Source organism: Phocoena sinus, chromosome 13 (genome assembly GCF_008692025.1).
Source record: "Phocoena sinus isolate mPhoSin1 chromosome 13, mPhoSin1.pri, whole genome shotgun sequence".
NCBI classification, from domain to species: Eukaryota; Metazoa; Chordata; class Mammalia; order Artiodactyla; family Phocoenidae; genus Phocoena; species Phocoena sinus.
Window position 1 is genome coordinate 2,156,326 of NC_045775.1, and position 288,358 is coordinate 2,444,683.

Here is a 288,358-nt window from a genome sequence, read left to right on the forward strand (position 1 = left end):
AGTTTTAAAATTACAAGTGCAATCCCCTTAATTGCTATAGGGCTGTTAAATTCTCTGTTTCATATTGGGTCCACTGTGGTAGTTTGTGTTTTCCAGGAAGTGGTCTGTTTTCATCTAAGTTGTCAAATTTTCTTATGCTATCAGGTGGTTTTAATAAAGAATCCATTCTTTTTCATGGATTTTGTGGTGTGTGTGGAATCTGTCAGTTCTAAAATTTGTAATTTGTTATGACTTCTCTTGTCAGTCTTAATATTCACTTTTGGACCTCACTTTTTTTTTTTTTTTTTGGACCTCACTTTTTTTTTTTTTTTTTGGACCTCACTTTTTATGATCATAATTTGATATGTCTTTTTCTTAAAGGACCCCCATCTGCCCCTTCGTGTATATGTCAGGCCACACAGAAGCTGGACCTGCCCAGCCCCCTCCAAAGACATGGATTTGGCATGTGTTTGTTACCTTAAATGACACTCCTGTGAGCCGAGGGAGTTTGGGGCCTCACCACCGGTTAGGTCTCGACATGCAGCAGACGAGTACTTTATGCTTTTGGAGTGAAACCTATGTGGAAAAACTGCAAAATATGCCAGCCTGTATTTAGTCCTGTCCGTGTGATACCAGGTGACAGTTGTTGCTCTTCTTTCTACTTTCCTAAATTTCCACAATACACATGCTTATTTTTTCAAAAAATGACAGGAACAGAAAAGGTGGATAAAAAGAGACTGACTGGGGAGTTCGGGGTGCAGAGTTAGGGAGGCGTCTCCAGGAGGGGCCCCAAGACCCCGACATCTCATGTGTTTCCAAGTTCCCACACTCCCTTCTCCGCCTCATGCATTTCAAACAGGAAGCTGTTTGCAGATAATACCTCAGCCCCAGCCTGAGTTGCCGGGCAGTCTGACAGCCAGGCCTCTTGCCCGACGTGTGGGACCGCGGCCCGAAAACAGCAGCCTGGCCTGGCACACGCCTCAGGTAGGGACGCTCTGCTGGCCACTCTGCAGCCTTGGGAGCGGGACGGGGGTGGGGAACCCGCGGCAGATGCTCAGGCGGGAAGGCGAGGCTCCTGACGGGCACAGGTAGGAACTGGGTGCAGGGCCGAGGGATTTGCTCTCAGATCGGGTGTGTCGCAGGGATCAGGCCAGAATTCTGAGGCTTGATTGATTTGGTAGCTCACGGTGGAAACTTCCTGGAGCCGAGCGCCGGGCACCAAGAGCTACCAGTTACTAGGAGATGATCAGGTTTCCATAGGTTCAAAGGGGTGACGCAGTTTTTCCTGCAACCCAGCCGGGGTACAAGCGGCCACAGAACCCCCGTCCCAGCCCCTGGCACACACCTTCCTGAGCAGCCAGCTCAGGCTCCTGGGGCCTGGTGGACCCCCCAGTGGGGGCGACGGGGCGACCAGCTCCTCTCTGCTTAGTGGCCAGCCTCTCTGTTTCGGGCTCAGTGGTGGGAGTCCCAGATGTGGGGCGAAAGGCGGGGCTGGAGAAGGCAACTTTCAAGGGCACATAGGGTCACCCTGTACGGGGTGGCGCCCTCCTGCCTTGGCCCTGGCTGTCCGGCCGAAGTTAGGCAGTGGTTCTGAAGTTAAGAGGTAAAGTTTGGAAGCCACTGAGCGTGCATAACTGGATTTTCTGTTTGATGGGAAGCACGTTGCCTGGGTAGCAAGCAGAGTGGCGCCCCAAACGTTCACAGCTGTTCAGTTCTATTTACGAATTTGAAAAATCTATATGCCAAATAAAAGAACAGACAGATGATTTGCATAGGGCTCGGGGAGGCAATAGGGAAAAGGCCTCTTCTTGCTTCATGGTCTTGGTAAAAAGATAGGAAAAATGTGTGCCCTTGGGGTGAAACTCTGTCAGTGCCATAGTCGCTGGGGAAGGCCCAGTGTCACTGTAGGGGTGGGGGTGGGGGGTCTGCCTGCCAGTGAGACCTGCGACCCTTTTAGGGACGTGCTTCTGCAGGCATTCACGGTGCCCGTAAGACGGTGGGCCCTGCTGTAGACATTTAATGAAAATGTACAGTTGCACGTTTGGCCCATTAAGCCGCACTTTTTTCCCTGTCTATTTCATTGTTACATCGTGTTTCTACCAAGAATTCCAAATTGAATTTCCTTTCTTCTCGGCCAAGCTGGCCTCCTTCACGGAGGGGCGGGCCCCGGCTGGGAGATAAGGATGTTTTTCTTGAAGAGACCCAGGAGGAGCTGCAGCCTCCCCGTTTATAAAACAAAATTCCTCTTGTAAGAGGGCAGGAAGGAGCCCGAAGTCTGGGAAAGAGGCTCCCACCAGGGCCGCCCGCACTGATTCCTGCTGCAGGACCCGAGGTGGGCCCAGACGCGTGAGCGGGCCGAGGGCCGAGGGCCAGTGGGAGGGCAGCCCCGGCTTCCCTGCACTCCGGACCCTCTGCCCCTCGCTGCCCCTCCTTGGGAGGTGGCATCTGATCTTCTCGAGGCCGCTCCTGAGGCTTCTGCAGTGTGAGAGCAGCGAGTCTTACTGAACAAGGTGGCTGTCTTCTGACCCAGTTGTCTCTAGCTAGAGAGGAAATTCCCATGCAGTTCCCGAGACATTTAAAACAATCTAAACACAGCTGGCCTCCCACACATACCAAGAGGCAAGCATCCATTGGCCTGAGCACAAAAGTCAGGGGAGCAAGTGTTTATCGGGGCTTTTTAAAAACCGCCAGCTAGTTGACACGTAACGTTCTATTATCATCGCCTTCAAGAAGTACCTCCTTGAAAGGAACAAACGACTTGCCGCTAAAGCAGCAGCTACGCTCTTTATGATCATCCGGGCTGGCTGCACACTTGGCGGTGCTGCTTTGTTCAAAGACCATTAGGAATTCCAGGCCACAATCCCCTTGTGCGGCACTCTACGTGGGTCCGCACAGGTCGCGTGTCCGAGGCGCTGGCCCTGGGAGCACCATGGGAACGTGGAAAGCCATCAGCAGGAGAAGAGTGTCACGTTCTATGTGAGTTGCCGCTGGGAACCTCTGGGCGTTCATTCATTCATGTGCCCATCCTTCCATTCACTCACTCAGCTTAGCGCCTGCAAACCCCAGGCCTGCGTGCTCCAAGCTCTTCCAGTTACGGCTGCAGGTGCTCACGGCGGCCGATGTCCGGGATGAGCTGCTCGCTCAGGGGTCAAGGCTTAGCTGACAAAGGAGACGGAGAGAGCCAGCTCACCGGGGCCCGCACGCCTGAAGGGCCCTGCAGCCTCTCACTGCCTCCTATTCATTGTCTTTAAGACCAGGGGCCATATACGTCACCAGGGGGTCCAGGGACTAAATAAGACGTGTGTGTCCACGTTTGGTGTGCAGTAAACGTTAGCTCCTTTTCTCTCCACCAAACGTGAATATTAGAAAATTAAATAAAAGCCCACTACTGCTGTGACTGAGGGGGGAGGATGGGCCCTTACTTTGATTCGGGGAAGCTGACAGTCGGGCCGAGTGAGCAACGGTGCTGACAGGACAGCGTTAGGAAGTCCCAGGCCAGCCCATCGTCACCACTTCTTAGTTGTCCCTGAGGTCTCTCTGCCTCTGGCCTCCTGGCCCGTGAGGCTGGAATGACGTGCCCATCCCTGTGCAGGGTTACATGAGCACCATGTTGTCCCCGAGCTGGTGAGCAGTCCTCCCCTACAGGATCAGATCTGTGACCACACGTGGGGAGCCGGGGCCTCACTGCAGGACGGCACGGATGACTGTCACCTCTGTCCCCTTCGTGGAAGATCTGGCTAACGCACAGGCTCTTCACGGGGGGCACAGAACGCTGTCACTCAACAGCTCTGCTTCCAGCCCTTCATTTGTCTGGAAGCCAGGGCCGGCTGTGGGACTCCTTCCCAGGGTGTGGTGGCCAGGATGTCAAAAGCTGCTGTCCAGTGGGGCCGGCCTGGTGTTGAGCTGCGTGCACCACTGCCTGTTCTTAGGGTGACCCCAGGACGCTTGCCTCGCTGTAAGGTGAGGGAACAAGCTGACAGGAGATGCAGTCTAGCCAGGGCGCTGGTCCGGGTGCAGCCGGATGCACAGCTGTCTCCCAGCACTGTGGCATCCAGACACCAAGGTCCCGGGGGGCAGACCTCAAAGTCTGCGTGCTTCCTCACTGGCCCATGGCGGGGGGACCGGCACAGGGACGGGGGGGCAGCTGTGTCCTTCCAACCTCTGTCCCTGTCCCACCCCCTTTGGTGACGGGGGCTTCCTCATTGACGTGAGAACATAGTAAGCTACAGGATGAATCCTGGAGCACGATGTTGAGTCACGTAGGTAAGACGACACACAGCGTGACCCAGTATCTCACGCCTCTGTGTGTATCAGGTATCAGTTATAAGGAATCAGAAGAAGAATCTGGAGTAACGCATCCGGAGTGGTGACTGTTGTCACTGCTGGGCGAAGGGGATGTCTCGGTGGAGGTTTCAGTCGGCACCCGAGTGAGAGAGACAGAGTGACAGAGAGGGAGACAGACAGAGCGACAGGGAGAGAAAGAGGCACCAAAGCACTGACAGCCGCTCCAGGGCAGCTGCCACCGCGGCCCCTGAGCGGGGCGAGTGTGGTGGCCGGCGCGCCTGCACACTGTCACTTGCTGTCCCGGTTCCCGGAATTCCCGTCACTGTTTACTGCTTCTCCCTCCCTTCAGGAGTCAACGTGCTGCGAGGCTCACCATGAAGCGGGCTCTGGCTCTGATTGGCCTGGCCTTCCTGTCGGTGCTCTGGGCTGGGGGCGCTCAGCAGACGGTGGACGACACCTGCTCCGTGCAGATTCTCGTCCCCGGCCTCAAAGGTAACTTCCGCCGGGGCTCCCGGAGGTCAGGGCCTCCCGGGCAGCCGCCGGAGTGCAGGCGGGAGCTGCGTGCAAGCCGCGGATGCAGAGCTCATCCCGCGTCCCCTGGCCGGCTCGGGGCCCGGCCGTGGGAAAATCTGCCCCGTCAATGGCCCTGGTCCCCCCTTCTGTAAAGTCCAGGGTCAGACTGTACGTGGTGTCCACACTGTCTTCGGGCGAGGGATCCTGTAATTCTGAAACCAGACGTTCGTGTGCAGCTCGGTCCTCCTGCAGGGAGGGACCCTGGAAGGTGTCCGAGGTGTGTTCCAGGCACTGCACACGTCACCTGCAGCGCCTCTCAGGGTGAGATGCTCTCATTGAGCAGATGAGGCCGGTCCAGGCTCAGGGAAACTTAGCAGTTTGTCTAAGTGGGTTGCGTAGCTCTGAAGCCTGGGCTCCTGTTACGGTTCCTGAGAGCTCTTTATTCCTTCTTCGAAAAATCAAGAAAACTTCTCCTGCGCTTTGTCTGTAATTCACCTCCAGGGGGAGCTTCCTCTGCAAACCAGGGATGGGTGGGCACCAGCACAGGGGGAGGACCTTCACTCAAAAAGTCACTGGGTTCTACCATGCACAGGCAGGAGATCCCAAACCTTGTGGCTCCCAAGCAGGACCAGCTCCGTAATTCGAGGGGCCCAATGCAGATGAAAATGTGGGATCTGTTGTTCAAAAGTTAGAAAGAATTTCAAGATGGGGACAGGGCACCTCCACCACATGGGGCGAGCTTGCCCCTTGGGCCTTGTGCTCCTAGGAGCAGCGGGCAGGGGCCCGCATCCCCAGATTCCACTCTGCCCCTCCTGCCCCTCTAGGGCTGCGTGTGCTCTTAGTAATGAAGTTACACGGCCGTTTGCTTTCTGCTCTAAAATTGCTCGGGGCCTCTGAAGCACACAGCTCCTGACTCGAGTGAATCTCCGATCACCTGGGAAACATACACTGGGAGGAGGCCCTAAAGAATGGTTTAAGCGTATATTTATTGTTATAGAAAGAGTCAGTCATTTTTATTTATTTATTTATTATTATTGTTACTTTTTTGGCTGCACCGCAGCTTGTGGGATCTTAGTTCCCTGACCAGGGATTGAACCAGGGCCCCCTGCATTGGGAATGTGGAGTCTTAACCACTGGACTGCCAGGGAAGTCCCAGAGTCAGTGACTTTAAACAGTCTCTTCCTAACCCCATTAAAAATATACAAATACACAGAAATAGGAAAAAATCTAGACGGAGATATGCTGGCATGCTAGCAGCAGTGCTTCTCTCTGAGCATGGAGTTGTGGGTATCTGGGAAAGCTCGGTCCAGATATTCTACTGTTTAGCCACATTCGTAATTTAAATATAAAACCGGGACACTATCAATATTCAGATGTCTCTGGGTTTTCAAGCACATCTTGAGGGTACTCTGAGACAGATGCTTTTTGACATCTGCGTCAGTGACCATTTCTGCTGCATCCATGTTAAGGGCGTTCCAACCCGCGTGCTCGGCGGGTCCCCTGCAGTGCTTCCTTCTCCGAGGGTGGCCCGCTCCAGGGACACCTCACCTCCTCTAAGCAATGATTTCTCACCACCCAACACCATGCTGTGGTCAGTGATGAGCCACTGTATTGCCAGGTGGAGGCATGGTCCACAGAGAGCCGACTTGCTGTCACTCTCCTGCTCCTACCCCGTTCGCAGACTGAGTGTCTGCAGCGAGCAGACACGGTGTGGGCCCTCCAGCGGAGGGGTCTGCCAGGGAATCTGCGGGGCCCCTGCTCTCCAAGGCTCATCTTCTGGCAGGTGGTCAGACAGGCTCCCAAGTGGTGCTGAAGCTGTGTGGGATGTTTGGGGCCATGGGCAACACACAGACCACGTGCTACCCACAGTGTGTGTTCCGGATCCAGCATTTCAGTGGCAGCGTCGTTTCACACGTCCGGTTTCACACTAGTCAGCACCAAAGTAGCGATTTTAGTGGAGAAACTTAGTATATTTATGAAAGCCTCTAGAAACTGGATATCTTGTTCTTTTTTAAATTTCCGGCTTTGCTGGGGGTGGAACTGACAAACAGAAGCTCTGTCTATTCAGGGTGTGCATCGTGACGCTCGAATAGGCAGGTGCCTTGTGAACGGATCGCGGTCACGCTGATGACCACACCCACCTCACCTCGTTACCCTCTGTGCGTGTCTTGTGACGCAGAGCGTGGGTCAGCGAGAGTTCCTTCTTTGTGATGCGAGGGTGCCGAGCCGAAACAGAGGACAGGATTCATGCTCTGATTTTCACGTTGGGCAGCAGGGGTGAGAGTGGAGGAGAGAAATCTACGGCAGCAAAGCAAGTCTGGGGCTTCTAAGCAGCGAACGTTCAGGCCCACGTAGATGTGCGTCCCCTGCAAAGTGAAGATTGGCATCACGGCAGAGCTCCTTCCCTGGATCCGCGTCTTGTGCAGCGTGGGGCAGCGGCGGGCCGGCCGCCTTCTGCCCGGTGCCTGGTCCCGCCCAGCGCCTCCTCAGACCAAGCTCCGACCTTGAGGACGTTCTATGCTGCTCTCAGGGCACAGAGAGCGGGATGCGTCCGAGAGCCAGGGCAGTCTGTGAAAGGTCTGATTACAGCACACGTGCCAGGACCTGCCTTGGTCAGTGGAGATAAACACAATACAGGCCCCGCCCTTAAGATGAAAGAGGCAGGTGAGGGGTCTCCATTCGTTCATCAGCGGTGTCTGTGTTACAGGCCCCACCAGGCCAGGCTTAGCCTGCGAGGGTGGAGCCAGTGCCCGTTTCCTTGGAGACGGAGCCTGGAGGTGGCAGGAGGTCTCTGGGGACATGGCGCCCGGCTGCTTCCGGCCCGTCCCGGTGCTTCCTCCTGCGAATCCACACTGGGCTTCAGAATCCTTCTCAAGGACTCCAGGCGGCCTTCTCCTTGAGAAGAAAGTCATGTGCTATTACAGACCTAAACGTACCACGTTATCTTTGTATCTGGAGAGAGTAACAACTCATTCTGATGGGAGAGCAGTCTTTCCTTGATGGCTGGAAAAATGGGTTGTAGGTAGGAAAACACTGGTGTGTATTAGCAAGCCTGCTGCTCAGAGATTTAAAAAAGGCATCATTATTCTTACAGGTTTTATCAAATTAATTGAAAGAAGGCTGATAAAGCCAATAATGTGACTAACACATGCACGTGGGGATTTCATGCTTCTGAAATGCTGCTCTGGGCCAGTTGCCTCCTCAGCTCTGGTCTCCCTGCCTCTTTCCTGTCCTGACTGCTTTCTCTCCCAGAGGAGGGTCCAGTCGGGGACGTGGCCTGCTTGTTCTCTGATTAGGGTTTTGCTGCCCGGAGCTGGAGAGCTGGCTTGTCGCCTGTCTCTGGACTGGCTCTTCATCGTAAAGTGGACGTGATCCCTGCCTCACGGGGCAGGGCGGGGGCAGGTTAAATTAATGGAACTAAGCGAATGGCTGTGTGTGAACCCTAGGAGTTCATCTTAATCTATAGAAGAAGCTGGTGGGTTTGCTTGGTGTTAATTTTCCACGATTAGCCACAGAGCCGCTGTGCGGCCCAGGGCTCTCCCGGCTGCTCCAGGAGACGCAGGCGGGCATGATGTTGACCCTCCGTCCACGGGGGGCAGTGGGACGTGGGCACTGACAATGCTCGCGTCTGGCCTGGACCCTGGAAACATTAATCTCACTGTCCTCCCCTGACGCAGGCATGGGACCACGGTATTTTCCTCCTTAAAGCCTGGCGGGGGCGTCCGGTGGGCCGTACGTGTGAGGTCTGAGCGCTGTCTGTGCCCGGCCTTCCCAGCTCGTCCCACCTCACCTGTGCAGGTGTCTCCTTGTCTCCTCAGTCTCTGCCTGGCTGCATCTTCCTGGTTCAGCAGGTCTCCATTAAAAGCCACTTCATCAGAGAGGCCTCTTCTGATCTCAGCCTAAATTACAGCCCTTCTGTTCAAGTTACTGCTTCGTTTTATTCTCGTACCCTGTGTTGCTAATGACAGTTCTGTGTCAATCTAATTCTCATGCGCGTGCGTGGCGTCTTTAAACATTCCTTCTCCCCGTGGCGCTCATAGAATTTTCTCTTGATTCTTGGTGTTCTGCATGTCACTCTGACACATCTGAGTTCTTTTCCCCTCATTTCTTTCCTGCTGGCACTCTGTGGGCACGTGCGTTGTGCTCTTTGGTGATTTTCCTTAGTGCCGGGAAGTCACAGCTATTAAATCTTCACAGCTATTAAGGCTTCAAATGTCTATTCTCCTTTTCTGGAATTCCTGTATGATGCATATTGGGATCTGTGGGGTTTTTTCTTCAACGCTCGACTTGATAACTTCAAAACCGAAACAAAACTTTCCATCTCCTTCTCTCTCAGTGTTGCCTTGTAGACAAGTTCTTCATCCTGATTATTTGTCTCATGAATTAGCTTTTATCATTGGCCATTCTGTTACTCAGCCTGCCTATAGAGTAACTTGTTTCAAAAATGTGTTTCATGCACGAGATTCCCTAGTTGGTCCCCTTTCTTTGCCGCTTGTTCTAGTTCGTAGGTGCCTCTTCTCTCTCGTCTTTATGAGAATATCCAGTGTCTTTCACAGTCAGAGTCTGGCTGCCCCGTTGAGTCCTGTTTCCTGGGTTGTTCTTTCTTTTTTCACGATGTTGGTGCCCCTCCAATGTCTGCTGATTCTTGATGGTGAGATCAGTCTGTTAGTCGGTATTTCTTGGTAGACTATCAGTTCTTCTCCAAATATTACTACTGTAATGATTTCCTTTCTTTTTAAAAGATAAGAAAAAACCCGAGAACTACCCAGAGATTCAGGGGCCCGTGTGTACCAAGTGTGTCAGCCGCCCTTCGGCAGCGGTTCATGGAGCTGTCACAGCTGTGACGGGGTGGCAGTAACATGCCAGCCCTGCATTCCACGTTGTAATGGCACTTGCTTTGCTTGTCTCTTTGTCTCCTTACATTTAAATGGAATGCCCCCTCCCCTTAAGGCCAGATTATCAGTTTGGGGGATTTCACTGTGGAATCTGTAATCTCAGGGGAGCCTCTTACCAAATGAAGGCGCGTGTAGAGAATTTACGGAGGATGAAAGTTCACTTGAATGTTGGCCTGCTGTTTGCACAGCTAGGAAGGTGCACGTCAGCACCCACACCCACCCGTGGGAGGCAGATACATCAGGGAAGTAGATGAGGCCACGAGACAGTGACTGCGGTACAGAGCAGGGTCCTCATCACGGGAGAACAGAGGTCCAGTGAGGGGCTGAGGAACAGCTTCCTGGACAGTCAGGTGAGCAGGTGAAACCCGCACAGGTGGGTTGACGGTCACGGCCGACTAGGCAGAGGCAGCAGTGTAACCGGACCCCTGGGCTCCAGGTGCAGGCCTGTGGGGAGGAGCTTCAAAATGGGACATTATTTATAACTACATTTGGCTGTTGGTGGTTTTGAATCTCCTTTGAGAAGGGAGGTATCATAATGGACCCTGTGTTTTAGGAAGATGGTTCTGGGGTGGATTGGAGTGGGGGCGGCGGGGGGGCACCGGGAGGGGCCTGGATGTCCCGTCCGCACTCCGTCCTCTGCTCCGCCCGTGCACTGTGCTGCTCAGACAGGGTGTCTCCGCGGTTTTTTGCGACCTGTCTCCTGCCCCGAGCCGCATGAGGGCGGGCTGGTGGTCCCGTCACCTCCAGAACTGCAGAGACGTGGCTGAGCGTGGAGCCCCCATGGGCATCGGGAGGGAGCGGCCGGTTGGGCTTCGCAGAGCTGGGCGATGCTTGCACTTATCCGATGAGGGGGACAGAAAAGCAGAGATGACCGTGGGGCTTGGAGCTTGGAGTCTGGGAGACTCGGTGTCTCAACAGCAGGAGCAGGAAAGTCCACAGAAGAGTCTCACTTCTGGGGAAAACCATCAGGTCGACTTGGGACGTGCTAAGTGCGAGGTACCAGGGAGGCTCCACAAACAGCCCGTTTCCCTGTTTCGGTTCTGAACAAAACAGGAAATAAAGGAAAATGTGCCAAAACATGGTCAGGATCTGTGAGGAAGGCTGGGGGCGTGTGTAGCTTAGGCTGAGAGCAGGATGCACCTGGCCAACGAGCCTGAACCGGGTGATGTGCTCACCTGGTCACAGGTGTCCCGTGTGGGAGGACCCTGCCCCTGAGCAGTAGTGTACCCTCTGGGGGGTGCTCACACTGAAGGGACAAGGGGACACCGACTCGTGTGCTCAAGTTTATTCTTGCCGAGAGTACCGGCCAGACAAGGGAAGAGAGAGGCCAGCACGGGTGGTAAGGGGCAGCAGAGCAGCCGTGGTGGGTCCTGGGGAAGCCCTGTGCACCAGAGGGCAGACAGCCCAGAGGGATGGATGGAGAGAGGGACAGATGCATTCCCAGAGGGAGCGGGGAGGCAAGGCAGCAAATCCTGAGAAGAGACTTGGGGAGGGAGACCTAGAGCCAAGGCTGGGAGCAGGTTGGGAGGAAGGGGTGAAACCCCCTGGGGGTGGGATGGGAAGAGGGAGGCCAAGGGGCCTGGCTGGCGGCACACAGACACTGGAGCCCGGCGCTCAGAGCAAGGTCCTAAAGGCATGTGACTTCTTCCACAGGGGATGCTGGAGAGAAGGGGGACAAAGGTGCACCAGGACGGCCTGGAAGAGTCGGCCCCACGGGAGAGAAAGGTACCTGCTGCCCTTGGGCCCCAAGAGCACAGCTGGGGCACCGGATCCTGGAGAGCTGTTGGTGGGGAGAAGGGGGGTGCGTTCGAGAGGAACCCGACACCTGTGTAGGTCTCGGGACTGAAGCAGGGCACAGAGAGGGCTCTTTAAACAGTGCTCCCTGGCTCTGGCCTGCCCGGCACCGAGAAACAAAGTGCCTTCTGGGAGGTGTGCCTCATTGGGTGGTTACGTGTATGGAAACTCAGCGCTCGCTTGGCCTCACGTGCAAAATGGGGATCATTTGTGATCGTTACACGTATAAGTGCAATTATGAGGGTGTGCAAACAGTGATGGAGGCGTGTGAACAGTGACGGAAACAGTCATGTAGGTGTGCAAAGGAGAGAGCCCACAGATTTGGGTGGGGCATTACACCATGGCCTCCCAGTTTTGGCTAACGGACCCTAGTCACCTTGAATCTGTTTCCTCATTAGGAAAACAAATAGTGTCGTTCAGCCTGCCTCCTGGGGTTGTGCTGAGGCTTACAGAAAGTAGATCCTGCCTAAAAAAGTAGCTACATGGTACACAGTGATGTCAGTAAATGTCATCATTAGGATATACTTACTTTTGCTGCTTTAAAGTTTGTGAAATCCTTAAAAGCTGTGTTTGGAAGTGCTTTGTCAACGCCTGCACAGTATTCTGTGAGAACACGTGCTGGGATTATCCAGCCGGTCCCCACCCAGCCTCATAGCATCGGAGTTAGGTGGTTCTTGTAACCACACAGATAAAGGTGGTTATGTTTTTAAGTCCATGCACTGTTTTTTCATTTTTAAATTAAAAAAATTTTTTTTAATGTTGGTTTTTTCTTTTTTTAAATTAATTAATTAATTTATTTTGGCCCCGCTGTGTGGCATATGGGATCTTAGTTCCCAGACCAGGGATTGAACCCGCGCCCCCTGCATTGGGAGCACTGAGTCTTAACCCCTGGACCACCAGGGAAGTCCCAGTTTTTTCGTTTCTTGAGGTGTGATTTACGTAGCATCAGTGAGTTTGGCAGCTGCAAAGCCTGTGAAACCCTGGTCACAGTCAAGGTCCCGAGCACTTGTGTCACCACCATCCCTCCATCAAGCCCAGGCGCTGATTTTTATTTCTTACTTTCCCTTTACTCATAACAAATTAATTAAAAAATAAAGGAACTGTGCTCCTGGTTCAAAGTTCGAAACATACAGAAATTATTCACAGCCACTAGTCTCCTTCCCATCCCCACCAGCAGCCCTCCCCACTGACAACCACTGTTAGGTTTCTTTATCTTCACAGAGATATTTTGTAATGGCCGAGTGAACTCTATTCTTTCCTGCTTCTGTACAAACAATTGCAAACTGTATGTAATGTTCTGCATTTTCACGTAACAGTGTTCTTGGAGATCATTCATTCTGCAGGAGGACATGCAGGTTATGCTTGCTCCCGCCTGGAGACATTGTGTCCGTTCTTTATCTAACTGGTCTCCTATTACTGCAGATTTACAGCTCCCTAGGGCCTTGCCGCAGTGAGTGAGTAACCTTGTAAATGTCATTTTTAATGTGGACGAGTACAGCCTGAAGATAAATTCCGGACAGAGTAATTGTTGATCAAAATGCACGTGCATTTGAAATGTTGGTGGATGTGGCCTTCCAAAAGGATCGAATCCATTTACCCTCTGTTTATTGAAGCACAAGACGGCTGACCCCTTCACCCTCCCTGCCTCAGAAAGCTGCCGGTCTGGTAGCCGTGGAAGGCCACATCAGTGGGGCTTTAACTTAGCCTCTCTTATCATAAATGAAGTCAGCTTATTTTTCAGGTGTTTAAAAGTCATTTGTATTTCTTTTCTTTTTTTTCCTTTTTGAGGATTGTCTTTTCCTGTCTTTTTTTTTTTTTTTTAATTTATTTTTCGGCTGCACTGGGTCTTCGTTGCGGTGTGCGGGCTTCTCATTGCAGTGGCTTCTCTTGTTACGGAGCATGGGCTCTAGGCGCGTGGGCTTCAGTAGTTGTGGTGTGTGGGCTCAGCAGTTGTGGCGCATGGGCTTAGTTGCTCCACGGCATATGGGATCTTCCCAGACCAGGGATCGAACCCGTGTCCCCTGCGTTGGCAGGTGGATTCTTAACCACTGCGCCACCAGGGAAGTCCCCCTCTATTGTCTTGTGAGGAAAATGTCACATTTCAGTTAGGAAGTGAATATGCCTCTATTCTGGATGGTCACAAATTCATTTTCATGACGCCATTTCATTGATTTTTTTTTTTTTTTTTTCCTTTGGCCGAGCTGTGCAGCATGTGGAATCTTAGTTCCCTGACCAGGGATTGAACCCACCCCCTGCAGTGGAAGCGCGGGGTTTTTGCATTGATGTTTTTTCAAAGTAACGATGTTTGAGCTCAACGCACGTGCAGCAGGCAATGCCTAATTTCATGCCAGTGTGGACCCGTGGCTGCTCTCTCATCTCTGTCACTAGTGTCACCAACATGTAGCTCTGTCATCATCATCATTCTCTCTTATTCTCACTCTTGAAAAGGCAGGACAAGCACGCAGAGACTATAAATGCTGTTACTATAGCGTCCGAATCTGTTGATGAGGATGAACGTTGCTGGGAAGGCAACAGCCTAATTCACTGCGTTTTCCTGTCATTAACCAGTAAGTTGAGTGCTGTTACGTGCTGAGATCTCAGGGAGGCCACCTGAGCCCGAGTCAGAGGGGGAGAACAGATATGTGGACCCTGGAGAATAAATTGAGACAGAAATCTGCGGGGCAGTGTGGAGGGGAATTTGGGCTGGATCGAGAATCTGTCTTGTTTCCAGTTTTTCTAACATGTAACAGTAAGGTGTGCTCATGATAGAAAATTTACATATATCTATAAAAGTGGTGAGGAAAATCAGGCGTAATAAAATCATCCAGAGATAACCACTTATTTTGGTATATTTCCTTTCTCGGGGTGACTTTTCTTGCTTTGTTGTAATTGTGTATATAAGTTTGAACCTATTTCTTAAATTTAATGCCAAATGTTAGTGTAAGGATTTCTCATGTATGAAATCATTTTGATGAATGTCTCCTACGCATGGGTAACTTAAAACTCCACTGGGAGCGTATGTTCGAGAGCAGAGTCCTGTGTATGATTAGGGCAGGAGAGGGGAGCCTGGACCTGCCCTTTACAGTCCCATTGACCTGCCTGACAAGGAACCTGCCGGGCTAGGAGGCGATGGGGCAGTGATCACCGGGCTTGCCAGGGGTCTGGCTTTGCCACTGACAAAATGAGCAGGTTTGGTCTGGGGTCTTTGCTACTTTGTAGAGTACAGAGAACAAGTCAACCCAAGTGGGATGCATTTGGATTATTGAATAGTGGGATACTTACATAGAAATCTAGGAAATATCCATTTTTGGATGACCTTTAAAAAGAGGACTGGCCGTGGCATGATAGAATATAAGAGAATAAAATAGGATACAAGAACAGACATGTGATCGACTAAGATATTTACAAAAAGGCGAAGAAAAAGGATGGAAAAGAAATCAATCAAAATACTAGTAGTAGACATTTCTGGGTTATAGGATTATGGACCTTTAAATTCTCTTCTTTCAATTCTTTACATTTTCTCCTGTCTCTATCTTTGGTGTTCCCAGCAATGTGCATGAACTATACTTTTGATGTTAACAGGTATTTTGAAAGGTTGCTGTGGCCGTGGCCCTGGCCTGTTGGCGATGTAGGCTCACCTGGAGGCCCAGGTGAGGGTTCGTTAGCTCTGGCGGTCTCCCACACACTGACGGCCATGCTCACGGGGTCAGCATGGCTGCACCTGGGGTCGTCGGAGCCCGGAAACTGAGAGCTGCCGCCAACCTCAGAAGCGCTAGCGCAGGTTCAGTGTGGCGAAGCTCGAGGCGGGCCGTGCTCGGAGACTCAGGTGTGCTGGGAGGTGACCTCAGCTCCAGGACGCCCCAAGGCTCCTCTCTGGAACCGCTCTCCTGCCGGGATGCGGGATTCTTCCGGCCACCTTCCCATCCTCCTGCATCCTGCTTTCGTGGAGGCGTTCCCACCAGTGCCCTGCTCTTAGCGGATTGCAGCTACTGCCCGGGGGCCCTGTCCCCTACGGAGAGCAGTGACCACTGCAGGGCGGGGCGCTGGGGAGATTTGCCTGGTTTCTGCATCAGCTTGGTTTCTACGAAGAATGGCAGTGGGCTGGATCTGGGTACCTGTCCAGAGGCTTCCGAAAGGGGCTCCTAGGATGAGGGCTCTGGGGCGGGAAGGGCAGGGTGTGGGCGGGGCAGACCCGCTCAACGCCAACCGTGCTGCTTACCAGCTGTGCTGGCTTCACACCCTCGCTTCCAACCCGTGAAGGCAAAATAATAACGTAGTCGCTGTCAGTCCCTATTGTTTATTAAAGGATGAAAGCTGGGAACTCGGGAGCAGCAAGCCTGGTGCACCGTGGGCCCTCGCGCAGCTGCCTTGTTCCCACTTCTGAGCTGTTCCAGCCCCACGCCCACCGGCACTGAACCCGAGGTGGGCCTCGCTCATCCCAGACAGCGGCCCCTTCAGAGTCAGCTGGGGCCTTTCAAAAACGGTTTTTTCCACTTGAGGCTGTGTTGATATTTCCCCAGGCACTACATTAAGCCAACTTAAATCCTCAGTTGTGTTTATGCAGTGCACTTACATCATTCACACTTGATTTTCATTGTTTAGAAATTATTTTCACCGGAATTACTTTTCCCCTGTGAATTTTCACGGACCCCTTGAACAGATTTTTTTTTTTAAGAATCAATTTTATTTATTTATTTATTTATTGGCTGCGTTGGGTCTTTGCTGCTGCGCACGGACTTTTCTCTAGTTGTGACGAGCAGGGGCTACTCTTCGTTGTGGTGCACAGGCTTCTCATTGTGGTGGCTTCTCTTGTGGGCTCTAGGCACGCGGGCTTCCATAGTTGCAGCACACTGGCTCAGTAGTTGTGGCTCACGGGCTCTAGAGCGCAGGCTCAGTAGTTGTGGTGCATGGGCTTAGTTGCTCCGCGGCACGTGGGATCTTCCCGGACCAGGGCTCGAACCTGTGTCCCCTGCATTGGCAGGCGGATTCTTAACCACTGTGCCCCCAGGGAAGTCCTCCTTGAACAGTTTTAACGTTTTATTTTTTTACCTACCTCACATCTTCCCAACTCTCACCTCTGCCATCCTGAGCTCTTCTGAGAGTGTCATTATTTGCACCTGGTTGAAAATTTCAGCTCTAAATTGTATAGACAGGACTCTCCCATCAATTTTTAGTTAATGACAATCTTCCTCTGTGTAGTTTTAGCCAGCGTCAGTTTTATTTGGTGATGGTTATTTCTACCAGTAACATTCTCTATGAAATTGTCAGAAGACTAAACACTCTTATTTACTTTCTTGCTAGTTTATGAAAAACTGTGAGTAATTCCCTGTGGGTTGTCCAGAATTCCTCAGTGGTGTCCCATCTCCCTGGGTTTTTGCACATTTCCATTTCCCCCGCGGGACCCTTTCCTTCACTTACCACCTCGTTCCTGACTGGACTGTTCACGTCCCATCAAGGACCTGGCCCTTGGAAGGCTCTCGATCAATTGTTTGTAAAATATCTTGACCTTCAATGTCTTAAAATATCTTTGAAATCTGCAGTGACCTGTCTGTGGCTGAGGGCCTCAGGTGTGCGTGCACCTGCTCGTCCCCAGGTTCTAGAGAAGTCTGCGGGCCGAGGCTTCAGAACACGCTGAGCTGGGTTCATTCCCTGCTGCCTACTGAGCAGACAGCTCTGCTCTGACGATGCTTCCCAAACCATGGGGACCAGCTGGGCCTGGAGTTAAAATGCAGCTTCAGCTTTGGTTTGGGGGGGGCGGCCTGAGATGGGGCGAGTCCGTTGGCCCGCGCTGGGGCTGCCGATCGCCCGGGGCTGTGTGGGGTGGGATTGCAGGTTGATCGTGAGGATCTGGACGCCCTCCACCTGGCGCCCTTCTCATGTCAGCTTCCACGAAATGCAAGCTGCGTGGACATGGGGCTGCTGCAGGGAGGCTTCCTCTTCCGCTGATTTGCCTTGTGTTAGGGGGTGGCCTCTGGTCACACACTGAGCAGCCCCCCTGTTGAGAACTCAAAACAGCTGTAGGAGAAAGCGCCAGAAAGCCAGCGGCTGCCTTTTCTGGAATAACAAAGACAAGCCCAAGGGCCGGCAGAGCCCCCGCTGTCGCTGTCCATTGTCCTTTATTGAAATGAGAGCTGTCCCCACACTGTCAGAGTGCGCGCTGTGTGCCCACAGCACAGAGCTGGCTTTGCCACACGACCTGCTAAAAGCGTGTCGTCCCAGCTGTCAAGGCTCCTAGCCCCCAGACACGCAGCTAAGAGGCTGCCGGGACCCTGGGCGCAGAAGCTGGGGACCCACCTGGCCTGCGATGGGGGAGGGCGACCCTACGTCAGCGACGGGCTTTCTGGGCGCTGTAATTTTAACATTATCTCCGTTGAAAATCTCAGAGGCAGCTGGATGCCAAGTGCTCTTTCTGCCCTGTCTCCTTTTCAAAGGACAGTGTGAGATCTTCATTAAAATTAATAAGAATTAGCAGCCCGCTGCGAGCTGCCCCCGTTCCTCGTGCATGTCCAGAGGACAAACGTGCGCTAGCACGCTTCTCACAAGCAGAATGGGATGGGAAGGGCTGGCACCGCAGTCACAGCTGCCTGGGGAGCCACCACTGCCAGCTCTGGAGACTTAAAGGGACTGCATCTGAGTGTGTCTGGTGCGTTTCCAGTCATCCCACACCACCAGGGTGGGGGGATTTCTTTGGTTTTTGCAAATGCTCCTTGTCACTTGGAGAGGCAAGAGGAGGTGGGATGAAGCCAGCAGGACTCTTGTTCAGATCCAGTCTCCTCTAGGCTGGCAACCACACTGCTTTTCTGCTGCTTTCCAAGGAGTGTCTGCGAGTTAAGGCAAGTCAGCATCGCAGACGACCTTGGGTTGCCCTCAAGTGGAGCGTGTGTGGACATCTCGGGGAACTCAATGGTTCTTGCTTTTTCTTCTTCTCCAACAAACCCCAAAGAGAGAATATTCCTATGAGGAACGGCAGCCCACGCCCTTGACCTTGTGTGCAGGGTCACGGTGCAGGGGCCTGCTGTAGGCTACTGCTTCCAGCTTTCAGCCCGAGTGCTGTGAGGATGAAAGGTGTGCTTGGTGTGTGTTTGTATGTTTGAACATGCTGTTTGTGTGTATGCGTGCATGTAGATATGCGTGCGTGTATGTACACGCACACGCACGTGCATGTATATGCACGCGCATATTTGGAATGCATGTGCGCACGTGTATCTGTGCATGTATGTGTGCGCATGTATGTGAACGTGTGTGAACGCATGCATGCGCGCACGTGTGTATGTATGCGCATACGTACGTGAACGCGTGTATACGCACAGTGTATGTGTGCGCGCGCATATACGCGCGTGTATGTGCGTGTCTGTGTGTATACACGTGTGTGTGTGCATGAGTTGCCCAGCAGGCACCCACAGGTGGTGGCTGTTGTTACTCTGACACCCCTCTTGGGGCGGGACTGATGGCTGGGAGCTGTGCACGGCAGGGCGCTGGTCGTGCTGGCTGGGGTGACTGTCCGCATCAGGCCCAGCTGCCCCCAGCGCCTAGCCTTCTGCACAGAGGCCCTCTTGTGAGGTCATCAGGGGGCGTCGCGAACCAGGTCTCCTCTGGTCCGAGGGCCTGGGCCGTGGGCCCCGAGGATGCAGGGCTGAGCAGGGACAGGTGAGGCCTGGCCCCTGAGTGGCTCCTCACAGGTGAGCCGGCACCACGGGAGGCTGGGTGTCGGCTCTGCTGTCTCTGGTTTCCTATTTCCCACCTTCTGGGCCCCCAGGGAGGGCTGTTTGTCTCCCACGAGCCTGCAGCATGCCCTCAGGCCCAGTCCCTGGAAGTGCAGCCTTGGCTTGTGGCTGGGTCTGTGAGGACCAGGCTGCTGCCCCACAGCCGAGGTGAGGGCTCGGGGCCCTGGATGTGGCCAGGAGACCTGGGCCGACGTCCTATGCTCAGTGGCCTGAAGGGTAATGCCACCTTGCAGGTGAGGAAGCCGAGGCTCTGAGGGCTGTGACCCACCCCAGGCTGTGCGGGTTGGGGGCCGGGACCGGGGCCTGGTCTGCCCGATTGCAGGCTGCACCCTGGATCACTAGTGGCATGACTGGTGGTGGGTGGCGCCACCCATCTGATTCCACTTTCTCTTCTGGGGCAGAGGGAAAGTGTACCAGTCAGCTGGGGCTGCTGTAACAAACACGGCAGATTTTTATTCTCTCAGCCCTGGAGGCTGGAAGTCAGAGACCGTGGTGTCTGCGGGGCTGGTTTCCCTGAGGCCTCTCTCCATGGGGCACAGATGGCCGCCTTCTCCCTGCGTCCTCACGAGGCCTTTCCTCTGTGTGTGGCTTGCTGGGTGTGTCTTCCTCTTCTTACAGGGACACCAGTCCTATCGGATTAGGCCCTCACCTTTCTGACCCCATTTAACCTTAATCACCTCTTGAAAGGCCATCTCCAAATATGGTCACATTGGGGGTTAGGGCTTCAACATATGAATTTTGGAGGACACACAATTCAGCCCGTGCCAGGTGGTAATGGCAATAACGCTGTGAGGTTGAGATCCATCAGTACGTGTGGACAGGCTTTCCTGGCACACAGTGTACCTGAGAGTATTCTAATTTATCTCTGAAAGTTGGAGAAATGAGCAGAACTGCCCCAGATTGCAAGCACCTCTATTGCTAGCTCCAGTTTGCTCCTGGCCGCAGCAAGCAGTGGGTTACCACGGAATCTCAACCAACCTCCAAAGAGGGCTGCCCGCGGGGTCTGGTCCAGCCCTGCTCCAGCTTTGGGGCCCCTGGAATCACCCAGGGATGTGTTAAAATGCAGATTTTGGTGCTTGAGCTGGTGGGGCCTGAGGCTCTGCATGCTGTGCAGACCCAGGGGGGTCATGGGGGACATGGATCGCTCCTGAGGAAGCAGCGGCCCAGCTCGGAGCTTCTGCCTCCAAATGACAGCTATAGTGGCCAACACTTAGGTCCACCTGCCGCGTGCCAGATGCCGTTCCCGACGGTGCTCGCGTTTCCCTCAGACCCAGTGAGGTGGCTCTAGTAGGGCTATTATTAGCCCCATTATGTAGGTCAGAAACGCACAGAGATGGTACAGCCGAGTGACGGGGAGAATCAGCTGGGCGCAGGGCCCGAGCTCCAAGCCTTGTGCACTGTTACTACAGGACACCACTCTGCAGAGAGAAAACTAAGGCGCAGGGAGACTCAGCCTCGAAGGTGGAGCTGGGGCACAGACCTGGGGCTGCCTGACCCCCAGCCTTGGCCTGCACGGGCGACCTCCTGCAGCTCCAGCCTTCTCACGTCACCACAAACCGCAGGGGTCTCCAAGCCCGGTTCAGGAAGCAGCGGCATCAGCAACACTTGGGAGCTCGCCGGGGATGCCCCACCCGGACCTGTGGAATCTCCCCAGGGTGGGCCCAGCCGTCAGTGGTGACGAGCCCCCGGGGGACTCCCACCCTGAGGTTTGCCGACCTGCAGCGCCTTCATTCCCCGCCTGCCCCCATCCCCCTGCCCCTTGAGCTGCTGGCATCCGATTGATTTTCTATACATGTGCCTGGGTTCTCAGAGCCCCCTATGGCAGGGGCCAGGTCCCACACCCCTCCCAGGGCGGGAGCTGGGCTCAGTACCTGCTGGGGGCAGGTGCCACGTGTCAGCAGCAACCTTGAATTAGTGGGAAAGTTCGGCTGTGCCGTTGATAGGTGGGCTCTCCAGTCATCCTCAGGTTGACTTATTTCCCACAGCAGGATGTGTGCTGGACCCTGACTGCGTCCTTCAGCAGATGCAGTGAGCCATGAGTTTATCGTCTGCTAAGCCGAGCGGTTTTGTGCGGGGTCGGGGGTGAGGGGGCAGCGCTTCCGCCATTGTTTTTCATCGCAGGTGTTTCCCCCTCCAGTGTGCTCGTCCAAGCCTCCTTACCCTCTCTCTGTCTGCTTGGGGCAGCAGGAGCCGTCTGGGTGGGAGCAGAGGGGTGGGCAGGTGTTGTTTTGAGTTCCCCTCTGCAGGGAGGGGTCTCGGGGAGAAGTGACCCCAAGGTTGGCAGGAGGCCCACACTCTGTTCTCACCTTTTCTAGGTGGAATCTTAGCAAAGAGCAGACTCCTCAGGTGATGGGTTTGCACTCACACCCAGTCTGCCCCAATCTGCCCATTAAAATGTGGACCAGACTCCTCTGCGGTGTTGGGTCTTCTGAACGAGGAGGCGTGTTCCCCAGGCAGGAAGCCACTCTCCAGACTCTGGCGACCCTGCCCCTCTCCAGTGGGAGTTCAGTGGGATCCACATGCTGGGGACCGTCCACCCGACTCATTACTGTAGGTGCAAATCCCTCAGACTCTGTGTCTGTCTCTGCCTTCCTGCCTGAAGATATGGTTGGGTTGGGGGTCTCCGAGACCTCCTCCTGCCCTGGCCACTCTCTTCGTGGGGCTCCGATGGAGCCCGAGCTTAATCCAGTTTATCAGGCCTGCGCATCCCCGTAAGGACGCCGCAGCAAGTGTCCCAGCAGACCCTGCTGAGACAGCGTGAAACCAAGCCAAACCACCCCGTGGTTTGGCGTGATGTGAAAGTAAAAAGCATGAGCACGGAGGTCATCTCGACACTTATCCTGCTCAGCCCAGCTTCCCCAGGGCTCACGTTGACCCCAGGACCTCAGGAGGGGCACAACTGAGAGTTATAGGGAAGGGAACGTTGGCCTTTTGAAGAAAAGGTGTCCGGAAGGAGGGTGGCAGCCGAGGCCCTGGAACAACAGCAATAGCTGAGTGCGCACTCCAGGGACAGGGGCTTTGCTCTGGAACACTTTGCAGGAGGCTGAGCAGGGTGTCTGTGGCCATCTTTGAGCTCAGACCACACTAATGGACTAGAGGGTCCAGACAAGGGACCAGCGTGTCCAGACAAGTGGCTCGGGGGCCATAGCCAAACACCACAGACACAGGGGCTTAACCCCCTGACACTGATCTCGCACGATTCTGGAGGCAGGGGTCCCAGAGCAGGCTGTCTGCATGGTTGGGGTCTGGGGAGGATCCGCTTCCTGGCCTGCAGACGGCCGACTTCTGGCCGTGTCCCCACATGGTGGAGAGAGAGGATTCCAGACTGTTCATCCTCTCATCAGGGGACGCATCCCACCCCCGTGACCTCCTCTGACCCTGACCCCCTCCAGATGCATGACATGGGGGTCAGGTCTTCAGCATATGAATCTGGGGGGCACTTCAGTCCCCAGCAGGAGGGGGCAGTGGTCAGGCCTGCTTGGGGGCTGGTGCTCCTGTATGGGAGCACAGACAGGGTGGGGAAGCTGAGGGGAAGATTTCAGGGAGAAAACAGTTTAGACGTTTGAAGGACTGTCTGTGGACGGCGGATTAGACTAGCCGTGCATCTCTCTGGCTGCAAAACCAGGACTGCTGGGTGGGAGGAGCAGGTGATGGCTTTCGAGCTCCTGCAAGTCAACAAAGGAGCACTTTTCTGTGGCTGGAGCTGCCTCAGGACAGCTGTGCTGGGGGGTTCACTTGGAGCCCCAGGGGCGTGGCTGTCGAGGCCGCTGTGGCCCTGTCTGGCCCAAGAGCTGAGTAGCTTGTTCCTCTTCCAGCAATAAAGTGAAGCCCTCACCATATCCTCAGAGTGAATATTTATAAGTCTTGCCTCCCAGACATTTCTCAGTCTGGGAATTTCTCCCTACCCTCCCGACACCAGTCCCCTGGGCCGCCTCCTGCGGTGCCTGCCTCGTCCCTGTCCAGGCCTCGTCCACGTGTGACCAGAGGCATGGTGACATGGTCCTGGCTGGTGGCCCTCTTCTCCCCAGCTCCCGGATGCCTCCTCGGAGCCCTGGGCATCTCCTGTTACACTACTAGTTGTGTGAGTTACCACTGGCCGCTTATCTCCCCGATCCCCCCGCAGACCCTGAGCCCTGTCACTCCTGTGTCCTCAGCATCACGCACCGTACACGGTGTCCGGGGCAGGAGTCACCTCGTGGCGGGACCAGGTACTTGACCCGGGCAAGCGCTTAACCCCCGTGAACCCCATCTGCACGATGAATCCCTCCTGTGACCAAATAAGAGAACGTGTGTGCTCTGTGCCAGACACTTCACCCTTGTGCGAACGTAAGCCGGCTTTGGGTGGGGTGTCTGCATCTCTGCTGTGGTTCACCCCTCAGCCTGTGTTGTCCTCTGACCTCGACCTGGCCTGAGCTGTGGGAACATCACAGAACTAGGACTTGCTTGCTGGCCGGAAGTGCTCAGTCTAAGCGCTCGGTTGAGTTGAGGACGTGGGGATGTACCGTGTGGCCTCGTCTGTTCCGCAGTGTGTGTGACTTTAGGGGGGTGTGTGTCTTCCTTTGGGAAATACATCAGCAGGTGACATGTAGAGCCTTCTGGGGTCAGTCGGATACGCGACCTTGGAGAGGTTAAACGAGTCGTAACGTGTTCGGTCTTCTCGTGTGTGTGCGTGCGTGCTCACGTGGGCTGACACACAGGAGGTGAACTGCATCACCTGTGCCTCGACCAACTGTGATCTCATTGTTTTCCACAGGAGACGTGGGTGACAAAGGACAGAAAGGCGGCGTGGGGCGCCATGGAAAAATCGGTCCCATTGGTTCTAAAGGTACTTCCGACACACCTCTGCTCACTTCCCTCGCAGGCTCACCCCCCGGGCGCTTAGTAGCTGGTGGCTGTGTTTATTTTGTGCGCTTTATACACGATAAGATGTGTTCCAGCGTTTGCGTTTTGGGATCGATCAGACTTGACTGCGTGCCACGAGGTGGGGAGAGCTCCCTGCCCCTCAGGGTTCACATGCTGCCTGGGGGAGAATCGGGAGCCCCATTTAGGCAGCAGAAGGACTGCATTCCCGACACACTGTCTGTCCACCTGCAGCTCAGGTGACTCAGACTCTCTGAGACTCGGGGGTGGCTCCCCATGAGCACGGGGGGCAGGAGGGTGACGGCAGTGTGGAAGCAGCGCCAGTGCCCACGTGACCCCGTTTGACCTGCACAACCCTGGAGGGTGGGCAGCTCGGGAGACTGTCCCCAGGGCAGTTAAGGGGTCGCTCAGCATCGCCCGGCTCTTCCGCGCATCCCGCCCCCCATTCCGCACTCAGTCAGCAAACGCTTTCTGAGTCCCTGGCTTCTCCTGCGCCCGTGCTAGACCCCAGAGGGCTCGGGGTGAAGGAGGCGAGGCCCCCCAGCCCCGTGAAGGGCTCCCCCAAGTCCTGTCATGGGTGCTGGCAGCAGGAGACAGAGGCTGGGGGGCTTGGGGCTGGGAGGGAGTTTGGATGTGGTCTGCTCTGCCCAGCGCGGTGCCTGCAGTCCTGTGCTCCATCACCCTGCCTGGGGCTTTGAGCTGTGAGTGGGTCCAGGTGGTCAGTTCCGATCGATGGCACGGACCTCCCCCGGCCCAGCCTGTCCCTGGTGGGAAGGGTCCCTCAGCCAGGACCGAGACGAAGAGTGTGGCCAGCTCGGTGAGCTGCGTCTCTCCTCCCGGCAAATCCGTGGGAAACACCTGCCCCGTGGATTTATTACAGAGCACACAGGTTGATATGTGTGATATAGAGAGGGATGTGGAAGCTTTGAGAAAGCTTAAAACAATGGTGGTAAAATATTTGTAACATAAAATTTGTTACTTGAACTATTTTCAGTGTGATTCAGTGGCACTAAGCACGACTGCACTGTTGTAGAACCACCACCGCTGTGCATTTCCAAAATGTGTTCATTCCCCCAGAGAGAGACTCTGTCCTCGTGAGGTGATAACGCCCCACACCCCTGCAGCCCCTAGCAGCCTCTAACCTGCGTTCTGTCTCCATGAACTTGCCGGTTTAGATATTCCATATAAATGGAATCAGACGGTACTCGTCCTTTTGTGTCTTATTTCACTGGGTGTGATGTTCCAGGGCTCATCTATGTTGTAGCAGGTGTCAGACTTTCCTTCCTTTATAAGGCTGGATAATATTCTGTTGCATGGATGGACCACGTTTTATTTATCCCTTCGTCTGCTGATGGCCACTGGGGTTGTTTCCACCTTTTAGCTGCTGTGAAGAACGCAGTGGATACTGGCTACAAGTAGGGATGTGTGTGCTTCTAACATACAGCATACGCTCTGGGTAAATGTCAGAGTCTCACCAGGGGACAACTTGCCAAGGAGGCCCTTACTGGGCTTAGCTTACCTGATCTGCTCCATCTCTGAGACTCTGCCGTCCTGGGTCCTTGTCAAGCTGATCCCTGAGTCATTTTTCAAGCTCCTGGTGTTGATAAAAGCAAAAAAAGGAATCACTTGGACGGAGACTGCCGAGCTCTCTCCATCCCCATCAAACGGAACATGACTCTCCAAGGATGTAGAAGTCGCTGCCCCTTCACTGTCCCAGGTCAGCTGAGAAGCTTAAGTTCTCTCAGGGGGAAGAAAGGTAGTGCTTTAGGAATATTCCTGTGATTTAAAAATAAATAGCCATTGTCTAATTTCTAGAAAGCTTTGTTGCCATGATTTTCTCCTATCCCTTTGTTTCATAAGTTGGAAGAAACGGAGGGGCAGAGTGGCTGAGTCGTCTGTCCTGTCCACAGAAGGCTGGCGCCCAGGTGTCCTGGTGGCTGTGCCCCTGGGACAATTTGCTGCCTCTCAGAGAGGGACAGGGAGGACCGATCTCATCTTGACTCTGTTTGGATGAGGGAACCTCTACGGTCCATCCGTCTCCGACGTTACCTGTTCAACCTGAATTTTCTTGCTGTGATATGGGACGTGGAGAGAACTGGCACTGGGTGTTACGGATTTCCGAGGTGATAGCGTGTTCTAGGAGACATGCTGGGTTTTCCAGAATTGACTTAAAGAACGCTCATCTGATAATCTCTGAAGTCCCATGATATGTGGATGTGCCACGTCACATAAACAGAGCCTGAAGAATCAGTCATCTACAGACCATTCCTCCCTCCAGTTCACTGCAGAAGGAGGGTCTGGGAGGAACCGCAGGGCACTGCACATGGAAGAAAGAACATTGCTACCTGGACATTTGAACTCAGGGGACACGTCCCACCCCTGCTTTGTGACTTTGGCCTTGCTTCTCTTTTCCAGGTGAGAAAGGAGATTCTGGTGACATAGGACCCCCTGGCCCTAATGGAGAACCAGGTATGGCATAAAGGGTCCAAGGATTTTTTAGAAATGTATTAAAATTGCACTTTTAAAAAGTATAAATCATGACATAAAACTTAATAGGCTGGAAAAAGCGCGTGTAACTTCCTCGTGCATCACACCCTCCTGTGGACTATTTCAATATTTGCTTTCCTGCTACCTGAATGTTTTCATTCCCGTTCAGGGCTGTGGTCTGCATGCCGGCTGTGTATTATCACCTCATCACGATCCAGCTTAGATACGCGTGCCCTAAAGTGCACTTTCCTCCTTTCCTACTGTTCTCTGGGAGCATCAGGACCCCCTCCTGACCACCAGCTTCTCTGAGAAGCGCGTCCGTACTTTCTGGTTCATCTTCCTCATTCTGGGTGTCCTTGCAGCTGACTCCCCACGACCCTCCTGTCACCGCAGACCCTGGCCCAGCTCAGTGGACTTAACCGACTTCCCTTAACTTCTCCCTGGTGCCAGGAGGCCGGGCTGCAGGCAGCCCCCGTCCTCTCTGCCTGCCGCCCTGTGGCCCCTGCTTCTTCCTCTCTTCTCGGAGGAGCTCTGCCTGCTGCCCTGTCTTCTTTCTCCATGTGGCACAGCCTGCTGCCCGCTCCAACCCCACCACTGTTCCCTGGGCTTCGGCTGCACCACCCCCCGCCCCCCTGCCCAGCACGCACCTCCACCCCGATGTCACTCAACCCCTGTCCCCGCCAGGTTCAGGCCGTCTATGCGCAGTGTCCCCCAACCCCTGCCGGACTGTTCCCGCCACCATCACTCAGGCCCTTGTGGCCTCTCAGCCCCGTTACTGAAACGCCATCCTAACAGGTGTGCACCCTCTGGTCCTTGTCCCCAACACGTGTGACCACAGGAGACACTGCACAGATACTAGATTGAGGGGGAAGATACAGTGTCTGCGTCCCTTGGGTAGGCCCTTCCTGTGAGCTGAGGGAACCTGTCAGCTTGATACCGGTTCCATCTCTCCAGAAAACATCAGCGCCTCAAACCGCAGTGAACTCAGACAACGTGTGTCTCAGAAAAAGTTCCATTAAAGAAAAACCCCCAATCACACCAGCATCATTCCAGGTGCCCATGCGCTGGGGAGTGTTTGGGTTCTAAGTGGTAGAGGGGGGCTGAGAGTTTGGAAGACCGGGCCAAACACCAGAGTGTGTTCAGACTGGAAAGGCAGGCTGAGAGCTTCGCACGATGGAATTTCTCAGGAAAAGGTGAGAAGTCCTGCCCCTGTGCTCACAGAGTCCGAGCAGAGGGCGGGCGGGAGCCGGGGGCCCCTCCTGGTCTGGTGGAGAAGCCGAAGCCAGCAGTGCCACCATGGGCGATGGGCCCCCCAAGCACTGTGACGGCCGAGTGACATTCTGAGAAGGTTCCTGACCACGTGGAGCTCTTCACAGCTGGAAGGTTAGGGTCCTCCTGAGAGGGCCAGGAGGAAACACCTAAGCTGAGGCAGGGTTGGCCACGCTGGGATGACTGAACATCACCCCACGGTTCCAGCTCCACCACTTTCGTCAAATGTCTTGTCTCTCCTGCCGCGCTGTCACTGCCCGCAGTCTTCCCGAGGTGACTGGCCTAACCCGCTGCTCTCGCCCACCCGTCTCGCCGCCATACCTCCACTGATCTCCTCCTAAGCGACCAGAGTGAGATTGTGAAACGTGAATCCGACCTTGGTGCCCCTGTGGAAACCCTTCCACTGCTCCTTGCCTTTAGGATCAAGTCTGAAATCTCCATTGCAGCCTCAAAGGCCTTCGTGTTTTGAATCGCCTAGCATGCTGGGGAGGGGGTACCCCCCCCCCCCCGAGCCCGCCTCTGGGTCAGTCCCATCACACGCTGGGCGCGGTCTCCGCAGGCATCCCGTGTGAGTGCGGCCAGCTGAGGAAGGCCGTCGGGGAGACAGACAACCAGGTCGCGCAGATCACAGCGGAGCTGAAGTTCATCAAACACGGTACGTGCTTCTCGGGGCTTCCCTGCTCCCGTGTCCCCCCGACCCCTGCCCGGAGGCAGAGCGGCCCTGGGTCTGCTCCCCGTGCGCGCGTGCTGGGTTGGCGCCCCGGGTTTGCTGGGGACCCGCGAGCGCTCGCCCTCCAGCCCTGTCCCCGCAGCCGTCGCCGGCGTGCGCGAGACGGAGCAGAAGATCTACCTGCTGGTGAAGGAGGAGAAGCGGTACGTGGATGCACAGCTGGCCTGCCAGGGCCGGGGCGGCACGCTGAGCATGCCCAAGGATGAGGCCGCCAACGGGCTGCTGGCCGCCTACATCGCGCAGGCCGGCCTGGCCCGCGTCTTCATCGGCATCAACGACCTGGAGCGGGAGGGCACCTTCGTCTACGCGGACCGCTCGCCCATGCAGACCTTCAGCCAGTGGCGCAGCGGGGAGCCCAACAACGCCTATGACGACGAGGATTGTGTGGAGCTGGTGGCTTCCGGGGGCTGGAACGACGTGGCCTGCCACCTCACCATGCACTTCCTCTGCGAGTTCGACAAGGAGCACGTGTAGCGGGGACCCTGTTGCTCCAGCATCGGCGGCCCCTCCGCCACCCGGTGGCTGCCGGCTGCCACCGCGGGTGGGAGGCTCTGCCCGCCACGTGGTCCCCAAGCAGGAGTGCGGGGTCCCCGGTAAAGGCTCCTTTTCTGAATCTTAGAGAATGGTGCATGCTTGGGCGAAAAAGAAGAAAAAAAAAAAAAACGTGTTTCTGGGTATTATGTCTGAAGAACTAGAGTTTTATTATTTGTAGTGTAGACAAAATGTTCGTTATGTAATTATTACTCAGAATCTCTCTTGGCTTTGTGCAGAGTATGAAACGAGATCTTTAAATGTTATAACAGTTAAGTACAAACAATGGTAGTGAGGTCTTAAATGACTACCTTCCTTTTAATTTCTATATGGAAAAGAATCCTCTTAGCTTAGATCAATGCTTCTGTAAAAGTAGAAACAATTTTGCATTGCTGCGGATTTCAGGAAAAAGAAAAGTAAATGCTCCGAATCTGACAGCCGAATGTTGTTCTCTCAGTGTCTTCTCTAGCGGTGTTCGTTATCTATTCCTGTATCGCGGTCGCCCCCAAACAGCGACTCACGACAAAGCATCAATGTCCCCGCAGGTCCTGTGGGGTGGGACTTCACCCAGAGCTCGCCTTGGGCCGGGGGTGGGGGGCTCTGTTTCACCAGCCACACTTGACCGTGAGGTTGCTGGTGGCATTCAGTGCCACACGGGTGGCTGGATGGAGGCCTGGGTTCCTTGCCGGGCACCTCTGCCCTGGGCACCTCCCCAAGGACCGCTGGCCGCCTCAGAGCAGTGCGAGTGTGCGCCCATCCTGGAAAGACCCCCCCCCCCCCCGCCATCACTGTCTGCGTTCTGGTCTCAGAAGCCTGTCCCCAGGTCCAGCCTGAACTTGGGGAGGGGACTCCTGGAGACGGGACCGCTGGGGGCCATCCCAGAAGCTGCCTGCCAGTCACCCACGGTTCTTCCTTTTGTACATCAGAATCCCCAGTAAAAAATAATAAACATCTTCATTTTTCAAAGAAAACAGGCAGACACGCACCCACAAAGGAAAACAGCTGGGGCTGGGAGCCAGAAGGGAGCTCTGGGGACACCGCTCTCCAGGGCCTCTTGTGTGTCTGCGTGTCTTGGGAGTGAGGCCCCGGCTGCCCGACGTTCTGGACCGCGCCTGCAGGGTGTTTGTGTAGCGACTGTTTTGGAGGAAGGGGAGCGTCTGCCTAGAGCTGCTGGTGCGGTGAGAGCCCAGCGCAGTAAAGGTGCCGCCGGCTTCCTCCCCAGGGGCTGGTCCTCTTTGTGCCCTGCAGACTGGAGCTCAGGCCCCGGTGCTATTGCTGTAGGTGCCACAGGGGCCAAGGCAGCGGCTCTGCTCCGGGTATCTGCGGGACCCCCGCTGCACCCACGGGCCTGTGGGGCAGCCAGGCACCCCTGCCCACAGCCCAGGGCCCATGACCTTGAGCTGGCCCAGGTGCCTGCCCCTCACAGGACAGGCAGATCCAGTCCCGGGGGCCTGAGCAAGGGAACTGACCAGGTGGTGACTGCGGCTGGGCAGGGCGTCCTGAAGCCGGAGCTTCCCCAGCATCACCACGACGGCCTCGGCCCATGCGACTGCCCTCGGTCACCTGGACAGAGCTGCCCTGGTTCTAGGGTGGGTCAGGTGTGCCCCACCCCTCCGGGCTCTTCACCGGGGTCAAGGGCAGCCCAGGGCAAGCCGGCGCCTCCCTGGGTCTGGATTCGTCCCTGGTAGGGGAGGAGTTGGGGTGGGGCCACTTCTGTGCTCTCAGGTGAAACCAGAGGGAGCCGATCCACGTCCCCTCCTGTCGCAGCCTCCGCTGAGCCCGCCTCCGAGGCTCTGTGCCAGCACGAAGCGCAGGAAAGCACGCCGGCCTTTGTCTGTGCCCGGGTCACACACCTCTACAGGGCTGTGACGGTTTCAAAGACAATTTGATAGGACAGGCGCAGCCGGCAGGAGGCCAGAAGCACAGCCGCTAATCGAATCCCCCAGCTCGGCAGGAAGGGCCTGCGGGGTGGGCCGCGGCCCCTGATTTGCAGCGCAGTAGGGAGGCGGTCTGGTTGAGGGGAGAACCGGGATTTATTAGGTGCTGCATCGAGGCGTGACCGGAAAGCTGGCGCGCGGGCACCTCTCTGAGCCCCGGGTGCAGCGTGGGCGGAGAGGATGGGCGGCGGCGGCGCACCCGCGCGTCCACACTGCCACCCAGCGGCCGCGGGGGGACGTGCACCCGCGAGACGATGCTGCAGGGGTCCCGGGCCCCCTAGGCTGCCCGCCGCACTGAGGCTCCGGGGGTCCGTGTCTGTGTGTGTGTATGTGTGTGTGTGAGAGACAGAGGTATTGAGAGAGTGTGGATCAGTCAGAAACGGAGAAGGGAGACAGATGCAGAAGAACAAAGGGACAAAGGGCAGCAGGGAGGGGAGGAGGGCTCCCCCAGACCCAGCAGTGCCAGACCCTTCAGGGAACACTCAGCCGTGCTCCGTGTGGCTTCTCATCGAGGCCTGAGTGTGACCCAGGTGGCGGCAGCCATGGAGACCTGACAAACCGAGGAGACGGGAAAAGCATTGGTCTTCTGACCGTAGGGGTCACGGCGAGCTGTAGCATGGGCTTCCACTCCTCGCCCTGGGCCCGGTGCCCCTGCAGCACGGGGCGCGGAGCGGGGTCTCGGGGGGCTGCAGCGAGAATGGCAAGAGGGTGTCTCCTCTTGGGCGGGGGACCCGCGGCTCAACGCCTTCTTGTCCCCGGGGCAGCCTCTGTCTGTCAGTTCCTGCCTCACCCAGACTTGACAAACTGGCTTCCGCGTCTGCCGCCCTGGGTGTCTGGACGGCGCCCACCTGCTTCCTTGGGGGCGGGTGGCAGGCGAGAGCCCAGGAGTGGTCACCAGGGGTAACCCCGTTTAATCTAGCAGATCAGAACCAAGGGCAGGTGGCGTTTCTTAGATGTGAGCAAAAAAAATCTTGAGTCTGGCTCATTTAAGCAGAAAGGGAATTTGTTGAAAGCTTTTTGGCAGTTCAAAGGAATTTTGGAAAGACTGGAGAATGTCTTGGGTGCCACGCGGAAGGGAGAAGCCCATATACACCGTGCAGGGCCTGCAGGGTCCCTCTGCCGGTAGCCGGCTGCAGACAGGAGCAACTGCCCTGCACGCCCGCGCCGAGCTCCGCACTCAGCATTGGGATCGAGCCTGTTTGGGTACCTAGATCTCCAGGCCTAGGAGGGGGAGGAGATCTTATGTGTGTCTGCCCAGGTTGTGCACTGCACAGATCCAGAGGCACCACACCGAGAACATTCCGCACACAGTGGCTTTGTATGTGTCTGCGCCCTAGATATGAGGAAGGCTGGGAAAGCTTGCCGTTTGCAGTGTTGATGGCGGGAGGGAAACTCTGCTTCACAAGGGTGGGGTATCCCAAGCAGACCATATCAGGTAGCTTAAACCACCACCAAACTTAGGGCCTTTAAACAGTAACGGACAAGTTTTGTCCTTAAGAATTTCATCTGGAAGGGGAGACATGTGCCCCTTGAGACCAGAGGGTCCAGTGGGACCCGAATGGGGGAGGGCCAGGCAGGTTCTGGAAGGAGATGGGGGTAGCCTCTCCCGATGGTTTGGTTTCATCCTGGAGGACTGGAGGTGCAGGGGGGAGCAGGGCAGGCCAAGACCCGGTAAAGAGAACCCAGGAAGGAAAGTGGGAGGGGTTCCCGAGGCAGGAAACCCCTCCAGGCATCAGAGGCCCCCTCGCTCCGGCACACCTGCTGCTCTGAATCCCTGCTCGGTTCAGCCGCTTACGACTTAGGCTCCCTGGGATAACCTTGGGCCTCAGTTTCTCCATCTGTGATAACAGCGCTCCACAGGGTGGTGTGATGATGAGTGTCATCACCTGTGCCCCTCGTGTGTCAGGTGTGGCCACGTGTGTCAGGCAGGTGCTCAGCTGTCCCCGTCTCACCAGAAGCCCTTCCCCAGACCCCAGGCTCCCAGGGCTGGGACATGTGTCTTTCTTGCGCCACGAGGCACAGGTGTGCTTTCTCAGGGTCCGCGAGCCCCTTTAACCCCCGTGGAAGCTCTGTGTGCGTCTGCACTTTCCCGGCTGAGGGTCCTTCCCGTTCTCAGCCCCCCTGGCTCTCTCCTCTGCGTGGAACCACTGCTGGGTGTGCTGAACACACGCTCTCACGGACGTCTCCTAGAGACAAAGCCCAGGGGACCCGGGAACCAGGGAGGAGGGGCTTCAGGCCAGGTTGCTGTTAGGGATGGGGGCGGACAGTGGCAGGGTCAGCGACAGCGGGGGGCCCAGGTCTGCCTTGGCCTCGCACAGGGGTCTTGCAGGGGCGCCCTTGGCTTCTGCAGGGAGGGGCTGCTCAGCTTGGAGCTCTAGCTCCCCGCAGCCCTTGTGACATCACACAGGTGAGGCCTGTCCCCGGGAAACTCTGACTCCCCAGCTCGGGCCCCTATAAATTTTCTCCTGCTGGCACCTGAGTACCATGGGACCTTGGCTGGCTAGTGGGAAGCAAGAAACCCGATTCTGAACACCGAACGTCAGGACTCCTGGTGAGCTTGGAGGGCTGTTTATAAACAACTTGCTATTTTAAAGTTGTTATTGCAGAAAGAACAGGGCGACAGAGAGGAATTTATCAGCACAGCAAGCGTTTGACCCCTTTGAGAGGTGAGGGTGGGACGGGTCTCCGCAGACGTTTGGTGTTGGGGGTGGCTGAATGCCGGGAATGGTGTTTGCGGAGCTGGGAACAGCCCGAGTGTGCTGAGTGGCTCTGGGCTCTGGTCCTGCTATGCTGGGGTTTTAGTCACTTTGGTCTGTACAAAAACACTAAAGAACTAAGCCCACAGGTGAAATGAAACTTTGTCCCAAAGAAGAGCCACGCATCCGAGGGAAACTTGAACAAATTCCCAAGCATGTCCACCAGGGATCTCCGTGCTGACCTTGGGCTCCCCCACATCGCTACTTGTACGCGCTCTAGTTTTGTCCCACACTTGAATAAACTTCTTTTATCTCACTGTAAGTCTCAGCCTTTTGCCCAGAGGCTTTTTTATTAGGCCCCATCGGCAGTGATAACAGAAGCCTCTGTTCTTGAATGGGAAATGTCGGGACAGCCTGGCTTGCAGCTCAGAGGGAGACCACACTCCCACATTTCTTAGACTCACCCCGTTGCACCTTCCTATTTTAAGGCAAATCCCAGAGGAAAACAGCTTTTGACTGTGAAATGTCAAGATTATGCTTTTTTCCACCAGGAGAGACAAACGGCCTCACTGCATCGGAACAACCCATTATAATGCTCCTCGTTTCTGATGACGGCCTCACAAGTTGCAGTCTGCATGAAAAGCTTTAGCATATTCATTAAACTTCACAGCCTGGCCTCAGCCACAGCCCCTTTTAGAGGCGATCTTGCTCTTTGCCTAGAATTATTTAAAAGCTAATTTTATTCTACTTTAAAAAAATAAATTTATTTATTTATTATTTTTATTCTTGGCTGTGTTGGGTCTCGTTGCTGCGCATGGGCTTTCTCTAGTTGCGGCGAGCAGGGTCTACTCTTCCTTGTGGTGCGCGGGCTTCTCATTGTGGTGGCTTCTCTTGTTGTGGAGCACGGCTCTAGGCGCCTGGGCTTCAGTAGTTGTGGCTCGCAGGCTCTAGAGCGCAGGCTCAGTAGTTGTGATACACGGGCTTACTTGCTCCGCGGCCTGTGGCATCTTCCCAGACCAGGGCTCGAACCCGTGTCCCCTGCATTGGCAGGCGGATTTTTAACCACTACGCCACCAGGGAAGCCCCTAAAAGCTATTTTTTTTTTTTTTTTTTTTTTTTGCGGTACGCGGGCCTGTCACTGTTGTGGCCTCTCCCGCTGCGGAGCACAGGCTCCGGACGTGCAGGCTCAGCGGCCATGGCTCACGGGCCCAGCCGCTCCGTGGCATGTGGGATCTTCCCGGACTGGGGCACGAACCCTCGTCCCCTGCATCGGCAGGCGGACTCTCAACCACTGCGCCACCAGGGAAGCCCTAAAAGCTACTTTTAAATGAACTAGTAAGGGATTCCAGATTTAGACGGATTTAGAAGTAGATGCCATAGGTGGTCTGAGCAGGTGGTCGGGTCTGGAGGCTCCTCCCCGTTTCCCTACAGACCTGGCTGCTCCATCAGTAGAGGTGGTGGGGGCCATGAGCAGAGGGTTTGGTGAGCCCGCAGCCCCTGGGTCCCAGAGCTGTGGACCCCCCACTGGCTTCCCTGAGATACCGCAGGTGATTAGACTAAACCCACTGGATCAGCCAGAACTGCCTCCCTCTCACAGGGTCTACAAACTTGGTCACAGCTGCAAACTCTCCTTGCCGTGTGAGGTGATGCAGGCACAGGTTTCCGGGACTGGGGAGCAACATCGCTGGGGGCCTTCTGCCCACCACAGGGTGGACGGGCTGTGCCGACACCCAGGCCCTCCGTGCATGTCTTTGTTGTTGGGATCAGTGGTGTGCCCTGGCTGCTCTCTCCTCCTGGACTCATGCCTTGCAGTTAGGAAGTGTGTGTTTATGGGTCCCCTTATTGAACTCAGACCCGATCAACCAAGGGAGTCTGCCTGTGGGCAAAGTCTGACTGGACACCGGCACAGAGTCCCCGGACCCCGTGTTTGCATCTCCAGAGAAGATGCAGCACACCCATCTGTTTCTGGGGAACCTCAGCCGGCCTCACGTTTGTTCCCTCAGTGCCCACACAGCAGCCCCCCTCCAGAGGACCTCCCTGCCCCCTCCCACGCTCCAGCTCCGCCCACCTCATCCTGCCCACTCTTCTCCTTGGTTAGCCTTGGATGGATATGGTATCTGAGTTCGTAGGAGGAAAGGTCAGTGGGTCTCTCAGGGTGAGAAGAAGCACTTAAAGCACCCAGGCCAAGGTTCCAGCTCACTTACCACTGCAGGGACCCTGACTAGAAGATCACGAATCAGACCCAAGGGCGGCCTCCTTGAGAAAGCCCATTATTGCAAAAGGCTTCCGAGAACTTCTCTTAAATTGGCGACAGTTATGAGCAAAGGCAGCATTGCCTGAGGTTTAAACAAAAAGACATTTTGCACCCGTGAAAAGAATTCCCCGTCCCTCTGTGTTTTCTTACAGTAGAGATGAGTGGTCCTCAGACTTGTAGGAGAATCACGTGGAGAGCTTAACGTGGTGTGCAAGGCACCAGGTAAGGCACAGAGGGAAAGACCCAGGCCTGCCCTCCAGAGCTTACACTCTGCCCGGAGACGTCCAGACCAGGGCTGGCAACAAGGCAGGCCAGGGCGCTGCGTGGGGTGGGGAAGGGGGGAGTACCACGTAGGTAAGTGATGCTCCAAGGACTCCTCAAGAGGGAGAGGGAGCTGGCCAGACAGAGGATGCAGCAAAGGGAGTTGACGGGGGGCCTGAGGGGCAGGAGCCTGGAGGGTAGGTGAGGGCCCCTGTGTCCCAGGGTTTAGGCCCTGGGGCAGGGGAGGGACTCCCAGGTCAGCTCCCCTGTGCTTCGCTCGCTCTGCTACATTCTCAGGGGCAGGTGTCAACCAAAACAACCCCTGCACAACCTAAAAGTTGAGAGTTATGTTTTGTTTGGCGGACAAAACTGAGGACGTAAGCCCAGGACGCAGCCTGTCAGTAGCGCTGAGGGACCGCTGTGCAGAGGTCGGGGAGGAACCAGGATCTACAGGGGTTTTTGCCACAAGGACCAGGCAGTCACAAGATCAAAGATGACTGTTCATTAAAGAGAACCAGACATCTCAGGTTAATGAACTCAGCCCTTTTCTGTGCATGGGAAGAGGCAAGAGTCTGGGCTCACCGGAATCGTTCCTTTGATCCGCACCTCAGCTACCGGGGGCCAGGATCCTGTGCTTTCCCATCCTGAGTCCCCGCAGGGGGCCCCGTCTTCACCAGGTGGCTGCAGGGGCTGAGGGCTTGGTGGCGGGCATCCTGTTTCCATCCTGAGCTCCCTCAGGGCTCACCATCTGGGCGGCTGCAATGTGATGGCTCGATGGCCCAACATCCTCTGTTTACTGATATGGCAGCAGCATTGTTTTCATTGACGCAGGTCGCACATTGCAACAGCCCCACAAGCTAGGTCACCCAAACCGCTGGCAGCTCCAGAACAGCCAGGTCCTCCCCTGCCTTTTGGGTTCTGGCTGGGGTCAGAGGCCAGGACACTGCATCCTTTCCAGACCACAGGCGTCCCTGGGCCCCAGGTTCAGTAGGGTGGCCAGCAGCCACTTTAAACCTTACTCTCAGAAATGGTCTGCGGGGGTTTCCCTGGTGGCGCAGTGGTTGAGGGTCCGCCTGCCGATGCAGGGGACACGGGTTCGTGCCCCGGTCCGGGAAGATCCCACATGCCGCGGAGCGGCTGGGCCCGTGAGCCATGGCCGCTGAGCCTGCGCGTCCGGAGCCTGTGCTCCGCAGCGGGAGAGGCCACAACAGTGAGAGGCCCGCGTACCGCCAAAAAAAAAAAAAAAAGGTCTGCTTTGGGAGTTTCCTGGCGGTCCAGTGTTTAGGACTTGGTGTTTTCACTGCCATGGCCTGGGTTCAATCATGGTCCGGGAACTAAGATCCTGCTAGCCTAGCAGCATAGCCAAAAGAAAAAAGAAGTTCTGCTTTGGTTAACAAATCACCAGGCCAAACTACCTGCAGGGCATCCTCTGATGAGCTGGCTAAGACACAGGGGTGACCTTGTGCCACTTTTTTTTTTTGCCCTTGCTCTGTGAAAGATTCACAAAGCCCAGTGTCCTTTGTTCTTGAAAATAAGTTGGTTTATTTTCTTTCCAAGTGTAAGAAGTTAGCACTTTTGCATCCAGATGGTAAAGGGGATTAAGAAAAAAAGTGTGGGAAGGAAAGATTAAGGGGGAAGCAGGCAATGAAATCTGAACAGTTAAAAGCATATTGTGACTTAACTGTACATTGTTTCTCTCCCCCAGGCAGTTTCACGTTTCCTTTTTACTGCAGCTCCTAATGTTTCACTAGGGAATGAAATAAAACGGTTTGTAATTTATGGTTATTTTATCCTTACTTCTTTCTTTCTTTGGTTAGATTTTATTTGCAACAGATGACGTTTTTGCTCCTGCAGAAAACCTTATAAAGGTACTGTAAATTGGCCTCTGCGAAGTGCTGGGGTGGGGTAATCCACGAAGCCCTGTTAATTAAAATCTCCCCGTGTACCTGGGCTGGGAGTCACATGATGCCAATCAGTGAATTAGCATATTAGAGCAGCAGAAAAGTGTAGAAATCAGCCTCCTCTCATGCTAAGACATGGCAGAGACAGACGGGGACCTGACACAGGACTTTGGGACCACTTTGCTCTACGGGGGAAATCACTGAGATCCTCCTGTATTTCTCTCTGCCCCACGTCGTGTTCATAATCCGTGATGGGAAGAAAAGTGGGGCAGATCTTGAGTTTTTTGGAAAATGTTTTACCTGCCTAATTATAAAAATGTAGGACATGTTTATTAAAAAGAGAAAATACTGATAAATATGGGGAAGAGCCGGAACTCTGCTGGAATACTGCCACCCTGTCCCACCAGTGAGAGCAGCGAGAGTTCTCTCGTGAGGGATGATGGACGCAGAGGCCCGGCAGCGGGTGTGACTGCGGTCGGGTGGGGTGCGGACTCTGGCCTGGTGATGTGATTTCTGGCCATCTGGCCACTCTGGTGGCACAGCTGCTCCTTCTGGGCAGGACCCGGCCAGGTCCAGAGCACGCTGAAGTCTGACCCTCTGAGGACACCTCGCATATGCTAACTTACCCGTCGGAGAAAATGATCATAAAATAAGGAACAGAGATGTTGATTAGCTTGCTCTAGGTCACACAGCCATCATTGTCAGAGCTCTTACGATTTACCATACTTTTATCTTTGAAAAAGTTGACATGCATCCACACCTTGACTTTGCTATTCCACAGGCTTACCTTATTTGCACAAGTACACAAAGATATGTAGAAAATATTCATTCCGGTGTTGCTTGAAGGGGAAAAAGCCAACCTCAATGTCCCCTAGTGGGGAGCTAGTTAAAGAACCCTGGGGTCTTTCAGATATGGAATGATGTGGCCATCAGAACCTGAGCAGGCTGCCCACGCGCTGGGACAGAGGTCCAGGCAGGCCATGAGTGCCGGAGACATGCTGGAAAGGGTTCACGCCAACCGTGAGGTGGGGTGTCTGTGGGGAGCCGGGCTTGGGGAAGTTGGCGAGAGAGAGAATGGGCCTTATTTCCTACACTCCACTCTAGTGTGTATATATATATATATATATATATATATTCTATATATACACACTTACATATGTTCACACTTACAGACCACTTAAGATGTGTATGTATGTATATATACACACACACACATTCTCTTGTTTGAAAAGAAAAAGGGATATTACAGGTAAAGCTAAAGTCCCTTTCACCACCAATTCAATGCCAATTGGCTCCGTCCCTTTGTAGAATTAACACTATGATAAGATTGGCATATTCTTCTAATATATTATGTACTTTTAAATACATAATATGTGCAAGGGGCTTCACAAGCGTTACTTCAACTTGGAAACAGTCTTCGGGGGATGTGCTCACCATTGCTGTCCTCCAGTTAAGTGGTGGGACGCAGCCGTTTGTCTAAGGCTCCACGAGGGGCCGAGCTGAGCCTTCCCCGGGCCCGCCGCCGGCTTCCGTGGTGTCAGAGTGTTTGCTTTCACACGTGGCCACGGAGCAGCTCAGAGCGCGGGGCACTGGGTGCTCAGCTGGACCCCAGCATCGAGCCTACTTTTCCTCTGACGTCGGCTGAATTCCTGGTTACATGGTCTTTTCGGGGTTGCTTTGGGAATCTGACTGCCCTTTCTCGCTTTGCTTGACAGCCTTTTGGGAGGCACCTAGGTTGCAGTCGGGAGTTGCACCAGTGACGGGGCTCGTGGAATGAATCCTATGTGGTCTTACCTTTTGCTGTCAGTGGCTAATTCTGTGAATGAAGGCCCACAGAGAAGTAGGACTTCTTTCTCTGAAGGCAATACAGAGATAAGGAGGCACCCCCTGATTTGGAGCAGGTTCCGGGGGCGTGAAAGTGGGGCAGACACCACCGCGCCTGCTAAGGTCTTGCCTAGAGCCCCTGTCTGCACTGCCCATCTGTCCCTTTAGCCTAGGCTCTCGCATGGATGTTAATGATCCACTGTCACACGTCTTTGCTTTACACGAGTACACTGAGTTTAGGAAGTGGATGTCTGGATGGCAGACCAGAGGGAAAAGGATCCCAGGTAAGATGATGATGACTGTTCATTCACGCTTGCGAAGTTTAAAACCAGGGGCTGTTGGAAAGCAGTGTACGTTTGGGGTCGATTTTAACCTGGGACCCTTGGAATGCTCTGTCGCCTCTGACGTCCCTTCTGACCATCAGGCTCTAAGAATTCACGAGAGGTCGTGCGAGCCCTGGTCATCTGTGCAAATAGGAGGGTGTAAACACTTCTTTAGGAAAAGGAAAAGACGATGAGGGCTGTGGATGAAGGATATGAGCTGCGCAAACATCATTTGGTGTATGCGTCGCATTTGGCTTCAGCACCACTCCCTGAAGCAGGTGTTCTTGTCCCACCTGATTGCCATGGAAACAGCCTCATTCACTCAGCCCAGGTCGCATCACTGGTAACATAAACTGGGAATTGAGCCAAGATCCATCCTATCTTTTATGTAACCTTAAGATGCTACTTTCACTCATCGCTACTCATCAATCAAAATACAGTTAAAGAAATGCCTGTAAAAGGAAACCAATCCGGCATTAGGCTAATAACTGGGTTTCTTTTGCTATCATCTCAAGTATTATAGAAATATTGGATAGTTCTAATTTTCTATACTTCTGTGGTCCTCCAGACCTTATGAGATTCTAATACGTCTGGACGTTTTAAGGTGCGTCTGTATCTGACTGCCAGAAACCAAGAACAACACAGCGACACACTGATCAAGAGTAGACTTAGCTGATGCCAAGGAGGGCGCCTGGCTGGGGCTGTAGGAAACCCCTGAAGCTTGAGATGGCAAAGAACACGATGTTTCTAGGAGACCCAGCTCGATACCGAGCGCCGGCCGAGCTGGGCTGCGTGTTCCCTACGCCAGAGTCACAGCTAAACTTTTTGTGAGTTTGTTTTGGCCATGCAGCTTGTGGGATCTTAGTTCCCGGAACAGAGACCGAACCTGGCCCCTCAGCACTGAAAGCGCGGAGTCTTAACCACTGGACCGCCCGGGAATTCCCACATCTAAACCTTTTGGAAGCCAATCTCATCCTTGATTCACAGCTGAAGACCTGAGACTCAGAGAGGTCAATTTGCCAAAGACACACACAACTCAGGAAATGGTGAGTTTGGAATCAGAATTGCTCTCAGAATCCAAGGCCTTTTCACGTTCTGGTCTGATTAGAGTTGAGGATTCACACGAGAACGGTGGTCATGTACGGCCACGGCAGGAGAGATCTTGAAGCCACGGTCAAGAAGGAGCCCACACACGTTTTTCTGTGATGGGAGGAGCGCGTTTCTGGTGTTTTATTTTCATTGTCATTTTGTTCAATCGTGTGCTTCGTCTGCCGAATTCAATCTAAGGTGGGTGTTGCTGTTGTTGACGTCTCCAGGTCACGACTGGTGTATCATCCAGCTGGGAGTACAGGGGGTCATCCGGGGCTTCGACGTGGACACTTCTCACTTCACACGAGGAGATTATCCTCCTCGAGTGTCGATTCAAGCAGCAAACTTTGAAGAAGGTGCCTCGGGAACCAGTGTCCCTACCCCGGGAAGGAGCATTGTGGGGTGGTGAGGCCCATCTGCCCCCAACCGCACACTTCCCACCCAGACAGGCTCAGTAACTTGTCTAGAGGCCCCTTTATTGCCACGGGAGCTTTACAATGAGATTCCCGCTCAAGTGCTCTGTGATTTTTAATTTTTACCTTAACAGTGTTCTTCGACCCGATTTAGATTTCATTATTCCCACGCTCTGCAAGCCACCCCTCCCCACCCCATGGTGCCCCCGCACGTCACTCTGAGGTTTGGTGAGCAGGTTGCTGGGGCAGGTGGCAGGAGTGGGCTGCCCGCACCGCCTGGACGATATGAAGCCAGGTCTGAGCCACCTGTGGGAGCAGCGTACCTGCCCCCTTTTGGCTGCCCCGGTCTGCGTAATGACATGACAGCCGTGGGCTTTCCAGAAAGGGTTCCTTTCCACACCCTGGAATACTGGGCCATGTGACTCATAAGGCTCTTTAATTGGCATCCTCCAAGGTTGGTCCCAGAGTTAATTTTTTGGAAACATGTACCATTAAGTGCACGTCTATACGTGTACTTGGGAAAGAGGAATCATGTCAGTTAGCAAACGTATTTTGGAAGCAACTCCGTGCACAGCACCGTATGAGGCTCCTCGGACATGAATGGGCTCACCTCCTGGAAGACAGCTGGGGAACCCGGAAAGTCACATGGCGATATGAGGGATGCTCCTTTACAAGCAGGAAAGACTAGCAGACAAGGACTAAGATGCCTTCAGCAAGCCCTTCAACTGGCCACGACTGCTTCTATTTCTGAATCGCCCACGTATCAATTCTAAGGATGCCTTTGGGGGAAGTAGTGTCTCTGGAATTGACTTACAATATTCCAAAACTTTACTAATCAAGCTTTCTGAAAACTCTAGTCATGTGATAAATTTGTTGAAGTTTGAACTTGGAAACGATATTTATTATTTAATGAACAGACGTACCACCATATGTTTTGCACCTCTTTTTGAAGTTACCATCGTAATTTAAATACTGAGGAACTTTAACATGTGTGTCTGTTACTTTGATCATCTGATACTTTGACTTAAGAGACGATGTCTTTAGTGTTATTTGGCAAAATGAAAATGACCACACAATCCGCTAAGAGGGTATATTATATCCTCTGCTTTTGAACACAAACCGTAACCCTAATGGTCACTCTAACTTCAGATAAACAACCAGAAATCCCACAACGAGAAGTCAGGACATGAGCCACAGCCAGCCCTGAGGAGTCTGAAGCCATCGCTAAGGTATGTCTCCCCAAGGAACGGGGTCTTGTCATGGGCTGTTACGACAGCAAGGGAGCAGCCCTCCTCGCCCGGCCATGCACTCAACCTGGCACAGCTCGTGCATGTGTACTTGCCCTGTGTGACCCTGAAGATGTATCTGGAGAGGTTTGTGCAACCCCAGTACCACGGCCTATGCGAGGTCTAGGGCTCTGCTTCCCACAGGGCGGTCTGCTCGCAGGGACCCCGCTGCAAAATGATGCCCGACGAGGTAAATACAGAAACTGACACCTTAAATACTTCTGATAGCAATTGGACGAAGTAACGTTATCCCTGATGAATTTAATACAATAAACCATTTGGCTTGTGTTTCGGTACATTCTTGTTTTTCCAAGTTTGTCTAGTAATTAATTTATATTGTGTGTTACAAAAGCGTTGATCCAGCGCTGGCTGGGAAATACATAATGGTAACAACAAATGGGCCCTTCCAGTTGAGGAGCACTGATCTAGGGAAACTGTTGAGAGGTTCAGGCTGACCCATTTAAGCCATGGTCCATGGGAAGAGCCCGGATTTTATGTGGACATTCACACCACATTCCGGCTGCTTCTTTCTGTGAGCCCTCAAGGTGGGCATTTGGAGGCTCTTTCCCAGACCTCCCTGTCCATCCCCTTTCACCACCACCCAGTGGCTATTTTGACCAGGGTGAAAAAAAAAAAAGCAGGCCTTTATTCTGTTTATTAAAACTGACACTTGATCTTTATTAGTATTTTTATTAAAGTGTTCCATTAGGCACCCATCATTAATTTTTATTACAAAATGTCCTGCCCTGTAAGCCCCACACGGGCATTAGAATGAGAGAATTTACTGTTGCCTAGAGCCATCACTAACATTTTTATATTTACTGCTAGCTGAAGTCCAGCGACTGGAATTGTTTGGTTCCCATGACAGAGCTTAAACCGGGAAATCCTGCTTCCAGCCACACTGTTTTCCTGTCAACTCCCGGCAGAGGTGAGGTCACATACGACTCAACCTTTCCCTGGTAAATATGATGTGGACCCCTCTCCAGCGCTGGGGCTTCTTTAGTTAATGTTGGCAGGTTTTAAAAATACAAAATGAAGTCACCCTTTCCTTCTTGCTCTAGCACTTCAGGGTTATAATTTGCCCTTTTAGTGCGCTAGGAAATTCTTGTCTTAGCGTCCCCATCCATAGGGAGTTAGGAAAAACTATCAATTAAATTAGGATGTGATGGAACTAAGCTGTATTGGGTTAGATATCTCCTAACAATGTCTGTTTCACAGGTCCATTAGTTGAAGTGCTATGTACAAATTACCCTCAGCTTTATTGTAATTGACATAACATGCGATTCACCCATTTAAGTGTACGATTTAAAGTCTATGTAAATGATATATATGTGCAACCACCACTGCAGTCCACTTAAGAACAGTTTTTATCACCTCAGAAAGAAATCTGATACTCTTGGCTATCAACCTTCCTCTCCCCCAGCCCTAAGCAGCCACTAAGCTACTTTCTGTCTCCATACATTTGACTACTCTGGACGTTTCATATAAATGGTCTTTTGTGACTGTCTTCTTTTACTTAGCATAATGTTTCCAAGGCTCATCCATGTTGTAGCATGTGTCAGTACTTTATTCCTTTTTGTGGCCAAATAATGTTCCGTTGTACGGATAGACAGAGTGCTCATTCGTTCATCAGCTGATAGACATTTGGGTTGTTTCCACCTGTTGAATACTTATGAATAATGCTGGTAACATTCCTGTACAAGTTTTTGTGTGGACATATGGTTTGCATTTGGGTATACACCTAGGGTTGGAATTGCTGGATCATATAATAACTCTATGTTTTTAATTGTTTGAGGAATTATCAGACTCTTTTCCAAAATGGCTGCACCATTTTACATTCCCACTAGCATCGCGTAAGCGTTCCAACGTCCCCACATCCTCCCAACACTTGTCATTTTCTGAATTTTTGATTACAGCCATCCTAGAGGATGTGAAGTGGTATCTCACTGTGTTCTTTTTTTTTGCGGTACGCGGGCCTCTCACTGCTGTGGCCTCTCCCGTTGCGGAGCACAGGCTCCGGATGCGCAGGCTCAGCGGCCGTGGCTCACGGGCCCAGCCGCTCTGCGGCATGTGGGATCTTCCTGGACTGGGGCACGAACCCGCGTCCCCTGCATCGGCAGGCGGACTCTCAGCCACTGCGCCACCAGGGAAGCCCCTCACTGTGGTTTGGATTTGTATTTCCCTCATGACTAATTACGATGAACATCTTTTAAGTTGCTTACCTGGCCATTTGCATATTTCTTTGGAAAAATGTTTATTCAGATCTTTTGCCCATTCTTAAATTGGGTAAAAATCCAATGTTATTATTTTATTATTAGTCTTTTATTACTGAGTTGAAGAGTTCTTCATATATTCTAGGTACAAACCCTTTATCAGATACATACTTGCAGAGACTTTTTCCCTTTCTGTGGGTGTCTTTTCACTTTCTCTAGAAAGCACAGACAGTTTCACTGTCTCTTGAAGCACAGCAGTTCTCAATTTTGATGAAGTTCCACTATTGTTGCTCATGCTTTTGGAGTCATACTTAGAAAATCATTGTCAAATCCGAGGTCATGAAGAATTACCCCTAGATTTTTTTCTAAGAGATTTATCTTTTTAGCTCTTAGATTTAGGTTTTTGATCAATTTTGAATTAATTCTTATATATGGTGTAAGGTAAGGTTTCAACTTCATTCTTTTGCATGTGGATATCGGTTGTCCAAGAACCATTTTTCTGGAAAAGACTCTTCTTTCCCAGTTGAATGATTTTGGCACACTTGTGAAAAATTAGTTGACCCATACATACATGGGTTTATTTCTGGACTCTCAATATTATGTGTTTATCTTTATGCCAGTCCCACACTGTTTCGACTAATGTTGCTTTGTAGTAAGTTTGGAAATCAGAAAGTTCGTCTTCCAAATTTGTTCTTTTGGAAGATTGTTTTGGTTATTTGGAGTCATTTACAATTCCATACGCAATTCTGTATTTCAGAATCAGCTTGTGAATTTCCAAAGAAGTCAGCTGGGATTCTCACAGAGATTTTTGCATTGGATCTGTAGATCAATTTGGGGAGTATTGCCAGCTTAAAAATACTTACTCTTGGGCTTCCCTGGTGGCGCAGTGGTTGAGAGTCCGCCTGCCGATGTAGGGGACGCGGGTTCGTGCCCCGGTCCGGGAAGATCCCACATGCCGCGGAGCGGCTGGGCCCGTGAGCCATGGCTGCTGAGCCTGCGCGTCCGGAGCCTGTGCTCCGCAGCGGGAGAGGCCACAACAGTGAAAGGCCCGCGTACCGCAAAAAAACAAAACAAAACAAAATGAACTCTTCCAATCCACGAACATGCGATGTTTTCCCATTTGTTTACATTTCCTTAATTACTTTCAACAACATTCTGTAGTTTTCAAAGTATACATTTTGCACTTCTTTGTTAAATTAACTCCATCTTTTATTCTTTCTGAATACTATTATAAATGGAATTGTTTTCTTAATTTCATTTTTGGATTGCTCATCATAAGTGTATAGAAATACAATTGATTTTTGAAAATTAATCTTGTGTCCTATGACTCTGCTGAACTTGTTTATTAGTACTAATGGATTTTTAGTGGAATCCTTAGGATTTCTACAGACCAGATCATATTATCTCTTAATAGAGATCGTTTTACTTCTCCCTTTCCAATATGAATGCCAGCTTCCTTCCTTCTTTCCTTCCCCCTCCTCTCTCTCTCTGTTTTTTAAAATCTCCAGTGCAAAGTTGAAAAGACGTGGCAAGAGCAGAATCCTTGCCTTTTTCCTGGTCTTGGAGGGAAATCATTCAGTCCTTCACAATTAAATATGTTGTTAGCTGTGGGTTTCACAGATGCCCTTTATCAGATTATGAAAGTTCCCTTCTACTCCCGCTTTGTTGAGTGTGTTTATCAGGAAAGGGTGTTGGATTTTGTTAAATACTTTTTCTTTGTCTATGAGGTTATCGTGTGGCTTAATAAAATGTCTTTTATCCTGTTAGTACAGTGTATTACGTTAATCGATCTTCAGATGTTAAACTTGCATTCCTGGGATAAATCCCACTTGGTCATGGTGTCTACTTTTTTGTAATGTGTTGCTGGATTTGGTTTGCTAGTGTTTTGTTGAGGATTTCCATGTCCCTGTTCATAAGAGATATTTGCCTGTAGTTTTCTTTTCTTGTGATATCTTTGTCTGGTTTCAGGATCAGGGTAATACTGGCCTCATGAAATGAGTTGGGAAGTGTTCCCTCCTGTTTTATATTTTGGGAAGATTTTGTGAAGAATTGATATATATTTCTTGTTTACTAATTCAATCTATTTACGTGACATTGGTCTATTCAGATTGTCTGTTCTTGAGTCATTTTCGGTAGTTTGTGTCTTGTGAGAATTTGTGCATTTCATCTAAGTTATCTGATTTATTGGTATATAATTCCTCTTTTATAATTCTTCTTACTTCTGTAGGTCAGTAGTAATGTCCTCTCTTACATTTCTGATTTTAATAATTTGAGTCTTTTTTCTCTTTTCTCTTAGTCGATCTACCTAAACGTTTGTTAATGTTTTCAAAGAACTGGATTTCAGTTTCATTGATACTCTCTATTTCATTAATTTCTACTCTAATATTTATTATTTCCTTCCTTCCGCTTGCTCTAGGTTTAGTTTGCTTTTTTTTCCAGTGTCCCAAGGTAAAGGTTCTAATTTTTTAATATGGGTGTTTATAGCTACAAATTTCCCTTCAATCACTGCTTATTGGACACCGTAAGTTCTGGCATGTCGTATCTTCATTTTCATTCATCTAAAAGTATTTTCTATTTTACTTTTTGATTTCTTCTTTGACCCAATGGTTTAGAGTGTGTTGTTTACTTTTCACGTATTTGTGAGTTTTCCAAATTTCATTCTCACTGATTTCTACTTTCATTTCATTGTGATTGGAGAACACACTTTGTATTATTTCAACCCATTTGTTGATAACCACAGATATGGCCTATTTTGGAGGATGTTCCATGTGTACTTGAGAAGAATGTGTATTATGCTGTTGTTGGGTGAAGTGGTTTATAAGTCAATTAGCTATAGCTGGTTTATAGTGTTCTGTTTCCTTGTTGATCTTTTTTCCAGTTTTTCTATCCGTTATTGAAAGTGGAGTACTGAAGTCTCCAACTATTACTGTTGAGTTGTCTATTTCTCCTTTCATTTCTGTCAGTTTGTTTCCTTTATGATTTGGGTATATGTTATTAGGTGCATATATGTTTATAATCATTATAGTTTCCTGAAGGATTGACCCTTTTACCATTATAAAATGTTCCTCCTTATTTCTAGTAACATTTTTTGTTGTTGTTGTTTTAAAGTCTATTATGTCTGTTATCAGTAAAACCACTCCAGTTTGTTTGTGGTTGCTGTTTAGATGATCTAATTTTTCCATCCTATTACTTTCAATATATTTGTATCTTTGAATATATAGTGTGTCTCCTGTAGGCAGTATATAGTTAAGTTTTGTTTTTCCATGCAGTGGGACTATTTTTGCCTTTTGATTGTTTAATACATATTTTGTTATTGTTTGTTATTATATAGTTGGAGTTACAGCTACCATTTAACATTTTGCTTTCTGTGTCTCATGTCTTTTTTCATTCCTCTTTTCCTCCTTTACCACTCTTTTGATTTAACTGAAATTTTATAAACAGCATTTTAATTTATTTAGTAATTTCCCCCACTATTTTATTTTTACTTTCTTTCAGAAACGTTACTCTTATATAGCTCTATTTCCATTCCCCCCTTGGTGGCATTGTTGGTTTACAAAGCACACCTATAAATGTTACAAACCCAACAATACACTATTACAGTTATTTACATAATTTTATGTCTTCTGAAGAAGCTGAGAGAAGAAAGGACAGCAAGTTTATTTACATTTACTTAAGGTTTGTTATATTCGCCTTCCTATTCATCATTTCTGGTTGTCTTCACTTGTTCCTGTGGATTTAAGTTACCATATGTAGTCATTTTCTTTAGCCCAATACAGCTGTGCTCCCAACAACCTCCTTTGTGCAGTTACTGGTAAATATATTACACATAGATCACACTTTTATTTATCAAAAGTCCAACATACAGTATATACATATTATTTTATACTATTGTTTTTTAAATCACTTAACAGAAGAAGGGACAGGAGCTGTGTATTTATACTGTCTCTTATAATAATTATATAATCACCTTTACAGGTGCTCTTTGCTTTTCCATGTTTAGCTGCTGGCCGTGTTACTTCAGTGAAGTCAATTTCACCCTCACAGTGTGAGCTTCTGGTGCTGCCCCTTGGGGGGCACAACCCTGGGGATGCCCACATGGCCCTGAGACGACAGCTTGGGTAGAGCTCTCTTTGACTATCTCTTTCCTTAACCACATGCACAGTTAGCTCCACTAATTGCCGTCCGATTGCTCTATTTTTTCAACAACGCCCTGGGCATAAACTGCTCCACATACCAATCCAATTAAATTTGGGTTTCTTTGAAGTGATAGTTTTTGAGGTCAGAGGTTTTTTTTTTTGTTTTTTTTTTCGTTTTGTGGTACGCGGGCCTCTCACTGTTGTGGCGTCTCCCGTTGCGGAGCACAGGCTCTGGACGCGCAGGCTCAGCGGCCGTGGCTCACGGGCCCAGCCACTCTGCGGCATGTGGGATCCTTCCGGACCGGGGCACGAACCCGTGTCCCCTGCGTTGGCAGGCGGACTCTCAACCACTGCGCCACCAGGGAAGCCCGAGGTCAGTGTTTGAGATTTTTTCTGATCCCAGAAAGGCTTCTTTGAGCTCTTTCCCTGTTCTTTCCAGCCAACTGTCTCGCTTACAGTTTGTACTGCAGTTATATATATATATGAATATCTGATGAATGTATTAGTCTCAGTCTCCTCTTACAGCTTTTCACCATCACCGCCATTGTTTTTGAGAGCATCTTAGGCTTGAACTTCTCCATACTCTGTTCCACGTGAAGCCCATTTACTGGGAAGAGATCTGGAGCTTTCTGTTCTAGGACCCGCTTCTCCCTGATCTCTGAGCCCTGGCTCTGGAGCTGGGGGGTGGGGACAATGGTGCACTTCTCTCTGACTGACAGCCCTGCTTTAGGAGCTGGGTGCTCAGTGGACGGGGGCAGTAGCCTCAGGTCTTCTTGGCTTGTCTCTCTCAATGTGGACCCCCTGCCTTGTGAACTGAGACACAGGCGATCATGGCTCCAGTATCTCAGTAGGACTGTGTGCAGGGTAGAGCCCCATCTCCTGAGTGGGGGCTGGGTGGAAGGAAGGTGCCCCCCTCTTCTCAGCCACACTCACCTGGAACTTAGCCTCACAACAGGTAGATGGGGCAGAATGAGAGCCCTCCTGGGAAGAAAGCCCCCAACTGAGATCTGGGGACCAGCCCTGCATTCGTGGCTGCACCTGGGTGGAGGGGAGACTCCACTTCATTGTAGTGGGAGGAGGGAGTGAAGGTGCTGGCCTGGTTCACATACCATAGACTCTCCCCAGTCTTGCTGAGTTTTAGTAGATTTTTGGAATAAATGTGGCTTCATTTTCTGTGTGCCCTTAGGACTACTCCCAGAGACTTTAAGTGGTTGCTTTTTTTTTTTTTTGCGGTACACGGGCCTCTCACTGCTGTGGCCTCTCCCGTTGCGGAGCACAGGCTCCGGACGCGCAAGCCCAGCAGCCATGGCTCACGGGCCCAGCCGCTCCGCGGCATGTGGGATCTTCCCGGACTGGGGCACGAGCCCGTGTCCCCTGCATCGGCAGGCGGACTCTCAACCACTGCACCGCCAGGGAAGCCCTAAGTGGTTGCTTTTTTCCTAATTTTCACGAACTTCCCTGGGGAATGGGTCAGCAGAGATCCATGTGCCATCATGCTAGAAGTGGATCTCTTGACCCTCACTTTAGATGCAACACGTTTCTGGTTATCATGCTTTAAAGTAAGACACCAACATGTAGAGACGTGAACACATTTAGTGATATTGATTTGCTCATGGAAACCATCTGTTCTAAAATCAATGGAAGCAGCTGAAAGAGCAAAGCCAACAGGAGAGATTTAGGACTTCTCACGTTTGCTAATTCAGCAAACATTTATGGTACCGCTGCGTTGAGCTAGGGGCTAAGCACCGGCCGTATAATCACTTCCCAGATGATGAGTAGGGCAGAGGCAACAGAACACAAGCTTCCTGAAGACAGGGGTCATGTGTCTGGGCTGTCCTTTGCTCACGCCCACTTCCTAGCACAGGCTGGGGGGACAGAGTAGATGCTCAGTAGCCATTTGTTGTTAAGACTGAACTGACAGGGTCCTCGCCCTTACAAAGTGAACAACCCAGGTGGGAGATGCACAAGAAAGATCCTGCAAAAATAGTGATAAGTGTCACAACAAAAGCACTTAGTAGAGCCCTGAGAAATTTCTATTTGGCAAATTTTGATAACTGAAATAGCAACTTCATATGTTCAACCCAGTGTGTACAGAGCTTAGGAGTTGAGGGAGCGTCTGAAAAGGTATTGGGTGGGAGCCCTGCTTTGTGGGATTGGTCCTTGAAGTTTCCTGCACACGTTAAATCTCGTTCTTGATTGGCAGCCTCAACGGAGAGAAGGTGAGGGGTGGGCATGTCTGTATGCAGATTTCTCCTCCCCATCTCCCCCACTGCACCTTTAACTGCTCCATGAGGATTCTACCTGGATCCAAGTTTAAAAGGGAGAGGAAGCAGTAGGAGAACCCAATGGGACACCTGGGGTGGGCATGGAGTTGCTTTATTGAGTCTCCCTCAAAAGTACCAAGAGGCATATCTAATATTCCATGACAGTTTTGATGAAAGGGAGGCTGGATATTAATTCTGTAAAGAAGAACCTCATTTTTTTAAAATGTAAAACCAGCTTTACGTTAACAGACATTAACATTCTATACCATTAAAGCAGATCACAATGTTCCATGAACCAGAATAGTGTTGTGAGTTAGTCTCGCTAGTATATTTTCTTGGGTTTTATGCCAACACCGTCTGGTTTCATTTACTGTAAATATCAAGACTCCCACTGTTCCACTGAAATTTTTTCAGATCACTCAATTTCACCAAATCTTTCATGTACAGATATATAGGGCTGGCTTCAGCAGAATACTCTGATGAATGATTTTGAGCTTCTGTATGAAAAAGCTTGGCTTCCACCTTCTAGGAAATAATCAAACAAATAAAAAGCATTCATTTTATTAGAATCAGATAATGTGAATGGATCTTGGTAGCTATTTTCTGCTCTGCAGACCTAATCTCAGGCTGCTGTGGTTCTCAGCAGCTATTTGATTTTGAGAATATTAGCTGTAGTATTCTCAGTTGCATTGCAAAGCAATGTGTTGTAAAAATAAAAATGTAAGGCTCTCGTGTGAGTCGGTGTAGGATTTAGCAATGCTGATTTCTGGCACCGAACACTCATCTGTGGTGAATTTCCCAATTGCTTTTTGGCCTTCCTGGAGTTATTAGTTCAACAACAACAAAACAATGCAAGCACCTACTACGCGCCATACAAAAAGCAAGCAAGGGCTTCCCTGGTGGCGCAGTGGTTACGAATCTGCCTGCCAGTGCGGGGGACAAGGGTTCGATCCCTGATCTGGGAAGATCCCACATGCTGTGCAGCAACTAAGCCCGTGCACCACAGCTACTGAGCCTGCGCTCTAGAGCCCTCGAGCCACAACCACTGAGCCCACACGCCTAGAGCCCATGCTCCGCAACGAAAGAATCCACCACAATGAGAAGACCGCCCGCAGCAACGAAGGCCCAATGCAGCCAAAAAAAAAAAAAAGAATAGGGCACGACTCTCCCAAGGACGTACAGGCCCTTGAATTGTTCTCCTCCTAAATTAAGGTGCGCCCCGAAGGCTACACCTTTGCGATACCACGTGCCAGCTGCGCCTAGTATTCCAGTTTCTCCCACGCTCTGCACGGTTCCTGACAATTCCTCCCTGACGCAGTTTTAATTGTCAAGACGGTCCTGCTACCCGCCATCTCCCCATGTCTTGCGCGTCGGAGGACGGAGGAGTAGTGGGAGGGGTCGCGGTGGGTGCCCAGTGCCTTGCCCCCTGCCCTCCCGCCGCCTTCGCGGAAGCCGCCCCCCGTCCCTTTCTCCAGCTCTGCCGTCCTCACCTGTCCGGACTCTGATGCCCCGTCACCCGTCCCGGCTCTGCTTCCCCCTCACGTGTCCTCTCCCGGGCGGCAGCGCGCTGCGGTCGCAATCGCCGGTGGCGTCAGCGCGGGCGGTGGCGGCCGTGGCCCAGGCAGCCCGGCTGTCCGGCGGCGGAGCGCATGGGCGGTGCGGGCCGTGAGCTCGCGCGCGCCGCACGTGCTGGTGGAACCCGCGCCCGCCAGAACCATCGTGGTGTACTGCAACGGGGACCCGTTCTACGTGGGCCGCAAGTTCGCGCTGTCACGGCGCCCCGTGGCCACCTTCGAGGCGCTGCTGGAGCAGCTGACGGAGCAGGTGGAGGTGCCCTTCGGTGCGCGGCGCCTCTTCACGCCGACGCGCGGGCGCCCGGTGAACGAGCTGGACGCGCTGCAGGCCGGCGGCAAGTACGTGGCGGCCGGGCGCGAGCGCTTCAGGAAGCTGGAGTAAGTGCCGCCGCGCCCCCCGGCCTCTGCGCCCGCCCCCCGGCTCTATCGCCTCGCCCCGCGGGGCTGTGGACCGCGACCGGGTCTGCCGCGGCCTGGCGGCCCGTCCTGTCCCCGCGGGGCCGGGGAACGCGACGCGGGCCTGCTCAGGTCTCGTGGCCCGTCCTGTCCTCGCGAGGCTGGGGACCGCGGCCCACTTCTGCCCCCGCCCAGCGCCGCCGTCCTGTATGGACTTTCTCTGCGAGGCCTCCTCAGGCCGCAGTGCACCCTACATGCCCCCGGACATCGCCCCAGCTCGCCTTGTGGGGAGGGCAGACCAGCTACTATCTCCCGACCCATCAGTATTGGAGAGAATTAGAAAGAGGATGGGGAGAGGGGGCGGCGGGTGTGGCAGTGAAAATAGGGTGTCCAGGGTCGCCTCTTTGAAAAGGTGATCTCTGCACGAAGGTTTGCAGGAAGAAAGGGAGTGGCCACGCGGAGGGAGCCTGGGGAAGCACGCTGGCAGGCAGAACGCCGAGCTGGGTTACAGCTTGTCATGGCTGGTGTCCTCGGGACCTGCGCACGCCTCCTTCCCCGAGAGCACTTACTGAGCTGTGTGTCGGCCCAGCTTGCCGCTCTCTATCCTGCCGGTTAAGACCCTACAGAGGACAGGCACCCGTGATTTCTGAAACCCTGGCACCTGACGCAATGCCGGCCTACAGTACAGCCTCTGAATGCTGGCCTGGGAGCAAGGACACCCACCCCAGCGTCTGCTGCCATCAAGACAGCAGCCGCGGACAGATGGCAGCTGTCCTGGTGAAACAGGCCTGTGTATCAACGTCAGGGCCACTCAGAAAGCCGTAATGGAAATTGGCCACATTCAGGCTGTCAGTTGTGCTTGTGGGTACCCACTCAAAGCGTCAGTTTAATTCTTTTTTGTTTAGTCTGGGACTGGTATTGCATTCTCTTTGAGATCTTGCTGCAAATGGGGTTATAGCACACTCTTCTGTTTATACTCTTACTTTTCTTCCCAAGAGTACCTCAGTCTTTTGTGCACTTATAATCCTTGTAACTTCTCTAAGCTTTCTTGGTAACTGTCATTATAGAAATGTCATTGCAAACCAACGGTGTCTTGCAGGTCCTTAACAAAAGCTATCGTGCGTGTCTCCCTGTAGGGCAACCTCGGGGCTGCTGCAGAGGGCCTTACAGTGTATGTTTTGGGGAGATAAGAGACAAACAGAAGTAACCACAAAAGAGAAAGTGGTAACGGCTAGGACAGAAGCACAGGGTTAATTCTGTTTAGGTGAAGGACCTCAGAAAAGGCTTCCTTTGCCAAATGGAAGGGAAAAAATTGTTTTGTTTCTTAATCCTCTGAATTCCTGGGCTGCCTTGGCTTCACTCATTTCTTGTGTCTGCCTCTAAAGATGTTATTACCGTTCCTTACATTGTTGTTAACTCTTGTTTCTTTTATTGTGAGATGTATCATATATACGGAAGAGTGTATACAGTTTTATGTATAGTTTAAAGAATAGTAATAAAGCAAGCCTCTGTGTAAACTACAATCCAGATTACGCAAAAGAGCATTACCAGTGTTTTAAAAACCTCCTACCTCCACTCCCATCCTTTGCCCACAGGTAACCACTACTTTGGCTTTTGTAATAATCATCTTTTCATAGTAATCTATCGCTGAAGGGTAGATTTTTTTCAACGTTTTATGTACTTTATGTAAATGCAATTATACTGCATATATTTTCTGTTACTTGCTTTTTCACACAATAATATGCTTTTGAGACTCATCCATGTTAAAAGCATGTAGCTGTAGTCATTCGTTTTTACTGTTATGTATTATTTCATTGACTGATATACCAGTTTATTTATCCAATCAGTTGATGGATAATTTGGGTCATTTTAAATTTTATGCTAAAGTAAGCAATGCTGCTGTAAACATCCTTTTGCCTGTTTCCTGGTGCACACGTGGGTAAGACTTTCTCTGGGAGAGCATGTGGGTTATCAGTTGGTGCATATCCTATTAGTGCAAGCTTATTGGTGTAAAAGAGCATTTATTAGTTCCTGTGACCAGGAAGTCCAGAGCAGTTCTGGCTCAGAGACTCTTGTGAGTTTGCAGTCAAGATGCTGGCTGCAGTCATATCTGAAGGCCTGACCCGGGTAGGTGCTTGCAGGCTCACTCACGTGGCCATGGCAGGAAGCTTCATTCCTGCCGTGAGCCTGTCCATGGGAGATCTAGCAGCTGGCTCTCCCTAGCGTGAGTGATCCAGGCTGAAGCCACAGTGTCTGTTGTTACAGCTGGTTTCTGTTGCGCTGTCTTCTCTTCTCCTCTGCCTAGTTACCTCTGTGTGGTGGACATTTTTACTCTTAAAACTTATTTGCAGGGCTTCCCGGGTGGCGCAGTGGTTGAGAGTCCGCCCCCCCCCCCCAAAAAAAAAAGTTCAAAACAAAAAACTTATTTGCGGAAATCATTTGAGGCCTGAGGTGATATTAGCTTTTGCGGAAGTGGCAGCTTTGTTTGGCCCCTGCCTGTTCATCCCAGTTCACGATCACCTGATACAGCTTCAGCGCCCAGTTCACGATCACCTGATACAGCTTCGGCGTGTGGGGTGGTTCGGACTGACCAGGTGTCTGGAAGCCAGGATGCTGCTCACTCCTCAGGTGCGGCCAGTGAGGTCCCAGTTCACTAGGAGGGTGGTTCACAAGGGCCCCCGTTGTTGGTGGGTCCTGAACCAGTGCTTTTCCTGTGGCCACAAAAGGCTGTCAGAACCATGGTTCACCCTCTCAGCTCTCTGTTCCCTGGACCAAAGTGGCCCCAGATGTCGGCCTCATGGCTTTGGATTGCCTTTCTTTCCTGGAGTGTGGGAATTCCTCACTATCTTGATAGGTGTCTTATGTTTCAAAGACATGTTTTTCAGTGTGTCCGGTTTTGTTTTTTACTGGAAAGGTTGACTGGGGTTACTTCGTCCATGGTTCCCAGAGCAGAGGTCTCTTGCCCTTTTCCTTCACGTATGTTTTTGTTATGTTTCTGTGGATGGAGTGCCCTTTAGACCGTGAGTGGTATTTTTCATTGTCTTCTAACTTGGTGGTTGCTGATGAGATACCAGCTATCATCATTCACTTCTCTGAAAGTAATACTTTATCTCTTTTAGCTTCTTAAAATATATGCTGTTTGATTCTGAGTACTGTGCTTTAAACAATACGTCTAAGTGCAGATTTACTGAATTATCTTGAGTCTCTGGTGTGGTGACTCGGCCATTGTCTCTTCAGGTGATGACTCTGTCTTATGTTCTCTCTCTTTGCTTTCTGTATCTGGGTTGATGTGGGTTGGCTTATTTCATTAGCTCTAACTTCCAAGAGTTCCCCTCTTTTTCATGTATTTCTCTCTCTCTTTTATCTTTGTGCTATAATCTAGGTACTTTTGCCTAGATTTGATTATTTTTTTCCTGCTGTGTATACTATGCTTCAAACTAATTTATTGAATTTTAAATTTAAATCATTCAGTTTTTCATTTCCAAACATTCTATCTGGTTCTTTTCAAATCCTCCATGTTATTCTCTTGAGTCTCTTTGTGCTGCATGTATTTTCAAGCTTGTCTTTTATTGAAATATTGTCTTTCTGTGGTCTGTGCTTGTAATCCCAGTATTTGAAACTCATCTCTGTTTTCTCTTATTTCACCTGGTTTTCTCTCATGATCCTTTCTGTCCTTGTTAGTTTACTTATTTTTTTGACTGCAAATGACTCCCTTTCTATGGGCTTTTTTTTTTTTTTTTTTTTTTTAGGAAATTCTTCAAGGGCTGAGATAAAGGTGAGATTCTCCAGAGAGGATTTCCATTTTCTTTTCCCAAATGCCAGGAATGCTTCCTCTCCAAAGATACTCCAAATTAAATCAGTAGCTTGAGTTTTTTTGGACCACCCAGATAGTGCTATTTTGTGAGTTAGCTGGCTTGTGATTCAAATTATTAATGGCATCTGCAAGGATGCAAACTTGACATCTTATTGTTTTTGAAGAAAAATCATAAGTCACAGACATCACAGTTGCTAAGAGGTAGAGAGTTTGGATTAACGCCATAACATTTTAGATTTACATTTATTACTGTGCTAATCCTGGTATGTATGAGAATTCACTGACAAGAATGTGGTCCTTTGTAGATGTTTGATTTTGGGATTATTTTTTCAGGGTTAGTTGCTGCATGCTACACACTGACTGTGTCCCTCTGAAATTCATATGTTGAAACTGAATCCCTCGTGTGGTGGTGTCGACTTGAAAAAAATGCAGTGTAAGAGCTCTGAGTTAAGTTTATTCAGTGTCTCACTGAGGACTGTAGCTGGGAGACAGCCTCTCAGACAGCCCCAGGGAACTGCTCTGGAGAGGGTGGGAGAAGACAGTGTTCCTGTGATTTTGGTGAAGGAGTATGTGCACTCAGGCACCCGTCACAGGAGAAGGTTGCTGCTAGTCGCAAGGAACAGATATCTCAGTTCATGATTTTAGTGCTTTTCTAAGATGCAAGAATCCAGATTCATAAAACATTTCTTTTTTTAAAAAAAAAATTAAAAAATTTATTTTTGTCTGTGTTGGGTCTTCGTTGCTGTGTGCGGGCTCTCTCTAGTTGCAGCGAGTGGGGGCTACTCTTTGTTGCGGTGCGCGGGCTTCTCATTGCAGGGATTTGTCTTGTTGCGGAGCACGGGCTCTAGGCACATGGGCTTCAGTAGTTGTGGTGCACGGGCTTCTCATTGTGGTGGCTTCTCTTGTTGCGGAGCATGGGCTCTAGAGCGCAGGCTCACTAGTTGTGGCGCTGGGCTCAGTAGTTGTGGCTAGTGGACTCTAGAGCGCAGGCTCAGTAGCTGTGGCACACGGGCTTACCCCTTCCTCCAGGTGAGGACACAGCGAGAACACACCATCTATGAACTGGGAAGGGGATCCTCAGCAGACACTGAATATATCAGTGCCTTGATCTCAGACTTCCAGCCTCCAGAACGTGAGAAACAAATGTCTGCTGTTTAAGATCCCCCTACCCCAGTCTGTGGTACTTTTGTTAGGGCAGCCTGAACAGACTCAGACATTGCGTATGCTGGATTCTGATTTCCTACCAGAATCTGGTCTTCACTGTTGTTTTATGACCACAAAAGATTTCAACAAAAATTGACTTTAAAATCCTTTTCAACTTATGTGTGATGAAAAGTTTAATTTTACCCCAAAACGTTTTCTCGTAAAATTGACATGTGTTCTGTCTGTGAGCAGGTGAGGAAGGAAGCCTGTGAAACACCGACTGTCACTCCTGGGCCAAGATCAGGAAATTCTTTCCTCTTTCTGTGGGTTGAGGCATTTTTTAATAGATCCTGTGAGACTTCTAATTTGGTAGGGAGATTTTCAGTGTTTATTTAAAAAGTTTTGGACATGTGGCGGAGATATTGAGAAAGACTTTGAGGTGTTTCTCTTCCCGGATTTCTTAATGTTGATTATTATTTTCTGTAGGGAGAGGAATGTGATCCAGTTCACTGAGCAGGGAGGGGAGGTGGGATTCCCACGTGGTCGAGACCCTCTGTTATTTTGCATTTTCCATGTACCTTCATTGCTATCAAACGGATGGGAGAGATTTGCATATGAAGTTCAACGTGGAGAGGCATTTGGATTTCCTTTTCTCTACTACCTTTTAGATCAATGAAGTATGAAATCGGAACCCAGACGTTGATGAATAAAGCTCTGATTTTAATTTTGGCTTGATTTATACTGGTATCAGTGATCTAGCACTTGTTGGAATGTCTGTTCTGTACTTACTGAGCCATTGAACGGTTAAAATTAATTTTCACCAGCAAATAATCTTCTAATTGTGCCACCAGCAGATGAACTTTGAAGTGCAACCTGATGATATATTAACTGTCCTGGAGGGTTTCTCATGGTTGTAAAATGGTACACTGAGAAGACAAACACCATAACGTCTTCCCCAATCCAATCATCATTCAAACATTTCCTACATTTTCTGGAATAAATAAATTTGAGAAGAGAAACATCATTTTTTCTCTATAAAACAAAATATTATAGGCTAATAATCACTTTAAAAATGTGTCCCGTAAAGCCTGGAATTAATGATTTCTTTTGTAGAGAAAGTCATATTCACAACAAAATTTATATCAGAGCATTGTGTGTGTGTGTGTGTGTGTGTATGTGTATGTGTGTTTGTGTGTGTATGTGTTTAGGTGTGTATGTATGTATGTGTGCGTGTGTGTGTGTGTGTATGTGTTTAGGTGTGTTTGTATGTATGTGTGCGTGCGTGTGTATGTGTGTATGCATGTGTATGTGTGTGTATTGTGTGTATGTGTGTGTGTGTTTCGAGAGACCCCAAAGAATTTGAATTATAGTAGGAATTTTTCCTATTTACCTTAGGAGTTTGCTGTTGAGATTCAAAGTGAAAATGCTATTTAAATCAAACTATGGCAGCTCCTTGACACCCCAACCTGTACTTTGACTCTCCTTACCACCCACTTGTACCCGAGGACTAGTGCGTAACCGGGAAAGGGGCAAGGTGTGTGGACAGACAGCCACGCCCGAGGAAGAGGAATGTGGTCTCAGAGCCAGAAGACCTGGGGTGAACAGACTCCTGGCTTTTCCCATCTGGGTAGCACTTAGCAAATCAAATCACCTCGCTGAGACTCAGCTTCCTCATCAATGAACCAGGGCTGGCTAGTATCTGCTCCAATAGGAGTGATGTGAGTCAGAGTGAAGTGGGCACAGTGCTGTGAAATGCCTGCCTTGATCTGGTGGTTGGCTTCCTCCTTTCCTTTAATCTTGGGAAGCAGCAGGAGGGACATTGCACATTAACGTCTAGTCTCTGCTTCCAGTTCCTGCCCCCCACACCCCCAGGGAGACCCAGGTCCAGCCAGGAGCCTCCTGCAGACACCCGGCTTAAAGACTTGGGGCCACTGGATCTCTGAGGAATTACTCGTTCCCTCTTTCCATTCTATTTCTGTGTTTTTTGGAAGGCAACATTGAAACAGTAAATAACATTTTGTGGGTTTTTTGTGATCTTTTTATACCTTAATTTCTGTATTTATTTATGCCTTTCGTTTCCATTTAATGAGAGTAAGTTGTCTCATTAGGGGGATTAATGTGTGTCATCAAATATGGAATTTGGGAACTTAAGACTAAAACACCTATTTGAAGGTGAGCACAGGAGGATGGAGGGGAGCTGTAAGCCGAGGGGGTGATTTGGAGATTTGCAGGCGCTTTGGTTCACATAGTTTTCGAAGGTTTGAATTGGCTGCCACATTTTATAATGAGGGTGTTCATGTAATATGAAATTTTGGTTTCCATTTAAAAAAAAAATAGAGGATTTTTGGGACTTCCCTGGTTGCACAGTGGTTAAGAATCCGCCTGCCAATGCAGGGGACACGGGTTCGATCCCTGGTCCGGGAAGATCCCGCATGCTGCGGAGCAACTAAACCCGTGCGCCACAACTTCTGAAGCCCGTGCACCTAGAGCCCATGCTCTGCAAAAAGAGAAGCCACCGCAGTGAGAACCTACGCACTACAACAAAGAGTAGGCCCCACTCGCAGCAACTAAAGATAGCCCGTGCGTAGCAACAAAGACCCAACGCAGCCAAAAATAAATAAATTAGAAAAACAAAACCAAACCAGTGTAGTTTAAAAAAACAAAATAATAAAAAATAGAGGATTTTTATTGTTTAAAAGGACTTAGTTTTATTTATTTATTTATTATTATTATTTTTTGGCTGTGTCAGGTCTTAGCTGCAACATGCGGGATCTTCCGTTGTGGTGTGCGAGCTCAGTAGTTGTGGTGCGAGGGCTTAGTTGTCCCGCAGCATGTAGGATCTTAGTTCCCCGACCAGAGATCGAACCTGCGTGCCCTGAATTGGAAGGCAGATTCTTTACCACTGGACCACCAGGGAAGTCCCAAGGACTTAGTTTTTAGTAGCCTGCATTTCCACAGGAAAACAGTGCCCTGCAATTATGAGCACTCCCACTAGCCACAGTCCCCACCATTCCCTAATACCACCCTTTGCAAGCATCATCATTTACTTGCCCAGCCTCTGTAGGCATCTGAGCTTGTGACTCTTGACTGTATATTAAGTACTTAAAAATGTCTTTTTCCTTTCATCTACCGACTCTTAGTCAATCCTTCTCTGACTGTTGCTAAAACCATTGTCAAGAGCTATCTCAAATACATTAAAAAATTGTTTTAAATCAGGAAGAAACCCTAACACATATAAATCTTAACATATTATTATCATTAAAAATATCTGTTCTGTTTTTGAGGCACATGGAAGGCTCTCCAAAAGCCCCCAAGGGTCACGAATTCTGTAGGTGGGGCTCATACACATTTTATTCCAGTGGCTCTTTCCCAGCATTCAGTGTTGGCAGAATGGGGACAGTGATGGCATTCTGTGAGACAGGAAGGGACAGCGCAGGTGAGAGGGAGCTGGGCGAGGTGTCTGGGACTCTGCTCTGCCTTTGGCCAGTGGTGGGCCCTGGAGCCTTTAGTGATCCAGTAAAGTTCTCTTTGATTGGTCTCCAAGGTTCCTCTTTGATTAATAGTGTTGTATGAGGGAAAGCAATGCCACTGAAGGACAGTTTTCCTGGGTGATGCCCACGGTAGCCAGTATGAATATTTTCCTGTAATGACATTGCTATTGTATATTGATGTGAACATTTATGGTGCTCTAGGTTTTAGTTTTAAGTTGCTGTGGAGTGGAGTCATCTCTAAAGAGGCTCAAATTTTCTATCTAAATATTTACCTTCTAGTTAGGTTTTTCTTTCTTTTGCAGTTATTTTAATATAGTTCCCAGCAGACCTGCAAGGATGAGAAAGTTGAAGGGAGTAAGTGTTCACTACTAACTACTAAAGGTGGGATATATTGGATGATTTGGTAAAAATTAAAATGTCAATATTGAATAACTGAAGTTTGATAAAAGCAGCATTTGTAGGGAATGCCTGTAAAGGCGTGCTGCTCTTGAAGCCAGGAGTTGCTGTGCAAGCTCCTTCTGTTTGTCAGAGCACTTAAGTCACTAAGATGATGGAAGTCGGTAAGAACGTTTGAAGACCACGGTTAGGGAGAGATTCATCTTTGAGATGCAGAGTGCTAGCATTTATTAAGACTTTTTCCTCCTCTTTTGTTTTGGGGATTTGGAAAGACAGGTGACAGGAAAAGTTATTTTAAGTTACACGATGTTGAAGCTAATTATAATGTTAAATTTAAAGATTTGCTCTGTGTTCTCAACAATTTTGTCCTTGATAGACATTTGAAAGACTACAAGATGGAACCTTCCATCACTGTTCACATCACTTGAGTCTTAGCAAAACAGCAACAACAACAAAACAACCCAAATTTCCTATGTAAGTTAAAAGAGATCCACCTTTTAAATAAGCGACAAAAATCAGGTTTGAGCGAGTAGCCTGATGGTGATGTTTAGAATGCAAGATGATTTCTACTTTTTAATTTTGTAAATGGACTTCTTGTGGAGCGCTTCGAAGGTGAGCTGTTTTTAGGGTGTCTACTTCTCTAAGTGGTAGTTTTGCTATTAAGTTCTCTCCCCTACGGAAAGGAGATGAGAATGTGTCTTAGAGGATGGTTGTGAGGATTACATGATAAACTAGACATAACGTACCAGCACTAGATAAGTGTCGGTTCTCGTCCCCCACGTCTTAAAGAAGCAGGGCCTCTCTGTGTCCTTGGACTCCCCGGTGCTCCAGTAAAGGGCAGTCTAGCAGCTCTTGCATCGCCCACAGGCACCAGCCTGCAGAAGCATTTAGCTGCTTCCTTGCCTCTGCACTTTAAGGCTGTGCGATGAACCAAATCAAATTTATTACCTACCCACCTTAGACTGTAACTTGCCAGGGGCAGGAGGGCGAGTTTCCAACAAGAAAGCAATTCTGGCAGTCGTTGAATTTCAGGGCTACTACCTTAATAAATAGAGAGGAAATGGTATATGATTATCCTTAACATCTAAGTCCCTGCATCCCCCTGTCCTGGTGGGGCGGGAGTGGGATTGAACAACAATTCTGAAGCGTACCCCTCGAGAGACTCTGTTCAAGTTTGAGTCTATGTTTATCCTTTGTGCATGTCAATGATTTAAAAACATTAGACATGATTATAAGGCAACATTTAGCATTTTAGGACAGGAAGGGAACTTCTAGATTATTTATCAAAACTCCCTGTTTTCTAGTTGAGGATGCAGTGATGGGAGAGGTTACGAGGGTACCAGCATTGAAATGCCCACAGGAGCCTCATCCTCCCAGGGTCGGTACTAGATTGCCGTGCACTCATGCTAATGAGACTATAGTTGGGCAAAGAGTTTTGTAATTGTTCTTTTGAAATTTACACTCTTTTCATAAAAAAAATCTGATTTTACAGTCGTTCTTGCTGAGAAAAATGTCAAAAATGCTGTGCAGGAAAGCTCAGTGAGGAAAGTGAAGATCACTTACAATCCTACCTCCCAAAGATCAGCGCACTCTGCATTTTGTCATGTCCATTTCCAGTTGTTCTTCTCTGCACAAGTTGCAAATATCTATGTATCTATCTCTCTATCATCTTCACAGATACACACGTATATACATTACATGCATTGATATCTATATATTTACAGAAATGGAATCCATCAATACGTACTATTTTCTTTTTCATGTTTTTAAACTTTTTCTTTGATATTGGAGTGCATTTGCTTAACAATGTCGTGAGTTTCAGGTATACAGCAAAGTGATTTACATAGTATTTTCTTTTCTGCTTTTTATTAACTATGTATCATGACAGTTTAACATAGTAAAGGATCTTCTGCCACATGATTTTTAGTGGCTGCGAAATGTTCCATCACGTGACTCTAGCATAATTATTTAACCCATTCCCTGTCAACAGACCTTACATCCTTCTCCGTTTTCATTATTGTAACTAGGCATTGGGATGGACCCTGATAGAGCCGTCATGATTGTTTATAAAGAAGAGGAGTTACACGCGCAATTTTTACCTCTTTAATATTTACTTCCAGAAAGTTCCTAAGAACATGTATTGCTTCCAGTGGTGCCTGGGAATGCCATCACTGCCCTCGGGTGCTGTGGTGTACTGCACAGCGTGGAGGCCTGCGAGGTGCTTGATGGTCACTACCCCGGCCCCCTCTCCTTTGGTGGCAGAAGTGACTCCCTAAAAGTGGCTTGTGATTATTGCCGCTTGCTATGTAGTATCTTCATGGACATTCATCTGTGATGTAGCCAAGGACTCTGCTGGTCCCGTGAGGAGCCCATTAGAGCAGCCGGCAGTTTACATCTGTGTCCTGCTGTCCCATATGAGGACGTAGAGCTGCCAGTCACGGGGCTGAAGTTCCTCAGTCACTTAGTGGGTACCTCTCTTTTGTCCTCCATACTGCTCACTTGTCTACTAACTGAAACTCTCTTTGTCACCTCTCACTACTCGCTACCACTTACTAAACCACATTTTAGCTGCTTTGTGGTTTGTGGGGACGTACCCATGATTCGGGAGATAATATAATACTTAATGAGCTAAAAGACTTGTCTTTTTAAAAATAAATTTATTTATGTATTTATTTTTGGCTGCATTGGGTCTTCGTTGCTGCGCATGGGCTTTTCTCTAGTTGCGGCGAGCGGGGGCTACTCTTCGTTGCGGTGCGCGGGCTTCTCATTGCGGTGGCTTTTCCTGTTGCGGAGCACGGGCTCTACGTGCGCAGGCTTCAGTAGTTGTGGTTCACGGGCTCAGTAGTTGTGGCTCATGGGCTCTAGAGCGCAAGCTCAGTAGTTGTGGCTCACGGGCTTAGCTGCTCCGCGGCATGTGGGATCTTCCCGGACCAGGGCTTGAACCCGTGTCCCCTGCATTGGCAGGTGGATTCTTAACCCCTGCACCCACAGGCAAGTCCGGGGAGGAGGTCTTAATATCTGCCACTTAAAAGATGAATCAGGAGTTCAAGACAGGTTAAGTGACGTGTACAGAGCTAGGCAGCTAGTTAGTAACAGAATTTGGTGTGAAACTAGAGATGAATCCGGGGTCCCCCCACCCCCTTCCTTGTGGAAAGCCTCATTACTGCACTGTACAACCTGTGCATATTAAATGGGTTTCTTCTGTTTAATTCACAGAATTAAATTCCGTGAATTATTTCTGGTGGATACATGAGCGCTCACCTTACAGAAAGAGCCGCACTTCGTGCACTGGGGTGGGACAGAACGGATGGTGCCGTGCTGCGTTGGCACAGCGCAGGCTCTGCTGGGGGACCGGAAGCAGAGGGTCAGCGCCACGGGGCACTGGTTCTCCAGGATCTGTGCAGAGGGCTGTGGGAACCGATGCCCCATAGGATGTGCTGCAGAAGGGGGACCTGGCCCTCTGCAGCGCCACCTCATTCTAGGACAGTGGAGAACAGCTTTGCAAGGACTAAAATCTCCCCAGGCCTTGTGGGGTGTCGAGGCCACGGGCAGCCCCTGCTGCATCTGCTCCAGCCGGCTGGTTCAGTTCACACAATGGGCCTTAAGGATGTTTATAGCAGCATGTTCTTTTTTTTAGTAATTATAAAAACCTGGGAACCATGTGAATGTCCATCAGTAGAGGAATGGTTGAATGATTCATGACTTGTCATACTGTGATTAGATCTATAGGTATTGATCTGAAATAATACCTCTCAGAATGTTGCTGGGATTAAATGAGATGGTGCTGGGCATATTGCAAGAGCTCAGTAAATAGTTGAAATTAATACTCATAATGCCTTTAAGTCTGGGTAGCTCACCCTATCAGAATTTGAGATCCATGAACGCTACCGATTTGAATACCAGTGAAAACTCTTAGAAACCCTAAATATACTATACTGTAAGCTTTGGCCAAGTCCAAATATTGAATGTTTAAGTGTTTTACTAAGTTATTCCACCTTATTTTGTGACAGTGACACAGAGTAGAAGTACCTAGCTTTTTGTAGAGTATTCTTTCACAGAATTCCCGTTTTGGTCAAAATATATTAGTGGGAAAATTGAAGACACTTCTCAAGAGACCTTGATTCAGTAAAGAAATTTACTTAAAATTAATTAGAATACCATAATAATATACTTCATACAACCATAGAAATGACTTATAAAATGCTTCAATATAATGAATTTGGAATTACGTGTCATTAAACGGAGGAGCAAAGGGAGAATCAAACTCGAAAACGGTGCTCTTGGGATTTTGAGTTTCCATGACTGTGTCTCGTTGATTTAATGAGAAAAATGTCCTTGGTCTCAGTTTAATTCAAGGAGTTCTGTTGCTGCATCTTAGAGTTTGGGTGTGTAATGTCGAATTGTATAAATTTAGGCAGAATTTAGAAGACCTCCCCTGTCCTTTTCTTACAGTTCTAAGAACAAATGAGCCCCAATTCAATAATTTTTTTTGCCCACGAGGACTGTTTTCTGATTCCGTCCTTCCAGTGCATTCATCCCAGTAAATAGCCTACTAATGGTAAAACAATTAAACCACTCATTTAGACCTTAGTTATCTCAAGTTGTCATGGAAGAGAAGGGAGTGGGTCCCCGAGGTGAATTTTCGAATAACGGCGGTTACTGATGATTCTAACAAAAAAGAATTTTAAAATTAACTTTTAATATAAATGCCTGTAACGTGTTTTATGTGATTCCCTATCTGATTGAAAAGGAAGGGGAATGAAATTTAACTGTGTTTTGACTCAAGATTTGGCTGAGGTACTTTGCACTAACTGAGCCGATACCCAAGTCCATCGTGTTCTCTCAGTGGCCTTGCCATTGGCTCTCCTTTTGAATGGTCCTGAACACATTTTTGGAAGCTTCTGTTTCTGTTAAAAAAACTACTGTATAATTCATGCTCGTTGTAGAGAAATGAGAAAATGTATGTAATTTAAAAGGAAATAACACACATAATCCTATCAGCCAGAGATTAGCCACCATGTTTTTCTAGATGCTTCTAACCTATGTGGACATATATGCATATATATACAGTTGACCCTTGAACAACGCAGAGGTTAGGAGCACTGACCCCCTGCACAGTTGAAAATCCATGTATAACTTTTCACTCTTTTAAAACTCAACTACTAGTAGCCTCCTGTTGACTGGAAGCCTTACAGATAACAGAAACAGTTGATAACATACTTTGTGTGTTACTTGTATTACATACTGTATTCTTGCAGTAAAGTAAGACAGAGAAAAGGAAATGCTGTTAAGAAAATCATAAGGAAGAGAAAATACATTTAGAGTACTGTCCCGTATTTATTGATACTGTATGCTTTTGTCACCTGTTTAGATGAATCGTCTGTCAGTACAGTCAATATTATATGATGCAAAACACTGTAGGTGTTATACATGTTACTAACACCAGCCATCAAAATGAAAAGATAACATGAAAAGGAAATTCATATTTATTTACATGTGTAACGATTCATGCATTGATAATGAAGAAGCAGCAATATGATTGCTTTGTGGTAGCCTGGCTTATACACCAATGAATAAATTGTTATAAAAATTTTATGGCACACATTATTACAGTCATATTCATAATACAGTATTGGAAATATCGTTGCACTAGAAACCCCACTTCCCTGTGATGATAGGCTGATGTGCAATTTCTCCAATTATGAGAGAGAAAAGCCTATGTACGGTAATGTAATTTTTTGAAAGCAAAGGTTGTATCAATAAAAACAGAAAGAAAGCTAACACATTATTAATTTTATATTAAATATCACACACCTTACGCCTATATAAGGATAGACTAGTATCTACATATAGTTTATGCATTTGTGACATACCTTTTCATTGTTTTGATATTTCTAGGCTATGAAGTTTATGAGTTTTTTTCAAAATGTCACAAATGTCCAAAAAATTCTCCAATACATTTATTAAAAATTGTATATAAAATGGACCCATGCAGTTCAGACCTGTGTTGTTCAATGGTCACATGTAATATACTTCTTACTTTAAAAATATATTAATTTAAGCACAAATGAGAGCATATTCTATGTATTATTTTTTACAAATCCCCTTTTACTTAACAATGAATCATGAAATCTTAATGTGTCAACAAGATGCCCCTATAATAATTTGTAGTGGATTCAGAGTATTCTATTAAGTGATATATACCACGTTTTTTAGCTTTATTGAGGTGTAATTGACAAAAGTGTAAGATGTTTAAGTGTACAGTGTGACGATTTGATGTACGTATACATTGTGAAAGGATTCCCTCCACCCATCAAGTTAATTGACACATCACCTCACATATTTATCTCTCTCTCTTTCTCTGTCTTTTGTGAGAAACACTTAAGTTCTACTCTCTTAGCAAATTTCAATTATGCAATGTGATGTTATCAATTACAGTCACCATGTTATCCATTAGATCCTCAGACCTTATTCATCTTGTAACTGAAAGTTTGTACCTTTGTACCAATCTCTTCCTATTTCCCCCATTCCCAGCCCTGGCAGTCATTTTTCTACTCTCTGTCTCCACTTTCTGCCACCTGCCCCCCAGATTCCACATATAAGTGACACCGTGCAGTATTTGTCTTTCTTTGGTTTATTTTACTTAGTATAATGTCCTCCAGTTTGACCCATGGGTTGCAAATGGCAGACTTTTCTTCTTTTCTATGGCTGAATAATATTCCACTGTATGGATATAACATATTTTCTTTATCCATCCATCCATTGGTAGACACTTAGGTTGTTTCCATACCTTAACCATGGTGAATAATGCATCAATGAATACTAACTGGAGTCCATATGTCTCTTCAAGAAAACGGTTTCATTTCCTTCTGATATATAACCCATAAGTGGGATTGCTGGGTCATATGGTAGTTCCAGTTTTAAGTCTTTTAGGAGTCGCCATACTCTTCTCCACTGTGGCTGCACCAGTCTACATTCCCACCAACAGCACAGGAGGGCTCCCTTGTCTCCACAGCCTCACCAACACTCGTTATTTGTTGTCTTTTTGGTGATAGCCATTCTGACAGGTGTGAGGTGATATCTCACAGTGGTTTTGATTTGCGTTTCCCTGATGACGAGTGACGTTGAGCACCTTTTCTTGTACCTTTTGGCAAGTTGTATGTCTTCTTTGGACAAATGTCTATTCAGGTCCTTTGCCCATTTTTAAACTAGGTTGTTTTTGTTTGTTGCCATTGAGTTGTATGAATTCCTTGTATATTTTGGATATTAACCCCTTATCAGATACAAGGTTTGCAAATATTTTCTTTCAGTAGGTTGCCTTTTCATTTTGTTGCTGGTTTCCTTGGCTGAGTGGAAGCTTTTCATGTATTAAGTTTGATGTGGTCCCAGTTGCTTATTTTTGCTTTTGTTACATCTGCTTTTGTTGTCAAATCCAAAAAACCATTGCAAAGATCAATGTCAAGAAGCTTACTTACTCCCTCTATTTTCTAGGAGTTTTATGGTTTCAGGTCTTATGTGCAAGTCTTTAATCCATTTTGAGTTGATTTTTGTGTTTAGTGTAAGACAGGGGTCCAGTTTCTTTCTTTTGCATGTGGCTGCCCAGTTTTTCCAGCATCGTTTATTGAAGAGGCTATTCTCTCCTCATTGTATATTCTTGGATCCTTTGTGGAATATTAATTGACTGTATACACACGGGTTTATTTCTGGGCTTTCTATTCTGTCCCACTGGTCTATTGGTGTGTTTTTATGCCAACACCATACTATTTTGATTGTATAAAAATATATTGACAGATTATATTTATAGATTATAACCGCCTCCATCTTTGTTCTTCGTGTTAAAGATAGCTTTGGCTATTCAGGATCTTTTGTGGGTAAGCTGATAATGGGGCAGAGAATAGGGAGAATTGCTCAGAACAATCTCAAGTGGATGAGAAAAGATAGTAAGAGTAATAAGAGCTGCCTCTGGATCTGCCTGTCCTGGACATTTCATATAGATAGAATCATACAATATAGTGACTTCTTAGACTTAGCATGTTTTTACGGTTTATCTGTGTTGTAGTGTGTATTGATTTTCATTCCTTTCTATGGCTGAAGAGTATTCCATTGTGTGAATGGACCACGTTTTATTTATCTGTTCCACATCTGACGGACATGTGGGCCTTTTTGTTTACAGCTGCGCTGGGGGGTGGGAACTGGTCCTCTTTCTCATTCTTGGAGTGATTTCTCTCCTTTTGTCATCTGAAACCCTGCCCTCTTCTTATTCCCTCCGGTTGTTTCTCCTAAGTTCTTCTTGCGGAGTTAGCGTCATTGTCTGTCCTTGGAGTCCCCACTTCCCTCCAGGTGCTACCCTGGTTCCTTCCCTCTTCTCATTCGGGCAGTGTACCTGCCTCATCCTCCACCATCATCCTTGCGCCCGGGGCACCCAGGCCTCTCTCTAGCGCAGGATCCACATCTCTGTCTACAGGGCACTGTCACCTGGATGTCCCAAGGATACCTCAGATTCAGCATGTCCACGTTTGAACTCACTGGCCTCTCCCCGCAAACCCAGTTGTTATTTTGGGTTCCTTTTTTCAGAGAACGGAGCTGTATACTCAACTCCTAAAACCAGAAACCTAGATAATCGTCTTAGCTTTTACTTCTCCCAGCCCCCCTCCCGCCCTGTCCCTCCTGTGCCTTCTCTCAAGCCCATTCAGTTATGGACCCCCATTCTTGCTGAGGGCACCCAGAGCTGCTCCTAGAAAGAGTTGTGTGCCTTCCACCTGGACTTCCTGCATATCCAGTCCATCCCTTTCCAGTTGGATCTCATCAGTTCCCTGGTTCAAACACTTCAAGGCATGCCTCTTTTCTCCAAGGGGATGGAGTCTACACTGCTAAGGGCAGATGTGAAGGCCCTCCTTGATCTGGCCCTGGCTTTCTTCTTCAGCCCCGCCTCTCACCACTCCTCCCTCTGTGTCCAGTGTCTAGTCTAGACTTTTCCGTTTCCCAAAGACCTTGTATCCATGAGGATGTATCCAAAGTCCTCTAACAGGATTTTGGGTATGCTGTTTCTCCTGCCTTATTTAGCATTTCTTCCCATCCTCAACGGACCGACTCCTGCTTATAAATCAGGTCTCAACCTAGAGGCCGCTTCCACCAGGAAGCCTGCTTTGTGTCGCTGTGAGGATGGAGTGCGCCCCATGCTGGCCACCAGAGAGCCCTCATCACAGAGCTGCATGTGCTTGTCTCCTTGTTTACGGATCGCTTGTCCAGTGGTCTGTGTCCCCATGCCTCGCAGCCCTCCGAGGCCAGGTGTGATGATGGTCTCGCTCACCTTTGCGTCTCTAACACTTAGCACAGTTCCTCCCATGGAGGGGTGTCCTCCGCAAACAGGGCTTAAATAAATGAATGGAACGATGACCGAGTGCCTTCCGGGAGTCTGCAGCCGGGCAGAATTTGGGGCAGGTACTCTCCTCTCCTTGGGTTGGTTTTATTTGTGACCCTGCTTCCGAGTAGGGACTTCCTGGGATGGCCAGTAGGCTCCATAAGTCGCGTGGCTGTCTGTTGCTGTGGGATGGTTCCTCTGGGGGGTCAGCAAATTTGGAGTCATTCAGGCATCAGTTCCAACCTATAAATCCATCATCAGCGGGGAGCTGACGTCCATTCTACACGGGGCACATAAATCAGCTATGGGCCTTTTTTATTTGATGTTTCGCGTGGAAAAGGCCGTGAGGATGTTCACGGAGGGCTGTCGGAGAAGGATGATGGGGCAGAAGGAGCAACGGCACAAATAACAACCACTGCTGTCAGCTGAGCTCTTAACTCACTGCAGGCACCTTGCTGAGCACTGGAGAGCGAGTCCTCTCACTTTGTGTTACTCATATCACGAGCAAACCTATAGCATAGGCACTACTTTTTTGTTTGTTTTTTTTACCTTTTCCCTTTAGCCAAATTTTATGTTATATCTGTATTTTTTACTGAAGTATAGTTGATTTACAATATTGTGTTAGTTTCAGGTGTACAGAAAAGTGATTCAGTTATACATATTTTCTTCAGATTGTTTTCCATTATAAGTTATTACAAGATATTGAATATTGTTCCCTGTATTATACAGTAAATCCTTGTTGCTTATCTGTTCTACATATGGTAGTTTGTACCTGTTAATCCCAAACTCCTAATTTATCCTCCCCTTGCTTTCCCCTTTGGTAACCGTAGTTTGTTTTCTATGTCTGTGAGTCTATTTCTGTGCTGTGTATAGATTCATTTGTATATTTCTTTTTTAGATTCCACAGATAAGTAACATCACGTAATATTTGTCTTTCTCTGTCTGACTTACTACATATACACCACTTGGATCTGTGTTGCATGCACGTCGAAACAGGTTTAGGGAAGCAAGACGACTTGACCAAGGTCACACGGTGAGAAAGTGATGGAGCCGGTCCTGGAATCGTGGATGACTCAAAACAGGCTCCTAGATGGTGTACTGGTGTAGGTTCCAACCTCTATTTTGCTAAAAACGATAATAAAATATTTTTCGATGGCTTAGCATGGCCAGGACGCTTGATAGCTGTGTGCTCTTGGGAAGATGACATAACGTCTCTGATTCTTCGTTACCTGGATATTGTGCCTGGTGATTTTGAGGATTGGGTGTGAGTGCTTATAAAGGTCTGAGTGCAGTGCCTGACACATAGCAGGCATCCAGTAAACCGTAGGTGCTACCTGGGGAAACACACCTTTGGCAGCCTTGAGTATCTTCCGTCACTGAGGCAGATTTGGTTCAATTACCCTGGACGCTTGTTAAAGAGCTCTAAAGCCCGTCACGTCCTGCCTCTCAGGGCAGGTGAATGACACGAGTCTTGAAACTGTCATCATCATCAGATAGTAACAGCAAAGCACGTTTGCTTGGTACTTCTTTGGAGATTATTATGTGGAGTGCAGGGGGAAAAGCCCAGAAGCATATATGCATTTAATTGCTGGGGTCATTTAATTAGGCAGGTGATATCAGGGTTAATGAATCATTAACATGTAAGAAAGCAATTAGTTCATTGTTTCCATAAATTTATGCAATCAGGAAAACTGCTTCTTAGGGTAGCTGTGCCTTAATAGAATTTTGCAGAGGATAATTTCTGTTGTTTTGTTTTCAAACTAGGTCTGCAAATTCACGGCCGTCATTGATATTCATGGCATTGATTTTGTCACTATTGGTACGCAAGTGTATATAAGTTTATATATAGTATGACAGTAGGGTAACAATGCGTGTAGGTGTGCATTGCCACAATGCTCAGTGGACCCACTTTTTCTGGGATTCTTTCCAGAGTATCAGAGCTGTTTCTCACTGGTCATTCATTTGTTCATTCTTCATTCATATTCATGAAATACTTATCAGACTCCTACCATGGGCCGCCCATTGTTCAGGCAATGGGAGTACTTTGTTGAACATGACAAACAAGGTCCCTGCTTTCAGGAGGCTTACACTCTACAAGGAGGAATCAATAACAAGCAAGTAAATAAACACACAAATACTAGGCAATATCAAGTGCTGTGGCGAACATACATCAAGGTGCGTGATCGTCAGGGAAGTCCTCTCTGAGGAGCTGGCATCCACGTTGACTTCTTAATGCAAGAGGGAGCAAACCGTGCAAAGATCTGGGAGAACATTCCGGGGTCCAGGTCTTGTGCTTGTGGGAACAAGCTCGGTGCTTAAAGAGCTGGAAGAAAGCAGGCATGGGAGGTGCTGTGGGAGGGACGAGGGCACAGAGGCAGCGGTGCGAGCCACATGGCCGCGTGGGCTAGCTGAGGAGTGGGGACCTACTGGAAGTGTGGGTCTTTCCACCACTGGGGCTTTAAGTCAGACAGTGATGGCGTCCTGGTTTGTGTTTACAAAGGCTCCTCCGCTTGCTGTGAAGAAAGGGCTATGGGGGTGGGGAGATGAGTTAGGGGAGGGATGGGGAGGCTTGGCCAGCGGGGTGGCAGGAACAGGGTGGCCCAGGATGCAGTTTTGAGGTAGAACTGAGAGATGGGCTGATGGCTTAGCTGTGGGTGTCAGGGAAGAGAGGACCCACCGGTGTCTCCCAGGCTTGGTAGTTGAACAAGTGGGTCTAGGGTAGTGCCGTGTTCTGAGATGGGGCGTCTGGGGACGAGCAGTTGGCTGTGGGTAAAATCAGCAATTGTCTTTGGGCTGTAATCCAACTGAGATGCCGAAACGGTCTCTCTCTCCCTCCCCTCCCCCCCCGGCCCGGATTCTGCATGTCTGTGTGTGTTGGGGGACTCTCATATTTACTAGACTGTGTATTTATCGTATGTGATAATAGGTATGTCATTGTGTCTTTTATAAAATGTTATCTCATAAAAACCCTGCAAGGTATATCATTCCCGTTCCCAAATTAATAAATTGTAGCTCAAAGGTGAAATGCTTCTCCGAAGTCACACAGGTAGTAAGGGGTTGGGCTGGAGTTTGAACCCTGGTCTGTCCGATCCCAGAGGCTGTGGTTTCTCCTCTCCCAGGCTGCCCCGCAGATTTGCTCTGCTCCCTCCATGACGGAGGCGCTCCAGGCTTACAGCGAGATGCCGGGGCAGGCTTCTCCACAGCACCCGCGTCGTCCCCTTCAGAAGACAAGGTAATACCGCTCCCAGCTCCTCATTTAAAACACAGCGCTGCGGGCTTCCCTGGTGGCGCAGTGGCTGGGAGTCCGCCTGCCGATGAGGGGGACACGGGTTCGTGCCCCGGTCCGGGAGGATCCCACATGCCGCGGAGCGGCTGGGCCCGTGAGCCATGGCCTCTGGGCCTGCGGGTCCGGAGCCTGTGCTCCGCAACGGGAGAGGCCACAGCAGTGAGAGGCCCGCGTACCGCAAAAAGCAAGCAAACGAAACACAGCGCTGGGAAAGCGTGAGCTGCCCACGTCTGCGTGCACTGATGGTGGGCCGCGCAGCTTGCCCCTCATCCCGTGGTGAACCCCGAGGATGCTGCTTGGGTGTTATTCTCGGGAAAGGAAGTGCTGTAGGTGACTTTTACTCAGCTTGGGATAATTCAGTGGCGCTGCGCCAACATTAGAGGTTGGCTGGCCTGTCTGTATGTGACCGGGCGGCCTGGCGGGTCAGGGAGGTGCAGGGAGACGGGCCGGTGGGAGGCCTGGGTGGAAACCCTCTGCCGCGGGGCACTCCCTTCCGGGCCAGGGGGCAGGCCAGCCCTGACGTGAGGAGGGGGCCCGGGGCTGGCGGGGGGCAGGTCTCGGGGACTCTTGCCTGCCTGGGTGTCTGGGCCCCGGTGGGCGTGAGGCCGAAGTTGAATGGGGCCCCAGAGCTGGCTCAGCCCCTCAGGTTGGATTCACAGAAAAGAGAAGAGAAGGGTCAGGACACGCTGGGAAGGCGTTCTCACCTGCCAGGACATCCTGGCTTGAACCCCATGGCCTGAATTAGAAGCCCCTGTCCCGTCTCGGGGCCCCAGCGGAGCTCACCCAGGCTGTGGGGTGAGCTGCTGTGGGAGCACCCTCAGCGGGAACCGCACAGCCCCTTGCTGGGCACCTTCAGTGGGGACCTTGCCGCCCCCTGGACCGCACGGCCCCTCAGCGCAGCCGCCCGCATCGCCCCGGCTGGACTCCTGGCCACCGCCCGGCACGGAGCCCAGCGCTGCCCGGGCCCCTCCCGGGTCCTGCCCTGCGGTCTCTTAGCGAGGCTGCCCCACCTTTACCTTAGGTTTGGGGTCGAATGCTGTGCCTGCTGTTGGTATTTAACAAGCGTTTTTTAGCTTGAACTGAATTCTGAGGCTTCTTTTTTCTTTTTTTCAGATCAAGCCGGTGGTACATTGTGACATAAACGTGCCTCCCAGGTGGCGAACATCCCATCGTTTATCCCGACAAATCAAGTGAGCACAGTGGGGTGCGGGGGGGGTGGAGCTCCTTAAAGACGTTGCGCCGCCTTCGCCCCGCTTCTGTTCGGCCCCTCCCTTCTCTCTCTGACGCTCACCCTTCCCCTCGGGAGCCTTCTGTATGGTTCAGCTGCGTGTTCTTCTCTCGTGAACCTCGATTTTGGAGAAGCAATGCCGTTCCACCCCTGCCAGTTCACGTGGGGTGGAAGTGCACGGCTTAGTCTTAGCTTTTTGTTTATTTTTGGTAACCTAGCCCTTGCAGTTGCTGGATGGTGAAAGGAAATGTAGAAGTTATGTTCCCACCAAAGCCCCTTGGCGGGGGAGACGGGCTGTCTGATGCTCAACGCGCCCTGGTCAAGGTTGCCTGAGGGCTGGCTGTCCCGGGAAGCAGCTGGTGGGGCAGGTGTAGAGGTGCCGGGGGACTCTGTCCCGGTTAATCAGGACCCCTCTGTGGGCCGGCCCGCGTTATGCTTGGGGCTGTAGAAAGAGAACACACTTGACTCAGGTCAAACATTGGTTCAAATCCCGCTTTTCACCTTGTCGGCTTTGTGACCTGCACACGCTTCCTCTCTCTGAATTGGCATCCTCATTTGTAAACAGGGTGGTGACATGCACCTGCAAAGTCCCAGGAAACCCCGCCCAGTGCTCGTTAAGGGGCAGGAATTCTCCAAATGGCAGCCATTCCCTCCCAATCCTTCATATATTGTGCCGTTTTGATATTATAGGGATGAAAATCCCTGACTTGAAGTTCCAGAGGGCACCTTCCCTCTTACCCGGTTCTGTTCCCAGCGGAAGGAATTTCAGTGAGTTTCCAGGGTCCTGGCTCTATGTCTGAGGGGCGGCAGCAGCAGGCCAGTCCCAGCCTTGGGTAGCAGAGAGCCCACATTCCGGCGAGTCATCCTTCACGCCCCTGCTGACCAGCAAAGGGCTGGGGGCCCAGGAGGCTGGGAACCCCCTGCCAGACACAGTGGAGCCCCCGGCTGGGAAGCCCAAGGATGGAGCAAGCATGACCTGCTTATTAGCTAAGCTGTTCCTTTCACTTACCTTCCAAAACCCAACCATCATTTCTTTAAAATACTTTTCCTTAGGCCTCTGCAAGGGAGCAACTCAACACATCTGAGGTCCTTCCACTGTGCCTTTTATACATCTGAGAGCTGTTCTGAAATAATGAGAGACACAGTATTTCTAAATTTTATGAAGGACACCTCTTTCTGAAGAATGGATAGAAATCTCAGGGAACGTTATTGGCCTATGGGTCCTTTCTGGCAAAGACACATATCACTAGACATACATTTTTGGGGGGAGCCTGACCCACACTGTCAATGGTTCTCACTTATTTTGACAGACTTTCTTTTTCCTGTTATAAACCAGTTATTTTTAAGGCATGTGCTCTATTCTTTATATGGTGTGCTAGAAACTCCACTAGATGGACCCAAATACCCGTCCAAATGCAAAGCCTTTTCTCCCAAGGGAAGGCCTGATCATGTTTGCTTGGAGACTTTGTAACTTAAAAACAAACAGAAAATAGTTACGATGGCTTTCAGAGTTTTTGATGTTCGAGGTGAAAGGTGTTTTGACCCTTCCCGGTAAGCCGGGAGCTGGGGTAGAGGGAGTGGGGGGCTGCTGAGCGTGAGTTCTGTAGCAGCTGGATGGTGGAGAGAGAAGCTGTTCCCCCTGACTGTCTGCGTGTCCTCAGAATTCAGCTGGTCGAGTCCACGTTCAGGAGAAGCCGCCAGCCTGGAGGCGGAGGCTCAGGTCTGTCCTGGTCTGTCATTAACTAAGCTGTGTGCTACGGTAAGTGGCGCCCACTGCCACTACCACCACCGTCACCGCGTCACCTGGCAAAATCCATTCCTAGATCCAAGTGCTGTTTCCTACTTTGAAAAATTCAAAACATTTCCTATTTAAAAAATTTAAAGTATGTCTTACTTAAAATATTTTAAATATTACCTATTAAAAATTAATGAGCACATTGGGAGGTGTATTGGCAAAGCTGTTTTATGCCTTTAACCTCTCATTTCAAAGTAATTTTTAAAAATTAACTATTTTTTATGGCCAGAGTAACTTACACCCATGGTAAATATATTGTTTTAAAGGTATACATTAAAAGTAAATCTTCTGCCCACTTTATATCCCCAGAGGCAACTGTTAAAAGTTTCTGGAGTGTCCTTGTAAGACAGGCTTTGCATATTCAAGGATTTAGAGGCGTATGTATGCTGCAAGCGTTGCTGTGTATCTTCCTTTTTCTTTCACAGAATTTAATATGGCTTCTTATTAGCACATATAGATACGTTGTGCTTTTAAAAATGGCTACCTAGTATTACAAAAGCCGTCTGTACGTAATTAACAATGATGGGCTTTCACTGTGTGTCCAGGAGCTGTGCCTGTCCATTACCTCTCTGTCACAGACTTTCTAGGGAAACAATCTTTGGGTGTATTTCTTGGGGTTGGTCATACATCTACCTGGATCGTCAGGTGGAAGACGGGCTGTCTGATGCTCAAACAGCACAGACCTAAAATCTGGCAGAGCGAGAAGGGTCTAGTTCGTTCTCCAGCTCAACCGGAAAACTTCTGGGGATGTGTTAATTCCATCACTCCCTCTAAACTTGAAATTTCCTAATTTCTTTATTGTTAACATTTCTTTCTTGATCGTTAACAATTTAAAAAATCCTTTTCTCCGTATTTACATGCTTCGTATAAAAAAGTGGACATCTGGAAATGTGTTAAGAATAAAATCAAAATTGCTCGTTATTCTTCTCCTCAGAGACGGCCCCTGTTAACTTTGAGGGCCACTTACTTTTAGTTCTCTCTGTACTTGCTGGTGTGTTTTCTTACAGCATTAATTGTATTTGATCATTTTCCCCCTAAATACAAATTCTGCGTAAACAGTTTTAAACGGCTGCATTAGTTATGATTGTATCCTGTGCTATGATTTGTTTCACCATTCCTCTGCACTTGGACATTTAGGTTGTTTTTATATTTTGGTTTTTGTAAATACAGGCAAACTTTCTACTTTGTTTTATCGCGCTCTGCTTTCTTGTGTTTCACAGATAATGCTTTTTTCTTTTACAAATTGAAGGTTTGTGGCCGCCCTCTGTTGTCAGATGATAGCAAACATTTTTTTTTAGCAATAAAGTATTCTAAATTAACGTACGTACATTGTTTTTATAGACTACAGTATAGTGTAAACGTAACTTCTCTATGCACTGAGAAACCAAAAACTTCGTGTGACTCGCTTTGTTGCTGTGGTCAGGGGCCAAACCCGCGATGTCTCTGAGGTTTGCCTGTGACCCTGCGAGAGACGTTTCTACAGGTTCACGTATACGTGCCCACATTTCCGTGGGTTGGATTTCAGGGAGTGGACAGACTGTGTCAGTGATTCCTGGTCCCATGCGTCTCCATGTCTGTGTCCCCAAGTCGCCCTTCAGGAAGATCGTGCTCACTTTTACCCACGTCAACAGTGTATATGTGTGTGTGTATCAGCCTGCGAGGGCTGCCAGAATCTGTGGGGGACACAGTTCAGTCCATAACAGCGTGCTTATTTCCCCGCACTCAGCGTGAGAATCTGTGTTAAATATCTTAAAAACGTAGACAAAAACACAACATGGCCTTGTCTCAACATTTATTTCTTGTATTATTAGCCGTCTGTGTTTGGAGAGACTTTCGGCGTGCACCATTTAGGAACACGGATAGGTGGAAACCTTGCAGCAAATCTTCAGGGTAGCGGCAACATCACAGATGAGCTGTGCTACGACTTGCACAGAATGCCCCTTTCGAGGTTTGTTTTGGGGCAGAGGCTTTAAGTACGGAAAAAGGTGGCCTCTGGGGTGATGGCAAGCCTCTTTCCACAGAGCCTTCGCTGATCCTTTTTGTTGTGCACAAACGTGTTAACTTAAAATTTATATTTACTCTGAAACAAGAGATGTATTTCTCCAATTTTAAATTATTTACATTTAAGGAAAAACAACAGTAATCATAAATAACGAAGTAACAGATTGAAAGTCAGCACCGTGAAGTTGAGCTCCTGTATTGTTAAATGCTATCCAAAACTTTTAGACTTAAAGAAATAGCCTCATGTTTTACAATATTTTAATAAGAGTTTGAAACTGTTGCTAAGTGGCTTTGACTGTAACACCAGGGAACTAGTAGCTTTGCACTGGGTTTTGTGCGGACCCCAGCCGTGTTCCCAGCCCCAGCCCATAGAAATAAGAAAACAAACCCACCAGGACCACAGGGAAGCTGCCTTAAACTGTGAGAGTGAAACCAGTGGTTTCTATTATCTTTCCAGAGGATCGCACGTTATTTCCTCTGGGACGCTCTCTTGGCGCCACGGAGGGGACAGCAGCTGCATTTTAAACGCCAAATTTCCCCGTTTGTTTTCCAAATGGACACAGTTTTCTTCCATGTTCCCTGTTGTCACGGAGGCCTATTTTTTAAAGAGTAGAGTTTAGTCCTGTTCATCGGGGTGTCTTCTATCCCATGAGGCCGTGTCGCCAGCGCTTCTGGCCCCTCCCTGGTTCTGAGCACTATGGGGCTTGGGGACTGTCCTCCATGTGGTGGCGTGTGGGCCACCAGGGGCTGCTCAGGGCTCCGTGTGGTTTCCGTGCTTCTGTAATTGGGTATCTTTCGTGAATTCCCAGCGTTTTCCCCCAAGGTGTGAGGCCCTAATGGAGGCTTTTCCTCTGGTTCCTGCAGTGTTTTCACAAATGGAAGATTATTTATTCCACCTGTAAAGATTATTATACCCAAATTCAGCCTGACGGAGTGAAACTGCGTGCTGGCCATGATCGGAGAGAAGGTCTTTCCTCTGGGAGGCGTTCGAAAGTAAGGCTCTGGCCCAGCTCTGGGGACCCGGAAGGAGGGACTCGTTCTGTGCCTTTCAGTGAGAATTTCCTGCCCGTCCAGCAAGGTCTGAAATGATTTCTCGTGAACTCTGATTTTAATTCTTCAGGCAGACAATAGTTCTGCAGTCTTTGGGCCATACTTATTTTTAACAGTTTCATTCATTCATTCAAAAAAGTTTAGCAAGCATCTGCCTCACCCTCGGCGTGGTGAATACAGCTAACAAGGCTGAGATGTGGTCTCCCCAATCCCCCGGGTCCCCCGTGCCCCTGCCGGGTGGCCAGTGATTAACATTCAGTTAGATGCTCAGGTGATGTAATGAGGCCTCTTGGGCAGGAGAATTCGGGGAGCCACGCAGGGGAGCTGGTGTCCGAGTGGTGACGGGGCCCGTCACGGGGGGATGGAACCCTTGGATGGAGGAGATGGTGTGCTGCACTGGCCGAGCAGTGTTGGGGGCCCCACTGGCCTGGACCCCAAATTTGCAGTGGGACACGCTGCCGGGCTGTGGTTTCCTCCGACGCTCGGCAGCCTGGGACTAGGGAGGGGAAGATAGATAGACAGACTCGTCCACGGCCGAGGGTGGGGAGGACCAGCAGAGGAGGGGTTCGGTGTGTGCGGGTGACTCTAGGGATGGCCCGGTGGTCTCAGACCCCGGCCTGGCGGTTGGAGGAGGGCGGGAGGGAGGGAGTGGAGAGCCGTGAGGCTACAGGCTGTAGCGGGAGGTGAAGAAGACCTGGCCTTGGGAACACACGGGGTGATGAGAAGGCCCGGGTCTCGCCGCGGGAGTGGGTGGGAAAGCGCAGGAGGACACAGACCTTCAAAGCTGGGAAGTCGGGTGATGTGGAGTGAGGCCGAAGGACCATTAGAAGCGTCGTCCTCAGGGACAGTTATGGTTCCGGGTGACTGGCATTGGAGAGGAAGGGCAAAAACATTCAGTCCCTTTTCACTTTTGTGTCAATTAACTCTTTCTCGGGGGTGAATTAAAACATAGAAGATCTATGGACAGTCGAGAGTTGTGATACCAACAATGACAACTGATGTGTCTACTAGTGAGCAGGACATAACTGTTGGGACATTTAGAGCAATGGGATACTCGCTAGCCTAGTGAGGATGGTGAATAACAGTGAACACCAGTGTTCCAGGGAGACCACTGTTCACATAATAAAAAGTCCTGTAAGTGCCCAGGTGACTTCAGGATGCAGTTATAAGTATTCGTGTTTCATCCTTAAAGAAATAGGGACAGTTGTCTGGAGCAGATAGGCTTGTGCATATTTTTGGAAGAAGCCAGAAACAGTAGTGGGATTAATCATAAGTATCACGTCTAAAATCACAAGTATCACATAGTGGTGAAAGGAAGAGGTGAAATCTTTGTGAGGGAGAAGCAAGCACGGAAGTAGGATATCTAGAGGGAAAATAGGACACTAGATCAATAAGCTCCTTTCTTTCTTTCCCTGGGCTTAAATTAGTTCTCTGTGGCTGAGTTTAGAAAAAGTACAGGGCTTCCCTGGTGGCGCAGTGGTTGAGAGTCTGTCTGCCGATGCAGGGGACACGGGTTCGTGCCGTGGTCCGGGAAGACCCCACATGCCGCAGAGCGGCTGGGCCCGTGAGCCATGGCCGCTGAGCCTGTGCGTCCGGAGCCTGTACTCCGCAACGGGAGAGGCCACAAGTGAGAGGCCAGCGTACTGCAAAAAAAAAAAAAAAAAAAAAGAAAAAGTACAGAGCTTGGAAATAAAGGAAATGCTTAGAAAGTTCAAATATTCAATAGTAAGCTTGAAAGGGTGATGTAATAGGCACATTACAGGTTTTTTTTTTTTTTATTATCAACGTACATGTTATCTTTGAACGGAACCGACAGCTAATAGCCAACATACGTTTGAGAAGTCGTTTGTATCTATCTGTATTTATCATTCCTTAGATGTTAATATGGTTCAGTGGAGGTTTCTACTGTACCTTTTTCTTGTGTCCGTTAGAGACTTAGCCAAGTTCTCAGTGGTATTAAAATTGGTTGATTTATTGGATAGTTTTGAACTTTCTGGGATATATATATATATTCCACAGAAACCGTTAAGATTGTGGGTGGGTCTCTGTGTGAGAGATTATTGCTGATCTCGGTGTTAGAGAAATGTGCTTTTCGCAGACGTGTGTTGCGTGCTGATTGCACGGTGGGCACCACGCTGTACGCGGGAGGCCCAGCCTGGTCCGCTCACCCCTGTTGAGCTTGTGGCCCCGCAGAGAAGGCAGAATCAAAAAGAATCACAGTGGAGGGCAGAGTGTGTAGGAGAGGAGCACACCCAGGTGTGGAGCCCAGTCTAGGAATAACCCCGAAGAGGTTCGCCTTGAGGACGGCAGATGAGTAGAGGTCGGGGTGTGCTGGGCTTGGGAGGAGGTGCTGGTGCACCCCTGAAAGCGGGCACCCCCCAGATCTGCACCCGGGTGCTTCTTTCGCCTCACCCTGGTCCAGCCCTGGTTGGGAAATGCAGTGTTATGGGTGATGCCTGGCCGTGAGGCTGGCCAGATGCGGTTCCGGAAAGGAGAGTCGTTAGCACGGGGAGGAATTGAAGAGGAAAGAGGCTGAATTTCCCACGTCCCGCAGCCCTGGGCTCTGTGCACCTGGCAGAGCTCTCTACCTGCTGGAAGAGAAGGGTGGTGAGCGGTCCCTGTCAAGTTCTGAGGCTCTGAGATACAACCATTTCCACCCTCAATGCTTGATTCAAGCCACGTTCGTCAGACACAGGTTGGGCAGTGTTGGTGAACCTAAACTCTTCTGTCTGCTTTTTTTCACCATCTGTGGACTCTTCCACTTGGAGGTCTTCCCTCTTTCATTCTGTGACACCAATTTTCATTATTTCTACCCGTATTTCTTCCTTTCTACTCCTAATTTAACTTATTTTGGGGATTCTTTTTTTTTTTTTTTTTTTTTTTTGAGGTACGCGGGCCTCTCACTGTTGTGGCCTCTCCCGTTGCGGAGCAACAGGCTCCGGACGCGCAGGCTCAGCGGCCATGGCTCACGGGCCCAGCCGCTCCGCGGCACGTGGGATCCTCCCACACCGGGGCACGAACCCGTGTCCCCTGCATCGGCAGGCGGACTCTCAACCACTGTGCCACCAGGGAAGCCCTGGGGATTCTTATTATCTGGTTGATGGCACTTCTGCTCATTTTTATTTCTTAACTTCTATATGTTCTATTATCATTTCCTGCTGCTTCCTGGGAGAGTTCCTCTATTTTATCTTCCAAACAATAATTTGTGCTTCTTTCTTTATTTCATATTTCCCTTATTTCTTTTGTAACGTTTTCCATGTTTATGTTAAGTGCCTGGTCCATGTGTCCCAGCACTTCTGCTTCCGGTGGAGTCTCCCAAGGCCCCACCCCCAGCGCCTTGCGGTCCAGCCTCCAGCACCTGAGCTCTGGGGGGAGGCTGTCCTCGCGGCCGCAGCCAGTCAGTCCTGCCGCCTCCCTGGGCCCCTCACTGCCGAGGGTGTCTGCAGCTCCCTGGCTTGCTCCTGGGGACACTCGTGCCAGCTGTGAGCCCTCCAGGGATGGGCACCGATTGTCCCAAGGTGACAACAGGAGAGGAAGAAAGTTCCAAGCCCTGCTTCTCACCTGGAAGCCCTGTGTTCCACTCCCTGGGGCATCTCACATTTGCCCCCTGTCTGGAAGTTCTTCATCTTGGTCCTACAGGGTGACCCGAGGCAGCAGGTCCAGGAGCTGCCCTTGTTAGAAACAGATGCTCAGGCCTCATGTTAGACTCACTGAATCAGAAACTCCAGGGCGGGGGGCCCAGCGCTGTGTGTGAGCCAGCCATCTGGTGGTTCCCTGCTCGCTGAGGTTGAGGGGTGCTCAGGGGAGGGAGGCTTGAGTCCTGTGGGTCCCACCTGTTCCCGGTGCCCTGCATCCTTCTCTCCTCTCCCTTCCTGTGCTCACTGCTGTCATTTGTGAGCACGTTGTACGCCCTGCGAGAGCTCTGCATCTCCTCCCGCAGGTGAGGTGCTTTTCCTCCATCACATGCCACCCACGATGGCCAGCCGCCTGTTGCTAAAACACTGTGCTTACCCCACACTTCCGTGCAAATCCCCACTCACTCCGACTAAATCGATGATAAGCTCCTCCCCCTAGAATTCCAGGCTCTGGGATTCAACGTTCAAGTTCCATTTCACCCAAGGGTGCATTTCACCCTTCGGTGACAGTCAATCCCCTGTGTTCTGGCTTTTTGCAGAGGCCCCTTCTGCTGCCCCAAAGGCTTCATCCCATCTTCACATGAGGAACTCCTACCTACCCTTGTACATTTCACCTTAGTGAAGCCTACAGTTGCCTTTCATCTTTCTCCTCTTAGAATGCTGAGATTTTGCCCTTCTCTGGTCATACTTGCCTTTATAGGCTTTTACACACTTCTTGACTTTGGGGAAGCAGTGGCTTTCTTATTTCATATTTTTTACACAAGGCCATGCCCACCTCATTGTATGGTGCCTAACAGATGCTCAGCATTGAATGAATGGAACATTTTCTTAAATAAATGAATTATACACGCCAAAATAGAGTGCAGAATAAAACGTAGACAAATATTAGTCTTTTAGTGCTTACAAAAAGGCATATTATTTGCTAATAAATGCCGGGTTGTTTTCCAAGTATCGTTATACCAATATAAGCCAATTTGTGTTCATTTTAACTGTTATTAGTTAAAATTAATTGAACACCAACCAACAGCTTAAATGTTCTCAGGGCCCTCTGAATACTTGTACATAATTAAAGATACACTTTAATTAAAAAATCTAAAAATGGAAAGCGAGCCTAGCCCTGGCAGAGCCACTCCTGCAGGGCTCCGTTAGCCCGTTTTGGTTACGTTTGCTCTCAGAGCATCAGCTCTCCTGTGGTGCACATACCAGTCGCATTATGTACCGGGTGCCCCCAGCCTGATGTCATGGCTCTTAAGTTCCCAGCTCATTTTTTCTTTCTTTACTCAGAGATTATTTACAATGAATGGGCATCTTCTGGACAACTCAAAGGATTTGCAAGACAACCATTTTTACGTTGCGGCAGGACTGGAGGCCTTCCGGTATTTCCCTTCTTGGAAGTCCCCAAAGGTCCCCGGAGAAGTCTAACAGTGAGCACATTTCATTGCTTCCCTTCCTGCTTAGTAAACTTTGCCCTTCCCCCCCAGCTCCTCTCCCAAGTATGGTCAGTTTAGGTATCTGCTACTTTTCTGTAGTGAAACTTGATACTATCGTTTTATATATGATGCGTTTTTTTTGTTTTTTTTTTTTTTAATACTTTCTTGGCTGCATCGTGCAGCATGTGGGATCTTAGCTCCCCGACCAGGGATCGAACCCGTGCCCCCTGCATTGGAAGCGTGGAGTCTTAACCACTGGACCGCCAGGGTAGTCCCTATGAGGCAGTTTTGAATTTTCAAAATCTTTGGCCTGGAGGAACCCCTGCTGTTGGATAGAGCCACAAGGACAGTGAGATCCCGTATTGAGTCTTTCTCCGGGGTTCCTGGGGTCTCAGAGGTCAAGAGTCTAAACGTACAGGATAGAGCTGGCCCCAGGCCCCGGTCATGGTAGCCCACGCTCCATCTGGTGCAGTTTCGTTTTCTTAATTCGACTTGCTTTTCCTTATCTAAAACAGAGTGTGCAGGCTGGCAGTCTCTCCTGGTGAACAGAGCAGTGATTTTTGTAGTAGATCCTGGGCCTGCGTAACAGGGCACCCCCCGGTGTGTGCATCTGTGGATGCGAAGCAATGACTGGGAGGAAGATGAGACGGTGGGGACTCTTGTCCCGTCCCCTGAGATAGTGCGCCGATTATCCCCGCACTCTCCGGCTTGCATCTAGGATAGGGCAGCCGAGTGCCAGTAGTGAAGGCATAGGGCTGTCCTGTAGGCTCAGGCCTGGGGGACGCCCGGGGTTTTCCCCTGAGGTAGACGAACCCAGCGTTTGCGCTCGGAGTTGCGTCCTGTGTCCTGCCCTGATGCTCACAGGACAGAGCAGGCTCTGTATGTGCAGAGAGCCCTTCTCATGGTTCCTGGTCCTTGAGGTCATGAGATGAGGTGGTCTGGTTCCATTCCCAGGGCAGACTTACACTTGACGCCTCCTTGGTTTTCCGTGTCTCACCCATCCTGCTTTTCAGGGTGTATTTGTATGAAAAACCTCAGTATTCCCAACTCCAAATATCTGTAGGTCTGTAGAGTCCACATCCCTTCCTCACTTTCCTGATGTGCTGGCCAGACACGGAGGCCTCTCTGTGAGACTCGGGCTCTCGGGGCCACAGCTCCAGATGAGCTCCTGAGTGCCTGACGCCAGGTGTCGGGGCCGGACCAGGCTCTGCGGAGGGTTGGGAAGAAGGCTGACCTGCCGGACTGAAGGTCTGCGGTTCACACTGATCCAGCTCCTCAGTTTTGGTCCCAAACGAAGGCCCTGGGATGAGGACTGTGGTTGGGCTTGTTGCCTCTGGGTCAGCCGGGAAGGCGGGCATGGGGCACGGGAGGATAGGCCGGTGGTCAACAGATGCACTCTGCCAGGGGCCAGGCCTTGAGCTGCACGGGACTGGCCATCCCCACTTCTCCAGTGCCGGGGTGTCGGGCACTCGGGGGCGTGTACACACGAGCCCGAGTGTTCCTTCACACGACGGTTGGTACGTTTTTTTCTTTTCTTTTCTTTTAAAAAATTTTTGCATTTTATTTATTTTTTTTACATCTTTATTGGAGTAGAACTGCTTTACGATGGTGTGTTAGTTTCTGCTTTATAACAAAGTGAATCGGTTATACACATACACATGTCCCCATATCTCTTCCCTCTTGCGTCTCCCCTCAGTACGGTTTGTAAGGCGGGCACCGAGCACTGCTCCCCGTCTCCAGGTCTTGCTGAGACAACCAGTCTGGGGGATTTCGGCCCCGTGGCAGCTCAGCCCCCGGGGGTGCGTTTGACCCGCACTAATGTCGGGACTATCTGAGGGCTTGCAGGAGCCCTCCCTGTCGGGCTTCTCTGTCGTGCTCTTATGGGCACTGTGCTAAGAATGAGGTGTCAGTTTTCATCTCGCTGTGGGACAGGCAGGTGGCTTCAGCCTCGCAGGCGGTAGGCCTCCACCCCACCCCGAGGTGCCCTGCAGGAGCTCGGGGTGCGTTTGGAGACTTGAGACGCCACCGGGGGAGCAGTGTCTGGGGGCCCTTATGCCTATTTTGGCTCCTGTGCTCTTAGGTTTTCTACTTTAAGGCTCCCTTCGCCCTGTTGACAGATGGTGACCCCCCAGCAGTGTGATATGCAGGCAGATGCTTAGGTTAGGGTCCTGCCCGCGCGCCTGGTGAGTGTGGATATCTCCTGACTTTGCTGACACCTTAGTCCGTTGCTGACGGTCCTGACAGCATGGCGGGTGGAGATATGGTGGGGCTGTCGGACTGAGTTGAACGGTTCTCTCTACTCTGTGTCCGCTGCTCCCTGCACGAGTTCCTCTGCCTTTCAGTGTGTTTTGTTTCTTCCCATCTTCTGTTCATGTGTTGAACCCTGACCTGAATCTGCTGGTTGCTTGAATAGCTTTCTCCCTCGCCAGAGAGGTTGGGCTTGGGGTGAGCAGAGTCGATGAGAGACTGAGGTCCAGTCACCACATGGGAAGTAGACCAAGCAGGTGCCGGTCTGCTGGAGACCCACGTTGGGGAGGCCTTTCCAAACGTGCATGGCAGAGGTTGGAGTCGGTGAAGAATCAGAAACAGCACGTGGATCTGCTTGGCTGTCAGGCACAGAAGGAGAACGAGAGCTCTGCGGTGGGGTAGGAAGAGGATGGACTGGGTTTTGGATCGGATTTTGGTCTCAGTCCTTCTGCTGATCAGCTGCGGGGCGTTAAGTAAACCCTCATGTTTGGAGCCCGGGTTCTTTACCAGCCCAGGGGGAGCAGTAACGCTTGTTCTGCATGTCATCATGAGGGCTGTGTGACGAAACTGTGTTTGCAAACGTGATTAATCCACCGTCAAAAGCTTAAAAATGTTAGGGTTCCCCTCCTCGCCGCCCCAAGATCATATAGAAGCTTTGGGGCAGAGGTGCCTGTAAACGCATGGCCTTAGGTCAGACACCCGCCTGCCTCCCGTCCCCTGTAAGTGAGGAGCCATTGGATTTTCAAGGGTTTCAGGGAAGAGCCGGGACCCAGGAGGCTCCAGTTGGGAGCCCTTGGGGACCAGTCCAGTCTGGCCAAAGGGGCAGACGCTCATGGCACAAGCATGTCTTCCCAGGCATCGGGGGTGTGTTCAAGGGCCATCTGGGGTCCACTTCACCTCCCCCCGCCACCTACTAGCCCCAGACCTGCCTTCCAGCACCTACACTTGAACCTCTTCCCATTGTCACAGTCTTTGCCATTTACACACCACAGTCACACACACCGGATTACCTCTCCTTCTTTTAAGAAACACACTTTTTAAACCTTATTGTAGGTTTGATCTGTGAGAAATGTTTTTATAATGCAAAAGCACGTGTCAGCTACACTGGAGCCTGAGGCAAAAGGAAAAATCGATAATACTCATCCTGCTTTCATTTAAAATTTTTATATTTTGTTCATCGTGCATTACTTTTTGCATTTTGATTTTTCAAGTGCTGCATTCAAGTCGTGTTTATCTTGATGACCGGCTTGTTTGGTGTCCCCTTAAATTTTGCACCCAAGGCCAGTGTCTCACCTACCTCTCTTAGCCCCTTCCCTGCATCATTTAAATAAAGTTTAAAAATACTAAAAAAAAAATATATATATTTCAGGGAAGTAAAGTGAACAGACTTCCTTGGGGCCCTTTCTCCTGAGCCTGGGAGCCGCTGTTGATGTGGGCTTGTGTCCTCTGGGGACAGAAAGCGCCTTCCTCGTGGTCGGTGCCTCCTGAGGCTGACGCAGCAGTCGGTAAAGCAATCATACTCCAATAAAAATTAATTAAAAAAAAAAAAGGCCACACGACAGGCCGGCCCCGCCGTTGTAGAACGAGCTTCTCAGCACAGGCTCACTCCTGTGAATGAGCCGAACAAGGCATCAGGTGTATCCTTGGAGCTCAGAGTCTCCAGGGCTGGGAGGCACACCCAGGTGTTAGTGATGCAACCCAGCGAGTGTGGGGATAAAAAGACACGCAGGTCTTCTGGCAGTGGTAGGAGCAAAAGGCCTGGCAGGAGCTGGGCGGAGATGTCAGGCAGACTTGGCAACTGGAGGAAGGTACAGAGGGGTGTGCTTGTGTCCGTCTGCACGCAGTCTGACATTGCGGCACAGAGCTCAGGCCGAGCAGGACAGGTAGAAACCAGACCTCGGTGGCTCCGAAGGGCCCTTATCACCTGTTTACATGATGAAAACATCCCAAATCAGCTTATAGAATCAGTACTTTAGTGGCTCTACTTGCGTGAATGTTCATTCAGCAAAGCTGTTGAATGCGTACCATGTCCTTCCCGGCTTTCTAGGCCCGTCCTTCTAGAACTCACCGGCCTCCAGGCTCTCCAGGGTATCGATCTGTTCTTTTCCAACATCTGGCAAACAGCCTTTGGGTTTGCTTTCCTCCAGTTGCAGCCCAGATTTCTTACCCACCGTTTATCACCTTCCTGCAAGGAGCTTTGGCTTCCTTACCCCTAGGGCCCACCTTGCATTCGCCTGGTGAAAGCCTGGTCTTGGAGCCCAGCCCCTCGCTCTGTCTGCACTTGCCCTGAAGGAGCTCAGAGTCCCTGCAGGGGATAACACAGCTGACCTGACCCTCTTCACACCGAATTCATGGCCACAATCCTCACCCAGCCGGCCTGCACCTAAAAAGCCTCACTACTAAAAAAAATACTTTTCTGAATAAGTTTTGCTAAATGTTGTTAGGGATTTTTGCACGTCTCTTTATAAGTGAGACTAGCTTAGGATACCTGTTTCTCTTGTTGTCTGGCTTTTGGTGTCAAGGTTTTTCCGAATTGATTCTGTTGTTATTTTGGTAGCTTCTTGAGCTCAATGATCATTTTATTTATTTTCGATTTTCTCTAAGGATTGCGTTTAGTGTTAAGTGTTTGTTGGATGAATGAATGAGGATCACTGAGAACACAAAAATGATAGACGTGATTCTGCCCTTGGGGTGCGCTCCATCTGGTGGGGACAGACACGTGGACTTATGTCATGACACAAATTTTGTATGAATGAGTCACGGGCATAGGATGATGGTTTGTAGGCTGGGGAGTGAGCCACACGTGGAGCTCAGCAAAAAGGTGCAGGTCATGAAGTGTGATTCAGAGAAGGGGGCAGACAATCCCGGAAGGGAAAACGCCTGCATGAACGCACGGGGTTCTAGTCCCGCAGAGTTATTCTTTTCTGCCTTCCCCAGTGTTTTCATGTATAGTGTGGGCACCGAAGTTTGAATGATGACTTATTTAGCGTGAAGAGTACAAGCTTGAAATCCCATACTTTCATGGTTTTGGAAGCCTCTGAGCACACAGGTAACTGAATCCGTCTGCTGAACCTGTAGTGTGGGTTTATCGCTACCTGCTTGTGTTCTGTCCTCATTTCATGGTGGTGGGGTTTTGACTTTGGCTCCTTAGAGGTAGGGATGTAATTTTCTTTTCATTATAAGTTTAAAATTGGTCTAAAATGTGAGCGTGTTTGTTCCGATATTGTCTGCATTCCCTTTTCTCTTCTGGAAATGGATCACTGGAAAATTAATGGGTTTTGATGATGATATTTAATACTTTGGAGTCTAACAGAATGATCACAAACATGGCATAGACTGCAGTGTAAAGATGTGTTACTTTAAGAAGGTTAAGATCTATCGCTGAGATTCTCCTATGAAGTCAGTGTGACAAGAGCGTATAGCAGGTACAGCAAGCACATTTTGTTCTAGAAAACGGAAAGCCCTAGAAGAAAACAGAGGGCATTGACTTAACAAAGGTTGGTGTTCAGATACCTGTCAAGGGCTTTACGGTATCCGTCGTCCCTTATGTCAAGGTCTGTATGGTACGTGGATCTCAGAACTGAGCACTGGAGGAATCCTTGCCCCATTTGAGGACTGGGCTGCATTGCTGAGAACGGAAACTACTCCACAGGCCGGCCTCCTTTGTTTGGCTACAGAAGCCTGGATTTTAGGATTAGTCACTGCAAGTATATTACGACAAATATATTTGTTCCTTTATTTACTTGTTCCCAATTTTCCACGTCTAACTTATTAGACTTTCATCTGTTTTCTGCGTGAACTACCTCAATATCCTTTTGGAAAGTGGGGGGAGGAAATTTAAAAATCAACCTGGAAACCCAGGACTGCCCCTCGAGGGAGACATTGCCCTGCAGCACGTGAGGGGCTGTCGTGGACCCTTGGTCATCTTCCCATTCTAAGGCTGTTAGGTGGGCAGAATAGCAGCTCTCTGTAAGATCGAGTGCTGAGTTTTCTTTTAAAAATTAAGTAGTTTTTTTAAACATTGTTAAAATTGAAGTATAGTTGATTTACAGTGTTGTGTTGCTTTCATGTATATAGCAAAGTGATTCAGTTATACATATATGTGGACATGTATATTCTTTTCAGATTCTTTTCCGTTATAGGTTGTTACAAGATATTGAGTATAATTCCCTGTGCTGTACAGCAGGTCCTTGTTGTTTACCTATCATGCATATAGCAGTGTGTATATGTTAATCCCAAACCCCTAATTTATCTCCGCTGCCCACTTACTATCCTCTTTGGTAACCATAAGTTTGTTTGCTGTGTTTGTGGGCCTATTTCTGTTTTGTAAATACATTGATTTGTATCATTTTTTAGATTCCACGTGTAAGTGACATCGTATGGTATTTGTCTTTCTCTGTCTGACTTACTTCACTTAGTATGATAATCTCTAGGTCCTTCCGTGTTGCTGCAAATGGCAGTATTTCGTTCCTTTTAATGGCTGAGTAGTATTCCATTGTATATATGTACCACATCTTCTTTATCCATTCACCTGTCAATCGATGGACACTTAGTTTGCCTCCTTGTCTTGGCTGTTGTGAACAGTGCTGAAAGTATCTTTTTGAATTAGAGTTTTGTCTGGATATATACCCAGGAGTGGGACTGCAGGATCACATGGTCTAAATCTGCAAGTGTTTTCTTAAATGTGCTGACAGTATAAAGCAGAGACTCTGTCCTGACTCTTCTATGAACTGAACACAAATACACACAGAGCTTTTGACCTGCAGACTATCAGACTCGAATGGAGGCATCCGTTGATGCGTCTGGTGGTCCAGGAAACCTTCACGTGCTGGAGATACAGCGATGAGCTGAGTGTGAGTTTCTGCGAGTGGCGAAGGCAGACGTGCCAGTGAACAGGGCACAGTGACTGTAACAGTCCTCACCGGGAAAATGGAATCTGTTCCCTGGCTCAGCCCAAGCCCACACGTCATCCTGGATTCCACCGGCATCAACCCCTCCCGCTTGCATAATTCCAGTAGGGCAGCAATCCCTCTGCTATTAAACTGCCCAACTTTCAGACGCACCTGTGTCTCTCCATCAGCACTGTGCAAAGAGTCAGGAAAACCACAATACCTGAGATGGGAAGTGGGATGCAGGTGGCAGGCTGGGAAGGCAGGCTGGGACCGTCATGAGGGCTGGAAGGGCAGGTGAGACACTTGGATTCATAGGGATCCTGACCTCAGCAAGGGAGTGAAATGAACAGATATGCCCTTGAGAGTCACTGCTAGTGATGGAATAAAATGTACGGACTGAAAACGGAGCCGGAATAGCAATAGCGGAGGAGAGGCCCGTCCTGAGGCCACTGCAACGCTCCCAGCGAGGGGCAGGTGGGGTGCAGTTGGGTTCAAGAGCTGCTGTGTGTTACTGATTCTGTGACAGGCATTTTCCCCATCTTTGAGGCTCTGAAATCCGGGCACATCTTAGGCTGATGGCATCTTGGCCGTTGTGCTGCAGGTTCATCTGTTGTCACGGTGAACTTGGCCACAGCTGCTCACTTTACTGCCTCTCCAGTTGAGGAGGTGCATGGCTGACACTGCACATGGTGAGCTTGCTTGCTGTGTAAATGTCCTCGAAAGGATTTTGCTGTGATTAGGAATGGAAATGAAAGTTATTATATACGTATGGAAATTCATAAAGATAGAAACAGCAAGATGTGCTGTTATTTGTTATTAGTGGGGTATATTCTCCTTCAATTCCATATGTTTTTGCAGAACAACAGCCAGTTCTTTTATGGACCCACGAGAGGGAGATACCCACACATAGCGGAGCTATCAGCTTCAGTAACCTGTTACTGTGTAAATAGCCATCCTGGGGACTTCCCTGGTGGCACAGTGGTTAAGAATCTGCCTGCTGGGCTTCCCTGGTGGCGCAGTGGTTGAGAGTCCGCATGCTGATGCAGGGGACACGGGTTCGTGCCCCGGTCTGGGAAGATCCCACATGCCGTGGAGTGGCTGGGCCTGTGAGCCATGGCCACTGAGCCTGCGTGTCCTGAGCCTGTGCTCCACAATGGGAGAGGCCACAACAGTGAGAGGCCCACGTATCGCAAAAAAAAAAAAAGAATCCACCTGCCAATTCAGGGGACATGGGTTCGAGCCCTGGTCCGGGAAGATCCCACGTGCCGTGGAGCAACTAAACTCGTGTGCCACAACTACTGAGCCTGCGCTCTAGAGCCTGGGAGCCACAGCTACTGAGCCCACGTGCCACAACTACTGAGCCTGCGCGCCTATAGCCTGTGCTCCGCAACAAGAGAAGCCCCCGATCACCACAACTAGAGAAAGCCTGCGTGCAACAATGAAGACCCAACGCAACCAAAAATAAATAAAATTAAAAAAAAAAAAGAGCCATCCTCAAACCTAGGACTGTAAAACAACAATGATTTGTTATTTCTCTAGGTTCTGTGGGTTGGCTGGGTGGCTTGGGCCAGTTCACCGGGTTACTTATGCAGCTGCATCTAGCTGGAGGATCCGCTGGGCTGGGTTGTGTAAGGCCATATCACCACATCTGGAAGCTGGTGCTGGTGGTCGGCACCTCTCTTTTCCTCCAAGTGGTCTCAGGGTCCCAGGGGGTGGAGAAATAGGCTCTCCCTCGGTGGAGAAGTGCGGCCGGGTATTCACTTTTCATACTGCCTGTGCATCGGGGGAGGGGCTTCGTGGCCAGGGGCAGCCCACCACACTTGTTTGCGTTTTGTTGCTGAGATTGGTGCAGAGGGTTGCCTCCCGTGCTCCAGGCAAGAAAGCACCAGCCTCAAGGTGTGCAGAGCAGCTCGGAAGAGAATTCCAGGGATAATGGAGGAGAGCTCTTTCTGTCCCGTGGAAAAGCACAGGTGGCTTGGAGGCAGAAGTGGTTCAGAAGAGCCAGACTCAAGATGTAAAACCTTGGGAGGATGCAAGTCATTGATTTATTAACTGTCTCCCCTTCCTTTTTGCACAGGTGTGATATTGATAAATATCTATGTCTAAATAGTCCCAAAAGGCCTTTTTCAGGAAGCAGAGATAGAAGAAAGAACTTCTAGGTAATAAGGAAGCACCATGACGTGGTTTAAAGGGCAGGTTGATTTCTTTATTAGCGACACAGGAAATGACCACGTGTCTTACGATTCTTGGCATCTTGATTCGGTGAAATGGGAAGGAAAACGATGGGCAGGAGCACGGGTACGTCTAGATGGCGCTGGAGTGTGAGAAAGTGGAAAAGTCAGGGAGGACTCCAGGTTCCCCGGGGCGACACTGGTGGATGGTGGCGTCAGCAGCAGAGACCTGGGCCCCCGGGGAAGGTGGAGGAGGGTTTAGGTGTTGGTCCGTGTGTGTGAGGAGGTGCTCTGTGCTAGATTGGCACACTCGCCAAATGAGAGGCAAGGGGAGCTGTGTGAGATGATATTCATGCAGAAAGGTTTTTGTTTTTGTTTTTTTGGAGCAGAGAAAGGTTCACTGCGGGGCCAAGCAAGGAGAATGGGTGGCCTGTGCTCAGAACCCCCCGAACTCCCAGAAAAGTGTTGTTGATGTCAAGTAGAATCCCGTATAATGTGTAGTAGAGGACAGACCTGCTCCTGTATTTGTGTGGGATTATCACTGTGGATTCTTTAAGGAGTAAAAAGACGAACTTTCTCTGGATCTAACTGGATGCCGGTGGGTGGATCTTATCTACATATTATGATAACAGATTTTTTTTTTTCTTAGTAAACCAGTGGCTCCCACCCAGGGAAAGCCCAGGCCTTAAGAGTAAGCGTTCTGGACTCTGACTTCCTCGGTTGGAATCCTGCCTCTGCTGAAGCTCTCAGGGTCTCTGTCAGTGAAACCTGGTTCCCCCCTTTTACTTCCTATTTCCCCCCCACCAGGATTTCTGTCATCAGACTTGCCTCAGTGGGCATGAATTTCTAATTTAAGCTAATATAGACACCCTAACAGAGTTCTAAAAAAAAATTGGAGTGTGAAGCTGTTTGCTTCTTACATCTAGATTTCCAGTGAGCACAGAATGAAAGATTTAATCTTGATTTCGTGGAACTTTAAATCACACTGATGAAAACGCCCGTTTCCAAGAAAATGGCAAAGAAATCATGTGGGTGCATTGTAACTGACGATTAGCACGCTTGAACCATATTTGGGAGGCAGTCTGCCTTGTTTGATTGGCTCAGTTCACTTTATTGGTTGATTCAAATATTTGAATGTTGGAAAACATGTCATTAGGAGGCTGCCAATGCCTTAAATGGTCCAATTAACAGGAGCCATGACTCTTTGAGTCCAATGAAAGTAACTGAATGCAGCTACTCTTATTTGTTACATCAAATTCAGTTTTATAGCAACCGCATTGATGGTGCAGTTACCTTCCAAAGAGGGTATCTGTTACCTTCCAGAGAAGTTCAGGTTAATTTAATAAGTGCTTAAAATTGCATTCGTATATTAAAATGAACATTTTAGGGTGCAAGCCTCTGTAAAACGTCAGTAAATAGTTAATAAGCATTGTCTTTATATCATACCCACAATCAGAATGTTAATATTACCTACCTCTCTTCGGCTATGAAGCCCAAGTGTTGGTGGCAGACAGTAACGAAGTGAGATCAAGCGTCGGCACTCTAAGTGTGAGGGCGTGTGGGGTCTGACACCCACGCTTCAGTAACCGGGTTGAGACTGTGAAGTTCAGTGTGAGGTAAATACTTTGGAACCGACGTTTGCAGGCTGGTGATGTCAAGTCCACACCACATCGCACAGCAGTCAGGCGGTGTTTGTCGTCATCTTCCAGCAGCCTGGAGATGCAACGGTCAGGTTCAAGTGTTAGCAAGTCTTCTATGTTAATAATTCTCAAAGCAGGGACTGGTTCATTGGTGGAAGACTTTGACCCGCTTTGGAGCCAGGCCGCTCCCTTGGGAGCCGGGGAAGTGCCTTTTGCCAGCAGGCCTGTTGTTTTCTACCTGAGGATGGATTGACTCTGAACTGGCTTGTTATGTTCATCAATTAGACGCTGTCTGATTCATCCCAGGTTACCTTGGGAGGCTGCCTTTCATGTGCCGGAGCCAGATGACCTGTTACAGTGACATTAAAACAGCTGGATTGATTGACGGGGGATCTGGAGAAAAATATTTCTTAAAGCACCACAGAGAAATAAACCCAGTGTGCCTCAGGTATATTTTCCAAAAATACTTTTAATAGGAAGAAAGATGAAGGAAATTGAAAGGAAGTACTGTGGCCTTTGTAACTAGAGCCCACGATGATGTCAGAGGGGCTGGGGATGTGAGGATGGAGAGGAGGGGTCGGAGGCGTGATGCTTGTTTCCTCGTGTTGGAAAGCAGTGGATTCTGATTCCCGCTTATCTGCTGTTTTCCGAGAATGGCTGTAAATCCGTGTGGCTCTGACAATTAAAAGACACCAGAGTGTCCACACATGCCAAGTGCCAGGCGTGTGAAGATGCAGGCCACCCTGCCTTGGTCCTTGGGGAGCTTTCGGGCAGAGAGAGAGAGTTACATAGTGGAAACTGCAGACCTGTGGCCGTGGAGCTGTGTACAGAGTGGGCTGGGAGTGGGGCTGGGTTTCTCTGTAGGGACAAGATGGCACTGAAGTTAGGATCCGCAGGTGAGTTTGCCAGACCCCAGAGGAGGGAGCCCTTCTGGAGAAACACAGGGATTTGGAAGTGCTGGCCTGTCGGGAAATAGCAAGGCGTGTGGGCCCGCAGGTAGGGGCCCCTGTGCCTGGGAGCGGTGCTGGGAGTTTGGGCTTCGTCCCGAGGGAAGCAGACCTGGAGGGCCTGCAGAGGAGGTGTGCATGCCGTCCCCTCCCAGACCTGTGGCCCTTCCCTGGAGACCCCCTCCTTGCCTCCCATTGGTCTACCACCATTTCCCCATGGCTCTCAGGACGCAGACCTGCCCACCCATCGCATTCGCCTCCAGCATTTCATGGAGTGCTTCTGTCTGCCCCGCCAGGTTCTAAAACCTTTACTGGGGTGAAGCTCTGCAGACCTCATGACCACCCCAAAGAGGCAGTATTATCAGTCCCACGTCATCGAGACGGCTTGGGACAGCGTGGTGGGGTGATGTGCCAGGTGCAGAGCCGCTGAGTGAGGGAGGGGACGGCGCTCAGCGTTGAGCACCTACTGTGTGCCAGGTCCAGGGTGGCCGGAGGGATTGTCTAAGAAAGTCTGAGACGCTGGGCCTTTGGGCAAGGCTGCTTCTTCCCCACCGCCAAGTCCAGGATCCGAGCTCCACCCAGGCTCTTATGTCCCTTTCCAGTTCCCGTCACATACCTGTGCTGGGGATGAGCTGGGTGTGGGCCTGCATACGCTTCAGGTCCTGTGTGTCTCGTCCCACTCTGCTAGGTGCGGGTGGTCACACTTGCTAGGTATGTGGGTCTAGTCGTACACTTTGTAGGGTCTTAATGTATTTCTCAGGAGCTTATTTACACATTTTAAAGTGGAATTTGTGTAAATATTTTGTTTTCTTTCTATACTTTTTCCAACTTATATTACAGTTTGCTCTGTTTAACTAATTAAGATCATCTACTTAAATGTGAGTCATTTACAGCTGGTTTCAAAGGTGAGTAGGTTGGGCTTCCCTGGTGGTGCAGTGGTTGAGAGTCCGCCTGCCGATGCAGGGGACACGGGTTTGTGCCCTGGTCCAGGAGGATCCCACATGCCGCGGAGCGGCTGGCCCCGTGAGCTATGGCTGCTGAGCCTGCGCGTCCGGAGCCTGTGCTCCGTAAGCGGCGAGGCCACAACAGTGAGAGGCCCGCATACCGCAAAAACAAAAAAACAAAAACAAAAACAAAGGTGAGTAGGTCAAGATTCATGCAGGAATGAAAGGGCGGTGCAGGGAGTTTGGTCAGAGCCGGCAGTTTGCTTGTCCTGCCGGTGGCGTTGGCTGGAGGGACGAGGAGGACGGCCCCCGGAGAGGCTGGTGGTCCAGGTCACCAACCAGGCAGACAGTTGTCCTGGGATCCGGCTGTGACACCTGAGATGGGACACGAGTGTGTAGGATCCAGTCAGGGACACGTAACCTTCACCTAATTATGCAGAAACACCGAGCCAACCTCAGATTCTTCCTATAAAACAAAAGAAAACAGGCCTGTGTTCTTCAAAAATTCAGTGTCACACAAGACGAAGAAAGTCTGAGGACTGGGTCCAGGTAAAAGGGGATGAAGGGGACACGACACCTAAACACGGTGTGTGACCCTGGACTAGTCTGTGCTCGAGGGAAGGTCCACAAAGGATGTCGTTGCATGGAGACCAGATGGAGTATGGATGGCGGATTAGCTAGAAAGCCTGCGTCAAGGCCGATTTCTTGAATGGGGTGACCGTCCTGTGGTTCTGCAGGGGCGTCTGTCTCTGTTGTCAGAAAATGACCCGAAAGTGTAAATAGATCACGTGTCTTCAGTACTCAGTCTAAGGGACTTAGCCGTAAATGTGCGTGATTCATGCAACCTCCACCTAAGTAGGTTAGAGAAAATACGTGTTTAATACAAACATGAAGGGAAGCTACACCTAGCAGCCCCTCACCTTTCCTTGTCTGGAGAATGCCAGATTTTCAACTGTTCTTTTCCTACTCTGTCTACATATTCCTGCTCAGTGCATTGAATCGGCAGACATTTACTGAGCAACTGTTACGATCACTTAATTGAACACACGTACATATCGAGAGCCAGCCGCTCGTTTAGGGCCAGGAATGTGCGGACGGTGGGCCTGGGTCCTGGAACTGCGTGTGGAGGTGTTACAGGACCCGGCAGGGGGGCCCTGCAGGTCAGGCGTGGATGGGGATTTGAAGGATGAGTCTTAGGTCAGGAGGCAGGGCAGCGGGGGAGTTCCAGGTGCAGCTGAGCTCTGTAGGAAGGCGTGGGGTGTGCAAAGCCTGCGGTGAAAGGGTGTGAGGAGTGGGCTATGCAGGCAGGTAGGCTTAGAGCTTGAAGGGCGTTGGAACATCCTCATAAAGTTGGGACCACTCCCTGAAGTGTTTGAAAGGTGGGTGTGATCAGGTTCACAGCAGCCCTGTTCACTTATGCATTCAGCAGGTACTTACTGAGTGCCTACTATGTGCCAGGCACTGTCCCAGGCTCTGGGATCCATTATGAGAAAAACAGACAAACACACACAACCCCTGCCCTCATGGAGAGTCTAATGCCTCATGGAGACAGGTGAACAATGAACGTATAAATAAATTATCTGTAGATTGAGTTAAGTGCTGGGGGAGAATGTGGAGAAGGGTAGGGAAGGGAACTTTTTTTTTTTTTTAAGAAGAGGAGTCCAAGGCATTTTATGCTTCCATATTTTTTTCGTTGTCCTGTCGGCATACGATCCCTCTTGTCTGATGGATTGCTGAGGTCAGTGGTAGGGAAGTGCCCCATTGTGAAAGGGGGACAGAACGCTGGCGGGAGAGAGAACTGCTGCAAAGTGTCCCAGGGAACCAGTGAGTTAGTGCATCCTGCCAGGTCTAACTCTTGAAGGATGGCCCCTTCTTTGTTAATTCAGAGACATTTAAAATGGAGGGAAATAGGGAGGGAGCCATCAGGGTGGCTCTCTCAGAGAAGGAGAGGTTTGAGCCAACGCTTGACAAGAGGCCAAACCCGTGCCACTCTGATTTCCCTGGATTTCACAGGAATGAGGTGTTTTAGAATCTTGCATTCCCTTCATGTGCTTGTTAGGCAAAGTATGAGATTAAACAATAAAACTGGTTTAATGACGTGACGCCCGCCTTCACCTGCCGTCCTGCTCCCCCGGGAGTTCTTGTTTCCACATCTCCTGGGGTTATGGGAGCGGGTGGTCAAACCGCGATGGGTGTGGTTTGCTCTGTGCTCTCTGCACAGCATCCTCGCTGCTTTTGTGTCCTCGTAACGAGGCTGGGTAATATTTCCTTGTCACTGTCCTCTGAGTGCTGTTGCAGAGATAATAAAATAAATATATGGCCTCTTTATCTTAGAGGCCAAAGATACGGAAAATGCTTGTCACAAGGAGATGTGAGTAACACTGAGAAGAATCTAGTAGGTTTCCCGAATCCCAGCCCCCAGCTGCCTCTAAGGCACAAGCACCATCTATCATCTTCTGTTTCTAAAACCAGTCCCGCAAAGATCTTGTTTCCTATGTTTGTGAGCACGATTTCAACTTGCAGGAAAGCCTCCTAAAATAGGTAGAAAGATTTTGCTTGGCTCCTATATATGTGGTTGAAGGACTATTTTCACACTTTAGTTTCCACGAGGAAAAAAAACCCCTAGTAGTTTGCATAATACACTATAATGCCATATATAAATGGCACAAGGTAGGTGTTTTTAGTTTGACATTTTCTTAAGTGACACAGAGAGCTCACAAGAAATATCTATTTATATAGTTTTGCCTGTATTCATTTCCAAATACTTCAGTAAAGATGGAAAAAGGGAGAACTAAAAAAGATGGCTTGTATATAAAGATGGGATATATCTGGGATAGAATTGGAATAGAATTGGGATGGTGCTAAGAATTAGTTCATCTTACACTGTGATCTAGTTATGCTTTGTTATTATAGTTTATAGATTTCTTTAGAAATCTAAGTTCCCCTCAATTGTAACCCAAAGACACCTGCCATGCATCAATTATTTTTATCAGAGTTGCTCCACCCTGCTCTGTGGTTCCGGCAGTGATAGTTTGGTGGTTGTTATGGAAGCGATTTTTATTAGGCTGTAAGGAGTATCTCTAAAGCCCCAGCGACCTCTGCAGACCTGCCTGTCCCCCTTCTAATGCAGACCCTCCTTTCCCAGGCACCACGCGGCCACCTTCATTTGGGAAGAGAAGAGCTTCCCTTCCTGGTGAGCTGCTGCCCCCTGGGAGGAGGGAGGGGAGTATTTTTGCCACTTTACAGAAGAGAAATGGAGGCGACAGCCTGGTCCAGATGGTGCGAGAAGGGGGGCCTCTTGGAGGCACCTGGGTCCCATCCCACTGTTCACTCGAGGAGCGTGTGCTTTCCCTGGGCCTTCTCAAAATAACCGATTAGACTCACTGCACGCCTCCATCCCAACACGCTCTTTATTCTTCGTTTGTACCTTAGGAGGATCCCAAGGTGAAAGAAGCTCATAAATACGACAACGTTCCACCCAAAGCACTGGATTCTATTTTTTACGCCAAAGAAGGAAAGAAGAAACCAAAGGCAGAACCTTTCATCCACAGCGGGGCAGGTAATGTGAAATGCTGTGTCGCTGTCGGCAATTCGAAATGCTGCCGGGTCAGGAATCTGCTTTTCCAGACCAATTTCATCCTGCAAAGATATGACTTGTAACGATCTGATTTAAAAACCCGACTCGTAACTGTCTGATTTGTTAATAAATTGTTCGGCATGTAGGGCCGTGGTAGGGGGAGTAGAAAAGTAAAATTTCAGGGCTGAGGGTGATGGGATTCTCCTACTAGGAAGCCCTCCAAGATAAACACAGGATTTAAAAGTAATTCTGGGGGCTTCCCTGGTGGCACAGTGGTTGAGAGTCCGCTTGCCGATGCGGGGGACACGGGTTCGTGCCCCGGTCCGGGAAGATCCCATATGCCGCGGAGCGGCTGGGCCCGTGAGCCATGGCCGCTGAGCCTGCGCATCCGGAGCCTGTGCTCCACAATGGGAGAGGCCACAGCAGTGAGAGGCCTGCGTACCGCAAAAAAAAAAAAAAAAAAAAAAAAAGTAATTCTATCATCTCTATGGACCTCTGGGAGGGCATATTGTCCTTTAAGGACCAATGACACTGAAAACAACCAACAAACATATCAACCTTTTGAGGCAAACATGAACATAAAAGCCATCAGAACCCACTGTTTGGGTTTACTTTTTGAGTATGAGAGACATTTAAAAGATTGAACTTCAGAAGTGATTTTAAAACGAAATAATTTAAACTACACTCCTTGCAGTCCTACTCCTATTCTTACTACTATTGCTACTACCAGTAGTATTACTGTTACTACCATTATCGGTACTACTGTTACTACTACAGTTAGTGCTACTGTTCCTACTATTATTAGCTCTGACTGGGGGCCAGGCTCTGAAGGAGGTGCTTTCTGTGACTGTGTCATCTGCAGGTGTGATGGGTACCTACAAGACTTAAGTCCCCTGGTTGGTTGCGGAGCAGAGAGGGAGATGGCGGGAAGGAGGGCTTCCCTTGCCTTCTCCGCAGCATCTGACAAGTTTGCAAGTCATTTCTCTTAAGCTGTCTTCTCCCTCGGCTCTCAGTACCACACAGAACGACTCAGGTTTTCTTCTCTTTGCTCCCCGTTTCTTAGCTTCCTGTGTTTGCTTCAGGCTACAGAGTGGGGCGTTTCCCTAACGCTTTTCTCTGGCTTCTCCCCCTCTCCTGGCTCTCCCCATCCCATGACAAATGCGTCATCCTGCTGTGCACCAGGCGCTGGTCCGGACACGCAGGTGTTCAGGCATGTTCCTTTCATCCTCGGAGCTCACGTCCTGGCAGGCAAGGCAGATGCGTGAGCACAGAGGCCACGCTGTTCTACTCCACCCTCACGGGGCTTATCACGGAGCCTACTGAACCTATACTACCTGAACTTCTGTAATATGTTAACAGTAATAGAAAATTTAATCACCGAGTAAAATGTCTTTCTTGGCAAAACATACCCTCCAGGAGTGGCCTGGGCTGCCGGGGAGAGCGTGGCCTGCTGGGACTCACATTCCAGCTGTGGCCCTCATGAGCCTGTGACCTGGGCACATTCCTTACCTGAAAACGGATGTCGTAGGTGTGTCTGAGGATTGCCATGAGTATTAATATCAAAGGCGTAGGTAGAGGAGCCCCTGGGACACAGTGGGTGCCCGCCCTCTCCTCTCCTCTTCCATCCCTTATCCTCCAGCCCAGGGCTCGGGGGATGGTTCTTCCGGGACCGGGGTCGGGAAGGGCCAGAATGGACCCCGTGAGGGGTGGGGAGGTCCAGGACTCTTGACTGAGGAAAGGGATGGGCTGTGATCACATCTGTCTCCTTTTGGATGTTGAAGGAACCGGCTAGCCCACTTCTTTTTCCTCTGCTGTCACCTGTTGCTTCTGAGTGGGATGAGGATAAACTTTTCAGGAACCTTGGGATTTTATAAAAGCATTTACTATTGATACATCCAGCTGTAGTGCTAATTAGATGATTTTGTCTGTCAGCCAGGTTGAGTGGCTTGCAGTGTACAGATTCAACCCCTGTGTCGTTAAAGCCCGGTTCTTGAATATATTTTGAAGTAACGCATCTGTGTGTCCTTAAAATCTGATGTTGGTGTCTCGTGGTTGCTTTGCGTTTATTTCTAACTGAATGAACCGAGCGCACACTTGTCAGACGTTCACTGTATTTTGTCTCTGGCCTGAGTCCCATGGGGTTGGGACACAGGGATGACGGTGACTCCCGGGGTCTGGGACCTTTGTGGAGACAGTGCAGGTGTTAAGGGCCACTGAACCCAGCACCTCGACTGAAGCAAAATCAAGGGTGGTAGGGAAATGCAGGTGAGGGGATGTATGGGTCCCGGGGTCCCTCGGCCAGGCCGCCTGACAGTGACACAGGAAGCTCCAAGGATGCTGAGTTGTAACTCTGGTTTGGCTCAGAAAAGGTATAACGAACATCGGTTTGAAAACCCTGCCTGCATTATTTTTCTCCAGATGGTCACGTGTATGAAGCCCAGACTCCTAACAAGGAAACCCAAGGAGCACCAGAAGTTACGGGGGCCCCGGACGTGCATGTGGAGGTGCCTGTGGACAGGTGGGTGGCGGGCACTGCAGGACTGCGCCCACCTCCTTCTTACTGCTGCTCCGTCAGCCCTGCCTGCACCTTATCCCCAGCCCCTCCCCAGAGCTCTCCCTGGCCTCTAGAATGTTCTTTGTCCCCTGCACTTAGCTACTGCTCATCTTTTAGATCCTATGCTGTGCATTTTCTTGTCTGCCCGTCTTTCCCCCCAAGGCTCTTCTGCTACCAGGACCCTTCTTAGCACACGTCACAGTTTGTGACGGCACTTCAGCCTTATTTGGTTACTGTCCGTTTTCCGCGCTAAGCTGTAAGCTCCATAAGAAGGCCATGGTCTGCGCTGCTCACTTGTGTAGCCCCTGTTCCTAGCAGAGGTCCTGGCAGGTAGAAGGCTCTTAGGAATCACCGGTGGAAGGATGGGATGATGGTATAATCAGACCATGTGGTCGGGAATCATGCATCTGCCCCGTCCTAGCTTCCCGACCTCGGGCCTCAGTCTCCTTGTGCATGTGGCGGAGATGATGTCACCGTGCAGGTCAGCCTGGGCACCAAGTGAGGTGTTAGTGCCCAGTCCAGGGCCTGGCGCACAGTGGACCCTCTCTCTCTGTGTCCCTCCTCCTGGCCTCATGGAGGAGAGAGGTGGAGTCCTGCATGGGACAGGACGACTGGAGGGGAGAGGTGACGGGGAGAGGGGCTCACTTCGAGGCCTGGTGCCTGGACAGGAGCAGAAGCAAAGGGCCCCAGGCCCGAGTCGGAGGCCTGGGTTCCAGCTGGCTCTGCTCCGCCCCCCCCCCCCCCCCCCCACAGTGCACCCAGCAGGTCTCCAGGGCCTCCGGGCCCCAATCCTGGGCCTCAAAGGGGAGTCTGTGCCGAAATGTATGACTTTGCCTCTGGTATCTACCTGGAGGCATTAAAGGTCCATTTCCAATCATAGGCTTTTGAGAAAATAATTTATATTCTGTATAAGGTCAGTATTAGCATTTGAGTCCCATTTTTGTTCCTCTTAAATAAAGTGGGTCCCAGCCCTGCGCTTGCCCCGAATCACAGGAACCAGCGAGCTTTCCTGCTCCGCTTTCAGTACTAATCACTTTTAACCTTGTCATTTATTTTTAACTTCTGCAATTTTTTCCCTGTGATATATTTTTAAAATGTCATAACTCTGTCTTAATGTAGTAGCCTTCCACTTCCTCTTGACATTTTGAACACTTTTCTCATATGTCCTGTTGTATTCCCTAAATTACTAGTAATATTATTCTTTTCCTCGACATGACAAAAAAATGACCCAAAGATTTGGTCTTCTCTTAAAACCCAAACTAACAGTTTAAATATTTTTATTGCATACTTAAGAATTTTATAGTAATAATATTAAGATATTTTAGGCAGTTACTTTTTTATACCAAATTTATCATCCACACTCCCACCTCCAACATGAATTATTGTTATTGATCTATTATTGTGTGTTTTCTGGGCTGCACGCTGAGAGTGTTTGGCACAGTTTTAAATGGAGGCAAAGTCCTAGTGTGTCAAATAGTGTTTCCATACTGTTTGGGAACAGTAAACGTAAATTTCTGTTGCTCCCGTATTTGAGTTCCATTGTGTTCGAGGCTGTGGAGTGAGATGGATTTCCCCAGACTGGTGTGTAGTCTGATGGGGGGAAGCGGTGTCCACACCACACGACAGGGGCTGCACACCTGGAGAACTGCACGAGAGGCGTTGGCCTTCATTTGTGTTCTGGTGCTAAGCTCTTGGAGCCACCGGTCTCCTTGTGGAAGGAGGGGAGGGTACTTGTTTTCATGCCCTTAGGACTTTCTGGTTCATAATGAAGAACGGTTGGCCTTTATATTAAACTATTTGATTATGATGGTGCCTTTTATCATAACCTGGAACGCTTTTCTCATGCTTTTGAGTGACTCGCTTTAAGCTGTGGGTGTCTCATCATTCCCTGAATGGCTGGTGGCTGCAGCATTGCGCTTTCTCCACTTCTGTGTTGCCGGAAGGGCAAAATGTTACAAAATATAACATCCCAACTAGTCAATTTATGAATTTAGAGTCAAACTGAGATGGACTAAGGGAACCTCAAGAATGAGGACCCCTCCGGGTCCAAGGGGGCAGGTGTGGTTTGTTCAGCCTGTTGGTAGCTGATGACGCCTGTGAATAACAGGGTCGAGGCCACTCAGACCGTCCTGCAGCAGCAGCGGCCTGCGACACTGCACTTCCGCTGCCGAGTGAAGGTTGAAGTTGAGGCTCGGAGGAGTGTGGAAGGTGGGCTGTCCCTTGTTCCTGCCGGGTGCCATCGTGTAACATCCGCTTTTTTTGTGATGGTGAGCGAGGCTGACTGTGGCCTCTTAACCTTTCCTTCACTCCAGTGCCTAGAAGCTTCCCCCCAGGACTTCTGAGTCGGTCAGGAACTCCTTGGAGCTGTGCAGAGAGGGCAGGGCACTGCGTTGGAGCGCGGGGCAGGGGTGTCGGGTGCTCGGTGGTAAGGAGATGTCATCAGCTGTTTAGAGTGTTGGCCTTCCTGACGGTCCAGGAGGGCTGTTAAGCTGCCTTTAGACCTGCGCTCTGATTCCTAAGATGCTCCCACTTTTCTGGCTCTGCCTCCCGATCATTTCCTCTTTAATTTACCCACAGAGCGATGCATACTTCCAACCAGACGTGTCACTTTTTCTGTCCTCCTACGTCAGCCACTTGGTTTTCCACCACCTGACACCTTTGCAGTTGATTTCAGAGAGCCGCTCATTTTCCTCCATATGTTGGAAGGTGCGTGCTTACATTCCAGGGCCTCTGGTCGTAAAAGCTTATTCTGGAGAACAAACTTGACATTGAGACCCTCATAGAATTCTGTTGACACCCATCTTTGGCTCATGAGAGAATCAAGATCGAGGTGCCGGGTGAGAGAAGCTGTGCTCTGAGTTAATGGAGTGATTTCAGTGCCTGTATCATGAATGGGGAAGCTCAAGCCACTGAACCCTGTTTGTCCTGAACCAAGTGGTTCCTGAACAGGACGAAAGGCTAAGCTGTGGAAAATATAATGAAAGTGAAAGGGAGAGAATGCTAGGGATTGGGACTCTGGCTGTGGCCTGACATTAGAAAGCGTTTTACTGATGGTCAACCATGGTGACAGGGACTATGGTCCATGGGCGTTAGTCACCTTTTTCCTCTTCTATGCTGCACTGTCTCCTTTTGAGTTTTCACTTTTAAGAAAATTATGATTTACTTTCAGTGCCTCGTTTCTCATTGGCTTTAGTAGCGGTTAATGTATCCCCTTGCCATCCACCGCCCCCTCCAACCTTTCTCTATCCGAGCTTGAGTGGAGGACAAGGGTGATTGAGTTAACTGTCTGCTTTATCAGCCTCGATTCTCCCAGAGTGCTGACTTCTTACACCAGCTTCTATTTTAAAGTCCTGACTTATTATACCTCAACGTTAAGGAAATGATTGTTAGCACTTGTAATATGCACAAAAGTGACATCCAGATATTAAGACATTGATGTTGAAGTTCTGTCTGATTTAAGGACTACATTTGTCACAAAGTAATGTCTTCTGCCAGATTTAAGATTATATTTATTTAATATATTTTAATTAATTAATTTATTTATTTTTGGCTGCATTGGGTCTCCATTGCTGTGCGCGGGCTTTCTCTAGTTGCGCCGAGCTGGGGCTGCTCTTCGTTGTGGTGCACGGGCTTCTCATTGCAGTGGCTTCTCTTGTTGCGGAGCACGGGCTCTAGGTGCATGGGCTTCAGTAGCTGTGGCGCGCGGACTTCAGTAGTTGTGGCGCGCGGGCTTAGTTGCTCTGCGGCACGTGGGGTCTTCCCGGACCAGCGCTCGAACCCGTGTCCCCTGCATTGGCAGGCGGATTCTTGACCACTGCACCACCAGGGAAGCCCCCTATTTTTATTTTTATAAGTACTTTAAAAAGAGAAAAATGCCCAGAATTGCAGTCTCTGTTTAGCCGGGACCCTGACCTTTGATTCCTTTTGGGGGAAATAGTTCAGCATCTCTCCACACATGCTCAGCTCTATTTTAGCAGAGTAGCTTGACGATATCATTTTGCAGCAGGCAATAAGCAGGTGTATAAACCCCAGGTCTGCAGTTGATGCATGAGAAGGCTTGACTGAAATCACAGTGGGCTGAGTCCTCTGTGGTCGGTCCTCACAGAGGTCTGACCTCTGCTGAAATTCACTTATTTTCAGGGAGTCCCAGAGAGTCCGGTGAGAGGGCCTTTCCTTAGATTCTCCAGCAGCTACCAGAGTGGTCACCCTCCACTGCACTTCCCGTAGTTCACTTCACTCCAGAGATAAGCTAAGAAGAAGACACTAACTGCAGTAAAACCAAACTAATGTGGACTAATTAGGAGAAGGTCCCTCTGAATCTGTGTAATCTCTGAATTGTTTAATTAGAAAAAACATAATGCAGCTTTAAAGCTTTGTTACTTTCAGCTGCAGAGTGGCTCAGACTGAGCTCATATCTGTCCTTGGGGTTCCCACATTAATGAATAAATAAAAAGTGTAATTAGCACTATTAGGATGCCTTTAGCTGTAAAGAACAGAAAACCTAAGGAGAAGTGGCTTAAACAATAGGAGACTCTAACCACGCATGTACTAGAGGTCTAGAGATTCCCGGCAAAAGCTGCAAAGGTTCCAGAGTTGCAGCCCAGCGGCTTGTGGGGTCACTGAGGGCTCGTCTTCCCAGGGCTCCACTGCCTTCCTCAGCACGTTGACTTTCGGCCTCGGGCTTGTTTCCTTAAGACGTTACTTAGGCTCTGGGCGAGATGCGTGAACATCCACAAGAAGGAGAGAGAGACCGTTTCCTTCCCCGAGACTTTTGCAAATAGTGAGAAGAGTCTTTACTACATACTGCTGAATCAGTGAACGAGTCAGCGATCCGCATCACATCAATTATTCTGTGAAAGAATGTGCTTTGAACTTCTCCTGAAGTGCAGTTTGATCAGCCCCAGCGAGCTTTCTTCGTCACGGCTCCTTCTCTGCGTAGACCATAGGGAGAGAACGCTCGTGCGGTCGGGGTCTGAGTTCTCAGGAGGTTTGGGTGACTGAGGTCTGGGCCAGTGGGATCGATTGTATTGAGCACACTTGTCTACACAGCCGCAGAGCTCGGCGCCGCACATTCGGGGGTCAGCTGGCAGGAGCCGTCGGGTCCTTGGGGCTTGTCGCTAACATCAATTCTGGTCACTCGGTAAGAGCTGGCTTCTCCACCCACTTTAGCTCAGGTGTAGCTACGCGACCTGCCGTCACCGATGACGGGTGACACTTCCAGGCAGAGGCATTAAGAGCCAGCGTGGACTTGGCCATGTGCCTTCTTTGACTCTGAGGTCGAGGAAACAGCAGGACTCGGAGTCTCCTGGGTGACTGATGAACGGGAGGCCTTCACCAGCCCACCTGTTCCCACTGACACAGGCACGTGATTGAAGGAGCCCCCGTGGGCACCTTGATTTTGGCCCCAGAACCACACGATTTTCCCCCGGTGTGGAGAAAGGTTCCAGGACACCAAGTATGATAGCTCGTTGCCTTTTGCCAGCAAGTTATGACAACCGGGAGATTATCCACAAGGGGAGTGCGCACACGGCCAGGGGCAGTGGGACCAGCCAGGCCGTGGCGGTGCCCCTTGGGCCCAGAGGAAGAGGGTGCTACTCAGGTCCCCAGGGGTGCGCTGAGAAGTACAGAGGTGTCTGCAGTGACCACTCTCTCTGTTTTACCCAAAAGGGATTTATAGCGTCTCAAAGTTTTCTCCAACAGTTGTATTAAACAGGTTTGTTACCAAAAGTGGCGTCCGGCTGTTTGCTGCTCAAAAGCCAATACTCGAGGGCAAAGTTGGTGGAAAGGAAAGTTTGCTTTATTCTGGAGGCCGGCAACTGGGGGTGGGCGGTGGGAGGCTGGACTCGTGTCTAAAGGCCGATTCCCGCACCGCTCACAATCAGGGGGCAGGAGCTTTTACAGGCGGAGGGAGGGGGCTTCCTGCAGGAACAGCACAGTCGGCTCTGACGGCCGTCTTGAAATCGGTCACTGGTGCTCTGACCAGCGTCATCTTGACTGTCTTAAGCACAGTTAGTCTGCAGTTCCAGGGTCGGTTTGTTCCCATTTCTTTGAGGCAAGTCTCAGAATTGTGGCAGCTTGTGTCCTGGCTACAGCCTGGTCATCGTGGAGTTCCCTTCTCCCACCTGGTGGGGTTTTCAGTGTCTACAAGACAGCTCCCAGGACATGGCTCAGATTATTATCTATAGCCCTTGAGGAGGGACTAAAGGTCCTTGACTCTGCTAATGACTAAACTATTATAATTTTGTCCTGTTTGTTTTCCTTTGCTTTGCATTTTCTCACTTCTCTGGTTAAAGTTATTCTTTGGCTAGAGTTTTCCTGCAGACAAGGCAGCTGGAGGACACGGACGGGGAAAGACTATAGGGTCCCGCTCCGTTTCAGGCTGGCCCTTGGTTGCAGGAGCCAAAGGTAAAAATGCAGAGCAGACGCAGCCTTGGACTTGAAGTAACCACTGTGGAAAAACTGGTGACTTTTCAGCTTTACCTGTAGAAATGGTCAGAAAGTCACGTGGCTTCACGCGCTCTTTGCTTCTTTAAAGGACTTTGACACAGGTTGACCGTGACTAAATCTAACACATGGCGCATTTTCTCCCCAGAAACCAGCCGAGATAGTGAAAGAAGAGACACAGAGTCACATGCCTAATTTTGAAAGCAACAAGGTGAGTTAATTCTACTTTTATTTTGTACTTGACGGCTCGAGGCTAAGGCGCCTTTTTATCCTTTTAACATGTTGGGTGGAGCTCTTGTTTGATGGAGAAGGGGTCAGAGAGCCAAGTCATTCCAGGATACGAATCAGCACAGGGTTGGACCAGAGTGTTCCTCTTCTGCAGGCTGTACCTCACATCAGGTCTCTTGTGTGCCAGAAATTACAGTAGTTTTCATGGCTTCTACACTAGTCTTTGCCACCTTTTACTGTACTTCCAGTCACAGACTGAAAAGCTCTTCTTTCCAACATCTTTCAAGATATAGTTTTAGAGGGGGAGGAAGGAGAGGAAGGAAGGACAGGGGAACCATGGCAGCAGGCGTGGGGAGGCTCTGTTGTCCCGGATACCTTGGACATTGGTTTTGTGGGTAGTCAGTGTTGTGTAAACGGCACGTCTTGGCTGCGGACATGTGCAGCACATGCTCTGTAGATGGCAGCATGAGCTAGTGCAGAACGCGCTGTGTGGTTTGTGTTTGTCCAGTTGCTTTACATGTGCCGTCAACGCGGGAAGCATGTCTTTCCATGGCACGTGATGAGATTACGAGACTAATCTGTATAAAATATGTGTATTGGGAAAATAAAATTTACTTTAAATTCTTTAGTTGAGGGATATTTCACAACTAAAACTTGTATACTTTTAAGGTACACAATTTGATATACGTATCCATTGTGAGATAAGCGCCGTAATCAAGCTAATTAACATAGCCGTGTGTGTGTGTGTGTGTGTGTGTGTGTGTGTGTGTGTGTGTTGAAAACATTCAAGACAAAATTTACTTTAAATATACAATTCGTGTAGCTAAGAAGCAGACTTTTGGGAGCTTGTTTTTAAAATTCTGTCTCTGGATTTTCTTTTCAAGGTGGTTTCTTGCTTTTAGATTTTTGGCTCCAGGCAGGAGGTCATGTAACAAATCTGGGCTATTGAGTCTGTTCTGATGACAGACTATGAAGAAGTCTGTGGATGTGATGGCGTTGCAAGTGAGCCTGTCCTGCTCTGAGACGTGCCCCGCAGCATCCTGGCTCCGCGTTTAAAAAGAGGGAGCAGAGTCGGCTCCTGGGTCTTGCCCACCTTGGAAAGGGGGTTTGTGGGAAAGGACGTGGGTCCTTAGGAAGTTTGTTCGGGTTTTTCAACATGAAAGGAGTTTATGATCTGAAACAGACAGTTAGAGGAAATAATCTTTCAAATGATTCTCTTTCCTTCCTTATAGTCTTAAATATTTCTGACCTGGAGGAAGTGTTCAGGGAGAGGTACACTCTCTGTGTCTGGATGGTTAGGGAAGCCTTTCAAATGTGGAGGGACAAAAGGATGTTCACGGTGGCTGACGAGTGTAAGACCGTGTCTGCGGGTGGGAAGACGGTGGTCCCGGGGTACTGGGTGTCGAGGGGCCAAAGGTCACCTGCTTGCTTCGGGGCCGTGGACGAAAGGGTGCTGTTACAATTCAGCCATGGAGTAGCCGAATGCCACGTTTTTTTTTTTCTTTTTTTCTTTTTCTTTTTTTTTTTTTGCGTTACGCGGGCCTCTCACTGTTGTGGCCTCTCCCATTGCGGAGCAGAGGCTCCGGACGCGCAGGCCCAGCAGCCACGGCTCACGGGCCCAGCCGCTCCGCGGCACGTGGGATCCTCCCGGACCGGGGCACGGACCCATGTCCCCTGCATCGGCAGGCGGACTGTCAACCACTGCGCCACCAGGGAAGCCCCGAATGCCACGTTTTAATGAAGTATTTCACCGGTGTATTTTGCCTGCATTGAGTTTTTACTATCACTTGGATATCTGTGCACACTGGCTGTGGACATTCATCATCTATGCTTTGCTGACTTGCTCTGTAAATATACCTCCTCGGGCCTCTGGGAGCGTCTTGTGCATTAGTAGCTGACATCAGTCAGTAGACTTAATTTCTTAGCCTGAATCAAAGGGTTTTTCTCAAGGCCAGCAATATCGTTGGAATAATGGCAAATCCAAGCGCCTCGTTTGCAGATATCTGGGTTAAGAACCTAAGCTTTTGGGGAAGGAAGGTGATAAGGAACAGCTGGGCCTCCTTCTCTTGCCCAAACACGGATGACTTATGTCAGGCAGAAGGGCTGGATCGAGCAGACGCATCTTCACGGAGCCTTTGCTGTGGGCTGGGCACGTGCTGGCCCCTGTCACTCACGTCCCTGCTCACCCAAACATCACTCTTCCAGGTGGTATCAATCCCCGCTTTATAGACTGAAAACCAGTGAGGTGGAGAGATCTGAGAGGGAATCTACCGCACCAGCAGTTAGGAGGCAGGGTGCTTGGCTTTGAACCCAGTTCTGAACGATTCCAAAGTTTGTGTTTCCTCCCCAGAGAACCACGTGTCTGATTCCTCAGAGGAGACATCCCCTGCGTCATGCTTCCTGGTCTGCCCCTCCCAAGACAGGTGCTCTGTGATGTTCAGGACTGGGTTCATGGTGTGTGGCTCTCCAGGATGTTTTAGTTCTGTCAGGTCCACAGGACTCCGTCTCTGCTTCAGCATGAGCTGAACAAAAACTTCGCTGGTGTGAAACACCCCGTGGAGTTGAAGGTCGTCGGCCCTAAAATCTAGCCCATGCTTCTATGGGCTCAGAAGGAGAGCAAGCATTGTATAAGCATGGCGGTAGCTAGTAATACTAATAAAAAGAAATATTACTCAATGAACACTTCCTGGCCGATAGGCCACAGTGATCTGTGTCTCTCAGTGAACTGTGGTTTTATTTGGCATTTCATTTGTCTGTTCACTTGAAAAATTGATCCTGTGATATTTATTTGACATTGAATATATAGATTTCTCAGGTATGTGGCTTCTGGCTTGACCCCCTCTCCCAGACAGATCGTGAAATCCTTAAGGGGCTGATATACATCCTTTACGGTGTCTAGGACAGTGTCTTATATGCAGTAGGTTCTTCATAAATTTTGTGGACTTGCTTCACGTTACCTGTGACTGAGTTGCTTAAACCGAAGTATATGAGCCTGGGGTAAGATGGTAATGACCTTGCGAAGCTGTAAGACAGCATATATTGTTATGAACGTTCTTTAAAAATACATATTTTATTTCTGATGTTGGATCACAAGGGTTTCTGTTTCATTTTGTTAGGATTTTTTAACGGTAAACTATATACAGCATAAAATTTGCCATTTTGACTGTTTTTAAGTGTACTTTAAAAAATTCAATAGTGCCATTAAATTCAGGGACGTTAGGTACATTTTCAGTGTTGTACAGGCATCACCACAGCCTACCGCCAAACTTTTCCATCCCCCAGACAGAACCTCTGTGAGTGTTAGGCACTGTTTCCCCGTTTCCCCTCCTCCAGACCTGACTCTGCTGTCATTTATGCATTTAAAACAACCTCCGACCAAAGGAGCTATTTAGATGTAGGTATTAGGAGCAGATCCCACTCACCCCGGCCCAGGGAGTTTCAGACAAGTGCATTTATTTTGTCATTATGTATGTCATGGGCACAGAATTGGGTGAAATCAAGATCAAACACCAAAGTGGACCCGTGCTGTGACATTCCTTCATTCCCAGAACGCTTTAAGTGTGTTAATTACACAGTCAGGACAACTCTGCCGATATCTGACACTTTAATAATGTTTTCCTTCTTAAAAAATGGAATGTTACCGACATCAATTAACTAATTTGAAACTTTATGTGAACTTATAAAGATGACATGTGTACTTTTCCCCTTTACCTATTTCAAACTGCGTTCCTGACACACATTTTTAATTAAATTGGGTGAAAACTGTCTGCATTGAGGTAGACTGCAATTTCTCCAGTCCTTTTCGTGCCTGATTTGTTTAGATCCATTGATTGTAAGGCAGTTTATGAGCAAGCAGCACTTTTTAATTCAAGCTGCCTGCTGAGTTTGTAAAACAATGTGTAAAAATTTTGAAAAGATTCAGTCCCTTTCCAAACGGCCGTGAAGATGATTCTGCGGCCCATGTGTTTAGGGCTGTCCAAGCCTGGCAGGGATTCCCATCTGCAGGCAGGTTTGCGCAGGAGTGGTCCGGCCTCTGGGACTCTAAGCCTTTTAATCTGACTCTGAGATCTGGGTTATCAACATTTGAATCGGTTTTTAGCTTTTCCTACCTTCAAAAAGTTATACATATAAAACTTTCATGGGTAATTTTATGTATTCATGAAGCAAAGAGGGAGAGAGATTGACTTTAATATTTTGGCTGCTTGAGTCTTTCTTCTGTGGAGATTATCTTGGCACTTTCTGCCTCCTTTTGTGCTGTTTCCTGTGATGGATTAAGTTTCGTGAAGGAAGAGTTCGTTTTACTGTCTTCTGAGCACCTTTCACATCACCTGGCACGCAGGAGTATGTGGTCTTGAATCTGATCAAGCACCCTGAGCACAGGAGGTAACTATCGTGTAGTTGTGGTGGCAGCTTCAGGGGCAGTCTGAAGAACTCTGGCCCAGAGGCGGGCTTATGGCAAAGCCAGGGCCGCGGAGTGATTCCCGGTAGAGAGGACTAAAACCGCAGCTGAACAGTCAGTGACTCGCCAGAGACTGTGTCTTAAGAAGTAATCAAAGCCTCGACCTTTCTCTACAGGCAAGTTAAACTCTCTTTGGAAAATACCATAAAGTCAAAAGACAATCAAAGTATGGAAGAAGCTATTTGCAACACAAATTAAATTTTCTTTGTTTATAAAGAGCTCCCTAAGCCATTAATATAGCCCTATAAAAGAAAGGCAAGTGAGACAAATAGGAAATCCACAGAGAAGAATACAAATCTCCAAAAGATGTAAGAAAATATATCCATGTTATTCCTAATTAAAGAAATGCAAATAATAAACAATGAGTTTATTTTAAAACTTAGGTTGACGATGTCCAGCGCTGGGAAGATGCGGGAAGACAGTGATGCTCTCTAACAGGGCCAAAGTGTAAATTGGTGCAGCCTTTTGGCAAGAGAATTTTGCTCTTTCTATTAAAGTTAATTCTGCACATATTTTTTTAACCATTTCCATGGCTAGGAATAGTCCACAAATGTACTCATAAATAACAAAAACTAGAAACAAATGAGATATTCACCCTTCGGGGTTGGTTGATTAATATATGCTCCATTCACACAATGGAAAACACTGCAGCTGTATAAACAGTAAGGTAGACCCATGTGTACTGAGGGTCAGGGCTCCAAAGTATTATATTAACTGAAGAAAAGTCAAGCTGCAACCGAGGATGTAATATGCTGTATTTGGTATAAAAATATGGAGCAAGACGCACATAAAAAAAACAAAGAATTTAGAATGGGAAAGGGGCAGTGCTTGATGAAGTGGAAGGGAAAGAGGAGGCACAAGACCGCAGACACGGTAGCAAGGATGGGGTCAAGGCTTGAGACCCAAGTCCTGAGTGATATTTACAACAAGAAAGAACTTGACCCAACCAGGAAGGTGAGAGGAGATAGGGAAGGTTGGGGATTTATTTGACAATATCCTTCTTGCAGATAGTTGATTACTATATATTTTTTTAATAATAGGAAAAAGACGATGAAAGGCTTTATGAAGATAATGAAAGGAAGGTTTGTATCAACGGATTCTGTAGTTTTGTGTTTCCTCTTCTGAAGACAGACCTTATAAGATAATCAGAGGAGTCCAAAACCTTGTCAGGTGCTTTTTAGAAGTAGAATATCATCTCCATCATACACCATCGCTCTGTTCCCCAGAGGCAGAAAACGGACTCAGAGGAAAAGAAACGCTAAGGCACTTCAAGCAGGTGGATGGATCCACCGTAAGGGCAGATAATAAACAGGGCAGGGAAGACTCCTTTAGGGTCATGTATCAGGTGACTGCCCCCCAAGTCATCTGCCATCAGGCACCCAAGACACTCACCTGGGTTGTCCAGGAGGTCAGGGAACCCACACCCTCCCTGCTATGGGGCTCAGGATGGAACGTGTCCCCAGGGTGAGGGCACCGGAGGAGGGCAGGCTCCCCGTGGCCACGAGGCTCATGGCCCCCTGGGAAGGCAGGGCTCTGGCCAGGCAGCTGGCCCCCCGTGGCCGGTGGAGGCGCGTCTGGCTCTGTGGTGTTGCTCTCTAGGAGCTGTGTCCTAGGTAGAGTCAAGATCTCTCTGTTACTTGTTAAATGATTAAGTGGTCATAATGATTTTTGTCTGAGTACATCAGATTTTATTTGTTTATTCCTAATTTCACTTAGACTCCTCACCACTCCATAAAAATAAAACAAAACAAAACAAACAAAAAAATCTTGGGCCATAAATACTAATATTTGGGAAGGTTACCTAATCAAAACCAGCCTATGGAAGCCGCTTGGGATTTGACATCAGATTGGCCTAGAGCCGTACGCTCATCTGTCACTCACCCTGTGTGACCTTGGGAAAACCCCTTAATATTTCAGAGCCTCAGTTTCCTCTGCTGCAAGCTTGTTGTTCGATAGTTTATAACCAAATCGATATTTTATCCATATTAGCCCCAGGATTAGAGCTAATATGGATAAAATCTTCTCGATGCTATGCTTTTTATTTATGTTATTAGAAATAACGAATCGTAGGAGAATCCTGACAGTGTCTGGGGAGAGAGCACACACGTGAGCTACAGTTCTGTTTGTGAATATATTTCTAACATACAGATGTGCATGCAGCCACGTAAAAGAGCACAGATTCCAGTTTTAGTGCCTCTATTCATGTGCAGGTGTCCTTCGTTAAGTAATTTTACCTCTCTGCACCTCATTCATTCAATCAACAATTATTTTACACATTTACAGGTTTACTTACCTCGAAAGAATCAATTGAGACAATGGATTTGAAAGTTCTCGAAAAGTATATCTATGTTTAAAACGATGTTTATATTATTTACATTTAAGCTAAATAATGAAAGTACATGTTTTCCAATTGGAAAGTAGACACTTGGTTGTTCCCACTCTTGACTCTTGTTGAAATCAGTGTAATCAATTTTACCTGGCATTCCATCCTTTGGCAGGAACTCTCAGTGACCAGCCTGTGCTGGAAAGATCATAGTGTGTGTTCCCCGTGATGTCCCTGTAAATTTAAGTAACATCCACTTGGCTTTTAGTGTCCAGTGATTCTCTGGAAAATTTATCATTTGTTTGGTGTAGGTGTTACTTGCTCTTTTAATGGGAATGTTTTTACCAAACACAGTGGATGAAGAGTGTAGACTTTGGACACATGTCAACTGTGTCGTGAACGCGGTTTCACTTCCCTGAGCCTCAGTTTCTTCATTTGGAAAACTGGGATAATTTCTAACTTGTGAAGTCAGTATAAAGTCATAAAGTGCCATATACAGTGCGTTGAGAGTTAATTGTAGCTACTATTATTACTGTTATTCTCCAGTCTCATCATGGTTTCTAGCAGAGGTTTCAGGTCCTGTGAAGCAGGAGTTTGAATTTATATTTTCATTTTTCTCAGCATCAGGCACATATAGTTGGCATTAATTGCATTTTTTAAGTTGAATTTTCTTCTATGATATCTCATGTTTTAACATTAAAAATACATTATCAAACTATGAACAATTCATATTCATGTAGAATTATTAGCAAATACAGACAAGAAAAAAGTAAAACATTGAATTCCTGTTTAGAATCTGATTTCACTTTTGTGTATATTCTTCAAGACTGTTTTCCTTCTATTGTTTTATGTAGCATATTAAAGGGATCGTGACTTTGCTGATAATAGGAAAGTTTATTTGAACAAGCACCATGAATCAATATTGAGGATATTTTTAACATTTAACATTTTTTCTCAATACACTCGGAATGCTGATTTTATTCATTTGAAATAAATTTAAACATTTTGAACAAAGCTGCCATTCACATTAAAAAAAAAACGAAACACCAAAAAGACCGACTTATGAATCAGGTGCTTGCATTGAGTTCTTCCAGAGCAACGTTACTTCCAGAGCAAAGTTTCCCTTCTTGGGTGTCATCTGTTTTGACCATTTAATCTCATGCCAGCATTAAAAAAGACAGTTTTATTTCTCTTTTACTGGAATATTCAATTTGATTTCTCATTGGTTATATTTTTGTGATTGTAGTGAAAAATTGAGAGCCTTAAGAAGAGTTCAGTTGACCCTTGACCTGCACGGGTCCACTTATGTGCAGCTTTTTCAATAGTAAATATTACACGACTGCACAACCCCACCGTGGCTGTTCGAGTCCATGGATGTGGAACCTCGAATCGGGAGGATTGGCAACCCTAACCCACAGGTTGTCCAAGGGTCAACTGTAAACAGTTGGCAGAATTTAGCCAGGAATACATTTAAAACTGTAAACTAAAGTTTAAGTCATGAAACTAGTTGTGGAATTGCTCTGTTTCTATCCTGCATTGGCTGATAATAACCGAAACCCAACATCAACAAAGGACTCTCAGCCTGGTGTGCAGGTTGGTGGTTTGATTTTATTCTGCGTTGTAGGACGTAATCAGAACACGTGGACCACTCTTGACTGACGGGCATCCAGACAGGTTGCCATAGTGACAGGTTCTGGGTACAAAGTGTGTAAGAAGATGAAATGATAATAGTGAAATTTTTTTTCAAAGGCGTCAAAAATCAAGTATAATTTGATTCATAAGTGTGCTACCAGTGAAAAAACATTTCTTAGATAAGTTTTTTAGCATGTATATTCTTTGATTGATGAGATGTTCTATCACCTTGTAGAAGTGCATTTTGTATGTTTTATGACAATGTTATGTATGATTAGATCAAGTTAAAGTCCCTTCAAATGCGTGTTGAAGGCAACATTAGGCCAAACCTCAAAACCTGTTGAGCATTATGTATTAAATGCTGTCAGTGGGATGGAAACATAGTAGATATTGTCTGCTTTTGAAGCATTTATAATTTAGCCCACTGGAAAAGCAAGAGAGATAAAGTACCCAGCAACAAATGAATAGAGCTTACCTCTGTTTAAATTTATTCCTTGGGACTTACGCAAACTTAAAAAGATGTATACTTGAGTGTCACTTGTTCTGTTAAAATCTTGATGGTTATAAATTGAAACATTGAGAACATAAGCATAAATGGAGAATCTGCTCTCTAGTGTTCGATTTGACAGTGGAGCACTGAGGATCATTTTGTCTGTAGGTTATTGCCCTAGGCTAGCATTAATGTAAGGCATCCTTCAAGGCCAAGACTTGTGTTCTGCACATGCGGTGGACTTCATAGTTTAACCTTCTTGTCCAAGAATGCCTTTTAATAGTCCTGGGCTGTTGAACCAGAAGTAGCAGTGCCCAGGTGAGAAAAAGTGGCCAGGGTATCTTCAGATGATGGCTGGCCTTGCTGTGAGTGAGTGCGTAGCCTCAGCCTCAAGTAGGATGCTGGTGGTCGCTTTCCTCCCTGAGTCCACACTTCCTTTGAGCTGGGGTGGGGGCCGGCCCCCATCCTTCTCCTGAAGAAACGCGACTTCTAAGTTTTCACTTCCGGCCCGATCTTCCGCTCTTTTCCTAATGCTGTGTCTCTAATTAGTTCTCGAGTCACCTCTTCCAAGAAAATCTTAAATTACCCTTTCTGGTCATTTCTTTTTGCGGTACGCGGGCCTCTCACTGTTGTGGCCTCTCCTGTTGCGGAGCACAGGCTCCGGACGCGCAGGCTCAGCGGCCATGGCTCACCGGCCCAGCCGCTCCGCGGCATGTGGGATCCTCCCGGACTGGGGCACGAACCCGTGTCCCCTGCATCGGCAGGCGGACTCTCAACCACTGCGCCACCAGGGAAGCCTCCCTTTTCTGGTCATTTCTTAATGCTCTCTTCTTTTGGCAGTCATGCACACTATTTTAATCACGTCATTTTTTCTGATTACCCTCCAAGTTATTGTGTGTGTGCTTTCAAGTTTTTCAACAACTCTCTCTTGCGTGCCTGCTGTGTATTTTTCCTACGAGGCGGCAGCGCCTTCTGTAGGGGCGTGTCTTCTGCTCTCCCCCTCCTTCTCTGCCAAAGAGCAGGAATTGTTCAAAAAATTCTTAACTGAACAAATCTGGGCCTCCTAGGACTAGAATTTGGCATGAGAAGGAGATCTTGTCCCCTCATAGCTTTTAGTCTTCAGTGTTTCATGTGGTTGAAAAATTGGAAATTTCAAAGCATTATGACTTTGGGTGGAGTCATAATAACAAGAAAATTGGAAAACAAAATAGGACAATGGGTAATTTTGGTGCAGTAGAGAACAGGAGTTATCTATCATTGATGAATGCTGTGCGCTTATTTTCTTATAAAAGAGTCATGTTCTGTTTTTCATTTTGGTTTTCTTGTCATTATGACTCAACTTCAAATCAAAACCTCATAAGATGAGGGGTTTTGAAAAAAATGGGCTCTTCCTATCGTGTGTACCTCTGCTTCAAGTTGGCTGCCCAGGCTAGGAAATGGTGTACTTCGTCCCAGATAAGATCAGATTTAAAAAGTGACTTGCTGATATGTTGCTAGCTGTAAAACGAATGATAAGACAGTGAAACCTTTTAAAAAATAATCAAAGTAACGGTTTCTATCAAATGACATAAATCATATTTAAGTGAGTTAACAAATGCTGGGCTCAGGACACGAGGCATTTTCCATTGCCTGCGGCTACTGATGAAAACACCATTAAGCATCTTGCTGAAATAAAAAGCACACCAAATCCCAAACAGCAGTTTACTCTTGCTGTTATCAGGCAATCAGTAGAGGGATTTCATTTAATTACCTTTGTCAGAAATGCCAGTAAAGCCAGGGAGGTTTTGATCTCGCGTTGTCTCTCACTCAGGATTTTTGGGACAAAATGAAAACGGCATTGATTCTTTAATCGATTTTTGAAATTCATTGCCTGCCCAGTATCTTTACTATGTTTTTCTTTTTATTATCTTGATACCACTTTGTCACTACAGCTAAGTGTTTTATTGCTTCCCTAAGAGACAAGGTTAATGTTGAGCAGCATTGGAGTCTCAAAAGCCAAGTGTAAGTCATCAATAATGCTAAGTGGGATATGGTGCATTAAATGTTAAGAAACAAACTGTTTAGAGAATTACATGGCTTCAGAAAAATATAAGGCTTGGATTCCTCTATACCTAGGAGATTCATCTGGTTTCAGGCAGAAAGAGAAACGTTCACTGTTGAATAGAAGAGGTGCTTTATCTTCAACACAACTGCAGGTATATATTCCGTGTAACACTCTTCATTAATAAAACAGAAGGTATTGAATTGATGTTTGATAATAGAACAGACAGGAATAGACAAATCTAACTTTTCATACGGTGGGCTCCATCCAAACACTTCTGTTGAATTCATGCCAATTTTAGAAGTGGCGTTTAGGGACCTGAAGAAGGAGATGAGGTGGCTGCAGTCTGGCCTAGAGAAGTAGCAAGTGAAAAAATACCAGCAAGTTATAAGAGGAACGTGCTCTGGGGACCTGCTGCCCAGCATGGCGATTCTAGCTAGTATCTGTGTCGTATCCTTGGAATTTGCTGAGAGCGTAGATCTGTTCTCACCCCACACAGAACAAGGTGATGCTGTGACGTGATGGTTGTATTAATTACCTCGAGTGGGGGAATCATCTCATAATCCATACATCCTTTAGATCATCCTTAGAAGACACGATGCTGTGTCAGTCACACCTCAGTTAAGCTGGAGGAAAAGATTAGCAAATGCGGGCCAGTTTCCACCACCACAAGCTTCGGTGCCTTTGCCCCTGGTTCTAGGCTAAGGATTCACGAGGCCCTCCGAGCGCCCCTTTTCCAGGGGACTCAGAATCCCTTTCAGCGTCCGTGGGGCTGGTTCTCCCTGACGCTATCCCAGCAGCGGCCTGGGCTCCCTTCCCGCCACCCTCCCAGCGGATCACCTGCCCTCTAAGCCGCTGCCTCTGGGCAGAGGGCAGAATCAAGGCAGCGCTCGTAGGATGTGCTGTCACTGGGCTCTCTCTCTCAGATGGGCTCCCGATTTGTTTGTTGACCTTGGCACTGTAAAAAGGAAGGAGGGAAAATGAAGCCAGATTCTCAGGTAGGTTCACTGCTCCACACCAGCCTGTGTTTGGCCGTCCATTTATTAGTTTGTTTTTCTCATTCACCGGTTGTCCAGCGTAGTATGTGTTACAGAAAGTTGATTTTAAGCAGATGAACAAAACTCTTACTTTGGGCCACCTGCTAGGACGCAGATGAGGACAGCACTGAGATTTTGCTGTGAGCAGACTCTTAATTAAAAGCGTCAGCAGAGGTGCCTCCACGGGGTGGGAGCGAGGAACTTTACGGAACTTCTGCCCGAGTAGCAGGAACAGGGCACAGAGCGAGGAGACATGATCCTTCTTAGAGCAGCGCGTTGTCCTCTTAGCTGTGAGTCTGGCCCTGGAATATGGGGCACCGTCATCCATTTCTGTTCTCCGTGCGTGGGCATCTCATCACACTTCTGTTGGCGTCAGGTGGAGGTTTTATCTTAAAATAGGACCACATAATACACAAACCATTGCAGTAACAAAAGGAAAGCGTTTTATTCGTATTTACTTGGGTTTCCACATGTGTTGTAGAGATGCTGTCTATAACTTTTAAAACATATGAATTATTATTAATTATGAGAATTATGTGGCCCAGCTACAATGTTTTTGTAAGGTACCAAACAACCTAAGGTTTAGGTCTGTATAATGTAGTCAGGGCCATAAATATAATTTTTGGAAACAAAAAGTAACGTTTTAAATTTTCATTTCTGGGAAAGCTTAATGAGAAACCTTTATTGGCTGCCTCCACCACATTCTGGAAAGGTACTTTTAAGTGAATTTATTACTTAGCTACCCGAAATTGATAGCCATATTTTGGAGGAAAAAAATATCTTTTCCCAGGAGGAGTTTAGTGGAGAGAAAATCAGATACGAGGCTGCGAGGCCCATGGGCACTTTGAACTGACAAGTGAGATTGTTCAGGGCCCCTTTTATTGATTCCACATATCTTCTGTGAACCTGGCAGCTTTTCCCCAAGAGAGACCTAAAATGAGAAATAGCAGGGTCCTTGGGCTTCCCTGGTGGTGCAGTGGTTGAGAGTCCGCCTGCTGATGCAGGGGACGTGGGTTCGTGCCCCGGTCCGGGAAGATCCCACGTGCCATGGAGCGGCTGGGCCCGTGAGCCATGGCCACTGGTCCTGCGCGTCCGGAGCCTGTACTCTGCAACGGGAGAAGCCACAGCAGTGAGAGGCCCGCATACCGCAAAAAAAAAAAAACAAAAAGAAAGAAAGAAATAGCAGGGTTCTTGGGACTCAGAGCTGAGGTCTGCTACTGAGATTGTGTGGAGGTGCCATCCCCAAGACCGTGTAATAGTGATTCAAGTCAAGGTGTGTCTCTTATTTATTCATCTTCAGGGTTTGTCTATGTTGATATTTGAAGGAGGGGAATCCATGGCAGTGCAAAAAATAGTTCTATCAATAAAATTCACATTTCTGGTGTAAATAGAATGAGTAGGAAGGGACAAGCTTTTCTGAAGTTGTAATACATCAAAAAGCAGATTTACACCTTGTGTTGAAATGCGTTCAATAATGCATCTCACAGATTGGTAAATATTGTAGGCACAGAACGTGTATGAATTTTAGCAAGCTGTGCGTTTATTTGGGGTGCAGCAAAATGATCCCGAACATCCTTCAGTTCCATCCTCTGTGTCGGAAGCCTGTGTGACATTCAGCATTCTCTGTCACTACCGTCCAAACATGTATCACAAAGTCTACACACCTATACCTGGTAAATAAGCCTGCATTAGACCGGCCGTTGACTCCCTGACCCTGCCTTCTGTCTGTGGAATATATTGGGTCTCTGGGATCTTCAAATGCTGTGCCAGAAGCACTCCAAGCAATGATCCTTCTCCAATCCTTTCCTACTACGGAGGCAGAAATGGAAACATCTCTTTGCTTCTTTCAATACTGTAATCTTTGGTAATTTCCCTATCGCAACAGAAGTATTTTAAACCAACTCCAAATCTCTGGTGAGGGTATACTCCACATTCAGTATCTATTCAGGTGCAAAAGACTCTGCAAAGTTCAGACACAGAAAGATGCAGTAAGATGCAGACTTATCACCCGATTCGTGAATTGCTGCTCTCCTGAGTCTGGCAGAAAGGCTGCAGGCATGGGGAGGGAGAGGCTAGCAAATGGGAAGGGGGTTAGGACTGTATTTTTAATGCAAAGTTTCTCTTCTTTCTTGCTATGTATAAAAATATGCAATTAAAATATAAAAAATCAGATTGAAAATTAAAGTAATAAAAAGCTATCTTCATAGGTGAAGCTGGTGACTCCTTTTTCCTAATTCTTGTTCAGAAGTTCTCCTTGCAAATGGTGAGCTTGGAAGTTGTGACTGAGTTTAGTTTAGGTCTTGAAGGTTTGATGTGTAAAGTGATAATGGACTCAGGGTACCGCTCTTAGAATTAATGCGCAAGCATCTATTTTTTATAATATGCTTGGCGAATTAAATGATACTCTATCAAATTTTGATAAATACTTTAGTGTGGTTCTCAAACGTATTATTCTCGGAACTCCTTTATACACTTCAATATAATTGCAGATCGCAAAGAGCTTGTACTTACGTGAGTGATATCTATCGGTAGTTACTGTATTAGGTATTAAAGCTGAGAAATTTAAAGCCATTTATTTATTCATTTAAAACTAGCTACAATAAATCAATTTTGCCAGATCCAGGCAGCTGCATTTCATATTTGCTTCTGCATCACTTTGCTGCTATATGATACTTTGATAGAAGTAGGTGAAGAATACGTACTTGGAAAAGAGAAGAATGTTTTAAGAGCTTTTTTCAGACAGTTGTGGACACTCTTTGATACTGTACCAAAACTCGACAAGGGATGATTTCTTTTTTTTCTTTTATTAAAGCACAGTTGATTTACAGTGTTGTGTTAATTTCTGCTGTACAGCAAAGCGAGTCAGTTATACATATATATACATTCTTTTTGAAATATTCTTTTCCATTATGATTTATCATAAGATACTGAATATAGATCTCTGTGCTCTACAGTAGGACCTTGGTGTTTATCCATTCCATATATAATAGCTTACCTCTGCTCACCCCAACTTCCCACTCCATCCCTCCCCCAACCCCCTCCCCCTTGGCAACCACCAGTCTGTTCTCTGTGTCGGTGACTCTATTTATGTTTTGTAGATAAGTTCATGTGTGTCATATTTTAGATTCCACATATAAGTGATATCATATGGTATTTGTCTTTCTCTTTCTGACTTACTTCACTTAGTATGATAATCTCTAGGTCCATCCATGTTGCTGCAAATGGCATTATTTCATTCGTTTTTTATGGCTGAGTAGTATTCCATTGTATATATGTACCACATCTTCTTTATCCATTCATCTGTCAATGGACATTTAGCTTGTTTCCAAGCCTTGGCTGTTGTAAATAGTGCTGCTATGAACATAGGGGTGCGTGTATCTTTTTTTTTTTTTTTTTTTTTTGCGGTACGCGGGCCTCTTGCTGCTGTGGCCTCTCCCATTGCGGAGCACAGGCTCCGGACGCGCAGGCTCAGCGGCCGTGGCTCACGGGCCCAGCCGCTCTTCGGCATGTGGGATCTTCCCGGACTGGGGCACGAACCCGTGTCCCCTGCATCGGCAGGCGGACTCTCAACCACTGCGCCACCAGGGAAGCCCTGTGTATCTTTTTGAATTAGAGTTTTGTCTGGATATGTGCCCAGGAGTGGGATTGCTGGATCATATGGCAACTCTATTTTTACTTTTTTGAGGAACCTCCATACTGTTTTCCATAGTGACTGCACCAACTTACATTCCCACCAACAGTGTAGGAGGGTTCCTTTTTGACAAGGGATGATTTCTTAAGGGTTAGCTGCAATTTGGAATCAGAAACAATATCAGTGAACAGTTTATCCTTTGTTACATTAAAATCCATTGTAATAATCTTGCACTTTGAATGGATTTTTCTTCATGCATGATTTTGCAAGGTGATGCATTGGTGATTTGGGAAATATTGGTTCAGTAAGTTATGCAAACATTGACACGGTTAATTATATAATATTTAAAAGGAGATCATATGCAGTAGTATTTCCAGGAATATCTTTAGAAAATACTTTCAGTATTGGGAAGCTGTGAGACACTGTGAATTGTTTTCACTGAAGTCATAGCCTTGTTTTGTTCAAGAAAGCATCTGCCCGGTACCCATGACTGAATAACTAGTTTGTCTGTTGGTCCTTTCAAGTAAAGCAGTGTTCCATGAATCTCAGTCTTTCTGGGGATGAAACAACCTTTGAACATTGTTCCTGGCCCTTCCAGCACACATGGCTGCCACCTGTCACCTCACCTGCGTTCATTTACTGACCTAGAATGCTTACAGTCCTTTGCTTTGTGAATAGCTGCACGTGAAGATCTCTGCATTGCCTTTCACATCAGGTTTTCCACACCAGTAACCAATATGCACTAATTCCACCCCCTCCCCTCTACTGTCTCATCAGCCCCTGGAGATGTGGCTTGACCCCTGGTAGCCTAGCATTACCTGTCTCATAACCACTCACCCTCAAATTCACCGCTCAGTTCTTCATCTACTCTATCCTTGAAATCATTGGGAGGTTTTTTTTTTGACACCGCCTGTCAACCCGTAAGACTCCTCTGTCCCACAGGAAGACCCTGGTTCTGACCAGCCCGCTCACATCTCCATCCTGGCTCTGCCCTTGGGCAGGGCCTTCACCTGTCTTCACCCCCGGCTCTCCTCCTGGCCCCTCACTTTGTAGGGAGTTTACCCTGATGACTCTGGAAATCACTTCCGTTGTGTTGACTCCCATTCATGTCCCACCTGTTTCCAGTCCCTCGTCTGTGATGGGATCTCTGGTGGCTTCAGTTCTTCCAGATCTTCCGGAGCAGGGAGAGGCTCGTGATGTTTGTGAGCCCCTGCCTTTCCACCTAGATGTGCTGCTTCCTCTCCAGCAAGTCCCGTCCCAACCCCTACGTTCATCCTCAACTCTGTCCATGGCACCTTTGCACTTCCTGTTGCCCAGGCAGAGTCTCATCCCTTGCTCTTCCTTTGCTTCACACCCGTCTCCAACGGGTCCTTCAGGAAGTTCTTTCCATGCCCCTTGCTCGGTCTCTCTCTCCTGGGGGACGTGGGTCAACTCCAAGCCTCACACTGTTCTTCTGACTCTGTTTATCCCCCTTGAATTGTGTCACTGCTCTGTTCAAAAACCTTATCATCCCCCACTAAGTCTTATGGCTTCTGTGAAACCAACCTTGTCCACTCCGAACTTTGGTCATTTCTGAAATCCTGCAAAACTTGCCCTGTATTACCAGTTGTACACGTAGTTATGTGCCGTCTCATTTGGTGTGCATTGGAAGTTTATTAATCAGCCCCTCGGGATAACCACAAATTCCTTGAGTATAAAGGCCACGCCTCACATTCCCCTGGAGCAGTGGCGGTAGAGCCCTGGGCACACAGTAGGTGCTAAATAGGTAATTGGTGATTGGCTAATATTTGACATTTCCAGGAAATAGATATTGAAACAGGGGTTAAAATCTCTTCTGTTTTCAGTCTCTGCAACTGGAATTTCCTCTATTTTAAAAAAGGAGCTATACTGTATTTCCCCACCCCCAATTCTTTCTTTGTGCTTACTATATTGAAGGGCTATTTCTTTTTTCCCACAACTAAGTTTTGTCATTTTGCTTTTATTTTTATTTTTTAAAAATTTTAATTGAAGGGCTTCCCTGGTGGCGCAGTGGTTGAGAGTCCGCCTGCCGATGCAGGGGACACGGGTTCATGCCCTGGTCCGGGAAGATCCCACATGCCGCGGAGCGGCTGGGCCCGTGAGCCATGGCCGCTGAGCCTGCACGTCCGGAGCCTGTGCTCTGCAACAGGAGAGGCCACAACAGTGAGAGGCCCGCGTACAGGGGAAAAAAAAAATAAAGTTAATTGAAGTATAGTTGATTTACAGTGTTGTGTTAATTTCTGCTGTACAGCAAAGTGATTCAGTTATATCTTCGTTTTGTTTGTTTGTTTTTGATGTTGGGAGTAGGAGTTTTTTATTAATTAATTTTTGCTGTGTTGGGTCTTCGTTTCTGTGCGTGGGCTTTCTCTTGTCATGGCAAGCGGGGGCCACTCTTCATCACAGTGCGTGGGCCTCTCACTATCGTGGCCTCTCTTGTTGCGGAGCACACGCTCCAGACGTGCAGGCTCAGCGGCCATGGCTCACGTGCCTAGTTGCTCCACGGCATGAGGGATCCTCCCAGACCAGGGCTTGAACCCATGTCCCCTGCATTAGCAGGCAGATTCTCAACCACTGCGCCACCAGGCAAGCCCAGTTGTATCTTTTTATATATTCTTTTTCATAGTATTTTCCATTATAGTTTATCTCAGGTATTGAATATAGTTCCCTGTGCTCTACAGTAGGACCCTGTTGCTTGTCCGTCCTGTATATGATAGTTTGCACCTGCTAATCACGAACTCCCACTCCACCCCTTCCCCAACCCCCTCCACCCTTGGCAACCATAAGTCTGTTCTCTGTACTGAGAACTGTTTTCTATTTTGCTTCAGGTGTTGCCCCTTATTTTATTTCCTTCCTTTTCCCTCTCATTTCCGATTTTTAAAAACTCTACTTTAAGGATGAGGATAAATCCATGAAGGAAGGACTCAGTAGGAGCAGATATATTTTTAACTGAAGAAAGTTTTATTTCAGTGGGAATTTTCCCTTTTGCCCTCATTCTGGTCTCTTAGAGAATTGTAATGTAGTTGAGGAAAAGTCTACCTTCTGTTGAATCATCAGTGACATTTCCTTTCTAGGTCTATTTTGACAAGACTAGATTGTTTTTTAAAAGTTGGGAATATAAACTAAAGTAGAGATGAATATACCCACCAACATGTTTAGGAGTTAATCTGTACTTTTTCCCCTTTTCAACAATGTGGATAACTAAAAATCAAGGAAATCCCAAATAACTCCACCTAAGCGAACTGTCCTTACCTCCAACCCCAAGAAATCATGTACAGAGCGGATTACAGGTAATACACCTTTTATTCTTCCTGCTTGCTCTCTGAAGGCATTTTGGGTGGGCAGGTTAGCCCAGGAGTGGCGTAAAGAGGATCAGAGTAATCCAGGGTGAGCCCTGGAGAGGTGCCACTTACGTGCTGGGGCAGGGTCGACCCAGGTTTTTCTGGGTATGAGCTGGGATGAGTCAGATCCCTCCTGGTGGAGGAGGTATCAGGGCTAGTAAGAATGGTTGTGAAGAAAACCCCAATATCTCTGTTATCTCCATTCTTAGTCCTGGGCCTGAGGTGGGCATTTTTGGAGAATCTGTTTCTTCAGTGGTCATGGGAGCAAAGTCAAAAGAGGAGCTTTATGAGTGCTGCCTTGTATCAGCTGCCAGGGATCCCTGGAAAATGGCACAGAAAGACTGTGTCATCTCATGTCTGTGTTTTCAGCCCAGTGCTTCTGTGAAATGTTTTAGAAAGTATTTTATGACATTTTAAAGGAAGTGATGAGGCTTCTGCAAATAGATTTTTAGTGTTTAATCTTAGAGATGGTGGTAGAGATGCATAGATTGCTTACCACACGCTTTCAGTGATGCCGCAGGCCAAAGTGAGCAGTTTTGAGAACAGTTCGGTAAAATGCAAATACAGCCATACCCCATTTACCTCTCATTTTAAAGCAATGATGAGCTTTGTAAAAGTGATTTTCCATATATGTGATGCCTCTCCTGATAAGCCACGCTTTCTTCATTTTTAAAACCCATCTCCTGGGGCTTCCCTGGTGGCGCAGTGGTTGGGAGTCCGCCTGCCGATGCAGGGGACGCGAGTTAGTGCCCCGGTCCGGGAGGATCCCACATGCCGCGGAGCTACTGGCCCCGTGAGTCATGGCCGCTGAGCCTGCGCGTCCGGAGCCTGTGCTCCGCAACGGGAGAGGCCACGACAGTGAGAGGCCCGCGTACAGCAAAAAAAAAAAAAAAAAAAAGACTTAAAACCCATCTCCTGATGCATTGCCATCGTTTTGCACACGGAAAGTCTCCGTGCTGTGCCGCTTGGCGTTCTCCGAGATGACCGAGTCCGCAGGCTTCTCTCCCTGCACAGTGGCTTCTGCTTGCCCGCTTCTTGAGTTCTCCTGTTTGCTCATTTTGCTCTCCGTGTGCACCTAGCAGCTTCCCTCGTTCCTCTCTGACACGTGGCTTCTGCTCGGTGGCAGGGAGAGCCCGAAGCTCCACTTTCTGGAACCGTGCTCCTGGGCTCCAGGAGAGACCCTGAAGGCTTTCCTGCCGACAGAGAGTGTAAACTTCACCACGTGGATTTGGGACACCTCTTTTGTTTTTGTTTTTTTTTTGCTTTTAGCTCTTTTCTGGCTGAGTGATGCTCGGAGCATTACACATCCCAGATGAAGCGGTGTTGCTCCAGGGCCCCCGTGACTTTGGGGGCTGTCTTCTCTTTCTCATGCTGTAAAGAAAACTGGCGGTGCAGCTTCTCAGAGGCTCGGCTGACCAAAGCCAGTAACTGTTGAGTGGGCTGGCTCCCGAGTGTCTAGTCTTGGGATGTTTTCTTCAAAAGCTAATTTGTTTTTAACAGCGTTACTGGGGTATAACTTACATGCACTGGAACTTGAGGAGTTTTGGCAAACATATACAAATGTGCAGTTCGTGGTGAGTGAGAGAGCTGGGCAGGCTTTGGATCTCAGACCTTCTGCAACTCTCACTTCCGACGTCCCCGTAAATTTCCAGGTGCTCAGCGGCTCTGAGCTTCATCGTTCCTCTGAGGTCAGCCACCTCCCCGTTCTCCCCCCGTGACCTGGCAGAGACTGATCTGTTTTCTGTTCTAAGGTGTTGCCTTTTCCAGAGTGTCACATACTGGACTTGTATAGTATGTGCGCTTTGGAAGCTGTCTTCTTTTATTTACCGTGATACGTATGGGTTTCATCCCCCTTGTATGTCCCACCCAGTCATCCCTTTTAATTGCTGAGTAGTTTCCATTTTATGGATGGCCGGCAGTTTGTTTATCCACCTAACAGTTGAAGGGCATTTGGGTTGTTTCCAGTGTTTGGCAATTTTGAAAAAAATCTTCTATGAACATTTATGTTCAGATTAGGTAAGTATCTAGGGGTGGGATTGTTGGGAAATATGGTAAATGCATATTTAACTGTGTAAGAAACAGGCAGACTTTCCCCAAGCAGCAGTACAATTTTGCAATCCTACCTGCAGTGAATGAGGATTTCAGGTGATCTGTGGCTTCACCTGCATTTGTATTTTCAATTAGAAAAACAATTTTAGTCATTTTATACTTGTATTTCATTTGTGATTTTATTTTGCATTTCCCTAATGGCTGGCGGTGTTGAGCATCTTTTTATGTGCTTATTTGCCACCCACGTGTCTTCTTCTGGCCATGTCTATTCAGATCTTTTGCCTCCATTTTTATTATTGGGTTGTTTGCTTTTTTTTTCATTGAGCATTGAGAGTGAGTTCTTTATGTACTCTAGATACAAATGATTTATCAGATATGTGTTTTGCAAATATATTTTTCCTACTGTGGCTCGTCTTTTAATTCTCTTAACATTGTATTTTGAAAAGCAGAAGTTTTAATTTTGATGAAGTCCAATTTACTGATTTTTCTTCTCTAAATTGTGCTTTTCATGTCATAGCTAAGAGTTCTATGCCTAATTCAAAGTCTTAAAGATTTTCCCCTATGTTTTATTCTAGAAACTTGATGGTTTTATGGTTCACATTGATGTCCAGGACCCATTTTGAGTGGATTTTTATATGTAGTTCAGTGTGTGGAGTGAGGTTCATTTTTTGGCTTTGCATGTGGATGTCTAGCTGTTCCTGCACCATTTGTTGAAAAGACTGTCCTTTCTGCATTTCATTTCTTCTCGCATTTTTCATAACCAACTGACCATATTTGTGTTGGGCTGTTTCTGGACTCAGTAGATCTTCTGTTGATCTCTGTACCTTTCCTTCCACCAATATTGAACATCCTTGATTACTGGAGCTTTGAACACAGATTATGTGTGACCTCTACTTTTATTCTTCGTTTTCAACATAGTTTTGAGCTATCTAGGTCTTTTGCCCTTCCAACTAAATATTAGACTCAACTGGTCAATTTCTGCAGAAATCCTGGTGATATCGATTGGGATTATACTGATCGAGAGATCAGGGAGTAATCTACATGTTAACAATATGAATTTGATATACCACGGACATACTCTATCTCTCCATTTATGCAATTAGTGTTTTGTTTTTGGAGCTATTGTACATGACATTTTAAATTTTAATTTCCAATTGTTTGTTACAAATATATATAAAAACAATTGATTTTATATTCTGACCTCAATCCTGAGATCTTGGCTAAACTCATTAGCTCAAGCTTTTTGTAGATTCTCTGGATTTTCTACTTAGACAGTCATATTGTCTGTGAATTAAGGCCATATTATTTCTTCCTTCCTAACTATATGTCTTTATTTCTCATTCTTACTTTATTGTTACTGGCTAGTGCCTCTAGTATGATATTGAATGGGAGCGGAGAAGGCAGACCTGCCTGACTTCTTCCTGATCTTAAGGGGAAAACATTCAAACTTTTATTACTAAGTGTGATGTTAGCTGTGTGTATGTGTATGTATATGTTCACTTATATGTAATGTTTCTGTATATATGTTTGTATTGATCTATATCTATATATATCTGTTATAGATGTCATTTATCAGATTGAGAAAACTACTTTGTATTCCTAATTTGCTGAGAGATTTACCATGAATGGATGCTGGATTTTGTCAAACGGTTTTTCTGCATCTGTTGAGACAAACATGTCATTTCCTTTTTTTTTTTTTTTGTGGCACGCAGGCCTTTCACTGTTGTGGCCTCTCCCGTTGTGGATCACAGGCTCTGGACGCGCAGGCTCAGTGGCCACGTCTTACGGGCCCAGCTGCTCCGTGGCATGTGGAATCTTCCCAGACTGGGGCATGAACCCATGTCCCCTGCATTGGCAGGCGGACTTTCAACCACTGCGCCACCAGGGAAGCCCCTCATTTCCTTTTTTAGTCTGTTGAGATGTGGAGTTGAGTTGATTGATTTTCAAATGTTGAACTAGATTTGACTTCCTGGGATAAACCCCACTTGTTCATCGTGTATTATATTTATTTACATGTAGCTGGATTCAATGTGTTAATATTTTATGAAGGAGCCTTGTGTTTGTTTTCAAGAGGCTTATCCATTTGCAGTTTTCTTTACTCATAATGTCTTTGTTTGGTTTTGATATCAGGCCTCATAAAAGTTCCCCAGTGATGTTTTTCTCATGATCAGACTGGAGTTATGGGTTTTGGAAAGAATACCACAGGGGTGGAGAGCTCTTCTTGTCACAGGGGATATCCATGTGACATCCCTAATGAAATTAACCTTCATTACTTGTTTACTGTATTGTTTATCAGAATTCTTTATTGTAGACTTTCTCTTTATCCCTTTCCCTACTCTATTTGTAGAAAGCAAGTCACTAAAGCCTCCAAAAGGACGGTTGGGGTTGAGAATTAACCATTGTCTCCAGTAGGGGGGGATCTTGATCTGTATGTATCTGTTCTTTGGAATTCTCCTGTAAGGAATATTTGTTTATTATCTCCAATTTTTATTTATTTCTTCAACCATTTATGCACATAATTATGGACTCCTGTGTGTATATTTTCAACTCTCGTTTATAATCCAATATTATGTTATTTATTTTATTGTTCCAATTTTTTCCCCTTCCTCTATATTGCCCCTCCCCCCATCTCTCTTCCCACTGGTAACCACTAGTTTGTTTTCTATATCTGTGAGTCTGCTTCTTTTTTGTTTTATTCACTAGTTTGTTGTATTTTTAGATTCCACACATAAGTGACATCATACAGTATTTGCTTTCTCTGCTGAATTATTTCACTTAGCACAATGCCCTCCAGGTCCATCCATGTTGCTGCAAATGGCAAAATTTCATTCTTTTTTATGTCTGAGTAGTATTCCAGTGTGTGTGTGTGTGTGTGTGTGTGTGTGTGTGTGTGTGTGTGTGTGTGTATGTACATCTTCTTTATCCATTCATCTGTTGATGGACATTTAGGTTGTTTCCATACCTTGGCAATTGTAATAATGCTGCTGTGAACATTGGGTTGCATGTATCTTTTCAAATTAGTGTTTTTGTTTTTTTTCAGATATATACCCAGGAGTGGAATTGCTGGGTCATATGGTAGTTCTGTTTTTAGTTTTTGAGAAACCTCTGTACTGCATCAATTAACATTCCACCAACAGTGCACGAGGGCTTCCTTTTCTCCACATCCTCCCCAACACTTGTTATTTGTTGTCTTTTTGATGATGGCCATTCTGACAGGTGTGAGGCGAGATCTCACTGTGATTTTGATTTGCATTTCCGTGATGATTAGTGATGTTGAGCATCTTTCATGTGTCTGTTGGCAGTTGTTCTTGTTTTGGTCATTGGTGTTCTTTCAATCTTCGCTCCTGTGTTCCTTTGGCATGTCCCTTTGAAATGTTTTGTATTTTAAGAACTTCCTTTGTTTCTATTACTACAAGTTTCTCCAGGCTCATCTTGCACTTTCTCTGCCATGGAATCAGCCATTTTATCTAAGGAGCCTTGGTGGTATGCTCTCACACTCGCCTACACTCACCAAAACTTTTGGCTGAAATCCTCTTACTCCTTTGGTTGGCGGTCTTTTCCTCCCGTGCTCTGCCCCAGGGAAGCTAGCGCTCTGCCCTGCCTCTCCTTGGAGGAGTCTGTCTGCCCTTAGATTCCAGGCTAGTTGGTTGCCCTATGATCCCAACTCTCTGACGAGTTCAGGAAGGTTATAATTTTCTAGATTATCTGGCTTTTTCCTTGTTGTCAGGATAGGTGTGATTCTCTTTGTAGCTCTTTACATTCCAAGGTGAAAGCTGGGTCATTTTTGTTATGGGAAATGTTTGGGAGGACAAGATGGTGGTAGAAAACTTGGAATGACCCTTGGAATCAGTGTGAACTGGGTCCATAAGTCTTGGTCTCCAGCTTGGCCACTGAACTGCCCTGAGTTAAGAGTTCAACAGAGAAGGACTGGACCCTGAAGCCTGACTAGGGGAGCTTATCTGGTCCATGGTGATCTGTGGGCTTTCTTGATCTTGGTCTGGACTCCCAGGCCAGGCCACAGTAAGGCTGTCCCTGGCTGGACCAATGAGAGGTGGGTGGCCTTCCAGCACAGGCTGCGTGCTTTGGCACATCATTGTTAAGTGCGTTGTAATCTCCAGTGGGCTAACCTTTGTTGCAAACATCAGTTCTCAGGGTCTAGTTGTAGCTGAGTGTTCCAGTCCTGAGGGCTCTTGTTTATATTCAGAGAAAAAAGTATCAGCTGCTAAACATGATGGTTTCCTATTCAGGAAGACAATTCACGAATGTCTTTTAAGAAAAAGTTTCCCTTAAGGCACAACACAAATATAAAAGGTATGTCATGTAGATGCTGAAGAAATAGAAATGTATATATTTTGTAATAATTCAGCCATGGGTGAGGATACATGTAAGATCAATTATAAACAGCTAGTCAAATTTGTCTCCTGAAATATAGTTAAAATATGCATAGAACATTTGATAGAGAAAAGGTCTTATTTCCTGCCCCCCATAAAACCCCATAATAATAACACCACCAAATTAGAAATTCCTTTCCTAAATTTTTCCGTAACTATTTATTTATAATCACAGTTGTTTAGATTTGTAGTTTTAAAAGCGGTTTACAAAGGGCTTTTTGGTGTAGATATTACCCATGAGGATTAGGAAAATGATATGTTACAGTATTAAATGACACAATGCAAACTGTAAAAATGGACATGTTAACCATTTGTCTTTTTATTACGTAAGTTGGCTATTTTACAGATGAGGAAACTGAGGCATAGAGAGGGTGAGCATCCTTCCCAAGGTCACAGGGTGATTTCCTACATTACTGAGCTTGTGACGTTGGCCAGAACTCACTCCAGGGTGTGTCTTTCCATCCCAGGGCCTTGAACTGTGGCTCAGATCTCTGTCAATAACCTGTATGCTCTTTGGACGTAGTTTAGTCCTCCAAACAAAGCACCCGCAGCCCTCTGTTTTTTGAAGCCTGGTGATCACAGTCCTGTGAGATAGTCGTGTCCCGTGAGATTAGCTGGTGGTAAGGATTATCTAATACTGTGTGGCTGTCTCCCCTCTCTTCTTCTGTGGGCTCTATGTGTGAGGACCTGCGATTGTTCCCCTTGAAGAAAGTAGAGGAGGAGTGTTGGCCATGGGAGAGGCTGAAGGCGTCCCTGGTAGCTTGGACGGAGGTAGATGAGCCCCGACTCCCTAGTCCTGTGGGCAGGGGATCACCCATCACATCTCAATAGCTGACTTCTGTTAGCATTTATATGTGATTAAAATTAGATCAAACCAACCCCAAGGGGAACCTTGAAGGGAAAAGAGATCTGAAAGAACATCTCTAAGGTTTCCTTTGGAAGAGGTGAACACGGGCATCTTTTTGGACCCCAGGAAGCAGAGCTACCAGGAGCCGGGAAGGATGGCATCTGGGGACCAGCGAGGCTGGGTCAGGGGAGGGTCGGTCATTTTCAGGCTCCAAGAGGGTAGAGAGTTCTTTGTGTGACGCGACCTTTCATGCTGTTTTTCATCTCTGGCTTGGGAGGAAAGACAGATCCAGGAAGACGGGCTTCCTCGGACCGACCCTGCGTTATGACATTTTGGGTTTCAATTTTAAAGTTGAATTACAATTGTCAGTGTCCCACAGCCAAAATCTTTCAACAACAATTTCCATTGAATGTGAGGGAAATAGAATTTCCATTGAATTTTGGGAGAATGTGTACCTTTTGATTTTCTACTCTTCTTGGTAACTTAAGAGAAAACTCACCATCTATATATAAATGCCAGTAAGATGATCAGAGATTTTTTTGTTTTCAAGAAAAGAGGTTTATAAAGTATTTAAACATGAAGGTGGTGTTTGCTCCCAGCCACTTGAGCCCCAGGTCGCCACCTACTGACCAGAAAGAAACCTGCTGGGGGTCACACATAAGTCTGACATGCGTGTCTGTTCGGTTTAGGGTGTGGTCTAACCCCCTGCTTCTCTTTTCCTTTTTGTTATTTGATTTTTTTGGTATTTGATTTCCCTTTTGTTATTTGCTCTTGAGGTGACAGTTCACCCCAGAGGGCAATCTCCGAGGGCAGAGCCGACCTTCCCTTTCAGCTTCTCTGTGCCCTTCCCTGCAGTCAAGGTCCTGAGTACTTAAAAAATTCCATTAAGTGCTGTCGGCTTTTATTGAGCCTTAAGTATATAAAACATATATTGAACCATCTGCTGTAACAATAATTTAAAAATACGCACGGATTCCACAGTTCCTCCATAGACATTTCCTTCTGAATTTTATTTTCATTTTAGCACCCTTGCCAGGTGACAATCCTCATTTTACAGGGGAGGAAACAGAAGGATTACCCGTCTTGTCCTTGGTGGCAGAGGTGACTGAAGAAACAGCAGAAACTCAAGCAAAACCAGCTCTCTTCCCTCTCTCCCCTGTTGCCAGCGAGGCACTGTGCTGGGTGCCGGGCGTCGGGGTCAGCTCGGCTGTGGCCCTGGAAGCGTGGGCTTGCGGTGGGTTCGACAGTAACGCCGGCGCTCGAGCGCCTGATGAGCGGGCTGTGAGTGATGTCAGGACCCCTCTGGTTTTTTTCCCAGGTGGCCGGGCTGCCTTTCGGCTCTACCGGACAGCTCTGAGGTTCAGTTACAGCCTCCAAGGTCTCCGAGCGGTGTTTCACTCAAGCACATTACCCTGAGCTGTTGGAGTTAAGCAGCCAATCCGAGGCCGCCAGAAACTGTGGCCCAACACAAACATTTATTTGGGGGAAGGGAATGAGCCTATTTCACACCTCGCTTAAAAAATGTTACCTTCCCTACTGAATACTCATGGCTGTTAGCAGCCATCCATCCTATCAACTTCTACAGAATCAGGTGCTTAAAAAATCTCAGAATTCTTACCAGTGGCAACACTGTTTCCAAAACACTGCAGTATCTTATATTTTGTGAGAGTTTGCAAGTTTCATTTTTCTAGGAGAATGAGGCAGTTTTAAGTCCCTGAAGTTTAATTCAAGTCAGTAATACTTTTTTTTTTCCTCACTGGGAATAATTTTTGGCTGTGTTCTAGTGCAGTTATTTTTGTTTGTTTTTGGGAATTGGGAAGTGGAGGGATATTCAAAGAGAAGGAACCAAAGAATCAGGAAAACAAATCAATTTTTTTCCACTGTGATTTCCACCTGCTTTTCTTTGCTTCAGAGCGTTTTTTCATTCACAGCTCCAGGGCAAAATCCCAGTGCCCAGACTGCCTGGCTTATAAATCCCTTTTTGCAGTGTAGACACAAGTAGGTCTCCTGGCCGTTTGATCCCCCTGGGTGCTGTGAGCCCAAGAACCATGAACTATAGCTTGACCAGGCCAGATGCTCATTCTAAAAGACCTCATTAGAGGTCTCTATCTCTCTCTCTCTCTCTTTTTTTTTTTGGCTATGATTTTTGTCAATCTGACAACTTAGGAATTGTTAAAAATGAATTTTTAACACTTTTTTATGATCATAAATTAGCTTGGCTCTCTGATGACCTGTTATTGTCATTCAAAGAGCTGCTAACAGCTGGTGATGATTTGGGTCCAGGAGGCAAGACAGGAGCCTCTCGAGAGCGGGGAGCACAGACCCAGTGGTGGCCTGGCCTTTCTGCTCAACCTCTTTTTAGTTCAAAGCACATCATGGCTTTGCGGTGAGTTTCCTGAGTGCTGTCTGTTTTGACAACCTCTTTTTCTTTTTTTGGCCATACTCGGGCTTCTCACCGTTGTGACCTCTCCCGTTGCGGAGCACAGGCTCCGGACGCGCAGGCTCAGCGGCCATGGCTCACGGGCCCAGCCGCTCCGCGGCATGTGGGATCTTCCCGGACCGGGGCACGAACCTGCGTCCCCTGCATCAGCAGGCGGACTCCCAACCACTGCGCCACCAGGGAAGCCCTGACAGCTTCTTTTGACCCGTGGTAACAGTTCGTTCTAACAAAATGAATCATGAGGGTTTATTTTTTAATTCTCATTTTTTTTTTTCCTTTCCTTTTTTTTTTTTTATTAAACATCTTTATTGGGGTATAATTGCTTTACAATGGTGTGTTATATAATTGCTTTACAATGGTGTGATTCACTCTGCTTTATAACAAAGTGAACCAGCTATACATATACATATGTTCCCATATGTCTTCCCTCTTGCGTCTCCCTCCCTCCCACTCTCCCCATCCCACCCTTCCAGGCTGTCACAAAGCACGGAGCTAATATCCCTGTGCCTTGCGGCTGCTTCCCCCCAGCTATCTACCTTACTACGTTTGTTAGTGTGTATATGTCCATGACTCTCTCTCGCCCTGTCAAAACTCACCCCTCCCCCTCCCCATACCCTCAAGTCCGTTCTCCAGTAGGTCTGCGTCTTTATTCCTATCTTACCCCTAGGTTCTTCATGACATTTTTTCCCCTTAAATTCCATATATATGTGTTAGCATACGGTATTTGTCTTTTTCTTTCTGACTTACTTCACTCTGTATGACAGACTCTAGGTCTATCCATCTCATTACAAATAGCTCAATTTCATTTCTTTTTAAGGCTGAGTAATATTCCATTGTGTATATGTGCCACATCTTCTTTATCCATTCATCCGATGATGGGCGCTTAGGTTGTTTCCATGTCCTGGCTATTGTAAATAGAGCTGCAATGAACATTTTGGTACATGACTCTTTTTGAATTTTGGTTTTCTCAGGGTATATGCCAGTAGTGGGATTGCTGGGTCATATGGTAATTCTATTTGTAGTTTTTTAAGGAACCTCCATACTGTTCTCCACAGTGGCTGAACCAATTCACATTCCCACCAGCAGTGCAAGAGTGTCCCCTTTTCTCCACACCCTCTCCAGCATTTATTGTTTCTAGATTTTTTGATGATGGCCATTCTGACTGGTGTGAGATGATATCTCATTGTAGTTTTGATTTGCATTTCTCTAATGATTAATGATGTTGAGCATTCTTTCATGTGTTTGTTGGCATTCTGTATATCTTCTTTGGAGAAATGTCTATTTAGGTCTTCTGCCCATTTTTGGATGGGGTTGTTTGTTTTTTTGTTATTGAGCTGCATGAGCTGCTTGTAAATTTTGGAGATTAATCCTTTGTCAGTTGCTTCATTTGCAAATGTTTTCTCCCATTCTGAGGGTTGTCTTTTGGTCTTGGTTATGGTTTCCTTTGCTGTGCAAAAGCTTTGAAGTTTCATTAGGTCCCATTTGTTTATTTTTGTTTTTATTTCCATTACTCTAGGAGGTGGGTCAGAAAGGATCTTGCTGTGATTTATGTCATAGAGTGTTCTTCCTATGTTTTCTTCTAAGGGTTTGATAGTTTCTGGCCTTACATTTAGGTCTTTAATCCATTTTGAGCTTATTTTTGTGTATGGTGTTAGGGAGTGATCTAATCTCATACTTTTACATGTACCTGTCCAGTTTTCCCAGCACCATTTATTGAAGAGGCTGTCCTTTCTCCACTGTACATTCCTGCCTCCTTTATCAAAGATAAGGTGTCCATATGTGCGTGGGTTTATCTCTGGGCTTTCTATCCTGTTCCACTGATCTATCTTTCTGTTTTTGTGCCAGTACCATACTGTCTTGATTACTGTTGCTTTGTAATATAGTCTGAAGTCAGGGAGCCTTATTCCTCCAGCTCCTTTTTTCGTTCTCAAGATTGCTTTGGCTATTCGGGGTCTTTTGTGTTTCCATACAAATTGCGAAATTTTTTGTTCTAGTTCTGTGAAAAAGCCAGTGGTAGTTTGATAGGGATTGCATTGAATCTGTAGATTGCTTTGGGTAGTAGAGTCATTTTCACAATGTTGATTCTTCCCATCCAAGAACATGGTATATCTCTCCAACTATTTGTATCATCTTTAATTTCTTTCATCAGTGTCTTATAATTTTCTGCATACAGGTCTTTCGTATCCTTAGGTAGGTTTATTCCTAGATATTTTATTCTTTTTGTTGCAATGGTAAATGGGAGTGTTTTCTTGATTTCACTTTCAGATTTTTCATCATTAGTATATAGGAATGCCAGAGATTTCTGTGCATTAATTTTGTATCCTGCTACTTTACCAAATTCATTGATTAGCTCTAGTAGTTTTCTGGTAGCATCTTTAGGATTCTCTATGTATAGTATCATGTCATCTGCAAACAGTGACAGCTTTACTTCTTCTTTTCCGATTTGGATTCCTTTTATTTCCTTTTCTTCTCTGATTGCTGTGGCTAAAACTTCCAAAACTATGTTGAATAAGAGTGGTGAGAGTGGGCAACCTTGTCTTGTTCCTGATCTTAGTGGAAATGCTTTCAGTTCTTCACCATTGAGGATGATGTTTGCTGTGGGCTTGTCATATATGGCTTTTATTATGTTTAGGAAAGTTCCCTCTATGCCTACTTTCTGGAGGGTTTTTATCATAAATGGGTGTTGAATTTTGTCGAAAGCTTTCTCTGCATCTATTGAGATGATCATATGGTTTTTCTCCTTCAATTTGTTAATATAGTTTATCACATTGATAGATTTGCGTATATTGAAGAATCCCTGCATTCCTGGAATAAACCCCACTTGATCATGGTGTATGATCCTTTTAATGTGCTGTTGGATTCTGTTTGCTAGTATTTTGTTGAGGATTTTTGCATCTATGTTCATCAGTGATATTGGCCTGTAGTTTTCTTTCTTTGTGACATCCTTGTCTGGTTTTGGTATCAAGGTGATGGTGGCTTCGTAGAAGGAATTTGGGAGTGTTCCTCCCTCTGCTATATTTTGGAAGAGTTTGAGAAGGATAGGTGTTAGCTCTTCTCTAAACGTTTGATAGAATTCACCTGTGAAGCCATCTGGTCCTGGGCTTTTGTTTGTTGGAAGGTTTTTAATCACAGTTTCAATTTCAGTGCTTGTGATTGGTCTGTTCATATTTTCTATTTCTTCCTGATTCAGTCTTGGCAGGTTGTGCATTTCTAAGAATTTGTCCATTTCTTCCAGATTGTCCATTTTATTGGCATAGAGTTGCTTGTAGTAATCTCTCATGATTTTTTTTATTTCTGCAGTGTCAGTTGTTACTTCTCCTTTTTCATTTCTAATTCTATTGATTTGAGTCTTCTCCCTTTTTTTCTTGATGAGTCTGGCTAGTGGTTTATCTATTTTGTTTATCTTCTCAAAGAACCAGCTTTTAGTTTTATTGATCTTTGCTATTGTTTCCTTCATTTCTTTTTCATTTATTTCTGATCTGATTTTTATGATTTCTTTCCTTCTGCTAGCTTTGGGGTTTTTTTGTTCTTCTTTCTCTAATTGCTTGAGGTGCAAGGTTAGGTTGTTTATTCGAGATGTTTCCTGCTTCTTAAGGTGGGCTTGTATTGCTATAAACTTCCCCCTTAGAACTGCTTTTGCTGCATCCCATAGGTTTTGGGTCGTTGTGTCTCCATTGTCATTTGTTTCTAGGTATTTTTTGATTTCCCCTTTGATTTCTTCAGTGATCACTTCATTATTAAGTAGTGTATTGTTTAGCCTCCATGTGTTTGTATTTTTTACAGATCTTTTCCTGTAATTGATATCTAGTCTCATGGCGTTGTGGTCGGAAAAGATACTTGATACAATTTCAGTTTTCTTAAATTTACCAAGGCTTGATTTGTGACCCAAGATATGATCTATCCTGGAGAATGTTCCATGAGCACTTGAGAAAAATGTGTATTCTGTTGTTTTTGGATGGAGTGTCCTATAAATATCAATTAAGTCCATCTTGTTTAATGTATCATTTAAAGCTTGTGTTTCCTTATTTATTTTCATTTTGGATGATCTGTCCATGGGTGAAAGTGGGGTGTTAAAGTCCCCTACTATGAATGTGTTACTGTTGATCTCCCCTTTTATGGTTGTTAGTATTTGCCTTATGTATTGAGGTGCTCCTATGTTGGGTGCATAAATATTTACAATTGTTATATCTTCTTCTTGGATCGATCCCTTGATCATTATGTAGTGTCCTTCTTTGTCCCTTTTAATAGTCCTTATTTTAAAGTCTATTTTGTCTGATATGAGAATTGCTACTCCAGCTTTCTTTTGGTTTCCATTTGCATGGAATATCTTTTTCCATCCCCTTACTTTCAGTCTGTATGTGTCTCTAGTTCTGAAGTGGGTCTCTTGTAGACAGCATATATAAGGGTCTTGTTTTTGTATCCATTCAGCCAATCTGTGTCTTTTTGTGGGAGCATTTAGTCCATTTACATTTAAGGTAATTATCGATATGTATGTTCCTATTTCCATTTTATATATTGTTTTGGGTTTGCTACTATAGGTCATTTCCTTCTCTTGTGTTTCGTGTCTAGAGAAGTTCCTTTAGCATTTGTTGTAAAGCTGGTTTGGTGGTGCTGAACTCTCTCAGCTTTTGCTTGTCTGTAAAGGTTTTAATTTCTCCATCAAATGTGAATGAGATCCTTGCTGGGTAGAGTAGTCTTGGTTGCAGGCTATTCTCCTTCATCACTTTCAGTATGTCCTGCCACTCCCTTCTGGCTTGTAGGGTTTCTGCTGAGAGATCAGCTGTTAACCTTATGGGGATTCCCTTGTGTGTTATTTGTTGTTTTTCCCTTGCTGCTTTTAATATGCTTTCTTTGTATTTAATTTTTGACAGTTTGATTAATATGTGTCTTGGCGTGTTTCTCCTTGTATTTATCCTGTATGGGACCCTCTGTGCTTCCTGGACTTGATTAACTATTTCCTTTCCCATATTAGGGAAGTTTTCAACTATAATCTCTTCAAATATTTTCTCAGTCCCTTTCTTTCTTTCTTCTTCTTCTGGAACCCCTATAATTCGAATGTTGGTGCGTTTAATGTTGTCCCAGAGGTCTCTGAGACTGTCCTCAGTTCTTTTCATTCTTTTTTCTTTATTCTGCTCTGCAGTAGTTATTTCCAGTACTTTATCTTCCAGGTCACTTATCCGTTCTTCTGCCTCAGTTATTCTGCTATTGATCCTATCTAGAGTGATTTTAATTTCATTTATTGCATTGTTCATCGTTGCTTGTTTCATCTTTAGTTCTTGTAGGTCCTTGTTAACTGTTTCTTGCATTTTGTCCATTCTACTTCCAAGATTTCGGATCATCCTTACTATCATTATTCTGAATTCTTTTTCAGGTAGATTGCCTATTTCCTCTTCATTTGTTAGGTCTGGTGGGTTTTTATCTTGCTCCTTCATCTGCTGTGTGTTTTTCTGTCTTCTCATTTTGCTTATCTTACTGTGTTTGGGGTCTCCTTTTTGCAGGCTGCACGTTCGTAGTTCCCGTTGTTTTTGATGTCTGTCTCCAGTGGCTAAGGTTGTTTCAGTGGGTTGTGTAGGCTTCCTGGTGGAGGGGACTAGTGCCTGTGTTGTGCTGGATGAGGCTGGATCTTGTCTCTCTAGTGGGCAGGTTCACGTCTGGTGGTGTGTTTTGGGGTGTCTGTGGCCTTATTATGATTTTAGGCAGCCTCTCTGCTAATGGGTGGGGTTGTGTGCCTGTTTTGCTAGTTGTTTGGCATAGGTTGTCCAGCACTGTGGCTTGCTGGTCGTTGAGTGAAGCTGGGTGCTGGTGTTAAGATGGAGGTCTCTGGGATATTTCCACCGTTTAATATTATGTGGAGCTGGGAGGTCTCTTGTTGACCAGTGTCCTGAAGTTGGCTCTCCTACCTCAGAGGCAGAGCCTTGACTCCTGGCTGGAGCACCAAGAGCCTTTCATCCACACAGCTCAGAATAAAAGGGAGAAAAAGTAGGGAGAATTAGTAGAAGTATGAGTAAAGAAAGAAGGAAAGGAGGAAAGGAAGGAAGGAAGAAAGAAGCAAAGAAGGAAAGGAGGGAGGGAGGGAGGGAGGGAGGAAGGAAGGAAGGAGGGAAAGAAGGAAAAAAGACAGAAAGAAAGATGATACAGTAAAAATAAAATAAAGTATAATATAGTTATTGAATTAAAAAATATTTAGAAAAAAAAAAAAAAAAAAAGGGACGGATAGAACCTTAGGACAAATGTTGGAAGCAAAGCTATACAGAGAAAATCTTACACAGAAGCATACACATACACCTTCACAAAAAGAGGTAAAGGGGGAAAAATCATAAATCCTGCTCCCTGAGACCACCTCCTCAATTTGGGGTGATTCGTTGTCTAAAGGAGGGAAGGAAGGAAGGAAAGAAAGAAAGAACGAAGGTAAAGTATAATAAAGTTATTACAATTAAACTTAATTATTAAGAAAAAGAATTTTTAAAAAAAAGTCATGGACGGATAGAGCCCTAGGACAAATGGTGGAAGCAAGAGTATACAGACAGGATCTCACACAGAAGCATACACGTACACATTCACAAAAAGAGGAAAAGGGAAAAAATCATAGATCTCGCTCCTAAATTCCACCTCTTCAATTTGGGATCATTCCTTGTCTATTCAGGTATTCCACAGATGCAGGGTATATCAAGTTGATTGTGGAGCTTTAATCCGCTGCTTCTGTGGCTGCTGGGAGAGATTTCCCTTTCTCTTCTTTGTTCTCACAGCTCACAGGAGCTCAGCTTTGGATTTGGCCCTGCCTCTGCGTGTAGGTCGCTGGAGGGCGTCTGTTTTTTCGCTCAGACAGGACGGGGTTAAAGGAGCCGCTGATTCGGGGCCTCCGGCTCACTCAGGCCGGGGGTTGGGGGATGGGGGTAGGAGGGGCACTATGTGCGGGGCGGGCCTGCGGCTGCAGAGGCAGCGTGACGTTGCGGCAGAGGCCGGCGTGATGTTGCACCAGCCTGAGACCCGCCGTGCGTACTCCCGGGGAAGTTGTCCCTGGATCCCGGGAACCTGGCAGTGGCGGGCTGCACAGGCTCCGCGGAAGAGGGGTGTGGAGAGTGACCTGTGCTCGCACACAGGCCCCTTGGTGGCGGCAGCAGCAGCCTTAGCGTCTCCCGGCCGTCTCTGGGGTCCGTGGTTTTAGCCGCGGCTCGCGCCCGTCTCTGGGGTTTGCGCTTTCAGCCGCGGCTCGCGCCCGTCTCTGGGGTTCGCGCTTTTAGCCGCGGCTCGCGCCCGTCTCTGGAGATCCTTTAAGCAGCGCTCTTAAACCCCTCTCCTCGCGCACCAGGAAACAAAGAGGGAAGAAAAAGTCTCTTGCCTCTTCGGCCGGTGCAGGCTTTTCCCCGAACTCCCTCCCGGCTAGTCGTGGTGCACTAACCCCTTCAGGCTGTGTTCAAGCCGCCAACCCCAGTCCTCTCCCTGAGCTCCGTCCAAAACCAAAACCCGAGCCTCAGCTCGCAGCCCCGCCCGCCCCGGCGGGTGAGCAGACAAGCCTCGGGTTGGTGAGTGCTGGTCGGCACCGATCGTCTGTGCAGGAATCTCGCCGCTTTGCCCTCCGCACCCGTCGCTGTGCACTACTCCGCGGTCCCGAAACTCCCCCCTCCGCCTCCCTCAGTCTCCGCCCGCGGAGGGGCTTCCTAGTGTGTGGAAACTTTTCCTCCTTCACAGCTCCCTCCCACTGGTGCAGGTGCCGTCCTTATTCTTTTGTCTCTGTTTTTTCTTTTGCCCTACCCAGTTACGTGGGGAGTTTCTTGCCTTTTGGGAGGTCTGAGGTCTTCTGCCAGCCTTCAGTAGTTCTGTAGGAGTTGTTCCACGTGTGGATGTATTTCTGGTGTATCCGTGGGGAGGAAGGCGATCTCCGCGTCTTACTCTTCCGCCATCTTCAAGGTCCCCCTCAACTGGTGATTTTTATCTCCTAGGAATTAGCATTTTTTTCTAGACAAATTATACTATTATTATAGATCAATGTATTGCGAAACTAGTGAGATGATAAATGTGTAAAAAATAAACTTCAGGGCTTCCCTGGTGGCGCAGTGGTTGAGAGTCCACCTGGCGATGCAGGGGACGCGGGTTTGTGCCCCGGTCTGGGCTAATTCTCATTTTATTTAAATCTTTCGGTAAAGCCGGGAGACTTACCTGCTTGAGCCAGGCTTCTGCTCATCTCCCTGCTGTTGGTATGGTTTTCATCAGAGTGGCCCTGAGCAGAGTGGTGACTCTGGGTCTCAGGGCCCTCAGCCCTCCCCATCTCCCCCGTCAAGGGAATCTTTCCCCCTTCTCTTCTCTTCCTGTCAGGTGGCCAGTGGATAAAGCCTCTGCTCTTGGGAGTTGTTACCAGTTATTTACATCACGCAGTGAGATGAAGCCAGTGACTCAGCTTCCCTTGTAAATGGAAGCCACCTTTTCTTTGAGGAAGCTGACTATAAGTAAGGTGTGGGAGACCGTAACTGAGTTCTAAATCCAGATGCTCTGACAGTCACACCATGTAGGCTTGTGAGAGCCTCCCTGCTCTGTAGGTCAGCATGTTAGCCATGCAGGAAATTATTGCACTGAATATGCATCTTGTTTCCCCCAAGGATGAGGAAAACTGAAAGAAAACCAAACAGTTAACTGTTGGCTTGGTGGTCCGGGCCCTGGTCTCGTGCTGTGAATGCTCACATGTCCATCAGCACGTCTGAATGCTTCGGTGCACCCTCACAGGTGTGCGGTAGTTTCTTTTGATTGTGTAAATTATGAGTGCTGTTATATGAGAGGCTCGTGTTTTGGCAAGTCCCCTTAGAGATATTCTGTGATCCTTGACTTAGATGTAAAATAATGCTTGGGTTTGCCACATGGGACAAAGCAGAGTAAGCACTGAGCCTGCATCCCACACCTGCTAATAGCCCTGGACCTGCTGTGTCGACCCAGGCCGGGTGCAGGGCCCAGGGGCTCATTGATAAGGGGAGGTGGTGGAGTCAGATGCTCCCATAGGTTCTGAGTCGCGCTGAATCTGTGAAACCCACGTGGGGGTCTGCTCTTCCCGTTATCTTTTCTGGACTGATTAGTGGGAGCGGAGAGCTGCCCGTCCCTCTGTGCTGTCGCCCGTGCTGAGGCTGGGCAGAGAGTCCGGGAGGTCCACCTTGGGGATAGCAGCCAAGGGGACGAGAGCTCAGTGGTCACTCGGGCTGATGGTGGGACTGACTTTAATTTGCTGGAGGTTGTTTGAGTTTTGAATCCAGAGTCTTTGCCTTTAGACAGAATGAGTTCCAAATAATTCTAGAGAAAAGTGTTCACGTACTTTTTTCCCTTGGATTATTTCCTTACTACTGAAACACAAGTTGTTTATGATCATCTAAAACCTCCCTCTCTTTCTTGTGCTAGTGGAGCTAACTCATTTCCTGTGTAGCATTTGATCTATATGAAGTGCCTCTCCAGTCTTTTAGGCTAAACAATCTTAGCCTGATTAAATGACCTTTTGAGTTTTATAAACATTGTTTCTTAGTGATTATAAAACAAGTTAGATTTATACTGCAGCTTTCCTCTTTAGAGGTTGAAGACGACGTGCTGTATTCATAGGGTGCATGAAGAGGGGTCATTTCCTTTGCCTTCCTGGTAGCCAGAGGGGGTGTGGGCTTTCTCCTGTTTGTAGACAGCCCTCCTCCAAAACGGTCCTGGAGAAGCTGTCATAGGATAAATTAAAATTGCTGGGAAGATGCTAATATATAATTATTTAAAAATTGTTTAAAAAATATTTTAGAATCGAAAAGAAGCAAAAAGGAGGAACCAAGCATTAAAATGAACCTTAATAGTTTAACTATTTATAATAGTTAAACTAATAGTTTAACTCATAGTTTAAGTCATAGTTTAACTCACCCATAACAGTTTAACTTACCCATGTGTGCCGTGGACAGTGTAGTAGACCCAGGGCTCTAGGGATACGTACCAGCCTCGCCCCGTTATCTGTGGTGTCCAAAGCTAGTCATTTCACCTCTCTGAACGTTATTTCTCTCATCTTCAGATTCGACAGCACATGTTGTGATGCTAGATGAGAAAAGTAATCTGAAAGTCTGTTGAAAACTCTAGAACTGTATACACATGCAAGGTAATTCTTTGTTCTCCACTTTGCTCTTTTGAAACATCCCAGGTCCTCCACATCTGTTTTACTGTGTTGTGTAGTGGAATCTTGGCTGGGGGAGGGCCCTTCTCTGTGTGTGCTGCACCTTCATCACTGCCCTACTCTAACTTCCAGCCATTTCTGTTCACCTGATTTTTAAAAAACAATATTTATTTTTGGCTGCATTGGGTCGTCGTTGCTATGCGCAGGCTTTCTCTAGTTGTGGCGAGCGGGGGCTACTCTTCGTTGTGGAGCACGGGCTCTAGGTGCGTGGGCTTCAGTAGTTGTGGCACGTGGGCTTCAGTAGTTGTGGCATGTGGGCTCAGTAGTTGTGGCTCACGGGCTCTAGAGCACAGGCTCAGTAGTTGTGGCGCATGGGCTTAGTTGCTCCACGGCATGTGGGATCGTCCCGGACCAGGCCTTGAGCCCAATCTCCTGCGTTGGCAGGCGGATTTTTAACCATGGCGCCTCCAGGGGATTCCTGTTCACCTGATTTTGGCTCGTCCTCTAGTTGACATCTTACTGTTACTCTGCGCTTAATAAGTGTTCAGCTTGAAACATCTGCCAACATTGAATGGTCCAAGAACACATCTTATCTGCTTTTACCATATACTTTTGTTGCATTTCTGGGCAAATTTTATAGGAATAGTACCTGTAGCATAGTGAGTTCTCATTTCTTTCAAATGAGTCTCTGATATGTTTTTATCAATATGAATAATAGAAGGGTAAATAGCTTACAACATGATTGAAATTTAGACTAGAAGAACCTTAAAGACCCAGTAGCCAATCTCTCCTTTACAATTTTTCTTCTTTTGGGATTCTAGTCCCACTAATGTTAATACACAGTGTGACTGTGAACATGACTTATTTGAAGCCTTATCTGAATCTTATTTTTTCATGTGCAAAATAAAATGTAAGCACAAGGTCACTGGTTTTCAGTCTTTGAAAGAAGACATCAGAAAACTATAGTAGAGAAAGCTGACAGGCACCACCTACCCGAGTGATCAAGGTTCCTATCACCAGTGATAAAGTGATGTTGATATAATATACCTCTTGGTGTGATGCAGTGAGAGGGCTCTGGAGTTACTCCCCCAAATCCATAACTCCAGTCCAAAATGAGAAAGTATCAGCTACACCCGAATTGGGGGACATTCTACAAAATACCCAACCAGCACTCTTCAGAAGTGTCAAGTCATGAGAAATAAAGACTGAGAAACTGTCACAGTTTGGAGGAGATTAGGAGAGAATATGAATAAGTGCAAAGTGCCATCTTGAATTGGATCCTGGAGCAGAAAAAGGACATTAGTGGAAAAACTAGTGAAATCCAAATAAGTCAGTTAAATAGTATTGTCCGAATGTTAATTTCAGTTTTTACAAATGTACCATTGTTATGTAAGATGTTCACAGCAGGGGAATCTGGGTGAACAGTATATTGGAACTCTCTGTACTATCTTTGCAACATTCCTGTAAATCTAAAATTGTTTTAAGATAAAAAGGTAAAAGAAACACCAGAACTTCTTTTTTCCCAGGTGGAAAGAGAAAAAAGGAACTGTTTGGTGGAAGAGGATGTGGGTGGGTTGAAATCCACAAATTCGGCCTCTTCCCTTTGCTTCTTGCTGACTGTTCTCCCACCGGTCTCCCGAGACATCTCTGAGGAGGGCTCCAGGGAACACAGTGGGAATACAGTTTATTGACCAACCTCTTAAGGACCTTTCAGCTTAAAAAACTATGGCTCCAAGTCTTCCAAGGAGTGATATTTGAGCAGTAATAGAACTCAATCAAGTTAAATTTTTCTGATTGACTGACCCTTGGGTTTGATAACATGGAAGTCATTTGCAGCATTAACAATAGATTATTCCTACAGAACGATGACCTCGAAGCCGGATAGGAGTTAATCCAAAAAATGGGAGGAGTGGAAATGGAGATGTCCAGCACAGGCAACACTTCCTGGGTGTTCAGGCTGGAAAGGGCAGCACCGACTGGGGCAGTAGGTAGAGGTGGACACGTGGTCAAGGTTGGATCCCTTTTTTAAAGGTAGTGGGTGTTCCAGCACGTTTGTCCTGATCTAAAGGGGAACACACTGCTGGTGCAGGAGAGAGAAGGGATAATTGCCAGGAGCATGTGCTTGGGTAGGTAAGAGACGTGAAATCAGTGTACAGTTTAGAAATAGGACAGTCTATCCAGAGTGATGTGCAAAGTAACAGAGTGTATGGAGACAGATGCTGGTGGCTTGAGAAGTGCAGGGGCGGGAGCCTGTGGGAGGTCTGTCTGATCGCTTCCGTCTTCACACATAGACACAAGGTCATCAGCTGTGAATGCAGAGGGAGGGAGTGGAGTTTTGAAGAGAAAGATCATGAGACAGCTGCTTGGAAGAGTGAGCTACTGAATGGACCCAGGGATCGTATTAGGGTTATGCTGTAAAGCTAAGGGATCCTGGGAAGTTAGTGATCATGAATCAAAGGAATGAGTCTGGTGATGGACCGTAATCTCTGGGTGGGATGAGGAAGGAAGCATGCACAAGGTGGGAGAGGGCCAGAGGGATGGCGGCAGGGTCGGTGGGGCGTGGCGGGTGGTGACCAGGTAGAGGAATCGGAGTTGGGGCATTAAAGGGAGAGGGCTGTAAGGACTGGAGGGTGAAGCTGAGAGGGGTTAGCATTCTTGGTAAGGACAACGTCTAGGGTGTGATCGTGGGAGTGGGTAGAGTACAGTATCCTTGGATGAGAAGCCATGATTGGAAGGTGGCCACTGAGCTCCCCCAGGATGATGACAGGGGTTATGGCAGAGGGAGACACGGGAACCACGAGCTAGGGTGGTCCAGAAGAGGAGGGCGTGGCTACTCCAAGGACAGGGAGAGGGCGGTAGAGAGGCTGAGGGGTTTTAGGGCTGAGGAAGGGATAAAGCCTGGAAATGCCCACTTCCAAGCACATGAAGAGTGAGTGAGCAGCCTTCGCTCAAGAGGGCTACTGGGGAGATGGTGTCCTCAGGCGGGTGTGACTTGGGCAACCTCTCCTGTAGGGCACTTTGAAGTACGCATAACTCCGAACCAGCAATCTACATCTAGGAGTTTATCTTGAGGCTATAAAATCAGAGATAAATGCTGGTTTTATACTCCAGACTTCATTTAGGTTACAACTTACAGCAAGTGGTGGGTCTGTGACTGAAATTTATTTCCATTTCGGGAGGTGCTATTCTCTATTTTCCAAATTTTCTGTGATGAGCAGCACATTTGAATGCAGAAAATTAGAATTATTTTAAGAATAAAAAAACTATACTGGTTGCAGGAGAACTCATTAGGTTAATCTGTGATTCTAGGACTCCGGTTGGGATCTTCAAACCACTGTCAAAGATTCTGTGAATTCAAACTACTTTTTGATTTGATATGTAATCCCCTGAAAGGACTTGGTAAACGTCTTTGCTGATTTATCTAAAAACATGCCTAGCTCACAGAGAAATCAGATGCCTACATAATTGTTACCAAATACAAAAATTAAATGCTATCTAACTTCGGGTTTCTGACTTTCATAAAGTAATTACACCTTAAACCAAAACACTGGATTTATCTTCACGAATTTGAGCCTGACGTCTTAATTCATAACTAGCAGCTGCCGTAGATTCTGGCAGTCACAAAAATAAGTGACAGTGAGGACGAGGTCTCAAAGCAAGTACTGAGTACGGTACTCAAAAATATGCTCAAATCACATTATACTTTAAAATGGGCAAAGGCAGTGGTTCTTCTGATGTCATCCAGCTGTTGTGATTCTTGGTGGCTTCTGACCTCCCACGCTTGTCATCAAAACCAGTCTTCTCCTGAAACTGTGAGTTCTTGTTGGTTTTTTCTCCGCTCCAGCTTTCAGATTCCTCCAGCTGCTGCTGCTGGCAGTCTAATCTCTCCAATCAACTCTGCTAACAGCTTCTCTCGTTTCTTCTTCTGTGACTGGCAGCCCCCCGCCCCCCAGCTTCTCTTGCTTGTCCTTTTCGTCTCACTTGCCAACATAACGGGTCTTCAGAACAGCTTCAGTCTAGTTATTTGGCTCCTGGGTTCGTTTTAACTGAAGTGCATTTTAACAAAAATATTTCTGTGTTAATTATGTCCGTGGAAACGACACACGCATGTGCTTAGGAGCATATATCTGCAATAGAACAGCTATTTTCATGCCATGTTGGTGAATCGGCAGAGACTCCCACAAGCTTTAAAATACCTGAAATCAAGGCAGAATTGTCAGATAAGAGGTGAAATGGGTGGATCTGCAGAAGTTTTATTGCATTTATTTATGTTGTGCTTGTGTGTACTAGTGCCTTGTATCTTGCAAGTACTGATGTAAATTACACATTTCTAGGTTTAGTAGTTTTCATTGTAGGCTGAATATTATATTTTCACTGCTCTTTACTGTTGAGGTTTTTGACGAGCAGCTGCCATGGAAACTGAGCAACATTTTCTGGTTGTTGGTGGGGTACACCCAACACCTGCACTTTACAGCTTGCTGGTCAAACTGGAGAGCCCCTGTTACCTTGTCATGCAGCAAAGGAAATGCCCCAATATTCCCCCGACTTCGCACTGGGAAACTGAATGAGGGAGGAGTTTAAAAAAAAACTTAACTAAAATATGCTTTTTTTTCTTAGAGGAAGAAAAACAAGAAGGTCAAAAGTCTGTTACCCCATAATCTCAGACACCAACTGGTATAACGTTGGCCTGACTTCCTGTGTAATAAATGCAGGACCATACTTTTACCAAAATGGCCCTAAATGCTGTCTACACTCCTCAACGTGCTGACATTCTGCTAATTCTTTTAGCTGTAGATCTCACATCACAATTTCATGGTACGTAAACCCTTTGGTCAGTGTATTAATATTAATATCTGGGTTTTTCTTTCCTTTTTGTTAGCATCTCTCAAGAACCTCAGCAAGAATAAGAAAGTGGTTCCGTTTCCCGGTAAGAGAGCAATTATCGTGACCGTTTATGGGGTGTGTGTGAGACAGGCACACGCCTGCTGTGCTCACTCTGTCCTTGTCAGTTACCCCCGAAAACGTGTGCAGCGCCTCCACTGGGCCACCACCGGAACTTCCATTTTGGGGGCAGATGGCTACGCGGACTGTCTGGCTTTGAACAAAAGCTTACCCTTTCATAACTGTGCCCTGACCTCTGCAAACCCTCTTGTGTGGCACTGTTTTTAGGTGGGTTGACAAAGGAAGGCTTTTACTCGGCACAGGTGGCACTGTCCGTCAGCCAGCAGTTCAGTCCAGGCAGAATTTACATTGTTCAACTATACAAGTATTTTAAGATTTTACTGCATTTGTCTTTATTAACATTTTGTAAGAAAAAAGGGGAGAAGAGAAAAAAAACCCTTGAACTTGGGGTAAGAGAGTGCAGGTTTCAGACAGGAGACTTCAGACAAATATGGTAATTCTTAGGTGCCTTGAAGTGACACATTTTTAGCCATATTTAGGGGCTTATTGGATTATGGGTTCAATTCTGAAAGGAAACAATACAGAACAAGTATACAGTGCCAGAGACGTCTCATCGGCCATTGCATTTAAAAGGCAAAGTGAACTCAGGGATGTTTGAAATACACTTTATTACATACCAATGCAGCAATATATTATTTTATATTAGTGTTTAATGCAATTTTATATTAAATAGTAGGGTGGTCTATTATTCATATAAACACACTTTAATATCTTAATACCATTTTTAATTTTGCAGTCTAATTTTGTATATCTTTAGGGATGCTTTATGTGTGGGACTAGGGACTGCTGGTCCATTTATTATTTATTCCCTTTGTTTCACTTATCGGACATTTTCTGAGTACCTTCCACGTGCCAGGCTGAGCTGGGTGCTTGGGAAACAAAGATGAGTAAGACACAGCCCCTGCCCTCAAGCAGCTCGAGGTCTAGTAGGCGAGACAGACTAAGCAGAGGGTCAGCCTGCGTGTGGAAGGAGCCTGTAGGGGGCGCTAGGCCGGCACGTGAGCGGTGAGCAGCTTCAGATCTTCCTGGGGGTTTGCAAAGGGCAGTTTCAACCCCTCTTTTGCCTCTCACCATCTCGGCCTTTCATTTTCATATAATCGTATAATACCCTGTGACAGTTCTCAGTTTTTCTTCTATGATCCCCTTTTTGGGCTCTTTAAACTTTTTGTGATAATAATAAGTGTCATACCACGTGCACAGTTTGCCTTCTGTATTGATGGATTCAAACGACGGTGGATCAACAATATTTGAAAAGACATTCCAGAAATTTCCAAAAAGAAAAACTTTAACCTGCCATGTGCAGATGACCATTCACATAGTATCTAACTGTATCTACAACTGTTCACGTAGCATTTACATTGTCTTAGGTATCGTAAGTAGTCTAGAGGTGACTTCACGTTTACAGGCGAATGTGCCTAGGTTGTATGCAAACACTACGTTATTTTATATAAGGCACTTGCTGTCCATGGGGCTCCTGGAACCGGTACCCGCAGACAGTGTGGGACAACAGTGCATCAGTTTTTTCAGTTCGCCGTAATCCTACATTTCTGAAGATCCACACTTTCACCCGTATTTTTCGAGAAAGAAATAACTGAAACCCAGGAAGGGAAGGTGATTTGTCCACGATTATTCCGAAAGTAGGCATGACACTCAAGTGTCATTTTACCGTTCTTTAAAAATGAAACAAAATGGTATGGAGCTGCCTACTCTGAGCTCGGCCTTGATTGTGGAGAGAATACATATGAGTTAGACTCAGTTTTGTTGTTCTCAAGAAGCTTATTTCTATCGGGGCTGGGCCCCAGGTGTATAAACGGACAGAGGTTTGTATTGGATACCCTGGAAATGTCCCGAAGAGAGAATGGCTGAGTGTCCGGGGCCAGGAGAGAGGCTGCAGGGAATGATAGAAGGTGTTACGAAGGAGAGGGTTGCTCCAATGACTCGTGCCTTCACAACTCGGGAGGAGTTTGCCAAGGAGGCAGTGCTGAGAAGGGATGCGGGGCAAGGGGTCTGCATGTGCAAATGTGTGGAAGAGCGATGGCACGTTGGGGGTTGAGGCTGGAACAAAAAGAGGGTGTCAGGGAACAGTGCGAGGGGAAGACGGAGACACAGATGAGGCTTGGCGCCCAAGGTCTGCTGTATCAGTGACAGGAGGTGAGGCCAAGTTGTAGTAAAGGTGTCCACCCCAAGTCTTATTGACTCGACACAATAAATGCTTCTTTCTCGACCACACAAAGGCTGCTTCAGGGTGGAGGCTGTCCTGGGTGTCTCCCCTCCCAGCGGTGACTCAGGGATCTGGATCCTTTGTGATGCTGCCATCTTCCAGAGGAGAGGAGAGACAGGAGGTTCCATCAGACACTTACCAGCTCAGCCCAGAGGAGGACTTCACGTTCACAGCCCTGTGGTCTGGCGAGACATTTGGCCCTGCCTGGGTGCTAGCTGGCTGGGAGCTGTCTGGCAGCTCGACACTAGGGCAGGGGGCACAGTCTTGGTCTGCTTGTCATCGCTGCCACGCCCTTGTGTGTCACTCTAAAGGTCTGGTCTTTATCCTGTAGATAATGTTAAAGCAGGGAGGTGATGTGATCAAACTTATGTTTTAAAAATCATCATTCTGACAGCGGGACGGGGAAGGGAGAGGTAAGAGCGATATGTGCACCCGCCATTCCACCTATTAGATGGTGGCGTCGGGACCATAGCAGTGGGGCTGCATAGGGAGAGACAGTTTTCTGGAAGTAGACTCAATTGACCAGACTTAGCCACAAAGGGATGTGAGAGATGAGGAGGAAATTGGAGCCGGGGTTTCTGGATTGGGGTCTGGTGTTACTCCTGAGAACAAGAGGAAGGGCAGATTTGGAGTGAAGGGAAGAACCTTTTCTCAGGTTCTGTGAAGCTCCAGCCGAGGATGTCTTTCCATGTGTTGTTTCAGACAGCGGTGTTTTCAGTTTTTAGGAGTATCCTCTGATTTCCTATGACAAATGGCATTTATCTCTGTAGGAATCATGTTGGCATTGGCGAACGTGGTTTGGCTGGTGGAAGGTTCATAAGTACACGATAATCTTCCTGCACTTGATGGGTTGTTCTTCATCTTGTTGGTGCCTCTTCTGGAAAACAGTGGCTCTGGATTCTCTTGCACTGATTCTTTTTTATTTTAATAAAAGTGCCTTCCCTATCTCAGTGACTCATAGCAAAAGTTTCCAGTGGTTTTTAAATAGGTAAACAACGAATGGACTGTATTTCTAAATGAGAGTAAAAGTGATAAGACAAGTAAAAGCACATCGTAAGTGTAATATCCTACGTGAAAACTATTTTATTAATATTATTACTGTCATTTTGAAATCAATGATACAGTAGCAATGCTTGTCATTTTATGATTGATTTCACCTGGTTTAGATGGCTACTATGTTTATTGGTGATTTTGGTTTATTTTGTTTACTGAAAACAAGAAAAAGAACCATATGATATTCTAGAGGAAAAAAATACACCTGTACTACTAGACAGCCCAGTAAAAATAGAAGACCAAAGAGAACCACCAGTGGGACAGCAATCACAGGAAGAGTCATCACCAAGTCAACCGGAAGTAAAACTTGACAAACAAGAATTGCTGAAACAGTCATACTTGGGACAGTCATCTGATGGACAGATACCTGAGAAGCAAGAATCATTTGAACAGCCATCCCTGGGACAAGCATCCCAAGAACAGATACCTGACAAACAAGGACCCCCTGCACAGCCATCCTGGGGACAAGCATCTCAAAAACAGATGACTCCGGGAGAACACAAAGAACAACAAATACCATGAAAACAAAATATCAGCCATGGTTGTGAAGAGCAACAGTCTGAAGCTAGAAAGGATTATAAGGCAAATGAAAATGAAATTAAGCCGTTTTTTCTCATTATACTGAAGAGGTAATGCTAGTAGAATATTAAGATGAATGGATTTCATATTTTGGTGGCCAGACATAAAGTTTATAACAGTGATTAAGGCTAAATGTACCTGGAATTCCTTCTGTTTCCTGAGTGTAAAGCTGGAAGTGGAGGGGTGTGGTTGATGAGTTTTTTTTTTTTTTTTTTTAAAGATAACACTCCTTTTTCTTTCTTTTCTTTTTTTTTTTTTGTTAGTTTCTGCTTTATAACAAAGTGAATCAGCTATACATATACATATGCTCCCATGTGTCTTCCCTCTTGCGTCTCCCTCCCTCCCACTCTCCCCATCCCACCCCTCCAGGCTGTCCCAAAGCCCCGAGCTAAAATCCCTGTGCCTTGCGGCTGCTTCCCCCTAGCTATCTACCTTACTACGTTTGTTAGTGTGTATATGTCCATGACTCTCCCTCGCCCTGTCAAAACTCACCCTTCCCCCTCCCCATATCCTCAAGTCCGTTCTACAGTAGGTCTGCGCCTCTATTCCTGTCTTATCGCTTGGTTCTTCATGACATTTTTTTCCCTTAAATTCCATATATATGTGTTAGCATACGGTATTTGTCTTTTTCTTTCTGACTTACTTCACTCTGTATGACAGACTCTAGGTCTATCCATCTCATTACAAATAACTCAATTTCATTTCTTTTTAAGGCTGAGTAATATTCCATTGTGTATATGTGCCACATCTTCTTTATCCATTCGTCCGATGATGGGCGCTTAGGTTCTTTCCATCTCCGGGCTATTGTAAATAGAGCTGCAATGAACATTTTGGTACATGAGTCTTTTTGAATTTTGGTTTTCTCAGGGTATATGCCCAGTAGTGAGATTGCTGGGTCATATGATAAATTCTATTTGTAGTTTTTTAAGGAACCTCCATACTGTTCTCCATAGTGGCTGAACCAATTCACATTCCCACCAGCAGTGCAAGAGTGTCCCCTTTTCTCCACACCCTCTCCAGCATTTATTGTTTCTAGATTTTTTGATGATGGCCATTCTGACTGGTGTGAGATGATATCTCATTGTAGTTTTGATTTGCATTTCTCTAATGATTAATGATGTTGAGCATTCTTTCATGTGTTTGTTGGCATTCTTTATATCTTCTTTGGAGAAATGTCTGTTTAGGTCTTCTGCCCATTTTTGGATGGGGTTGTTTGTTTTTTTGTTATTGAGCTGCATGAGCTGCTTGTAAATTTTGGAGATTAATCCTTTGTCAGTTGCTTCATTTGCAAATGTTTTCTCCCATTCTGAGGGTTGTCTTTTGGTCTTGATTATGGTTTCCTTTGCTGTGCAAAAGCTTTGAAGTTTCATTAGGTCCCATTTGTTTATTTTTGTTTTTATTTCCATTACTCTAGGAGGTGGGTCAGAAAGGATCTTGCTGTGATTTATGTCATAGAGTGTTCTTCCTATGTTTTCCTCTAAGAGTTTGATAGTTTCTGGCCTTACATTTAGGTCTTTAATCCACTTTGAGCTTATTTTTGTGTATGGTGTTAGGGAGTGATCTAATCTCATACTTTTACATGTACCTGTCCAGTTTTCCCAGCACCATTTATTGAAGAGGCTGTCCTTTCTCCACTGTACATTCCTGCCTCCTTTATCAAAGATAAGGTGTCCATATGTGCGTGGGTTTATCTCTGGGCTTTCTATCCTGTTCCACTGATCTATCTTTCTGTTTTTGTGCCAGTACCATACTGTCTTGATTACTGTTGCTTTGTAGTATAGTCTGAAGTCAGGGAGCCTGATTCCTCCAGCTCCTTTTTTCGTTCTCAAGATTGCTTTGGCTATTCGGGGTCTTTTGTGTTTCCATACAAATTGCGAAATTTTTTGTTCTAGTTCTGTGAAAAATGCCAGTGGTAGTTTGATAGGGATTGCATTGAATCTGTAGATTGCTTTGGGTAGTATAGTCATTTTCACAATGTTGATTCTTCCCATCCAAGAACATGGTATATCTCTCCATCTATTTGTATCATCTTTAATTTCTTTCATCAGTGTCTTATAATTTTCTGCATACAGGTCTTTCATATCCTTAGGTAGGTTTATTCCTAGATATTTTATTCTTTTTGTTGCAATGGTAAATGGGAGTGTTTTCTTGATTTCACTTTCAGATTTTTCATCATTAGTATATAGGAATGCCAGAGATTTCTGTGCATTAATTTTGTATCCTGCTACTTTATCAAATTCATTGATTAGCTCTAGTAGTTTTCTGGTAGCATCTTTAGGATTCTCTATGTATAGTATCATGTCATCTGCAAACAGTGACAGCTTTACTTCTTCTTGTCCAATTTGGATTCCTTTTATTTCCTTTTCTTCTCTGATTGCTGTGGCTAAAACTTCCAAAACTATGTTGAATAAGAGTAGTGAGAGTGGGCAACCTTGTCTTGTTCCTGATCTTAGTGGAAATGCTTTCAGTTTTTCACCATTGAGGATGATGTTTGCTGTGGGCTTGTCATATATGGCCTTTATTATGTTGAGGAAAGTTCCCTCTATGCCTACTTTCTGGAGGGTTTTTATCATAAATGGGTGTTGAATTTTGTCGAAAGCTTTCTCTGCATCTATTGAGATGATCATATGGTTTTTCTCCTTCAATTTGTTAATATGGTTTATCACATTGATAGATTTGCGTATATTGAAGAATCCCTGCATTCCTGGAATAAACCCCACTTGATCATGGTGTATGATCCTTTTAATGTGCTGTTGGATTCTGTTTGCTAGTATTTTGTTGAGGATTTTTGCATCTATGTTCATCAGTGATATTGGCCTGTAGTTTTCTTTCTTTGTGACATCCTTGTCTGGTTTTGGTATCAAGGTGATGGTGGCCTCGTAGAAGGAATTTGGGAGTGTTCCTCCCTCTGCTATATTTTGGAAGAGTTTGAGAAGGATAGGTGTTAGCTCTTCTCTAAACGTTTGATAGAATTCACCTGTGAAGCCATCTGGTCCTGGGCTTTTGTTTGTTGGAAGGTTTTTAATCACAGTTTCAATTTCAGTGCTTGTGATTGGTCTGTTCATATTTTCTATTTCTTCCTGATTAAGTCTTGGCAGGTTGTGCATTTCTAAGAATTTGTCCATTTCTTCCAGATTGTCCATTTTATTGGCATAGAGTTGCTTGTAGTAATCTCTCATGATTTTTTTTATTTCTGCAGTGTCAGTTGTTATTTCTCCTTTCTCATTTCTAATTCTATTGATTTGAGTCTTCTCCCTTTTTTTCTGGATGAGTCTGGCTAGTGGTTTATCTATTTTGTTTATCTTCTCAAAGAACCAGCTTTTAGTTTTATTGATCTTTGCTATCGTTTCCTTCATTTCTTTTTCATTTATTTCTGATCTGATTTTTATGATTTCTTTCCTTCTGCTAGCTTTGGGGCTTTTTTGTTCTTCTTTCTCTAATTGCTTGAGGTGCAAGGTCAGGTTGTTTATTCGAGGTGTTTCCTGCTTCTTAAGGTGGGCTTGTATTGCTATAAACTTCCCCCTTAGAACTGCTTTTGCTGCATCCCATAGGTTTTGGGTCGTTGTGTCTCCATTGTCATTTGTTTCTAGGTATTTTTTTATTTCCTCTTTGATTTCTTCAGTGATCACTTCATTATTAAGTAGTGCATTGTTTAGCCTCCATGTGTTTGTATATTTTACAGATCTTTTCCTGTAATTGATACCTAGTCTCATGGCGTTGTGGTCAGAAAAGATACTTGATACAATTTCAATTTTCTTAAATTTACCAAGGCTTGATTTGTGACCCAAGATATGATCTATCCTGGAGAATGTTCCATGAGCACTTGAGAAAAATGTGTATTCTGTTGTTTTTGGATGGAGTGTCCTATAAATATCAATTAAGTCCATCTTGTTTAATGTATCATTTAAAGCTTGTGTTTCCTTATTTATTTTCATTTTGGATGATCTGTCCATGGGTGAAAGTGGGGTGTTAAAGTCCCCTACTATGAATGTGTTACTGTCAATTTCCCCTTTTATGGCTGTTAGTATTTGTCTTATGTATTGAGGTGCTCCTATGTTGGGTGCATAAATATTTACAATTGTTATATCTTCTTCTTGGATCGATCCCTTGATCATTATGTAGTGTCCTTCTTTATCCCTTTTAATAGTCCTTATTTTAAAGTCTATTTTGTCTGATATGAGAATTGCTACTCCAGCTTTCTTTTGGTTTCCATTTGCATGGAATATCTTTTTCCATCCCCTTACTTTCAGTCTGTATGTGTCTCTAGTTCTGAGGTGGGTCTCTTGTAGACAGCATATATAAGGGTCTTGTTTTTGTATCCATTCAGCCAATCTGTGTCTTTTTGTGGGAGCATTTAGTCCATTTACATTTAAGGTAATTATCGATATGTATGTTCCTATTTCCATTTTATATATTGTTTTGGGTTTGCTACTATAGGTCATTTCCTTCTCTTGTGTTTCGTGTCTAGAGAAGTTCCTTTAGCATTTGTTGTAAAGCTGGTTTGGTGGTGCTGAACTCTCTCAGCTTTTGCTTGTCTGTAAAGGTTTTAATTTCTCCATCAAATGTGAATGAGATCCTTGCTGGGTAGAGTAGTCTTGGTTGCAGGCTATTCTCCTTCATCACTTTCAGTATGTCCTGCCACTCCCTTCTGGCTTGTAGGGTTTCTGCTGAGAGATCAGCTGTTAACCTTATGGGGATTCCCTTGTGTGTTATTTGTTGTTTTTCCCTTGCTGCTTTTAATATGCTTTCTTTGTATTTAATTTTTGACAGTTTGATTAATATGTGTCTTGGCGTGTTTCTCCTTGTATTTATCCTGTATGGGACTCTCTGTGCTTCCTGGACTTGATTAACTATTTCCTTTCCCATATTAGGGAAGTTTTCAACTATAATCTCTTCAAATATTTTCTCAGTCCCTTTCTTTTTTTCTTCTTCTTCTGGAACCCCTATAATTCGAATGTTGGTGCGTTTAATGTTGTCCCAGAGGTCTCTGAGACTGTCCTCAGTTCTTTTCATTCTTTTTTCTTTATTCTGCTCTGCAGTAGTTATTTCCACTACTTTATCTTCCAGGTCACTTATCCGTTCTTCTGCCTCAGTTATTCTGCTATTGATCCTATCTAGAGTACTTTTAATTTCATTTATTGCGTTGTTCATCGTTGCTTGTTTCATCTTTAGTTCTTGTAGGTCCTTGTTGACTGTTTCTTGCATTTTGTCCATTCTACTTCCAAGATTTCGGATCATCCTTACTATCATTATTCTGAATGGTTGATGAGATTTAATGGACATTGTCACGGGACCCAGATCTTCCCTTTTTCTTAGAACATCACCCATATCTGGCATTCCAGAGTGACTCAGCCGTCCTGAAAATTATATGTATTTACATAGTTATCTGTAACTAATGGTTCCTATTTAAAAGTGAATTAAGACATAATTATTATACATATTATATATAAATCCCCACACAAACACATCTACTTTATATATACATATACATACACATACATGTCAGAAATAGACAGTAGAACCCCAGGGAATGGTGCATTTTTGGTGATGAAGAGAATGGGCTTCCAAGTCAGACTACACAAGTGTGTGAACTAGGTCTGTGTCTCATCCATAAATTGGGGCTAATAATAGTGCCTAGCTCACAGCTTGTTGGGATAGTTGAAAGTGGTAATGTTTATTGCTGGATACATGTGAGGCACACAAAAAAGTTAACTCTACTGTTATTTCATTTTGGTGGTTGCCTTTTTCCCATTAAATGAGGGACGACAAGCAGATTATTCTACCCAGAACTTCTGCTAATATTATTGCCAGATTTGACTCTTAGGAGGGTTAACTGTTAAGCTTCTTGACTGCCAGAGCAAAGATGGCCACAGAGATTTCAGGATTGTCAAGGTCTAGTTAAAATCATACCAGTTCTGCACCATCTGTTAATTAGGAATACAGTGTTGGCATATGTGGAAGGAGAAAGGAACGCTATTATTTCACCATATTTATGGTTTCTTGATTTATTGTTAGACTTGACCGGAGCATTTGTTACACCTTACGGAGGACATTGTAATCAAATGGAAACCATCTCCATCTTGTCTTTAGATTTTTTTCAGTTAATTAATACATTTCTGGTGGAGAACCCATCAATTTTGATCTGGCTCCCTTCTTATAACATGTTTTGGTGCGTGAAAAGGAATTTAGAACTGCATTTCTCATTCTTTTTGCCTGAGCCCTCTGTTCCAGTGTCTGGTGCGTGTTATTGTGGGAAAAGGATGGATTCGGGGTAAGAACCTCCGGTCTAGTCCAGATGTCACCCTTTATTGACCCAACAGTCTTGAGCATTCACTGGATATGGTGTCTTCTGTAAAATGAGAAGCATGGTATTAGAGATGGGAGCAAATCCAGAGATCACGGTGTTTACAGCAGACGTTGTACCATGAGGTCACCATAGGGGTTAGTTAGTAGGCCCAAAGGCACATGTGACCTGCGGCTTATAGATAACAGGGCAGGACTTGGACTCATGCTTTTCTTTCTTCCTTTCAAATTTACTTTTTTAGTTCCAAATCCACTAAAATACTTAATCTGCCTTAGTGTGGAATTATTGTGTGACAAATGAAATTAAACTCTCTAGAAGTCGTAGTAATATTCTGGTGTAAGATAGATTCTTTTTATTTTAATGGATACATAAATACTGCTTCATTTAAAAGATTGCATCTAGATGATACCCACATTTGGGGCCTAATTTTAGAGTCATCTGGTTTCTGGGGGATGGATTACGTATCAGTATGTAATACTGAATCACTCCCTTAGGGGTTAATTCAGTGTTAGTCAAACAAAAAAATTCAGATTCAAGCAATGCCAAAGCATCTCAGCACATTTAAGGATAGGAGCTGGGGGTTGGGAGCGGAGGAGGTGGAGAGGGGGCAGGAGGGACAGAAAGGGGCCTCTTCAGATCAACTGAAATAAGGTGATCACTAACCCTGAACTAATTTCAAAATCAATTTTCAAGGTTGTTTTCTGCATCAGCGCCTGCCTGGCAGCAGACTGCTGCCTGGAAGCGTTGTGATTAGTTTTTATCTAATGCTGTAGATCCTGGACTCTCAACATGACAGAGATTGTGGCCCAGAAAATCGCCCGGAAACCGGACTTTACAGAAATACCAGCTCTTGTGAGAACTGGGAGTAGGATGTGGCCAGATCACAGCTTTAGGAAGTTTTTCCTCCAGCCGGCTTTTTTATGTTTTTTTCGGATGGCCTGGGAGTGGAAATCAATAAATTTAAAAAGTCACCCTTATATCCACTTGAAGTCAATCTTTCTTCCATCATGGTGCTTCCATCTCACATATGGACAGTTTAACAGCAAGAAAATCATGTCTGGGGTGAAGCTGAGACCCCCAACCACTAGGGTTTCCTCAAAAGCTAAAGATGAGGGTTTTCCAGTGGATTCCATATTGTTCTGATTCCTTTTCTTGGTGATATTTCTTTTTAGTAAACATTTAAAAGAGTGAAATGTGGTTCTTTATGATTAAGTCTCACAAAGATTGTTCAGAAAACCAGAAGGGTTTGGAATAACCTGTGCACATTTCCCCTAATGACTTTTTTTTCTTGGAATGTGCATTGGAAGGTATGGTTTTATTTTTATGCAACTTGGAAGTTCTCACAAAGAGGTACCTAGAACCTCTTGTATGTGAGGTTCAAAGTATGAAAATATGTTACCTAATGAATAATTAAATCCAAACGAAAAGAAAAAAAAATACCAAGGCCACCTGGGAAATGGATTTTAAATTCTATTTGCTTATTTTTATGAGAAAATACCCACGTGGCTAAGTGCAAAGATTTAACAGTTTTCTTTAGCAAAGATTTTAATTTTAGCAAACAATGTATGCTTTCAAATCACTCTGTTCAGAGTTTGGGGATTGTTTTGCTCAGTACACATATAGCTGTTATATGTATTTTGTTTGCATTCTGGTCATATTTAAAGAAGTCGTAGGCTGTTTACCTTTGCATTTTGGTAAAAAAGATCATGTGCTATCAACAAGGTTAAATTTTCACAATTAGAGACTTAAATATCTTCATCTCCAAGATACTGGGCATGTTCGTGTTAAGAATGTAAACATATTTTCTGTAATAAATATTGATAAAATAGTTACAGTCATGGCAGCAGGTTCGACAGTGTCAACTTCTTATATTTATGCTTAGAATGCTTTAGAGGTTGGTCTGCATGACAGTGTGTCAGAACCTCTTGGGGTATACAAGAAAAAGTGAGAAAGTAAGCAAAAGAGGAGAGTTTAAGAAATACCCTGAGAAAACCATAATTCAAAAAGAGTCATGTACCAAAATGTTCATTGCAGCTCTATTTACAATAGCCAGGACATGGAAGCAACCTAAGTGTCCGTCATCGATGAATGGATAAAGAAGGTGTGGCACATATATACAATGGAATATTACTCAGCCATAAAAAGAAATGAAATTGAGTTATTTGTAGCGAGGTGGATGGACCTAGAGTCTGTCCTACAGAGTGAAGTAAGTCAGAAAGAGAAAAACAAATACCGTATGCTAACATATATATATGGAATCTAAGGAAAAAAAAAAAAAGGTCATGAAGCACCTAGGGGTAAGATGGGAATAAAGACACAGACCTACTAGAGAATGGACTTGAGGATATGGGGAGGGGGAAGGGTAAGCTGTGACAAAGTGAGAGAGTGGCATGGACATATATACACTACCAAACGTAAAATAGATAGCTAGTGGGAAGCAGCCGCATAGCACAGGGAGATCAGCTCGGTGCTTTGTGACCACCTAAAGGGGTGGGATGGGAGCGTGGGAGGGAGGGAGACACAAGAGGGAAGAGATATGGGAACATATGTATATGTATAACTGATTCACTTTGTTATAAAGCAGAAACTAACACACCACTGTAAAGCAATTATACCCCAATAAAGATGTTAAAAAAAAAAAAAAGAATGTCTACTGAGCCTTCTGAACTGAGTGGTGGAAACCAGAAGGAAAACAAACAGTGGAAACATATTTCCCTTTTACAGAAAAAAAATATGGAAAAAGAAACTATTTCTGATTCCATTGAGGTAGCACAGGTTACTTTGTACATGAGGAGTTGCTTTTTTCTTACACTTTTAAGATTCTCTCTTTGCCTTTTGATAGTTCAATTATGATGTGTCTAGGTGCATAAATCTTTGAGTTTATCCACCTTGGAGTTTGTTGAGTTTAGTGTTCAGCTACTAATTGGACAGAGATTCTCTTAAACACCTTGATTCAATAAATCCCCAGCCTTTACTGAGGGGCTTCATATGTGCATTGGGTATACCTTCAATACTCCAGCAGGGAATTTACAACTCTGCTGTAACCTTCACTTCCTGACCAGAGCCTCAAGGTCAGAAAGAGGTGAGGGTTTAGGGTCTTCTCAGGTCTTTCCTGGGCATGCACACAGCTCTGCACATGTATGTGGCATTCTAGATTCTCAGGGATAAGTCAGAGCTTTACAAAGCCCACTACAGATGTCTCATTCCCTAGTGTTTTCTTAAAACTAGAACTTAAAATGTAAAGATTTTTTGGCCAGCCTCTTGTTAGTCCCAGTTAGTGTTGCCACACCAGGCAGCTGTGATGTTAAACAACTGCCACTGATTGTTTTTGACAAATGCCCAGAGATAGGGCTGTTTATACAGAGTGAGCTCCGAGTCAGGTCAGACAAAGAGAAGCCTTGAGAATGGAGCTTTTTGCAGAGCTGCCAGAACAGTCAGATAATGACAGATTTCTGGGTATGAGTTTTGGGGAGCTCCAGACCCTTTCTGCCTTCTCCAGTGGGTGCTAAGCTGTAGTTTTCAAAACTACCAAGAAACAGTTGTGAGGTGATTCTGTTTCAAGGCTCTTGTTGAGCTGGAGAGAGGGAACTAGGAATAGGTCAAGTTAAAACGTCACAGAGTTTGCTGTTCCTACTGAATACATGCTCCTTGGATAGCTACAACCCTTTGATTAATTTCTAGAGTCGCGAAAAAGTTGACTTTGACCCTTTTTGCTGGTGTTCTCCTTACTTTTATGAAGAAGTGGACTTTTGATGGTCCTTACTCTGCTATTTCAGAAGTGCTTATCTTGAGGCATTTTTTTTTTTCTTTTTTTGAGGTATGCGGGCCTCTCACTGTCGTGGCCTCTCCCGTTGTGGAGCATAGGCTTCGGACGCGCAGGCTCAACGGCCACGGCTCATGGGCCCAGCCGCTCTGCAGCATGTGGGATCTTCCCGGACCGGGGCACGAACCCGTGTTCCCTGCATCGGCAGGCGGACTCTCAACCACTGCGCCACCAGGGAAGCCCTTGAGGCATTCTTGACATGGCAACTGGTGGGAACGCAGATCGTTCCATTTCTGCACCTGCCATATGTTTTAAATTCTGTTCTCTCGGTTTATACAAAAACAGAGAAGCAGATCAGCAATCCCATACGGCCACTGGACTGGGGAATGGCATGTCAAGTTCTCTCTCTTGGAAGTCCTCAATCTCTGTGATTGGTACATATGACAGTCTCCTTTATTTGACTTTGGGTAGATGTGGGGAGAGGAATTATTCTTCCTCCACCGAAAGGGAAGCAGGGAAGGAAAAGCTGAAGCATTCTCCTTTGAGCCAGTGATTAAGATGACCATATAATTCATTATCTGAACTAGGGTACTTTTGATAGTGAGAAGGGCTATTAAAAATGATTTAATATATGTATGTGTAAGTAAAGCGAGAGAGAGACACACACACACACACCCAGGCTCACATGTGCACACACACGCACATACAGATTTATTGACCACCAGGTTAATATTATCACACTGGTGCGTCTGAAGATGGTTTTATTAAAAAACAAGTTTTGAAACTTTTGAAAGCAAGTTTTTATATAAAATAAATATGTCCATGTGCATTAAGACAAAATAGGGTTTTTTTGATATTGATGATCTGACCTTAAAAAAAAGCAGAATAACCACTCTTGGTACATATTCATGTGTGTTAATTGCATTCCTAAAGTTATACTTATTTAATACTATGTCCCTGGAATTTTTCAAAAAATATTTACTTTTAATATGGTGTAATTATTGTAAATTTCTTATAAAATTTCCTTTAATATTCTTCAAAGTAATATTTTGTGGTTAATAAATTTGAAATTTCTGACACCTCCAATTTAATCTTCTCTATATACTGTTATATTTTTAATTCAGAAAATACTCTCTCTAGAGGTGCTGAGGGACCTGGTAATCTCATAGCAAGTTTTGCTAAGGTGAAAATTCTCAATGCTATTTTAAAAATATTAAAATTGTAAATATTTCAGGCAAATATTTTTGTAGTTATTGTCTGTTGCTTCCACTCAGGATGTCTTTTGTTGACAAGTATTTTTACAAAACAACTCAGCAAAGGGTTGTTTCTATTGATGATCCTTTTAACGTTTTGTTAAATTTATATGCTGCAAAATCACAGAGGCTCTTAATTTTATGTTATTGTGATAAAAATACAAATTAATCCAATTAAAAATAGGTTCTTCATAAACTTCCTACCGGTTGAGATACTTCCAGGCAAAATTATAGAATTTCCAAATCAAGCTGTCCACTTGAACTCTCATCATTCAATGTGTTGAATGCCTCCTTTGCTTTTTCTTGTTTTTTTTTTAATTTTTTTTGGCTTTGCAGCGTGGCATGGCCTGTGGGATCTTAGTTCCCTGACCAGGGATCTAATCAAACCTGTGCCCCCTGCATTGGAAGTGTGGAGTCTTAACCACTGGACCGCCAGGGAAGTCCCGTCTTTTGCTTTTTTGTAGGATACATTTCGATGCCCTGCTGGTTTTAAGCTTTTCCTCCCAAAACTGCAAACTTGCAATTCTATAAAATATAGTTGCAGTTGTATAAAATAAGATTGAAGGCTTTATTTGGCTCTATTTGTTGGATAATCTGATCAAAGCTTACAAATGAATGCTGGGGCTCTTATCTGTGGAAAATGCATGAGTTTGAAGCACAGACGTTGTGTAGGTGACCCTGGCTTCAAGCTTCTCCTGCTTGCTTCCTGGATCTCGGATGTGTCTGGGTAGGGTAGAGAAGTGGCCCATCTTCCCTCATTCTGAAATAGGCAGCTCCCTTTAGTTGGCTCCCTGGCCATTTCCTGCAGCCCTTCTGGGGCTGTCCAAAGGGGTACCTTGTCATCTAATGAAGTATTAGTGATGTGGCAATCAATTCGAACAGGTGGGCAAAAGTTGTATCCAGAAATGGCATCTTGGCTGGAAGAATGCTGCCTATCACCAAGATGATGGATTTCTTTTAAGCGGTATCCTTGCTTATTATTTATAAGGTGTATCTAGTATAAGTCACTGCTTGTAACTCAACTAAACAATTGAAAAGAAAACTCAGGGAAGGCCCAGCTTTAACTGTACATCATGGACTCATTGGATGTTGTGTTTGTCCCTCAAATTCTGCACTTTAAATGCTAAAATAAAAAAATAATAATAATATTTAAAAAAAGCTAAAATAAAATGCTTATAAAAGAATATGAGACTTAACTGTGAACTTCGAGGTTTAGAATGGTCTACAGAGAGAATTTTTAAAAAGTTAAGTGTAGTGTGTTGTTGGCATTGTTCACTGGTGACACCAACAGACATTAGTTTGAATAAAGTTTGCATCTCGTATTTCTCAGTGGGAAAACAAGCTCACATGCCAATGAGGCTGAATTCTTTCCTGAAAAAATACACATAGGATATTCAAAATTTTAAGAATTTGAAAATCGGCGAGCTTAAATTTTTTTTCTTAATCCTCGAGTGACATATTCTGACGTATTTCTGGAACTCTGCATAGTGGGCAAATTCCAGATTTTAATGGAAGAAGAATCAGGGGACACGCACCTCCCTGGGGCACACATGCTGGTGAGCTCGCTGGAAAACTGCAGCACCTAGATGCAATTCCTTTTATTTTTATTTTAAAAAATCTGACCAGTGAAAACTTAGAATTTTTCATGCATCGCTGATTTGGGGCATGTTTTCATCACCCCCCCCTTTTTTAAATACAAGATGTCATTGTGTGATTCTTTCAGCAGATCAGAGCACAGCAAGGAAACAGGCCTCTGGCACCCTTTCCGGGGGCAGGATCCATTGCTTCGTGCTCTCTGAGAGGAAGGATGCGGCAAACTAATCACCTAAACGCTCGTGAAACTCAGGTCCGCCTGCTCCGGAGGACATCCCTCTCTGCACCTTCATGGCACTCAGGTGTGCCTCTTTGAGGACACAGGGCAGAATGTGAGGTGGGCTTCCCTGGTGGAAAGGGTGTCGGGCAGGAGAGCAGCCGCTGGGCTGTGCCAGACCCTGCAGGACTGGACCTCCATGTGGTCTGATCTGCTGATTTTCCGTGGGTTTGTTCTTGGCCAGGGCCACAGGTAAGCCCGCCCCCCCTTACAGGAATGTGAGTTAATTCTAATTTTAGGTGACTTTTTTTCTATCTAGTTTACCGCCTAAGATTGCTAATTCTGACTTTCAATCTGCCATTTGACACCAGTGGTGTTAGTTGTTAATACAAACAATAAATTGACGGCAGGAGGAGGGGCTGGCCCTGGCTGGCTGGCTAACGGCTCTGGAGAAATTTCTCAGACTCCGCTTGCTGTATAGATCAGCACCGAGACCAAACGGCAGGAGACTGTAAATCCCGTCATTCCATTTAACCTTTTCTACCTTAGTGCAGTAATTTCAGAAGGCTCCAGAGAGGCAGGCTAAGACTATTTCTAGAGGGAATAACTTACCGGAACAGCTCCCAAGATCTCCTAGATGGAATTTGGAATTATGAGTCTCCCTGGCTTACTCAAGCATTGATGGCTCTGAGGCTGTCTTGTGGTATCGAGCCTCATATGGTATTTCCATGGACACTGTAGTCAAACTGCAGCAAGCAAGAAGCCAACAGGATTTCCCTGGTAGTGGCAAACCAGCCCTTTATTATTGTTGATATTCTGAAATATCACAACATACAAACAGTTAATCTTTTGAGACCCTTAGAAATGTCAGATCAGAAAGTCAAAGATAGAAGTCTACATATACGTCCAGCCTGTGAGCTGCTCTGCACACGTGCCTAGTTGTGCTAATGGAAAAGATTTTAAAAACATTTGCTCTCAAGGTGCCAGCAGTGGTACGAAGTAGGTCATTTACGTCCATTTGCCCCCTGCTCTTTCTTCCTTTGGATGTTCACTGCGTTTCTAACGTCCAGTGAGGGGATGTATTACGCTGCTCTTGTTTTAATGCCAACAGGGTTGCCTCAGCTCGGCCAGAAACAACATTGCTGAGAGCAGTCCAGAGTGCTAGCTGGCTTGTGTTTTGCATTTTCATGAGGTTAGAGTCCTGTGGGCAGAGGCTACATCCAACTATATGTAGCAGGTAATCCAAGAATATCCATTCTCGCCGGCAGATATCCCCCGGTCCCTTGTCAGCTGACTCAGGCAGTGGACAGATTCTCTGGGTTGGTCTTCCGAGGCCCGTGAGTGCCATTCCTCATGGCGGCCCCTGCAGGGGAAGGTGAGCTGCGGTCGTGGTGAAGGAAGGCTGTAGATGACCCACCATGGGATAGATTAACAGGAGAAAATCAAATTTAATTTCATACGTACGGGAACCTCACATCCACGAGAGGGTCTGAGACATTAAGGTAAAATGGGGTCCACACACCATCCTGAGCTAAGGACTGGGATGGGGCCTGGGGCTGCCAGGTCAGGAGGCTCGTTCACAGCACAGTGCGCAGAAGATGTCGGGTCATTAGAGCTTGTCCTGCCACACAGCTGGGGCCACGTGGACAGAATTTCTCTCCAGTAGTAACTCTTTTCTGGGAAAATATCCCCAATTTAAATTCTTCTAGGTAGTTGAGGGAGGGGCAGTAGTTTCTCTTGAACCTGCAGGTCTTGATTGCCTTTAGGTCAAAATAACCCTCATGCCAGAGGGACACATCTTGGGGAGGCCTGTTCTGAACCCTTACAACCTTCCTCACCCAACTGAAGTCTGTGAGCCAACACTTACTCGCTTGAAAAATGAAGAGGTTATTTTTCTCTAAGGTTCTTCTGCCGATTAGTAAATCTGTTAACAAAGGCAGGCACCAAACAACCCCTGATTTACATGCAAGACGAAGGCGGTACATTACACACAGAATAATAAATACCTGGTACCCAGGAGGCATCCGCTGTGCCCAGGGCCCGTGCTTCTCCCAGAGTCGCAGAAGCTCAGGCGCCGTCCAGCTCTGTCTGTTCTCTTGAGCGTGGCCTCGTAGGGCACAGGAAGGGCTGCGTCCACACGGATTCATCTTGGGATGGGGTTTGAACTGGATCAAAGGTGAGGTGCTGTGTGCCCGTAAGCTGGAAATGCCAGTAAACCTGGCATGGTCCCTGCTTTTGCTATGGCGTGGCAGCAGCAGGAAGTGATTCCCGGGTGGGGTGTGCAAGGCGGCCGTCTAGGGTCAGTGACAAGGATCCAGAAATTCTGTGACATCTGAGGAAGTCAGTGGGGATTCCTACATTGTGCTTTTTAAGAATCCCTTTGAATTCTAGATAGAGAAAAATCACGGTCACACATGGAAGATGAAAATAATGACTCCAAACATTCAAGAGCCCCGAACCCTCCTTTACGGACGCACTTTGTGTGCACGGGATAAAAAGAGAGCCCTGAGTTCCCCATGCGCTGGCTCGTCGGGGGATTACCACTCGGCCCTGTTTGGGGCTGTGGTCCCCTCATGTGTACAGGTCCCTCTCTGTTGAGGAGGTTGACCGGGGTCACCCATGGACACTGAAATTGGACCCTGCTTAGATGAGAACAGCACAGGCTAAGTCCTTTCAGTTCTGAGGTGGAAGAAACTTCTTTCAAATCTGAAGACCGTGTCCTCCTCCACCTGCCTCCCCCTCTCTGGTCCTCACGGTCTGGGTGGCTAGGAGCATCCCCTCCTGAGGCCTTTGATCTGAACTCCTGGTTTCTCGGAGTCTGTGGCAGCTGCCTTGGTGCAGCTGAGGCTGCTCCTGGGGCCCTGATGAGAGAACAGAGGGAAAGCCGAATACGCAGACCTATTTATCTTTTGAGACCTACCCCTGCCATGTTTGCTGTGAGCAAAGTTGATCAAAGGAAAAGTGATTGAAGGAGAGGCTGTAAGCTAAACACTTTTTTCAAATATAGCATTTCACAGAAAAGCCCATTAACTTTTGAAAAATGGTTCAACTGACACAGTTTTTATTTGTAAAACACCTGGCTACACTTGTTTAGAAGTGCGAATACTTTCTAAACGCTTTCCACATTACAGTACCAAGACCAAAAGGTACACTTTTAAAATTTGAATTTTACGTACGAAATCAGTAACTTTGTCTCACAACCACAAAATGTGAAGGTCCTCTGTTTCACTTTACGGCTACTGAGTAATGTAAGTCAATATTAATGTTTATGTGGGAAATGGCCCATTCACTCAAACTTCTGAATTAAAGAATGCCAGAATATAAGGCGAAATGAGAATTGTATTACGGGGAGTCGGATTTGAATCACCAGGCACTTTTCCAGGTTTCAAAGTGGTCAAGTTAATTCAGTACCTGGTGGGGAGCCTTGGGTGTGGAGGGGGTTTTCATCTGTAAGATTATAAAAGTCATTTGCATGTAGTTTGGTTTCCAGGGGATGAATTAGGCACCTGCTTTTGCTCTTGGCATAACTGTAACCTAGGCTGCAGGCACCGCGTGTCCGTTCGACTTCGTCGGGGTCCGGCCTTGGCTGCGGGGCGCCCACGCGGAGCCCTTCCTCCTGGCTCGGTGGTCTCCCCGCCGGGCCCACCGCACCCGCTCCGTGTCTGTTTCAATCCTCCTGGGCTCGGATGACTGGGACCCCTTCCTGGTTTTACAATGTAGCGCTTCCCTTCGACCTCAGCTGCAGCTTTTTATGGCTCCGCTGCTGTCGGCTGCCCTGGGGAAAGTGCCGCGCTGCTCTTTACCTAGAGGGCGGGGGTCGTGAGCAAAGGGCAGAGGCTCTGACAGACGACAGGTTTGCCATTTTCTTCAGGTTCAACCACTCCTGGCCAGTTTGGCACGCCACCTAAGCTCTCTGCATCTGAGTGGGGATAAGAAACCGGCTTAGGAGCTTCCCTGGTGGCGCAGTGGTTAAGAATCCGCCTGCCAACGAAGGGGGCACGGGTTCGAGCCCTGGTCCGGGAAGATGCCACAGGCCGTGGAGCAGCCAAGCCCGTGCGCCACAACTACCAAGTCTGCACTCCAGAGCCTGCGTGACACAACCACTGAAGCCCATGCGCCTCGAGCCCGTGCTCTGCAACGAGAGAAGCCGCAACAAGGAGAAGCCCGCGCACCCCAAGGAAGAGTTGCCCCTGCCCACCGCAACCAGAGAAAGCCTGCGGGCAGCAACGAAGACCCGACGCAGCCAAAAATAAATAAACAAATAAATACTAAATAAATAAAAGAAACCGGCTTAGTCGCATTGCTAATGATGAATGGCAGGTGCCAGCAGAGCTCCTGCTGCTGCTGGGAGGGTAGCAGCTATTTAATTGTGTTGTTCGCTGCTGCCTCCAGGGCTGAGGACCACGGCCAGCACGTGTGAGCCCTCCAGACATACTTGTTGAATCAAACCCTCCCGGCAACATCCCAGTTCCGTGACAAGACCTAGCTAGAGTCTGTTGCGTGACGTGTTTGCATCTCCCGAGCCCACATCAGTTGAGGGTGAAGAAGGGATACCAGAACCTTGCGGTGTTGCTGCCAGAGATCACGGTCAGCAGGAAGTTTGGAACCATCTTTTTTTTTTTTTTTTTCGCGTGGTCTCTTCCGTTGCGGAGCACAGGCTCCGCACGCGCAGGCTCAGCGGCCATGGCTCACGGGCCCAGCCGCTCCGCGGCACGTGGGATCTTCCCGAACCGGGGCACGAACCCGCGTCCCCTGCATTGGCAGGCGGACCCCCAACCACTGCGCCACCAGGGAAGCCCCTGGAACCATCTTTTTGGTTGGTAATCCACCACACTGGGTGAGTTATATGTGGAACTAGCCAGGTGTGCATAATTAATAACCAGCACCATGGGACGTTAGGAATTCCTGGAAACTACTCTCTTTCCATTTAAAACAATAGACTGTTCGCTCACGATTATATTGATGCATCCTGCTTCTCCGCAAGACAGGCACGGGCTAATTGGCCTTGTGACAATTACTCAACAGAGAGATCCCGCTTCTTAAATGGTACCTAGCCCCGAGGAGGGCTGGGGGGCGGGGCGGCGGCTCCCTCTGTTCTCGCACGCGACCCCCCAGGGACAATCTCCTTTGGCTGGTGTCCTCCGGCTTTTCAAGGAGGTTGGTTTTCCTAAATAAAGTAGGGAACACATGTTTCTTCCCAATTATATTTCATCTCCAGCCAGTTTCTGACAAGACAACTGTTCACCTTCATTTTTCCTCAGTGTAGTGACCTAATGATGGGAAGAAAACGCCACATTTGATAGTAGTGACTGTGATTCAGATCGCGTTCATTCAAGGGGCTTGGCCTGAGCGACAAGGTAGATGGTCATTTACCAGGATGGATAAAAGCAAAAGGAGATAAAAGATAAAAGGAGGGAAGAGCAGGTTTGGGAGGGGGGAAAGGGAGAATTAAGAGCTCCATACATGTGGACAACACCAGCATACAGATGCTGAATCTCTTCCCTGACCATTTTTCATGTCTACATTGACCTTGACAGAGAAATTTCATTTAATGGTCCCTGTTCTGTTACTCTTCATACAATGAGGGAATAAAAAAAAGAAGACTGAGCTTACTTTTCTCTCTACCAGACACTGAAACAACGATCTTTTCTGTCACCATCTCGATTGTGATCTTGTTTGTTTTTTATTTTGAAAGATATTAGACGTATCGGAAACGATGCAGCGTCTGAGAGTCGGGCAGCCTCTGCGCGTGGGAGGATCTTTGTGCTCCTGAGCATGAGTTATTTTCTTGCCGTGAAGGGTTAAGATAAAAGCATCAGAGCAGCTCTGTTCAGCCCAAGGATTTCCTTTTGCTTAGATTCTGAAGAACTGCAGGTCACTGAGAGAGGTCTGTCCTTCAGATTCTCTAAGCTGACAGGTGGATGTCTCTAGCCATGCTCAGAAGTCCTGTGAAATGAATATCAGCAGAGGTACAATCCTGGAAAAAGGCTCTCACTCATCTGAAGGAAAGTCTGTGTGGTTTGCAGAGTCAAGTGGGTAACCTGTCTGTTAAGAACTGTTTATCAGAGCCAAAGCTGGGTTAGGTTGGTCCTAGGTACTCAGGTCAGCAAACTGCAGAGGATTTGGCCACTCCTGCCCCGTGGTCTGTAGGCGGGGGTGGGTTGAGAATTTCACTAGTCCTGGTTTCACGGCCAATGAAAAAGTAATGCACTTAAAAACCCAGTATGATATTACTAACACATAGTTTTACTTGAAAGAGCTCAACCTTGTCTGAATTATCTTGAACATCTGACTACAGTATTATACTGCTGACGTACACTTTGTGCAGCATTGGACTTGTACGGCAATAGAGTAGGTAAAGTTTCATGTTGACGTGCGTCATCTGTAATTCTGACAGTTTATGGGGCAAACCATCATTCTATCAACTGCCAAGTAACAATTAAGTCCCACCTTCTCCCAGTCTCTAGTTGCAAGATGAAGGGGTGGGGTGTGGAAGAAAAAACAAAGAGAAGCGTGTACAGAATATCATTATTGATCTTGATGGTCACCAGATGTACCCTTTTTGTCCAGATGTTTTCTATTTTTTTCAAAGAACCTCTTTACAGTATTTCTAACTCCGTGCTCACCGGAATTCCTGGATTATGGTGATGTATATGTATCGATGGTGAGTTAGCCCCCAGGCCCTTGTGGAACCCCTTGAGAATGCTTCCATCTTTGACAGCTTTTCTTTTGTCTGAAAGGGGTCAGAATTCTTTTGGCAACAACAAAGGCACGCCCACTACCTGGTGACTCTTTTGTGTATGTGGTCACTTTTTAGCCAAAAGGATGCAAAATCTTTCTGGGGTTTTACGTTAATGATGGATGATGCCATAGTCTCAAGGTACAAGAAAATTGAAACTCTCTTGGGTCATTGAATTTTTATCAAGTTCTGATGATATTTAAAATATTTTCACATCATTTGCTTAATCTATTGCTATGCCAAGAACATTACGATTAGCCTCTGATTTTTAGCAGTTTTTTTGGGGTGAAGTATTGCGGTTCATTCTTTTCCATAGTGTATCTTAAATAGATATGACCTATCTAGCCAAGATTTTAAAGACTCCTACATTTGATGGCTTGTTTGCATTGCTTATTTCCACCTGCTATTTCAAATGGCTGAAAATCAAATGTGGAAAAATGCTTAGAAAGTGTAAAAGAAATGTTAAGTGGCCTACAGGAATCATTTAATGCGTCGTGTGAAATATTTAAAGGGTGAAGAAAAAGATAACCATAAATATGCTAAAAATGAAACTCTGACCTGAATGCAATTGTTAAAAACGTGTTTTTTGTTAACATTAATCTTTTAATTCCTTTTACTGTGTCTACAGCACAAAAATATTTCCTTAAATTAAAAATGATAAAATCTCTTATACATTGTGGGCATGACAACTCGGCGTGGAACCCAGTTTGAGCAGCTGAACCAGTGGAAGTGGTGTGACTGTTCAACTTTGCTGATGCCAAACCTGGATAAAGATTATTCCATTGGCTTAAAATTTGTGGAATAGTATCTAGGTTTATTATAATGCCATCTTTTAACTGTTTTCTGTCAACTTGAGTGACACACACAAGGAATTGCATCCATTTGAAGAAGTTTGAAACACTTACAGACCCATGAGCTGGCCACCGATTCCAAGTGCAGACCATTTCCATTAGCCCCCAGAGTTTCCTGGTGCCCTCAGTGGTCCATCTCCATGTGGTCCACGCCTGGCCCCAGGTAACCACTGATGAGGTTTCGGTCACTAGATTGTGTTTTTATAAATGAACTGTACATCATGTATTCTTTATGTTTTGTTTTAGATGTTAAGTTTTACAATTGCTAATAAAATGTGTACTTTTTCAAAAAACAGCTATTTGGTTATGAATCTGGAAAAAGAACTCTCTTCATTAGATGGGAGAACGCGTTTGCTCTGCATGGGGGTCCCTCTCCCGTCAATATGTTCATTTCCTAGGGCTGCTGTCACAAAATACCACAAACTGGGTGGCTTAAAACAACAGAAAATCATCCTCTCACCGTTATGGAGGCCAGAGTCTAAAATCAAGGTGTTGACAGGGCCATGCTCCCTCTGAGACGCTGGAGAGAATCCTTCATTGCTTCGTCCAGCTTCTGACGGTGGCCGCCAATACTTGGAGTCCCTTGTTTACGTCACTTCAGTCTCTGTCTCATGGAGTCCTCTCCTGTGTGTCTCTGTCTTTACTTGGCAACTCCTCTTCTTACAAGGACACCAGGCATTGGATTTAAGGTCCACTCTAATCCAGCATGGCCTCACTGTAAGTGATCGCATCTGCAAAGACCCTGTTTCCTAATAAGGTCACGTGCATAAGTACTGGACGTTAGGACTTGACCATATAATTTTTGGGGGGACACAGTTGAACCCATAAGAACCAGTTATGTCATTGGTCGTAGGATTAGACATATCTTTGGGAATGCCCATTTTAAATGATACCATGTGGAAAGCCTGAAGGTTGACAGCAGAAGTTTCAAGGACAAAAGGCAAGAAAGGCTATAGATTGAGTTCTTGCTGATATGTAAAGATTCCGGTAACAGTAAGACTGAGGCCAGGAGTTCAGCTCTCTGGACAAGCCGCCTCTTCCTCCTGGCCCACTGCCTCACAGTGGGCACTGCTAATCCAGAGCAAATTCCCCACGACCCAGAGGCTGGCCAGGCAGGGGATTAGCACAGACCCATCTGAGGGGAAGACAATGTGGGAGCCACACGTGCAATTTCAGATTTTCTAGCCGCCACATTAAAAGACGTGAAATGAAGCAGGTACAATTAATTTTAATAATATGTATTATATTTAACCTCATAGACCAAAATATTCTCACTTTCATGTCCAATCAATATAAAATACGAGCGAGAAAGTTGACTTCAAGTCCAGTGTGTATTTTACGTTTACAGCACATCTCAGTTTGGAGGAGCCACGTTTCAAGTGCCCAGTAGTGACGTGTGGCAGTGGCTGCCATGCTGGCAGTGTGGTGTTACAACGGCCATCAAAGTCTTGCTCTTTTGAGGTGAGTGACTCGTGCCATCTTTGGATGTCAGTGGCAGGATGCCTCAGTGTTGTGAAGGTTGAGCGGCTGAGCCAGCCTCTAACAGAGTGATGTATGGTGTAACCGTCTCCATCCTGGCAGTGCGCCTGTCAGAAAGGAGGTACCGTGCTTCCCTGGTGGCGCAGTGGTTGGGAGTCCACCTGCCGATGCAGGGGACGAGGGTTCGTGCCCTGGTCCGGGAGGATCCCACGTGCCACGGAGCGGCTGGGCCCGTGAGCCATGGCCGCTGAGCCTGCGCGTCCGGAGCCTGTGCTCCGCAATGGGAGAGGCCACAACAGTGAGAGGCCGCGTACTGCAAAAAAAAAAAAAAAGAGGAAGGAGGTATACCATGATGGTTATGAGGAGGAGGGTGAGGGTTTTGCAAATAAGAAAATAGTCTGGGAGCGTGTTTATTGCTCACCAAAGTCATGCCTTTCAGAGATGGGGGAGTCTGGCCAAGGCTCATGCTTTCTTGGTCCCCGCCTACATCCTGCTGCCCTCTTCACCTGGGAAGTGAGGGGGAGGCCTGGATGACCCCTGACGTTCCTTGCAGCGCTAGGACTGCACAGTGATAAGTGTTTACACCATCTTTGGCCCAAAGGCTGCACGAGCAAACATGCTGTTCGGCAGTAAGTCTTCCATGCTCACAACAGCTGGGAGTTTGGGATCTCTGCATTTCCATAGCTTCAGTGTTTGGCTGGAGGAATGATTAATGATAAAAGCAGAAAACAAATGGTCTGAAATCTAGATACCTCAGCCAAGTCTCAGATGGCTAGGTCCCAGTAGTTATAAATAATAAAATAATGACATCACTCTTCTCTGTGATCCAATATGGTGTGAAAGGAAAATAATTGCTTATCATTTGCGAGTCCCAGCTATATTTTACGTTGTTTTATTTCTTCTCCGTGTGTTTTTCTCAGTTGCTTCAACACGATGAGCTGTATTCCTGTCAGTTTTACCCCAGCATTCAGCCTAGAAAACGTTCTTCGCCTCACTTACCGATACATTTAATTCACTTTTTCAATTGCTGCAAAAGCTCAGAACACAGTCGGGACTTAATGACCCTGATCCCCCCATGCTGGTGACAGAAGAGTGTGGGTGCCTTGGGGTTTAGGTACTGGGCCCCTGAGCCCTAAAAATAGAAACTTTGAAAAGTAAGCCTGGTGATGACACGGCTTAGGTAGAGAAATGCGGTTAAATGCACTACATTTCGCCATTTACTTGAGTCTGGTTGAAATAGTTAATCAGACACAGGAGTTGTTGGTTTTAAAACGGCCCTAATGTCCTGTGGATTACTGAGTGCAAGGCTCAGTCACTCACCTATTCATTCGCACAACTGCATTCAATAAATCCACCAAGTGCCAGGCGTGGGGCAGGTTTGGGGGAATCAGACCCGAATCAGAAAGTGTTTGTGACTGTCATACAGAGTGAAGTAAGTCAGAAAGAGAAAAACAATTATCGTATATTAACGCATATATGTGGAATCTAGAAAAATGGTACAGATGAACCGGCTTGCAAGGCAGAAATAGAGACACAGATGTAGAGAACAAACGTATGGACACCAAGGGGGGGAAAGTGGCGGGGGGAGGTGGTGGGATGAATTGGGAGATTGGGATTGACATATATACACTAGTATGTATAAAATGGATAACTAATAAGAACCTGCTGTATAAAAAAGAAATAAAATAAAATTCAAAATTTCAAAAAAAAGGTGTTTTTGTCTTTAAAGACTAATTTTTCTGTCGGTTGGAATGCACATCAACAAATACAGCTGCGCTTTGAACAATGAGGGGCTGGGGTGCCGATTCTCTGCTCAGTCAAAAAATGTGTATAACTTATAGTCACTGGCCGGTCTAAGTACCCGAGGTTCTGCACCCGTGGATGCAACCAGCTGCGGTTCCGATGCTGTAGACCCGTATGTATTCACTGTTGAAAAGAAGTCGCGTGTGGACGGACCCGTGCCATTAAACCCATTTTATTCAAGGGTCAACTGTGCATATTTTTGGAGCTGACAGCTAAGGTGGGTGGGAAATGTGTGTGGCACAGCTGCAGTGTTCCCTGCACGTGGACTCTTGTTACCTGCGCGTCAGCCGAACCTCCCCTGCTCTCACCTCTTCTCTCCCTGAGATGCTGGAGGAGGAGCTGCGTGTCCACCCGAGACCCGGGCGGGGGCCCCTCCTCCTGGGCGCCTTCGCCACCGCTGTGCGTGTCACGGATGGAAAACACCCGGTCTCGGGCAGCTTTTCAAGGCAATGAGAGGACACGTTAAGGGTACAAAGGGGAGGTGACTTTCTGGGCTATAAGAACACCTTTCTGATATTTTTTATGAACCCCCAGTGTCCTCATCCTAACACCGGGGCACTTAAAGCACCGGCCTCCCAGGCTTTGCGAGGATCGTGTGAGCCCGTCGGACAAGCACAGGCCCACGACCTGCGGCGGGCGGATGTCCATTTCCAGGATTCCCGTCACCCGTGGCGCCCACCAGCGCCTTGGTCCTTTGTTGGAGAACAAATACGCTTTGCGGGCATAGGGAGAACCCTGAGAAGTTCCCAAACTGGAGGCAACTTTCCCAACCTTTTTTTTAGTGGGACCGCTGGTCTGATGGAAGATGCAGAGAATCAGAGAAGAATTTCTTCAGTAGAGGTAAAGATTGGTGATTCCTTCGTTGGTGAACTATTTTGAAATGAAACGCTCATCATTGTTCATGACACTCACTTCACCTGCCCTCTGGGCTCGATGGTCGGTCTTAAGGTGCCTCAGACTAGGGCACTTTAGTGCAAGACTGTTTGCGTCTGGGACTTCCCTGCAGGATTTTGGATATTCTATTAAAGGGAAATCTGATGCTTCCCTTCCTCCTGCTAATTCTGCTCATTGATAAACTAGAGAAACTGGCTTCTGTAGGGACGCATTATCCTGAGACCTCTGACCAACTCTGGGCTCATGGTTTCAATTTTGTATTGGTTTTAAGGACGTACATGAAAACACATACATAAGAAAGCCATAAATAATATGGAAATTACTAACATAAACTGTTGAAAATCTTCTGAGTTCAGCCTCCTTTGCCACTTCACACAACTCCCTGGTGTCAAACTGGGCAGCTGTTTTCAGAAGTGGGCCTCATTGCAAGTAAGGTGCACCTTTCCTCCTTGGGTTCCTCCAGAGAAACAGGTATTTGGATGGTTTTGGTAACTGTGAGAAGTCTATTCATCTATTGGACCCCTATATGTTGGGTAATCACATTCTTCACCCACCTTGTACCTGACCTTTAACTCACAAATACTTAAGTATGTATTTTGACTTGCGTTTGCTTGATGACGAATCTTTCACTGAGCTGGAAAACAGCAATGGTAGGTAATAGAGAATCAGTTCCATGTCCTGGTTACAGATCCTAGACCACGGCCGTAATTGGTCTTACTGTTTTTAGAATGATTGCGCTGAGTCGATGGTGACTATAAATTCACCTAAGGGCTGCGAGAAACTACAGCTAATGGCGTTGAAAGAGATTAGCAAACTGAAGGAGAAGGTGCAACAGGATTAGTCTAATAACTGCGCAGCTAAATTAAGAAACGTCCTCTCTTAACCACACTCCTTCTGTCATTTTCACCAAATGAGGCGAGAATAAGGAAGCCGGATGCCGAGGTTCAAGAAGGAGCAATGCAGGTCCCGCCTAGTGTGAGAAACTGGGATGGGATTTGTTTCTCAGAGATTTGGGATTCATCGCTGAGTCCTCGCTGGCCCCGGGATACGCCCTGTGCTTTGCTCCCTCTCCGCCGTTCTTTCTGTTGGGAAGATCCTCTCCCCCTTCCTCTGATCGAAACCCACGTACCTTCTGGGGACTCTTGTTTGTGCTCCGCGGGTCTTCACAGAGCCTGTCTGAGCAGGAGTGCGAACATCTCCCCCTGCCCCCGAAGTCTTTCTCTCTTATTTCCACCCTGCCCGGTGGAGACAGGCTTAGAGCTGGTGTGAAGATGGGCGTCCTTGGCAGGAGGTATGAGTCACTTGCTCCTTGAGTGACCCCTCGCGGTGCTCACACAAAGGAAGAGCCCTCAAGGTGCGTCCACTCCCATCACGCCCCCCTTTCCACAGTCCTCCTTATCTATCAGAGTCACTAGGACAGCAGGGGTCACCCATCCACCAGAACCCTATGACCTGACGATTGGTAACTGATTCTGTTTCTGAAGTCCTTCTGAGTTCTTCTGTTTCTAGACTAAATGAAGGGTGATTATGGAATAAAGAAATGGCAAGAAATCAAGGGAAATTCCTTTTTTTTTACCATCATGCTAGCCAGATAGTCTTAGAATAATTGTTCCCATTTGGTGGGATGTAAACTCCGCAACCTTGTGACAGGTTCACGTGGGGTAAATTTCACCAGAATTTTATACTTAGAGACCGACCTGCCACTGTTGTTTGTTTTTAGCAAAGATTACAATCACATATATCTCACCTCAGGACTTTGCCCGTAGGATCTTATTATTTTTGAAGCATGTTGAGTATAAATATTTTAAACTCAATTGTAGATAATATCCTGGACGGAGAAAGTATTTCTTCATTAAATGGCCCTAAAATGACTAATGATCACATGGAGGGAAATCTATCACCTAAAAAAAGCTCTAAGGTTATTTTGGAAAGATATGTAAAAAATTAAGATGTAGAAACATAAGAGGTATAATAAGATGACATTAATAAAACATTTTTAAAAATCTTGGATTTTTATCTTGTTTTGAAGCCTCATAGCCTGTTTTCCTGGGATGCAGAGCACGCAACAGGAAATAAATAAGGTACAAATAGATATATTTGGAAGGATGAAGAATTAGAGATGGTAATCTACAGTTTTCTAATAATTTCCATAGACTTTTAGAATTGAAATTACATACGCAGGAAGTAACTCATAGTAAATATTCCTTCTTTTCCTGTTTAAAGTAAGAAAGTGGGTTTGGGATCTGTTTTTGAGCCCAGGGAAAATTTAGCATTGACTAAAAATGGGAATACAGAAAGCCGGGTATCATCAGAAGCAGACTATTAAGTAAAATCATGGATAAGTTGATGCAAAATGAGACGGAATCAGAGGAAACGGCATTGTTGGGCAGGAAGTAGCCAATCTCTGTTACTAGTTGGACCACCTAGGGAACAACGTTAAAAACTGGGGAAGGGAAATAGAAACCAACAAGGACCTACTGTATAGCCCAGGGAAATATACTCAATATTTTGCAATAACCTATAAGGAAAAGAATCTGAAAAAAATTGTGTAACTGAATCACTTTGCTGTATACCTGAAACGAACACAATATTGTAAATCAACTATACTCCAATAAAAAAATAAATTAATTTAAAAAACTGGGGAGGAGAAAACCTGCTTCAGAGAGCAGTGTTGTGATGGTGCAGAGATGCCCTGGGAGCCTGGCTAGATCACCACACCGCAAGCCCCAGGGCTGGGTGGATGGTGACTGCGCCCTGGGGATCCCAGGTGCCACCCGCTGCTGGACGAAAAAGTTCCAGGTGACTCGGCTCCAGGGGCCGAGCTGGCCAGAGGAGATGTTGCTTCCCTCATTCTGCAGCTCCAGGAGATGCTCAGACAGTGAACAGGGCCCTCAGGTTCACACAGCCCTGGGAAAGCCACTTCTAGCTCTGCCTTGTGTACGTCCTCCGGGGCCTTCATCTGTGCAGAGACATCACGCTGGCCTGCTGTCCTCGGGCCCAGTGGGGTGAAAGTGGTGGGTGAGGCTCTGTACTGGCAGTTATGGGTTCCCAGAAGAGGCTGCTTTTGTGGCTGAGAGGAGAGGGGGGCAGGACAAGCTGTGTGCATTCAGTGACTTGCTGTCATTGTCTGACACGTCCTCATGGAAGGTCGGGGACAGTTGCAAGTCAGTCTTCTGGAGCCCAAGTCCCTTTGTGCCTGTCGTGTTCTGTTCAACCCACAGGGGAAGGACCTGGCAGGCCTGTGGTCCAGGCTCTGTGCATCTTCCTGAAGAGCTCGCTGTTGGCACCTGCTGTAGCCCGGCCATTTGCCTGGGGTGACAGAGTGCAGTGGTGACAGCCACTTAGATCCCGTTCAGATAAGCCTCAATTTGGTGGAGTCAGAGCCACCCTGGCGCGGCGAGCCCCCAGCCCTCCCCTGGGCTGACAGCTGGTGTGGCAGCTAGTGTAGTGAGGGCTCCAGCCCCAGGTTTTACCTGGACCCACCTGAGAACAAGCCGCAGTCACGCTGGCCCTCTGTCCCCACTCTGGTCCATGTGCTACCCTTCCTGGATGTGATTTCTGGAGTCGCCTCCTTCCCCGAGCTGAGACAGCACCAGTCACCTGCTTCCGAGTCCCATCCCCTGCCTTGCCTCTCTCATGGCCCTTACCTGTGGGATGTTCAGGAGTTAAAAGGCTGTATGTGAGCAAGTTGAGGTAATTTGGGGCCCCAAACACCAGCATCAATGCCTGAACTCTATTCCTGGGGGTGGGGGGGCTGGTATTCATCATCCTTTTAATTAAAGCCCCTACCCAGAAATCTGGAGAGTATTCTATAGCTCTGGGGCCTTCAGTTGCAAACAAGCTATGCACAGTATATCAGGAGGGTGTTTTATTTTAAAAAAAAAGGCAAATCCTCCAACATTTCATGTGTAACTTATAAGTAGGTTAAACTACCCAAGTCCCATAGTGTCCCCTAATTTCTCATCACCCACAAAGAGCATTCTCTTGGCTGAAGAATATTCTCATCCTGGGAGTGCATCTCTGTGTCCCTGCAGGCTTTGACCTCTGCTCATGGGCAGGTTCTACTGCGTCTTGATGCCCCTAGAACTGGCTTGTCCACCAGGCTGGAACTTAGGGGAGGCTGTCCCCGTTTTATTGCAAGCAGGGCTGGAAGGACAGCGGGACGGTCGTGAGGCAGGTCCCTTTGTGTAGAGGGTCCCAGCCCCACGCGAGTAGCCAGGTGGAGACCACCTCTGGGAGGGATGGGGGACACATCTAGGGCATGAAGGCCTGGAAGGTCCTTTATTGCTTTTACTTCTTGTCACATACGTTTTAAGAAGTAGTTTGTTCAGTGACTGCTACATGGTCCTCTACGAAGCAACCACTAACAGACGTTGTGCTTGGGTTTTGGGGCGAAGGTCGTATTTAAATGCTTGCTGGGAGGGTGTGGCAGCACGTCTGCTATCAGTGGGTGTTTGCACGCACATGCACGTGCACCGCATGGTACTCTCACCATCAGAACAGATCTTTCTCTGGACTGATTAGCAGTTTTAAACAAGGGCAGTGGTTCCAGAGTGGGTGGGCTTCAATAGGCAATATTTTATTGCTGAAGAACAAACTCTGGCCTAAACCTGCCCTAAAAGTCAAGGAAACTACAGCGAACACCTTTAGTTAATGACTTAAAAGGACCCCAAAAGACTATGGTAGGACATAGCTTCCTCACACCCACCCTGTACCTTGCCCCACGTGGCATTTATAATAACGCCGTGAGAATATAACGCTAAGGAAGGTCACAAATGGATTAAAGTAAAACACTAGTTCCTGTCTCACGTTCAGGGTCTGAAAGGGGGTGCATTTGAGCAGAGGTTCGTTACAGATAGTGTACAAGGCCCCTTGGATGGGGGCTCTCATAGGTTTGTTGAATGAATATTACATGCGAGGAGATGTGCATCACTGAGCTACAGACCTGATTCTTTTGAGAAATGCGTAGAAATTATTATCCAGGAGCTGCCATAGAAAACCATGTGGGTTATATTATTACAATGAATAAACGAAGTGTAAACACAGTGAAGGGTTATGTCATCCTCTGTGCCCTTAATAGACCTTGACCTCTGGATTCTCAAGGTTGACACTCCTGCTGAAAGAAGCTGACTGCAGTGAGGGGTTCAAACACAGTTTTACACCCTGTCTGACTCAGTTCAGCCACCAGTGGGAGAGGTCTGCTGTGTACATGCCACCACCTGCTTCCTCGCGACCTGGGAGTGGAGCAGAATGGCTAGCTTTTTACATAAAGAGTTGGAAATTCTAGAAGTTGTTATTTGAGTTCTCCCCAATATTGTATTTCTTCAACATAAGACTGTCCTTAGATACAGCTTGCAGCGACTACTTCTGCAGTATAACTGGCAGAGGTCCCCTCCTCCTTTCTCAGAGTCATTTAATTAATAAAGAAAGCACCCAGAGATTTCTGTGCATTAATTTTGTATTTTGCAACTTTAGCGAATTCATTGATGACCTCTTGTAGTTTTCTGGTAGCATCTTTAGGATTCTCTATGTATAGTATCATGTCATTTACAAACAGTGACAGTTTTACTTCTTTTCCAATTTAGATTCCTTTTATTTCTTTTTCTTCTCTGATTGCTGTGGCTAGGACTTCCAAAACTATGTTGAATAAAAGTGGTGAGAGTGGACATCCTTGTCTTGTTCCTGATCTTAGAGGAAATGCTTTCAGTTTCTCACCATTGAGAATGATGTTGACTGTGGGTTTGTCATGTATGGCCTTTATTATGTTGAAGTAGGGTCCCTCTCTGCCCACTTTCCGGAGAATTTTTCTTTTTTTTATCATAAAGCGGTGTTGAATTTTGTCAAAAGCTTTTTCTGCATCTATTGAGATGACGATATGGTTTTTATCCTTCAGTTTGTTAGTGTGGTGTATCACACTGAGTGCTTTGCAGATGTTTTGAAGAATCCTTGCACCCTTGGGATAAACCCCACTTGATCACGGCGCGTGACCCTTTTACCGTGCTGCTGGATTTGGTTCGCTAGTATTTTGTAGAGGGTGGGTAAGACTTACAGCCTGAAGCGGGATGGCTGCGGTGTGCTCGGCTGATCAGGGATAACTCCAGCTCCCTTGTCGTTTATATTTGCCATCTCCTTTCAAACTGAAGTATCCGAAGGCCCTGTTGATGTTGAGGTTAAGACTCCCCTCTCTGTCTGTCAGAACTTGTCTGCAGGCTGCCTGCACAGAGCTCCCAGCCACAAAGCCTGAAGTTCAGTTAATCTTAATAGAGCTTTAAGTTCTTTGATCAGAGCCATTACTGTTGGAATTTAGGATATAGTGTCATTATTTCAGTGAGGTTTTTAGCGCAAGTGCTTCACACTGTTTGCATGAGGCAGAGAGAAAGCCGTGTGGGACTTACTGGCTTTCTTAGAAAAAAGGAAGATAAATGAAATTCCTGAGGACCAGAAGGCCTGGGGACTCTGTCCTGCTGCAAGGCCAGCCTGGGAAGACAAAAGCCACTGCAACCAGCACGCGCGTCCCTCACAGGCCCTTGAGGAGACACAGATACTAATGAAATCAGTGAGGAGGAAAGATAAATAAAACAGCCCCCCATTACCGAGACATGCCGTGAAGAAGCAGAGAAGAGCTGAAAGGGATCTCACAGGTGCGTCTCACCCCAGAGCATCAGGGGTCACTCTTGAGAGGTGGCGGGCTGCAGCGGAGCCCGTCAGACTCCCGGTGTCACGGTGACACGTCACCTCGGAGGCTCAGGCACAGGGCTGACTTTAGTGATAGCCCTGTTGCCGTGTGGTTAGGGAGAGAAGCAGCCTTTCATGTTGCTAGTAAGATCTGGGATCCAGTCCAAACAGAGCCAATATTATAGATTCAGGAAAAAGGATTTTGTTCAAGAAAGAGACTCTGGCCCAGCCCAGAGGCAGTGCCTGGGTTTTACTTAAAATGCCACGATTCTACGGGGGTTTGCTTGCTGAGAGACCACGGTGCACTGTCGCCTGGTTCTCTGAGAGCGTGAACGTGGCTCGTCCTGGGGGGCCGCGAGTGTGGAACTGCGTCGGAGTCCATGACGCAGTGGGAAAGGAAAGGACAGCAACACAATATTGACTTCGTGTTTACATGATGCTATTTCTGTCTATGTCGGGTTAGATAAACTATATCATTAAAATGAACTGCGTCTCTTACGCTCTACTTTCCGAAATGTGGCTCCTGGGACATTTAGGATTGTACCTGTGGCTCACGGGGTGTCTCTACTGCTGGCAGCGCTCCAGGGGCACTTGCTTATTTGGATCGAACTCAGAGGCTATGGAGGAGGCCGTCCTGGAGGCTCTCCCTCCTCCTTCCCTTCCTTCCATCCTCCTCCCCTCTCTTTCTCTCTCTCTCTCCCACCTCTACCCTCCCTCACTTTTTCCCCTTCTCCCCCCTGTTTTCCTAGGATCACCCTGGTTCCTAACCCAGGCTAAGTGCACAGAATTTAATCAATGTGGTCGTTTATAAATCTCAGCATTTCCCAGCAAGGGTGTTGCTGGGAGGGCCTTCTCAGCCCTGGGGTTCAGCCTGGTCTGACGGGAGAGTCACCAAGGCTGTTGCAGGGCTGGGAGGGGGGTGACCAGAGGGAGACCCCCCGTCCTCACTGCCCACTTACCCCCCTGATTCACGGATCGTGTGCTCTCACTGAACCCCACATCAGACTTCCTTGTTGCATACCCATTACAGAAGTTGTAGGAACTTCAAGGCAAAAATGAGAGTGTTAGCTGCATGCCTGAGTTTCCTGGACCAGCTGTTAGCATTTTGCCTTAGAATTCAAGGTCAAAGAAAACAAAACACGAGCAGAAAGAATTGTGATTGAATGGGGAGGTGGGTGTTCCTCTGCTGGTCAGTTGACTTTATTTTGTGTATCAAACTTTCTGAAGTTTACCCAGCCTTTCAGTTGGGGTTTCGATATTCTGGACTCCCCAAAGCTGCTTGGGGTCCAGGGCTTACTGGTCCAGAAAACGGTAAACTCCTTATAGGCAAAGAGAATATACTTTCCCAGTGATGTTTGCAGCTCTTAGCAACATTCCTGGTGTACACTAGGTGCTGGGTGCATGTTGGCTGAAAGGAAGCTGTAGTTAAGATCTGAGTAGTCGTTACAGTCGCGCACACACGTAGGTCTCTTTTAGTGTAAACTTCTCTAAAAGAGTCAGGGGTGACATGCTGTGGTTGAGGGACACCGTTTAAACGGCCACACAGAGTAGAAGCCGGCAGATTTGCATGTGATATTCGATGTGATGCCTTTGTAACTTTTCTTACCAGTTTTATCTGAACATATGCCCCCAGCAGAGGAGCGACTGAAAACAGGCTTTTACCTCCTCCTCATACTGCAGGGCACAGGCATGAGATCCCAGGGGCCATCAGTAAGCAAGATGGATCGGGGAAATGAACCATGAGATGAAAATGGAAACCCGGAGCCTCCTCTCACAGTAGGAATTTGCTATTTAATGTAAACACCTAGATCCCAAAGCAAGGGGCAAGCCCTAGTAAACAGATTCCACCTCTGAGCATGCCAGCTTTGGGAAAGCAACCCCTGGAAGGCGGCTTAATGTGGGCGAGCGAGTCACTGCTCTTCCCCGGGGAGCCCTGGGCCCTCTCCGCCTGTTCCCCCGGCGGCCCCGCCAGGAACACCCGCTCGCTGCGCCGTGACCCCGCACGTTGGCGGCAGTGACCTGCCCCCCTTTGCCTTCCGGAGCCCCATTCCTCGTAGGCCATCGGCCCAATTACATTTTCCAAAATATAAATGAGTTTCCATTCTTTTCACTCCATACCACGGCTATTTTCAAATGGAGGAAGTTCTTCCAAAGGTCATGACCTCCCCGGTAGACTGTGTGACCTTTGGCTTTCTGCTGTCATTCCAATGTTAAGACCCCGTGGGAGTTCAGTGCCCTTTAAAGCACAGTGACTTTCTAATCCCTAGAGAACGCTTGGCTCCTTTCTTTCCCTTTTCTTTTCCCCTTCCTTTCAGGCAGGATCACAGCATTGTAAGGGATGCCGTGCTTTCAGAGAACCGTTCTCTTTTTCTCCACATGAACTGATTTTGTTTTTCTCTCCCTCCTTAGATTGATGTTCCATCTGCCAAAGACATTTCTTAAAAGCGTTAAGGTGCATCTGTGGAGTGTTAACTTTTGAAAATGCTTTGCCTTCTGGAACGCCCTTTCCTGCTCTATCGATAGGACGACCTTGGCTCAGAGGCTTGGAATAGTTATTTCTTTGGGGTCTTTGTAGAGTCCATCCCGTTACATGAGCACTTTGAAATTCAGTGTCATAGTTTACTCTCATGACATGAGGTCCGTCCTGAGTTTCAAGATGCATCAGGACAGTGGATGCCAGCTCATGATTTTTATAAGCATTTCTAAATTGTAGCTGAAAGAAAAATTTGATACTAAAACATATTTTAACTTACTTTTTACCAGTTACATTGGGATTGTGGTAGAACCTGGATGATAATTGTAGGGTTGGTACTGAATTACTTTTTTCTTTGGTCTGATTTTCCTGATATATTCCTTGTTTGTGAACGAGGTAATTCCTTGTTTGTAAATTCCTTGTTTGTGAACGAGGGGGAAATACTTTTTTCTCCACCATTTCTCAGAGAGCTGTTTTCCAGTCTGGTCAAGTGAATTAATGAGGGTCTGACCTCCATCAAGTCTGAATTTATGTGCACTCAAATGTGAAGATGCTGGAAAAAGACACAACAGCAAATCCGCATGCCAAGGCATGCCAGAAACTCTAGGGCTTGGTTTATTACTTCTAAAAAAGACAGATCGGGACTCTGAAAGTTAATCGTGTACAAACAGAGCATGACGCTAAATTCCCCTTTCTCTGCTTTTCCTGACTCAGCGGTTCCCAAAATCATGGATCACAAATAGATTTTAGGTTGATTTCATTTGTATCTCTGCTTCCATCAAATTAAAATGTGGCACCTTCAGTGCCGACGTTTCATCCTCTTTGGGGACTGAATCATGCACTGTCATCAGGGTCTCAGCTGAGAGCCAAAGGGCAGGAAGTTCCTATAAAGCATGGTGTAGATGAAGGGTGAAGTGGTTTAGCACTGGGAATTATTTTGTAATCCAATCATTCTGGTTATTGGAAGGGTGGATCAAAAATATGCCCGTGAAACGAGCCCCTTCTTAATATCTAAGCATTAAAACAACAGTTGAAAAGTCAGTTAAAAAACCTGTTATATACTTTAATTTCCTGTTTGAAATGGTGTGAAAAATGAATCAGTCGGTGGTTGGCGTGGGTGCAGCCTGCAGGCGGGGTGCACGGTTATGAACTTGGTACACGGGTGTGAACACGGCACATGGCGCTTCACCCTTTCCCTCCCGTCTCTCAGACTTCCCTTCGTATTTCACTTCTGGAACTAAAAATGTTCTTTGTTCTACATTAGCCCCTTATAGTTTTATAAGCATAATTACCAAGGCAGTTAGTGAAATTTTAGAGAAATGGAAATATTCAACTGTAGCAAATCTATTCTGCAATTTGCTTATGTAGGAGTGTGTGTGTGTGTCTGTAGTTTTACATTTATATGTTTCTGAACAGGTTTCCCTGCAGCTTTTATAACCAAATGGCACAATTCTGAGAAAAAAATAGGATTCTTTTCCTTTGCATAATTTTCATCATCCTAGGCACTTAGGGGCCTACACCTTTAATAGAAATGGCCATGAGCTTGTGAATGCAGGTGACATTCGTGATGACAAACATCACTTCATATAACCAATCCTGGTCACGCTTGCCATTTATATCAACCAGTAGTTTCTTCGTTATTTCTGTTGTTTCTTGATGAAACTGAGATGGTCTCATTGCTGAGGGCTTCCATAGTAATTAGGGTGGGGAAGAAGGAGCCTGGCCATGTCCCAGATTCACAACAAGGGTGTTTGCAATTATCTGCTGTTTCTTTACTCGCTGAGACCACACACCTGGGGGCAGGTGCGCCACGCCAGGCAGTGCGTGGCATGGACGTGGCCAGGCCTGGCCTGAGCTCCCGGGGCCACATGCTGGCTTGGCAGGACCAGGAGGGCTGCTCTTGGAGAAATAGACACAGAATGTAAAACTTGGTCCACGCTCTTACTTTTTGCTTATGTAGCTGTGTTCTGACTACTGATCTGTGAATACCATTTTGTGCGTTCTTAAAGGCCAGTTATGTGCCAGGCCTGTGCTGAGCGTTGGAACCAACTCTGTAAAGTGGCAGTGAGGACACAGTATGGGCACAGGTTTAGCTCAGGGTCTCAGAGTCTGCCTGCCTGGGTTCGGATCTCAGCTTCACTGAGCTAAGACCCGTGCACCTTGGGCAAGTGGTTTCACCTTCCTGCCCCGCGTCCACCAGTGAGATGGAAGTGACAGCTGTTCTTTCCTCACTTTTTTTAGTTACACTAAATGTAGCTCACTGCTAAGATTAAATGAAAATAGTGTCTGGCCTAAGTGAGGGCTTCGAGCACGTTCTGTGCAGTTAGAGAAGATGGTGACGACTCACAGAGGAGCGGCCTTTGCACGCCCTGGGGCCCATCCTCAGCATCTCGGCCTGTGCTGGGCACACAGCAGGGACTCGCAACTGTCTGTTGAAGGAAGACACAGTCCTGCTCTTGAAGAGTCAGGATCTGTGGAGACGTCCAAGCCCGGCCTTTACAATGACCCGTGAAAATGACTCTTATTGCCGTCTTTTAGATGAGAAAATGCAGGCCTACCCCTCCTAGAATGTAAACTGAATGTAAATGGCAAGGATCTTGTCTGCTTTTTTTTAAGCTCACGGATCCCAAGTGCTGACACAGAACAGTGTAGACAGTGGGTGCAGGTTCTGCTCCCTGACTTGGCGGGGACTCTTGCCACGATCTCTGGACTCTGAATCCACATCTCCTCCCGTGACGCTAAGTCCCTGACCGAACAGCAGTGGCGCGCAGGGTCAATGATGGTGAAATACAAGCACTGTGACCTGCGGTCATGTTGCAATTTCCTCTTTCGACTTAGCCTTTTCCTGGGAAGAGTCAGGTGTCCTGACCTGCTCCTCAATCCCCATCCTCCCTCCCCGCACACACCCTCCTCAAATCAACGGACAAGATGTGATTGCCAGGTTCCTACGTACACCTTCCGCATCCTGCCCTGCCCGTCCTCCCTCCCTCCCTCTGTCTTTCTTGCTCCCTTCTTTCCTCCTTCTCGCCGCCTCTTCCTCCCCTCGTCCTCCCTGCCTCATCCTTCCTGATCTCTTTCTCCCTCCCTCCCTCGTCCCCTCCCCTCCCTTTCCCTGCCCAGGAGCTGAGCCCTGGAGATTGTTGGCTAGCAGCTTCCTGGTAACTGTTTTTTCCTGGGAGCTGTTTCCCTGGCCTGGGGCATCTCTCCCCACACAGTGCTTGCAGGTTGGTACTTGGCCAAACCCTCTAGGGGCCTCTATGTAGGTTTCTGGAGCTCAGCCTCTGCCCAGCGCTGTCCTCCCAGGCTCCCTCTGCCTCCTTGCCTGTGGTCTGTGTTCTTATTTGTCTGAGAGCCCTGGGGCCGGAGCAAGTGCTGGGGCTCCTGGAGGGGAAAACTCCTCTCTGTGTCTTTTCTATACTGAAGATTTTTTAGAGCAAATCATATGACCACAAAAAATTATTGTTCACATACAGGGATTCTACACCTTCACGCTAAGAAAACTTAGAAAGACTTGAAAAATTTGCAGAAGGAATAGTAAGCAAATTGCTGAATGCTAGAATCCGAAGGCACATGGGTGACCCTCTGAGTCACAAGCAGGCTGGGGTCCAGAGAGGAATTTTCAAAACACAGCTTGCCAGCAATACCCATCTCTGATGTCAGTGTCTCAGCGTGTCTAAAATGAGAGAATAATTAGGAAACATCACCAAATAAGTGACATTTAAGCATTGGTTATAAAATAATGCAAATTCTAGCTTTGAGTTGTTACCGTGATTCCTTCTGCAATTAAGAAAATTGCTAATAGCTTTTACTTAATGTAGAGATTATTGTAATTCTTTACAAACTTGGCAAATTAAAAATGGTTTTTAATAGGAAAAATAATTATCAAATGGAAATATGATACTTATTAGTGATAGGTTCTTGTTAAATGAAAATGTTAGTTATCACCAGTGGACGTACGTAAGATGAAATGCGTTCCACAGATAAGGATGAGAACGAGCCACTTCATTTGGGCAACACCAACGAAACTTCCAACGCCCTGGGAGAAAGGCTAGACATGAACAAAAGTATCATGTTTGATTTTGAAGGGAAGGCAGTGAAAGGGAAAACTGTGTCCCTGTGGGAAGAGCCCCAGAGAGTAAATTATGGTTGCTATAAAAGTTAGAATGGAGACATGTTTCTTAATCAATATATTTATGTTTCCTTGCTTTACGGGAAAGTTTGGTGGTTTTGTTTTTAAAATGTCCTATGATATTGGGATGAAAGTGGCCAAAATCAGGTTGACTTTTGATGGTTAAACCTTAAGACCAAAACAGAATGGAGCGGATCAGAGATGGGCCCAGACATAGAAGAGCTACCCAGAGAAACTTCTGCCTCAGCTCCCACCCTGCTCATGGGGCTGGTGGTAGGACACCGCTGACCCTCAGCTCCCGCTTTGTGGGCTGGTTCCTAGCAATCCTCCTCCAGCATCTCCTCTGGTCTCCTGCCCAACTTTGGGTCTGCCTTTCACACCTCATCTGTCACCTTGAGCTTGGTCCTCAGGTGGACTCATCCTTCTTGCACTGGCTGAAGCCGGTACCACGGTTCCAGACCCCCGGTTCCTGAGATGGTGACCCTGAGCCCCAGGCCAGAGTGTTTAGACTGTGGACACATTGAAATAGGCTGATAAACAGGTGGCTGGTCACCATGGAAACAGTGAAATGGAGAGCTACAGGCACCCCGTCTGCCGCAAAGTTTCTCCTCTCTGTCTTCCAACTCTGTCACTGAACTTAAAAAATTCCTGCTTTCCTAGTATTAACTTTCAAGAGCTATTATTGTTTGCTCTTGAAAGAAAATATTTGTTTTCCAAGTCTCTCATTCTCCACATATTCCTTTTAAGAAATTTCTTTAATGGTCTGTTGTATGGATGCGCTATCTTTTCATGTTCTCTGATACTGTTAATAAAACCGTAGGGGATGTTTCCATATTAAAATATTTCTTTCATATTAAAATATTTCTCAAATGGCAGAGTGTCACTGCAATGATGATGGACAGCTCGGTGCTCCTGGGTGGCTTCACTGCAGGGTGGTCTTGATGGCCAGTTTGGAGGGAACCCGCGCTGCAGTCTTGTGAGGTCCCTCTCGGCTGGTCAGAGTGTTCAGGCAGGTGTCTCATCTCCAGTCTGCTGCCCTGGCTCGGGGAGCCAGCCGCGGGTGTTGTAGGTGCTATGCTGGGGAGAAAGTGGAGACTGAACATCCAACAGGCCAGCTTTCCCTTCACCTGCTCCCTGTTTTCTGTTTGATATTTTCACCCTCAAGTCCGCCTGGTGCTTCTATCCCAAAGACATTCTCTTCCCCTCTGGAGAATAAAACTTCTGATGTCTGCCGGGGAGGGAGAGGTTGCACGCGTGTGGGGTTGTCTAATCACTACCGTCCGAGTAGATTGTCTGGGATCTTCAGATACACAGCAGGTGTCACCTCTGTTTCTTTGCCGATGATCGACTTTGCTGATTGATTAAAATCCCCCTTCTGGCAGAACTCTAGTAAGATCTTACAGCCTTCTTTTTTTTTTTTTCTTGTTATTTTATGCCCCAAACATTTATTCTGAAAAACCTTAGAACCACCCTCTGCCTCCCCAAGACACTTGCTGGTATAGTGAACACCTACATTCCTTTCACTGAGATGGATTGTTATTATCATAGCATGTGTGTGTCTGAGCCCCCTCTTTTTGTTGCTGAGCCACGTGTGAGATAGTTGCAGAGAGCATGGCATTTTAGTCCTAAATTCTTCCACGTATATTTCCCAAGGACAAGAACGGTCTCCTACCTAATCTCAAAATTATCTCACTTGGTGTATTAGTTTCTGTTGCTGTTATAACAAATAGTCTCATCTTTGGGGGCTTAACACAAATTTATTATTTTTCGCTTCTGGATGTCAGAAGTCTGAAGTGGGTCTCACTGGGCTCAAATCAAGGTGCCGTCTGGGCTGTGCTCCTTCTGAAGGCTCCTGCACCGCTTGGCTCGTGGCCCCTTCCGTCCTCAAGCCCAGTAACGGCCTACGGAGCCCTTCCCACATCACTCTGCCCTGACTCTGGCTCTCCTACCTCCTTCTTCACCGTTTAAGGACCCTGGTGATGACATCAGGTCCACCTGGATAGTACAGGAAACCAGCCCTGTCTTAAGGTCAGTTGATTTAGCATCTGCAAGCTTGACTACACGGTCCATGCAACCCAACACATCCATAGCTTCCGAGGATTAGATTTGAACGTCTTTGGAAGGGTGAGGGTGGAGAGCATTGTTCCACCACACTCGGAAAATTTAGCATTATTATAATACAACTATTCAATATGTTTTCCCAGTCAGTCCAATAATGTCCTTGAAGGCTGACTTTAAAAAATCCAACCAAGGACCAAGCACTGCACTTAGTTATCGTGTCTCTTTAGTTTCTTTTAAGCTAGATAGCGTGTCTTTCATGATGGACATCTTGAAGAGTGGGGGTTGGCTGCTTTGTAGAGTTCCCAACTCAGTTTGAAAGTTTTATGCTTTTCTTTGTAATGGATCCCATGATCTGGACTTAAGTCACGAAGCTGCTGGCATTTCTTTAAGTTTCAAAAAAGGAAATGCCTTGTCCTAGAGGAACAGAACCAGGCAGCATGCATAGCTCCCCCCAGCTAATAGATGTGAGCTCAAGTGCAGACGGGAGCTGAGGAAGGAGGGCGACAGCAGATTGAGTCACAGCTTTGGTGCTTTTTCCATTGTGGCTGAAATGTCCCCTTTGCCCCCTGAAATATTACATTGTCAAACAGTACACAAATATTTTCCAGATCTGCTCCCCTGCCGCTACGCATTTTCACTGACAAACTAGTAATTTCTCCAAACTCACATGAAAAGCCAAGGAACCCATAAATTGACGGTTTCCTCAATAATATCATATTTTCTTTATCTCTCTATTTCCCCATCTCATTTTGTTGACAGCTTTTCCTGTTTTGAGGACTATTGGAGAGGCTCATTCCCTCTGTCGCATTTTCATTTTTGCATATGGCTAAAAATATCATCCATGAATTCTTCATCTGGTTCCTTTAACTGGATATATGTGTATATGTATCTCCATAATTTTTTGGTATGGGAAAATTATTTGTCCTCTTATGGTTGTTTTTAATTTGCATTTCTGGGGGGCAAAGAAAGTGGACTTTTTCCATATTTTCCTTTCAAGGCTATTTAGCTTAATAGACAATAAATGGTGAAGTAAATTATTTAGGGTGAAAACTCACTAGCAAGTATAAATAATAGCTAACCTTCATTGCATCCCTATTATGAACCAAGCACTGTGCTGGAATTTCACACATTATTTCCAATCCTTAGACTCTAAGAGGCCCCTGGTGTTTCCCACAAATGACTCGTTTAGCGAGTGATAGAGCTGGCTTTCTCATCAGCGTGCTCATTTGCAGGATTAATAATAACTAGCCCCTTCTCTATGTGTGGAGGACCTTTGATCAGGTGTCCTGCACAGTCATATGTGTTGTTGAGGGTGACTCTTCCCAGACCCGGGAACAGGAGTTCTCACTGGGGTCCAGGAGCGCACTGGCTAGAGTCATAAGTCACATTTTCTGTGCATGTAGGTTCATGTATGCATTTGCTAGGGAGAGGATCCATAGCTCCCCCAAATCAGTAAAAGGTACTGGGACCCTGAAAAGGTTAATGATACTTCATTTGAAGATACTGTGCTCTTAAACAGATTCAATCAAGTTTATTACATGCTTTATATCAAGGCAGGACGGTGGAGTCACACATTTTATGGGTGAAGCCAAGTATTTTTTTGTGGTAACCTTTTCATCAGAATATAACTCATCCCCATCATCTATCAACAAACATTTATTTATTTATCCAAAAATTTTATTTAACAGATATTTATTTAAAACAAGTATTTATTTTAAGCGGTGGGGATATAGCAGGCTCTGTTTGAACGTGCCCATGGCCGAGTGGGGTAGGAAGACATCAACCAAATGATGACCTTAATAGATGCCTGGTTGCATCTGTAATTAATACAATGGAGTGAGACAAAGGTGGTGTAATGTATATACGGTCAAGAAGGAAGTTCATGGAGGAAGTGACCTTCAAGTTGAGATCTGATGGATGAGGGTGAAGGTGAGTTTCCAAAGTGGAAGGCGTGAGCAGAGAGAATTCTGACAGAAGGAAGGGAGGACGGTGCCCTGGAGCAACTGAAAATTCAAAGGATTTTTATCTTTACCCTAAAAGCAATTATGGTCTATTAGAGAGATGGGGGACATATAACTTTGGAAAAGTTTCCTCTAATTGACTATTTCTCTCTCTCTCTCTCTCTCTCTACATATATATATATATATATATATATATATATATATGTATTCATATATATGTATATTCATATATAAACTGCATTGTTCAGGTGATAGATGATGGCAGGTTGGATGGACTGGGGATGCAGGAAGGAAATACAGACAAGTTGATGGCTTATTTTAGGAAGTAAAGCTGTAAATCTTGGTGGTGAATGTTATTTACGGCCTGAAGTAGAGGGAGGTACCTGGGATGGTGTCTCGGTTTCTGGCGTGTGTGCATGCCATTGGGTGAGGCTGGGAAGATGGGGAGGGAGCGTCTGGTGTGGGAGGCGCTGGTGTCTGGGTGACTTGGATGTGGGAGGGGACGGGTCAGACCATCCTAACTCATGTCTGGGGAGCCAGGCATCCAGTTTCAGAGGAGAGTGAGCTCTCGGGTAGAGATGGACATTGGCATTGTGTGTGTGTCAGGTGTGTAGATGGTGAGCAAAGCTGTAGGTCTGGATGAAAGCACCAGGGAGAAGAGATGCGGACCCAGAGTCCAGATGTGGCATGGAGGAGGCCGGGCCCTGGAGGAGATGGGAGGAGGGTGGGTCACGGAGCCAAAGGAAGGGGGGCTTCAGGGAGGAGGCATTACTGCCTGGTCACACACGGCGAGGAGGGAAAACCCTCCATCGTGTTCAGTGAGCAGAAGCCACTGGAGGTGGACCGAGCGGGTGGGAGTGAGGGGGATGGAAGAAAATGCTGATGGCCTGTCTGTGAGGATGAGGAAGGAGAGGGCTCCCTGCCAGAGGGCTGTGAGCCTAAGGCATCTTGCCTCCTTCCTTTTGTGGTTGGGAGACAGCACGCCTGGTCAGACCCTGATGGAAGCTGTGTGTAAAGGAGAGAGGAGGGATAACTGAGTGCAAAGTTTAACTCTCCACAATTCTCACAGTTTGCTGGTGGATTTTCGAATATTGCTGCTTTTGGCAAACTTATTCCAGTGATTAGATGACCATGTTCACTTATGGATCTTCCTAATACAATGTCTTATTTATAAGATTAAAATAATCATGGTGTTTGTCTCCCGGTGTGCATGTTCCTTCCAGTTTAGTGCCGGGCGCTCTGTGGGTCTCACTGGGTACCTGAGGAGAACAGCGCACAAGTGCAGGCTGTGAAATAGTGGTGTGTCGTGGAACACAAGTTTGTGTGCCTGACGCACACCAAAACGTTGGAGTCGGGAGCAGAGAAAGGTTCGTCGCAGGGCCACGCAAGGAGATGGGTGGCTCGGGCCGGACAAACCTGAACTCCCTGACGCGGTTCAGCAAAGCGCTTTAAAGGCCAGGCGAGGGAGCGGTGTCATTGATCGTTGCAGGCTTCTTGGTGTTGGATCCTTTGTTCTTGCAGGTGTCCACGTAGGTCAGGTCACCATGTTCCTGTAAACCTCCAGCGAGACAAATGTTATTCTCTGTTCTGCAACTTTTTATCTCTATATGAATGGACTCGTAAAGGTCAGAGCCCTGATAATAGGCTCTCCTGTACATTTCAGGCTGTAGGCAACATACTTCTACAAAAGGTGCAGAGCCAGCATAACTAAGTACAGGCAATAGAGCACAGGTGTTAAAAGGAAAAGGAACAGGTCTAATATGGGATCAGATTTGTTCTTCCCTATTACAGTTAGTCCTGGGCCAGGACCCATTTTCTGGTGATTAAGTGCTGCTGAATTCTGAACTCTAGAGAGTGTTTTCATTGAACAGATAATAACGCAAGGTATGTTTAACACCACCACTGGCCCTGCTGAGTGTGTTTCCGTGAAAAAAAAAAGTAAAACGTAAAACAAAACAAACAAAATACTCCTAGGCACTGAAATGGATGTTCCTTCCTCTGTCTTGGGGGAGGCTCGTGAGGCCATCAGAGCTTCATTCTCGTCAGGACAAGAGAGTTCCTTAAAATAGAGTTCCATTTGATTTTTCTCAAGGGATGTATCTTCCATGGTAAGTAAAAGGCAGTCAGAGTGGGAACCAAGCTACAATCTTTACTTGCTGGTCTAGTTAAGGTATTTCTTTAATGCATGCCGATAATTAATTTCTTAGAGAACTTCATGCTTTGATTATCTTTCCCTTTAAGCTAATCAGGAAAATCATGTACTTTAGCAATGCTTCGGAGATTTTTAAAAAACATTCAGGCTATTTCCTTAATAGACTGGGTCATCATTTGATTGCATGCTGTATCCATGGTGGCTGGTCTCCAAAGATGACTCCCAACAACCCTGGCCTTGACATCCTTTTAGCAGTGCCCTTCCATGCTGAGTCAGAGACTCACATTAACAAACATCATGTGTGTCACTGTGCTGGTCCCAGGGCTAGGCCTTAAGAAGTCTGGGCGGCTCTGCTTTCGGGCTATTGGAAGCCTCGAGTCATCATCTAAGAAATGTAGCTACCCAACAGGACCACATGGAAAGCCCACATGGAGAGGGAGGCCCTGGGATTCCGTGGGGAGAGGAAGAGGCCCAGCTCTCCTGGTGTCCTAGCGGAGGCTCCAGGGGGGGTGATGGGTCCATCTCAGAGGTGCCGGCCCAGCTGAGCCCCCAGGTGCCTGCAACCACAGCCGAGCTCACCCGACACGACAGGGCCTCCTGGCTGTGCCCAGTCGACCCACAAACTGGGCAATAACAAAATGGTTATGGTTTGAGACCCCTGAGTTTTAAGGGGAGTTATTACACAGAAACAGGTCACTTTATAAATGTATATGCACGTGTGCATATATGTGCCAGGACCTATATTATTGGCTATTTTAGCATGTTGATCTTTTCAAAGGTGGCCACGCTGGAAACCACAGAAGATACCACACGATCACGTAATTTTATACTTTCTTGGACTTGTCTTCATCAGGAAGAGCTCATAGCAAAACAGTGACGGGATAGTTGAAATTTTTAATACCTTCCCATTTTCCTCCTTTACAGACGATTTTAAAGAATCCCTTTGAAGTCTCCGATCTTTTCATTGAACAGGGAGTGGCTATGCTCCACTGAGGCTTGGTGGGTGGACCTGGCCTTGGTCAGCGATGGAGTCTACAAAGGAGAGGCCATCTGTCTGCCTCTCATGTCCTGGGTTTTAGTGCTGTTATTTACTGAAGCGCATCACACTTAATATTTCTCAACGAAGGTTTAAAGAATATAATTTCTTCAGAGAAAGTATCTACATTTCCCCAGAATACTAACAGCACAGTTCTGTCTAAAAAGAGATCATCTGACACCTGCTCCGTTGCCGCTAAGGTCAGACGGATAGTCACGCGCCCGTTCACAATGAAGTTCTGACAAGGGCACCCATCTGTTTGTTACACTGGGCTTACTGTATGATGCTTTACTTTTTCATTAGCAAATTACAGTGAATAGGTAATAATGCACATTGTCATATGCGTTATATTGGCGTCCGTAACAAAGGAGGCTTGGGAACGTCATTCCAGACATTGCCACCTCCTCCAAAGGGACCCTGGTTCTTCAAATGAGAGGACTGATACAAAACCAGGTGAGATTTTCTGTTTCTTGCCACAGGTTGAGTAAAAACCATCTAGAGGCCGAGGACTGAGATGGCCAGAGTCTGTGTTTTATTCCTGTCTGTGTTCTGGGGGGCCCGGGGCTGGGATTTCCATGGGTGTCAGTAGCCCCTTGGACCCCACAACAGAGCTGCCCTAAGGGTTGACACCCCTGAGCCCCCGACGTGGACTCGTCTTGTGTTCCCGCATCCCACACTCTCTGCTTTCTGAGGTGGGTTCGGTTTTTAGCTCCGATTTACCAACGACCAAAGTGAGACTCAGAGTGATTAAGTAACTTCTTCAGAGGCACACAGCAGGTCAACGGTGCCACTGGGTTATTCTGCCCCCAGGGTGGTGCCGAAGCTCTGCTGCATAGGCTAAGGCAGCCGATCCAGAGCCCGTGTATCACACGAAGCAGGTGAGGCTGTGAAACGCCCAAGCCCTAGTGGAAGAGCCCAGGACCTGATGCTCCTTCTAACAAAACGCTGAAGTGCCAGCGCCGCCCTTGTCGCTTCCGACCCAGACGTTCTCCAGGACGGCAGGAGGTCTGGTCAGATACTGTCACAGGCTGTGCTCCGGGCTCCACGGCTTCAGAAAGACAACTCTGGAATCAGATTTCTGAAAGCAAAACCATGGTAAAGAAAACATGGTTCTTCTTTACACGGAAGTAGGAATATAGAAATATGTACATGGGTTTTTACCTCTAGAAGATTTACTTCAGCATAAAATACCTGACAGCATCGCTTCACCTGTGCCTTAAGAAACTCCAAGCCAAGGAATCAGCCAGACAACCCCAAAGAGCTGCTTACTTTTATGTGTGGTGAGGGTGGGAGGAGTTATTCCCTCCCCTCCGCACAGCCACACACAACGTATACACACTCACACCACACACACCTACACGCTCACACACCACACACCACACATACCTACACACACACGTATACACCCTACATACTCACACACCACACACACCTACACACACACGTATACACTCTACACACACACCACACCCTTACACCCCCCCACATGTATACACACACACCACAGACACCTACACACTCACACACACCCGTATACACCCTACACACTCACACACCTACTCACACACACTCACACACAACAGCCCTTAGCTGGGGACTCTTCAGAGCTCACCTTCCAAGGAGAGGACCAGCCCTCTATCTTCCCTTTCCTCCCTGAGTCCTCCGGTGCTACCAGGCAAAGAGGGCAAAACACCCACACAGCTCACCCTCCTCCAGGAAGTGAGCTGTCCTCTGAGAGGGGATTCTGAAGAGGAAGATTAAATTGGCCGGTTAAGCAAATGTCACAGTAACTGCCCCAGAAAGGGAAGCAGAATTGAGCCATTGCCAATGATCATGACAAAGGCTGGTCCATTTTGTCTGAGCCCATTTTCATGCTGCCGTTACTGCTGTGTCTTTCAAAGGAGCGAAGGCTAAGTGTTGATTTACAGGGACAAGCAGAATAGACCAGGAGGGCTCGAAGGAACTGTTTTGCTCAACTGGACACATAATACACATTTTAAGAAACGATCCGAACCTCCACGTGCACATGACAGATGGCAGTAATTTCAAGAGCGCTGTTGCAGCCAGGCCATCAGGTAGCTACTCTGCATTTTCAAACTTTTCTACGTATGTCTGACGATGGATGGCACCTGACGTGTAAATAATCTCTGTTATGAAAGCCCTTAAATGCACGACGTAAACTTGATGTTTATTGTTTAGCGTTCTGGAGCCAGCCGTGGTCTCATCGTGACTCCTTTGCGCTGGAAGAATGGCCCTGCTCACGTGGCGTCAGATCTGCGGGTGGGTGCTGCGGTGTATTACGCGCTGGTTCAGGACCTGCTTTTCAGAACAACCACGCCATCCTCCTTTGCCTTAGAATGCTGGCTCGATGCTTCTATAAGCAAAGAACACATATCCAAATATTGTCCCTGTCAAATCAAATTGTCCAATATGGAGATGTGTGCATTGTAACAGTAGATCCCAGAGGGCTGGCTGATAAATAGGGAAAGGTTTTGACAACTCTGGAAAGAAAATGAAACTGTCCAATGTGGAAACAGCCAACGGGAATAGTAATCAGGATGCATTTTATTGTAAATGCATTTTCTTTTCTTGTTCAAGACACACACCAGCCTCTCAGCATAGCTCGCCTAAAGGTGCCCTTAGCGTATGGAAAGCAGCTTACTGACATGTCACCCACAGGGCACACTCTCTTAATGACAATGTGATTGCAATAATGCCTCATCCATGGTACATTATGGCTAATTTCACCTTTCCAGTATTATGCTCATCACACCACACCTCTGCCTAAAAACCTCAATGCAGATTTCGCACAAAAGATGAAGCTCATATTCCTTCACTTGGCCTTCAAGACTTTTCAGAATTGGAATTTGAAATTCGGAATTTCATTGAAATTCAGAATCAAATTTGAATTTGATTTTTCAAGCTCATCTCCTATTTCCCGAGCAGTTTCACAGTTATACCCACCTGAGCACTGGAAGAGAACTTGTGTTTCCAGCATCTAGGCTGGTCTCAAAGCTGGATGTCCTGCCTCTTTTTCATCTTTTCTACATCCTCCAAGGGCTTGCCCAAATTCGTTTTTTTTTTTTTTTTTTTTTTTGCGATACGCGGGCCTCTCACTGTTACGGCCTCTCCCGTTGCGGAGCACAGGCTCCGGACGTGCAGGCTCAGCGGCCATGGCTCACGGGCCCAGCCGCTCCGCGGGATCCTCCCGGACTGGGGCATGAACCCGCGTCCCCTGCATCGGCAGGTGGACTCTCAACCACTGCGCCACCAGGGAGGCCCCCCAAATTCGTTTTTGACCAGTATTCATGTTTGAATACATGGAACATCTATAATGTACCCAGCCATGCTGCATGTATGGAAGAAACATGTACAAGCACACACACACATATACACACCTCCATAGGGTTGTAAAGGAGGCAAATACAACCCTTGCAGTTTAAATACGAGAGATGCTAATGGCCTGGTGCTCCCTCAGGGAGGAAGTGTGGCAGTCTGTTTTCAAAGCTAAGGAAGATTTTAGAGAGGGTCTGAGGGATGAATAAAAGTTTATGCGGAAGACCAGGGTGAGGAAGAAGGGTACACTAGGCAAGGGAAGAGCGTATGCAGAAACACAGACAGCTGAACGGGGTGGGGTGGAGTGACAGAGGGTTCCTTTGAAAGCTGGGCGGGGCAGGCCCTTGGTCAGGCTAAGTAGCTTGTCTCTGTACACAGCAGAAAATGATGCAAGGGTTTGAGGCAGAAAAATGACCAGTTGGAAAGTCAATTTATGTGGCAGTGGGAGGGAGGAATTGGAAGGGGGTGGGGTTGGAAGCAGGGGGTGGATGACGTCTTCCCAGTGACGTGGGTCTTCCCCCCAGCTCTCCACACTTCCGTTTTCCTTTCCTAAGTCCTAAGATCCTAGTGGTAGTACCATTCACTTGGTAATTAATACTGCTTTGTCTCTTTTCCTGTCTATATAGTTGTGAGATAATAAAGAATAGATATTGGTCTCTGCCCCTGACTCCCGCACAAGGCTCCTGAAACCCTTGTAATTTCCTGGGTGATAGGAGTGTCTTTTGTTCTGATGAGCTGACTCCGGGTTGCTCCTGGATGGGGGCTGGTCACAGGAAAGACCTTCCCATAATTAGAAGCTTGGGATTTTCAGCCCCGCCCTCCATCTTCTTTTGAGAAGGGAGAGGGGCTGAAAATGGAGTTTATGATGGATCATACCTACGTGATGAAGCTTCCAAAAACCCCCAAAGTACAGGGTTTGGAGAGCTTCTGGTCTGGTGACCACGTGGATGTGCTGGGAGAATGGCCTGCCTGACAGCGCAGGGAAGCTCTGCCTCTTCCCCAGACCTCTCCCTAAGCATCTCTTCCATCTGGATGTTCATCTGTATCCTTTACCGTATCCTTTAATAAACTTGTAAACATAAGCGAGTGTTTCCCTGTGACCCCTGAGTCACTCTGGCAAATTAACAAAACCCATGGAGGGGGTCTGGGAACTTCTGATCTATAGCCAGTTGGTCAGAAGTACAGGTAACAACCTGGACTTGCACTTGGCATCCTGATTTGGAGGGGGTTGTTGGAACCTCCCAGCTTGTAGCTGATCAGCTAGGGGCACAGGTGATAACCTGGGCTTGAGACTGGCACCTGAGGTGGTGAAGGGCAGTCCTGTAGGGCTGGACCCCTAACCTGTGGCATCTGGGATCTGATGGGATCTCCAGGTAGATAGTATCAGAATTGAATTAAATGGTTGGACACCCAGTGGGTGTCCCAGACAGTCGAACACTTGGTAACCAGAGGTGTGTGTGTTCTGTGTGAGTGTGGTAGTAGTGTGACACACAGGGAAGAAACACACACAGTAGGGAAGACTGGGTTTTTCCCTATGTAGGAAGGAAAAAGTTGAGTTTTTCCTTTTTAAAGCTTTTTATTTTTGCTTGCGCAGTTAGCTCACAGTTATTAGTGGCAACAAAGACAGCACTGAGTATAAATTCCATGAGGTCAGAGCTCTGCTTACTTTTTCTTTGTATGGCGTCTTACACAGTTCTATGGGAACAGCTGATTCTAAAAATTATTTGTGGTTGAAACTAAAGTCAGGCTACTTTGGAAAACTCCCCGCCAGGATAAAATAATATGGGATTGTATTCAATACTAAGGATTCTTTAAACATGTATGCTATTTGGAAATCTACCAGTTCATCATAAGGCATCAGTCACACCTAAAAATAATGTAAAATAAAAATGTAAACGTAGGACTCCCCTGCTGGCACAGTGGTTAAGAATCCACCTGCCAATGCAGGGGACACAGGTTCGAGCACTTGTCTGGGAAGATCCCACAAGCTGTGGAGCAACTAAGGCCGTGTGCCACAACTACTGAGCCTGTGCTCTAGGGCCCACAAGCCACAACTACTGAGCCCACATGCCATAACTACTGAAGCCCATGCGCCTAGAGCCTGTGCTCGCAACGAGAGAAGCCACCGCAAGGAGAAGACTGCGCACCGCAACGAAGAGTAGCCCCCGCTCGCCTCAACTACAGAAAGCCTGTGCACAGCAACGAAGGCACAACACAGACAAAAATAAAATATAAATAGATAAACAAATTAAAAAAAATGTAAACATAAAAAATAGATATTGTTAAGATTCTTATGAGAGGTGGTGATGCAGGGAGATATGTCATTATATCCTTGCATTTTGACATTTTAAACGATTTGAAGGTCTCTAAATCTCTCAAATTTTATATATCAGTATGAATTAAACAAAAACAGCAGTGGAAATTCCAGTGCTGTGACATTCTGAATTGTTTCGTAAGCTAAGAAGCTCGAGCTGAGCTTTTCCTGGTGCCGATGCCATTGCTGCCTTTCTCTTCCTCACATCTTACAATTCTTAGGAGGAGAATGTGTCATGAACTCAAAGCACTAAGGTAGTTTGCAAAGAAACAATAGAATAGGATTTGGTCCTGCATGCTGGGTGGCAGAGAAGCATGGAAATGACGTCATTTGGAAGAGGATGTGTTGAAGTTGGAGCTCTAAGACCCAAGTGTGGCTGCTTTTCCAGTGTTGAGTCAAGGCTGATGGACGTTTTCTGACCTCAGTTCTATTGATATCCATGTGTCATGTGTGTGGGTTTTGCTGGTGTTGTTTTAAAAGATGGTTCCACTGGTCACTCACACTTCTTTGGTCCTGGGTCCCTCTTAGATGCTCCCACTCAGAATTTTTCCAGTTGACTGAGGTGTCAAAGCCTTAATTTTAGGTGAGCATTTTCTTCCTCTCTCCAGAGGCTGTGCTTTACTTTGTTCCCAAGTATGTTCGGTTTTTTAAAGAATTTCCCTGAGGAGTGTCACATGCTCTGATGTATTTTGTGTTCACAGTGAGGTCAAGAAGCCAGGAAACTGTAGCCTGTTCCCAGGTAGGCATTTGTTGGAAACTGCATTTCCATCTGCCTTTATCACATTCCCATATGTCTGGGCATGTATGGCTTAATGATACTATCCTGTTTCCTCCAGACCTGGCTGTAGAGTTCTTTATTTAGCTGATGAGACACTGTATTTAGCTTCTTTCCCTTAAAATTGTTTGTGAAGCCTCTGTTCTCTATGTATTCTGGCATGTTTCCTCTTTTCTTCTGCCGGCTGAGATACACAGTCCTCTGCTCATTTTTTATCTTTCAGACAGAGGAAGATAACAATGTGATATAGCCTGACACTCATGAGGAAATGTATCCTGTAACAAGAATGAAGTTTAGCAACAAAACGGAAAACGAAAAGAAACATATTTGATCTTTGGGTTTTGAAGAGAGAAATAATAAAAGAACCCTCCCAACACCACTCTGACTGCACAACCTTGAGTGTACCTGTCCCGAGCCTCACTTTTCTCATCTGTGAAGTGGTAATAATAATACCTACTCCATAGGGTTGCCATGAGAATTAAATAAGGTAAGTTAAAATGCTTTCACATTTGTGGGCATACAGTGAGGGCTCAAGAAAGAGCTGATGTTAGATTGAAATGTTTTCAAGGGGGTAAAAATAGGAAGACAAAAATTCACCTTTCCTTCAATGCTTTTGCATAATTACAAGTGAAAGTTTTCAAACATACGCTTAGGTACAATTTCCACTAATATCTAAGAGGCCCACATGTCAGTACAATAGTGATGTGGAAATTGTGGTGTGATGTCCACACTATCAGAATCATTTGGAATGCTTGGGGGAAAGACGCATTCCTCGGTTCTACCCCAGGTCTACTAAATCAGAGTTGCTGATTAACAGCAAAGTAACGTAAACACTAATGTTTGAAAACCAGTGCAAGTCAAGGATTGATTAAAAAAAACTCATATAAAAAATAAACAGTTCCATCTCATTAACTAGTGTTCAGTGTAGATTTTTTAGGGAGGCACTGAATCTCTTGCTAGTATCCCTCAGCTGACATGAAGACCCCCAAGGAGGGTGACAGGGAGATCCCCACAAAAGAATGCTACAGCCCATCAGATGACATCAAGACCCCCAGGAGGCGAACGCAATGCTGTTTTGCCATACGCATACATGGTTGAAACGCCACTTCTCATAGGTTGTCCATTTTATTGATGTATAACTGTTCTTAGTAATCTCTTATGATCCTATGTATTTCTGTGGTGTTGGTTGTAACTTCTCCTTTTTCATTTCTGGTTCTATTTATATGGGTCCTCTATCTTTTTTTTTTTCTTGATGCATCTGGCTAAATGTTTATCAATTTTGTTTATCTTTTCGAAGAACCAGCTCTTAGTTTCATCGATCTTTTCTATTATTTTTGTCTCTATTTTATTTCTTGCTGTTCTAATCTTTATGATTCCTTTTCTTCCACTAACTTTGGATTTTGTTTCTTCTTCTTCTGATTTCTCTGGGTGTAAGGTTAGGTTGTCTATTTGAGATGTTTCTTGTTTCCTGAGGTAGGCTTGTATTGCTATAAACGTCCCTCTTAGAACTGCTTTTGCTGTGTCCCAGAGATTTTGGATCATTGTGTTTTCATTTTCATTTGTCTCCAGGTATTTTTCGATTTCCTCTTTGATTTCTTCAGTGACCCATTTGTTGCTTAGTATAGAACATGTTTTTTTAACCTCCACAGGTTTGTGTTTTTCTGCAGTTTTTTCCCTTGCAGTTAATTTCTAGTCTCATAAGTTTGTGGTAAAAAAATATGATTAATGTGATTTCAATTTTCTTGAATTTACTGAGGCTTGTTTTTGTGGCCCAGCATGTAATCTAACCTGGAGAATGTTCCACATGCACCTGACAAGAATGTGTATTCTGCTGCTTTGAGATGGAATGTTCTATATAAATCTATTAGTCCAACTGGTCTAATGTGTCACATAAGGCCAGTGTTTCCTTATTGGTTTTCTGTCTGGATGATCTGCTCTTTGATGTAAATGAGGTGTTAATGTCCCCTACTATTATTGTGTTACTGCCAGTGTCTCCCTTTATGTATGTTAATATTTGCTTTATGTATCTAGGAGCTCCTATGTTGGGTGTGTATATATTTGCAATGCTTATATTTTCTTCTTGGATTGATACCTTTATCTTTGTGTGATGTCTTTCTTTGTCTTTTGTTCCAATCTTTGTTTAAAGTCTATTTTGTTTGACAAGACTATCAGTACTCCAGCTTTCTTTTCATTTCCATTTTCATGGAATGCCTTTTTCCATCTCCTCACTTTCAGACTCTGTGTGTCTTTCAATCAGAAGTGTTCCTTGTAGGCAGCGTAATATGGGTCTTGATTTTGTATCTATTCACCCACTATATGTCTTTTAATTAGAGCTCATTACATATAAAATAATTATTGATATGTGTGTACTTATTGCCATTTTGTTGTTTTCTTGTTTTTGTTCCTTTATTCTTCTTTTGCTCTCTTTTCTTGTGAATTGATGACTATCTTAGTGTTATGTTTGAATTCCTTTCTCTTTTTTCGTGTATATCTATTACAGATTTTTGGTTTGTGGTTACCATCAGGTTTATCTCCCTCTCTCTCTCTCTCTCTCTATCTATCATCTATATCTATCTATCTATCTATCTCGTTGCTCTCTTAAGTTGAAATGAATTTAATGACGCTGAATTTTTAACACCCCACCATGTTTAATGCTTTTGACCTCATGTTTTACATCTTTCTGATTTGTGTATCCCTTAACTACTTATTGTCGATATAGATGATTTTGTCTTTTAACTTTCCTAGTAGCTTTACAAGTAGTTAATATATGACCTTTATATTTGCCTTTACCTATCATATCTTTCCTTTCATAATTTTCATATTTCTGGTTGTGGTCTTTTCTGCTTGAAGAAGTCCCTTTAACATTTCTGGTAAAGCTGGTTTTGTGGTGCTGAACTCTTCTAGCTTTTTCTTATCTGTAAAACTCTTGATCTTGCTTTCACATTTGAATGAAAGTTTTGCTGGGTAGAGTATTCATAGTGGTAGGTTTTTCTTTTCATCACTTTAAATATATCATGCCATCCCCTTCTGACCTACAGAGTTTCTGCTGAAGAGTCAGTTGATAGCCTTATGGGACTTTGGAAGTGGCTTCTTGGGCTTAGTGCACACTCGTTGACCAGGAGAAGAGATGGGTTTTCCCTTTTCTGTATGAGGCCCTGACCCTGCGAGCTTTATTTCATTAACCGTGGGCTGCAGTCTCTCAGCGCTGTTTTGCTCTGGGAGCCCCTGCTGGAGCTTGACACTGTCGCTTGGACCACAGCCTGCATTGACCTTGCAGTTTCATTTAGAGGAGGACAGATATGCTCAGAGTGGCTCCTGTGCTTCTCCACATGGGAGTTGGATTCAAGAAAGATTTTGTAGCAGAAGTTGTCAGTTGGCACTGGTCCAGTCTGCACCCTGATAATGAGATGGAGATGAGGGCGAGGAATGTGATGACGCAGAGACGTGGGATGTGCATCCGTGTGGCTCTGTGTCAGCCCCAGCTGGTGTGGCATTCACTTCATTCTCTACAGAGCATTGCCTGATTGGAGCTTTAGGGAACTTTCAGATCAGCTGGTCCACTTTCCAGAACAGGAAACTGAGGCCTAGACAAGGAAGTGACTGAGCCAGCTTAGCTGTAAAGCTGATTGCAGCCTCTGAAGGGTTTCCTTCCCTAATCCAGTCATTTCCCCACTGCAAGTCACTTTGAGTTTTTCATGGAGTACTTGCCCTTGGTGGTAGGCATAACTTTAAAATCCCTGTCGGTTGGCATCTCTCACGTTCCTCTTTATATTATTTCCTCTCATTGACTTTGTGCATGAGGTCTAAAAATAAAGTGTGTATTAATAATTATAAGTATAAATAAGACTATATTAAAAATTATCATTCCCTTTCTACCTGTCTTGTGAACATGGAATTAGGGCCCATGTGATACTCATTGAAGTATTGCTATTCTTTTTTTAAATTGAAGTATAGTTGATTTACAATGCTATTCTTGTTACTGTAGTAAAAAAAATTTATACATTTAGTTTACAAAATGTATAAAATATTTCTCTCATTTTTCCTTCTGAACCCCCTCTTTCTACCTTATTCACATTCATACACAACGTTTACTTCCCTACCTTAGAACTTATTAATCTCTCCAATGAGCGAATTGGGTTGAGAGCACAGATTTATTTAAATATTTGTACATCAGTATTGCTGCTTTTTAAAAATTTTAAATGTTTTGTAAGGTGTTTGTTAGTTCATCATATGGCATGATCCCTTACAAATAAGCACTTGAAAGAAAACTAGCTGTTCCAATTTTATATTTTCTCTATATATGTAAACATGATTTGGTTGATATATATATCTTGTAGTGGAAAGAGAATGATAATTTTTAACACAGTCTTATTTATATTTATAATGTTAATACATATTTTATTTTTAGACATATATATATCTTATATATCTATATCTTATGTGTATGTATCTATATCTTATATGTATATATATATATATATATATATATATATATATAAAATCCTAAAGTCTCTATATATTAGAAAACAGGTTCATCCACTATGTTCTAAGCACCCGGCAACTAAATTTACAGAAAACATTTTTCTCCATGACACTACAGAGCCACGTTATCACTGGATAAGGCATCCCAGGGCTTCCCTCTTTAATGTCCTAATTCTGTTTTAGAGTCAGGCAAGAAATATTTCTGAACTTCCTGGGTTTATTATAAGAACACAGAAGAATTCTTTTACCCACCTCTTAATTCTTGGGACAATGGTTCATGATAATTTCAAACACTTTAACGTTAACCATTTTGAAGCGTCCTGTCGAGGAGCTGTGCACACGTCCACTGAAGCTGTGTCCATGGCATTAGCCAGTCACCTTTCATAGGGAGGGCGGGGGTTGTCCAGAGCTGGTGCTGGTCTTTGTGAGACAGCATTTGCAGAGCCCTTTGCCAAAGTCCCGGAAATGACTCACTGATATAGTCAATTCAGAAAGATATACCATTCAGGAAATAGTAGTAAATTTGGAGAATTAAATAGGCCCCATTCATAATTAAAAACCTGAATTACTGTACTGATGAATTTCCTTCCTGAAACCTGGAGGCCGATGCCCTGAGCCACGGGCTGCATCTCCTCCCATTTTGTCTGTTACTTTTCTTGTTATGCAGCATGTTCCCGTTTTCTCAAACGGAGGTTACTCCAGCTCCTTCCCTTTCGTTTCCGTGTACACCTTTTGATTGTTCTCCTACAAAAATATATTTTCACCTATTGGCTAGGGAGGAATTTTTACTGTACTTCCGTGGGCTTTTTGTCAATTAGATTAGAAAACAATAAGGAGAGAGTGAGCAAAGGTTTTTGTCTTGCATTTCACATGTCACAGATAACGACCCCAGCACTCATTCCATGGCTGTATTCAGCTACAGGTGACATTGAACATTTACTCAGCATTCAGTCCTCGCCTGGAGAAGCTCCCTGGATTTCTCAACTCTGCCTGGCTGAGGCCAGTCCACCCAGTGCTTTGAAGTGCTGCAGTTTACAGCTGGTGGGCAGGGCGCTGGGTGCCAAGTTCTTTGAAAGTGGGCACAGGGTGCTTTTGATTAAATATATAGAAACGCTATCTAGAAGCCTTGGAATGAAATTTGAAAGGAGACCTCCAAGAATTTTTCAACTCTCTAGTGCTTTAACGTCTTGAACAGGTTGAAATTAATGCAAAACCTGAAATGAGAAAACGAAGGAGCGTGAGGATTCCATGGAACCGCGAGGAACATGCTGTAGCCTCAAGGACCAAATGGACAGCCTTCACCTTTTCTCTGTTGTGAACACTCACACCCGCCTTGATCTGGGCCGAGAGCCTGGTTTGGGGGATGTGGTCACTCTTATTCCCCGGAACTTCTTCTGATCATGCCAGCAAGAGGGCTCTTTCCCTTGATTTCCTAGAAAACGTATCATCTTCTTTGCTCAGAATGGTGGGCTCTTCCTCACCTGGCCACGTGTCCACTGTCACTCAGAAACCAGCCTCTCGGGTCTGCATGTGCTTTGACTTCCACTCTAAACTGTTTTCATCTCCTTTTCTGTTTCTCCCCATCTTTCTCGTCTTCCAGGCTCCGGACCACAAGCACATGAGTCAGATTCCTGCTTTCCCTGCTCAAGCATCATCCCTACAAGCCCCAGGGATGCTTGCCTGGCTGGGCAAGGAAGCAGAGCCGTCTACCCTCAGGGCAGGGCTGGCCAGTCTAACTCCTTCAGCCCTCAGCATAGGTATCTTAGGGCACTTTTCCATTTTTTTTAAAAAAATTTTTTACTTTTCCATTTTTTATGTGTGAAATGGTTTAAGTACTTAGTGCCAGTCAGATCCCAGAAGACAGAGCAACTGTCTCCTACTTACGACTCCCTGAGCCTCTATTTTCTCATCTGAAAAATGGAGCTAATAATACCTCCCTGTCTACCTTGTAGGTTTCAGGGAAACTTTGAGATGAATGGAGGTCGTTGGGGGGGGGGGGTGGGGCGGAGAACTTCCTGAATTGTAGATGTTGTACAAACATGAGATGCTAGTGTTGCTTTGTTTTTGGAATACCAGGCCCAAGTCCACTCAAAGTATTTGCTCTGGAATCATATTAAAAAAATGATCAAGAGATTCCCTTGAGAGGATTTTCTGTTTCAGAAAATAAGTATCAGAGTTTCGAGAATATTCTCCGTTAACTACATTTTTTGAGGGCTCACAAAAAAGACACAAGGTAGAAATATGCTGATTCCCTAAAATACTTACAGAATGGTGTATTCTAATTTACCTGATTTCTGGCTAACTGGCCAATGGAGAATCCCTTTCTTTGAACCTTATTCTTGAAGATGTAAAGCCCTCAGCTGATTTTTTAAATTGGAGTAAGTATAATATATAACATGAATCTTTAATGCTTCTCATCTAAGATGAAGAATTGCTTTATTTAAAAGTATTAACTGCTTCTCCTGCGGCCATACTCCATATTTAATGAAAAGATGTTGGTTGAAATCCAACGACTATGGGGTCTCAACTCTGATCATTTGTAACTTCTCTTTTTTTTAAGGTGGAGTTTTGTTTTATAATGTTTTTATTTAGAGTGAGGACACATTACAATGAAATGTCACACATACTACTTTCGTGTTCCCTTTACCTCCCAGCTGGAATAAGCAAATCACCCTCTTGTTTCCGGAGGGCAGGCTCCGTGTGGTGGGGGAGGGGCCCCAGTGTTGCAAATGCCATAAACTCCTTCTGCTCAATGAGTCTGGTCGAACCGTTGGTTAATTACATCAGAAAAAAGAGAAAATTTATTTTGTTTTGACTTGGTTACTATTTTGGGTGAAGTCATCAAGGAATAAATTTTGGAATAGTTGGTTCTTTGGCCCAATAGTCTTCAACCAGGCATGCCTTAAGATTTGGAAGAATTTGATTTAAAATGAAAATAATAAAGTTCTGTGTAACACCAAGTTCATAAAGGCATTGAGTCAAAAAGACTCAATGCCTTTGTCGTGGGTACGATTTATACATTTGAAACACAGGTTTTCTAATTTAATGGTAAATACTGGAAGCGACTTGTTATTTATGGCCTCTTTGCTCCTGCTTGAGCTGCGGTAGGAAGCGGGGGAATTCTGTAGAAGCATACCTGGTCGAATTGGAGGAAGGTATACAGGGATGCTGACTCTTAGACAGTAAACTGGGGCATGGAGCGGAAGAGAAGGCTTCGTTTGCTGAGTGATGACGGGGCCGAAGCTCGAAGCCGGGCGGGCACAGAGTTCAGGTCACTGAGGATGCTAAGAAAAAGAGAGACAACTTCATCCAGTCCTCACAGCGAGGACTTATAACGAAGACCTTCAGCCTCACCGAGGTCAACATCTTGCCTGACCGAGGATGCCAAGGTTACAGCCCACAGGGGAAAACCAAGTCTTTCAGCTTCTTTTAGGGTTGGTTTCTTATAGCTGATTTCTCCAAATCATCTGTAACGGAATTATGAAAGTGCTAGTTTACTCATCACAAAAGTGGAAGATAACGCAGCTCGACCAAGTTATGGAAAGATTGGCCAGGGGAAATCAGAACTAAGTACACTTTGCTGTGTCCTGAGATTAATTGTGGATGTGTGCAAACAGCTATTATTTGAATCAACGTGCACAGGGCAGGACTTCGTGATTTGCACTCAGCTGGTCACCTGGGCCCTGGACGGGGTGGTGAACCCAGGCAGAGTCTTTTAATTCCCTTGTAATTCACTGACATCTGGCTAGGTGACCTCCGGCATTTGGAAGAAGACTCAGGGCCCCAGATATTTTTTCCTTTTTAGGTGTTGGTTTTGGTGCGGGAGTTTCTGTAGGTCTGAAGGGTGTTATATAACGTCTATCGTAACATCTAGTATTTTCTAGTTATTCAGTAAAAATCTGTCAAATAATAAAAAACATGCTCTTACATTTTTTTTCTGTGTAGATAGTTGAATTGAGAGACTGCGATTGGTAAATGTAACTGGCCACTGGATGTCGCTGTTTACCCACCTACAGAGGATCAGCTCTTTCCATTCCCCCCCACCCCCTCCCCCGCCAAAAACCTGGTCAGGACAAAAGCCTCTGGAAGCTGCTCCACGTGCAGAGATTTCAAGCTTGTTTCTCATAAGTAACTTGTTTTCTCTTGGGAAAAGAGTGAGTCCTGAGTTATTCAATTCAGGATATTTTCTTCTCACAGCAATTTAGATGGAGAGCTGATGTGTTTTCTTTTCTTCTTTTATCCCCCCTAAAGAAGTTTTCTTTTGCTAACACAAACAAGAGTTATCTTGCAACTCATCTTGGAAACAGCGGCTTTAGTTCATACAAGACTGTGAAATTTCATATATAACTTTCATATGAAACTATTGAAGGCACTTGGAATAAATTCCCACCTGGTTAGTCTCAGCCAATCCCCATCATTGGTGCAGCGAGGGTCCCTGGAAACTTGGGGTCATTCTTACTTTCTGGGGCAGTAAAAAAAAAAGATTTGCATTCCACTGCTGCCACCACCATTTGTGATCTGTGTGACCTTGGAGGTGTTACTCAATGTCTCTGATCCCCAGTACCCCTTGCCCTTGGGCAGGCCTTCCAATCCTACCTCCTAGGGTTTGGGGGCAGAGCCAAGTTCAAACTGAAAATTCCTTAAACTTCCTTCTTTCTCTGGGGCCCTCTGTTAAAGTCTGGGTTGATTGGATGGATTATCTAAGAAATATCACATTCCCTTCGCTCTTCCCTAAAATGGTCTAACATAACCCACCATGTCTTTATAACACAATCTAGTATGGGTTGGTCCAAATAGCTGGAATTCCCAAGTCAGAACCTCACTGTGAAAGGCATGTAATGGACTGACTTATCTGTATTATCTTTGTGGATCTCACTGCTGTAGCACAGAACCTAGAAAAGGACAGTCTTGGGAAGGAGCCTGGCGTATATGTAATTGAGCCCCTTCATTAATGCTCTACTCTTACTCCAGCATTCCTTGGAGAGCCACAAAATGGGAGGTTTTTCTTGAAATTTCCCTAAACTGTTAAGACCAAGGATGTGAATGAGAAAGACCTGTGGAAAACAAGAAGCCCACTATGACAGTTTCTGGTTACTGCGTCCCCTGCCCCCTTTCCTCCCCACTCCTTCTCTGTAAGACTTGTGTTTGTCCCCTCCGTCCACATGGTCCGCAAGAGCCACACCGTCCACACCATCCACTCCACCCAAACTGTCCTTGCCAACCACACCATTCACATCATCCATACCATACCCTCGACTTTAAAGTGAGGAGAAAAAGGTCACTTCTGTTTCCTGAATCAATGTATTCCGGATAGATTAACGACAGTAGGCACCATTAATTGAATCCTCTCTCTGTGCAGGGCCTATGTCAAGTCTTGTAGTTCCACAATTTCATTTGACCCTTATTGCAGCCCCATGAGCTACTCTGAATGATCTCTAATTTACAGGTGAGAAAACTGGGGCACAGAGAGGTTAAAGGTCTCGCACAAATCACTTGGCTAGTTACGTGGCACAACCTGGTTGAACTCCTGCTGGCTCTGACGCCTTTGCTTTTAGCCACTCAACTACTCACAGGTATGATGGTTACAGTTTTATTAGAACCGCCTGATGGAGCTTGGTTAAACTTGTGAAAAATAAAAGACACAACAACGGTGGCCTGCGCAGTGTACTTGTGTTTAAGCAAAGCCTCCGATGAGTGGCGGGCCGGGCGTATTCGTGTTAGGGGTGTTGAGAGTGGTTACCTCTGCGAATGGATACATAGGAAGAGAGCAATCCTACTCACACGCTTGAAAGCTTAGCTCGTGTCAAGGAAGAGAGTTTGTGAATATCTGGGTTCATTGGAGGTTGGGGGGTTGCTGCCATTTGTAGCGGACGCTGCATGTTGATTGCCTGAGGGCTTCCATTAATATTGATTTAGGAAATGCCTACGGTGTTGACGCTGCTGATACTCATCGTCATTGGAAATATGTCAGTATATACTGAGGTGAGGGCAGCGCTGGGATTTCAGGGACTTGGGGACAGGCAGGCTTAGCGTCACCTTGAACTTTCCGCTCGAGTCTTGATTGCTTCTGGCAGGCCATCAGACATTCACTTAACCTCCTCTTTCCAGGAACTTTTAGATTCTTCTCGACTCTGCTATCTTTTGAACGGCCAGGGGGAAGGGAATTTTCACAAGGCTTAGGAGCTTGGTGCACAGGTTAGAAGCACTGGAATTGCACCCGGAGGAGAGAATTCATTTCTGCATTTATCCCCAAGGACTCATTGAAACCTTTAAAATGGAATAGTTGGCCAAGTCCAGAGTGAGGGAAAGAGCCTTAGAATACTGTTCAAGAACACTCTTGGGAGCATAACCTTCAGGCAGACACATTCGACCCCATCCTTCTCTGGGATGGGCAGCAGGAAGGTGGGCCTTTGGGGGCACAAGTTCTAGTTTCTTTGCAGGCCAGGTGCAGGGAACCTGAGTGCTGTTGCGCCCCTGATGGTAGAGAACCTGCGGTCTGGCTCTACCATGCAATACTGGGGTGGAGCCAGCCTAGGCACTTGAACCTCTTGGCCCCAATTTCTTTCTTTCTTTTTATGAATTAAGGAGGCAACTTGAGTGAAGAAGGACATCAGCTCAGCTTTTACTTATTTATTTATTTATGGCTGTGTTGGGTCTTCATTTCTGTGCGAGGGCTTTCTCTAGTTGTAGCGAGCGGGGGCCACTCTTCATCGCGGTGCACGGGTCTCTCACTATCGCGGCCTCTCTTGCTGCGGAGCACAGGCTCCAGACGCGCAGGCTCAGTAGTTGTGGCTCACGGGCCCAGTTGCTCCGCGGCATGTGGGATCTTCCCAGACGAGGGCTCGAACCCGTGTCCCCTGCATTGGCAGGCAGATTCTCAACCACTGCGCCACCAGGGAAGCCCCGGCCCCAATTTCTTTACTTCCAAAATGGGCAGATTCCTATTTTAACTACTGCTCACAGTTAGTGGAGGAATGAGATATTATAAAAATGTGAAGAACCTAGAACATTTGCATACATTTAATGGGCATCACAGAGTCTTTTGAAGGGAAACACTTGTAGTTGGATGGAACGTTGATGCCTTCTTACAACTTTGTGACATTGGCCAGTCACTTATTTCTGAGCTTCAGTAAAATGAGTCTCATCTATAAAATAAGAATAACAAAACCTACTCTTTAGAGTTACTAGATGTGGAATACTGTACACACAGTCACTTGGTACACAGTGTGTACTCACATCACAATATCTTCCTTCCTTCCTTCTCCCTCCTCTGTCCTTCTTATTAATTGATCTGTCTCTGGAGAGGGAATTAGAGAATCTGATGAAACGTGGGAGTGTGGTTCCTATTTATAGATCATTAATTCATTGGCCTTTGGGAAAATTGTTAGTACTGCTTGCCAAATCGCTTGTCTTTTCTCAATCTGCAATTGTAATCCTATTTTCCCAATATAATTGGTTAGATATGTTTAGTTCATGTGTTTTGACGTGATCTGAAGAAACGATGGAACGTATCACAACGTTTGGATATGCAGCACAGTTTTTCTTGCCCAGGAGCTCTAAGATAATTCAAATATTTGTTCTGTTTTGATGACTAATTATTTACCGTTATTATCAAAAAGGACTTGCGGTTATTTCCAATGAATGCCAGTAGAGAATACAGGAAAAGAGAAGGAAGGGGACTTCCCTGGTGGCGCAGTGGGTAAGGCTCCGCACTCCCAACGCAGGGGGCCTGGGTTTGATCCCTGGTTGGGGAACTAGATCCCACATGCATGCTGCAACTAAGAGCTTGCATGCCACAACTAAAGAGCCCGCCTGCCACAACTAAGGAGCCCGCCTGCCGCAGCTAAGACCCGGCATAGCCAAATAAATAAATATTTTAAAAAGAGAAGTAAGGAAATAAATAACAGAAAAGTGGCAATAATGCACCAAGAATTGGCTAGCAGAGGATCACCTCTCTTGGAAATTATGTTCAGCTCTAAGTTTCCTAGCACTGTGGGCAAAACTGGGTAAAAATAGTCAATAGGTTTTATGTTTTTCATTGTCAAATGAAACACCCCTAACTATGCTTTTCATGAAAGCCAACATTTTCCTGGCATAAATTCTAACATGATTTGTGGAGAAACTGATGATAATAATGGGTAATGGCAGCTTTTTTAAAAAAATAATTTTTAAACTCTTCTTTTTTTTAATTTATTTTTTTTGTCCCCACCCCTGCAAGGCATGTGGGATCTTAGTTCCCTGACCAGGGATTGAACCTGTGTCCCCTGCACTGGAAGCACGGAGTCCTAACCACTGGACTGCCAGGGAAGTCCCCAATGGCAGCTTTTTGAAAGAGCCAGGATCCACCATCATTTGACTTCCCGTTAGCCTAGAGCATCTTGTGTAAAGAGGAGCTGGGTGAGGGAGGCTGGCCTAATGGGTCCAGGTGCACCGTCCCTCCATCCATGCGTGGGGCTTTAACACTTCCTGGGTGGGAAGATGGTGTGGACAGGCAACATTGTTTGCTCAGTTTGTGGACGATTCCAGCCCTGAACATCTTCTAATCCATTCGATCCTGCCTGCACGTTGGTTGGCCTGGGGCACTTCATCTGCGTGGAGGCTGAAGAGGAGAAAATTTGGATGTACTTACTTAGCTTCTAAGATGGAAATCCACAGACATCAGAGCACTACGTGTAAACCATTTCTGTTCGATTCGGTTCAATTCAGTTTAATTCCACACTGCTGAGTTTCAGTCAGTTCAACTGACCTCAGCGAGCTCCTGCTGTGTGAAGGTAGCTGGGCCGTAGTAGGGATGCCAAGGTGATCGAGGCTTGGTTCTTGTCCTCGGGGCACAGCCTTCTGGCTAAGGAGACGGATGCACGCACAACTGCCTATGTGGAGGAGAGAATGAATACAGGGCTTTACGTGGACCCAGGGCAAGTGTCGCTGGAGCAGCTCAGAGGAAGCAACAACTCTGTGGAAAACATTCTTTTCAAATTTATAGCGATAGGGTACCCTTTGGTGTAACGATCCCTGCTCTGTTATATATTATTGTGGAGTTTCCAATTATGCTATAGTTTAAAAAATATTTTTTCCTGAGGGTTAATGTTTACATTCACAAATGTGTACATCTTAACTAACAGTTTAAATGGAAATTTTAATGTATTCTATGAATTGTTGGCTCATTTGCATATTTTATCAATTCGCCGTCATCCTGGGTTGTACATAGGGCACTAATTAGAAATAGAAAGGACTGTGCATTTTACAATTTTCATTTCAGGATGCAGAACACTAGTTGTTTACTTGCTGCCTTCTCAGTAGCATGTTGTGCTGTGTGTGTGATTGGGGCGAGATGTTTTGGAGACTTTAAATAAACATATACATGTACCATAAGGATGCATGAAGTCTAGGACCAGCTGGCACTGCAGAGAACACGCCAGCTGCAGGGTCAGGGCTGCTGTGCTCTGTCTGCTCTCTGCTCGCTTTCCTTGCTGTTCTCATCGGCATTCACTCTTCCCCGTGTCTTGGTTCAAACTCGGAAGTGCAGGCCAAACAGCCGTGTAGCATGGAAGCGGCCCTGAAAACCTTAAGCGTGGCTGCGTGAACGCTCCGTCCAGGTAGACAGTTGTATTCCCAGCGAAGGTGCGCTCAGGACCCAGTGTGCTCTGTGTACAGGAGATGACCCATTCGGAGGAATGTCTCCAGACTGCATGCAAGAACTGAGTGTCCTGCCTGCTCTGGGTCACTATTCTCCTCTTTGTAGATGGACTGGCCAGTGCACATGGCGTCCACACACGTCAACAGTCCCCTCCGTGAATGTGTGGCGTGCTGTCTGAGTAGCGTGACACCGAGAGGAGGCCAGGTTCTCTCTGCTGGCCGCACGTGGATGCAGACTCCTGACCCCAACGCACCACAGCCCAGCGTCTTGGGCTGTCCCATCCTACCTCCTTCAGCTCCTCAGCTGTCTTCCTGAAAGACCTCAGTGCTGGTTTCTCACCAAGTGGGCCTTGCTTCTCTCCAACAGCAGCTGCCCTGACCAGCTGCATCTCCTGAGCCTAGAACTGTGCCTGGCACTTGGAAGATGCTCAGTGTATCAGCCAGGACAGTCTGGACTATGCTGTGTAGCAACCCTCACCCCCCGCCTCAGAGATGTATCTCTCGCTCAAGCATATATCCCAACCTGGTGGGCAGTGGCTCTGGAACACCACCTGCCATGAGGCCAAGGGGAAGGGGAAATGGTGAATCCTGGCTTAGTTTTTAAAGGCATCTGTCTGGAAGAAACACAGCTATACCTCTGCCCATACCTTGACGGCCAAAGTGAGTCAGGTGACCTTGTCTGTGCTTCAGAGCACGATCCTACATTTGCAGAACGGGGAGAATCGGACGTATTCGTGGGCGGTGTTGATTTATAACACACTCAACCTGGCTATCGAGCTGGACAGACTGTGAAATAAATGTTTGCCGACGATTATGCTGATACTTGCTCCTACGTCCTGTAAAGATAATAACATCTCATTAGATGAAGCTCTCTCGATATAAAGTATAAGCCCCTCAAGACCTAATAGGAACCTTAAAAAGTAACATAAAGCTTGTCTAGCATGATTCCACTGTAGTCATGAGAGTGAGTGACTTGCCCAGAATCTCCAGGCCTGGCATCCTGGCCGACGCCCAGCAGGGGCTTGTTGTCACCTTCCTCTGTGCCCCTGGGAAAGCAGAGGGGGGTCTGATTCAAACACTGTCCTGTTCACGCACCTCCCCTCGGGAAGCCAAGCGCTGGGGGCACCCACCAGGGCACCCCTGTCCTTGGGCTCACCCAGGCCAGCTTCTCCACTGTGAGGGTGAAGGAAGATAATTCACAGAGTGCTTTGTTTAGCACTGGAATAGTTAGTGTGTAAAACCGTTGGGTTATTGTCACTCCTGTGCCTGTTGTTAGCGATGGGACTGGGTTCCGTACTGAGGCCGCTCTGGCCTGGTGGGGAGGGGCTGGGGGCTGAGTGACACTTTTCTGCAGGTATTGCACTGAGTCACCGACAGGTCATGATTCATCTTCTTTACTGTTTGAATTTTAGTCTCTTGTGTTTTCCAACAGTGACACTTTGGAGTAGAGAAGGAAAGAGAGGGCTCAATGGAGTTGGAGAGAGCCAGGTGGTGGAGAGGGGTCGGGGCCCAGGGTGGGTGAGAGGACAGGGGCACAGGGAAAAGCTAGAGGCTTGAAGGGGTCTTGGAACCAAAGACACTGAGTGGCTGAATGGCTTTCGGTCACACGGGGATGCATAGAGCCCAGGAGGAGGCAGACACAAGGGAGGGAAGGCGCTCAGACAGACCTCACCATCGCGTGTTGGTGGCAGGTGCCTCCCTTCTCAACAAACTGAAGCTGGATGGCCGTTTCTGCTGCATCCCCCAGTGTGTTCAGCGGATGGGTTTGGGGCTTCTGGGACCCGTGCTGTCCTGCCGTCTGGGCCCAGCCTGGTCAGGAGGCATCCTTACCTCCCTCAATTTGGACTGATCTCCCGAAAGAAAGATGCCCCTCGAAGAGAAATGATACCAGGTTACAAAGGAAATCACACACTACTGTACGTAAAATAGGTAATCAACAAGGCCCTACCGTACAGCACAGGGACCCCTACTCAATACTCTGTGATGACCTACATGGGGAAATAATCTGAAAGAGAATAGGTACATGTATGTGTATGACTGAATCACTTTGCTGGACAGCAGATACTAACACAATGTTGTAAATCAACTCTACTCCAATATAAAATAAGAATTAAATTAAGAAAAAGGAAATCCCAGCTTCCAGACAGCCTGGGGCGGGCTTCCCGGGCGCGCGAAGGCAGTGCCACCGCAAGAGAAGCAACAACCGCACTTAGCAAACACCTGCTGTTCCCGGAGTTGAGTTCAGTGTGCTTTTCCTTCTTCATGTCTTAATTGTTTGAGTTTTTAATCCTCATCATCATGGTAGTAATGAAGATGCCAAGAAAACAACAACAGCCACTGAATGAACTCTTCCTCCTCTGTGTTTTGTCTTCTGTCTTCATAGCGATGAGGTAGGACGGGGAGGTGTTATTCAGAAGGGGAGAGCGAGGCTCAGAAAGGTCCCTTGAGTTGCCCACAGGTGCGTGTCTGGCAAGTCTCCTGATCCCCAACGTAAATTGTATTTATTCAGTCTTCATTCTGAGGGAAAACAAAATTTCCAAAAAAGAAATTTTGTTAAATCCAAAGTAACCAAAGTCATGGCTTTATTTCATTTATTTTTTTAATAGCAGACACATATAGCTGTTTCTTGCTTTAATCCCTTGAACTTCCGTGAACATTTCCTAGGTCAATCAGTCAATCCGTTTTCTGAGCAAAAAAAATGTATGGCAATTCAGACATGAAAATGCCTTCTCTCTTTCCTCCAAATAAAACTAATGCAATGTAGCGAGTACTCCCTAGCAAAAACATCTCTCTTACTTACTTAGTCACGATGAATAGATTTCTGTTGGAGCCAGGCTGAGCTCCACAAGATATGAAAGCTCTTTATATAAGTACATCATGACCAATAAGCAACCTAATATATCTTAGAACCATTGGAAAGAAACAAATAGAAAAAAATAAGAAAAATATTACAAAATGTTACGGAACAGTTTGTGCATTTCCTCTCTGTCTTCAACCTAGCGGCGTGTTCTTGATCTAAAGGAAATATCACCTTTCAAGTTTCCGCGTTGTCAGATTATTTTGAACTCCACAGCTGGGAATCCAGAATTGTGTGCAGGGTGAGGGGTAGATTTTTCTGTTCAAGCCCAGTGAAATGAGCTCGTGGGTGGATCGCCGGTACGATGTTTGGATTATCTTTAGGCCTGTGAGATACGCAAAAGCAAAGGGCAAACCTGTCTTTGTCTGCATAAATCAAATGACAACCAGAGGACATAGGATGTGAGTGCTCAAAATAAGATGCTCTTCTTCCTTCATAAATGTTTTCTCGGGGCAGCCACGTGGCAGGCGCAGGCCTGGTGGTGGTGAGGACAGGACCAGAGCCTGCGGTCTTGGACAGAGAGATGGAGAGACTCGGGTTGGATGCTATTTTCACGTGCAGATGGCCTGTTCATGGTTGGAAACTGTATTGATGGGCATAGAAACAGAGGCATTTCTGCTGATTGACAAGCCAGAATGCAGACAGGCTTACTTTTCCAAGCATCTGACCATCTCTGCTGCAGCAGCTTTGCAGAGACTCTGGCCAGGACGTGGGGGACTCAGTTCTGCCCTCAGCAACCCAGCTCTCGCAGGGACGAGGCAGGAGCAGTTCCGGCCACCTCGCGGCCAGTCCGGGGACCATTAGATGTCGCAGGACACGCTTGCTGAGAGTTGCTGTGGTGGGCAGTGATTTCGGAGGCCAACACCTACACAAATTGCCGCTCTCCAGCCTCCAAGTTGTAACTCCTCCCTTCTGTGTCCACCACCTGCTTCCTTAACTTCCCTGCACTACACTGGGCTCCTCCCAGGTGTGGCCAGGAGAGCGCCGGCGGGCACTTCTGTCACATCTGCCGGGTCCTCCCTGTGTGCGGCCCCAGCTCATCTTGTACCTACACACGAGGTGGGCTCATTTAAATCTGATGACAGTCTCATTGGGGCGCGGTGTTTATCTTCCCCTTTTGCAGATGAGCAAACCGAGGCTCTGAGAAAAATGAAGTGACACGTTGGGTCCATGGCAGATCAGGACCAGAATCCAGGTCTGGAATCTGGCCCAGAGGACGGAGTCACTGGAGGAGCCAGAGCTGTGGGTCTGGACTTGCATCCCAGCTCCGTCACCTCCCACCAGCTCTGGGCCAGCGTCTCAGCCTCTCCAAGCTTTGCTGCATTGTCTGTGGAACAGGATGGAAAACCCCCGCCCCCACCACCACGGGGTGCTGCTGCCCTGTGGTCCAGTCTGCATCAAAGCCAGAGCCCAAGATGGGGAAGGGCATGAGGCCTTTGTCTGACAAACGCCAGTTCCCGTCTCCCCTTCACATTCCTCGTTCTGGTGCCCACACAGGCAGAGGTGGAGCAAACAAGTCACACTTACTGGTAGAATGTTGAATCCACGTTGGCATTTTACCCAACGAATTATTTACCCACGGGGATAACAATTTTTCGAGAGCTTATTCTGGACCTGGTCCCAAACCTGGAAGAAGCCAGAGGGATTCAGGGCAAAAGCAGGTGCCCCTCCAGCCTGTGGTCACAGCCGACATCATCCCTGCACTGGATGGGGCTCTGTGTGGTGCTCAGCGTGACGTCCACCTGTGTTTCGGCCAGTCGCGTCCACAGACCCACCGAGGGCGCGCAGGCCTGCAGGGGCACACGGGTGGGTGCACATCAGCGGGCGCTCCCCCATCAGTCCCCCTCAGTCCTTCCCCCAGGGACCTGGAGCAGCAAGTGCCACCACAGCCTCGAGGACAGTGGGTGAGGGGTCAGGGAAGAGGGGGAAGTGCAAGAAGGGAAGGAGGACCAGAGGGGTGAGTTGAGTGAGGGCATTCGTGACCGGCAGGCGTGAGACCTGTGTGTGCGTGTGTGAGTGACATCGGGAGGGGAACCAAAAAATAAAGATCCCAAACAACTTTTTAAAGGAAAGCCATTGCTTTCGAGAACCTGTTTATTTGGAATTGCCAGCCCTGGCAGACGTAAAGAAAATCCGTCCAGTTTACACCTGGGATCGCGGGTTGACGCTGGCTGGTAAGAGGCAGCCCTGTGTGCCAGGATGAGTGCCATCTGCTGGAGCTGGGCAGCACTGCCTGGGACAGTGCCCGAGCCCGGGACTTGATTTGGGGCTTTGAGGAGCATGTGCAGTTGAACTCAGATGTCAAATGTATCCACGGCTCTGAGGCTTTTGACACTGTGACATCTATCACAGTTGGTGATGGGTGCTCGTGTGTATATCAGGATACATGCTCAACAAGGGCTGCAGAGATGGCAGTTTAGGAAAGCAGAGATGTGTTTTCCCTTTAGAGATATCAACAGCCCATGTTGCCACAGGAAAACTTATCTGGGGTAATATTACTGGACCTGATGCCCCTGGTTCCTGCTCACGCAGAGACACCACAAACGGTGATGGAGTAGGCTGTCTGGTACAGACAAACACAAGGGGTTGTTTCTTCAAAGTCACTTCTTTAATTTGGAACTAAGGACTGAAAGCAAACTGCAAAATTTTAATTGCAAAAACGAGTACGTACATGTGGATTTGATCATGATAAAATAGGGGTGTGATTTTATTTACTCAGTTCCATTCCAAAAACCCTTGGGGTGCTTCCGAACGTGCTGGGTCCTGTGATATTCAGGGGGGATAAAAAGAAGGTCATAGATGTGACAATAGGGAGGACCACCTGCAATCCTAGTCGTGGGTAGATGTGCAATCATTACACTATTCTTCCAACTTTTCTGGACGTTTGAAAAAATTTTAAATCGAAGACTAGAAAATAAAGGAACATTGTTTTTCTTGATCTAGGTTTGGGGAGGGATGAAAACAAAATTTCTGTGGAGATGTTTTAATCATAGGCCTTATATAGGTTTGAGCTTTGAATTTATTCTCTCCATGATGTGGGAATCTGGACTGAGAAATGAACATGAAAAGTAATACAGGCTGGCCAGGCTGGTGAAACGCCTGGCAGAAGGAAGCATAAACCATCTGGAGACACACCTCAATCAGGGTGCACAGTGTATCAGGGTGAAGCCACATACAACAGGCTCACAATCCACAATTACAAAACACGTCAGCATGACCAGGGTCAAGGAGGGTCTGCTCTTCAAGATGATTAAAATAAAAAAGTCAAAGGGAGCTTCAAAAACACAGTGAAACATAGTAAGTGAAAAAACCATTATGAAGCTGGCATAGCAGATATGCAAAATAAACCACATAACTTTCAGAAATAAAACATAAGCTTAGTAAAACAAAAAAACGGATCGGGTTGATTACAGTGAAATGAAACAATAAATCCGTGACCTGAAATGTGAAGCTGAGAAAATTGCAGAGTGCATTGTAGAGCAAAGAAGAGATGGAAAATACAAGAGAGGCTGGGACACTGAGGGACCATGAAAGGGTTAAATACACATACGATGAAATTCAAAACAGAGACAAATGGAAGGAATATTGACGAGTATACAGTATAAAAAGAACCGTGACAACTCAGATTCAATGATTTCCAATAAGCCCAAAGCAGCCCATAAATCTGCATGTAGAAACATTGATAATGAAACAGCAGAACACCAAAGACAAAGAGGATTTTAGAAGACAGAAAAGACCGGTCACCTACATAAAAGCTACAGTTAGGAGGACAGCAGAGTGTCAACTGAAACAACAGAAGATAAGACAAAGAAAATATCTTCAAAGTGCTAAGATAAAATAATGATCAACTTAGAGCTTTATACAAGGGTAAACTATTATTCAAGAATGGAAAAGATAAAATATTTTAGTTTACTTCTTAGAAAACATAAAATTTACCTGAACTGAGACAAGAACAAATAGGCAATTTAAATATACTTTTAACATTAAAGGTATTGTAGCAGTAGTTTAAATGTATCCTAAAACAAACCACCTGCCCCAAATACTAAGCCTAAGGACAATTCTCTGAAGGTTGCAGCAAACGTTCAAGGGATACGCATTCCAATTGTGAGAGCAGAATAAGACAAAAGTGCCGGTTCATTTTACGTGCTCAATATTACCTTGATGTCCTATCAAAAAAATTATATACTAATCTCTTATGAACATAGACTGAACTTTCTTAAGTAAAATATTAGCAAACCAATTCCAAAAGTGTATATAAAAGTACATTCTGACAAAGTGGGGTTATCATAGGAATGCAAAGACATTTATCATTAGGAAAAAATATATGTAACTCAGCACATTTCAATGACTAAGTGGGAGGAAAGCATATATCACTTCAATAGATACAGAGAAAAGGATTTGGCATGGTGTACATTGTGATGGAAAGACTCAGCATTGGAAAGATGTCCACATTTATTCCCAATTCAAAGCAATTCTATTAAATGTTCTGCAAAGTTGTTTTTTTTTTTTTCCCCCAGAATGTGCCAAGCTGATGAAAGCAAAGGGCTGAGAATGTTGTTCTTGTTATGATGGTTGTGTTACAAACCACCCCAAAGCTTGGTGGCTGCAAGTCTTTATTTTACCCACCGATCTGCGGTCTGGGTGGGGTCTGGTGGGGGTGGCTCATCTCCCCTTTCCTTGGTGGCAGCTCCAGGGCTCAGAACTCACGTTGGGCACCTGGGCTGGGCAGATGCAAACTGCTGAGTGCTGCCCCAGGTGGGGCTCCCGAACACCTCCCTCTCCATAATCTTTCCACATGGTCTCCCCACCATCGGGGTAGCTGGACCATCTATATGTTGGCTCAGGGCTCCAAAGCATGTGTCCCAAGAGATCCAGGCTGAAGCTTCATCCTTTCACCATCTAGCCTTGGAAGCCACAAAAGCATCATTTCCACCATTCTCTGTGGTGGGGCCCATCACGGGATGCCTCTTAGATTCAAGGGAAGGGAATGTACACTCACCTGTTGGTGGGAGTGGTGTCAGTAACGTGTGGAGTGTGTGTTATACTGTCAAGCTTTCCTATCCATGAACGTGGGCATTCTCCTCTAGTTATTAGGTGTTTTATGTATTAGAATATATCATTTCAAAAAAGATATAATTCTCAGTGGTCACAAAAAGACCACAGAAAAGATGACCAATGTCTTTCAATGCCATTTAATATTCTCCATAAAGAACTTATACATCTTTTGCTAGATTTTCTTCTTTAGGTGTTTTTGTTATTGTTGCTGTGGAGAATTATAGGTTTATATTTTCTAACATTTATTGCTGGTTACAAAAATGTCGCTGACATTTACATATTGATTTCTTGTCCAGCAAACTTGCTAAACTCCCTTAAATCCTAATAAATTAACTATTTATTCTTTTAGCCTTTCTATGCGCAATGTTTTTCCTTTCCCATCCTTTTATCTATTCAGTTTTTTCTTCTCTTCTTGTTGGCTTTTCTTCCAAGCAATTGTTTTCAACATCCTCTATTAGTTTATTCCTTGTTTGCTAAGAATATTTATCTTGAATGGCTATCGAACTTTATTGAATTATTTCATCACATCTATTGGCTAATCATTAGTGTTTGTCATTTATTTCGTTATGACTCTATTAATCTCATTAATTACATTAATAGCTTTTTAAATGGTAGAGGAATGTTGTATTCCTGGGATAAACTGATTTGGTCATAGTTTATTTTTATTTTCCTTCATTTCTTAATTTCCTTTTATTGTCTTTTTGCACTAGTTAGGACTTCCAGCATGATGTTAAATAGGAGTGGTGAGAGGGAATATCCTTGCTTTGCTCCTCAACTTAAGGGGAAAGTGTCCAGTTTCTCACCATTAAACATGATGCTAAGTGTATTTTTTTTCTGTACATGTTTTAACAAGTTAAGAAAATTCCCCGGTAATTTTGTCGAGAAGCTGAATGGTGGTTGGATTTTTGTCAAATGCTTTTTCTGCATGCATTGATATATGGTCATATGATTTTTCTTTTTTAGCCAGTTGCTATGGTGTGTTCCAATGATTTACTTTCAAAAGTTGATCCAGCCTTGCATACCTCGAGCAAATTCATTGGTCTCAGTTCATAATTCTTTTTATACTTTATTGGATTTGACTTGCTGGTATTTTATGGAGGCTTTTTCATCTTTCTTCATAAGGATCTTGGTCTGTAATTTTCCTTTCTTGTAACATCTTTATCAGGTTTTGGTATTTGGGTAGTGCCAGCCTCATGGACGGGGTTATGAATGTTTCCCTCTGCTTCTGTTTTCTGGAAGATATTGTGGAGACTTGGTACAATTTCTTCCATAAATAGTTGGTAGAATTTACCAGTGAATTTATTTAGTAGATAATAGACCTATCCAGATGATCTGTTTCACCTTTGTGGACTTAAGGACAGCTTGTATCTATCAATTAATTGGTCTATTTCACCTAAGTTCACAAATTTGGGGGTGTAGAGTTGCTCATAGTATTTCTCTGTTATTCTTTTAATGTCCATAGAATCTGTAGTGATGGCCCCTTTTTCATTTCTGGTATTGGTAATTTATGTCTTCTCTCACTTTTTTTGTTAGTCTGACTAGAGTTTTTTCTTTTTTTAAAGATTTAATTTTATTTATTTTTGGCTGTGTTGGGTCTTCATTGCTGCACGTGGGCTTTCTCTAGTTGGGGCGAGCAGGGGCTACTCTTTGTTGTGGTGCATGGGCTTCTCCTTGTGGTGGCTTCTCTTGCTGCAGAGCACAGGCTCTAGGCGAGTGGGCTTTAGTAATTGCAGCATGTGGGCTCAGTAGTTGTGGCTCACGGGCTCTAGAGCACAGGCTCAGTAGTTGTGGTTGTGCACGGGCTTAGTTGCTCTGCAGCACGTGGGATCTTCCCGGACCAGGGATCGAACCCATGTCCCCTGCATTGGCAGGCGGATTCTTATCTACTGCGCCATCAGGAAAGTCCCTGACTAGAGTTTTATCGATTTTATTGATCTTTTCAAGGAACCAGCTTTTGATTTTGTTGACTATTTTTCCTGTTTCATATTTCATTGATTTATGCTCCAATTTTTATGACTTCTTTTTTTTCTGCTTAAACTGCTCTTCTTCCTCTAGTTTCCTAAGGTAGAATCTTAGGTTATTGATTTTGAACTTCCTTTTTTCCTAATATATGTGCTTAATGCTATAAAATTTCCTCTAACCCTTGATTTACTGCATTATAGAAGTTTTGATAATTTCTATAATCGGTTTTGTTTAGTTCAAAATGCTTTAAGATTTCTCTTGAGACTTCTTTTTTGACCTGTGTGTTATTTAGAAGTGTGTTGTTTAATTTCCAAATATGTGAGGATTTCCCAGCTAGCTCTCTGTTACTGATTTCTAACTTAAGCCCATTGTGATCTCTGAACATATTTTGTATGATTTCTATTTGTTAGTGTGTATTCTACAGCTCACAACGTGGCCTGTCTTGGTGAATATTCCAAACTGAGCTTGAGAAGAATGTGTGTTCTGTTTTGAATAGAGGATTTTATACATGTCAGTTGCTTCAAGGTGATTGGTAGTGTTGTTTACGTCAGCTGTAAATTTACTGATCTTCTGTGGCGTTGGTAGATCAATCACTGAACAAGTGGTGTTGAAATCTCCAGCTAGACTTGTGGATTTGTCTCGTTTCCTTGTTCTATCAGTTTTTACCTTGCATATTTCCATGCTGTCTTGTTTTGTGCCCATTTCTTTGGGATTGTTATGTCTTTTGGAGAATTTTTTGCTTTATCATTATTCAGTGCTGCTTTTGATTCCTTAGAGTTTTCCTTCCCCTGAAGTCTACTTGCAACTTCTGTGTGACCTTCTAACTTGATGAACATCATCTAAAACGTAAATGTGTTTTTATTCATTGGTTACTGGGGAAGTTCAGAACTGCTCCATTTTAGTAATTGTGAAGCGTCCTAAGCATACATTTTAGTACATCATTTTTTCCCTCTAAACTGACTATGGTAAAAATATATGTAATTAGCAGATTTTTTGCCAGATAGAATCTCATCATTTTGTATTTCTTAAGCTATTTCTAATAGCTTCTACGGAACAGGTAGGGATTTAAACAAAAGCCAACCAACAAACAACGAAAAAAGTAAAAGACACCCATATATAATCCTATCTGTTTGAATCGTCTCAATGCTCTTATATTCCTTTTCTGTTTAAATTTGTGGCCTTGGGCACTGCCTTAGTCTGTTCAGTATGATATAACAAATACCACAGACCAGGTGGCTTAAACAACAGAGATTTATTCCTCACAGTTCTGGAGTCTGAAGCCCAAGATGAAGGTGCCAGTATATGCAGTGTCAGGGGTGGAGGCCGGTCTCTCTTCTTGGTTTACCGATGGCAGCCTTCTTGTTGTGTCCTTACATCATGGAGAGAGAGAGAGAGACAGAGTGAGAGAGAGAGAGAGATCTTGTGTCTCTTCCTCTTTTACAGGGGCACCAATTCCATCATTGGGGCTCCTCCTTCATGACCTAATCACCTCCCAAAGACTCCACCTCCTAGTACCATCACATCGGGGATAACGCTTTCAACCTACGAATTCTGGGGGGGGGGGGGCGGGGACGCAAGTACTCAGCCCATAGCTGACACCTATAAATAGTCTCTCATATCAGCACATCAGGTTACTTCCTTGCTGTCTCTTCAAACCCTAACTCTCTCCCTCCGTGTGGATTCACCTCCACTCGGCTTCTCCCTCCTGTCACCTGCTTGGTTTCCTTGGCATCTTGCCTTCTGTCCCAACGTTCCAGGCCAACTGGATTAGGAAAATATTTCTTAGTTTTAACACGATGACTTTGTTTACAGGCAGAAGTCTATGAACATATTGACTATGAATAATCCTTATGATGACAAATGCTGAAATGCAAGCGTATTTGGGAATGCAAACAAATAATTAACACTCACCAGGGTAAATAAACAGGACTCTGTAACATTTCTGATTGGTTTTCCTGCCTGTGGACATGAAGCTCCGTTTACCTTTTGCTGCTCACTTGTACACATTTGTACACAAGCAGGTAGAGTGGTCCCCTGGTGGTCTGCAGCGCTTATGAGTGCGGTACTCCAAATAAGTGCTTTTGCTAGATGATTAAAACCTAACTTTTTTGTACTATGCTCTGTATCTGCTTTTTTTTCTAAGCTTTCTGCTGTCATTTCTATTTTCTCTGTGATTCTTTTCCTCTTATTACCCTCTCTGGGAGCCATATAATCGGGTTTACAAGAATTTTTAAACATTGTCTCTGATTCAGTTTTGATATTTGAAGTCTGCTTCTTTTCAATCCTTATTAGGACAATTTTCTGGTTAACTGACTCAGCAGAAAAGGAAATGGATCTCATATTTAGAAGGTGAATGAAACCACCTCAAAGAAAAGGTGGATCCTTGATTGGGCTTTGTTGACCTTTATTTCTTATTCTCTGGCAGAAATAACTCAGCCCCCTGGGCTTTGGGAAGACGGGGCATCAGAATTTCATGGTTCTAATACTTGCCTTCTCACTGGATTCCTGTGATTTCAGATAAGTCACTCTTTTTCAAAAGATGGCTAATCATGCTGCATTCACCTTATATGAAAGTTAAGTAAAAGTACCAGGCAAAGAATTGTTAGTTTAAAACTTGGAAATATCAGTTGTGTTCACATTAGGTGGTGGTTGGTAGTTAAGAGTCTTGACCCGGGGGCTTCATGTATTTTTGTCCATGTACACTCAAAAGTAATTTAGAAAAATTGTGCATCTATACATTTTTAGGTTGAAATCTAAAATTTTTCATTCATCATAATTCAAAATATTTACAAAGGAATTAGTTTCCAGGGTCTGTAAATATCAACATTTGAAAATATAACTATTATATAATACTTTTCTTTAATGGAATCTGAATACATAGAGATTTGATACCACCAGCTGATTTAAAAATCACATGAACAGTTCTCTTCTTTAATTAGAAATATTGCATAGTTTTTCCTCCTTGAGCTCATAATTCCATTCTATTTTCCCCCTTAATGTAATACTTTAAAGAACCAAAGTGTTGTATTGATCATGCTCTCCTATTTCTTTACGACAAATATATGTATATGGACCGATTTTAAAAAATTTCCTTTGACTCTAAAGCTGAAAGTATTAAATTTTTTTCTGAAATTAAATTATCATCATAACAATTATTAGTGCAAAATTGCTAAAATATCTAAATATATTAATTTAGTCACTTATTAAATATAAAGAGTCAAGTATAGGAAATGCTTCTATTAACTGATGGGTGTGTTTTATTTTTCCCACTTTAGTTCATGTATTCATATGTAATATAAATTATTGCTAGAAGACAAGAAAGACCATCAATTCTATTCTTATTTACTCTTATTATAAATGTGAATAGTGATAAATGTTGTTCTCAGAAATAAATTGATGAAAATAGGAGTTTTTTTTCACAGTAATGCTATTCCCCTCTCTGAACTCCTTTTCAGTAAGAAGCCAAAAAATTACTAATTGATGTATTATGAAAGATATATTATAACAATGTATTGACTAACGTCAATCAAATCCTCCTTTAATTTTGATGAAAACAAAGACTTGGAAAACATCTGACTTGAGGTGGGATTCCTTGCCTGATGATTAGAACCATTCACTTTCCTGGGCCTTACGTCGATATTTAGGACTGCCCTCTGTCGGACCCTGGAAGGTTTTCCATCTCAGTGGGAGAGTCATGCTTTTCTTCCATAGGTGGGATAAGAGTATTGTGAAAGGTCTGATGGAAAACAGAGCCACGGGCTTGATCTCAAGTTGATACATATTAAGAAAACCCATGTTCAGAAGTTGAGGGTTTGAGGATGGAGTTCCTCAAGTGCATCCATGCCTGTACACCCTAAGGAAAGTCTTTAGGTCACCTTGGTTGTACATTCAAATATCTCAAAGTGTTTTCAAAAATACCAGTGCCTAGGTTGCAACCATAGGAAAACTGATTTCATTGCAATGGGGTGGTGCTGGATGTATTTTTTTATTGAAGTAGTTGATTTACAATATTGCGTTAGTTTCGGGTGTACAGCATAGTGATTCAGGGTTTTTTTTTTGCAGATTATATCCCATTATAGGTTATTACAAGATATTGGGTATAATTTTCTGTGCTGTACCATAGATCCGTGTTGCTTATCTGTTTTATGTAGAGTAGTTCAGGATGTCTTTTAAGACCTCTGTGAGGTCAAGAACCTGGACCCACTGCTCAGGCGTGCACCTTTGCTGATTTGCCTGGTGTCTGGTTAATAAACAATGGTGAATAAAATCACCAACATCAAAACACAGGCAGGTACTGAGGATTCACATGTAAAGCACAGGCTGTTTATGGCTAAATGGTCAGGTGTCAGGAGACTTCAGGAAGGTAGGGAGGGAAGTGTGGTAAGCAGGAGTGAAGACCCGTCCTGGTTGCCGAGACCTGGGGCTGATGCCGGAGACACACCAGCCTTGCTTGCCCTCAAGTACTTCTCGGAGGAAACCATCTACACCTACCCGATCTGCAAAGGTTGGGACAAGAAAGACCACACAGTTTCACCGGCAGAAGCATTGCTCAGAAGATTGCCAGTTAGGAGTTCACCCTTTCATCTGTCAGTCACAGGAAGGGACTTTGTTCTGGACTGTGAGAAACATGTTATCTGTGATGTCAACCTTAGGCCTCAGATTTTCTGGGGTTTCAAATATCCTATCTCATTGATTCCAAAGGACACTTTTCACTAATTAACTAAGCAAACGTTTGTTGTCTACTCTGGGCCTGATGCTGGGTAAACCATCTGTAGGCGACATGCTCCTCTTACCTTGGCTTGGAAAAGAGTCCTCCCTTGTGTAGTTATACACACAGAGAGGTTCCTTTTCCGCAGGAGCACTTCTGGCTGCAGGGGGACCCGGAGACGGAGGAGGCATGGAGTAAGGGCGCTTCCTTCATCCTCATCAGGCATCCCAGCTCTCTGCATCCTCAGCCAGACTCCACGCCTATCACTTGGACCACCTCCTCCCAGACCTTCTCCACCTCTTTATGCCTCTTTTGCTTGGCTTCACTGCACACATCTCTCCATAAGGTTATATTATGCATCTGCTATTTAGTTATCTATTTACTTATAAGTGTCTCTCCAGCTAAAACGTAAGTGTCACAAGGCGAGGACTTTGTTTTGTTCATTGCCGAGCATCAGATGTATGTTGGGTGCTCAGATGTACAGGGAAGGGAGGGAAGGTGGGAGGGGAGGAAAGGAGGGAGGTGGGGAGAGGGGTGCGGGGGCCCCTGTGGGGCTGGACCTCTGCCCTGGGCAGCTCTGCTGGCAGCGAGACCACTTCAGGGGAACTTCTAGGAACGGCCTTAGTTTTTTTTAGGACTCCTGCCCGCTCCTGGACTCCTGGAATCAAGCCCATTCAATGCTGGCCTTTCAGAGCGGGAACTGCTGGGAGCAGATGCGGCCCTAATGCCTTCCTGAGGTGAGGTCTGCTTGCCTCCTGGCACTTCTGTTCCTCAGTCCCCTCCTCTCACCAACCTCCCCTCCCCACCAGGCAACATGAGTGCTAAAGCTCTGGAATCAGCCACAGGACCCACTGAAATTGGCTAGATAACGTTCTGTCGTGTGGCAGGGACTCTGTGAGTTTGTCACCATCATATCCGTGAAACCCACTGCGAAATCTGGTTCTAGAACGACTTGCTATGACTTAACAACCAAGAGAGAAAGGTCAGTTTGCAAAAATTAGCAGACTAGTGATCCCATGCTAGGTGTCCCATGGTTGAGGGGGCCTCCATCGATTTGCTGTCTCACAGGCTTCGATTACTTGCACGTGCAAATCATCATCCCCATGGTTGATGATGCCGGCGCACATCTGGAACCCGCTGAGCAGAGGGCCAGGGATCATGGGTCTGTGCAAGCTGCTTCGTTCACTTTCAGTCTTGTGCCCACAGATGGTCCTGCTGCGGAGTGAGCATCTGTCCATGCCAAGAGGCTGCTCTTTCAGGTTACAGAAAATGAAACTACCTGGCATCCCAAGGTCACGACCACTAAGGCTTTGTGAAAGCTTGGAAGTAATCAAATCAGAGAGCTAAGCTAGCCGCGGAATCAGGTCGTCTGGGAGTTCAGCCTCTACTCTGCTTTCTTGTAGGAAGAACTTTCAGTCTGGGACTCTCTAACTTCCTTAGGCTGTCTCGGCACTTTCAAATTGATTTTCCTCATACTTTGATTTCTGTGCTTTTCTTCGTATTTTCTTTCTTTGCGTGAACTCTGAGGATGAGGGAGCCTGCAATGATCCAGTACTAATCTTACTAACTTATTTAGGGGTATTCACTATCCCAGGTGACTCTACCTGGATTATCTGGGAAAGAATTTCTGAAAAATGTTTTCTTCTAATGAATCGATGGATGACTCACATAATCACTAGTAACACTTACTCTTAGAGTAAGTGTTACTAGTAGCTGTTACTCCTTACTAGTAACAGTTTCTCTCAGGATCAGCATGACGCTTGGTGAGCACCTCTAGGGCCTGTGGAACGTTCTTACGAGTGGGAGTAAGCATCCACATAGGGGCTGCATGGAGCACTCACCTCTCCTGTGAGATGCTCACCAGCCCCAAAAGCAAGTGTGACGTATAATTATATTTGCAAACTAGTAATTGCATCTTGTAGGGACATGCTCATTACCTTTCAAGCAAACATGGTATTTTTATACCCCAAACCCAGAACACTAGGCAAAGGGTTAATGACCATATTTCATGCTGATCCCCAAAATCAGCCTTCCTTTTCTCCTTAGCAGCTGGTCTGCTTAGAGATGCAATGAGATGAATGCAGGTACCTCACAATTCACCCTGTAATGTGTTCAGTTCAATGCTTTCAGTATATCATAGTATTCATTTTTAAACACTATGTAAAATTAATATAATTTTGCCATTTTCACTGTTTTTAAGTAGCATTAATCACATTCACAGGGCTGTGCTGCCATCACTGATACCTCTTTTCAGAACATTTTCATCCCCCCAAACGAAAACTCTGCCCCCATTAAACAACACCTCCACTGTACCTTCTCCCTGCCCGCCTGGTAACTTATAATCTGTTTCCTGTCTCTATGAATCTGCCTATACCAGGCATTCACATTTGTGGAATCACACAATATGTGTCCTTTTGTGTCGGCTTGTCTGACTTAGCATCATGTCTGCAAGGTCCATCAGAACTTCACTCCTTCTTATGACTGAATAACACTCCAGGGTATGCACAGACCAGACTTTGTTCATCTCTTCATCTGTTGATGAAACAAACCAAGAGGTTTGTTTCCACCTTTTGGCTATTGTGTATAACACAATATTGCAATGAACAGGGGTGTGCAAGTCGGCCTTAATTTTAAGGTCAATAGTCATCAGCACAAGAAGAAGGATGTAAGTTTCCCCTTACATCCTCGTGCTGTTGGCTGAGGGTCTCGCACTTGTGCCCCCATCACCGACACCCCCATCCAATGCTGTTATAAACACTGTTGGTGAAGCACAGTCTTGGCCCTCCCGCTACCCACCGAATGAGCTCACAGCCTCAGAGTCCTGTCAATGTGGCTCTCCAGGCAGCAGTGGAAACCAGCTAGCACCAACGTGCAGGATGGAACTTATTTCCACATGGAGTTTAGAGAAATTCTAAAAATATAGAAGGAACATCCAAATATCATGGGCTTCCTGATAAGTTTCTTCAAAGAAAATTATTTCTACCTTCAATTCCTGATATTACATAGATTCCAACTTTGTACAACCTCAGTTTCTAAATTTCCTGGTGCTTAGGGGTACATCAGATAGTTGTAGTATGCTATGTAGCTCTTCACGTATACTGCAAAGACTTCACCAAACAAGTGATTTCCAAACCATATCACTAACTGAATAGCTCTTAATATATGTGATTGTTAGGCAAGGGGACAAGATGAATAGGCAGAGTACAGAGAACTTTCAGGGCACTGAAAACATTCTGTAAGATACTATTGTGGCGGATACATGTCTGTCATTATAAATTTGCCCAAAGCCATAGAATGTACAACACTAAGAGTGAGCCCTAAAGTAAACTATGGACTTCTGGTGGTAATGCTGGGATCGTATAGATTCATCACCCGTAGTAAAGGTACCATCTGGTGGGGATGCTGATAACGACGGAGGCTGTGCGTGTGAGGTCAGGGGGTTTATAAGAACTCTGTCTTCTGCTCAGTTTTGCTGTGAACCTAAAACTGGTCTAAAAAATAAAGTCTATTTTTAAAAAGATCCAAAGATATATATTGCACAGAAAAAAATATATAGCTGTCCAGAAATATGGACTAATATATATATATAGCACCCAGGAATCTGTATGTATATATCATATATATATCTTTATAATTATTATATATTCCTTTTTCAATTATACATATATGACATAGAATATATTGTTATATATGAATAAAAATTTTATACACGCACACACAAACACATACGCTCATAAAAACTAAATTCCTCAATCCACCAGGCAATGGAATAGACCCCAGGGAATAAATGGGTTTTCAGCACCAAGAAGCCCATTGGGGGTGTTTGCAGTAAGCTGAGAATTTGGAGAGGAAGTTCTATCTCACTCGGTCTCTTCTCTCCCACTTGCCTCCTATTGGTTCTGAGGCAAATGGCCCTTCAGTGCACACTATTCAGGTGATTCATCCAGGTTATTCAGGTGAGCGCTGTGTGTGCCCAGCCCAGTGGGGAGAGTTGCAGGAACCCAGAGCTAAGTCTGTGATCGCCTCTCCCTCAAAAAATGTGCACACACGGCAGGCGGTGGCTGATGCCTCCTGCCAACTTCCAGACAACAGGCTACTTGTCAGGAAAACAGAGGCACTGTTTGGAGAGGTTCACGGTCATGCTTTCTAGAGGTTGAATATGGTCCCAGGGATTGAATGAGGGTCCTGGGATGTGGCTTAAGAGTCAGCAGCCACCAAACATCCTGTTGGCTATTATTACTTTCTTTCGAGATCAAAGATTATGTTCTGGGGACAGCAAAATAAGGAAACATTTGGAAATTAGCATTTGAAAAATTATGGGAGTTAAGGTAAGAAGTTCTAGATTTGAACCAAATTTCTGACACAAAATAGCTTCTCCAATTTACCTTCATGTATTGATTCTGACTATTGCTCTGAGTATACTTTTATCTTCTTTTAAAAATAAAAAAATTATTTATTTATTTATTTATTAACATCTTTACTGGAGCATAACTGCTTTATCATGCTGGGTTAGTTTCTGCTGTATAACAAAGTGATTCAGCTATACATATACATACATCCCCATATCTCCTCCTTCTTGCGTCTCCCTCGCACTCTCCCTATCCCACCCCTCTAGGTGGTCACAAAGCACCGAGCTGATCTCCCTGTGCTATGTGGCTGCTTTCCACTAGCTATCTATTTTACATTTGGTAGTGTATATATGTCCATGCCACTCTCTCACTTCGTCCCAGCTTACCCTTCCCACTCCCCATGTCCTCAAGTCCATTCTCTATGTCTGTGTCTTTATTTCTGTCCTGCCCCTAGGTTCTTCAGCACCTTTTTCCCCCCTCTTTTTAGATTCCATATATATGTTAGCATACAGTATTTGTTTTTCTCTTTCTGGCTTACTCCACTCTGTATGACAGACTCTAGGTCCATCCACCTCACTACAAATAACTCAATTTTGTTTCTTTTTATGGCTGAGTAATATTCCATTGTATATATGTACCACATCTTCTTTATCCATTCACCTGTCGATGGACACTTAGGTTGCTTCCATGTCCTGGCTATTGTAAATAGAGCTACAATGTACATTGTGGTACATGACTCTTTTTGAATTATGGTTTCTCAGGGTATACGCCCAGTAGTGGGATTGCTGGGTCGTATGGTAGTTCTATTTTTAGTTTTTTAAGGAACCTTTGTACTGTTCTCCATAGTCGCTGTACCAATTTACATTCCCACCAACAGTGCAGGAGGGTTCCCTTTTCTCTACACCCTCTCCAGCATTTATTGTTTGTAGGTTTTTTGATGATGGCCATTCTGACCAGTGTGAGGTGATACCTCACTGTAGTTTTGAGTTGCATTTCTCTAATGATTAGTGATGTTGAGCATCCTTTCATGGGTTTGTTGGCAGTCTGTATATCTTCTTTGGAGAAGTGTCTATTTAGGCCTTCTGCCCATTTTTGTATTGGGTTGTTTTTTTTTTTTTTTTTTATATTAAGCTGCGTGAGCTGCTTGTAAATTTTGGAGATTAATCCTTTGTCAGTTGCTTCATTTGCAAATATCTTCTCCCATTCTGAGGGTTGTCTTTTCATCTTGTTTATGGTTTCCTTTGCTATGCAAAAGCTTTTAAGTTTCATCAGGTCCCATTTGTTTATTTTTATTTCCATTTCTCTAGGAGGTGGGTCAAAAAGGATCTTGCTGTGATTTATGTCATAGAGTGCTCTGCCTATGTTTTCCTCTAAGAGTTTGATAGTGTCTGGCCTTACATTTATGTCTTTAATCCATTTTGAGTTTATTTTTGTGTATGGTGTTAGGGAGTGTTCTAATTTCATTCTTTTACATGTAGCCGTCCAGTTTTCCCAGCACCACTTATTGAAGAGGGTATCTTTTCTCCATCGTATATTCTTGCCTCCTTTATCAAAGATAAGGTGACCATATGTGTGAGTGTTTATCTCTGGGCTTTCTATCCTGTTCCATTGATCTATATTTCTGTTTTTGTGCCAGTACTGTACTGTCTTGATTACTTTAGCTTTGTGGTATAGTCTGAAGTCAGGGAGCCTGATTCCTCCAGCTCAGTTTTTCTTTCTCAAGATTGCTTTATCTATTCAGGATCTTTTGTGTTTCCATATAAATTGTAAAATTTCTTGTTCTAATTCTGTGAAAAATGGCATTGGTAGTTTGATAGGGATTGCATTGAATCTGTAGATTACTTTGGGTAGTATAGTCATTTTCACAATGTTGATTCTTCCAATCCAAGAACATGGTATATCTCCATCTGTTTGTATCATCTTTAATTTCTTTCATCAGTGTCTTATAGTTTTCTGCATACAGGTCTTTTGTTTCCTTAGGTAGGTTTATTCTTAGTTATATTATTCTTTTTGTTGCAATGGTAAATGGCAGTGTTTCCTTAATTTCTCTTTCAGATTTTTCATCATTAGTGTGTAGGAATGCAAGAGATTTCTGTGCATTAATTTTGTATTCTGCTACTTTACCAAATTCATTGATTAGTTCTAGTAGTTGATCCTGGTAGCATCTTTAGGATTCTCTATGTATAGTATCATGTCATCTGCAAACAGTGACAGCTTTACTTCTTCTTTTCTGATTTGGATTCCTTTTATTTCTTTTTCTTCACTGATTACTGTGGCTAAAAATTCCAAAACTATGTTGAATAATAGTGGTGAAAGTGGGCAACCTTGTCTTGTTCCTGTTCTTAGAAGAAATGGTTTCAATTTTTCACCATTGAGAATGATTGTTGGCTGTGGATTTGTAATATATGGTCTTTATTATGTTGAGGTAACTTCCCTCTATGCCTGTTTTCTGTAGGGTTTTTATCATAAATGGGTGTTGAATTTTGTCAAAAGCTTTTTCTGCATCTATTGAGATGATCATATATGGTTTTTATCCTTCAATTTGTTAATATGGTGTATCACACTGATTGATTTGTGTGTATTGAAAAATCCTTGCATTCCTGGGATAAACCCCACTTGATCATGGTGTATGATCCTCTTAATGTGCTGTTGGATTCTGTTTGCTTGTATTTTGTTGACGATTTTTGGATCTATGTTCATCAGTAATATTGGCCTGTAGTTTTCTTTCTTTGTGACATCTTTGTCTGCTTTTGGTATGAGGGTGATGGTGGCCTCGTAGAATGAGTTTGGGAGTGTTCCTCCCTCTGCTATATTTTGGAAGAGTTTGAGAAGGATAGGTGTTAGTTCTTCTCTAAATGTTTGGTAGAATTCGCCTGTGAAGCCATCTGGTCCTGGGCTTTTGTTTGCTGGAAGATTTTAAATCACAGTCTCAATTTCAGTGCTTGTGACTGGTCTGTTTATAGTTTCTCTTCCTTTCTGGTTCAGTCTCGGAAGGCTGTGCTTTTCTAAGAATTTTTCCATTTCTTTGTGGTTGTGCATTTTATTGGCATATATTTGCTTGTAGTAATCTCTCGTGATCCATTGTATTTCTGCAGTGTCAGTTGTTACTTCTCCTTTTTCATTTCTAAATATGTTGATTTGAGTCTTTTCCCTTTTTTTCTTGATGAATCTGGCTAATGGTTTATCAATTTTGTTTATGTTCTCAAAGAATCAGCTTTTAGTTTTATTGATCTTTGCTATTGTTTCCTTCATTTCTTTTTCATTTATTTCTGATCTGATCTTTATGATTTCTTTCCTTCTGCTAACTTTGGTTTTTTTTTGTTCTTTCTCTAATTGCTTTAGGTGTAAGGTTAGGTTGTTTATTTGAGTTGTTTCTTACTTCTTGAGGTAGGATTGTATTGCTATAAACTTCTTATGTAGAACTGCTTTTGCTGCATCCCATAGGTTTTGGGTAGTTGTGTTTTAATTGTCATTTGTTTCTAAGTATTTTTTGATTTCCTCTTTGATTACTTCAGTGATCTCTTGGTTATTTAGTAGTGTATTGTTTAGCCTCTATGTGTTTGTATTTTTTACACACTTTTTCCTGTAATTGATATCTAGTCTCATAGTGTTGTGGTCAGAAAAGATACTTGATACAATTTCAATTTTCTTAAATTTATCGAGGCTTGATTTGTGATCCAAGATATGATCTATCCTGGAGAATGTTCATGAGCATTTGAGAAGAAAGTGTATCCTGTTGTTTTTGGAAGGAATGTCCTATAAATATCAATTAAGTCCATCTTGTTTAATGTATCATTTAAAGGTTTTGTTTCCTTATTTATTTACATTTTGGATGATCTGTCCATTGGTGAAAGTGGGTTGTTAAAGTCCCCTACTATGATTGTGTTACTGTGTTACTGATTTCCCCTTTTACAGCTGTTAGCATTTGCCTTATGTATTGAGGTGCTCCTATGTTGGATGCAGAAATATTTACAATTGTTATATCTTCTTCTTGAATTGATCCCTTGATCATTATGTAGTGTCCTTCTTTGTCTCTTGTAATAATCTTTATTTTAAAGTCTGTTTTGTCTAATACTATAATTGCTACTCCAGCTTTCTTTTGATTTCCATTTGCAGGGAATACCCTTTTCCACCCCTCACTTTCAGTCTGTATTTGTCCCTAGGTCTGAAGTGGGTCTCTTGTAGACAGCATATATATAGGTCTTGTTTTTGTATCCATTCAGCCAGTCTATTGGTTAGAGCATTTAATCCATTTACATTTAAGGTAATTATCAATATATATGTTCCTATTACCATTTTCTTAATTGTTTTGGGCTCATTATTGTAGGTCTTTTTCTCCTCCTGTGTTTCCTGCCTAGAGAAGTTCCTTTAGCATTTGTTGTAAACCTGGTTTTGTAGTGCTGAATTCCTTTAGCTTTCGCTTGTCTGTAAAGGTTTTAATTTCTCTGTCGAATCTGAATGAGATCCTTGCTGGATACAGTAATCTTGGTTGTAGGTTGTTCCTTTTCATCAGTTTAAATATATCCTGTCACTCCTTTCTGGCTTGCAGAGTTTCTTCTGAAAGATCAGCTGTTAACCTTATGGCAATTCCCTTGTATGTTATTTGTTGTTTTTCCCTTGCTGCTTTTAATATTTTTTCTTTGTATTTAATTTTTGATAGTTTGATTAACATGTGTCTTGGCGTGTTTCTCCTTGGATTTATCCTGTATGGGACTCTCTGTACTTCCTGGACTTGATTGACTATTTCCTTTCCCATATTGGGGAAGTTTTCAACTGCAATCTCTTCAAATATTTTCTCAGTCCCTTTCTTTTTCTCTTCTTCTTCTGGGACCCTTATAATTCGAATGTTGGTGCGCTTAACGTTGTCCCAGATGTCTCTGACACGGTCCTCAATTCTTTTCATTCTTTGTTCTTTATTCTGCTCTGCAGTAGTTATTTCCACTATTTTATCTTCCAGGTTGCTTATCTGTTCTTCTGCCTCATTTATTCTGCTATAGACTCCTTCTAGAGGATTTTAAATTTCATTTATTATGTTGTTCATCATCGTTTGTTTGCTCTTAAGTTCTTCTAGGTCGTTTTAAACGTTTCTTGTATTTTCTCCATTCTATTTCCAAGATTTTGGATCATCTTTACTATCATTACTCTGAATTCTTTTTCAAGTAGACTGCATATTTCCTCTTCATTTGTTTGTTCTGGTGAGTTTTTACCTTACCCCTTCATCTGCTGCATATTTCTCTGTCTTCTCATTTTGCTTAACTTAACTGTGTTTGGGCTCTCCTTTTTGCAGGCTGCAGGTTCATATTTCCCATTGTTTTTGGTGTCTGCCTCCAGTGCCTAAGGTTGGTTCAGTGGGTTGTGTAGGCTTCCTGGTGGAGGGGACTGGTGTCTGTGTTCTAGTGGATGAGACTGGATCTTGTCTTTCTGGTGGGCAGGACCACATCTGGTGGTATGTTTTGGGGTGCCTATGACCTTATTATGATTTTAGGTAGCCTCTCTGCTAATGGGTGGGGTTGTCTTTCTGTCTTGCTAGTTGTTTGGCATAGGGTGTCCAGCACTGTAGCTTGCTGGTCGTTGAGTGGAGCTGGGTCTTAGCATTGGGATGGAGATCTCTGGGAGAGCTTTTGCCGTTTGATATTATGTGGAGCTGGGAGGTCTCTGGTGGACCAATGTCCTGAATTGGCTATCCCACCTCAGAGGCACAGACCTGACACCTGGCCAGAGCACCAGTACTCTGTCAGCCACACGGCTCGCCTGGATTAGCAACCATGGACTTTAGTTTCCATGTGCTCCCTCCTCTTTGTAGTCCTCAAAGGCAAGCCTTGACTAAGCCCAGCTCCCATCTTCCTTCTGACTCCCTATCTGGAAGCCCCTACGCTCCTGCTAATTCCTTTAGAGTCTTTGAAATCCCTATATTTTTATCTTTTTGAGTCTCAGTTTTTCTTATCTGTAAAACTGGCATAATTATATCTGCTTCAAACCACCTATGAGGATATGGTAAAAGCCAAAGAGATAAGCTTTGTTACAGTTCTTATAAGGTAAAATAAGGGGCTGTTTTTGTTGCTGGTTGTACAAATGAGTGCTGTTTTCTAGGTGGCACAGACGAGCTGTCTTGTATTTTCCTCTGTGCCCAATTATTTTTAAGTGTGTGGAAGCCTGTTCCCAGGTAGTTGTTTAGCAACCCTTGAACCATAAATATTTCTTGTCTTGGAGTCAATCATCTGTGCCCTCAATCAGACCATAACAAGAGAACTGGGTACCAAAACCTCTGGTCTGTTTTTCAAGATCATCAAGCCCCTTGTTAGAGGGAGCTTCTGCATTCTTTGTAGTCTTTGGGTTTAAATCAGTGCGTTTTCACTGATTATCAGTCCATTTTCACACAGCCATTATAGGCATTCTTGTGATGTGCAATTAGACCCTTAGGGAATTCATTTGTACAAGATTTAAATTATGCAACAATGCTTATTTTTTGCTTTAAATTTATTGTGCTTAAAAATATTATACAAATAATGTGGGACAATTCTAACAATACTGAAACTGAGAGAAGAAAGTAACTATCCCATCAAGTGAGATTAGCCTTATTAATATTTCAGTGACTACCTTTTATACATTTCTTTACATACATATTATAATTTTACATCAATGAGATCATATAATCATACATTATTTAAAAGAATCTTGGACACTTTGTGAGGGTTTATTTTGGTTTGATGTTGCTTCTTTCAAATGAAAGGAAGAGTACTAAGTATTGGCCAATCATTATCTTAAAAATACCAAAGATCATTATGATTGCAATGTTAGTCTGACCCTATCTCCTCCCTCCTGGGAGGTCTACTGGGCCATCTGCTGGAGTAGCTTGCAGCTGAGGTTTAGTCCAAACTCTTGCTCAGCAGCCGTGCAATATTTGGAGAATCATTGAGTGTTTCTGGACTTCAGATCTTTAGTCTAAACATTAGGGGGTTGGGAAAAGTAATCTCTGCGCTCCCTTCTAGCACTATTCTTCTGAGAAAGTCTGTTTTGGTTGCTTCACTTGTATAAAGCTCACTTTGGGTATATGGATGTATGACTGAATGGGTGGCCGGAGGGGAGGATGGTAGATATATGGATCGATGGTTGAGTGGATGGTTGCATGGATGGTGGAAGGATGGATGGATGGGTGAGTGGATGGATGAATTGATGGGTGGTTAGAGGGATGGGTGAATGGATGGATAGTTGGTTGGATGAATGGATAATTGAATGGATGTATGCATGCATGGATGGATGGGTAGATAGATGGATGGATGACACTGGCTAGTCCTGATGATGTCAGTGGGCTCTGGTGACTACCTGTCCATGGATCCTTTTTCCTGTGGAGGGTGAGTACTGATCTGCCTTGTCTCAGTGCTTGTACCTCAGTGTCACACCAGAACGCAGCACCATAGATGATGATGATTATGGCTACTATTCAGCCTCTGTGCTCTGGCACTGACTCTTATTTTTCCAGGGAGGTGATATGGTGGCAGAACATAAAGTCTGGTGCCAGAACAGTCTCAGGCCTCCTCCGTGCACCCTAATGTTACACTGGACAGACTACTCTGACCCTCAGTCTCTTCATTTTTAAAACAGGAATACTAATCTCCTCCAGGATTTTTGTAGAAGGATAAATAAAATAGCATTTGGAAAGTGCCTGAAAAATGTTCAAAAATGATCAGTGGTTTTCCTCTCTCTGTTCTTCGGAATAGGATGTATATTCTGGTCTCCAGCTCTGTTGGTCTCCCAATGGATGTATTCAAGAATCTCCTTTTCTTTAGAGAAGATGAAGCAAATAACAGCAGTCACACTTCTTCTTTACCAAAAGTCATTTAACTTGGATAAGAAATGTTTACAAGTTCTTCTTGATATTGAAATGTCATTTTGATTAGATCAAATATGCTTAGTCTGGTCTCCTTGGAGTAGCATTTACTAAAAGAAGCCTTAACTATTAAACATTAGTCTTTGAATTTGCCTCTTGGTTGGATGTTTTCAACTCAGCATAGTTTTGGCCTATGATTAAGACTTAGAGTTTAGTCTGATTATTACTTCCTTATTCTTAATTTGAGAATATTGCTTATTCTCAAACTATTTTGCCTCTGATGCTCCCTAGTAATTTTCATGAAACCCAGCAGATCCCTAAACGAAGACTCATATTATTCTCAGAAGATGTCTAGCTGTCTTTCATGTAGCCATCCTGAATCACTTTTTGTAGAAAGGAAGTTGGATTGGATGAATAAAGGTAGCTTTAGTTTTCAGATTCTTCCAAGGTCTGACTGGCTCCTTTCCCAGCCTCTTCTCCCACCATATTTTCTCTACACCCTATGTCCCAGAAACAACAGTCTGCTTCATCTTCCTTGAGTCCTTTTGAAACTTCATGTCGTCAGCTTGGAGACCCTTCTCTCTGTTCTCTCCTCTTCCCAAATTCTTATCTGTCAAGAACCAGCTGGTTAGCACACCCTTGTTGCAATTTCCCTGACCACCAGTAACAGTTTGTCACACATTCCCCATTTTTTTCTTTCATTGACTTTTAAACTAGTGTGTGCTTCAATCTCCACTGCACACTCGCGAGCTCCTCACTCACAATGGGGGTCATGTCCATGTCTCTCTATATTCCTGCCACTGTCCAGAATGATGGTGATATGGCAGGTAGTCTTCAAAAGTGTTTGCATTAAACTGAGGGGAAAGATACATAAGGTCCTGTGATGTGCAGAATAACAGTTCCCAAAAGATACCCACATGCAATGCCAGGACTCAGAGTCCACATTAAACTAAGACTCAATGTCAAAGCACACATCCCAGCATGTGCACTGAAAAAAATTATTTTAAATATTTTGATTTAAAGTTATTTTTGAAAATAAACAAAATTGTGTGTGCGTGTGAAGCACAGGCTCTAAAAATAAAGCCAAGAGATTTTTCTTAGCTAGCAAGCATGTATAGAACCCCACCCTCCCTAAGAGGTGGGGACTTACCAGAGTGCTCTGGGTTTTGTGTGAGATTTTAGTTTATGAAAAGGAATAATAGATTAAGATTATTATTATTATTTGGGAAAAATGTCGTGAAGCCTGGAACCCCTGCTAGAGAACAAACTATTTGGGGTCATAGGGTTCAGAATAGGCCTTCCCAAGATGTGTCCCTCTTGGCATGAGGATTATTTTGACCTAAAGGCAATCAAGACCCTGCAGCTTCAAAAGAAAGTATTGCCCCTCCCTCAACTACCTAGAAGAATTTAAATTGTAGATATTTTCCCAGAAAAGAGTTACTACTGGAGAGAAATTCTGTCCACGTGGCCCCAGCTGTGTGGCAGGACAAGCTCTAATGACCCGACATCTGCTCTTCTGCTCACTGTGCTGTGAACGAGCCTCCTGACCTGGCAGCCCCAGGCCCCATCCCAGTCCTTAGCTCAGGATGGTATGTGGACCCCATTTTACCTTAATGTCTCAGACCCTCTCGTGGATGTGAGGTTCCCGTACGTATGAAATTAAATTTGATTTTCTCCTGTTAATCTGTCTCATGTCAACTGAATTGTTAGACCAGCCAGAAGAATCTAGAGGGGTAGAGGAAAGTTTTCTCTCTCCCCAACTGTTTGAAGATAAAAAGTTATTTTAGGCTGCTCAGATGTGGAAGGAAATGATGGCTTTGAGAGTTTAGAAAATAAGGAGTGTTACACCAAGGAAAACGGACAGACGTGGGCTGGGTTGGGGGTCTTTTAAGCTCCAGTGCAGCTGCAGCCTCACCTGTGCAAGACGCTGAGAGGATCTTGGACTGAGACGGTGTGGGAGGTGACCTGTGGAGACAGGCTGTACCCTCATTATGACGCCCCATGGAGAGACCGGAGTCAAGTCCAGTGACATGGATGGCTCCGTCCATCAGAGCACAGTGTCTCCCCATCTGTGAGAAGCTCACTGTGACGGGCGTCTCGGCCCACCTGTGAGTGTGACAGAGGGTGCCCTCAGAAGCACTGGGGCCTCGGTCCACCCTCACGCAGATACTCATCACTGGAGCCCAGGCTGGGCAGCTCCTTCTTCTGCCCATGACAGTGCAGGAGGGATGCAAAGAAGACGAGCAATTTCTACTCTTTACAGAGATGGAGGGGAGAGAGTCCGGGTTCCTCCTACTGCCCCCATACCCAGAGCTTTGAGGTGGGTGATGCCACGTGTGCTTTCCAGGGGCACAGGGACACGGGTGACACAGCTCAGAGCTCAGAGACTTCAGACAGGAGGAAGATGTGTCTTCAGGTGTGTTCATCAGGGTTCTCCAAGAAGCAGAACCGATAGAAGACATCTGTCTATCTGTCTATCTATCTATCTATCTATCTATCTATCAATCTATCTATCTACCCATCTATCATAAATATAAAGAGCTAATCACAGCATTTGCTCCTGTGATTACAGAGGCTGAGACATCCCAGATCTGCTATCTGTAAGTTGGAAAACGAGGAGATGGTGAAGTAATTGAGTCCAAGGGCAGGGGAAGGCCCATGTCCCAGCTGCACAGACAGGGGAACCCCTCTCTCACCTTCTGCTCCCCACCAGGCCCTCACTGGGCTGGATGAAGCCCCCATCTTGGGGAGGGTCGTCTACTTTACTGAGTCCATCAATTCAAATGCAAATCTCATCTGGAGCTACCCTCACAGACACACCCTAAAGTAATGTTTAATCTGGGCATCTTGTGGATAAATTTAACCATCACACTATTTCAGACTTAAAGTGAAGTCAGGGGCCATTGTTCTTCAGGAGACGAGGATAATTATCAAGTTTATTTCATTCCCGGGATTCATGATCCAGAGCCACATGGGAAGAGTGCCCCTCACTTAGAACACACGCTCATGTCAGACTTGAGCTTCGAATGAAGAATTAATTTGAGTCTCATGACAGCTGGAGTAGGAGGTAGTATTGCCTCCAATTTCCAGATGAGGAAACCAAAGGTGAGAAGTGAAGTGACTTACAAGGTCTCATTGGCCCTGAGGGGCAGGGCAGGCATGTAAACCCAGGGTTCTTGACTCCAAACTCTGTGTTCTTTCCCCACCCACTACGACCTCTCCTTTCCATCTCATTGATGACGTAGAAAGCAAAGAAACAAAGAATCCCGACCGCGGGCCTTTATGCGTGTTTTGCTCGGGTGTGTTCGGGTTACCTCACTCTGCTGGGTCAAGGATGCCCTCCTGAAGGAGGTGGGTCACAATGGGTAGGTTTTACTGTGAAAACAACGTTTTGTTTTTCTTAACATCTTTATTGGAGTATAATTGCTTTACAAGGGTGTGTTAGTTTCTGCTTTATAACAAAGTGAATCACCTATACACATACATATATCCCCATATCTCCTCCCCCTTGCGTCTCCCTCCCACCCTCATCCAAGCCCATACTGCACTGGAGACAGTAATTACATTTGCCAGTTTAGTTTTCAGTCAAAATCCATTTTTCTCTCTAATTTTCATATTATGCACGTTGTCATAAATGGAAGGGAAAAAAAGACTGCCTTGTCAGAATCACTGAATCTTCCATAAAAATAAAGTCCTTACCTGAGACAGTGTCCACTCATAGGACAAAGAATGGGCAGAATACTTTAGCCACCAGCCTTGGAAACGTGGGTAGCCTTGCCCTCAAAATGATGGCAATGGGAACACTTTTACCAATCCGTATGTTTCCTTATTTTTAAAAATTGCATGGATAATTTAAGACTGATGAAAATTTCTTGCAAATCTATTACACTCTGATGAATTTCTGTTCCAGTGTGATATTGGGAACCAGAGAATCCCAAATATTCTACCTAGAATTTATATGATCAAAGCCATTTGACAAACAAATTCTCAACTTGCCATTTGGAAACTAATAAAAATAATTTTTAATGTATGTATTACTTTGAGCTCTACTTTTTCTGTTTTTTAAAACTTAAAAATGCTATTTTCTCTTGGCAGTGATGTGAACAGGTCAAATATTTAAATACTTGATTGCTTTCTATTAAGTATCTGGCATGCAGTATTCACTTGGATACTTAAAATAATAGAATGATGAATAATTTAGTCATGGAATGTGTATATCAGCATTTAACTAATACAGAGCACATTGAATTTCCTTTTGATGAGTGTCAACTGATAAAAATAACCACATTTACAACCATAATTTTGGAAGCTGCCAGGTGATCATTAGAATCTATTCTGGTAGCGTGAAACCATTTGGACACTTTCCCCCAGCCTCCCATGCTTCGCTTCAAGGGAGTAATTCAAAACTCATACTGTCATTTCAGCATATGTAGCCCTAAAATTGTGTTTTACCGTGGTTGCCTCTTACCTGTATCATCAATCCAAACTCTTCTTCATGCAGATATCCTGCAGATCTGGCCCTTTTTTTTTTTTTTTGCAATACGTGGGCCTCTCACTGTTGCAGCCTCTCCCATTGCAGAGCACAGGCTCCGGACACGCAGGCTCAGCGGCCATGGCTCATGGGCCCAGCCGCTCCGCGGCATGTGGGATCTTCCCAGACTGGGGCATGAACCCACATCCCCTGCATTGGCAGGCGGACTCTTAACCACTGCGCCACCAGGGAAGCCCTGGCCCTTTTATATAATCTCAAAATTATAGAATGCAGACTCTGGAAGGATCTTTACATCTAACCTACACCAGTAATTTTGAAAGCGCATCATAAACAATCAGCTCCAGGTCATACACTGGTTGGTAAAGATGATAACGTGGAGGGAAGCTGGGAGTCAGCTGCTCAGCTGAACCTGTCTTTTCCAGATGTGCCCTGAACGAGGTCTGCGAAGAACATGCTTTCAGAACCACTTCCTTAGACACACTCCCTGAGGCCCAGAAAGAGGAGGTGAATATTTTTTATGTATTACACAAGAGAGTGTATTTAGTTTTAATGATGTGATTCAACCTGGTAGACTTGGAGAAGAGAAGTTATAAGGTTCTTTTTATTGAAATACAGTTGAAATATAAGTTTCAGGTGATTTGACATTTGCATACACCATGAAATGATCACCATGATAAGTTTAGTAACCATCTGTCCCTGTACAAAATTATTACAATATTATCAACCATTTTCCTTATGCTGTATATTGCATCCTCTTGACTTATTTATTCTGTAACTGAAGGTTTGTACCTCTTAATCCCTTACACCTATTTCACCCACCCCCACTTCCCTCTTTTCTGGCAATCACTCATTTTTTTCTCTTTATTTATGAGTCTGTTTTCATTTTGTTTTGTTTGTTCTTTAGATTCCTCTTATAAGTGAGCTTATGAGGTATTTGTATTTTTCTGTCTGACTTATTTCACTTAACATAATGACCTCTAGATCCATCATGTTGTTGTCACTGGCAATATTTCATTTTTTATGGCTGAGTAATATTCTATTGTACATATATACCATGTCTTCTTTATCCATTCATTTATTGATGGAAACAGGTTGTTTCCATATTTTAGCTATTGTAAATAATGCTGCAATGAACATTGGTGTGCATGTATCTTTTTGAATTGGTGTTTTTATTTTCTTTGGGTAAATACCCAAAGTGTAATTCTGTCTGCATGATCCTTTGATGTAAGTGGGGTGTTGAAGTCCCCTACTATTATTGTGTTACTGTCAGTTTCTCTGTTTATTCATGTTAGTGTTTGCTTTATGTGTTTAGGTGCTCCTATGTTGGGTGCATATGTATTTACAATGGTTATATTTTCTTTTGGATTGATCCCTTTATCACTGTGCAGTGTCCTTCTTTGTCTCTTGTCAGAGTCTTTGTTTAAAGTCTATTTTGTTTGATAAGAGCATGCTGCTCCAGCTTTCTTTTTGTTTCCACTTGCATGGAATACCTTTTTCCATCTCCTCACTTTCAGTCTGTGTGTGTCTTTCAGTCAGAAATGAATTTCTTGTAGGCAGCATAATATGTGTCTCATTTTTGTATCTATTCAGCCACTCTGTCTTTTGATTGGAGCATTTTGTCCATTTACATTGAAAGTAATTATTGATATGTATGTACTCATTGTCATTTTGTTTATTTTTTTCTTGTTTTTGTAGTTCTTTTTTTCCTTTCTTCTTCTTTTGCTCTCTTCCCTGGTGATTTGATGACTATCTTTAGGGTTATGTTTGAATTCCCTCCTCTTTTTCTGATATCTATTATATAGTTTTGGTTACCATGAGGCTTATATCTATCTCTCTCTCTATCTCTGTCATCTATCGATCTATCTATGATTATATAAAATAATCATATACATGATAATTTTAATTTGTTTATCTCTTAAGTTCAAATGCATTTAACAACCCTGCATTTTTACCTCTCTCCCATGTTTAATGTGTTTCACATCATATTTTACATCTTCTGTTTTGTGTATCTCGTAACTAACTACTTACTGAGACTATAGATGATTTTACTACTTTGTCTTTTAACCTTCCTACTAGCTTTATAAGTGGCTGATCTACTACATTTACTGTTGTTTGCCTTTGCCAATGAGATTTTTCCTTTTGTAATTTTCACATTTTTAGCTGTGATCTTTTCTTTTCCACTTAGAGAAGTCCCTTTAACATTTCTTGTAAAATGTTTTGTGGCACTGAACTCTTAGCTTTTGCTTGCTGGTAAAACTATTTATCTCTCCTTTTAATCTGAATGATAGCTTTGTGGGGCAGAGTATTTTCAGTGGTAGATTATTTCCTTTCAACACGTTGAATATATCATGACACTCCCTTCTGGCCTGCAAGGTTTCTTCTGAAAACTCAGCTGAAAGTTTTATGGGAGTTCTCATGTAAGTAGCCAGTTACTTTTCTCTTGCTGCTTTTAAGATTCTGTCCTTATCACTTTTCCCATTTTAACTATAATGTGTTTTGGTGTGAAACTCTTTGGCTTCATCTTGTTGGGGACTCTCTCTGCTTCCTGGACTTGGTTGAATGTGTCCTTCCCCAGGTTAGGAAAGTTTTCACCTATCATTTCTCCAAGCAATTTCTCTGCCCCTTTCTCTCTCTCTTCTCCTCATGGGTCCCCTGTAATGTGAATGTTAATATACTTGATGTTATCCCAGAAGTCTCTTACACTATCTTTACTTTAAAAAATATTCTTTTTTCTGTTCATCTTGGTTGTAGGGTTCTTAAGAGAGGAATAATACTTTTATTTTTGTATTCCCAGCATTTTGTTAAATTTCTACCCAACAAGAGGCATTTGATGAGATGGAAGTGTGAGGGAGGGGGCAGTGAATTAGTGGATTGAAGGAAGTCTTAGGACCATGAACAAGCTCATAAAGAACTAGTGTAGACAGACTGAACGTAAAAGTTTCAGAGGGAAAAAAGCATTGATTTGGAGATGGAAGCTTGTATATATTTTGTAAGGGAGGGGGTGGTTTCTAATCCCCATAATTTAATGACCCAGGACCCGTAGACAGGGCTAAGGAATATAACCTTGTCCAAGAGTTGTGTGAAAATGTCTTCCTAATGTCAGTTTTTCTGGACTATAAGGCAAGAAAGCACATAGCAGCAAGCACATAGGCATTTTTAGATATGTATCCTCTCACATTTTCAGACTCATTCATTCCCAACCTGTTGATGTTGAGGACACTGTGTTTTGAAATTGGCAGGTTAGATGCTGGGGGATTCAGGAGAGCACACAGGAAGAGCAGGGTCATCCAGGAGGGGTAAGGAAGTGGGTTGGACCCAGAGTTTTCTCTACTCCTAAATGTGGAGGGTTCTTGAGAAAGAATTTTAGGAAGGTATGAAACCTGGCTTACCAATTTTGCTTTCCCTGTTGAGTGTGGATAAACGTGCCAGGTGCCATCTATAATGAGATCCTTTCACTTGAAGACTGGAGAATCTGGAGAAGAAGTACCCACAGCTCATCACCAGAAGTATTTGGGAGGCAGGCCCTTCAACCAGATTCATGAGCTTTACCTCCAGGAATTCTACTGAGCTGGGGCCTGGGGATCTGATGTTTAAGAAGCTTCCCAGGGTGTCCGAATGACTAGCCAGGTTTTTGTAATGGAGGAGTGCATTCTACTGAATATTCCTTTTTTTCTCCCTATGCCCATTTGTCGTCCTGCACCATGGTTCTTTAGCAGATCAGGTGTTGGAAGAGCATTAGCTGCTCAAGTGTCCCAGAATGTCACTGGGGTACTTAGGGGTTGCTGGTCTCAGCAGAACGCCCATTGCCAAAGAGCACATTTCCTTAGGAAATTGCTCTAAAATGCCCTCCATCACTCTGCCACCTGAAATTATTCCTCTCCCCCATCCTGGGACACATTGATTTGCCAAGGCCCTTTGCTTTGTAAGCAGCAGACTGTGACATTCAAGGGTTCTTTAGTACATGGCGGGGCCCGCCCTGGCCTTACCAGGCTGGTTGCCCTACTGGCCTCTGAGGACCACTAGTTCCTCCTTTACTGTCCACCACGGAAACCAGACAGTACCCTTGCCTGTCACCAAGAGCTCCACTCCACATGGCATTTAAAATCCCTCCAGATAAACCTCAGTTAAAGGTTTGCATGTCTGTTTGTGGCCTATTTACTCAGTCTGTTATAAGTATTCATTTGGAATCCTATACATTTAGACTAGAAAGAAGCTCAGGCATTACGGCGTCCAATTCCTCTTTTATAGGAAAACAACCCAGAAAGAAGAAGTCTCGACCAAGGAGACCTGTGTGTTAGAGCAGAGCCTAGAATCATGACCAGCCTACCACTCTCACTGCTTGGTTGCAGACTCAGGTAATAAGCTGTTAGTAGATTTAATATGATCACCTATGAGAAGAGCCTTCTTTCCTCCGTGTCTGTGAAAATCTGGAGGCTGGGCTGATCAAAACTGCTGCAGCCTCAGGCAAAAGTTCTCCTCAATTCTGACAGCAGATATCATGCTCTGTGATGTATCCACCGGCAATATCTTCACCACCTGAATTGGTTTTTGGCAGAACATTTTATCCCATTTGCATTTTATCCCATTTCTGGTCTGGAGCATCTTTTCAGAAGAAATTCAGCTTGTTCTACTTGCTTTGAAGGACATGAGCTCTGGTGAACTGAACAGGGATGGGAAGAGTGGATGTGTGCCGGTCCTTCCCTGGATGTGTCCTCGTCATTGAGGGGAATTCACGTGGCTCCTGTGTGTGGAGCCACCACCAGCAGGTCTCAAATGAGGGAGTGAAAACAACACTGTGCTAAAGGCTACCTTAAATCCCGCAGGTGCAGAGAAAAGGGGCGAGGCAGCCAGGGGCTCTGAGGACTCATGGCATGTAATTTACTTCACAGCCTCAGTATTTTTGCCATTTCAGTAGATGAGGTAACTAGGGCTTCGTGAGTATAAGTGATGCGCTGGTGAAAGCACCTGTTTCAGAACCAGACAGAGGGCTCTGTCACTGATCAGCACCCTTTGCATCGTTTACTTCATTCAACACTTGGTTTCATCGCCTGTCAAATGGTGTCATTTACGGAATTAAGTGAGGTAATATATGCAGATCCCTTAGTACAGTGCCTGACATACAGCAAGAACTCAACAAATCATAGCAATGGGTATTATAACAGTTGTAGACCAAGGGTAGATCCCTAACAAGTGACATCTGCTTGGTTTCAAGTAAAAATAGTTCACATTTCTAGAGCATTTACTCCATCAGGTACCATGATGATTATTATTTATGAATGGTTTTGACCTTTTTCAGTGCAACACCACAGAGAGTTAAAACCCATATTTTGCATCTTTTGCATCTACCAAACCCATCCCTCAAAATTCCATATTTGTCTTTGAATTGTAGCTCATTCTCAGTGGCCTCTTCTACATTAAAAGGTGAGATGAATTTTCAGTCTTTTGACATGTTTTATACCCATGAGTCAGTCTCTTCTTATTTCTCCAAGCAACTGTGTGAGATTGACTTAGGGAACACACTCTGGGTGGGGAATGGAAATGGTGTGTGGTACACATACAATGTAACATGCACATGTCACATGTGGGAGAGTGATGGTGAGCACGTCTGTGAGGTGTTATTAAGAAAATCCCACCAGCTCTTGTTTCCTGGGGACTGGTGAGGGCTGCCTTGGTTTGCAATAGTTCTGTTTGTTGGAAAGTTCTTCTTTACACTATGTTGAATTGCCTTGTGACAATTTTTACCCACTACTTCTGGTCCTGCCTTTTGACACAATATGGAAAATATTGAACCCTTTTTATCTGACAGCTTATAGTTTTTTGATGATAGGTTTCCCCTGAGTCTTTTCTTTCCAGCGAAATGGCTTTGGTTTGCTTAACTATCTTTCAACGTGCGCCCTGGTTTTCCTGTGTGTCATGGTCTCATTCTGTGTCACATTGTGGATATAATTGAAATCCCTGATATTCCCTGGTTCAGTTCTGAATAGGACTGTTCCCCTAGGTTATTTAGCAATAAAAAAGCCTCTAAATTTTCAGGGGCTCACAACAACACACCTTTCTCATTCATGTTAAATAAAAATATTCATTAATATTTTGTTCTAATAGTTTAAGTTTCTTTCCATTTATAGTTCATTCGGCCATTGAGAAGTTATTTCATTGTATAATGTGAAGTTGGTATTTAATTTTATTAGTATTATATTTTTTACCTGTGGGTAATTATTATGCTAACACTGTTTCCCAAAGATTTGTAATACTTCCTCTATTGCACTCCAAGAAACCACATGAGTTAGTCTGGGACCTTTTTTTTTGTACCAGTGATCCATTTGTCTATCTCAATTATTCTTAATATCTGAAGGGAAAGCTTCGACCTCATTTTTCCTATTCAGAATTTTCAGAGCTATTCTTGAACTTTTTATATTTGATCTTACCTTTAGAATCGATTTGTCAAGTTCCATGAAAAATACTATTAGAACAACCTTGTTAATTTCATTTTTTTCCCCACATCTTACAGATCCTTACTTATTTTCTTCAAGTCTGCTTTATTTATCAGTTTTGGATAGAGATGTGTCAAATTTTGTCATGATTATTTTTTTTTTGTTATTCTTTGTAATTCTGTCAGTTTTTCCTTGATATATTTTGAAGTTGCTGTTAGGGGCATAATTGCTATATCTTATTGTTCTATTGTTTTATCATGTTTTTTTCATGACTTTCCATGATTTTTTACTTAAATTTTAATTTTGATGCTTAATTTTACTACATGGGCTTTCTCTTGGTATATTATTTGCCTGGTTAATCTTCATCCATTTCCTACATTTTCTTCCTTTTTTGTGGGTTTATTATCTTTGTGTCTTTTGTAAACATCTTAGTCCTGAGTTATAAAGTAAATCCAAGTTGATGATGGCTTTTTAAAAATTTGAATTTTTTATGATTAATGACAAATTAATTACTTCTAACATCTTATTTTACATAAATATATTTTAACCAAACTATTGTAATTTTTCTCTCCTTTGCTAATTTTTTATTGCTATAGTTTTTAAACAATTATTTTTATTTTATTTATTTTCTTAAAACCTATCAGCTGTATTTCTATCTTTTTAGGGTACCTTTGCATTTTAACAGCATACTTAATTTTTAAAACCTCTTAGCCTGATTTATCTATCAAATATATTTTCCCATCTTCTTTGTTGCTGTTATTTGTAAGTTGTTCCATATTCTTAACACAAAATTTAGTTTTTAAATGATTGGTTTTCATCTAATAATTAAATGGATACTAATATACTCTTCCAAGCCATGCACTCACCGTGGTATCTTATATCCCACTTCCTCCGTGTCCACTTTTCTTCTCGTTAAATGTCTGTTTAGGAAATCTTTCAGCAAGAATGTGTAAGTAGCCACTCATCTTGACTTCTGCATACTGAAAGTGCCTTTTTTTGCTCTTTATATTAAAAATAGTTTAACTAGTTATAGAATTTTATGTTGAAACTATTTTCCCTCAACCCTCTGAAGATTTTAGGCATCTATTTTTTACTGATGACATTTCTGCTGACAATCTGATTGTCATTGTTTGGAAGGCAGCCTGTCTTCCCTGGAAGATTTCATGATTTTCTCACCCTTAATTTTCTGAGGTTTCACTTGAATATACCTTGATATGAATTTATTTTATCTTATAATGCTCAATAGCTGGTGGTTTTTCAATCTGAAGATTCTCATCTTCGATTCTGAAAAAAAAAAGCACTTGCTTTTGTCTTTTCAAATATCCTTCTTGCAGATTCTGTCTTATTTCTTCTTCCGAAACTTCTTATCAGATGAGTTTTGGAACCCTTTAAACTTTCATCCACATCTCCTAATTGTGCTTTCATTTTTTTTATCCCATATTTAGGTGAATTACTCAAAGGTAGCTTTAACTTTTACTGGTTATTTCTCTGACATATCCAGTCTAGAGGGTATGCTACTTTCACAAAATTTTATTTTAATGAATATGTTTTACATTCTCAATATTTCCAGTTGGTTCTTTTTCATATCTGCTTGTTTTTATCTTAGTTGTTTCTTAAATTCTTATTCTACTTTTATGGCTGTTATGCCTTCCTTTACTTCCTCAGGATCTCAAATATACTTATTTTACATTCTCTTTTGTATTGCGCTTTTATTTGCATTTTGTTTACAATACTCACAGCCTGAGTATTGATATTTGTGGCTATCTTTCTTAGTATTCTTTTGTTTTGTTTTTTGTCTTGAAATTCTAGTTTCCTACTGTCTCTTTCCCCATCTCCATCTGTGCTTACCCCTCCCTAGATGTTTTGTGGTTCTTTCTAATCAGACATTAGAACTGAAGGGACACAGAAAGTGGCCAGCTTCATGTTGTAGTCAGAGCAATCATTGAATGAACCAGGTACATGGCTCAGGACCTCATGCCTCAGCTGTATCTATTCTCCCTTTCACCTCTCAGGTATGAATTATCATGTAAATTACAGCCACAGGCAGTACTTGCAGCCTTTTCTCCTTTTGTTTCCAGAGTGAAGCAGCCCCATCCCAGGAGCCAAAGCATCCACGTTGGTTCTGGCCCTTCAGTTCATGTCAGGCAGTGCTGGTGCCTGTTTGGTACCTGCTTTTTCATGTGTCTGGATGGACAGCCCAGCAGATTCATGGCTTTAACCCTCTTCATCACCCGATGTCTTCTTTCCTTTCTAAACTATGGGCATGTTTCTCTTAGGGTTGAGTATGGATAAGTCTTTATCATAAAAAAATTTTTTTGCCTTGGTGAATAGCCATTTTAAAGATTGAACTCAGCGCCATCTTGAAAACAAGCACAACTTTATTTTTATTTATTTTTTTAGGAGTCATGTCATGCTGCTGGCTCTTGCCAAATTTACAGTTGAGAGAAATCCCTAGGTCTTTCACAAATTAAATGCTGTCGACACCAAATTTCTTCTAATCCTGCACGTTGTCCTGTGATGTTGGAACTAAATGTGCTATGTCATTTGTCCTTGTTCCAGCTTGATACTGTGTTTGGAAATCCCATGAGTTTTTTTTTTTTTTTTTTTTTTGCGGTATGCGGGCCTCTCACTGTTGTGGCCTCTCCCGTTGTGGAGCACAGGCTCCGGACGCGCAGGCTCAGCGGCCATGGCTCACGGGCCCAGCCGCTCTGCGGCATGTGGGATCTTCCTGGACCGGGGCACGAACCCGTGTCCCCTGTATCGGCAGGCGGACTCTCAACCACTGCACCACCAGGGAAGCCCTCCCATGAGTTTTTTAGCAGACACTCCAAGCTCTTTGAACCACAGGCTCTGTGTCTTTGTAGGACTTACAACTTGCACAAGGGCAGGGCATGAGACAGCGCCCTGTGACAGGTCCCCCAGAGACTGCTTCCCTGGTCCACACCAGTTGGCACCTCGGCACTGTTTGAGTGTGTTTTTTCTGTGGACTATGAGTTCACTCACAGTGGAAATTTGCTAAATAACTGAGTTGCAGACGCAGGCAGTGTATTTGCTATAAGGATATGAATTTCAAACTTGATTGTGCCACTTATTAAGGATTTGACCTTAAACAAGTTGCATCGTTTTCTTCAGCTTTCAATTTTCTCTTGTAGCAAATGCAACTTACAAAACAGAGGCTCGTGAAGTGCCAGTGGAGTCATGGGTAAAGCTCCTGGCACACAGCGGTGGTGAAAAGAACTGCCCTCCCTTCCTTCCCTTCCCTTAATCAGCCCCCACTGCTTTCACCACATTTATTCATTTTGTCTCCATGCCTTGACTCAGCCAAGGACTTGTTTGGAATCAAGGCTTCTACATCCCTGGAGTGATGCTGATCTGCTCATCTCTTAGTTTCTAGTGATAGGTCAGGGTCCACCTAGATCTCCAACCTGCACAAAGGAAGCAGCATTAGCAAAGGAGCAGAGAAGTGATGTATGTAGGGGATGCTGTGTTGTAACGCGGCTGGAACACAGTAGGGTGGTAAGGGAAGCTGGTGTCCAAGACGGAAGGACCTCTCAGGCCAGGCTAAGAAAGTATAACTATCCTTTGGACCATGAGGGACCAGCGCACATTTTTAAAAAGGGAGTGATGAAGTGTCATCAAGTTGGTGTCAGTGTGGGTTTGAGGGGGAAGGAATGAGAGCATGAGGACCTCTTGGTAAAAGCACATGACGGCTGAATTAAGCCAGGGTCAGTGGAGATGGAGAGAAGGGTCGAGAGGTGACTCAGGATGTACTTTCCTGGGTTAGCATCCATAGGACTTGGTGACCAAGTGAGCACATGGTGGGTGAGCGACAAAGTGTAGTCAAGAATGACCTCGAAGCTTCTTGCTTGGGAAGCTTGTTGATGGATAAGATGATGGATAAGACAAGGGTTCTCGAGTGTGGTCCTTGGACCAGTGGCAACAGGGTCACTGAGCACCTGCTGGAAATGCCAATGCTCTGGTCCACTACAGGGCTACCTAATCAGACACTTTGGGGAGGGGACACAGAGATTTGTTTTAACAAGTCCTCAAGGTGATTCTGATGCAAGCGAAAGTCTAAGAACCAGTGAGATAGGTAATGCAGGGGAAAGAGCAGGTTTGGGAGAAAATAATAAGTTGTTTGATCGTATATTTTGGGCTTTGAGAAAACTGTGACGCATCCAGACCATGCCTGGCATGCAGTTATTACATGACTAGTGATTAAAAGAAATATTACATTTTTAGATAGAAATTTGCTAGGCCCAGTGTTTACGTTTTAAGGATTGGTTCATTTTTCTAGGATTTCTAATCATTTTATTTTCTCAACTGAAATAATGTGGGATGATCAGTTGAATAATTTTGATATACTGCAAAGTTTCTTACCTTGAACTTCAGTTAGGAAAGATATAAAAAGAAGAGAAAATAGAGCTTTTTATTTCCTTAAGCATAATTGAAGTGCTTGATTCAAATAATATTTGAATTTCCAACCTGGGAAAAAAAAATATGTGAAACTGAACTTTAAAAACTACCTCTTGAGCAAACAGGGGATATTTCTTCCTGACATTTCAGAAGGATATTTACACCCTGATGCCATTACACATTGTAATTATGTCCTTGCACATTCTAATTACATGATCACACATGTTATGCTAATTATGTAATTAGACTTAATGATAGCAATTGTGCAAGTACATAGTATCAGAATCAAAATGAATGAATTAAAAAACTAGGGTACACATGAGAATTATAACTTTGTAGTATAATCCTCAAACAATTTAAAGCAGCTAATGGTCATTTCAAACAACGTATGAATGGAAACCACCTCCTTTGTTGGTTATGCTAACTTCTAGAATTTTGCTAAAATTTGATAAAAATTAATGTAAATTGTAAAATTTGCAAGGAGAATGAAAAAGAGAAAGATGGAGAAAGAGAAGCAATTGTAAGAGTAAATAAGATTTTAAACAGAGCAGAAACAGTTCCATTTTTATCCTTATTCATATTTTCCCTCCTGCTCTGACAGCCATCAAGATTTTAATCATATCGGAATTCCTGGGCTTTTGTCATTTAACTGCCAACTTTAAAATTCGGTGAATGGGACATTCACTGTAATTGCTGTTCTCTGGAACTCCCTCAGGATTGCAAATCTTTAGATGGTATCTTGGAAATGTTGGAATGCTTATTTTCAAGAGTTTCCGCTGATCTCCATCCTGGGAAAATAAGAGTTTGCTAATAGCTGTTCCTTTAATGTAGTGATGTGATCACTTTTGCTTGTTTTTTAAGCCAAGCAAAGGGTCTTAATGGAGAGAGAAACCATACAGGCTTTCTCCTTCCCACTGAGGGCTATGATTCCCCGGTTACGAAATGACTGGAAAAGGAGGTACATCTGCCTCCAGGGTTTTTCCAGCTGCCAGCTGCAGAGCACAGAGATGGAAACTTCATTTCAAAAAAAGGTAATTTTAATTGCATGTTCTCCTGAAGATTCACCAAAATGGCTGGTTTAATTTCCCAAGGGAACCTATTTCCTCCCGTCACAGAGTATGGAGACTGTCTGCTGGCTGACAGAGAGCGTGGGTTTATTCTCTCTCCTTTGGGTGTGCAGGAGGAGCCTGGTGCTGGTAGTTACTGCCTGGGAAATGAACGCACGAGGTTCCTCCTATGATTTATCCTTTCCTCATTAGGTTCCCCAGAATCTCTCACGCCTTCTGTCTTAGCCCCTCATTTGTCCTGAGTAGATGACGGTCCCTGCAGCTGGCAGGCTGGAAGGGGGACCAGCATCCCCTCTGCAGGCTGATCATTATGCCGCTCTCCGCTTTCCGGCTTGCTTTGGAAGGTCTGGAAGCTCCTGATGGCAGCCTTGGCCTCTGTTGCTTCCAGGGGTGGCTGAGCCCAGGCTTCTGGGAAACCTCACAGATGTAGCAGAAGCGTGACCCTCAAGCATCCCTCCCCGTCCATCCCCCGGCCCCCCAGTGAGGTGCACCCTAGGGTCACGTGCTGGCTTGTGATAAATGGCACACTGCCTGGAAATGGAATGTCAGGCTGCATGTCGTTTCCCACCCCCTGGACGTGGACAATGTTGCTCTCTGTGCTTTGGGTACTTCTGTGTCTGGGTGCTATCGTCATGATTTGATGATCAGAATATACGAATCCTGGGATTGTCACATGCTTTGGGGATTTCCTGGCCTCATAGATTTTATACATCTATGGAGTCATATTCATTTTCTTCCTGTAATTCAGAGTGATTAAACCCACCTTGTAAAAAATGTTGAAATAGGTTGTTGTGAGACCAACTTCCAATTATCTGGAGTATTTGCTGCATGTGAATTTGAAAATGTTCGAAGACTAGAACCTTAGAGAATATATATTACAGAGACTACACTTTATGCGAGAGGGGCTGCTTCTTAGAACTGATTAAGTGACTGTTCAAGGAAGGGAGAGCCATGAGCCATGTCTTCCTAATTCTAATTCTGTGCCGTCTCTGCGAATCCACCAGTCTGTCTCCCTTGAATCACATTGGTTCATTCATTCATGTACAAAGCGCTTATCGAATATCTGATACTATGCTGAGCCTCGAAGGAGAACAAAGGTGAGTGAAGTGTGCTCATCGCTCTGGATCTTGTGACTGATCAGGGATACGTAGGCTGCATTTGAGTCGGACGAGGGCCAGGACGAGGTTAGAGAAACGTGGAGTGGGGCTGGGAAGAAGGACGGGCTCCCAGAGGCTTAGGAAGCATCAGTTATTTGAACTTGGTCAAGAGGAGGGATAGGGTTTCAGGGTCGGCTCAGGGGACATTGCGGGGGTGGGGGCGGGGGTGGAGGTGGGAGAAGTGAGAGCAAGAGTCCCGGCCGTGGAAAGTGAAATCAGTCAGTACCCAGCGTGACCTGAGCCGGAGTCGTTGTCAGAGGTGAGCTTTGCCGAATTACGGAAGTCTCACTTTGGGGTTGAGCACTTTTAATTTGGTCTGGAGGCGAAGGGGAGCCACTGAAGATTCTTGAGCAGGAGACAGAAAGCATCAGAGGTATTATTTGGAAAGGTGGGTCAATCTCTGGAGCATGGATTGGGATGGTGTGAGTCAGGAAGATGGGTTCCCATCACACCCGGTTCCCTGTTATACTCCTTCCCCACGGTTCGTGATCTCACAGGTCACCGACAGGCTCCTTCTCTCAAAACTTCCCTCTCTCCCCCGCCTCTTTCCTTTCCTTCTCCTTCCTCTCTGTCTCTCTTATCTGTCTATCCCACAGTTTCCTACAGAATCCCCACCCCAAATGTTTGCCGCACTGATCCAGGTGCAGATGACGTTGACAGTGGGTGGTGAGTGGAGCACAGAAGGGCCTCCAGTGCAGATCCCCCTGAGAAGGGGTGGGAAGGCTTCTTGGGAGACCTGCCTGTCCTCCTGAGTCTTGAAGGAAGAGAGCTAGCTAGTTAGATAGATGGGGTTTGGGGCAGGATGACACTCCAGGCAAGGGAGCCTGGGTTACAGCCAACAGCAGCAAGGGTGCCCACCCCAGACACACACAGTTCAGAGCGGGGGTTTCCTTGCCCAGAACGACGTCTCCTCCAACCTCTGCAGGGGCACAGAACAGCCCAGAGCTCAGCCTCATAACCTGCAGGACTTGACGCAAAAGGCACCTGCCCAGAAAGTCCCATCCAGACCACCTTTTCCAAAATTCCAAAATGACCCACATCCGGGTCATTTATTTTTACCTGCTCATTTATTTTACATGTAACATTTCACCTTCTAACATATTATAGAAGCTACTTTGTTTGTTTGTTTAACATTTTTATTGGAGTATAACTGCTTTAAAATGGTGTGTTAGTTTCTGCTTTATAACAAAGTGAATCAGTTATACATCTACATATATCCCCATGTCTTTTCCCTCTTGTGTCTCCCTCCCTCCCACCCTCCGTATCCCACCCCTCTAGGTGGTCACAAAGCACCGAGCTGATCTCCCTGTGCTATGCGGCTGCTTCCCATTAGCTATCTATTTTACATTTGGTAGCGTATATATGTCCATGCCACTCTCTCACTTCATCCCAGCTTACCCTTTCCCCACCCCGTGTCCTCAAGTCCATTCTCTACATCTGCATCTTTGTTCCTCTCCTGCCCTTAGGTTCTTCAGAGCCATTTTTTTTCTCTCAGATTGAATGTATATGTGTTAGCATACGGTATTTGCTTTTCTCTTTCTGACTTACTTCACTCTGTATGAAGGACTCTAGGTCCATCCACCTCACTACAAGTATATGGTAGTTCTATTTTTAGTTTTTTAAGGAACCTCCATATTGTTCTCCACAGTGGCTGTGTCAGTGTTTACATTCCCACCAACAGTGCAGGAGGGTTCCCTTCTCTCCACACCCTCTCCAGCATTTATTGTTCGTAGATTTTTGATGATGGCCATTCTGACCGGTGTGAGGCGATACTGCATTGTAGTTTTGATTTGCATTTCTCTAATGATTAATGATGCTGAGCATTCGCTACTTCGTTTTAAAATGTGCCTGTCTTCACCCACCTCCTTCCTACCCCCTCCTCAGCCCCCCATCAGTAGAACATAAGCTCCAGGAGGGAGCGGTTTTTGTTTTGTTCGCGGTTGTGTGTGTGGTGCCTGGAGGGAGATGGGATGCCCCGCTTGGGCCGGATGGCATTTGTGAAGGGAAGAGGGGACTGCCGCTCGCGCTGCTGGTGTGCCCTGCGTCACCTCAGCCGACTCACTCCCACGTCTGTCCCTCTCTCTCCTCCTGTCCTGGGCGGAACTCGCGTCCTCTGAGCCACCCTCCAGCAGACCTCCCTCCGCCAACACGTGCTTCTCTTCCACATCTCCAGCTCCTGCACACTTTTTCTTGGGTCCTTCCCTTCAACTCACCATTTAAAGTAATTCATATCAAAATTCCAGTTAGCTTTTCTGCAGAACTGACAAACTAATACTAAAATTCATATGGAAATGCCAGGGACTCAAAATATCCAAAATAATCAACACAGTTTTAAAATTATGCTTTTTGTGAAGCTCTTTTTCAAGTGAATTAGGAGAAGAAAATGGTAACAGAGTATATCTATGCCAACTGTTGGATTTATCTATCTAGTCACCTTTACAGGTGGGTTTTTTTTTTTTTTGGTAACTTTTTTTTTATTGAAGGGAAGATTCTTTAAATTCTATAGTGCTTCACAGTTTTCAAGTTTCACATACGTGATTTCATATAATCCCACAATAACGCTTTTCTTTAATACGCTACCCTTATACTGCCCCTCCTCCCTTCCCTCTCCCCACCAGTAACCACTAGTTTGTTCTCTATGGGTCTTCTCACACCCTCTCCTGAGCCTTGTTCATGACCGTGAGCCCAGCGTAAACTAGAATCAGGAGGTTGGAAGGCTTCCCCCTCCTGGATCCCCACTTTGGGACCTCATCCAAGCCCCTTGGCCTCGTTTCCCTCATCTAGTGGATCAGAGCCCTGGACCAGAATGACGGCCAGCCCATGACACTGGTTCCGTGGCTCTGAGGGTCCCAGACACATGCAAGCTGGCCGGAGACCCACAGAGGTTTTGCCAGAGGAGACAGCGGTCCCAGCCCTGGGGCTGGAGCAGGTGCACATGCCCCCGGGTTTAAGGACGTTCTCCAGAGCACTTCCTAAATGTCACTGTGAATACACATCACCCGGGTCTTGTGAAAGCAGACTGTTTCAGTGAGTCTGAGGTGCGGCCCCAGGGTCGGCTTTTCTGCGGTGGGATGCTGTCCCAGTAGCCACACTTGGAGCAGCGAGGGTGACAAAGAACCAGGGAGTGATTACGGTGGAGTATATGGGTGAAGGTGGATGAGCTTGGCGTTTGTGCAACAGGTCATCGAGGGGCATGCGTGCCAAGCTTAGAGCCAAGGCTTTGGGTGGGAAGATGACAATAAAGCAACCTGTTCCCTGTCCACCTTTCCGTATGTGGAGTGACCTCTGGTTCTCTTTTCTCTGCGACATCTTCCTTCGCTGTGGGCCTGTGCTTGCTTTTCCCGAGCGTTTATGCTCCAGTTGGAGCCTCCCTTGGCTCTCATTTTCTGGAGCAGCGAGCGCAGGGCACTTACAAGTTCTGGCCCGTGCTCCGCAACAGGAGAGGCCGTGACAGTGAGAGGCCCGCGCACCGCGATGAAGAGTGGCCCCAGCTCGCCGCAACTGGGGAAAGTCCTCACAGAGAAGCCAAGACCCAACACAGCCAAAAATATAAATAAATAAATTTATTAAAAAAAAAAAAAGAAACCACTGCCTTGCTACCATTTCCTCAGTAAAGCTTACTTTGTCATATGAATCCCATTTAAAAAAAAAAAAAAAGAGTCATGAACCGAAATGTTCATTGCAGCTCTATTTACAATAGCCAGGAGATGGAAGCAACCTAAGTGTCCATCGACAGATGAATGGATAAAGAAGATGTGGCACATATATACAATGGAATATTACTCAGCCATAAAAAGAAACAAAATTGAGTTATTTGTAGTGAGGCAGATGGACCTAGAGTCTGTCATACAGAGTGAAGTAAGTCAGAAAGAGAAAAACAAATACTGTATGCTGACACATATATATGGAATCTAAAAAAAAAAAAAGGTTCTGAAGAACACAGGGGCAGGACAGGACTAAAGATGCAGACATAGAGAATGGACTTGAGGAGACAGGGAAGGGGAAGGGTAAGCTGGAACGAAGTGAGAGAGTGGCATGGACATATATACACTACCAAATGTAAAATGGATAGTTAGTGGGAAGCAGCCGCATAGCACAGGGAGATCAGCTCGGTGCTTTGCGACCACCTAGAGAGGTGGGGTAGGGAGGGTGGGAGGGTGGGAGGGAGGGAGACACAAGAGGGAGGAGATATGGGGATATATGTATATGTATAGCTGGTTCACTTTGTTATAAAGCAGAGACTAGCACACAATTGTAAAGCAATTATACTCCAATAAAGATGTTAAAAAAATTAAATTAAATTAAAAAATAAATCATTCTAAATAAGTGTGTTGGATACATGTGTTATCCTGGGATCAAACATACACACACACACGCACATGTTTACACATGACAAATACATACTTTATTCTACTCCCACCCCCCCAAGTCCTTGTACCTAATGTCTCATTAATGCCATGAGCCAGACTAAAATAAGTACTTTCCCTTCCTAAAGTTGTCTAATTGTTCAGGATTTGAAATGAGTGTTTTGTTCTAGCAGAAGATACTACTTGCCGTTAGAGGTAAACCTGCCAGTAGTATTCCTGTTTTCTGTTATTTCTTTTGGTTTTCGTTGAATGCTGCTGTTTAAAAAAAAAAAAAAAAACTTTGACGGCTGATTTGCACTATTTCGGCAGAATTTAACCAGCCAGAGGAAAAATAACTCATGTGCAAACTTTCTCAGTCCAAAGAAAACGTGAAGGCACCAGCTTTGGGCACTTGAATTGGGAAAGCAAACCGAAAGCTATTTAGTCTGACATGGGTGCGGCAGGGCGGCGAGATGGGATTAATGGAACGCTCAAATGGATTATAAAAAGCAAGGCATTCAGTATTGTTAAGGTCTAGCAATTGGTGTTCAAAAGTAAATGGTGAGGTCGTTTCCTTCAAAGCAGGCATGAGACCACCCAGGAGAAGCAGGCTGGCGTGCTGAGCCGCACTGCGCAGGCGCAAGGGCTGGCGTCAGGCTCTGCGCTCTCAGAGATGGAGACGCAGGTTCGAGGTCAGGTTCGTCCATGAGACACGCCCTAAGAGAAGCCTTTGTATTTTGGTTTGTCCCATTGTAACCATTCCCACCCCAGCCAGGAACTTGACAAGGATTCTGAGAGGGTGTATGAAATAAGGTGGAAAAGTTCCATTTGACTTTTCAAAGAGAGAGTACCACACTAATCATTATCCGTATTATTATTAATCATATTGATATTTTTCAGAAACACTAATTTATTATTGTAATTAACTATTCATTATTTAATATGCTGTTGATAGTATGTTGATATTACATGTCCTATATTAATGTTCTATAATGCATTACTATACACAATTATTGTGTATAAATATTTATATAATGCATTGTATGTATTGGTATTATACATACCTCTAATATATAATATAATACTGCTTAGTATTACCTATGTTAATGTACGTCATATTAACATATATTGTAATTAATTATATTTAATTGTTAATTATTATCATTATCTTATTACTGATCATATTAATTATAGGTATGTCCCTATTTAAGAAACCCTGATAAAGACTGATTAAAGAGAGGAAGTTGGACTTGAGATGATTCTTTAAACCCGATCTTTTTCCTTTACTTACAGACCCTGAATGCTTACAAAAGTGGCTGGGAAGACAGAAAGGGCAACACAGCTGAAATAATGACTCCAATAGTACAGAACAAACATGCACTAAGATAAATCATCTCTGAAATAAAAAAATCAATTTGAACATATAATTTAATTTAGGAAAAAGATTTACACACATTTGTATTGACTCTGTATTTTGTGAGGCCGGGTGATATGGGGGAAAGGACACAGGGTTAAGCATTCAGAAATCTTAACTCCAGTCCTGGCTTTCCTGCTGCCGGACATTCAAAGCCTTCAAGCTCTGCTTGCTTCCCAGGACGGTTTTAGGCACCAAATGCTGGTAGGGATGTGCCCTGATGCTGTCTGCATAGCATTGTTTCATGCTCACCTGGGAAATGAGCACACGTCAGCACAGCGCCGCAGTTGTTACGGGATCACTGTTAAGGGATTCCCGGAAGCACAGGTGAAAATGCCTCCTTTTTGTTTAACCCTGACAAGTCTCTTTTTTTCTAACAAAAGTAATGCCTATTTTATCCCTATATAAAAGTTATTTTTTTTTCTTTTTGCGGTACGCGGGCCTCTCACTGTTGTGGCCCCTCCCGTTGCGGAGCACAGGCTCCGGACGCGCAGGCTCAGCAGCCATGGCTCACGGGCCCAGCCGCTCCGCGGCATGTGGGATCCTCCCGGACCGGGGCACGAACCCGTGTCCCCTGCATCGGCAGATGGACTCTCTACCACTCTTCCCCACCAGGGAAGCCCTAAAAGTTATTTTTGATTAGGAATTAATTTATATTTTAAATTGCAATGTCAAATCTATATAGATTCCTCAGCACCAACCTGAGGTCAGAGTCCTAAGGGTCCATTTATAACTATAAATCCACACGAGACTGGCTTGGAGGCTGTGGCTTTGACAGCATCAGAAACCTCTCAAGATGCATCTTTGGTGCTAAATGGGATCTGCTTTGATTATTATATGGAATAATATATGTTATTCAAAATTTATCTGGAAACTATTACAGGATTAAAAATTGTGGGTGGAACCAACATCTTTATCTACATATGGCAAATGAAATGATTATTTAAGTACTTTCAGGCCCAAAGCCACTTCACATAGAAAGGACAAGGCAGAAGTGATCTCATAACTCAAATATTCAAGAAAAGAAAATGACCCTCAAATCCCCTTGTCAACTTGTAGACTGATTAGGTGGAGGTTTTGTAATTTAGTGAAAATATGTTTTCCTTCCACATGAACTAGAAAGAGAAATTAGGTATAAAATTGCTGATGTTCGGTGAACGCTTCCAGGTTCCAGGCACCGCGCTGACCACTGAGCACCCACTATGGCATTCACTCAGGATCCGGCCTCGTGAACCCACGGAAGGCAGCCTTGGTCTCTTTGACCTCTGAGCATCGCTCTCCTGACCCCAAGGGCATGTGGACCTTAACTGGTCACTCCCCACGTGAGAACTTTAGATTCCGTGGTCGAAATCTGCCAAGTGAGGCTTCAGTCTCCCATTTAAATTATTCTCGTTTCTAATAAAAACAATCATAATGCAATTTTACATGCAGGGCTTTGCACCCACAATGGATAGAATCTAGCAGAACCATTTCTATCCTCACAGAACCATTTATTAACAACTGAATTACGTCCCACAGGGCCGAGGACCTCTCCTTTCCACTGTACAAAGTATTTTAATGATTACTCCAAGATTGCTACAGGAAAAGAGAACAAATGAAGTGCTGGTGCTAACTGAATAAAGAATGTGTATGAGAATTTTAAAAGGAAAACTTGGCAATCTAACTCCCCAAATGTTAATTGAGCGTCTCTGGGACAATAACCCACCCCTGTAAGACAACAGAAAAGAACACTGTCAGGTATAGAAAGCGGGTTTCTATCCAAAGTAACGTGTACAAACCATGCGGCAGCTTGGCATAAAAAGTATGTGCACCTGTTAAGAACCCAGTTGTCACATAATATAAAAATCTTTTAAAGTTTTATATCATTTTATTGGTAATAAATTATTGCCTCCTAAATCCATGTGCATACATGATAATCTTTAAACATGTAATTAAAACCTGTCCTTGTTTTAATTCTATTTCCTGTACATACAGTATTCTCTTTGAAGAAGAGAAGCCATTCCAACTGTATAATATTTGTTGAAAATTCAAATTACTTAAAAACTTACAAAATATGAACACATTAGAGTCAAATTGGGTTGGCCAAAAAGTTCATTTGGTTAAGTAAAAATAAAAGACACACTTTTCATTTTCACCAAGAACTTTATTGAACAATGCATTCCTTAGCCGAACGAACTTTTTGGCCAACTCAATGCACCTTCCTCCAATGGGCCCGTGTACCAAACGGATGGATAAAGTTTGGACTAACCAAGCTAGGCTGGGGCCAGCTGACAAAGGATCAGCAGGGGCCAGCAGAGCATCATTGGATGTTTTCCAGTTGGGATGCGGTATGACCAGATTTATCCCTGGAACTTAACTTTAAAGACCTGGCAACTGTGTGGACAGCTGGATTAAATGGAGAGGAGTGAAAACAAGAAGACACCACAGGCCGTTCCCCAGCGGGGACTGAAGCCGCTGACTGGGCCCTGGCCATGAGGCTGGAGGAAGGACCATGGTGCCAGCGTTAACCGGGTTGGTGATCAGGGGACAGGGGTCAGAGGGAAGCCCAGGGTGAGTTTCGAGGCATCTGACTCGGGCAGCTGTCAGCTCACAGGGGGCTGGAGCGAGGCTGGGCTGAAGAGGACACAGCCTACTGCCCGTCGGCAGCCTGGAATATTCCCTGCCGTGACCACCAGCATCCTTGCCTCTGAGCTTCACTTCCTTCCACCTAAGCCTAAAACAATCTCGAACAGGGAAGGGATGTCCTGTTATCATGCTTTCAGATCAGTTTTCCATTAAGAATAAAAGGCAAACAAATCCATAACTTCTGAACAAGTTGAATATGCAAATATTTGAAATGGTGGTTATTAGAACTCATAACTCAGTCTCTGCAACCTGCCATGGTCTTTATTAAGGAAGTTTCTCAATTCCTCAGCTGGTATATGCATAATGTGAGGTAGGGGGTGATGATATTCATTTCAAGCTCAGAACATTCCCCTTCATCTGAAGGGTATAAACACTGAATACATGTATTTTAAAGAAAAGGATGAGTTATGCTGTATTACTTTTTAATAATTTTATATGAATTCAATAGAGATTATGAATATCATAAATTTCAGTTTATTAAAGTAATGATATCTCCTGGGTAAAGTGACAGGTTATTCAATCAAATAAGGAAAATACCAATGTTGGATATATTGTATAAGATCTTTTTCATGAGTTTCCATTTGTGTTGGTGTCTATGGGCCTAATTTTTTGATCTTCCATCTGAAACACTAAGACACATAGGGAGTCAAATGAACTTATCTATGAAACACAAATAGACTCACAGGCACAGAGAACAGACTTGTTGCCAAGGAGAAGGGGGTGGCAGAGGGATGGAGTGGGAGTTTGGGACTAGCAGGTAGAAATTATTATATATAGGATGGATAAACAACAAGTTCCTACTGTATAGCACAGGGAGTTACCTTCAATATCGTGTGGTAAACCATAATGGAAAAGAATATGAAAAATATTGTATATATATATGTATAACTGAATCACTTTGCTGTACAACATTGTAAATCAACTATACTTCAACAAAATAAATTAAAAAAAAAGACACATAGGGAGAAAAGCAATCAAGCAAGCATCAGGCAGCTCACAGACATGCCTGGTCAGGAGATAAGTTAACACGGAAATAGGAACCTTTTTCGTAGGCCGAATTCTGTATCTATGGGTCTAGAGCTAATATGTTTACACTTCTCAGGCCTGAATTTCATCTCACACACAATTTCATACTTTCAGGAATCTGTTTTTAGGAAGGCCCTGCATTGTAGTATATCTCTATTTCCGACAGGCCGTCTCCACGCAGGTACTGGGGTTACTGGGGGTTAAGGCTCTGACATAGGAATTTGTGGAGGGCATGCTATTGAACCCATGAAACTTCTATTAAACATTTCTCACCTCAGAGCGGGTTCAAGATGGCTTTTCAGTCTTTCAAATGTCCTTATATACTTAACAAAATAGATAACCTCCTTGATTTTGTTACTTTTTAAAAAGTTTATTTTATTGTACTAAGAACAATTATTATGATTTTTAATTGTAAGGAACGGTACTCTTAATTACAGGCACATTGTTGCACACCAGATCTCAAGAACTTGTTTATCTGGCTCAGATGAAACTTCATACCCGTTGAACCACTGCCCAATTCTTTCTCCCCTGGCACCCATCCTTTATTCTCAGCTCCTATGAATCTGACAATTCTAGTGACCTCACATGCAGTATTTGTCCTTCTGAGACGACTTATTCCATTGAGCTTAATGTCCTCAAGGTGCATCCAGGTTGTCACATGTTGTAGGACTCCCTTCTTTTTTAAGGCTGAATAATATTCCATTGTTTGTACAACATTTCTTTTTTTAACATCTTTATTGGAGTATAATTGCTTTACAGTGTTGTGTTAGTTTCTGCTGTATAACAAAGTGAATCAGCTATATGTATACATATATCCCCATATCCCCTCCCTCTTGTGTCTCCCTCCCACCCTCCTTACAGCACCCCTCTAGGTGGTCACAAAGCACTGAGCTGATCACCCTGTGCTACGCAGCTGCTTACCACTAGTTACCTATTTTACACTTGGTAGTATATATAAGTCCATGCCACTCTCTCACTTCGTCCCAGCTTACCCTTCCACCCCCATGTCCTCAAGTCCATTCTCTACATCTGCACCTTTATTCCTGTCCTTCCCCTAGGTTCTTCATGTGTTTGTATTTTTTACAGTTTTTTTCCTGTAATTGATATCTAGTCTCATAGCATTGTGGTCAGAAAAGATACTTGATATGATTTCAATTTTCTTAAATTTACCAAGGCTTGATTTGTGACCCAAAATATGATCTATCCTGGATAATGTTCCATGAGCACTTGAGAAGAAACTGTATTCTGTTGTTTTTGGATGGAATGTCCTATAAATATCAATTAAGTCCAACTAGTCTAATATGTCATTTAAAGCTTGTGTGTCCTTATTTATTTTCATTTTGGTTGATCTGTCCATTGGTGAAAGTGGGGTGTTAAAGTCCCCCACTATTATTGTATTACTGTTGATTTCTCCTTTTATGGCTGTTAGCATTTGCCTTATGTATTGAGGTGCCCTTATATTGGGTGCATAAATATTTACAATTGTTATATCTTCTTCTTGTATTGATCCCTTGAACATTATGTAGTGTCCTTCTTTGTCTCTTGTAATAGTCTTTATTTTAAACTCCATTTTTTCTGATATGAGTATTGCTACTCCAGCTTTCATTTGATTTCCTTTTGCATTGCATATCTTTTTCCATCCCCTCACTTTCAGTCTGTATGTGTCCCTAGGTCTGAAGTGGGTCTCTTGTAGATAGATATATACAGGTCTTGTTTTTGTATCCATTCAGCCAGTCTGTGTTTTTTGGTTGGAACATTTAATCCATTTACATTTAAGGTAATTATCAATATGTATGTTCCTATTACCATTTTCTTAATTGTTTTGCGTTTGTTTTTGTAGGTCTTTTCCTTCTCTTGTGTTTCCTGCCTAGAGAAGTTCCTTTAGCATTTGTTGTAAAGCTGGTTTGGTGGTGCTGAATCCTCTTAACTTTTGCTTGTCTGTAAAGGTTTTAATTTCTCCATTGAATCCAAATGAGATCCTTGCTGGGTAGAGTAATCTTGGTTGTAGGTTTTTCTCTTTCATCACTTTAAATATGTCCTGCCACTCCCTTCTGGCTTGCAGAGTTTCTGCTGAACGATCAGCTGTTAACCTTATGGGGATTCCCTTGTATGCTATTTGTTATTTTTCCCTTGTACTTAATTTTTGATACTTTGATTAATAAGTGTCTTGGGGCGTTTCTCCTTGGATTTATCCTACATGGGACTCTCTGTATTTCCTGGAGTTGATTGACTCTTTACCTTCCAATGTTAGGGAAGTTTTCAACTATAATCTCTTCAAATATTTTGACCCTTTCTTTTTCTCTTCTTCTTCTGGGACCCCTATAATTCGAATGTTGGTGTGTTTAATTTCCCAGAGATCTCTGAGACTGTCCTTAATTCTTTTCATTCTTTTTTCTTTATTCTGCTCTGCAGTAGTTATTTCCACTATTTTATCTTCCAAGTCTCTTATCTGTTCTTCTGCCTCAGTTATTCTGCTATTGATTCCTTCTAGAGAATTTTGAATTTCATTTACTGTGTTGTTTATCATTGTTTGTTTTGCTCTTTAGTTCTTCTAGGTCCTTGTTAAACATTTGTTGTATTTTCTCCATTCTATTTCCAAGATGTTGGATCATCTTTACTATCATTACTCTGAATTCTTTTTCAGGTAGACTGCCTGTTTCCTCTCATTTGTTTGGTCTGGTGGGTTTTTACCTTGCCCCTTCATCTGCTGTGTATTTCTCTATCTTCTCATTTTGCTTAACTTACTGTGTTTGGGTCTCCTTTTCTCAGGCTGCAGGTTCATAGTTCCCGTTGTTTTTGGTGTCTGCCCCCAGTGGCTAAGGTTGGTTCAGTGGGTTGTGTAGGCTTCCTGGTGGAGGGGACTGGTGCCTGTGTTCTGGTGGATGAGACTGGATCTTGTCTTTCTGGTGGGCAGGACCATGTCTGGTGGTATGTTTTGGGGTGTCTGTGACCTTATTATGATTTTAGGCAGCCTCTCTGCTAATGGGTGGGGTTGTCTTCCTGTCTTTCTAGTTGTTTGGCATGGGGTGTACAGCACTGGAGCTTGCTGGCCGTTGGGTGGAAGTAGGTCTTAGTTTTGAGACAGAGATCTCTGGGAGAGCTCTCACCAATTGATATTATGTGGGGCTGGGAGGTCTCTGGTGGTTCAATATCCTGGACTCAGCTCTCCTACCTCAGAGGCTCAGGCCTGACACCTGGCCAGAGCACCAAAACCCTGCCAGCCACATGGCTGGGAAGAAAGAAAAAAAAGGAAAATAAAAACCCAACGAACTGATAGAACCCCAAGCCAAATGGTAAAAGAAAAACTGAACAGACGAAATCACACAAAGAAACATATGCACACACACTCATAAAAAGAAAACAAACAAATGAACAGTCAGAACCCTAGGACAAATGGTAAAAGCAAACCTAAATAGACAAAATCACAAAAGAAACATACACATACACACTCACAAAAAGAGAAAAAAATAAATGTATAAAAAATAATTTAAAAAAAAGGAAGAGCAACCAAACGAATAAACAAATCCACCAATGATAACAAGCACTAAAAACTAAAGTAAGATAAACATAAAAACCAGAAACATATCAGGTGCAGAAAGCAAACCCCAAGTCTACAGTTGTTCCCAAAGTCCACCTCCTCAATTTGGGATGATTCGTTGTATTCAGGTATTCCACAGATGCAGGTAGATCAAGTTGATGGTGGAGATTTAATCCGCTGCTCCTGAGGCTGCTGGGAGAAATTTCCCTTTCTCTTCTTTGTTCGCACAGCTCCTGGGGTTCAGCTTTGGATTTGGACGCGTCTCTGCATGTTGGTCGCCCTCAGGCATCTGTTCCCACCCAGACAGGAGGTGGTTAAAGCAGCGGCTGATTAGGCCTTTCTTGCTCACTCAGGATGGGGGGCAGGAGGGATATGGTCATAATTGGAATGCGGGGCGAGCCTGCGGCGGCAGAGGCCAGCGTGACGTTGCACCAGCCTGAGGTGCGCCGTGTGTTCTCCCGGGGAAGTTGTCCCTGGATCCCGGGGCCCTGGCAGTGGCGGGTGGCACAGGCTCCCCGGAAGGAGGGTGTGGATAGTGACCTGTGCTTGCACACAGGCTTCTTGGTGGCGGCAGCAGCAGCCTTAGCGTCTCATGCCCGTCTCTGGGGTCTGTGCTGGTAGCCGCGGCTCGTGTCCGTCTCTGGAGCTCATGTAGGTGGTGCTCTGAATACCCTTTCCTCTTGCACCCGGAAACAATGGTCTCTTGCCTCTTAGGCAGTTCCAGACTTTTTCCCAGCCTCCCTCCTGGCTAGCCGTGGTGCACTAGCCCCCTTCAGGCTGTGTTCACGCAGCCAACCCCAGTCTTCTCCCTGGGGTCTGGCCTCCGAAGCCCGAACCTCAGTTCCCAGCCCCCGCCCACCCTGGCGGGTGATCAGACAAGCCTCTCGGGCTGGTGAGTGCTGGTCGACACCGATGCTCTATGCGGGAATCTCTCTGCTTTGCCCTCCGCACCCCTGTGGCTGCGCTCTCCTCTGTGGCTCTGAAGCTTCCCCTCCGCCACCCACAGTCTCCGCCTGCTAAGGGGCTCCTAGTGTGTGGAAACTTTTCCTCCTTCACAGCTCCCTCCCACTGGTGCAGGTCCCATCCCTATTCTTTTGTCTCTGTTTTTCCTTTTTTCTTTTGCCCTACCCAGGTACGAGGGGAGTTTCTTGCCTTTTGGGAGGTCTGAGGTCTTCTGCCAGCGTTCAGTAGGTGTTCTGTAGGAGTGGTTCCACGTGTAGATGTATTTCTGGTGTATTTATGGGGAGGAAGGTGATCTCCATGTCTCAGTCCTCCGCCATCTTGTAGGTCTCCCTGTACAACGTTTTCTTTATTCATGTGTCCGTTAGTTTGTTTCCACACCTTGGCTGTTGTGGGTAGTGCTGCAGTGAACATAAGAATGCTAATATTTCTTCAACATCCTGATTTTGATTATTTTGGATAAATGCCAGACGTGGGATTGCTGGGTCATGTGGTAGTTTTATTTTTAGTTTTCTGAGGGATCTCCATACTGTTTTCCATTGTGGCTACACCATTTTACATTCCTACCAATAGTGGACAAGAATTCTAGTTTCTTCACATCCTTACCAATACGTGTTGCCTTTTTATTTCTGATGATCGCAATTCTAACAGGTAGGATGTGATATCTCATTGTAGTTTTGCTTTATGTTTCCCTGAGGATTAGTGATATAGAGCACATTTTCATATGTCTGTTGGCCGTCTGTAAGTCTTCTTTGAAGAAATGTCTATTTGAGCTGTTAGCCCATTAAAAAAATCCTGTCATTAGGTTTTTTGCTAATGAATTGTAGGAGTTCCTTGTATACTTTGGAAATTAACCCATTGTCACACATATATATGGTTTGCACATATTTTCTCTCATTCCGTAGGTTGCCTTTTCACTCTGTTGATTGTCTCCTCTGCTGAGCAGAAGCTTTTTAATTTGATGGATATGACACCAGAAGCAGAGGCAATAAAAGTAAAAATAGACAAGTGGGAATACATTAAACTATAGCCTCCTTTATGCTTACAAAACCTGCTGAATTCCCAGAAGGTCCAGTATGTTTTGTGGTTCTTACTTTTTAATGATTCTATGTTCATACAAAGTGTGGGCACAGGAGACGGCCTTCCTGCTTTGTGAAGTTAATCTGCTTTCTGGAGAAAGGCTACACCCAGATGCAATGCAACAGCTAAGAGAAGTAGGGAAAGGGGTTTCAATTTTGCTACTCAGTACACAGATGAAAATTAAGCCAGTAGTGTTAGCATATTTAACTTACAATATTGGGAAATGGAAAGTAATAATCTCCAGCATAGGGACATGAACACTCCCTTCAAGGAGGTTGTGTTGAGTTGGTGGGAGGGAGGGAGTTGGTGCAGTTTTCCTGGTGGAAAATTTGTCTGTCAGAGGTATTAGCCATGTATCTACAAAGTCTGTGACTTGGCACTATCCTGAGGAAGTACTTGAGGCTTAAAGAAAAAAGACTTTTAATTTTACATTGTTTATTATATTTGAAACTAAAGATTGTCTAATGATATGGAACTGATTAAATAAATATGGTCCACCTATACACTGAAATACTATCTAGCCATCTAAAATTTTATAGATGAATATATATTGATATAGAATGTTGTTCACAAAGTTGTAAGTTAAAAAAAGGTAATGTGGGTTATAAAATATTATGTGTGTTACAATCCCATTCTTGTAAGGATATGTATGTGTGATAATAAAAATCTGTCTGGAAAGATATATACTGGGGTGCCAACAGTGTTTGTATCCTGTGTTGTATTTTTAAATTTTCTTTTTACTTCTATTTTTTTTTTTTACAATGAGACTATATTGTTTTGTAATAAGAAAAAGAGTTATAAATATGTGGTCTCCTCTCACCTTTAGCCACTCCTTTCTGGATCTGAGGCCTCAAGTACAATGAGATTTCTGTTAGCTATTTATAACCTGGCAACAGAGTTTATGTCCTATTTGTTGTTTTAGGCTGGGAGGTGCCTTAAAATGCTGTTTTCTTAGCATTTCTTGATTCTGCATGAATTATAGTATGTAGCTTGTGGCCTGATAACTGGGTGGCCTAATGATGTTGATGCTGTAATGATAACACTTAGGAAGTCAGAGTTTGAACTCAATTGACCAAATGCAGTTCTTCTTCTTTAAGAAAACGCTACTTAGGTTGATAGGCATATTTCTTCAGCAAAGACAGAACACGACATAAGAGAGTGCTCTGGAGTGGCTTGGGAGTAGCGTCACCTTATAAATCTGGTTTAACTGAATAGAATTTGAAAACATTAAACAAACAACACTTTCTCCTGGAGCTTTGCCTGAATTAAAGAGTGTAAGCAGTAGCGACTGCCAGAGCTCAACAGAGCTATTATTTGTGAGCGAATTGCCAATGCAGTGATGAGAACAGCCAAATCCATAGACAACAAGAGTCACAGAGATCTCCCTTCCACCGTCCGTTTCCTTCAGGTCCGGGTGAATGTCGCCGTGTCTTATTGCCCTTCATTTCTTACTTTTTGAGATGCAACCAGCCAGTCTCCCCTGTTTGACTCATTGAGAGAAACTACACTATCCTCAGAATTCTGCATTTAAAAAATGAAGTAGCTCACGGGTCTGCAAAGACTGACCCTCTGGCTTCCTCTTTTTCTGATTCCCCATCTCATCATGAGGTCTAAGGAATATCTTGCTCAGTTATTCCTCCCTCTCTGAGGGCCAGGCTGCAAGGATTGGAGAAGAGTCCATCGTTAGCAAAAACTAAGCAGGGACCCAATGCTAGGGACCATTTCTTTTTATAATTCTGATGACAGCATACACCTTATCTTGCATTCAGAAACAATTTTGTAGAGCATAGAAAATGCTCTTCTACATGCCTTAGCTTTTCTCTGAAAACTTAAATATTTTTCCATTTGATTCTGTCCATGGTAAGTAACTATCGTTGCGAGATTAGAAATATTCCTGGAGTGCTTTATAGTTTGCTAAGTAAATTTAATGTTTGTTCTCTAATTTAATTCGAACAGCAACCGTTATTTTATCATTGACAGCTAAGTTTTCCCACTTTACTTATAGGAAAAGTAGGATACGTACTGTTAGAGATATTATAAAAGATTACATTTCAGCTTTCCAACTTTTATAACTTAACAACCCTAGTTCTCAAAAACTGCTGGCTCTTACTTCAGAGTCTAGGAAACTGTGGTAAAGTGGTCACACATCTCAGGGTTTAGGCTAGAACTCAAAACTTCAAAATCTGTTTTCTAAGTGATCTCAACTATAGCAGGAACTCTTTATGGGGGATGCTGAAACCAAACAAGCAAGAATGGCTTAGTCTAGACATGCAAATTATAATTACAAATTGAATCAGAAACATAGCTTTCAACAGCAACTTTCTTATTGAACCAACCTTCATGTTATTTGTTTCAGTTTTGGGGAATTTATATCACTCTTACTTAAAATTTCCTGGTAACTATATTTATTTATTCCTTGGGTTTTGATGAGGGAACTCAGTCCAGCCCCAGTGGCAGCCACATTGGAGAACCTCTGGGCAGGAGGGACCGAGTGTCTCAAATCCCTTGGCAAAGTGGTAGGAGGTTAGATGGGACCATCACTTCCTGGTGTTGAAAATCTCATCAAGATGCTCCACATAAATGCTGAACAGCCTGGGAGATAAGAGATGCCTGGGGTGTCTCCTTGTCAATGACAACCATTTATTGATATGTGTGAAATGGAGAGAGCTGTGACCCTGTCAAGTCTTATAAAGTTCTGTGAGGACTCTTCCAGGACATGTGCAGGAACATTTGTTTTCTGTGACATATATATTTTTTGGGGGGGATGTGGACCATTTTTAAAGTCTTTATTAAATTTGTTACAATATTGCTTCTGTTTTACATTTTAGTTTTTTGGCCATGAGGCATGTGGGATCTTAGCTCCCCGACCAGGGCTCGAACCTGCACGCCCTGCATTGGAAGGTGAAGTCTTAACCACTGGACTGACTGGGAAGTCCCGACTAATATATATATATATATATATATATATATATATATATATATATATATAATTTTTTTTTTTTTTTTTGCGGTGCGCGGGCCTCTCACTGTTGTGGCCTCTCCCGTTGCGGAGCACAGGCTCTGGACGCGCGGGCTCAGTGGCCATGGCTCGCGGGCCCAGCTGCTCTGCGGCATGTGGGATCCTCCAGGACTGGGGCACGAACCCGTGTCCCCAGCATCGGCAGGCGGACTCTCAACCACTGTGCCACCAGGGAAGCCCCAACTAATATATTTTTAATAACTTTTCAAAACTCCCCTAAATAAGGAAAATATTATTATTGCTTAGCAAAAGCATTTGGGAACAACTTCCCATGAGCCAGCTGTGTCATTTCAGGAACTTGAGAAATGTGTATCTCATGCAGAGCGAGGGCTCAGCTGGCCTTGTGTATTTTACTCATTGAATCAGGCAAAAGCTTTATTTGTCAGCTAAGGTATAATTTGGAGTCGGCCATTATTTTCCCAGGAGAGTGGCCTGGTTCTCTCTCCCCAGGAGTTGGCTCCAGTGAACTGGTTCTCTTTTTCTATCATCTTCTTGGTTTGGCTTTTAAGAAAGCTTGTCGTCCCAGCTGCACCCCATTTGCAATACAAGAGCATCCATTCTGGATCTTTT

The 288,358-nt window shown here is 45.6% G+C and overlaps 2 protein-coding genes across 4 annotated transcripts; both read left to right on the plus strand.

The window, feature by feature from the left end:
- Positions 1–369: 369 nt before the first annotated feature.
- Positions 370–29,198, plus strand: COLEC11 (collectin subfamily member 11). 3 transcript variants are annotated; one of them, XM_032653729.1, is made up of 8 exons: positions 370–615; positions 839–963; positions 4,613–4,755; positions 11,325–11,396; positions 23,943–24,014; positions 26,465–26,518; positions 28,365–28,460; positions 28,618–29,198. In XM_032653729.1, the coding sequence occupies exons 3-8, from the start codon at positions 4,638–4,640 to the stop codon at positions 29,007–29,009; spliced, it is 804 nt and encodes a 267-aa protein (XP_032509620.1). In that variant the 5' UTR covers positions 370–615; positions 839–963; positions 4,613–4,637; the 3' UTR covers positions 29,010–29,198. The 3 variants fall into 3 exon arrangements, with proteins under 3 accessions (XP_032509620.1, XP_032509622.1, XP_032509619.1); XM_032653731.1 differs by lacking the exon at positions 370–615 and having other exon boundaries at positions 666–963; XM_032653728.1 differs by lacking the exons at positions 370–615; positions 839–963 and adding an exon at positions 2,574–2,955.
- Positions 29,199–39,035: 9,837 nt separating this feature from the next.
- LOC116764590 (doublecortin domain-containing protein 2C-like) lies at positions 39,036–180,431 on the plus strand. The gene is given in 15 exon segments (XM_032653314.1): positions 39,036–39,135; positions 41,579–41,756; positions 42,001–42,115; positions 42,914–42,993; positions 53,139–53,615; positions 62,384–62,435; positions 76,238–76,314; positions 81,013–81,141; positions 86,120–86,249; positions 90,013–90,060; positions 102,537–102,663; positions 105,100–105,203; positions 111,828–111,890; positions 155,597–155,644; positions 180,030–180,431. Coding segments are annotated over 15 exon segments (1,752 nt in total). The 3' UTR covers positions 180,054–180,431.
- Positions 180,432–288,358: the final 107,927 nt, after the last annotated feature.

What these genes read in the sequence shown, in the direction of transcription:
- COLEC11 (XM_032653728.1), top strand. Translation starts at nt 2,909, where the DNA reads ATGGGAACGTGGAAAGCCATCAGCAGGAGAAGAGTGTCACGTTCTAT. An exon ending in CGGCCCCACGGGAGAGAAAG is followed by an intron (nt 11,397 to 23,942) that starts GTACCTGCTGCC and finishes TGTTTTCCACAG; the next exon opens with GAGACGTGGGTGACAAAGGA. An exon ending in CGGTCCCATTGGTTCTAAAG is followed by an intron (nt 24,015 to 26,464) that starts GTACTTCCGACA and finishes TCTCTTTTCCAG; the next exon opens with GTGAGAAAGGAGATTCTGGT.